The following is a 288,358-nucleotide window of genomic DNA, read 5'->3' as shown; positions in this document are numbered from 1 at the left end:
TATGAAAATTTTTACTGCCTCCGTGAATGTTTTATTTATGAGAATTTTCTACACACAGACGCTTTACATTTCCCATAGTCAATTATATTTGTATTTACCATTATAATTCTCTCTACTGAGGCTACGATGGCTTCTCTCAGTCACAGTTTGGGTAATGAATCATTTCCTTTTTTTTTTTTTTTTTGTAGTGTGTATGTGTTTTGCATTTAACTCTTCAAATCGCCTGGCATTGATTTTGATGGTTAATATAAGGAGGCTTTTTGTTTCCCAGATAGATAAAAATCACTCTCCAGCCCCACGTAGTGACGAGTACTTCCACTCCCCATTGATTTGTGAGGGCTCTGCTCTTACAAGCCACAGTGGTGGATATTATGGGGGCTGTACCTATTCTATTCCGCTGAGATGCCTTTTTTTTTTTTTTTTTTGGCTAAAAAAAATTGTAATTTTGTTTTATATGATAGTGCAGTATCTGGGAAGGTTAAAGCCCTTGAAATCTCTATTTCATGTCGTATCAATTACCCAAGTGTCCAACTCCCACATCCGGCTTACTTCCGGGATCTTCCCTTGGGTTTCCCACGGCACCACTTTTCCATACACATATCCATTCTTCTAGCTATCTCCTCTCCCTGGAAGTCAGATCGTATGAGGTCATATCATTGTGCTCCATAGGGAGGGGCAGGCAAGTGGTGGGTAGAGCCTTGAAATCTGGAGGAAGGGTCAGGAGATCTAGATCTGAGCACTGCCCCTGCCAGCCGTGCACTGTGTCTCCGGACACCTCAGTTTTCTTTTCTGTAAAAGAAGGTGGCGATGACAAAATGAGGTCGGGAACATCAACGCAGCTTTACTCTCCACTCGGCAGATGTATGTGAGGTGCAGGGATACCAGATTGGGCAGCGGAGGCATGGTCTCGGGAGAAATGGCCCGTGGAGAGCTTCCAGAAGAGGAAGAGTAAGGGCTCATGTAGGGGAGATCCCTTCAAAACAGAGAAAAAAGGCAACCTCAAGGAAATTATTGTGAGGGCCGTGAGGGAAGCAAACAGAATGTTGAGGAAGGAATAGGTCAGGGCCCCTGCTCCGGGCAGGTGTCTGGGGAGGGCCTCTCTGAGAGGTTTTAAGCCCCAAAGGCTGAGAGGAGGGGGAGGGGAGAGCCTTCCTGGGATGAGGAACCACCTGAGTAAAGGCTCTAAGAGAGGACTGAACCAAAGGCATTGGCTTGTGGCCAGGGAACCGTGGGTTGGAGGGTCTACAAAGGGTTGAAATAGAGATGGGAAGATCAGGTGAACCTTGAGAAAGAGACCAGATTTTGTTATTAGAGCAATAGGATGTCACCGAAGGCTGGTGACGTGGATGGAAATGACATACTCCTATTTACGTTTTAAGAATTCTGCTTTTACTGCTGTGTGATAAGCAGATGGGTGAGGAGGAAGAAAATTGTGAGGCCATTGCTATAAGGAGATGGGAGCTGGCTGGAACCAAGTAGTGGCAGTGAGGTGAGGGAAGAGCCAAGCTGGGGACGATTCTGGAGATGGCACTGCCAGGATTCGTTGAGATGGGCGTGAGGGATGAGGGCAGGGAAGAGTCAAGAATGACTCAAGGCCTGAGTCTGAGAAACTAGGTTGGAGGTTGGGCCTTTTGCAGAGAAGGGGAAGACAAGAGTGGAGTGAGTTTTGGGGAGATAAAGTTAGCATTCCGATTGGCTGTGGCAAGTGTGGGCGTTTGTGAAAGACATGCCAGTCTAGAGAGGGTAGGGCAGGATGTAAAATTACAGTCATTATGGCCACCCAGGGTGAGGGTATAGTGGAGGATGGAAAGGGCTCAGACATGAGTCTCGTCTTGAGGGACCCCGACACCTAGATGGTGAATGGAGGGGGTTGAGAAGTGGCCAGTGAGGGTGGAGGTTAACTGAGCGATCTTGGCATCATGGTGGTATGATCATGGCATCACAGAGACCAAGGAGAGGTGCTTTCAGAAGGGAGTGGTCATCTGTCTCAAATGCTGCCATGAGGTCGAGTGAGTTAAGGAGAAAAGCATCCTCTGGACTGGGCAATGGGGGTTATTGAAAAGAATGGCAGTGGTGAACAGGTGGAGGTGATGCCAGGCCAGTGGGCAGCGCTGTCACCTGTGAAAAGATGGGCCCAGGTTGGGAGGAGATGTGCTAGCCCTTCCTCTTGTGCATGTCCTTCAAGAACATCTATGTGCTTACCTGGTGACACTTTCGAATCTACAACCTTCCATTCCTACCTACCCTAACAGCTTCTTTTGTTTGTAATCTCACTCCCTCAGTGTTCCTGATTTGTCTTTTCGGTAAAAAAAAAATTTTTTTGAACCTCCATTTTAGATATTCGATTTCAAGCAGAAAGTAATTATTCTGCCTCTACCTAGCCCGCTTCCTGTTGCTAGGTGCCAAAAGGTACAAAAATGAATAAGACATGGCCCCAGACACAGGCATGATGAAACCACTGCTAATTAGAGCTGTAGTCAGAACCCAGAGGGCAGAGAAAAAGCTTCCAGAAGAACATGGAGATTAGTTTCCTGGTAAAATGTACATGATTCGATTTTGTCCCTAGCCACCGACACAACTAATCGCTTCACCTCCACACTTAATCTCACACTCTAGGGCCCCTCTCATTACCTGTTCCTGCTCTTCACATCCGGGCTCACACAGCCCTCCTCCCTCCAAATGTCAGCATGTATGAAACAGCACCTTCTTGGACCCCACCATCCCCCGCAACCCTCCGTTTGCCTTCCTTCTTCCTCAGACAGACTCCAGATCATCCCCACCCAGGTGGGCTTCTGCCATCTTCCCCAAAGTTGCTGCGGCAAAGGTCCCCAAAAACCAGATTCAGGGAATGCTCTCACCTCCTTGACCTCTGTGTATCTGGCCCACCAGTGGCCACCCTGACCTCTGAAAATGTTTTTTTTTTTTCATGGGTTTCTGAGATCTTCCTTTCCTGTCTCCCCCTCTTTCTCAGACTCCCCTTCCCATGTCCATTGGTCTCTGGACTTCTCTTTTGCTATGCGCCTTTTCCCTAAAGCTTCGCCTACCTCCTGGGGGCTGATTCCCTAAACTGAGAGTCCAGTCCAACTCATCTTTGAGCTCTAGACCAACACACCCATTTTCCTATAATGACCACTCTTCTTCCCTTTGTAGTCTAGAGCGCTACTCTGAGCTCCAGAACCTGATGGCCATCCCTCTTTCTACGTCGCAGACATCTTAACAACATGACCCCAATGAAACTCCTGGTCTATTTTTCTCTTTTCACTTGATTATCTCTCTTTATTCAAATTCCTTGTCTTTCTTCTCAAAAATCTGTCTTCGTCTGGTGCTTCTTATTTTCGGGGAATGACAATGCCACTAAGGTCAGAGGCACTTGACAGTCACCCTAGAATCTCTTCCAACTTCATGCGCCACATCCTGTCAAGAGGCCAGTTGATATACCTTCTGTCTGCATCCTCATTACCAATAGCTTAGTCCAAGCCATCATCTCTCAATTGGCCTACTGCAGTTACCAGATAATCGGTCTCCTTAAATCCGTTCTTCCTTCCAATAGTCCAACCCCACAGAGAAGCCAGACTGGTCTTTTCAGAATATACATTTTTTAAGTTCCCACCTCCTACTTAAATCCATTCAGTGCCTCTTAGAGAAAGATCTACTTTGATTTCTTCAGTCTCATCGTACACCACGTACCCCCCACCCCTTCCCCTGGACATGGTTCTTGCCCAACAGTCTTCTCTCCTTGGTTCTTGCTAACAGAAGCCACTCTCTATGAGACAAAGATTGACTTATGTCAGTCATGGTGGTCAGGCCCACTTCTCTTGCCAGTGACTTGTTTTACGAATGGGCATTTGGTGCAAATTTGCCCAACGAGAGGTGGTGGTGGTGGTCTTTTGTGAAAGTTTTCTTAGTCCCTAAAAAGAAGGGTAAGGAAGAACCACTTCTTTTCATCCATCTCTGGATACATCTTTGTATGGTGTATACGATGCCTGGAGTGGCTGCAGCCATCTTGTAACCATGGGGACAGGAGTTCATACGCTAAACATGAGAGAACTGAAAGATGGACAGAAACCAGACCCTTGATGGCATGAGGGCTGTCTCCTTTGGGACTTCTCATTATGTGTGATAATAAGTTTGAGTCGAGTTTTCTGTCACTTGTGTCAAAATCATTCTTACCGATAAGTGCCACCGCCATGATAACCTTCCTGGTTCCTGGAACGCACAACCCTCCCACCACAGGGCTTCACACACAGTTTCCTCAGACACAGTGCTCTTCTCCTTTCTAGTTAACTTCTACTTCTCTGATCTAGGAAGGTTTCTCCACAGCACCTATCAGAGTTTAAAATTACAGATTTCTTTATTTGCTTGATTGATACCTGGCTCCCTCACTGAACTGGTCGCTTATGCAGGCAGAGACCAGGTCTGTCTCTGCTCGGCATTGTGTACCCTCCTCTGTGTCTGTCCCAGGGCTTAGATGATCCCAGTTCACCAAATCAGTCGGGATTCTGGTAGGAAAGAGGGTGGTGCACTCAAAAGAATGAACTAATTTAACTATTCACAGAGTGTGGCAGGGCTCGGGCGTTCAGAAATGATAAGGGACCCAGAAATGAGCAACAGTTGGAAGCCATCGCCGCTTCTACAGCTGTAGAGATGGGACAACTGTGTGGGTTTTCAGAGCCTGAAGAGAAACCTGTGGCTTAAGGGACGCCACCTGTGGCCATCGTGAAGAATTGCAGTCAGTGCCAACCCACAGTGCATAGGAAGGCAGCCAGGCGAAACTTAACTCTCTTCCCTTCACTCTCCTGATGGTTCCTCTACTACTGGTCAAACTCCACTAGAAGCAGGACGTCCAGGTCACAGAACGGGATGGAGAAAGATAGACAGTGGCTCTCAAAGAGCCAGTGAAGAATATCTGAGCAGGCTTCAAATGGCCTTCTAGCTGCTCAATTCAATGCTCCTTTTCCCTTTCTTACCAGTCTCAACTGCCTGCAGAGTTTGACAGTGTAGACAACCTTGCCCCGAGATTTTCAGGATTGGAAAGCGCACCACGAGAGAGTCTTTGCATGTCTTTCTCTCTTCCCTCGAGACTTTGCCAGTAATACCCACGTGTTTCCCTTTAGTGGTGCTCAGAGGATGGATCCCAACCCACAAATCATTTCTCTTTTAATCCTCTTCCTCTCTGGTGGTGTCCTCTTTCAAGAAAATTCTAGGGTGTCTCGTTTTAAAAAATCCGCCCTTGATCATCCACATTTCCCCCCTGCCACCAACTCCTCTCCTAGTCACCCAACCTTCTCTAAGAAGGGGTCTGCATCTTCTCCACCCATTCCTCTATTGCCCCCTTTAAGCCAGCTTTTACCCCCTCCCATACCCCCCCTAAAAAAAACCACTTCCTGCCAAGGTTCGTAATAGCCTCTTGATTGCTAAATTCAAAGGACTTTTCTTATTTTTCTGAGATTCGGGCCATATAGCAACGTTGATTACTTTCTCCTCGAAACTCTTCACTATCTTGGTTGCCATGGCAACCCCCTCTCCAAGTTGTTTGTCTCATCTCTCAGGTCCTTCCTTCTCTCTTTTCTTTGTTGCTCGCCCACACCTCGATCGGCCCCTCAAATGTTGGTATAACTTACCATTCTGCTCTATGTGCTCTCCCTTTCTCTCTTTACACTATCTCCCTGGGGTTCCCACTACCTTCTATCCCTGGGTCGGCCCCTCTAGTCGAATCTCTTTCTGAGCTGTGGGATCCAGCTTTCTGCTGGGCCCCACCTGGCTGTACCCCCAGGCCCTCAGCTATGTTTGACGTTAAGCCCCATTGTTCCCCCCCCTCAAAGTGGCCCCCATGTTGTGTTCCTCACCCCAAGCGCCTCACCACCATTCACTGAGGGCCCCGCCCAAGACACATGGGACTCACCCTCACTGACTCCAACAGTCAACAATCATCATCATTCATTTCTGACTTTATTTTCTAAAGATATCTGGGTTCTGTCCATCCCCCTGCCCTGTCATTGCTCCAGGTCAGATCTTATTCTATCTTACCAGGACCATGATCATAGTCTCTTAATTTGTCTCCTCATCTAGAGCGAGAAACTGTCACCTTCCAAATCTAGCCTTCATACCGGCTACCATAGTGATGTTCCCAAACCACAAATCTGAAATGTCACTGGTGTAGAAACTCTCAGTAGTGCCCACTGACTGCAGGATGCTGTCTAAATTCCTCGACAGGGGGCCTCATCTCTGTCCACTTCTTCAGTTTCACTCACTCTTCCTATTCCTCCTTCTCTCATATTCCAGGAATACCAAATGCCCTCAGGCTCACTCTCGCTACTTCTCACTTCTAGGGCTTTCCTTGTACTGTTTCTTTTGCTTGAAATATCCTTCCAGTCCCTTCCACCTTGCTCATTACTACTCATTTTTAAGGAGTGGACCAGTGGTCATCTCCTCTGAAAAGCTCTGTCTATGTTCCATTATTGCTCTTACCGTACTGTATTATTATGGTCCACTTGAATGTTGTGTAGTTGGATAATATTTTATATATTCCTCAATGTGCTTTCCCTCCATACTTACTTGTCCATCAGTGTTTTGTGTAAAAAATGACTTCAAGCTTTAGTGGATTAAAAACACAATTTATTCTTTTTCATGGTTCTAGAGACTGACACGGCTCAGCTGGGTGGTTCTTATTTCAAGTCACTCATACAGTTGCAGTCAGAGGGCCCCTGGGCTCGACCCATTGAAGGCTCAATTGGTTCCAGCTGGGAACTCAACCAAGGCTGTTGACCAGAGAGCCCACAGGTGGATTTATCACACGTGCTGAACTTCTCACAGTATGGCAGCTGGGTTGCAAGAGAGAAAGTCCCAAGATCAAGTGTTTTGAGAGACCTGTGCAGAAGCTACAAGGCTTCTGATGACCTAGTCTTCCAAGTGTAAGAATGTCTCTTCTGCTACATTCTGTTGGCCAAGATTAACAAGGAAGTTAATCTGTCCAGCAAAGATTAACAAGGAAGGCTGTGAGTAGTATGTGTGTACTGAGAGAGCAGGACTTGATGGAGGCCATCTTTGGAGACTAGTTTCCATTGTCGCTCCCTCTTGATTCACTCAAAGGTTTAGGGGAGGGTTTGTATTGAGTGCAATGAGAAAGACAGTCAATAGTTTCAAACAGACTCTTGAAACCTACAGCAGAGACAGGGTGTTTGGTTGTGGTTGCTGGCCTTTTTTTTTTTTTTTTTTAAAGAGAAAAGAGCCTGGGGGACTTGGAACTTGAAATTGGTGCCATGAATAGTAACTAGGGAAGACTAGAGAAGCTGTCTTTCTACCTGAAAGGAAATAAAAGTTTAACCAGCTAGCGACAGGAGGGAAATCATATGGAGACAGAGTGAAGAGTAGATACTGAATCTCCAAAAAGAAATTTGGGGTGGTGTCCTAGAGTAGAAGGGGCTATTGCTTGGATCCTCATGGTGTTGCCCAGGGGACCAAAACCTCCCTGCTTGAGTTGGAAAGGTTGAGAGTCCTGCTGGGAGGTGTCTGACAGATGGGCCTGGGGATGTCCTCCAGAGCCCTGTGTGTCACCATAGCAAGGTGCTGATGATGAAGGTATAGGGAAGTGGGTGAACATAGCTGGTTGACTTGGAAATGCTTTGTGGTCGGAACAAGGATTCAGCTGGATGTCTCGGCTTAGTTGATAGATCCTGGTGATCGGGAACAGATTTATACCTTGGTGTCAGGGCAAAACAGATCTCAGAAAACAGACCACGCTCGGGGAGAAGGGAAGGAGCAATGGGAAGCAGAGCAGCTGGAAGTGAACCAAGAATCTACTTAAGACAGACTAAGGAAAAATTCCGATGTGACTGCATTTACCTTGAACTGTCAGATTAAGTTTGTGCTACCGAACAGAAAGGGGTAGGGTGGCAAGAGTGAGCTTGAGTCATGGAGAAATAAAGAAGCTGTATTTTGGCAAGGCTCTGTTTGTGGTAGTTTCTGGGCCAGGAACCTGGAGCCACCTTCAACTTTTTATTCTCTCTCCTCTCTCATGACCCCTATTTCTACCTCCAAAACTCTGAATCCATCTTCCCTCAATCTTCCTTGTCGTTTAGCTCAGCCCTGCATCACTTCTTACGTGGACAACCATGGTACCCTCTTAGGTATTCTCCCTACCTCCAGGCTTGTGGGGCCCTCTTCAAACCCTTTTCTGCAGGCAACCGAAAGGATAACGGGACACATCCATTATTTGCTTTACCTGGACCAGTGCCAACTCTGCTGAGAAATTATTCTGCACTTCAACCTGTTTTAAATGGAATTTACTTCATTATGTAACCCACCTTATTAGCCATCCCTAATTGGCCAGGGGTAATCGGGCCCCTGGCTTAGGCTGAGCGAATCAGAACCCTTCCTCAGATTTATTGACTTGGGAACACAGAGCTCATAACTAACATTTATGGAGCACTCACTACATATCAGGCCCTGGGCTAAGCATTTTACAGGTATTATCTCCTTTGACCTCACAACAGTCTAAGGCTGGCGCTGTTATTATCCCCACTTCACAGATGAGGACACTGAGGACAGAGAAATTAGACAAAACAGTGAGTAGCAAGTAGCATTGACTTCAGTGAGGCCTCTTAACCCAACTCCTGTACTCCCACCTTGGTCTCTGGTCACAAACCTGAGAGAATGGGGTTGGTATGCGGCAGGATGTGGAGGCATGGAGATGATAGAGAGAGGGTCTGACCATCAAGTCCCCATCTCCAGGTGACCTGGAGGCCCAACTAGCTTGACTTGTTGTTTGGGTAAGTAAGCAATTGAGTTGTGTCTGTCTGTCTGTCTGTCTCTCTGCCTCTCACCTCTCTCCCTTCCTCCTTCCCTTTCCTTCCTGTCTTCCTTCTCTTTCTTTCCTTTCCTTCCTTCCTTCCTTCCTTCCTTCCTTCCTTCCTTCCTTCCTTCCTTCCTTCCTTCCTTCCTTCCTTTTTTTTTTTTTTTTAGGCAAGGCAACCCTTGGTTGACCTAACAGAGTACAAGGACCTTGTCAGCTTACAATCCTTTTTTTATTTTTCATGCCTACAGCACCTGGTCTTCCCAGGTGGTCTCCTATCCAAGTACTAATCAGGCCCGATCCTGCTTAGCTTCTGAGATCAGACGGGATCGGGCTTGTTCAGGGTGGCATGGCCATAGACTCGAGTTGTCTTTCTGCCTGAGCTGGTTGAGTTGAGCCTCTTTCACTGACAAAGAAATGTGACTAAATGAAAATGCGATCACACCTGTCTCCCTGCTTAAGCACATTCACTGGTTCCTCATCACCTTTACGAATCTTGACATGACACACAGGCCCTGCATGCACTGGCCTGCTGATTTGTCACTGGTCTCCCTCCTGCTGCATCCATGCCCCCAATTCTGTGTGTCCCACACACGCTGGGCTCACTGCTGTCCCCTGAATACTCCATGGAGGTTGCTGGCCACATGTGGGCCAGGTGAGAGATAAGATCCCTGCCTGTTCCTTGGCCCCCACCCCCAACCCTGACCCCAGCTCTCAAGTCCTTTGAATCCAAGTCTTTACCTAGGATTTCACTGGGGCAGTCTCTTCTAAGCTCTGGGCCCGAAACTTACCTCTTTTATACGTCATCGCCTAAAAATATTTTTTAATTACAAAAATAATTTGCTAAGTACCTAAAGTACCCAGGGGCAACCACTGTTTATATCCCGATACTTATCAGAATTTTTTTTAAAAATCAATTTTCTATTTCTTTCCACATAATGTATACATATAGTTGTAAAAAATCCAAGAGGATAGAAGGGCTTGATGAAGAGCTGCCTTCTCCCCACCCCCAAACTCTCTCCCCGGAGTGTGTGATCTGCTCCTTGTGGTAACATCTCTAGCTCTAAAAAGCCCTTAGATCCTTTGTATTAGGAAGGATGATTTCACCAGCATCTAACAGAACACCTGAGAGTGGCTTAAACAGTAAGAACATTTATTTCAAAGAATGAAAAATCCAGGTCAGTGGTTTCAGGTGTCCAGGCTCTGAGTCAGCAGAGTTGTTCTCTCATGGCCTTCCCCTCCTGGTCACAAGATGGCTGTCAGAGCTCCAAGCATCACATTTTCACCCAGGCAGAAAGAAAGGGGAAAGACCAAGAAAGCTCTCCAGGTGCATCTCTTTAATCAGGGAGGAAAGTACTTCCTTGAAGCTGTCTGGAGATGTCTCCTTATAAGATCCTAGTCAAAAATGGGTCATGAGAGTTCTTTGAACAGCATCTCCTAAACCTATTTCTAGTTCATAAGATCTACTGATGTCCATGTGGCAGATTAGGCTTTAGGTCACTTGGAAAACACTCCCCTCCATCTCTGCTTCCCATACACAATTTTAAAGTTCTTCTAAAGGTTATTTTTTTTAATTTTAGGAATCTATTTGCCCCTTCACTCCTTTTCCATTGTGCGTTCACAGAAGCTCCAGTCTTTCCACTATCATCCCTGTCAGCCCTCCTACCCCCTTCCCTCCATCGCTATCTCCCAGCTTCTGTACCTTTACTTTCACTTTGTAATGGATGATAATACTGACATTCTATTCTGTAACCATAATGAAATCCAGGTCAATACAAAAATTGAATATCAATGACAGCTGGAAAGGAAAAGACAAGATTCTCATTATTTGAGACAACTGTACCATATATTTCCTGTGGGTACCTATTTATGTATTTACAAGTTTTTAGATAGTCTAGAAAAGGACATTTGAGCCCATTATAGTGTTTACCTCTGGGGAGGAAGAAGGAAATGGGATGGCAGTGGGTGGCCAAAAGGGACTTCAGCTTCATCTACGATGTTCTATTTTTTAAAAAGGCGAATGAATTCATGTTTCGCTTGTGTCATTAAACTTTAATTTCAAAAAATTCTCATTCATTTTCAGCCAATTATGCCAGCTCTGTGTGTTTGGCAGTGTTCACATGTCTGTGCCCAGGGAGAAAGAACGTTTACTTTGTGAGTGTCTATGAATGAAGCACAGTGATTAGTAAGTAGATTTAGAAAAATGTAGCAAGCAAAAGCAAAACAAGAAAGGGAGTGAACTCATTCATAACAATAAAAACCATTAGGACATGGGCAGCTTCTTTATGGAGAGAACTATAATACGCAGCTGATGGACACACAAGATGATCAGAATCAATGTAGGGCTCTACTGTAGATTGAAAGGTTCAGTATTGTATCGATGTCAATTTTCCCCAAATTAATCTCAAATTCACAGAATTAGACAGGCAGGTTTTAAAATCCACATGAAGGACTTAATGTGCAGTAATAGTTAGATAACTGAAAAGGGAGCACAATGAAATGGGACATTTTACTTAACAATATCAAAAGGTATAAAGCTACGGCAGATAAAATAGTCTGATACAGATAAGAATATTTAGATTGGTGAAACAGAAAAGGGGCCTCGAACCTCCTGGCACCATGGGTCAGTACATGAGGGAGTTTCACTTTGGATCTGTGGAGGAAGGAGGAACTAGTCAATCTATTGCGCTGCAATAATCAGCTGTACATCTGGAGAAAGGTTAGATCATATTCTCATTTCAATCATAAAAATATATTCTAGGTGCATTAGTGACTCGAATAAAAACAAAATTATTAGAAAAGAATTCAGTATATATTTAAACCTTAGGAGTAAGGAAAAGCCTTAAACATGATGTATATAAATAAAAGGAATAAAGGGAAATATTGATAAATTTGATTATGTCAAAATTGATAACTTCCATCTAACAAAAGGTCCTACAAAGAGTTAAAAGTAACAGACAAGCTGGAAGAAATTACTTGCTCTCTATATATATACAAAAGATTAAAATCCAGAATATATTTGGAAATTCCACAAATCAATAAGATAAACAATCTAATTTTTAAATGAGAAAAAATAAACAGATATTTCAGAAAAAATACAAATGCCACTCACATATAAAAATCTCACTAGCAAAGAGGTATATGTGAATTTAAAAAGGATTTAATTTTTCACTCATCAGATTGGCAAATATTTAAAATATATACTTATGGTATGAGGATTAGAGTTCTCTCATACACTCTGGCTGGAAGTTTAAACGGTACAGAAATTATGGTAGATATTTTGGTAATATTTGTTAAAACTAAAAATGTGGAAACTTTCAGACTCTAAATTCTACTTCTCATCAATACCCTAGAGAAAAATTACAGCAGAGACATGTACTCCGGAAGACAGAAAAAAAAGCAACTAAACATTCATAGTTCTTGGGGAACAGAAAATGTGCTACATCCATGGGAATAAATACAACACAGCTACTAAAAGGAACGGGCAAGAGCCATTTGTATCAATATGAGTACATCTTAAAAATGTAAAATTGAGTGGAAAAAAAGCAGTTTGCAGTAAAATTCCTATAAAGTGGGATGATTCGTTCGAAATACCTACATCAATGGTATATATTTCTATGGAAGGAGATACATAAAACTGTGGAGGGGGTGAGAAACTAGGAATTCAGAGGGTAGCCAAGGAAACTTTAGCTATATTCATATTGTTCTACTTTTAATAAGGATAATGTATTCATACTTTCCTTGTTTGATTAAAGTATAATTTGGAAAGATTCTGTTTTCAGCCAACTACGCTGGCTCTGTGTTTGGCTGTGCCCACATGTTTGTGCTCAGGGAGGAAGAACGTTTACTTTGCGTGTGTGTCTGCAAATCAAGCATGGTGATTAGTAAATAAGTTGAAATGGAATACTAAAGAAAAAGAGCCAAATGAATAAGGGAAGAGGGGATCCTATTCTCAGTTGACAGGAAAGCCAATAATAAGCCTAGGAATACACTTATCAGGAAATATGCAAGACTTTGACCAGAGAACCATAAAACGTCCCTGAAAGACATAAAAGATGACCGGGACTGAAAATGTACATTGGCAGGAAGACTCAGCATGGTGAAAACACCAATTTTCTTCGAACTTATCCATACACTCAATGTAATCCCAATTAAAATCCTAGCAGAACCTTTTCTGAAACTTGACAGACTGATTTTAAAATTCATGTGGTGGGACAAATATGCAAGGATGACCAAGGCAATTTTGCAAAAGCAACAAAGAGGGTGGGATTTGTCCTTCCAGTTAGCAAAGCATATTATCAGGCTTCGGAGTAGACAAATAGATCAGTGGACCAGAAAGGCTCTGACATAGACACGCACTGGAATTTATCGTCAGGCAAAGGCAGCAATTTTAAATTACTGAAGAAATGACAGATTACCCAATAAATGGTATTGAAAAATATTGGTGATCAATTTTGAAATTTATTAAAATTAAACACCAATATCACAGTAAAAATAAGCTTCATATGCAGTAAAGACAAATGTGAACATCATAAAATAGTATAAAATATAAATGCAAGAAAGAGAACTATAAAAGCTTTAGAAAAAAAATGTAAGAAATATGATTGTGATCTTATTTGATGGAGGGCCTTTTGAAGGCCAGTTCTAAATTTGACATACAAATTAAAAGCAATAAAAGATACAATTATGTAATAAAATATACAATTCAGTTAAAAGATGAGGGTCAGAATGGTAGAAAATTATGTTCAATGCATAAAGTAGACAGGGAATTAATATCAAGACTATATAAAGAATTCCCATAAATCAATTTAAAAAAAGACATCCCATAAAAATGATGGACAAAGGATATACACAGATGATCCGAACAGGAGGAAATATAAATGACCACGAAAGTTGTGAGGAGACCACAGTGTGACCAGTCACTTAGGAAAAAAAAAAAGATTTCTTCTTGATTTAATTTGTGTATTCCTAAGTGACTGGTCTCCTCACAGCCACTTCAGAAGCCAGCTTGGGCCGTGTTTGTTAAAACTAGAACAGTGGACATAATAGAGGCCAGATGCCACTTTCAGTACCTCCCCTATAGAAACTTTTCAGGAGAATGTTCCTGGACGTGTTCTTCATAATAGGGAGGAAACCCCTCAGAATCTATGGATGCTAGAAAAGGAGAAACATGGTACAGTCACATGAAGGAGTACTACACAGCTGTTGAAAGGAGCAAATAAGAACTACTATATCAACCAAAATGGGTAGTTCTCAAAAATGTGAGATGGAGTGAAAAATGTAGGCTAAAGTACGATACCTATGAGATGGTATAATTTATCCAAAATGCCTCCATTAATACTATATGGAGGGTGATACATAAAACTCTAAATAGTGGCCACCTCTGTGGAAGAGGAAGGGACCCAGATCTCAGGTAGCCAAAGAAAACTTTAGCTATATTCATATTGTTCTACTTTTAATAAGGATAATGTATTCATGCTTTACTTGTTTGATTAAAGTATAATTTGGAAAGATTCTGTTTTCAGCCAACTACGCTGGCTCTGTGTTTGGCTGTGCCCACATGTTTGTGCTCAGGGAGGAAGAACGTTTACTTTGCGTGTGTGTCTGCAAATCAAGCATGGTGATTAGTAAATGAGTTGAAATGGAATACTAAAGAAAAAGAGCCAAATGAATAAGGGAAGAGGGGATCCTATTCTCAGTTGACAGGAAAGCCAATAATAAGCCTAGGAATACACTTATCAGGAAATATGCAAGACTTTGACCAGAGAACCATAAAACGTCCCTGAAAGACATAAAAGATGACTGGGACTGAAAATGTACATTGGCAGAAGATTCAGCATGATGAAAACACCAATTTTCTTCGAACTTATCCATACACTCAATGTAATCCCAATTAAAATCCTAGCAGAAACTTTTCTGAAATTTGACAGGCTGATTTTAAAATTCATGTGGTGGGACAAATATGCAAGGATGACCAAGGCAATTTTGCAAAAGCAACAAAGAGGGTGGGATTTGTCCTGCCAGTTAGCAAAGCATATTATCAGGCTTCGGAGTAGACAAATAGATCAGTGGACCAGAAAAGGCTCTGACATAGACCCGCATTGGAATTTATCTTTGGGCAAAGGCAGCAGTTTTAAATCAGTGGAGAAATGATACATTATTCCATAAATGGTGTTGGGACAATTACCAATCCATAGGGGGTGAGGCAGAATTAAAGTTAGAGCTTAACATTCATGGGTATGGAATTTATTTTTGTATGTAGTATAAAGGCTTAAATATATACATATATGTAAACTATAAATTTTAGAGATGAAAATACAGAAAATGCTTTTGACCTGATATTGGGAAGGCTTTCTTAAATAAGACTGTAAAAAAGGCATAAATGTACGATTGATAAATTTGTTTCAAAATATAAAATTTCTCTAAGACAAAAGACACCATACAATTAAATGACAAGAATCACAACGTAGAAAACGTGTGATATACATAACAAAATATTAGTATTCAAAATGCATAAAGAACTAAAAAATCAATAGCAAAAAGACAAAAAAAAAAACTTAAAAAAAATAGGTAAAGGGTATGGACATGCAATCCAGAGGAGGAAATATAAATGGACAGTAAACAAATGAAGAATTCAGTCTTGCAGATAATTCAGCAAAATACACACTAAAACAAGATACTATTTTCACTCATCGGACTGGTTAAAAATGTAAAACTTGGAGATGGTCTGGGTAAATGACCACTCACACACTACTGGCAGGAGATTCCATTAGTACAGCACTTTGAAGAATATTTTAGCAGTCTCTGCTAGAATTAAAGAAGTGTATACCCCATGACCCATCAATTCCCTTTCTAAGTATCTCCCAGAGAAACACTTATATGTGTGCAAATAGCCAATGTCCAAGTAACCGCTTACAGCTTTGTCTTAATAGAGGAACCCTGGGAACATTTTAATAGTCAATCAGGAGGAAACAAGGAAATCAAACGTAGTGTAATCGGGTATGGCTGCTCGCCGCCAGCTGCCAGGCGCACCGCACCGTTGCAGCAGGCACACTGAGATGTGAGCAACATCTCCAGTGTGTACACACCATGTCTGTGCAAACAAACACACAAAAAGAGGATAAAAGATATGTTTTAACGGGATGGGAAAACATTTTGGGTAACCGGCAAAAGCCAAGGAGCAACTACCTCTGAATGAGGGAGGGGCCGGAGGCGGAGTGAAGAAGGTTGGTAGAGATTTATCTGTAAAGCTCTAATTTTATTTAAAGGAAAATGCATTCCTGTATTACTTGTATAATTAAAATTTAATTCAAAAATTCTAATTCATTTCCAGCCAATTAGCTCTGCTTTACATGTGTGCTGTGTTCTCATTTGTGTGCCCAGGGACTAAGCACATTTACTCTGAGTGTGTCTGTGAATAAAGCATCATGATTAGTAAACTGATTTAAATTTGGAAAGCAAAAAAAAAAAGGAAAACTTTTCCACTCACAAAAGCAACAAGACTGATAAGGTACTCAGGAATAAATCTATTAAGAAATGTGAAAAACCTTTATGACAAAAGCAACCAGCCTTCATTAAAAGGCAGTAAAAACCAAACTAAACAAATAAAACTCTAATTAAACGGAGGCAGATACCATGTTCACAGATGGGAAGAATTGATATCCTAAAGATGTTATTGCTCCCTTCAATGCAATCCCACTCAAATTCCAACAGATTTTTTTTTCATGAGACTTTGACAAGTTGATTCTAAAATGTATGTGAAAAAGAAAATGTGTAATATGATCAAGGTAATTTGAAAAAAAGCATAAAGGCCCAGGAAGGGAGGGGTACTTACCTTATCAGGTAGTGAGATAAAGCTTTGCTCTTTAAAATCTAGTATTGGCCTAGAAGTAGACAAACGGATCGATGTAACTGAACAGAGTCTAGACATAGGGAACTGGGAGAAAAGATGGCGTGAGGACAATAAATGGTGCTTGCCGTTTGGAAAAAGATCGAGTTAGATCTCTGTGTCACACCACACATAAAAATACATTTCACATAGGTTTAAGAAAAACTTTTTTTTTTAAATCTAGAAATTTTAGATGCAAATAGAGAATGTCTATATCACTCACACGGTGGGGAGGCTTCTTAACAAGCATGCCGCCCGCTTTAGTGCCAGCACCACAGATTTCATCTTCGCAGTGTGTTAGGATGCCTTAATATTTAGTAGGTCTCCGCTTGGACCACATTTCTAACCCTGTGCCTGTGGATCATGCCCACCAGGACCTCACAGACCCCTCTTCGCAGCTCAACCTGGTCCCAGGGGAAGGACTGATACTGGATGGACTAAGATCTGAAGCCAGTTCCTGCCACTTGTACTCAATGTCAGTGAGGCTCTTGCTTCTCCGGTTTCCGTTTTCTCTTCTATGACATGGGGTAATCCTCTGTCTTGTGTTGGAAGGTGAAGTTCATATGAGATGGTGAATATAAACATGTATAAATGGTACAGAACTTACAAGGATGAGGGGAGCTGACTCCTCTACTTTCTCTCCACCCACCTGGCCAAATCCCTGCCTCCCGTGATTTAACCCCCCAATTCTTCCCTGCATTTAACTTTTGGAGAATTGTCATACATTCTTTCTGGTCAAAAGATTGAATGTCGAATTCAGATATTTGATTCCAGGGCAGAAAATACTGATTCGGCACTCAAAGAGCTTACTGACTGTTGCTAGGTGCTGAGAAACACAAAAAATAATAAGATAGGATCCCAGCTAGGAGACAGGAGAAAACATGCTAATCAGCGCTATAGTGAGTACAGGCCACGTAAAAGCTCCCGAAAGAACATGGAGATCAAGTTATTCTATAAAAGGTAAATAATTTAATTTTGCCCCGTTTAGTCAAATATACATTATTGCCCCAAACTAATTTATTCACTTCGACACTTGATCCCAGCCCCTTTGGGAGCACCTTTCACTAATTGTCTACATCCTTAATCACTTCATCACTCAGGCTCACTTCTCTGAGAATATTTATCTGCCAGCACTGTTCTTTTAAGATTAAAATGAAAATTAAAAAGCCCTAGACTTTGCTCCTTCCTCCTTTCTCTCCTTAGTCGACTCCCCTCCCCAAGCAGTCTCTGGTAAAGGACCCCAGAGGTCTCTCATAGGCTCTGGGGGCGGGGGGAGGGGGGTTGCCAATCAACGTGGTCATGATGCTGCCCAATTCTGAGAGAACCCTGGTGATTGTGCAGTGGCATACTATTGGGGCTCACAGATCGGCCCTTGTCCCTTGACCTCTCAGCACATATTGACTGCTGACCACTCCATCTTTCTGCTGAAAAGCCACTCTGGCTTCTTCTTCCTCAGCAGTCCTCATAGCCTCAGAATGGTCCAGAAACCTGACATTACTTCAGTGCACATTTCTACTCTGGATCCCTCAGGAGCTCTGAACAGGTTTCTGTAACTTCTCACTCTGTGCTCTTGATCTATGCATTGGGCCACTTCTTCTCCATCTCCATTTGGATGTCCCAGGTGACTGCCGCCAGATTTGGGGTCTGCCTCACAGACCCAGTGCCTTTTTAGTGCTCCCCAGTTCTGAGAATGGCAAAGCCACCTCACCAATAAGACAAGACAGAAACTCAGGTATCATCCTGAATACCTCTTCTTCTCTCTGCCCCTCTTCATTCCACCCAGCACCAAGACTAACCAGAATAGGCTGATTGTGTCCAGATCCTGGCCACCATGACAACAAAAGCCTCTTAACTGGTCTCCAAGTCTACCCATGCTGGCTCTAATGATTTCTCCACAGAGGAGCCTGTATCAGATTATAGCAACATACTAGAGCAGGTCTTAACCCTGCTTCCCTTATGTACATCTCAGTATATACATAGGAGCTTAGTTAGCCCTGGTCTCCAAAACTCTGCACGGCCAGCACTGACTGCCCCTCTGATCTCATCTCACCTCCCTTTGCACAGGCTGTTCCCTCTGCCCAGAATGCTTTTCCCCAACTGCTCTGTCCTGTTAACTCCTTTCCCTTAACAACTTAGTACAAATGTTACTCTTCAGGGAAGCCTCCTGGAGTCCGCCCAGGGCAGGTCCCCTTGTTGTACACCCTCCAGCACTTGGTACCTTTCTTTCAGAGTGCCTACCCATGTTGGAAATTGTACATTTGTGTGATTTATCTGATTCATGTTTTTCTCCCCTACCACCACATGAGCTCCATGAGAACAGATTCTATTTTTAATTCATTCACCAAAGTATCCACAGTGCTACACACACTGCCAAGTACATAATAGGTGCTAAATTAGAAAATGTGGAATGAATAAACTTGTGTCACTAGGCAGTGCATATCACATTTGGGAGCTGATGTCTGCCTGTAAACTTGCTCATGTCTTTCCTATGCTCAATCTCCCCACCCCTATCCTTTACATCTTGAAACCTTCCTTCCAGACTCCTCAGAGGACTCTTAGTGATGGATTCACCTCCCCCTCACATCTCGACATTCTAGCTTATGTCCCATCACTCCCCCAAAATGCTCTTATTAAGGTCACCAAAAGCTTACTAATCATCAAATCCAAAGAAAAAATTCTGTTTTTATCTTATTGGAATTCTCTGCTGCATTTGACAGTGTTGATTACTTTCTCCTTGAAACTCTTCACTACCTTGGTTTCCATGGCAACCCACTCTCCTAGTTGTTTGTTGCACCTCTCAGGCCCTTGCTTCTTTTTCTCCTTTGTTGCCTGCCCACACCTTGATTGGTTCCTAAAATGTCACTGTAACTCATGATTCTGGCCTGGGGACTGTCCCAGTCTCTCTCTGGTGATCTCACTCATTCTTAGGGTTCCCATTACCCTCTGAAAGGCTATGGTACTGGGCCAGTACTTCCAGTCAAATTTCTTCCTGAGCTCTAGACCCAAGTGCCTGCTGGGCTCCACCTGGCTGTGACCCTGACCCCTTGGCTGTGAGTCCATTATCCTGCTTCTCAGACTAGCTCCCCATGCTGTGTTCCCCATCCCAGGGGTCTCCCCACCATCTACCCCACCATCTTTTCAAGTCACCCTTGTCTTGACCCTCTCTCTCACCCTAATGGCTATCTAATTCACCAATTACTTCTGGTTTTTATCCATACAAGTTTCTGACCTAGTTCCCCCCATCTCCACTGGTCTAGTTTAGGCCTCTCCCTCTCTTGCCTGGACATGGTTCTCCCTGCCTCTGGACTAGTTACTTCTCATAATGGATGTCTGGGGGTTTGGGCTTTCTAGCATCCCTTATTACTCCCTAATGTCTCTTGTTACATTTAGGAAAATTTCCTATTCCTTATTTTATGTGCCCATGGTGAGACCTGAACTGCAATCAACAGAAGTCACAGAGGCCCTTCCTTCAGGTCCTGCCTCTCATCACCCAGGCCCTGTCAGGGGCCTGAGCTCTCTTGACTTTGACTTCTGTCAAAATAGGGAAGAAGTATTTAGAAGCAGTCAATGTCTATGAGATACCAGGTAGTCATGGTTAAGACCGTAAATGTAGCATTTAAGACTGTACTTTGGTCCCCACCCACTCCATTGCTTCATTGCCCATCATCATTCTCTCCCTCTAACCTGCCTCTCTGGTCTCAGCTTCCTAACCTGAAAAATGGGACTAATGGTGGCCGTCTGCCTTGCTAGAGGTAGAAGGATGGAGTCGTGATGACCAGATGAGACAATGGTCATGACCCCACCATATAAGCTGTAAAGAGCTGTGCCCACACTGGAGTGCAGAGTGAACTTCTTGACACCCAGATAGTCTGACATGTAGAAGCCTCAATCTTGACTTTGTCCCTTTGTTCGTTCATTCCCTGGGAATCGTCACAAAATTTCTGTGGTAAAAAAAATTCTGAATCTCCATTTTAGACATTTGATTTCAAGCAGAAAGTAATTATTCTGCCTCTACCTAGCCCGCTTCCTGTTGCTAGGTGCCAAAAGGTACAAAAATGAATAAGACATGGCCCCAGACACAGGCATGATGAAACCACTGCTAATCAGAGCTGTAGTCAGAACCCAGGGGGCAGAAAAAAAGCTTCCAGAAGAACATGGAGATTAGTTTCCTGGTAAAATGTACATGATTCAATTTTGTCCTAGCCACTGACACAACTACTCCCTTCACCTCCACACTTAATCCCATACTCTAGGGCCCCTCTCATTACCTGTTCTTGCTCTTCACATCCGGGCTCACACAGCCCTCCTCCCTCCAAATGTCAGTGTGTACGAAACAGCACCTTCCCTGACCCCAGTGTCCCCACCTCCTTTTTCCCTCTTGCTTTGTCAATCAGATTTCAGATCACCCCCAACTCAGGTGGGCTTCTGCCCCTTCTCCGCAGTTGCTGTGGCAAAGGTCCCCACAGGTCAGATTCAGGGGATGCCCTCACCTCCTCGACTTCTGTGCATCTGGCCCACCAGTGACCACCCTGACCTGTGGAAACTCTCTTCCCTGGGCTTCCAGGAGCCCCACATTTTTGCTCTCCTCCTCCAGCCCCTCTGCTCAGTCTCCTCAGAAGAATCCTCTTCCTGCATCCATCCCTAAAATGTCAATTACAGCTCAGTGTCTGGCCCCCCTCCGCAAACTCTGCACCTTCTCCTTTAAGCTTATCCCTCATTCTCCATCTACCCCTCACCTTGGGAGTTTTCCACCCTTCCTTTGTGAGCTCCAAACTTTCCAACTTGACAACAGCTCTAGTCAAGGTCATCAATGGACATTTTTCCTCCTAACCATCCTTGTCCTTGACCTTGCCTCCGATTCATACAGACAGGAAGACTTTAGGTGAAAGCCCTTTCACCCTTTCTTCTATAATGTCTATTCTTACTTCCTCTCAACTCAGCTCAGAAATTCTCTCTGACCCCAATCCTAACTCTAACAGCTTCTCCCCATTATCCCAAACTCCCTAGGGCAGATGGCTCCATGTTTTGCCCGTGTCCCAAGCATATCGCTGGCCATCTTCTTAGTAAATATCATTTTAGTATCTGTATGTATTTACCTTTTTGAATGTTCAAGATCAGGCACCACATCTTATTCAGTTTCATTAACAAGTGAAGACCAATAATGAAGAACAATAAGGAAAGAGAAGTTTTTACCAACAAATTAGGAAAAAATTTTAAGAATACCCAATGCTGATGAAGATACAGTGGAATAGGCAGTATTATTTAGTGTGAAGGTGAATGTGATTTGGAGTAGACTTTCTGGAAGGTAATGTAAGTCAAAGAGAAGGAGAGAGAAGAAAAGTTTTAAGAAAGGGCAAATGGCCTATATATTTATACAACATTTATTGAATGTTTACTTTGTGCTAGGTATTAAAATTCAAAGATAAATATTTTTTCAAAAAAATGAGTCAATCTACTTCCTAGTCTATAAATTCTGTTTAGGTGAATTACATACTAATCTGTTGCATTTTTACTAATAAGTTTTTACATGTGTCCTTTTACATACGGATCTGCAAAGAGTTTACCCTCTCTGCTTTTTAGTTCTGTTGGTGATTTTGTTAGACTTTGCAAATATTTAATGTAGTCAAATTGGTTGGTTTTTGCTTTCTTGATGCCATTTTGTTACTTTTCAGCTTAGTGGGGATCCCTCATTCAGGCACTTGTTAAATATCCAATTCCTTTCCTGCCTGGTTTTGGACTCATAGCTCTTTATGATCTTTTAAAATAGTTTCTGAATTTGGGCACATGTTCTGATGGGAAGTTGGAAATAAATTATTTTTATTTCAATAGTCAAAGCCTCAATCTTAACCGGCCTTCTCCCCATGGTGCTGACTCTGAGCTAAGCTTTTACTGGCTGATTATGATGGCATCAGGGCCACAGCCTTCTCAGAGAACATGCCACCTGGACAGGGAATGGGAAGGCTTTGGGAAGGCATGATTCCAGGCACAGTGACAATGAAATACAGGCAGGAGTTTAAGAGGTGGGAGCAGAAAGCCTCTCTGGAAGTCCTGCCAGGACAGTGTGTGTAAAGATGGGTGGCTGAATCTAGTTGGTACCTACCAGTCCTGGAGGCTTCTGATTGTACAAGGAAACATTACTCAAGAGAGGGAGAACCCAACAAACATTACACAAGAGAGGGAGAACCCAACCTCATCCCTTACCTGCATCAACCTACCTGTGTAGACTCTGCCAGGACATTTCGCCATCAGTAAATTCTTAAGCAGTTACTGCCAAGTTCATCTTCAAGGGGGCTGCATTCATCATGATTTTTCCATGCTCTAAGATGTGAACTGGACCCAGATCCTGGGGTCACCATGCTCCCTATCCAATTACTGCCCTAGGCACCAATGCATCTGAGGACAATGCTAGAGCTAGAAAGGAACTCAAGGATTATTTAGTTCAACTACTTCATTTTACAAGTGGGGAAACTGAGGATCAGTAAAAGGAAGTGACTCACAGCCACCTTTTGCCACAGAGGACACCAGCTATGGAGCCTTTTACGAGGTTCTTCTCACATATCTTTCTGAGATATTAGTGTCTATGATATGTGTGTGTAAATGTCTGGAGGTTGGAAAATATTGTCACTTCAGAGTTGCCAAAAGGAGACTTGGGAGGCAAGCTCAGTTCCACTACTTCTAGGAAAGACTGGGCCACCTAATTCCTTAGTCTAGAGATTGATTGGTTGATTGGGCCATCTATCCATTTACCCCCCTGGTCCACCAACCAGCAGGTTGTGTGCCAGCCCTGGTCAGGTGGGTACTGCGCCTGGTCAAGGGACAAAGATCAAGCCCCACCCTCAAAGATTGTGCAGGGTATTGATGGACAAGCTAAGAAATTGGAACCAAAGGCAACAGGGAGCCACTAAAGAGCTGTGTTTGCCTTCCTCCCTCAGAGACCCTTCCAAGTCTGCTTTGACTCTAAGCTAAGATTCTTGACAGTTCTGCACCCAAAAGATTTAAAGTTTATTCTTTAATACCAAAAAAAAAAAATCTTTTGATTAAACACTTCCTTGTTTTAACACACTTTCTTTTAACCAATATCGCTGAGACTGGAATAACAAGGGTAAATGATACTTCACAGAAGATGGCTTTGGAGACATCAGACTTCCTGGTCTAGCCCCTCCTTGGAGTGTAGATGGGCAAACAGAGGCCTAGAGGAGAAGAGTGAGCAGAGCCGAGCAAGGTCACATGGGAAGTGGACGGGGATCAGGGACTCAGCGCCTCAGCTCCCTGCCTCCCCCTTCTCCCTGGGGGCTGCCACTATGGGTGCAGGTCAGGGAATTGGTAGAGGATTTAGCTTTGGAAGAAGTAGTGAGATATCCAAGTGCAGACGTTCCACAAATTGCCCAGGAAAAGAAGTGAGAGGTCAAACCACCCAAAGAATTAGTCTTCGGAGAGGGTTATGTGCAGCCCATATCTGAGAGAGCACTCAAACCTATCCCTACACTGTATCGTCATGAAGAAAAGGCTAGACAGGCAGCGATTTCTAAGAGGGGGAAAATAATCCACAGAAGGTTTTGGGCAAGCTGGTGGCCAAGCAGGGACATAAAGGATTCTGGCCTCTCAGGAAAGAACTATGCCTTGGTGGTCCTCTCCCTTTTAGGATATTGTAATTTGGGGGCTTATAAAAAATAAGGAAAACCATGCTGAGGTGCTGACGTATGGCCTTCCAAATAATCTCTCTCCCTAACTCCACCACATCCTGGACAACATGGCACTGTAATCATTTGCCTACAGGACCAACTCAGTGCCCTCCCTCCTGCTGAACTGAGCCCCTCAAGGAGGGCCAAGTTTTATCCTGCATCATATTCTCAGAGCTCCTTGCATGAATGAATGAGTGAAAGAGTTGGATGATCAGATCGCATCACTGTGAAGTCCGAGCCTAATAAAGATCGGTGGGGGTGGGGGGGGGGACACAGAAGAGAGAACATAACATTAGTGAGAACTACACTTTGAGCCAGGCTACAGCAGATGATCTCCATGTTACAGGTGAGGCAACTGAGGCTCAGGAAGGCACAGTCACAAAGGTGATGGCATAGGGTCTGGGGCTCCCAGAATCCTCTCTTAAGGTTCATCAGTCCTAAATGGTTCCCCAAGTTCACCTCTTGTTTGAGTCCCAACAGCCCAAAGGGAGACCAAGGACTTCTGTCTGAAGCTTCTAGCTACTGCTCTACCAGCTTCCCTCCTTTACCTTGAACCTGCTCTATAATCAAAATTTTTCTCAAAATATGGAATTCTCCCCCGGAAGCCTAGCAGACCAAACTCTGCCCCTCCTCTAGCATCCAGGAATACGCTGGGGTAGGAAGGTGCTGGGCTGAGCCAAGCCTCTCACAGTCAGGATTAGCTTCCATCACTTGCTGAGATGAGCACTTCTTAGTTCTACCCTCTTGTCAGTGAAGTGACCCTTTCACCCATCATGAGGGGGTGGTGGGTGAGGGATGAATACTGCACTGGATGCCAGGAGACTGGATTCTGTCTCTGTCAGCCAACTGGACACAGGTGACGACCCTCTGATGGCCTCCTTTCCTGCAGCTATTCAGTGGGAGTCAGCTTTCCTTCTATCGCTTCCTCTGGTCTCCTTCCTCCCCAGCTTAGCTTCTCTTTGTGTCACCTATCACGTCACCGACCGTCGCTCCTTAGAGCTACTTCTCCTCATTCCCAATGATCTAGACAGGGCAATGGCCTTCTCGACAGCCCTGCTGCTTTCACTGCTCAAATGTTAACCTGTTCCCTAGTGAAAAAATCCCACTTGGAATGCTGTTCTAGTCCCATTAGATCCGTGTTTGGGCTGGTTCCAGTCAGCTGGAAACTGAAGAGTTCTCGGGATTGAGCTTTGGGTCTGCCACCACCATGTCAGCCTTAGATCCCCCTCAGTATCTCTCAACACACAGTCCTCTAGCTTTAAATAGACTGATCTCTATCCCAAGAAGTCTTTTTAAAAGGTTTTGATTCTAGAGTAACCAGATACTGGTGGTCCCTCATTTTATTTTCAGCCCAATCTCTTTATTTATAAGCACAGAGATCCTTGATTAGATGGTGGGAAATAACATCTCATTTATTATTTCCTTCTCGATTATTTATACTTGTCCTCAGGTTTTAGCCCAAACAGCAATCTTCCCCAGCCTACATCAGATCCCTTCTTAGACTACTCTTATAGCGCCTGCCACAATCCACATTTTTATATAAGTATCGATATATATATTTGTGGGATTATCTACCCAATATCATTCCTTTCTTATTAGCTTAGATGGCTCCCTGATGGCATGAACTGCTCACCTTGTCCACCGTGTGGCTCCAAAGCCTAGTCCTGCATGGGATTCTGACAAGGACCTGCTGACTGATACTTCAAGCCCCCTTGGGAGATAGGAGGAGCCCAGTCAGTATGGAAGAGGAAGTCTGCCTAGCACTACTAACACTAGCACTCGACAGAAAGCCAAGTAAAGTACTCTAGGCAAATGGACCTCCAGGGATATGGATGAAGTTCAAGAAAGCTTCCTGACAGAGGAATATCTGGGCTCACAAGGTACACAGACTAAAGCATGAAGCATACACGGGCTGTCCTGCAAGGGCACTGCCACTTTCCCAGAGCTCAGTCACCCTTCTCAAGTATATCCAGGAGGAACCTAAGATCCTAAGGGAAAGGGTTGCCAGTATATTATCGCTAGGAAGACTGTGTTTGTGCATAACACCACATTTTACCTATAAGGAAACTGAGGCGCAGAGGAGGGCACAGAGCAGTTCCTAAAGAAGCCCAGAGACCAGTGGAATCGCAGACCATGACTTTCCAAGGCCTGGTGGCCCTGCTCTTTTCCACAAGAGGTATCAACTTGTCATTTTCCTGAAATTCATTTCAGGAAGTGGGACGGGGTGCTTCCAGCACTGTCTTGACAAGGTGGAAAGCACTGTTGGGCAAACAGAATGCTGACTTGGCAGTCACCTTAGGAGGGGGTGGGCTACAGGCTCCTCGCTGCAAATAGTCAGAAATCTTTCAGAGGGAGGCCTGTTTGTGACTCTTAAGCAGGCTTGACCTACAACAGAAAGCTGCTTTCTGAGGGAGAGCAAAATAAGCAATAATCTTGGCTTCATTTATCATCCAGGTGCCTCCACGGGAGTGGAGCCACGAAAGCCATTTTTATTTGTTTTGTTTTTGGAATTTGCAATTGTCTATTTTCTTAAGTCTTCCCACTAGGCTAAAATTATGCGGTCCTGGAGAGTCAGGCCTAGGTCGTGCCCCTGAAATCCCCAGCAAGCACGGTACAGGGACTCAGTGTTTGCTGAAAAATCCATCTTTTCTACATGTATGATTCCTCAACTTGTCAAGATGTTGCTGAACTATGAAATACATCCAGGAATCCAGAAAAGAATTCACAGATAAAAGCACTAGAGAATCAGATAGGAAAAATACTCAGCAGATATAATCAATAAAAATGCCCTTCTTTGAAAATTATCTTTAAAATGATTAAGTTTTGGCAAGTTTTAATTAAGAAAAGAGAAAGCGCTTACAGCAACACTAAGAATGAAAAAAATAAAAAACTGACAATCAATGGGGAGATTTAAATGGAGAGAAAACAACATAAAACATTATAGCAAGAAATTAAAAATCTAGATAAAACGGGTGAACTTTTATGAAATTACCAGAGCCCTTTCCCAACTGTTATCTCAATAAACCCTCACAATAGCTCTGTGCCTTGGACAGGTAGTACTCCTGTTACATTTTCTAGAAAGAGGAGAGATTGAGAGGTAGACACCCAGCACAGGGCCCTGATAAACTACCTGCTTTGTCTCAAAGGTCACAACCATGGGAGCACGTGCACATCGATGACACTGAACTGCGTCGCTGTCACGCTTCCAGCCACTGCCTTAGGCCCCCAGGTTGGATGGCCAGCCTTATTTATTTTTCCACTTGAAATGCCATAAGGGGTTTCACTTTATTTTTACTTCAAAAGCAGCACCATAAAAATCCTTGATGATTAGAGCTCCAGCTGTCTTAAGTTGTTTGTCAAAGGATCGGTTACTCAAATCTCCTATGGAGGGAAACAGTTTCAGGCGAGAAGCCATGGGAGCTGAGAAACGCAAATGTCTCATCTCTAAAAACTTTCAGACTCCCTCCTGTTCAGCGCTTGGCCTGTCCTGCTCCCCCTTCCCAAACTCTACCATCTGCTCTTCGAGAGCAGATCAAATTTTTGGGCTAAGGTACTCCGGCACCAAGGACTCAGCCCCTCCATGCTACCTCTTGCCCCACATCAACTTAGAAATCCAACACCACGACCCAAATGGACTGCAGCCACATAAAACCACAGAGTAAAGTTTATAAAGCTTTATTAAACATTTCAAACAGCTGTGCAATGAACACACCAGAAACAAAAGCTCCAGAATAGCAGTCCAAATGTTCCACAAGTGTGGCCTCGCGGTCCCATTCCCTAGGTGGACTGCCTCCAGTTCTGTCCTTTGCCTGGCCCACCTCCCTCTCTGTTCAGACAAGAGAAAGATGGATGGTTTAGACTGGAAGGATAACCATGCTGATCCCCAGTGGGCAGGGGCCAGGAGAAAGTCTCATGTGCCAACACTTGTTATTGAAGCGCAGATAAAGAAAAAAGCAAGTGACAGTCACAAAGTCTTCCTGTGTATTCTTCATAATGTACAGTCTATATGTGCAGGACTGAAGGAGCTCCCGGCATGAGGACGATGGCCACTGCTCCCCTTCGTCTTGTCTGAACCACCTCGAAGTCCAGTGTGCTGGTCACTCTGCAATCCCCATGCTAAATAAAAACTGTAGCGGCACCTACGATAGCTAGCTATTGCTAAACCTCAAAATCGGAACACGTTCGATAAAGCTTCTTTAAAAGGAATATACACATGTATTTGTATACATTACACACACACATACAGCACACCAAAAAATATCTAAACACCTATCAAGGGGATCGTGGCTGTTATGGACCACGCAAGTACTCTCCCATTCACTCGGCTGGGGACTGCTAGATCTATGTGAACACGCCACATCTCAATCCTGCAGAGCATGCACAGGAGATACAATGAGTCCCCCCTCCTCGGGACAACTGAGGGAGGCAGGAGGAAGGGCAAAGGAGGTGAGGCTGAGCATGAGCCCAACCACCGAGGTGAAAGAGCAAGATGTATCCATTATTTCTTTCTTTCTTAAAAATCAAGTGGAAAAAATACTGGAGATCTGTGAACAACAAACACTCAAGACATGTTTCTGTCTGCTGACCAGAGAAAGGAGGATGAAAAAGCGAGGCTCTTGGGCGTCAGCAATCTCTTTAAATTAGAGATAAGTGCAAAAATGAGCCCTGTCTTGGACAGGTACTCCTCCAAAAAGGAAAGGGGTAGAAGAGAACTAAAGGGAAACCTGGAGAGAGACTGAGGAGTTGGGAACATTCTGGAAAGGGAGGAGACCCTGACAAGGAGGGGTAACGAAGGTGACAATGAGATTGGCATTTTATCTGCCCAGGTCATGCTGGGGTGGTTGACCAGGATGGGTGCAGATCCCTCATAGGAATGAGGCAAGGGGGGTGGCCATCCTACCAGCTGAAACCAAGATGGGGACAGAACACACACAACCACAAGACCACCCACGACTATAGGACTCTACGATAAAAGCACTGGTCAGTGCTATTATTCACATTATAAGGATAAAACATCACAGGCCAAAAAGGCGCCGTCAGGAATGTGGCACCCGCCAACTGCGGGATTTGAAACTCCAATGCTTTATGACCTATGTCAATGCCTCCCCTCCCGTCTTCTGCTTCCTTGGAAAGCTAACTGGGCAGGCTGTTAGGTGCCCACAACGCTGGGGTCGTGTGCTGATTCTGGAAGCGGGGAATCAGAGCAGTGGTACAGGAAACAGTTTCCCCAGCAGCTATAGCAGATGAGGAACAGGGCTGCCAGGAAAACCAAGGCACAAATTGTGCAAGGCTTCCGCTCTAGGAGGAAGCTGAGCAAGTAGAAGCCCATGAACATGGAGTGGCTGAACCACAGGGCGGGGTTGAGGGGCTTGGGGATGAGGAGGACGGGCAGCAGCCACTGGAGGCAATACATGATCTCTGCCGGGCAGGGCCTTCGCCAAGGCCGCCGGGCACCGCTGCAGGAACCGACCTAATGGGAGCCAGTGGGTGTGGGCGGCTGCCCTCTGCTTTCTTCAACCCTCACTCTGCAGGAGCTGAGCCGCTGTGCTCTCTGGCTGTCAGCCCGGGATCACCAAGGCAGCAGGGATCCTGAAGAGAAAAGTCAACACAACAAACAGACAAAAAAGACAGATAAACAAACAAACAAAACAAATAAAAAAAAAAAAACAGGAACAGAATGTATACTTATTTGGGAAAATGGATCATGGTTAACAACAGCAAATGTGAATGCCCTTTCCTCCCTGCCCACCCATGGAATTCTACTCCTCTCCAAGTCACCATTTCAGGAAGCCTCCTGGGATGTCTCCCCTGGGCTTCTCCTGGGCTCCGCCAGAGGGCTCTTCCAGCAGGTCCCGCACAGTGGACTGGCTTTGCCTGGGCCCTGCCCAGTAGAGATCATGTATCGCCTCCTGGGGTTGCAGCCTGTCCTCAATGGGTCCAGACCTCACAATACCGCCCTGTGGTTGCCACCGGATGGCTATGGGTTTCATGCTGTGCCCTGACAGGGTTCAGCAGGTGCTCAGTGGAGAGCACAGCAATTAGCAGTTTAGCGGCTGCACACTGCCAGCCAAAGATCGCAAGCCTTGGATCTTTGCAAGCCCTAGGAAGCTGCAGCAGCGGCAAAACCACCAAATATTTTGTTTTAAGATGGCAGTCTGGGATGAGCTTGCCTTTTTCAAATAGCCTGGCATCATTTTGCCAAAACCAGCCAACTTCTTTGAAAGTCGATGTAGAAAAAAATCACCATGCTACTTTGTCCAAACTACCTCACTTGATGCTGGCACTGTATAGAACCTGACTTCTGTGAGCTTATAATCAAAATTAATTTTCTACCCACATAGGGGCAAATGCCATTTGGCCCCTGTGCCAGGGCAGCTTGCTGGAGAGAGGTGCTCTCCAGCCGCCCACTAGCGGTGTGCCGGGGCCGTGCTCACAGACCGCGTTTGGGTCTTCCCGCTATGCCTGGAAACCGAGCTATGGCAGCCACAACCCTCTGGTGGCGGTAGTACAACCCGGCTCCAGCCACCCACCGCAACGGGTACAAAAAATCTTGCGGGATGAAGATGACCTACCATGGCCTGGGGGTAGAAAACAGAGGTTGAAATGACCGTCCAGCAGCAAACTACCCCAGGGCTCGTTCCGACCACTTCTTGGGAGAGCTCAATCTATCCCGTCCGCGTATACAAAGGCGCCAAACCCTCCCGCATCCCTCCCACCGTGTAGATAGATACCTGGTGACTATCACTTTCCCTAAAGTTTAGTGCCTTCGCTAGGCTCCCCATAATCACAATTGCCGTAGACCTAGCAACGTTAAGAAGCGGGACTCGAGTGATCACGGAAGGGTTAGGTAGGCGCCGAGACTCTCATGAAGGGTTAGGTAGGCGCCGAGACTCTCATGAAGCAGAGGACGTGGGCTTACAATGCATGTTATATCAGAAAAGGAGTGCTGAGGAGGGGGACTGTGAATCCAGGGCTCCTGAAAGGGGCATCTTTTTTTGCTGTGCGGGGCAGATGATCCCGCTCTAACTTAGGTTTCCATCTGTGGCCATGGTGGGTTGTGGTACGGCACTGGACACTGGGCTTGAAGAGAAAGGTCCCATATCAAGAGGCGCGCACCCCCAACCCTTGCCAGATGTGCTACTCACAGTTGCAACTCCCCTTCATTTTGCACTAAAATTCAAAAGTGGGCACGGCAGAATATTCTGGAAAGGGATAAGATGAAACTCGGGAGGCGGGGGTCGGTGGAAAGAGCAGATGGATTATTTTTTTCCCTCTTCTGACGAATGAGGAGTGCCCCCGGCTACCCCTCCTTATGGACCCCCCCATGCGCGCATGCGCAGTTGGGTGGCGGGTGGGTACTTAAGGCGCGGCCGCGGCGGCTGCAGCAGTGCGCCCAACAGCGGACTCCGAGAGACCAGCGGCCCTCGGCAAACCCGCGGCCTTCGGCGGCACACGCTCTCAACCACCCACCTAGCGCACTCGGAACCATGGCGGCAGTGGCGGCAGCCTCGGCTGAACTGCTTATCATCGGCTGGTACATTTTCCGCGTGCTGCTGCAGGTAAGTGTGCCCAGGGTCTGGGTGGGAGAGGGGTCCCCATGCGCGCCCCCTGGACTGGCAAGCCCACGTCGCTATTGCCGTCTCCGCGATCCATCCTATCCTGATTGCCGCAATCCCTGTGCCCAAGTGCCGCGGCCGGCACCACGTGCCCCCACCCTGCGCCCTCCTCCTAGCGCAGACCCTTCTTGGTGCGCCCGCGCCTGACCGGGAACAAAGAGTTGGGGCGCGGCGGGCGCCAGCCGCCGACGAACGCCGAAGCTCTTAGCGACCAACGTGGTAAGAGAAAACCGCTACACCCAGACTCGACCCCAGGAGGGAGGCGGGGCACTTCTGTTTTTGCGAAAAGAGACTTTACAGCTCACATAGCGAAAATTTTCCGCCTTGAAAAATTGCGCATTGCGGGGAAATTTTCTTAAAGAAAAAAAAATAGCGCTTGCGGGGTTGGGACAAAAAATAAGTTAGAAAAAAGCCCTTCTCGAACAAACAAACAAACAAAAACCCCAATCCACAACCTATTAGAAGAAAAGTAATTCGCGGGGGAAAAAATTTAATTCAAGAAAATGCGCATTGCAGGAAAAATAAATCAGACAAAAGCACTTGGCAGAAAAAAATGCACTAGATAAAAAGCGCACTGCAGAAAAAAATTAAACAAAGGAACAAAAAAAATGAATCAAATTAAAGCGCTTTGAGTAAGACAATTAAGAAAAGGCTCTCTGCTGGAAAATGGAAGAGGAAAAAAAGTACTTCCAAAAAAAAAAAAAAACACCCAATTCACTTTATTAAAAAAAAAAAAAAAAGGCAAGGTGCTTTGTGTAAAAAGAAACCAAAGAAAACGCTTTGCCCATAAAATCATTTACTCTAAAAGCACCCTTTTGCAGAAGAATTCCCTGCTAAAGTAATCCTTTGCCAAAGGGATCACATATTTCCTTCGAGGTGTTCCTGGAATGTTGCATTTACTGGGTAGTATTCGCTTTTCGAAATCCTCCAGGGACCCACCCAGCGCATTGCAATTAGTGAGGTATACCTAAGTTATGGGTCTAGTCAGATTGCCACCATGCAGCTTTCAGCACATCTGGAAAAGCTCCAGCTGTCCTGACTCCTGGACAAGCTGCCCTCTTGTTGGCCTCTCCTAGTGAGACAGGTGGGCAGGGCAGAGGGTGGGGCACAGGTGGGCACAGCAGTGCTGCAGACAGGCTGTGGGTGCCCCCCCCTAAGGGTAGGTCCTGGGTCTCATTACAGGTGTTCAGGTACTCCCTGCAGAAGCTGGCGTACACCGTGTCGAGGACCGGGCGGCAGGTGTTGGGAGAGCGCCGGCGAGCCCCCAACTGAGGCCCCAGCCCCCAGCCCTGGGCGGCCGTGTCATCAGATGCTCCTGTGCATCTCACCCAGCACGGGAGCCAGTGCCGCGCAGGAACGGGGGGTCCCCTGTGCTCTCTCGCCAGAGGAGCACTTGCCAAGGTCAGTGAGGGGCTGGCAGGCCCCCGGAGAAGCAGCACCGACAATGACGACAATATCAAATCCTTTCCCAACCCCTTTGCACCTGTCCCACTGTGGGGCAGGGTGGAGGGAGGAGGGGGGATGGGGGGAGCAGATCTCTGAGATTTGGGCATAGGCATTCTGATCTGGACCAAGTCGGGACAGCGACATCCAGCCCCACAGCCACGGCCATGCCAGCAGGCCCCACCACAAAGATCCAGACAACCACACCAGCCAGCAGAATGGACATTCCAACATCACCAGCCAGCAGCCCTGAATCTCTGAGCAGCAGACAAGGCACCAACTGCGTGCCTGTGTGGCGGGACTAGAGGGAGTGGGCGAAGGAGGAGGGTTAAGAAATGGAATGGGGCCCTCTTACTGTCCCTTGCCTACGGCATGTGCATTCCAGCCTTGCACCTTTGCTCCCTCGATTCCCCTTCCCCTTCTCTGCCTCCCAAGTCCACCCCACCTGAAAGAAATGTGTCACAAAATTCGGACCTATTCAACCAATAAACGAATCCCATCTTTACTAAAACACCTTCTCCAAGCCCCCAGCCCCTCACTGATCTTGCTTTTCCTTGGTCTCACGCAATTGTGGTAAATATTGTGGTAATCGCTAATTGTATTAATTGTGTAAGTGTGCATTAGTTGTGTTTCCCCAGCTAGATTGTAAGCTCCTGGAGGACAGGGACCACCTCTACAAAAAATAAAAACAGTACCTCCCCCATCTCGCAGTGTCCCAGGATCCTGCAGGGTGGTGGAGGCACACCAAAAAGTTGGTTCTTGTAACTAATTTTGCGGCTTCGACACATACTTCTAAGTCTGGGCTGATGTGCCCATTAAGGAGTAGGCACACTACTTGGGAGGAAAAGGGAGGGAAGGAGGAGGAGGCAACAAAATGGAAATAACCTGTGACTTTCACACACCTGGTTCCATCTCAAAACTGTCCTGAGATAAAGAACCACATCCTCTTCCCCAAAGAAAAGGTCTTCACTTGCGGTCTCAGAATAAGGGACCACATTCCTTTTCTGAGAGGGGTGGGTACCTTCACTTGTTCTGGGATAAGGGGCCTTGGCAGGTCATCAATGAGAAATATGGGAGGAGGGGAAACATGAGAGTAGCCCTCAAAATGGGGGTACTAGGCACCAATGGGGGGCTGGTTGTCAGGACTTCAAAACACACAGCCTTTTTTCTCCATCCAGGAGCCACAAGGAATTGAGCTCTGGGCAGGGCAGGCACTGGCTTGAACAATGACTATGGAATAAGCATGAGCTGTGGTGCCTCCCCCACCCAGCTCATCCCTCCAGGCCCCTATAACCTCTACCAGAACCACTACAAGGGCATTGTGCCTGGTCTTGCTATTCTCTAGGGGCTCCTCCACTACCCCTAGGAACCAGTGCCAACTCACTCTCCCCATTACTCGGTTCTCTGCTTCTCCCAGCATTAGACTCCATACTATGAGTGCTTACCAGGTCCCTGGCCTTGGGTTCTCCCCTGCCTTCACGTCAGGGTGGGTGGGTGAACTGGCTGCTCAAGTCCAGACTTCTCTCTCCCCTCTCCCACTCCTCAATGACTTAGGGTTCCTTTTACATGGGGTCAGCTGACTGCCTCACCAAATGGCCTTGCCACCTGTTTGGCCTTGTCTGTGGCTTTTTGTGTCCCTGTCACTATACACCTGTTTCTGAGTCAACACTGAGGGAGTTGGAGGGCCATAAATTTCTTTCTGCCACTTCCTCAAATCCCTTAGTCACAGACAATTCTGGAGCACAAAGCATGTCGCCCCCTTGAGCCTAATGTTTCCCTTCCCTAAGCAAGTCTCTTGTATTTCACAACCAAACCACCAGCACCTCTACCTTCAGTTCAGCATCAGAGAATTATGGGGGTAGAGCATGGTGACCTCAATCTTGATATTGGCTTTGCCATCAATTAGCCCACAGAACCTGGACAGGTCACCTCCTACCCCTCACCTTAGTTCCTCTCTGTAAAAGGGTTGCTAAGATCCCAGTGAACCCTAACATACTAGAAACATTCTATCAAAGTGGCAATCAGGACTCAGGACCAGTGGGGATGTGTAAATCATCTTTTTTTGGGCTGGACGGCTACAGCTTCCATCATAGCCTGAAGGTGAGGCAGGTCTCCTCTTGTCCTAGGGTGACTTATCAGCAGGCAATGCCCATACCTCCCTTCTGAAGCCTATTTCTTGGCAGGCCTCAAATCTGGGAGTTTCTGTGGTTTAGTACCCCCACTCTAAATCTCCAGATCCATGAGCATATTTCAACATAGGTTCTCAGTGAAGGCTGCCCCTCCCCTCTGGGGCTGTGCCCACAGCCCTACTGCCCAGTATGCTCTAACCTCAGCCCAGTTATAAGGGAGCTGGTCAGGGAGATGGGCTGCATCAGAATAGAAGGGTCTGGTTGCTCTGGACACAGCAGGCCCTTTAGCCTCCTGTGCCCTCTTTAAAAGGCAGAAGGCTGCTGGAAGCCCCAAGGCTTTCCAGATGATCTTGGCAAAGCCCACCTGTGGGGCTTCCTTCATCCATCCATCCATTCACCACCAGGATTCAGAGCACGGCATGGTGAGATGATTTCTAGGCAAGGGCTACCCTGGTGGCCTGTACTCATAGATGGGCTTGAGTGAGCAACATCCACTTCCTCGATCCCTGAACCCTCATGTTTTGGCAGCAAACACAACCCAACAGAGAAGGCAGAAGGAATGGATTCTCTTTCTATTCTCGTGTAACGCCTAGATGTCTGGTCCAAACACATCTTGTTTACAATTTTTCCAGAAACAATACTATTAAAACATTTAATTCTAATGGGGGCAATGGGAGTTGAAAATGACTAGTTTTATTGCAAAGTCCTTAGTCCACAGGGCTAAATGTCCACAGGTCTCCCACAAGATTTTGTGCCCACAGGGCCAAGGATGGGACTGTAGCAACAGGCAAGACTGCCCCAAGAAGGATATTAGTTTCTTAGCTTAACAGTTGAAGTTAAGCCCCATGGGAGTTCAAATACCATGACTTTTAGAGGTGTCGGGTGTTGCGTGACACCGTTAACTCAATCTGTGGAGTATTTCGATTATGATTGAAGGAAGGGCAGGGAGGACAAGTTTCTTGAGTTTCAGCTATAGGACAGCAAGTTTATTACATGTGGGTTGGGTAAGGGTGAAGGTTTGCTGTGAGCCTTTTGCTAAACATCTATTTTCAAACTTGTATCTACTCAGAAGCCAGCACCCTACAGTGAGAGTCTGAATTTGCAGTTGTTCTACCACTAGAGGTTTAAATGTGCACAAGTGTGCACACGTACGCACACAAAACATTGGTCTAAGAACAGTCTCTTTTCCCCTAGTGACTTCTTAACTTCCTCTATATGCCCAAGAGACCTGTCACCATCTTCTTGGGGAAGAATCCTGTTCACCATCCCCTTGTCCCCTTCTCCCTTCCATAGGCCCCATACCACAGCAGGATCCAGATTCCTGAGTATTCCCAGAACAGGAAGTTAGGGAGGCAGGCAACACATGGTCCTAGGTATATCACACAGTGACAGGTTTAAATGGAATACATATGTTTCAAATATGAGAGAACAACAACAAAGAGATGGTCAAACCCAGATTTCGAATTCCTCTTTGAAACAACACATTACAGATAAAAGGTTAAACTGTTTTTGGCAGCAATTCTAATAAGAACAATTTCAGATATGGAATTGATCTGGTCACTGGAAACCAACCAGAGCTCTGAATCTTTTAACAGATTTGCTGAACATTAATTAGTCTCGAATTTAAAACAAACAAGATCTAACACTTGGCATCAGCACTTGAGCTGGAACTTTTTTTTTTTTTTTTTTTTTTGGTCCTGGCTTTGGTGTTGCCATCCTGAAGGCTGAGGGGATGGTTGGACCATGTCATGCAGGGCAAAGAGAAGCTGTCCCCAACACATCAGTTCCCTGAAAGGGATAAAACACGATCCAAATCTATAAACAATAGAGACCATTTCTTTCCTAGGATAGACCCGTCTGTCCCAACATTTAAGCCTTGAAAAGAAACACGGAGGCCTGGAAGGAAATTAAAGATGGTTTGGAAGAAGGAAGGAAAAAGCAACTGTCCCCAATCCCCCATTTTTTTTCCAGGCCATTAGTGTGCTAGCCATTCTGCTCCTTCAGTTGCCCTTGAAGGCCACTCCCCATATATGTTGAAGAAAAGAGAACGGGTGTCCTGATTTAATGTAAAGTTAGAGGGAGTAAGAAGCACCCGCGACTCAAAGCAGAGAGCCGACCTATCATCCCAGACACCAAAGCGGGGGCCCAGGGCAGGAGACCCTTTACTCCTCTCTCCCCCACGCTCCTTCTGATGTAAAAATGAGGCTGAAGTGGCGGAGACAAGAGTGACAGGCATTTCAGAAACCGGGTCCCCTGCCATGGGCCCTACTGCTGAAGTGGGAGAGTCGCGCCCTCGCGGCCCCGCGTTCGCGTGCTCTGCCTGCCCCATGCCAGGAGCAGACAGGCGAGTGCTGACCTTGCAGGCCAGAGCGAGAACTCAAGAGTCCCGTGACCTGCCCTAGGGCCGTGAAGGGACCCCCAAGGCCCAGGCAGGGGGCAAACAGGGCAGTCACGTGACACTGAACATAGGTGGACCCGAGGGTGTGAGGAAGGAAATCCCCAGAGAGAGATCGAGAGACGCCTAAGGTGACCCCAAAGGGACAACATGGCGGCGAGGACTCATTGAGGACCTCTCATCCCGCCCCCAAGAGGCCGACACAACGGTACCTGCTAGCCCTGCCATGGCGCCGAAGCCACTGTCGCTTTCGCTGTCGCAGCCTGCTTCCACCACAGCTCGCCACGGACGCCGCAGGAAACAGGGGAGACGCCCCCTTCGCCTTCTAGTCCTACCGGCCGAGGACCCCTTCTGGGATTGAGCTGTCTACTTCAGACGCCTGATTATATGACCCAAATTGGGGTCTCCCTCGACCAATGTCCCTTAAATATCCGCCCCAGATGACACTTTGAAAACTTTCTATGTACGTATACGGCACTCTGGGGGCTCTGAAGTCTTCAAGACTGAAGAACTTTTAATCAGGCGAATTCTGGACAGTCCCTAAATCTCGGGCCCATGGTCCCCTCATGCATATGCAGCAGATTGTGATTTTTACTCATTGAGCGCTGAGGGGGCGCGTCTTAGTCTTTGTAGGTGAGCTACTGTTGCCTGTTGTCCACGTGGATGACCTGTGTACACCGAGAAAACCTTTTCGTAGCTCAAAGTCCGCCCCCTTCCTGGCCATTTCACCAAGGGGCCAAAGCTCAGGAGCGGGAAAATCTAGGCTCAGGATTTAGGACCAGACTTGGGCTCAGGACCTTACTTCAACCTTTGCCCTATACCTTGGAGAAGCCACTTGCCTACCCCAACGTTCAGCTTCCCCAGGTCTGAAGAAATGCCTGTCTTACAGGGTTGTTATGGCGATTGAGTCAGTGTATTCTTTTAGCTAATTAAGAACATTCCTTGAGTGCTTACTATGTTAAGTGCAGTGCTAAAGGTGAGAAGGTAGAATGGAGGGCGACATAGGCACTGTTCTAACTTCAAGGCTCTGCCAGTCTAGTGAGAGTGTTGGGGGAAGGGAGAGGAAAGATAGTTATTAAATAAGCACTATAAATCATTTTAATTGAATCAATATATAATTATGCATCATGGGAAGTCCTGTGGGAGAAAGTAAAGAATGTTATAAAAAGTTAATAGAGTCCTAATGTAGAGTGAGGGGTGAGGGTGTACCCTCCTTGGGAAGCTGGGATTAAGGCTGAGAGACCATGGACAAGTAGGAGTTGAACAAGGCAAGAGTGATAGGGAAAATGTCCTAGGCAGAAAGAATCACTTGTCCCAGATGTGGAGGTGGGAAGGAACAGGATGAAGGCAAGAGGTGAGTAAGTAGTGCAGGTAGAGGTCCCTAATGAGTTTGGGATTTATCTTGAGAGTAATGAGTTGCTGTTTTCATCAGGGGAATAATACCAAATGCAGGTTTCTGAAAGGCCATCCTGGCTGCATGGCTTGGAAAGGACTTGCGAGTGAGTGTGTGGAAAGCAGTTAAAAGGCTGTTGCAGCTATCCAAGTGCAAAGTAATGGTGACTCAGAGGGTGGTGGCTTGGGGAGGTAGAGAAGTAAAGGATGTAAGATTGGGTGTGGGTGAGTGCTGAGGCATCAGCAATAACACCTGGCTTTTTGCCTTCAGTTCGAAGGAGCAAAAGAGCCCTTGACTAAGGTGGTGGTAAAGCCTGAAGAAGGATCAGATTGGGGGGAAAGATCAATAGTTTGGGTTTGAGAGGTAAATTTGAAATTTGAAACGCCTGGGCAGCACCTAGGTGGAGAAGGTAAATAGGCAGTTTTATACAAGATGAGCTCAGAAGAGACATCAGGTCCAGGGATACATAGGTGGGTAACATCTGCTCACAGGTGATACATCATGGCACTGCATGAGATCCCAAGGGAGGGAAGGTCGATAAAATAGTAAGCAGATGAGGAGGAGCCAAGAATGGAGGCTGAGAAGCAGTGACCAGTGGGGTAGGAGGAGGGCCAGGTGAACATGGGATCCCAGGGAGAAGGCTTCAAGAAGGAGAGGGAGCTCAGTAGGGCTGTCTACTGTGAGGACAGAAATGGCACCATTGAGTTCAGTTACAAGGAGGGCTTATGGACTATATCCTTTATGTTGCAAGTTCAACGCCCCCTCCCCCCCCCCAAAAAAAACTAAATGAATTGGCTTAAAAAATAAGTAGACTGTCTCTCAATGGCAGGTTAATTGAGTAGCTTGGCAAAGTCATTAAGGACATTTCATCTCTCAGGTTTATTCTGTCTCTGTTCTGCTCTCCTCATGTTGGTTTCACGCTCATGGTCATAAGATGGCTATACCAGTTCTTGGGGTCACGTCCACATCAAGAAGATGTCCATTTCCTATCTAACTGAGGCTCACATAAACTGGATGTAACCTCTTACTATCTTGCTGCTTATAGATCAATGCACCCATGCCAGGAACATCCAATATTCAGTAGTGGAGGAAAAGAGAAGTCTTATAGTGGAAACTTTTATTTAGAAAAAGAGAAGGGGCTAAGTGTTGGCAAGGATGTGGAACAACTGAAATTCTTGCACACTGCCGGTGAGAGAGGAAACTCGTACAACCATTTCAGAAAATCAGCAGTTTCTACCAAATCTAAACATACAACTATGCTATGACCTAGAATTTTCACTCCTAGATTCATTCTAAGATAAATGAGTGCCTGTGTCTACAAAAGGACTTGCACAATAATCGTCATAGATTTATTCATAGCTCAAAAGTAATAGCCCAATGTCTATCAATACAAAAATTAATAAACAATTTATGGCATGTTCATCCGATGGAATACTATGTTTTACAAATAAAAGTACAAAATACTGACACACATGTCACCATGGATTAATATCACATACAGTATGTGGACTAAAAGAATCTAGACACAAACAGTACATATTGTATGTTCTCATTCATAAAAAGTTCAAGGCCAGGCAAAAGTGACCTATTGTGATAGAAATCAGAATAGCAGTTACCCTGGTTGGAGGGGGAGTAGAGTTGGGAAAGGAGCAAGAGGGACTTTTCTGGGTTCTGGAATAGGTCTGTATCTAAATCCAGTTGGTGATTACGTGGGTAAAAATTCATCAAGATCTACCTTAACCTTCAGGGACTTTATGTACTTTATATATGTTATATCCTAAGAAAAATAAAATAGAAGAAAGAGTCCATGGCCTGTGTTGTGTGCTGCTGAGCAAGAATCAGAAGGTTGGTTTTGAAGGGACTTTGCCTTCCTGTAACCTTAATACCAGGTCTGGGCATTGACGGTGCCTCTGTGGCCAACCCTCACTCCTTTGAGGTTCCAAAAAAGTGGAAAAGTGAAGCAGGGCTTTTTACTTATACTTGGCTGGCTTTTGCGCTGGTGGTTCTCTTTCCCTGTACCCTCAAGACTGCTTCACTTCCAAGCTCAGTTCCAGGTGGCAGAAACGACACCAAAGATGGGCTCTGACGTGAGGGACCTGGGAGGTCTTTCTGTGCCAAAATTTTGCTCAATAGACTTCAACTTCCTGCCAAGGCTCTCCAAAACTTAACCCATGACCCCTCCTCGCTCCTGTTCCACACTCCCCAAGTCTAGTCCATTCCTTCTGAATCTCCCTTCAGGCCTTTTCTGTCCCTGGTGCTAAAGCCTTGGTCCAGGCTACCAGCCTTTCTTCCCTGGACTCTGCACCAGCCTCCTTATTGATCGCCCATCTCACCCAGAACCATCATCCTCCACACAGTTGCCAGGATGATCTTTCTAAAGTGACCTTGTCACTTTTGAGGGGGTATCCCCCTTCCCTCTCTTCATCTGTCAAAATTCCAGATCAAACGGCACCTCCTCCATGAAGCCTTTGCATTCATTCAGAAAACATTTATTGAGCAACTAACATGTGCTAGATACTGTGCTAGGCATGGAGGATAGAGAAGTGAATAAGACAAATGCCATCAGTCTGGGAAGATGGGCAATTACGCAGTGCCAATACGTGTGCGTTTCCAGCGTCTGTTAACTCTCACTAGATTGTAAGCTTTTTGAGGGCAGAACTCATTTGTGGGTCATTTCTTGGCCTCAGAGTCCAGTACAGGGTCTGGAAGGTAGGAGGAGGCAGTAGTTGTTGAATAAGTGAAAGAAAGAAAGAAAGAAAAAAGAAGAGAGAGAGAGAGAGAGAGAGAGAGAGGAGAGAGAGCAAGAAAGAATAAAGCAAAACAAGACAAAGAAATCCGCATCCCGAACTCGCCTCCCCGAGCCCAAGCCCGCCCTCCAACCCACCCTCCATCACCCCCCCCTCCATCCCCAGACATACAATCACGCCGAACTACGAAAGCACCTCCCGACCACGAAAGAAAAAGAAAAAGAAAAACCAGGCCAAGCTCCTCCCTTTCTCGTTTGTCCTCCAAGCCTCCAATATAGCTGATGACCAGGTCTGTGGAACTCATTTGGAACTGGGTGTCAAACTTAGAACTAAGTGAGAAAGAATCAATAAAAGGTTATGTTATTTAGAGAACAATGTTTTGTGGAATCATAATACCTACTTTCCTCTATCATCACTGCATTTGACAATTACTTTTTTTGAAAATTGACCTTATTTCCTTACCAAGACTTAGATTCAGGAAATTTAACCTTTAATGGAACAACAGTTATTTGTTAAATCACCGAAGAAGCCATGCGATATAAATAGATTACCAAGATGACCAAAGAGGCAAGATCTGCAGCCACAATGCCAGATCTCTGCATTTTACTAGCTGTGTGTTGTTGAGCAAGTCACTTGCCTTCTCTGTGCTTCACTTTCCCCAATCTTTAAAATGAGGCAAACATTAGAATCTTCCCCATATGGTTGTTTCTGGGAATCCAATGAGTTCATATTTTAAAGTGCTTAGAATAGTGCCTTTCACATAGTTAGCTCTCATAGTTACCTATTACTACAAATGGATAAAACAGGCTAGCCCAGGGCCTCCCAGCCATGCCCCTTATTTTGCCATCCTTCAGGAGGCAGAACAAGTGGGTTCAAATCTTTCATGACTTTGCAAGGTCCTTGCCATCCCTGTCTTCAATTTCTCCAACTCTATGTATGGCCCTTTTGTTTCAGACTTCTTAGGGCTTCTATGCTTGGGAAGCTAATGCTGCTCTTTTAGCCAAGTCTGTGTCGACACCTAGTGATAATATGGGGAAATGCCTAATGTTCTTATTAGACTATCCCGAACCAGATACAGACAATACTGGTGTATTAAGGTTTTCTCTATGCGCCAGACACTGAGTGTTGAATGAACTCTCTTAGTTAACTTTCATTGTAATTCTATAAAGCATAGATTGTTATTATCCTTATTTTACAAAACAGGAGAGGAAGATTCAGGAAATTGAAGTCAGTTGCCTAAGGCTATATATACAGCTATAGGTGACAGAGTGGGATTCAAATCCAGGCCACATGCCCTGAAGTCTGCATTTTTAACCCCTCTATGTTGGGCCTCTGGAGTAATACCAGGAAACATGAAAAATCACATTCCTGCCTCACACAGAACATAACTAATCAATAGCTATTTCAGGGAGGATAGATGAGGCTTAGACCTCATGCTTGGATAAGCTATAAAGTGATCCGCCCCCCCTTATCCCTTGGGGAATTTAGTACCTAGGGAGGTTTTCCTTCCCAAGAGGCCAAGTCCATCGAGAAATGTATGGGATCTTGCCGAGGACTAGCTATGAAGCAAGATTCTGGAATCCCGGCTGTCACTCGTTCAGTCATCCTTACAGCAAACACTTATTGAGTGCCTAGTGTAAGCCAGGCATCGCGCTAGGCTCTGGGAATACAATGGTGAGCAAGAACAAGAGTCCCTGACTTTACTGAGCTCACAGTCCAATAGCAGAGGAGCCAGACATAAAACATGAGTTTACAAGCACATCACTGCATGACTGAGAAGAACTACAAAGAGGGGACTTAAGTTAGTCCGGGAGTGGCCAAGGAAGGCTTCCTGAAGGTGGTAGCATTTAACCTGATCTCTGAAGGTGAACAAGTAGTTTTCTGGATTATGAATATCGGTGACAGTGTAACTTGAATCTAACTGTGAAAAAGCGAGCAGATAAACTGAAATTTGGGACATTCTACAAAACAACTGGCCTGACTCTCCAAAAATGTCAATTTCAAGAAAAAAAAAAGAAGGAACTTAAAGGAGACTACAGAGATCGACAACTAATGCAACACATAATTCTGAATTGAATTCTGCACTGGAAAAAAGTTTGCTGTAAAAGACAATCTTGGGAAAGTTAGTGAAATTTGAATGTGGAGTATGAACTAGATAATCGTATATCATTCAATGTTAAAGTTTCTGATTTTAATAGTTATACTATGATTATGTAAGAAATATTCTTGTTCTAGGGAAATATTTAGAGGAAAAGAGGCAAGATGTTTGTAACTTACTTTCAAAAGATTTATACACACACACACACACACATATGAATAGATGAGGGAGAGAGAGAATTTTAAAGTAAATATGGCAAAATGTTAACAATGTGTGATTCTGGGTCAAGGGCATGTGGGAGTTTTTGAACTCTTCTTGTGACTTTTTCTGTAAGTTTGAAATTAATACAGAATAAAAATTAACATGTAAAAAACTCAGCACATTAAAAATCATGGCATCTTCATCTGGTCTATATTTCATTAAAATCCTAATTTTAGCAACATGAAAAAAATGCGTCTTATGAATAAGGAATAAACATAGGTGTTGTATGATCAGAAAGTGAGGCTGGTTCTTGCCTCTTAGTGTGGCAGACAATGCATGAAAAATATCTAGTACCAAGCTGTCGCCTAGTGAATGTTTGATAAACGCTAGCTGAAAGAACTAGTAGAGGAAGGACAGCAGCGGGACAATAGAACAGAAGGTCCTCCTCTTTCAGCAACGCTAATTTGGCAGCTGTGGATGGGCAGAAGCGCCTTTCTGGGAGCTTTGGGATCCAGATAGGAGATTGTGAAACCTCAATAATAGCAAATTGTTAAAATACTGCTCCCTGATTAGATATGAGCAGGACAACAGAGAGAGAGAGAGAGAGAGAGAGAGAGAGAGACAGAGAGACGGAGAGAGAGAGACAGAGAGAGAGACAGAGAGACGGAGAGAGAGACAGAGAGAGAGACAGAGAGATGGAGAGAGAGACAGAGACATACACACACAAAGAGAGAGAGAGAGAGAGAGAGAGAGATCTTCAAAAAGGATTCTGCCTGCAGGTAACTTTACAAGCCTTCGGTCCCCATTCTGGAAATTATAGATGTAGGTAATGAACTGGAATTCCAATCGGTGGCCTCCTCAAAGAAAAGGCCTTGGGCCTACATTAAAAGATTGGAGAGTAAATACACATTTATGTTTTAAGTTAAAATAAAACACTTAAGCTTTGCATGTAACACGTTAAGACTTTTTTGCTTAATTCACAGCCCACATAACTAACATCTTTGTGTGAATCAGAAAAAGTCACCCCTTTCTCTGGGCGGTCAGAACCCTACAGTGAGGGAAGCCGGAGCTGGATTTCAGTCTGTCCTTGGCCGAGTGCTCTTGTGCAGTATACAACTTGCTCAACACTTAATGGCATCACAGGAACTAATCTCTAGTCCTAAGGGAAAATAGATAAGAGGACCATGGGGAGTTACATCACCCTCCAAGCCTGAGCGAGGGACTCCTCACACCTAACAGAAAGGTCCCTATCAGAGTGCCACCTCCTCCACCTTCCCTGGGCCCTACTCTAATCCCATGATCCCCTTGACCTGCTCCTTCCTTCTATCTACCTCCTATTAATGAGACTAGAGATTGTGGGAGCAGGCTGGGGGAGACCTCGAGGATAATCAGGGTTGCAATCAGGGTAGGAGGGCACTCTGGGTGGTGCAAGGAGCGGGGCCTGGGAATAAGGGGAAACAAGAGCAGGGCTGTGTTGGCCTCTTATTTTGATCATTAGTTTCCTCCCACACACTGGGGGCTGCCCTGCCCCCATGGCCCTTCCATGGGTTCTATAGACTAGCAGGGTCATGGATCCTGAGGCCAAGCCCAGGAGGCCAGGGTGGCCCAGCCCTCAGCCAAGGTGGCCCAGCGCTCATCTAAGGCTCAAAGCAGGGAGCTAGAGCCTCCAACCCCCTTGACCTAGAATCATCCTCCACTGCCTTGACCCAACAGAGCTCAGCAGCCTCAGGGACATCTCTAGGGTCCCTCAGAGCATTCCAGCTTTACCTCCTACGCTCATGAACTATGTGAACTTGGGCCAGTCGCTCTTATCTCTTGAAACCTCAAGTTTCTCAACTATACAGATATAATCATAGTACTTCCCCCCTGGCATGGTTGTGAGGCTGTTTATGCAGCTACAGCAATTGGCACGGTGCCTGGCACTGGTCATAGCAAACACGCAGGAAGCAGAAGCTGCCCTTATGACCTCTGGGATCCTACATGACCCCTGTGCCCTAGGAGGGAGATCACCACTCCCACGTAGTCTGTCAACTATAAAACAAATGCCGAAAACCTTTTTGTGGTCTCGACGATCTGGTTATCAACTTAGCTGAAAAACTTGCTGAAAGTATTTTTCACAAGATGAAGAGACACTTAAAAATTGAATTAAAAGATCATTGTATTTTCTCAAGATGGAAAGCAGCTGTAAGTGGATAAGAACCCTTCTCCCATCACTTTGTGAACCTCGATAAATAACTTGACACACTCCATGGAAGGACAGATTCTGGAGATTGCTTCAGACGGCTTGCAAAAACAAAAGTTTGTTGTACAAAAGTCATGACATCATTTTGATAAGGAATGAATTCTTAGTGTCCAAACCTATCAGAGAAGGGTGTGAATATCATTCATCTGAACTCCAGGCTCACATGTTCAGTTGTCTACTGGATACCATCACTCGGATGTCTAACGGGCATCTCAAACTCAACGTGTCCAAAACAGAAGTCCTGATGCTTCTGCCACCCCAAATCCACTCTACTTCAGTCTTTTCTACCTCAACTGATGGCGAACCCATTCTTCCATTTTCTCAGGCCAAAAACATTAAGAGTCACTTTGATTCTTTCTCTACATCTGGTCATATCTCTATCTTTGAAGTATCTTCAGAATCCAACCACTTCTCACCATTTCTACCACTAATATCTTGATCCAACTTACCATCATTCTTCACCTGGATTATTGCAGATGCCTCTTTACTGGTCTTCTGTTCCAGCCTTGCTCCTCCATGGTCAAGACCCAGCAGCTAGAGTGACTTAGTTAAAAATAAGTCAGATCATGTCAATACTCCTCCCCAAACCCTAAATCCATAAGACTTTCCATGAGTTGCCTCCCTGCTACCCCTCTGGCATCACCTCCATAGCATGCCAGCCCCATTTTTATCCCTTGACGATTTCAGACATACTCTGGCTGGTCCCTCTGCTGGCATGCTCTTCCCTCAGATATTTCATGGCTTATTCCCTCATGAAAATCTTTATTCCACTATAACCTATTGAACAGGGCTAACCCTCACCATTCTATCTGAAACTTCAACCTACCCCCTATTCAGACCTCTTTCACTCTGTCCTATTTTTTCCCATAGCACTTACCCCCCTTATAACATATTACACAATTGATTTAGTATGTTTATTATCTGTCTTCCTCCTCTATAATGTAAGTGTCACGTGGACATGGATGGTTGCCTGTTTCATACACCGACATAACCCTCTTTTCCAGCAGAATGCATAGCAAAATAGTAAATATTTGTTAAATGAATGACCATGAGGACTTTCTGAGTGTATATACATGTGAAGAGGGATTCTCACTGCTAGATCTTTTAAAAATTTTGAAAATGAGGATCATCTAATTACTTTATTGTTCAGAACCTCATCTTCATGTCATACTAGGCAGCATCGAAGTGAAGGGCTTATTCTGATTGATCATAAATATGCCTTTCTCTTTAGTGAGGACCATATGCACTAACATGCTATACTCTTAAATTTTAAAAATTTAGTTGCTCGACAGAAGTAAAATGGGAAATTTTTGTGGAAATTAAATAATACATTCTTAAACAAACAAAGAAGAAATCACGAAGGAAGTTAGAAAATACTTGGAGACAAATGAAAACACGACATGCCAATCCTCAAGGAATTCCTGCCACTTCGTTGTTCTGATTCATGCTTGCTTTACTATTCTAGAGTTCGTGCCTTTCTACACATATTTTATATTTTGTTAATGTGGCGTATATTACATTGTGTGACTTTTGTATGTTGAACCATTCTTGCATTCCGGAAATAAATCACACTTGGTCTTGGTGTGTCATTTCCAAATGCTGCTGAATTTGGTTTGCTAGTATTTCGTTGAGATATTTTGTGTCAATGTTCATAAGGGATACATATTGGTCTCTAGTGTTCTTTTCTTGTTGTGTCTTTGTCTGGTATCAGGATAATGCTAGCCTCATAAAATGAGTTAGGAAATGTTCTCTCATTTTCAGTTTTCTGGAAAAGTTAGAGAAGGATTGAGATTAATTCTTCTTTAAATGTTAAGTAGAATTTGCCAGTGAAACGATCAGGTCCAGGCTTTTATTTCTTGGAAGATTTTTGATTACTGATTCAATCTCCTTTCTAGTTATAGATCTGTTTCGATTTTCTTTTTCTTCATGATTAAGCCTTGGAAAGCTTTGTTTATAGGGAGTTTTCCATTCCATTTAGATAATCCAATTTGTTGTTGTACAGTTGTTGACAGTCCTCTTTTATAATCCTTTTTATTTCTCTAGAATTGTTAGTAATTCCTCCACTTTCATTTCTGATTTTAGTAATTTGAGTTTCCTTTCTTTTTTTCTCAGTCCATCTAACTAAAGGTTTGTCCATTTTATTAATCTTTTCGGAGGACTAACTTTTGTTTTCGTTGATTTTCTCTTGTTTTTCTATTTCCTATTTCATTGAGCTCCGCTCTCATCTTTATTATATTCTTCCTTTTGTTAGCTTTGGGTCAGTTTGTTCTTCCTTTTGCTACCTTTGGGTTAGTTTGTTCTTTTTCTAGTTTCTTACATTGTAAAGTTAGAGTGTTGTTTTGAGATCTTTCTTGTTTTTCATTAGCATTTATATTAGCCTATAGCTAATATAAATGCCATGTCTCTCTGCCTGAGGTGACTCCCTCAGGCAGAGAGACATGGGAAGACACCGGGGTATGTGGGTGCTGACTGCTCAGGTACCATACGTGTCTGCTACATCCTGTGTCATCTGGCCACCAAAAGGTTCAGTTAGATAGCTCTCTCCTTGCCCCAGGCACTCACTGGTCTGCTTTCTGTCACTGTAACAGCTTTGTCTTTTCTAGAATCTCACATACATGGGATAGTTTGGCATGTACTTTTTGCCGTTTGATGGTTTTTGCTCACTATCTTGTGTCTGGGAATCACACACGTTGTTGTGGTTATTGTTCATTCATCCTATGTTTATTGCTGAGCCGTATGCCATTGTATAGGTGTGTCTTGAGTTGTTTATTCACTCCCCTGTTGAGGGACACCTGGGCTGGTTCCAGTTTTCAACTATGAGGACAAAAGCTGCTATGAACATTCATGTTGAAGTCTTTGTGTGGGCACATGGACATAAGTTTTCATTTCTCTTTGATATACCTAGCAGCAGAATTGCTAGATTATCAACTGGCATCATTTCTTATTTGCTTGCTTTTAATGGTCTGTCTTCCCCACTAAGCTTCATAAGGGTGGAGACTTGCTCCCCACTGGACGTGCACAGGTCCCAGCAAGTACATAGCATGTGGCAGGTGCTTGGTAAGTTCACACTAAGCCAAAAAATAAATAAATAGATAGATAAATAGATAGATAGATAAATAAATAAATAAATAAATAAATAAATAAATAAATAAATAAAATAAAATAAAATAAAATAAAATAAAAGGTCAGCAAGCCTGATTTCCAAAAGTAAGGGCTCCAAGCCAGGGAGCTGCAGACTTCGGGGTCTTCCTCCCCAGCCGCTGGTTCCTGCTGTGATTCCTGGGGGACCCGGATCTGAATCCTGAAGGAGAATAACACCATAGGAGAGAGAAAATAATGACACAGTCACGTTGGGGTCTTCTACCCCACACTCAAATTTCCCTGAGGATTTCCTGCCACGCTGACATGTGTCGTGGAGTGAGCTTCCCCTCCTCTCCCTTAGGACTCTGCCTTCCCTTGCACGTGGCACTTTTCCTATTACAGGGCGACTGCGGGCCTTTCCCTCATGGGGTGTTAATGCAGGCCTGTCCCCTCCCCTCTCCTCCCCTCCACGGCTTCCTGGACGCACACACACACACACACTGGGGGTCACGTGTACAAGCTCTGCCCATACCTTCAGCCACCAGCCACCAGCCACCAGCCACCCCTTCCTTGCTCTTCTGGGCTCCCGGGAACATGGGTAGGGACCAGATGGTATTGTGCCCGTGTTCTCTAGTGGCTCCAGATCGGTGGCCTTGCAGACCCGGCTCAGAAGGCTGCACCGCCCTCCTGTACACCGCAGAGGTGGTGGCGAGAGGCCAGAACTGTCCTTCTGCCTCTCTCCAGCAGGGGGCGCCGGCGCTCCGTGGAGAAGCGGCGCTGCGTCTGCGCCGGGCGGCAGCGGGCTGAAGGCGGACTGGGACCCGGAGAGACCGCGCTCAGCGGGTTCTGAGACTCCCATAGCCTCAAGATCCCTCCGTTATTCAGAAAGGGAAACCAGAAAGGAGGAGGGACGCTACTCAGATCTAAATCCCAGTCCCAAATCCCACCGCACCATACCCTCTCCAGGCTTAGTGCGGAGGTGGGGTGGGGAAGGGAGGAGGTCTCTAGGAAACAGCTTAGGAGTACTGTTCTCTTACTGGGCTACTCAGACCTCCCTCCTCGGGAGAATGGACTCAGGAACCTCTCAATCCCCTCAGAGACCTTCATTAGCTTCTGGGAAGTCTGGGAACCCTGGGGTGAGGTCTGGAGGGCAAAGCTGGGGGACCTTGCCCCTCTGGAGGATGCCCAGTGTGAGAGAGGGACAGAGGAGTGTGTGTCCTCATCTGTTAAATGACTATGTAGGGAACTGGCACGTCCAGTTCTTTCCCTTCCTTTCTATTCATTTTAGCCCAAGCTGGAGGCTTAAGAGGTGACTGAGCCTGTATCCTAGGGACTCCATCCCTGCATGGTCCAGACACGACCATTTCCAGAAGAGACCACAGCTTGTTTTGTAACATGCTGGCTTGGGTAATGAAATGGTCATCTGACCCAAGAGTGTGAATTTTCATTATCTAAGCAGACCTTAGTCGAAATGACGAGTTGGACCAATCAAATATCTCCCTCTCTTCTTTCAGAAATTTATATTGAGCACCTACTGTGGGCCAGGCTTTGTGCTGAGTCCAGAGGAAAGAGCAGTAAGCAGGAAAATAAGGCCCCAGGGACCTCACCACCAGAGAGGGGAGACAGACTTTCAAACAGGTAAACAATAAACAAACAAATAATTACAAATCATGATCAATGCTGCGAAGGAAACCAAGAAAAGGTAGAATAATCGAGGAGGGGAGGCTACTCTTAGCTGGTACTGTCAGGGGAGGGCCCGCTAATGAGGCAGCATTTAAACCAGGAGCTGAAAGATGAGATGGAGCCAGCCAAGCAGAGGCAAGGCAAGTGGAAAGGGTAACATAGGGGAAGGAAAATGATCAGATTCATATTTTTAAAAGATCCTTCTGGTTGTCGGGTGAAGAATGGGCTGAATAGAAGCCTGAGACCAGAGAGGAAGCTGTTGTAATAATTCAGGGGACAGGCGCTTGTGGCTCACACCAGGGTGGTAGCCATGAAGGTGGAGGATTCTGGATGTATTTTAAAGTAGGGGTGATGGGTCTTGCTGTTAAGAGGGAGACAGGAAAGAGTCTAGAATGATGCATTAAAAAATTAGGTGGTTGAAAGTGTCCTTTAGCAAGACGGGGAAGAGTGTGAGGAAAGGGGTTTGAGAGGGTCATAGAATTTAAGAACTACTGAAGGAAACAGGAATTCCAGAACAGAATCCAGCCCTCCCTCCATTCCCTTCCACCATATTCCCCTACCTTTGGAGGTGGGTTGTGGTCCTGAACTGAAGGATTAAAGCTTCTAAACTTGGCCTGGCCTCAGCATCACCCTGGAGCATTGGGAAATATGATTCCTGGTCCCAAATCTACTGACTCAGAAGCTCCTGGGTTTTGCTGATTCAGCTCATCTGGGCCTATATGTGAGAGCTCAGTGCCCCGAGCTCAGGGTTTCTGTTCCCACTAGATCCCTGGTGATCTCTGTTTTCCTCTTCCAGGTGGCCAAACCCAAATGAGGGGAGAGCCAGTAGCAGGAGAGTCAGGAGGGAGCCCTAAGAGAGATAAATGAGCAGAGGCTGCTGGAGAGTCAGAAATGCTGAGAAATGACAGGGAAAGACAGGCCACCTTTTAATTTTGACCTCATTTCAAAATAAGCCCAGCTACCAAGGAGGACATTATTTTGCTTCCTGGGAAGTTGTTGGGGGGAAGCACCAGGAGCAACTGGCAAAACAGAACTCAGAGGATGTAGTCCTTGTACTGTGCACTTGCAGAGGTGAATGCTGGGAAAGCTGAGGCCCTGGGGGCCACTAGAGCCCTGGGCTCCCTTCAGGTTAAGTCTGCTCATTCTAGATCCAACCCACTAGTGGGTCTCAAATGCCCCAAATGTCCCTTGCCTTGGCAGGCCTGAGAGGTACATGGAACATTCTCTTTCCTTGACTCTCTTCATCTGGGGTCATCATTTAGGTCTCAGCAGAACTGTCATGCCTCCAGGGAAGCCCTCCTTCACCCCTCGTAATTGAGTCACATCCCCTATCGTGAGCACCCACTTGACACTCTCTTTCCATATTCGTACACCTGATCTTCTTTCACTCTGCAGGGCAGGCCTGCTATCCTTTACAGATGAAGGCATGGAGGTTCAGAGAGTTTAAGCAGCTTGCCCAAGGTTGCACAGCTAGCATACAGCCTTGAACTGACTTGGCTGCCACAGATCCAAGAAATATTGCCTCCAAATTCTTTGTCACAGCTGAGTACCACTTAACAAAGGAACACTATGGATACCCAAAAGGATCAGATGAACCACCTTAAAGAACCAAATAAATATCAGCGCTGGGTGCAGACACTGGGGTAGGGATTACGCCTTTGACCCCCATGCTCTCCTGGAGATAGAACCCCAGAGACCAACCTCAGTTGAAAGGAACCCTCCTTTTTCCCAAAGTCAGCTGTTTCTCTGTCCCTGGAAATGCTTCTAAAATGTCAATTGTGGGCCACCCTCCCTCCTTCCCCTGCTGCGAGTCATGTAGCAGCTCAAATATATTATACATATTAAAAGAATATATTCTCTGGCAGCCCTGAAGGGGATAATGAAACCTATATATATATATCTATATATTTATACACAATGGATTGGCTCGAAATGCTCTGAATATCCCTCCAGCTGTGGCAACCCTTTGAAATATGACACTCAAACAATGCTTCCCCCACCGGCTGGCGGGAGACATTAAAGATTTAAAAAAAGGGAACGAAGGAAAGAGAGGAAGGAGAAGAAAAAGGAGGCAGCTGCTTTTGCCTTTGGCTGTGCAACGGAAAACTGTGTTTAAATATTAAAACCACCCATCACCCGGCCCAGCTGTCCGCCCCTTCAGTGGCCTGGGTAAGCACCAAGGTCTCCTGTGGCTCAGAGAGGTTGGGGGTTGCCATGCAGATCCAACAATCTCCAACCCCAGTGGTGGCGGGGGGGGGGGGGGGGGGGGGGGGGAGTGGGAGCCTGGGGTGGGGGGAAGGGGGCTCTGCTTCGGATCTCAGACAGTGGGCTAGTATAGGCTTGCCTGGGAACAAGGGCCTGATGTAGAGGGAGTCTGCTGCATTTGAGGCAGAAAATGGAGGTTTAGATCCTGATTCTGTCTCTTAGGTGCTGTGTGACCTTGACCTTGGGAACACTCTTCCATCTCTGGGCTGCAATTTTCTCATCTACACTATAAGAGATTTGGACTGGATCCTGGGACTTCAGGGGTCCACGAATATGCAGAAATTACATGCAAAATTGGGCCAGGGCATGGGGTCGTCAGCTCATTGGCGTGACTATGCCTTCTCTGAGTGTCCAGAGCATTATTTCTGTCTCAACACCAGCACGTTATGGTTCCCCAGCCAGGCAGGGCCTGATTTCCTCCGTGTCCCAGCTCCTGCAGGGGAGGAGCCTTGAGATGTTTATTAATAATCAGAGATACAAGAAGGTACATCTTGTTCCAACAATATAATTAAAGGTGATCAGAAGTGACATGGGCTGTCTTGCAAGGCGGTGAGTTCCCTGCTGCTGAGGGAATTCAAACAGAGACTGAATGAACTTTTTGGGCAGATGCTGGAGGGGAGATTTTAGCCTTTGACAGGGCCTGGCTGTGAGGTTCCTTCTGACCTCAAATTTCTGTGGTTTTAATTTACTATGATTGAAGGCTATATACAACTTTAGCTATGACTAGGGGGAGGAGTGAGAGAGACAGAGAGAGAGAGACATAGAGAGAGAGACAGAGAGAGACAGAGACAACGAACAGTTTTTGGTTTCTGTATATACCAAGAGCAAGTATGTGGCTTTGTCTTCCACCCATAGTGGATATGGGTGTCTTGCCACCTTGAGTAAAATTCCATTCTACTAATTACATAGCTATTAATTTCCAAATTTAAATAATATGTAATATTTTACATACTATTACATAATTCCCCATATAAATAATTGATCTTCTGCTCAATTGAAAAGGCAGAGTTGCTCTACCCCTGGACTCACTGAGAAATGATGGATGGTGTCCAGCATGGGGTCTCGCGGAAAGATTTACAATGTGAAGTTTGCACTGGGGTGGAATATTTGCTCACTGCAAACTCTAGAATCAAATGCCCGAATAAAGACGTGGCTGCCCTAATTGAGATGCTCCAAGTCTAAGACCTAGGAGTCAAAGGTTTTAAGATTCCAGAATCTATAGTATCTGTCTGTAACTTGTAAGATTCCAGAATCTATAGTATCTGTATATCTGTAACTTGAAGTTTCTGGGAGTCAACAGTTCTAAGACGCTATGAGTCTAGAAATCTTTAAAAGGAAGGTCGAGATGGGCCTTTCTATGGGGAATGTTGGGGTTGGAGGCGCTAAGAAGTAGATGTGAAATATTTTTTTCATTTCTAAGATGAATATTTACCCACAGAAAAGACATCTGTGAAAAGACCACACGCAAAAAGCAAAGTAATTTAGCTTTTTTAACTTAATCATACATATTAGAAGAATATGTTCTCTGCAGCCCAGAAGAGGATAATGAAACCTATATATCTTTATATAGCTATATATTTATACACAGTGGATTGGCTCGAAATGCCAAATAAAACATTTTCTAAGTCCAGACAAAGCTAGGCTTGGTAGAAGTCTGGTAAAGGGGTGCAGTCAATTACATGTTGGTAAACCAGCTCCCCGCCTCAAAAACAAAACAAAACAAACACGCAAAAAAACCCTGATTTGTAGCATTTGCCAATTTCGATGGTATAAATTATTCGCACTGTGGCAAATTTCAAATTGCCAACTGTTTAACAACCACTTTTCCAAATTCCTGAGAATTTAACGCTCGCCTCCATGACCTGGCGAGAGCTGGCTTCAGCACATCCTGGGGTGAAGTGGCTGCCCAGGCCTCTGTAATTGAACTTGGACAGGCTGGAAGGTTTGCAGCTATGAGGGCTATCATTTAAGTGGGAAGAGTTCCGTGGGGATGTCAACATCACATCTGGAGTCTGAGGGCTGCTTTTCTTCCTCTGGGTCAGGGAGTCATGGACGGGGCAGAGGCGGGGACTCCTAGGTGCTGGGACTAGCCAGGCAGCTGGGAGGCGGGAGTGAGGAGGAAGGGCAGAAACTGACTGTACTTTCACCCCTCAGCTCAGGTGGGGTGTTTGTTTATTTCTTCACTCAGGTATTCAGTGTAGATACATGTGGAGCAAGTCTCATTGTGCCCATTTTACAGATAAGGGAATTAAGACCTAGAGAGGGACAGGTATTTGTTCCCAGTTGCCAAGAAATAAAATGATAGTAGCTAAAATGGACTAAGCCTTTACTCTGAGCCAGGCGCATGCTAAACAGATTGAATCGTTGGTTAGGTTGGGGTCACCAGAAGTGGACCCCGAGATAAAGATTCCTATGTAGATGATTTACTGAGAAGGCATGCCCAGGGTAAGGCACTGGCGGAGGAGCCGTCTAACCCTGCGGGGAGCCCTGCAGTGTAACGTGAGCCTCAGAGTTTGTCCTACATGGACAGAAAGCTGGGCTCCCACAGTCCTGCACCTGTTAGTAGTCACTGGCTGTCGGTGACTCCAGGGTTACAGAACCTCCAGGGGCTGCAGGTGCCTTTTAGTCTGAGGTCGGGCTTCTGAATAAGGTTTGCTCATTAGTGACAACCCAAAGGAGGTGGGGGTAGGGGGACCCACAGAACAAGTTCAAGGGGTCTGGGTTGGGCCTTGACAGTGTCCACTCCGCAGTATCTGCTCCACTTGGATTAGCTCATTGATGCCTTACAACAAGTCTACGTGGTATTATTATCACCCCCACTTTGCAGATGAGGAAAATGAGACACGGCTCGCCCAGCATCACACAGCTGGTGAATGACGGAGCTGGGCAGAGCCCAGGACAAGCTGAGGCCCACACTCAGCTCCCTTTGTCCTCTTCTGGAAAGGAGGAAAGGTGGAGACTGGAAGGGGACGAGAAGTAGCTAGAGGTGGTGGAAGCCGTCTGCAAGGGTAGCAGCTGTAGGAAGAAAGTGGGAGAGACAAGGATTTAAGAGATCTGTTTGGACAAAGAGGGCAGATAAAGCACTCACACAGGGCCCTCTTCTCCTTTCTCCAAACATCCGAGGCCGGTTCTCTGCACCTCAGTCTTTTTCTCTGTAAAATAGGGTGAATAGAAGACCTGTTCCATCATGATGCTGTTGAGAGAATTAAATAAGAAAGGGGACATCAAGCATCTGGTCCAGAGTGGCCCACTGTGAGGACTGACAAGCACAGCTGTTCTCCCTGCCTGTCCAAGAGGCACCAGCTGGGGTGCCAGATGTGAGCTCGGCCTCTGTTCGTATCAATGGAGAAACTCAAGGGCAGTGGTCAGGTTACTTTTCTGTGTTGCCTAGTCAAAGTGGAGCAAGAAAGACTGGATTTCGGGTCTGCTGATTCCAAGCCCTGTGTGTGTGTTTGCATATTTCTCTCTTTCTCTCTCTAAGTGTGTTTGTATGAATTCTTGACACCATTCATTCATTCCTCTATCTACTCCCTCATTTATTCATTGCATTAATACATACGAAGTGCTCCCTCCTCCCCGTGTGTCATGCCCTGTGCCAGGCACTGGGGATGTGAAGGAGACCCAAGATTGATATGGTCTCAGGGAGCACCTACCCTAAGAGAGATGAAAGAGAAAAACATCACACACATGCACATAACTAGTCATGGCAACTCTGCCCGGTGCTTCTAAGGAGAGCGTAAAACAGGGAGATCTCAGCTGGACTGGGCACAGGGAGCGTGCCCAGAAAACTGGAGTTTAGCTGAGTAGGAGTCAGTCAACAGGCAAAGAGGAGGGTAAAGAGGGGCATGCAATCAAGCAAGGGAGCAGCATGTGCCAAGGCCTCAGAGGCTGGAGAAGTATGGGCTTCAAAGAGGCATTGTGAGGAGATTGGCATGGCTGGAGCATGGGAGATAGGGTAAGCTGAGGTGGGGCTGTGGGCAGGGCCTTTTGGGGTTTGGTCTTTGCCTCCAAGCGCCCTGGAGTGTGTTTGCAAATATGTGTGAATGCGTATCTGGTCCAAATCCGGCAGTTTGCGTGGCAGAGGGGCTGGAGGCCCTGGCAGTGGTCTGATGGGGCAGCCTGGGCATCCTTCCAGCCTCCATTCCATCCATTCTGTCATCATCATTGTCTTGGGGGTGGCAGAGGCTCTCAGGGTCAGGGGACGGGCCTGGCTGGAGGAGGCTAGATAGACTAGACACCTAGGACAGAGCAACTGATCCTCTGTTTCTGTATCTGTGAAATGAGCCTTGATGAGCAGCCCCAAAAGATGATGCTGAATGGACCCTCCACCATCTGCCTCACCCATGTTCCACCTTGCTATACCCAAGGCCCAGAGAGGGCAATGACTTGTTGAGTGTTGCCCAGCAAGGCGGTGACTGCTTGGAGGTCAGACCTCAGGTCCCCTCCGGCCGCCTGGGTCAGGGTCCTCTCAGGAATCCTGGAACATCAGCACCGGGGCTTCCATTCTCCAGTGTCAGCCAACAGAACACTTCAGCTCGAAGGGACAGGACCGACGGATGCTGCCCCTGGTACCCTGGCAGATCCACAGGGATGCCTTCAAAGTCTGAAATGACATAGGACTCCCACCACCATAGCTCATGCATGGCCCGTCTATTCTTCAGGATTTCAGTACCAAGAAACAGGTTTTCCACTCGCCTGTCATTCCACCATTACCAAAGTAGTCATTTGGCTGTGGGTATATTTCAAATGTTTCTTTTTAAAAATGTAGGTTTTTTTCAGAAGGTGCTCTACTTTCCATCTCGGTTGTCAAATAAGGTTAGGACCAAGAAGTTGGCTGGGACTATCTGTGGAGCTGGTTCAAGGTGGGGCAGGGATGTATTCCAAGGTCAAGGTATAAGCCTGGGAGGAAGAAAGCACTCCAGGGAATAAGGCAGTGAGAAGGAGCAGGGAGGAACATGTAAACTGAGGCAGCGAAGCTGGGGCCAGAGCAAACTCTGTTAACAAACACGTTAGTTGATGTTGAACACCCTGCTCAATAGCCAGCATCTTCATTAAGCGTTAACACCCCAGTAAACTGCAAACCTACTACTTAACGAAACACCTTGTTTGACAACTAGTGCTCTAGTCAACAGTGAACCATTCAGGTTAACGGTCAACACCCTCATTTAGAGTTAACACTCCACCCAATAACCAGTAGCTTAGCTGACAGCCTGATTCTTTGGCAGGAACTCATTTCCAGCTGAAAATCAGGATGAGGCCCGCACTGAAGGTGGGGCATGGGAGGGAGGAGTCCCAGGCCCTTGTTCTGTCCTGGAGGCCTGGCTGGCCCTGCCTCCCCACAGCTCACCCCACATCCCCACCGGCTCCCCAGCTCGCCCCACACCCCCACTGGCTACAGCCCTGCTCTGCTCTGGAATCCCAGTTTACAAAGGGAAAGATGAAACGGTCCTGGAACGTGAAATGCATTATTCAGCTCCAGCCTAGATGCCCCACGCTTCCCTCAAGGGGAGCTCAAGTTCCTCTCTTATCAGAGATGAAAGTCCAGGCAGCAGGCGGTGGGTGTGGAGCTGGGAGCCATTTGTGGTCTCTCTCTTTCTCCTCGCCCTTCCTGCCTCCCGGCTCTTTTTCTTTCTGTTAGACCCCCTCTTTCCCCAGCCCTCTCTCTCGGTCAAATTGTCCAGCTTGCCGGGTCTGTCTCTCTTCTCCCTACTTTGCTCTCCAACTGTCTCTCTCATTTCTGGCTCCTTCTCTTTACCTGGCATCTCTCAAACTCTCTTCCTCTGCCTCTCTTCCCCACTCTCTGCCTCTCCTCTCTCCTCCTTTTGTCCCTTTGTCTCTCTTTCCCTCTCTCCTCATCCTCCAGATCTCAGCCCAAGTACAACCTCCTCCAGGAAGCCCTCCCTGACCCCCCAGGCCTGCTTATATCTCTGTGTCACATTCCTAGAACCTTTTCCTTCCCTTCAGAGTCCTATTTGTAATAAATAATTACAAACCAGGGTGGGTATTTAATATCTGTCTCCCCACCAGAGTGTAAGTTTCGCGTCTGCTTTTGTCTTGCTTACTGCTATTTTCCTCAGTGCCTGGTATACATAGGTACTTAATAGATGTTTCTGGTGTAATTGCCTTTCTTTCTGCCCTTTCTCCTCTCTCTGCTGTGTCCTGGCTGCCTTGCGGCCCCAGACAGAGATTCCTCTCGTCTCTCATTCTGTTCCCACCCCTGCCCTGTCCCCAAAGCTCCTGGAGGCCCGGGGTGGGCCTTGGCTCTGAGCCTGCTGAGCTGGGACCCTTGCAGCTCCCAGAGTGGAGACCAGCGCCTGTATGAGGCTCAATAGTCCTCAGTCTGATTCAGCCCTTGGGTGCTCATTGTCCTTATGATGAAGGAATAAGTAACACAAAGAGAAAGGGATTTGATGTTCTAATCCCTGCTGTCCTTGCTCGATACCGACTGACCCTGGGCAAGTCACGTCTGTCCTCTGGGTCTCTTTCTCTGTCTTTGAAGTTGATGGGGGTTGGGGAGTGCGTGGGGGGTGTGGGTGGGGTGGAGGCAAACAAAGGTATTTGCTGAGAACATGCACCTTAAACCTTGCTGTTCTCTGTCAGATATTAGTGCAACACTTCTCCTGCTATCTGGGCCCTGAGGGAATGACAAGTCAGTTTGCAGCCCTCAGGGAGCCCAGCTAGGGACTTGGGGTGCTGGGGCTTTTCAGCGAAGGGAATTAGGAGGAGGAGGAAGTTGAAGTTTAATACGAAATTAATTCGTGTGTGCATTACTGAGCACCTACCATGTGCCAAGCGCTGTTCAAGACTCTTGGACTATTTGAGCAAACAAGGCATCTGCTCTTAGCTTCCCCTACAGTCATTCCGCCATCCTCAGGCAGGCTTTGAGCTCCTGCTGTGTGCTCGGCAAGGGGCGGGCACCCAGATAGAGCAGTGAAAAAGATTGGTATGACTTCTACCCTCACGGAGCTCACATTCATCCACCTCTGTCCAGTGCTGGGCGCCCTTCCACACTCAGTATCACCCTCAGTCCGCCCACCCAAACTGCGAGGAGGGCCTTCTCTCCATTTTTCTGATAAAACTGAGAATCAGGTCACCTGCCCAAGGTTATGTGTGCTAGAAAGTGGAGGAGCTGGATCAAACCCCAGATCTGTCTGACTCTAGGGCTCTAATTCTTTGTCCTCTCTTCCCAAGCCTCCGTTTCCCTGCCTGCACGCCGAGGAGCTGAACTGGGTGACCTTGGAGACCATCAGTCATGTGAGTTAGTGGAGGAGGGGAGGGGGTGGTGCAGCGAAGGTGGGGGGTGGGGTTGCCCGGTCTAACGCCCCTTCTCTGCCAGGCCAGCTCAGCCTTTGTGGGACTTTCCAGGTTTCAGAGTCGGGGGATGGTTCTTATTATTGGCTCCAAATGACTTTTGCCTCCATTTATTTGCTGCATTTTGATTTTGCATTCAATTTCCGGTCCATTCACAGTGCCTGTGCTACCTGGGGGATGTGAAATTGAGGCACCAGGAGCGCAGTTTGGACGCGCCTGACGGCCCCGCTCCTCAGAGGGAGAACTGCTCGGCAGAGTCCGTGGCGGAAGGGCCTGGAACCGGGGGCTGTCCTGCCCCCACCGCTCCCTAACTCCTCCACTCCCTCACCTCCCCTGCCCCCCCACCCCCGCCAGAATCTGCCCCGTGGAGAAGCTGGACTCCTCCACCTCCCCTACTCCAACACGTATATCTGAGATGTGAACCACGCCAGCACCTTCAGGAAAATCGAGCTCTGGCTTTCACAAAGGATTTGAAATTCTACTGGCGATGTGCAGGGACATTTGAGAAGGGAGACCAGGGTTCGATTCCCAGCCTGACCTCTTCATCCTCTTTACCAGTCACCATCAGTAGAGTCTAACACACAATCTGACCTTGCCACACTCCTGCTCAAGACCCTTCCATGGCTCCCTATTGCCCTTGGGCTTGGGCTTGGGTACAAGTTCCTGGGTTTCCAAGCCCTGACCACATCAGCCTCCTCTCTCAGTACTTCCTGGCACACACACTAAGCTCCAGCATTTTCTAGAAGCTCATATTCCCTAGTGTCCATACCTGTGCATAAGCTGTTCCTTCTGCCTGGACCATTTGCCCCCATCTTGTCTTCCTAGCACTCTTCACAAATTGTCAGACTATCAGCTCACCTTCTGTGCCAAGTCTTACACTTAGCACTTTATATTCCTTACTCACTTGGCACTCACAAAAGTTGGAGTCCCATCGCCAGCTCTCCAGAAGTCAGCGGAGGCTCAGAGAAGCCAAGCAAGCTGCCTAGACTCATACAGCCGGATGCCACTGGAGGCAGTCCAACCCCAGAGCCCATGCTGCTGACCTCAGAGCCTCAGAACCCAGCTCAGCGACCACCTCCTCAGAGCTGCACACACACCACCTCCATGCCCGCCCCCTGTGCCCCTCCAAGAGACCCCCTTCCGCATTTCAGGCACCTGTGCACCTAGGAAGTTTTTGATTGTTTATTTTCCCACTGGGGTGGCATTTCTGTGTTTTGCATGTCTGGTTCTGTCACGAGATGCTGAGGCTCGTCAAGGGCGGTGGCTATGGATTCCCAGCGCCCTGCGTGGAGCTTGGCATGAAAGGGAAATGGAAACTAGGATTATTCTCATCAGGTACCCTGTAGAGATGATGGAAAGAGCAAATGAAGAGCTGGAAACAGACCTCGTGTGGCTTCTGGGGGGGGGGGGGCGGGGAGTTATACAGAGAGGTGATGTGAATTGCCTGAGGTCACACAGCAATGATCAGTACTGTGTACACTGCCTTCCCTTCACAAAGACAAGGTGGAGACTTCGTCTCCTGAATGGTCGCCGAAAGTACTGGCTGGCTCGGTATTGCTTCATCCTCGCCAACCCCAGCCTTGGGGAGTTTGGGGGAGAAGGAGGGTACCAGCTGGGGAAGGGGGCTCTGATGGACGCCATATATCACAGCGGCAGCCGATGCAAAGAGACGGGAGAGATTTTTCTTCATGGTTTTCAGACAAATGAGGTGGACAGAAAATGGATGGCAACCTTTGGCAGTGAGAGGCTGGGTCTGGGAAGCCGACCGTGACCGCCTGGACCAGCAGACCTTGGACTCCCGCCCCAGGCTACTGTCCGCAGCAGAGGGGAGGAGGCGGCCTAGACTGGGGAAGGAGTCATGACAGGGGAGGGGAACAAGGGTGTGTGTGAGGTGGCTCGGGTCTGTGCTGCTGACTGTGTGACCAGGGCACATCAGGCCCTCTCTGGGCCTTAGTTTCTGCTCTGGCACGGTGAGTGGACCAGGGTCCCTGCAAGGGCCTGGCACTACAGCTTCCACTGGCTGGAGTCTCTGAGCCCTGCCTCGTCGAGGCCTGGCAGAATCTCGGGGTAAGAAGAACGAGGGCTCCCCACCCACCGTCTTTGTTCTTTAGCTGTCCCAAAGTGGCCTGGGGAGTTGGGAAGATGAACACAACCCTGACAGGAGTCTCAGGACCCCCAATGCTAGATTTTCCCTACTTCCAAAATGCCCTTGAACCTTGAGGTTTGGGAACCTGGAGAGCTTATTACCCTCAAAACCCAGATTCCTTGACTGAGTGCGGTGGGCATAATTCTCCACTCACACCCAGGTGTACAAGGCATGCAGCTTTCTTTGCTTTTCTATCATGCGGTGTCACTTCCGTTTGGTGGCCATGTTCTGCCACAGTGGGAGAAACCCAGGCAGATGGGCTTCCCTCTTTCGTGGGGTTGGAGGACATTTTAGGAACTGACACAGGTCACAAGGGAGGACAATGGACTCTTAGTTGTTGTCTGTCCACCAGGACATGCTGCTTCCTCAGTTGCCAGTCACCATGGTGTGCTGCTGGCTGCAAAGCTGCTCTGGGTCTGACGAGTTTCTCTAACGCTCCCGCTGTAGTTTATATACCCAGACTTTTTTTTTTTCTGGGACTCAGCCTGGAATGGGGCACAGATCACTGCTGAACTCAGGTCCTCCGGACCTGGCTGCAGGTTCTGTCATCACTCTCGGCCCTGGAGCCCAAGTGGGACTGCTTGCTCAAGGGCCTGTGGCTTTAAGGGCTCGTGGTTTCCCTCTGACTCTTCTCCTGAAGCCCACCTGAGGGTACTGTGTGGGAGACTCAGGGGTGACTGAAAGCCTGGCCACTCCCTAGATCATCTACCTTTTTCTTACCTCTGCTGTCTCTTCCCCTCAGGGCTGTGCCTTTGCAAACTCAAGACCAGGAGGACACCCACTGGACCATGCAGGTGGAATCAAGGGCAAGGAAATAAGAAAATGCATTCATATTTCAAAAGGATCACGTGATTACATTGAGATATTAGAATGATAGAATTTTGGGAACTTGGAATCTTAAAAATCACAAAAATTCAGTGTTACTTAATTGCTGTCTATAGGAAGGTGGATAAAAAAAGTGTGGCAAATTGGTAAATCGACTATACCAATGATAGGTAATGAATTTCAGCCGTGCGTATTGACATGGATAAATCTCGAAGCTGTAACGGTGAGTGAGGGGAAGAAAGCAAATTGCAGAAGGCTATGTATAATTTGGTACCATTTATGTAAATATCGAAAGCTCACCAACAGTGTGGATATATTCATAAGCAGTTAAAATATAAAAACGGATAGATGGGAAGCCAACACACCCTATTCCCTAAGAATATCTCCTTTGGGCTGGAGAGAAAGAGAAAGGAATTGAAATAACGAGTGACATATGCAGGGATTTTCAGTTGTAGCTGTAACACTTTCTTTGAGAAAGTGTTAACTAATAAAATATGTATATGTAAATAAATATATATGTGCGTGTTTGCGTACGTAAGTTGTTTATGGAGTTTTTAAAAGAGTACTCTGCTCTTTGTAGCCTTCTTTCACTGACTATGAATTGCTAAGATTCGTATCTATTGTTGTCTGTTGCTATTGTTCATTCATTTTGGCTGCTGGTTAGCGTTCTATTGTGTGAGGGCAGCTGAGGACACAGATCTCCAAGACCTTTCGGGCACTGTTGGTAGAGTGCAAATTGGTGCAGCTACTTTGGAAAAGAGTTTGGCAGAATCTCATGAAGCTGAATATTCAGCAATTCCACTCCCAGGTATATACCCAAGAGAAACTCTTGCACATACAGAGCAGGAGACATGACAAGAATGCTCGTATCTGTTCTGTCCACAACGGCAAAAACCTGGAAATAATCCAAATGCTCGACAAGCAGAGAGCGGATGAATATATTTGCTGACAAAATAAATCTGGAAAAAAATAAATAAATAAAAGGTCAAAACTGAAGCAATCAGGCATAATTTTGATATAAGTTAAAACCGGGCAGTGAGTACAATGGTCTTTATTCTATTATTCTTTAGATGTTTGAAATAATTTGTAATAAAAAGAAATTGTGTCAAAAAAAATCCTGAATCATAGTATCTTGGATTTAGGAGACCTGTAATCTTTGGTGTTGAGAAGCTTTTGAGATCATCTAGTGTGTCCGTGACACCTGGGACCTTGACCAGCTAGCCTTTGTCTGTGTGCTCCTTGTGTGGAGTGGTCCAGAGCTGATGATGAGATAAACTCCAGGGGTGGATCAGGTCAAGAAACAAACATAACCCTCATCTGTAGAAATTGCTCACAGGGAAGGGAAGTGACCCAGGGTGACACAGAAAGAACTGATAGAAAGTCAGGGGGACTAGAGACCCCCCCCCCCCCACTGGCTGTTAAAGCCGTGTCCTAGAGGTGGATTGCCAGAGGAACCAGGATGGGGTCTGCATAGCTGGAAAAGGCTATTCCAAAGCAGAATGGATCCAGCCTGACAGAAGGGAGGCTGGTGGGTCCAGGGTATCAGGTCCAGAGAACCACACCTCCCTCATAGCCTCCCCTTATGGTTCACAGTCCAGTCTCCCAGCCCCTCTGGGGCGTTTGTACTATATCTCTCTTTAACTCCAACAGCATGTTCCGGGATGCAGGCATGCCTGAGCACACGGACCAAGTAGCTACATATGGGGTCCCCAGGGGTAATTAGCTGCGGACATGTGTAGCTACCCCTGGACCTAGTCCACGTCACACCTCACTATTGCTGGATGACCCTCAGCCTCTTCCTGACTTCCCTGCCTAACTCATCCTCTTTATGCCCCTCTGTGCAATCAGGAATGGGGCAGAACTTTCTGAAGTACAGAGCTGACCCTATCACTCCCCCCCTAACAAACGAACAATTAATTATGTGTCACAGACAGATTAATATGCTTTTGCATGTAGGTTCCTGCATCCACGTGTGTGCACATGTACACGTGTGTACATGCCCTTTTTTGCTTTTATGTATATATTTTACTTTTTGCTTGGGTAATACCTGGATATGTAAAACACTTCATGTGATGCACAACAATGCATAGGGAGAGGCAGTGTCCTATTAGCTGACTTCTGGAATGGTGGAGGAAGGACCTCCGAAGATCTGCTCCTCTGTGAAAGTAATGAGAACACTGGGAAAACTCTCAAATCCACTTTTTTAGAATGTTGGAAATTAACCAAACGCTTTGAACAATCAGAGGTGCATGTATTCAAGAAAAATGGCTGAATCTTGGTAAGAACAGTGTTTTATGATGTTTTAACTTGTCTTAATCTCATCTTTTCTTCCAGCTCCACGGTAGCCCTGAAAACCAACAGCCTTGCAACCATGGTACCTTGTGGAAACGAGCAGCCTAGCAGCAACTAGAGAGGACAAAGAAGGGAGGTCCCCCAAAGCTCCATTACCAGAGAACTGTCATTATTTGACCTGTCTGGAAGCTTGCTCAAAAGCTCCATTTTCAGGACTTGTCTTATTTGAGCTGAATTAGAGCTCTCTCCATGCAAAAGTTCTATTTCCAAGGGCACTTGTTGACAACAATAAATGGGTCAAAGAAGAAATCAAAAGGGAAATAAGGAAATATTTTGAGATGAATGGAAATGAAACCACAACATAACAAAACTTATGGAATGCTGCTAAGGCAGTGCTTAGAGGAAAATTTATAACTGAAAACATCTATGTTGAAAAACCTAAACTTCTACCATAAGAAACTAGAAAAAGAACAAACTAAACCCGAGTCAAGCAGTAGGAAGTTAATTATAAAAGCTAGAGAGGAAATAAATAAAATACTGCTTTATACCCATTAAGATGCATATAATAATAATAATAATAATAATTTTAAAATAACAGGTGTTGGCAAGGATTTGGAGAAGTTGGATTCTTCAAACACTGTTGATGGGAATGTATAAGGAGCAGTATTTTAAAATACAATTTGGTAGTTTCTCAAAAATGTAAACATATAGTTACCATATGGCCCAGCAATTTCACTCTAAGGTAGATACTCAAGAGAAATGAAAACATATGTCCATACAAAAACTTGCTCATGTACGTTCATAGCAACATTATTCATAATAGCAAAAGGTGGCAACAACACAAATATCCATCAACTGACGAATGGATAAAAAGTGTAGTATATTCGTACAATGGAGTATCATTAACCCATGAAAAGGAATGAAGTACTGAGACATGTTATAACATGGATGAACTTTGAAAACGTGCCAAGTGGAAGAAGCCATACAAAAGGCCACACAGATCGTATTTTTCAGTTTATATGAAATATCCGGAGTAGGCAAATCCAGGGAGACAGAGAGTAGATGATGAGTGGTCGCCTGGGGCTGACAGCAGCGGGGAATGGGGAGTGACTGTTAATTTTTACGAGGTTTCTTTTCGGGGTTACGAAAACGTTCTGAAATTAAATAATAGTGATAGTTGCACAGCTTTGTGAATACACTAGAAACACCGAAGGCATACTTTCAAAGGATGAATTTTATGGCAAGGGAATTATATCTCAGTAGAGCTGTTATAAACTATGAGTTAGTGACCCTCCCACACTGCTTCCCTTGTTTCTTGTGCGGCCTTTGAGAGATACTTTAGGTGCATGGCATCACATATATTTATATTATATTTCACTAAATCTAAGACTCTATCAATTATAATCATGCGCCATCATTTTATTTACTAGGAAGAAACTTTAAAAAATCACTGCTTCTTTTAATTGTAAACCATATCCAAATTTTGGGGATGTTAATATGTTTAAAGGTGCCCCTTGGAATCAACACATATATCTTTTTCATGTGTATTTTTTTTTTCATTATCTCTTGTTTTTATTTTATTTTTTTCCAGTTTTATTGAGATATAGTTGATATACATGACTATATAAGTTTAATACATCACAATATCATGGATTGACTTACATATATTATGAAATGATTACCATTTCAAAAGCTCCATTTTCAGGACTTGTCTTATTTGACCTGAATTAGAGTTCTCTCTGTGCAAAAGTTCTATCTCTGAGGGCACTGTAGACAACAATCTATGGGTCAAAGAAGAAATCATAAGGGAAATGAAGAAGTATTTTGAAATGAATGACAATGAAACCACAACATAACAAAACTTGTAAGTTTAGTTAGCATTCATTATCTCATATGGAAGCAATGAAAAGTGAAAGCAAAAAAAATTTTTTTTTCCCTTGTGTTAAGAACTCTTAGGATTTACTTTCTTAACAGCATTCATATATATCATACAGCAGTGCTAATATAATCATCATCCTATATGTATCTCTAGAAATTATTTATACTGGATGTTGTGTACCTTTTGATCACCTTTCTCCAATCCCCCCTCACCTACCACCTTTCCACTCCTGCCTTTGGTAACCACAAATCTGATCTGTGAGTTTTTTAAGTTTTTTTTTTTTTTTCAAATTCCACGTATGAGTGAGATCATACATTATTTGTCTTACTCTGACTTATTTCACTTAGCACAATGCCCTAAAGTTACATCTCTGTTGTCACAAGTGGCAGGATTTCCTCATTTTTTTAAATGACTGAATAATATTCCATTGCACATGGAGCTCGCAACTTCTTTATCCATTCATCCATCGATGGACACTCAGATTATTTCCCTGTCTTGGTTATTATAAATAATGCCTCAGTGAACAGGTGGTCCAGATATCTTTTCAAGTTGTGTTTTTATTTTCTTCACATACATTCCCGGAAGTTGAATTGCTGGATCATATGGTGACTCTATTTTTAAGTTTTTGAGGATCCGCTGTACTGTTTTCCACAATGGCTGTGCCAATTTACATTTCCATCAACAGTGCACAAGTGTTCTCTTTCCTCTGCGTCCTCACCAGCATTTGTCATCTCGTGTCTTTTTGATGATGGCCATTCTAACAGGTGTGAGGTGATATCTAATTGTTTCACATTTTTTTAATCTTTCTTTTGTACATGTTTTTGAGAGTATGTGTATTGGGGTATGCCCCGTGTATGGCAGACACGGTGTCTGCTCTCGGTGCTGCACTCATGTTCCTGGCCTACCTTGTATGTTCCCTGTGGACAGCTCCTACCTATGCTTATGGCTTTCTGTGTCTTCAGCTAAGGCATTTTCTGGCCGTGTTTAGCCTAGAAGTGCCAGAAAGTTAATGTCTGGTAGCAGCATTCAGCCAACGAGGGTCAGGAGTTTTAGAGAAACACCCTGACTTCCTTGCCCGTCAGTGGCACAATTCGAGTGTGTTCCACATCATCTCTCAGAGTGCATCTGGCAGGATTGATCCCCACGGACGCCCAGGGGCAACTCACTCATTAGCACACCTTCCTTCTCTCCTTCTTCCTCACTGTGCTTACTGTGATCCCAAAGCAACTACTCGTATCTAAATTCCTGTCTTTGAGGCTTCTTTTGAGACAACCAGCTTATACACTGTGAGTACATGTGTCAATATGGGTGCACACAGGTTAGCATTCATGAACGAACAGAAATCAAAGTGTGAAGGCCTATATGTGTGCGCCTATAGAAGCTTTTCTGTTCGAGAATTGGTGCAAATGTGTGTGCATGTACATAAGTTTGTGCACACGTGTATTCCAATGCAGATGTGTCTAGCATGCTCATGCATGTCAGTGTTCATGCACATGTATATAGTTGTCATATGGTGTCTAGATAGATTCTCGGATCTGTTTAAGGGCATGTTTGTGTGAGTGCATGTGCCAGTGAGGTCAAGGGACCCGGAGAAAGGCCCTCAGAGGCTCTCTGGTGATTAAGAGCCTCTCGCTGGGTGCCCCTGGGGAGGTGGGCAGTGTGTACACTGTAATAGCACCCTTCTCCCGTCTCCCTGTCCCCCTGCAGCTGCCTGTCTGGAGACAACCTCATCAGTCTGTTCTCACGTGTGTGTTCTCTCCGATGGGAGACAGCTGGAGTGGCTGTCAGGGGCTTCAACAGAGATAGCGGGGAAACTGCCTGGCACCTGTCGGCAGCACCTAATCACTGTCCTGGTGATGGCTGCTAGGAGGGGGCGGGAAAGTGACATGAGGCAGCTCTTCACTCCACTGCTCCTTGACCCCTCTACATTGGAAGGATGAGCCCCAGTTCCGGTACGCCTGAAATGAAAAACCCCCCTCCCCACTCCACTCCCAGCGGATTGACCTCACAGGCTTCGACTCTGACCTCCGCGACTCACTGTCTCCAATCCGGCTCTTTTTGGAGGAACGTTTCACGCCTCTCTGTGTTTCCTGCTCTCTCTGTTTCCAGGGCTTTGACTTCCTTCTTCCGCCTGGGGAACTCGCCTATTCCAGGGCCAGCTCACAGTCTTTTTTTTGTTTTTCAAACGGCCTGTCCTGTTTCTCCCAGGCAGCTCCTTCCTCCCCAGACCCCCACAGCTCTTTGCACATTTGTCTGCTATTACGTGTATCGGTCGTTGGAAAGAGAATTCAGGTGGATGCCTGTGTCTGACTCCCAATCCCAATGTTTGAGGTTCAAGGAGGGAGGCCAGGTGCACTCAGGTGCCTTCAGCCCAGGGGGACAAGGCAGAACAGTTCTGGACTCCAGGAAGGCAATTCTGTTCCTATTGAAATGAGAGCACCAGCTGGTGGTGAGGAGCGAGGCATAGAGAGCTCAAGGAAGGGCCCAGAACTCTCATGCCCCCCATGCACAGGAGCTGCTGGTCACAGGGCAGAGTGTTAAGGTCCTAGAAAGGAGGAACAGAAGTCAGGACAGGACTGCAGTCCAGCAAAAACTGGGCAAACATCTTATACTTTTGATTGAGCCCTCCAATACTGAAGGAGACTGGAGCTGCTGGACCTGAGTTCAAATCCCAGCTCCTCTACTTATCCTGTGTGACCTTAGGTAAGTCACTTGACCTTTCTGAGCCTTGGTTCCCACCATTATAACATGAGGTTAATAGTTCTCCATTTAAGGAGATAATGTTAGGGAGGGCCTAGCAGAGATGGGCATGCAGCAAGTGCTGGTCTCCATCTCGGAGAAAGAAAGCTGCAGCTCTGCCCACTGGGGCTGACTGAGACAAGCTTAGGGAAACGCTGCCAACTCCAACTCCCTATTGTTGGTGGGCAAGGGCTCCTGGCAGCTCCCCGGCTGCACTTGATCGCTGGCTCCTTTACTTCCTGTGTGACTCTGAGCAAATCATTTCACCTCTCCACACCTCAGCTTCCTGCCCTATAAACTGGAGATGCTAATAGAACTCACCTTATGGGGCTGTTCATAAGAATGAATTGCTATTAACTGGTAGAGGAGTGAATTACTCGTTAATTGTTATGAATGTTAAAATTTAACTGTGGAAAGAGTTAATTGCTTTAAAGCACTCACCATAGTGCCTCATACATAGTGACTGCTTAGTACTTACCAGCTACAATTATTGTCATTGACATTTGAGTGACTGTGCTGTGTCAAACTTCATGCCAGGCAGTGAGGGTCTTGGGAGACATTGCAGAGCTGGGTATGATTTGGTCTCTAAGCACTTAGAGCCCAGTTGGGAGCTGGTGGTGGGGAAGATATGGAAGCACCCAAATGACCTGTGGAAAGCACAAAAAATTATAAGACAGAGTCAGAAAAAGGTGAGGCGTGGAAGAGCTCCCTGGAACAGAAGGCCATTGGTGCTTTGATGACTGGAAATGCAACAACAGTGTAAGTAATATTTATAGAGTACTTACTATGTGCCAGGCACTGTAAATGTGTTGCAGGCATTTTCTTATTTAAAGCTCTTAACAGCAGCAGGTAGTAGGGATAGTTATACCCATTTTATGAATGAAGAAGGTGAGGCTTAGAAAGATTAGGACACCTGCCAAGATCACTTGGGCCCAAATTTGAATTCTCAATTACCTGAGCTCTGAAGCTCCACACCCCTCTGCACTCCAGGTAGAGGGATATAAAGCTGCAGAATTAGGAAGAGGGTGGGTACAAACATTAACTTTATACCTGTTCTGCAGGTATGCCAGACTCCTGGGCTAGGCACTTTGCCTACTTTGATCATATGCAATCTTTAGAACAAGCCATATGAGGTAGACAATGTTTTATCTCCAGTTTGTGTCTGAGGCAACTGAGGCTCAAAGCAGTTGAACTTTTTGCATAAGGTCGAACAATTCGAAAGTGGCAGCATTGGCATCTGACTCTACGTAGTCCAATTCCCAAACCTTTATATTTCTCTGACACCAGGAGTGCGTCCTGGTAACAGAGAAGTAATTGTCCAATGTGGCTAAAGATTTGAGTCCTTAAAGGAAACAAAGTATGAAGCAGATGGCACTGGATTGTGGAGGGCTAGATGGCTGTTCGTGCCATTCGAAGGGTAGGCAATGGGGAGCCACTAAAGATTGTAGAGTAGGGGCATGGCAGGGCTAGAGGTGCATTGTCTAAAGATAAGTCTCATTGCAGCACCTAAGATGGATCGATCGGGTGGGGGTGAGAGAGGCAGCAGGGACCCCATCAGGAGACAGCACCAGGCGATGCCGACTTTAGATGACAAGTGATAGGGACAAAGCAGACGTCTTCTGGGGAAGGAAAACAGAGAGTTCAGAGATGAGAAACAGCCAGGGGCAGGGCCATTAGCCTTATCAAAAAGCTGATTGCTCTTAGCAAAGTATTTAATACGATTTCCTGCTATTAAGACCCAAACCTGGGCTAGCATGATTATTAATTCTAAAGATAATCATTAAGCTGGGCGGACCGTATTTTAATATATGGCAATAGGCGAGCTATTGTCATTTTTTTTCCTGTCTATCTTGATTGCAGGTCATCCAATTAGAGCTGGCTTCAAATGCCCCTTTCTGGAGGTAGCGAGATAAGGCTTAATGTCCTCAAATAAGAGCTATGGGCTGTGACGAGAGCCCCATAAATATTAATAAATCTATAATTAGTCCTGTGAAAAGGAGGATCAATCCAGGAGAAGGTTCCACCCATTAATACTAGAAATCACTGTTACAAAGTTGCAGGGAAAGCAAGCCTTTTCTGTTCCAAATGCCAGGCTGTTCTTTGTTCTAAGAGGATGCAGTTCTGTTGAATCCACCAGACTCTGATTCACATCTTACTCTGAGATAGTATTGTGGGGGCGGTGAGAAGGCTCAGTAGGGAAGAAAGACTTTGCAGAAATGGTGATAGAAGTTTGGGGCCCCCATGGTCCTGTCTTTAATTATTTTAATGTGTAACTTAAATGGTTTTTTTAAGTGATCGTATTTCAGAATGCCAATGAAGAAAAGACTTCTCATTTTCCGTGTAAAATTAGAGTGGGATAGTGGGCTAAGTGAATGGGGCTTGTGGAGCTAGAAGGTGCCCAGAACTATGAATACCTGTTATTTTTTTACTTAAAAATTTGTACTGAGGTCTAACATGCATCCAGTAAAATATGCAAACCTTTAAGTGTACAGCTCAATGACTTTTTATGAACGTATACTACTGTATAACCAATACCCAGATCAAGATAACGTTTCCAGACTCCTTTCCGGAAGGTTCTTTTGTGCCCCTCCCAGACCGCACCAACCAGAGGTAACCACTCTTCAGACCTACCATAGCACAGTTTGCCTGTTCTTGAACTTCATATGAATAAAATCAGAAAGTATAAACTTCTGGATTTGGCTTATTTCACTCACTAATATGTTTCAATATCAGAGATGAATTATCTGTCCTTAAATAATTTCTTGTTTGTTCTTATCGCAAAAGTAACACGTGTCATTGTAGAAATAATGCAAAGCATAAACGAGCAGAAAACAACGGTCATCGCCTTTGTCCCTGAGTACTTCTACGAACACCTCTATATTTTTTATGATAATTAGACATGCCCATTTTGGAAAATGAAAGACCCTTGGTTGCGATGGACAGAAACCTAGCTTCTACTGGCTTAAGAAAGATCCAATTTGTTGGCTCATGTAACTGACAGAACCAGGGACTCTGTGTCTCTCTGTGTGTCTTTCTCCCCATCTTTCCCAGGTGTGGCTTTGTTTATGCAAAAAGGCTCTCTCTATGGCCCATAAAATGGCCACTAGCAACCTCAGACTCAAGAACATATTTTAGCAACCCTACTGATAGCCTCTCTTCCAGCGTCCTTGGACCAATCACTGTGGCTAGGTTGATGGAGCACTCTGATTGGCCAACCTGAGTCCCCATTGGGGCGGCATCATGACTATGGCGCATCCACAAGCAGGGAGATGTGGAGGGAAGGGGTTCCCCAAAGATACTAGAAGAAGGAAGGCTGAAAAAAAGTGCTGGAGACTAAAAACCAGGGGACCCTGTGTATTGTCTGTTTGTCTGTGGGGTGGGAAATTCTTCAAGGGTAGGAGGCTGAGACGGCTTCATTGTCTTCGTGCCCTTTTACCCAGCTGTCTCCTTCTTCTGTCCCCGCTTCGTGCCTCCACCTCATATTTTTCAAGGTCATAAAAGCTTTGGGGCTTGAAAAATGATGCATTATGTGGAGAATACAAACCTTAACAATCTAGTCAAAACTAGCAGACCGTGAACTCCTGCGTAAACCCGCTCAGCCTCCTGGCTCGGTCCCCAGCATCCAGCCCAGAGCCCGGCACAGACGGTGGTGTACTCCTATGTCTTTGACTAAATGAATGGAGGCAATAACAGCATTACTCCAGCCCTTACTGTGTGCCAAGTCATTATAATTTGCTAGACATCCTCACAACGGTCTTCTGCAGTATTACTTTGATTCCCAGATAACAGATTTGCTCTTTTATGTCACTATTCACTATTGAATGTCTAGGGTGTGCAAGATACTGGCCCCTTTCCACAGAGCTTCAAATCTAGTGGGTTTGGAAACTGAGGTTTGAACAGAGGTAGAGCGGAGTGGGGGTTGGGGAGGGAAGGTGGGTGGGATTGGGTAGAGGAGACCCTCCAATCCTCCATCTGGGAGGAATCCAAATTAGTGATGAGAGAGGTCGCATGAGCTTTGAGGGTGGGCTACGAAGGGAAGGGCTCTGAGCAGCGGCTTCCTCGGGAGCCCGGACCGGTTTCAGCCAGTCCAGGGCCAGCAGGGCTGCTCCAGCCTGGCCCTCCCAGTCCCCTGCCCCCTCTGTTTCTCCCGGTCGCTGCCTCAGGCACAGTGATTGACGCGGTAATCGGCGTGTGTAGGCACCAGGCTAATTGAGGTCGGGCTGCTGATTGCAGCAGCCTAGAGGAGACGGCGGCGGGCGTGGGCACTGCGCGCTTTCGCTCCGCAGGCGGGGCCTGGTGTGGGGGCGGGGCCATTCGCCCACCTCGCCCCGCCCCCCCCTTTTCCCCTGGGGAGGTCTCCCTCCAGAGGCAGATGTCATTGGGAAGATTACTGGATCTTCCCATTGCAAGGGGATGGGAGACTCGAGGCAGAGGCAGCGGCAGCGGGGGCCATGGAGGCTGGGAGCCCTCCAACCCAGGTCGAATCCACTCCCTGGTGCCTGAGCTCCTGGGGAGGGAGAGGCAGGAGAAATAGCCCAGAATCTGCCTTTGTCCTTTACAGTAGTTGGGGGCTTTGCCAAGTAATTTCTCTTCTTTGAGCTCCATTCATTCACTCACTCATTTATTCATTCATTCGCTCATTCAACATTCATTTACTGAGTGCCTTAGACATTTTGGGCACTGAAGATGAAGTTGAAATTGCACTTGATCTTAGTCAAAAGGGCAAGAAGCGATTGAAGTTGAAATCAGATAGACATGGTTCCATCCTGAGGAAGCAACAGCTAATGGAGAGATAAATTATAAACTATTGCAAACAGGGGTTTTAGGAGAGACATTATCTGCAGGGAAGTAATTCATATGGGATGGTCAAGGAAGGCCTCTCCCCATGGAAGGGACATTACTGCTGAGGCCTGAGGGTTGAGAACACCCTGGACGTGGGCCGTGTGTGTATGAAGGGCAGGGGTAGACTTACTCCTTTCCAGAGCTGGGCAGAAAAGGGCTGATGAACAATCAGCCCATATTGTGCATGTCATTCTGCACTTTCTCATTTCGACGCACAGATTGCTGAAACGGAGCTACGTTGACATCGAACCCACCACTGGAGAGGTGATGTTCTCATCTAATGCCCAGTGGACCTGGCTAGTTTGGGGTGGGCTAAGAAAGCCGACAGGGCTGGACGCTCAGTACAGACAGCTGGCATGGGGAGGACTGGGCAAAAAATGAACAGGGAAAGATTTATCTAGCCTTGCAGATACTACCCAACACTTACCAGCCTAAAGGAGTCTGGAAAAGGGGCTTGGGCTGAGAGACGAGAAGTTGCCAGAGTTCTTATCTCAACAACTTCAGTGTAAAACTTTGGGGTGGTCCTTTCCCATCTGCAAAATGGGTGTAGGTGTAAGAACAAGACAAGGTCAGTGGTTTTCCATGCTAATTCTGTTTTCTTAGATTCCGCATTTGTCTGTTTGGCATCCATTAGTCACAGAGACAAAATAATGATGAAAGTCATTTGCACCTCCCCTGTGTTCCAGAGCCCATACTCTGAACTAATTCCTTTCTCTAACTCTCATATACTGAGCCAGTATTTCCCCTGCCCTAAATCAACCCAGGACCAAGAATCAGGCAATCCGGGACAGCCCTTTTGCCCCAAAGCCCACTGGAATTACTCAAACTAACCAATCCTAAACTGTCTACTCTGCCCTGCCTTGCTTTTCCTGTGGAAACCCCAGGAAGGGCTGCGGCCTGTGCCTTTCCCTTTTCCCTGCCTCCTGACCACACCTGGTGCTGCTTTACATGGCCCCATGTGGTGTGGCATGCTTCCTTTTCTCAGGAACTGTAAGCGATAAATTCTTCTTTCAGTGGCATTAACCTCTCCCTGTCATCACTCGGTCATCTTTATAAATTAAGACCTAGGCACAAGACAGTTCCTCAGAGTCAGATGATTGTGTGAAGCCCTTTTTAGGGGCTGTCAGGAGGACTATGGCAAGGAGGAGCCAGCTGCAGAGGCAGGGCTGGATGTGTGTGCTACAGGTCTTCTCTCTGGCCCTAACTAGATGCTCTCTGAGACATGCAGATGCCACATCTGGGAAAAGAGTTTTGCTGCTCTTTAAATTCAAAAACACCCCGGTCCTAAGGGCTTAACCACCTCCAAAATTTGTCTGGTTTCCACCTTGGTGTTATAACTGACATAAATCCATCCGCTTCCGTTTGACGTTGTCAGAAGGGTTCTTATTTGCTCTGATGACTGGTGGGCCAATTACTTGCTGATGGCTTTCAGTCTCACCTCACGCTTCTATAGTCTCTTGTTATTGCTGGGCTAGAAGCCTGCAGACTACATTTCCCGGATGATCTCATCAGCTGGGGCCACTAGGTTCCTTCAGTTGCAGGTCCCAGCAGGAGATTACGCAGCAGCGACAGCAACAGACAGCTTCAGTTGATCACTGACAAATGTGGACTCTGGCAGTGTCAATGGTTCCAGTAGAGACCACAGGCACTATACTCCTAGTAATGCAGATGGCAGTGGCAGCGCCTGTGGCCACTCAGCAGGGACTGCTGACTTGTGGGCCCAGACCCTAGCGGTAGCCACCTCTGAATAACTACCACTCTCTTTTACATTTGCTCTTCTGCTCCTCCACCCCAACACCTCGGTTATTCAGTTCATGCATTCAATTCCTCTCTGTTTGAAATATCTAGAGTAGTTTCTGTTTCTCTGCCTGGACAATGACCGATATTTGCTTCGATTAATTAGGGAGGTATGAAAAAGACCGCGTGCTCCCCTGGACATGAGCGCCATCTTTGGCTGCATTACTGGGAGTATAGTGCCTGGACCTAGGAGGGTGACATCTGGATCTCCTCTGTGCTGGCTGGAATCAACCTGGAGGATGGAACTGAGTTGGACAAGGTTCTGGGGGTTCTCCATAATCCTGAGTGGGTGGGGGACAGTGCAATAGCTTTTAGAAGGTGACGTTCTAAGTCATCTTTTCTCTTCTGAATGGCAGCATCAGTCTTACTGGTCTGCCTGCTTCCAGCCTTGTCCCCTCCGGTTCATTTTCCACATGATGCACCAGAGGGTCTTTCAGAAACCAATCTAGCCAAGCGACCTCCCCACTCCCCAGATTAAAACCCCTCAATGGCTCTCTGATGCTCACAAATTTTAACTTGACATTCAAGACCTTTCCTAATCTGGCCCCTACAGACCTCTCCAGCCTCTGCCTGACTTCTTCCTGCCCAGCAGGTTATAATGTAGCTGCCCTGAATCACCTATAGTTCTCTGAACGTGTCATGATCTGTTTACTCATTTGACGTTTAATTAAGCACCTACTATGTGCCTAATGCTATTCTAGGCATGGTACAGGGGCTTGGTGGTGGCAGACAATTCAAAAATCTCTTCCTGCATCTCTTCTCCAGGACTTTGTACATGCTGTGCCCTTCGCTTGAAACGCTTTTCTCCCCAGTTTTCCCCCATGTCCCTCATTTCACCTCATTATCTGCTGCCGTTAGAGTTCAGCTGAGGCAGTCCCTTTTTAGGAAATCTTCCTTGACCCTGGCTCCCCCTCCTCAGACTGTTTAGGTATTTCCTAGGCAATCCTACAACACCATGAGCTTCCTCCGGCTCCAAACATGGATCTCTGAGTTGTTGCTGCTAGTTGACACAGAGTTCCTGGAGGGTGGGACCACATCTGATGTGGGTCTCTGTCCCAAGACTTAACAGTTTCTGGCACATGAATTTGAATGAATAAATGAATGAATATCTATGGGCTAGGAAACTAGGAAACTCTTTTTTGGGGGAAGTGACCATGAAGTTCTTAAGGGGACCTCTAAGGTCATTTTAAACAAGGGCTAGAGGATGCAGGATAGAGCATTTGTTGGTTCACATTATTCTCAGTCTTGGCATTCAAGGTACGTCATGGTCTGACTTCTCCAGCTCTGTTTGTAGTTTCTCAACCCACATCCAGCCCTTTAAACCAAATAGGATTTTGGATTTGAGTTCAGCCAGATCCTGGCTGTATGAACCTGGAAAATGATTTCGCATCTCTGTGACTCAGTTTCCTTACCTTTAAAAGGGTTTCGATGATCTCTGTCTCCAAGTTTTTGTGAAAACTCAAAGAGAGAATCCACGTAAAACATGAAGCTCAGGGCTTGGGCCATAGTCAGCTTTCAATCAGTGGATGCTTTTATTACTATTATTTATGCCAAGGGCAGTGGAGAGTCCTGGGGAGCTTTCAGAAGCCGTGGGAGAGATGAGGTTGGATTTGCTGCTTAGAGTTCTGGAGGTGACCGTGGGGAAGACGACCTGGATAGGGGAAGACAGGAACAGGCTGGTGCAGGCTGCTAATTTACACAGCTGTCAAAATCAGATCTTTAATGCTTTTGGCCAACGGCTATTATAAAAATTTTAGAGTGAGATATAAAATACAATCTAATCTTCAGAGTAAATTATAAAACACAAAACAAAAACAAATTAGACAGATGATACAATCTCATTGAACCAAATCAAAAATTTTTCCAATGACAACTCTGGGCTGGGTGAGAAATCACTTCTGCTGAGTCCTCAGAGCATCAGGGTCAGGTGACTGGAAGTGTCACAAACATATATGTGGTTTCCAGGGACTTGAATTTCCAGATTCAGTCTCCTGTTTGAAAACTAGTTTAAAAATTACTACAAAAGTAGTATATGCAAATAGTTAAATATTCAATTATTACCAAAGACATAGAATTAAAAATTTTCCTCCTACCCAGCATGTCAGTCTCTTTCTCACCAATAATAATTTATTGTTTATCTTACCTGGAAATTACCATCCCTTTGAAAGTAAAGATACATACATACATACATATACATATATATATATATGTAATTCTTTTCTCTTTAATCTAGTCAATATTTTACACCTGCTTTTTTTCACTTAATGATGTGTCTGGGAGATCTTTTCATATTAATTATTTTAACAGAGTGTGTGAATGGACCATAATTTACTCAACCGGACCCCACTAATGAATATTTAAGCCGTTTCTTCATTGTGTCTGTAGAAATTTCTAGAAATGGGATTGGCGGTTAAAGGGTACAGACATTCCTTCTGTTGGTGTTTCCAGGTGTCCCCCTTGTAGGGGACACGATTAGCACTCCACAGTGATCTCCCTGGGCCTCTTCTACTGATTTGGTGTGTGTCTCCTAACTTTTTTGTGCTTTATTTCTATTTTTTTCTCTTTCATTTTTAAAAATAATTTTCAAATTACAATTTTCATACAATATTATATTAGTTTCAGGTGTACAGCGTAATAATTAGACATTTACATAACTTACGATGTGATCACCCTGATAAATCGAGTACCCTCTGACACCATAGTTATTACAGTATTATGCTATACTTTACGTCTCCATGACTATTTTGTAACTACCAATTTGTACTTCTTAAACTCTTCTCCTTTTTCACCCATTCCCTCAACCCCACTCCCATCTGGCCAATGTCAAAATATTCTCTGTATCTGAGTGTGTTTCTGTTTTATTTTGTCATTTATTGTGTTATTCAGATCCCGACTATAAGTGAGATCATGTGGCACTTGTCTTCCTCTGTCTGACTTACTCCACTTAGCACAATACCCTCTAGGTCCATTCATGTTGTTGCAGATGGCAAGATTTCATTCCTTTTTATGGCTGAGTAATATTCCATTGCCTATATGTACCACCTCTTCTTTATCCATTCATCCATTGACGAACACCCAGGTTGCCTCCATATCTTAACTATTGTTAAGAATGCTGCAATAAATGTATGGATGAATGTGTCCCTTTAAAGTAGTGTTTTGTGTTTCTTTGGGTAAATATCCAGAAGCGTGATTACTGGGCCCTTCTTAGTTTGTTAAGCCTTTGTTTTAAAATCTATTTTGTCTGGTATAAGTATTGTTACCCTAGCTTTTTTGTTTGCTTCAATTTTCATGAAATATCTTTTCATCCCTTTGCTTTCAGGCTGTGTGTGTCTTTTGATCTGAAGTGAGTCTCTTGCAGGCAGTATCTCATGATCTAGGGGAAGAAAGCTGCCATGTTATGAGCAGCCTTGCAGAGTGGTCCATGTGGCAGGGAACTAATATCTGGGTGCCTGCCAGTGAGGACCCAGGGCTTATCAACACTCACAAGAGTGAGTTTAGAAGCAGCTCCTCCCTCAGTCAAGCCTTGAGTTGACTGCAGTTCTGGCCAACACCTTGACTGCATCCTCTTGAGACACCCTGAGCCAGGCCATCCAGCTAAGCCACTGCTGGATTCCTGACCCACAGAAATGGTGAGCTAATGAATGTTGATAGTTTCAGATTCTAAGTTTGGGGAAATTTGATACGCAGCAATAAGTAACCAATACATGCATCTTCCTTGGCTTCCTCTTCTTCTCTGCCCTGCTTCCCCCACTCCTATCTCAGTCTTCCTGGGTTGCACTCCCTTAATAAATCACAAGCACAGGAATCTTTGTCTGCTTTGGGGAACCTACCCACCCACCTTGATAGGGTTTGTGCAATGTATACTGATGACATTTGGAGGGGTGAGGGGCATCACTAGTACCCTGTGCTATCAAACTTTTAAGCTCAAATATAATCTTGAATCAGACATGCGAGGATAGCTCTGATTCCAAAGAGAATTACACAGTGAGGTTGGCATTTCAGACACAATCACATTGACCCCCTTGCCCTTCCTTTAGCATTCCCTATAAATTTCTGTCTTTCTGCCTTTACTTACGCTTAGCCTTCCCATCATGTTGCCTGTCCATATCTCTGTCCTTCCCATAAGACCTAGGTTCTAAATATCTCCCCACTGCCATGAAGCATCTCCTGACTGCTTTTCCCAGAAGTGATGCTGAAGGGAGGCCCCTCAGTTCCCTCAGCTCTGTGCGTCTCTTTCTCATGGCTGTTACTCAACTTATTATTATTTCTGCTCAAGTATTATCTTCCTGCATGCACTAAGAGCCCTTTACAGGCCAGCATCCACTCCCCAGGAGAGTGCTTAGTACAGAGAAATGGAGGCATTCTTTGTGAATGAATGCCTGGCCCAGGTGCTGTTCAGAGAGCCTCTGAACTCCCTCCCCTCCGTCTTCCCCCAAGTCCTGTTGATTTCCCTCCTTGGCTCTAGTTCAGACTCACCACTAGTGGCAGTTAAGGTCCTTCACCCCTGCTTCCCCCTCTCCACTCATGTCTTGCTGTTCTTGCTGCCGCTACCCTCCATTTTAGCCACGTGGAGCTATTCATAGTTCTCTATAAATGATAATAGTTATCATTTTCTGAACCATTTCCCAAGGCCCTGTGCTAAGCATTTTCTATTTTTGTTGATTCCTGTGCAGGAAGAATCATTACTGGCCCCATTTCACAGGCAAGAAAACCCAGGCGAGGAGACATTAAGTTCATGCAGCTGGTGAATGGCAGAGGCAGATGCTCTTGATGTCCTGTGCCACCTTCGACTTGCCCCATGGGTCACCTGTAGACAGATCCTGGACACACCAAGGGCACTCTATGGCCTGCTGGAGTGTGCTGAGCCCACAGGGGCAGGCAGGATGTGCAGGGAGTTAAAATCCCAGGGGCAGCCCTCAATCAACAAGGGCAGGATACCAGCCTCCTTGCCCCTCAGGGGACAATTCTGCCACCGATTCTGCACAGTATCTCGAAGGTCCCCAGTGGAAACGAGCTCCAGTTGACAACAGCAGCTTCCCACTCATGAACATATTTGTATTGTCTTCCTACCCTTACTGCTCTCACATCTCTGCTCCCTCACCGTGCTGGGATTACCTCCCAGATACACTGTGGGCACCCAAATCCTCATCTCAGGATCTGCTTGGAGGAAAACTCAGCAGCAGAATGGGATCTGCACTCAGTCTGCCTGCCTGGGGCTACACTGCTGCCCACACATGGCTGGTTGTTCCACATCTCCACGCCCTTGCTGATCCCTGACCCTAAGTTCCCCTGGAGTATGCCCTCCATACCCGCTCACCTCGCCTTCATTAAAAGGTCCCAGATTAGATAAAGTTTTATAAGAACAGTTGTCTGACACCCCCTTTCCCAGTTAGAATTAGCTATTGCCTTCAGTATTTCAGCAGACAGACTTCACCCCCCACCTCTATAATACCCCAGCGCACTTGTTTGTGGGTTTCTGGCTCCCTGTCCACCCTGGGAGGGATCATATCTTGTTTGTCGTGGAAACCCCTGAGGTCTACCTAGGACTAAGTAACAGAGCAGATGCTGATCCGGGTTTAAACTGACTGCAGTTCCACACACAGACGCCTCTTCTCCCTCTGCCCCTCTCACCCCTTTCCACCTCCAACCACTTCACATCATTTCAAAGGGGACAGACCATTGTTTCCCTCTCTTTGCCTTCCTGTTTGGGTACCCCCAACATCTGTCTCATGGTGCCTCAACCTCTCCTTCTCTGACACATGCTCGCTCTCTCTGCAGACTTCTATCGCACTTCATTATACTAATTTATTTTCCTATCGGCCTCCCCAACTGGACTGTGAGTCCTTTGAGACCCCCATGTATCTCGTTTATCACTATATCCACACCGTGTCCCTTGCACAGTACCTATTGTGCTAATAAATGTTTGTTAAATGGATAAATGAATTAATTACTTAATATACATATCCCCAGATCCCCAAATGGAAGGTTCTAGGAACTGAAATAAACTACTTGGGACTCTTCAGGTTGTGAAAGACATATATCTCAAGCTGCCATAAGTAAAAGAAGGAATTTACCAGCCTAATCACTAGGATGCCTGAGTGGACTTCAGGCATGGCTGGATCCAGAAACCCAGTAAGGTCAGCTGCTGATTCTCACTTATTTTTTTCTCTCTCCCTCACCACTCTCTGTCTTTCTCTCAGCTTCCCTGTAGCTCTCTCTTCATGTTGACTCTGCTCCTCTTGGAGTTTTGACCACATTCTCCACTCCCACAGGCAAGTGCAATCACAAGACTTAGTCACATCTTTATTTCAGCCTCAATTTCATCTGTAAAACAAAGAGGCAATTCCACCTGATGATATCTAAGCCTCCTTTATAGCTTTATAGTCTTAAAAGGGATTCAAGATAACTTTTCCATTTTCTAGCTGGAAACAACTTCCCAGAGAAGCAAATGATTTGCTCATGCTTATCCACCAATTTAGGCATAGGGCTGGCACCATAGCCTAAGTCTCTGACCTTCATGAACCAAGAGAACAATGTCATTTTGGACACAGAAAACATAGGCCAGAGAGCAGTGCCTTAACATTGACTCAGTCACCCACTTCCTCTCTGACTTCTCCCTGGCCTGTCCAATGTCAAGACTCTTGGGCCATGAAAGGACTTATATCAAGTGCTTACACCTCTGCTAACCCAGAGCTGGATTTGAAAATCAATTCCACCACTGGCAGCTCTGATCCTGTCAAGTCATTTCTTGTGCCCTAGAAAAAGTCTTGAGGGCCTGCTGCCCCTTTCCTCTGGAAAATGAGGACTCCGGCAGGGAAGGAGAACAAAGCTTTAATCATAAGGCCTGGCATGAGGCAGCAAGGAGACTCATTCTGGTTTGCCTTGGACCATCCTTGTTTTGAAACTCAGAGTCTCACATCTCAGGAACCTGTTGGTCCCAGGCAAACTGAACAGGTGGTAGCACTTACATCTGGCAGCAGGGAAGAAGGGGTGTCATCAGAAGACCCCATAGATCAGGCCCAAACAAGCTAGCTCTCCCAAGGAGATGGACATCTTGGTCAAAGCAATGTGGGGAGCATCTTTCTGGGTCTCTGGGCCCTTTTTGGTTCAGAGCAATTTGCATAGAAATGAGAAAGGAGGCTGTAGCCACCTCCCCCATTTCCTTTCCTAGCTTCACAGTCATTCAGGAGCTCTCTGAAACTCAGACCCTAAAAACATGTAGATGGAAACAACCTTGACCCTCACCCAACTTCACTGGGCACTCTCCTACTGTACAGATGGCAAAACCAAGGTCTAGAGAGGGGACATAACTGGTCCAAAATCTCAAGGTGAGCTGTCTTCAGAATGGCTGGCTTTGCAGATGCTTTCAGTGAAAATTCACAGTTTACACCTGTGCTGAGGGTAGGAGCTGGGAGAGACTGGTGAGTGATATCAGTGTGGCACGGGGAATGAGCACAGGCTCAAAGCCCAGCTCTCCAGGCAACAGACTTGCTGAATAACCCACATGAGCCTATGTGATCCATCTGTGAAATAAAGGTGATCAACTTGGTTGGTTTGCCCCAGGGACTGCGGCTCAGGCGTAACAGAGAGCACTGGGTAGCCTTAGTCCCTATGTAGCTCGCAGAGCAGAAAGAACCGTCAAAGCCTGCTTTAGGGTTTCTGAAATCTTGGCACTCCTGGACCACCCTTTAGGCATAACCTACACTATTAGTTACTTAATATTTTTCTTTAAAATAACTTGCTTGTAAAAAACTTAAATACAAGCATTTTAAAGGAATATGTCACATCACTAGCTGTAGACTAGTTCTATATATTTCTAATGCCATTAAAAGTAAATTCAAAACTATTTAAGTAAAAGGTTTGATCTCAAAACATACAAGCAGCATGCACATAGTATGCATGTAATACTTTGTTAAACTCTGAGCTCACCTAATCTCTGCCCCGACCACGTTCCCTTGTAAGCCGAGAAGGGCAAGGACAGAGCTGAAGTCATGCAGAGCGTTGGCAGCAGAGCGAGGGCTGTAGCCCAGAGTCCAGACCATCCCACGGTTCCCACTACTCTGGGCATGAGCTCACGCCTGAAGGAGCCAGGCTTTTCCTGCTTCTAGACATTTACGTAGCCTGTGCCTTCACCTGGAACCCTCCAGGCCAACTCTGGTTCATCCCTCGAGACTCAAAGAGTCATGTTCTCTGGAGCATCCCTGGCCTATTTGGGTATCTCTCTCTCTCACTGACACAGGGAGAACCTCAAAGGCTAGGCCAGGTTTGATTCATCTCTGCCCAGATTGTGCACCCTGAAATTGGACACCCAAGAGGCCCTGAGCAGTGTTGGTTAATTAGGGGAGGCGGAGGATAGTGGGGCCCAGATGGACAGGGCTCAGTCCTGTCTGGACCCCAAAAGAGACGTGGCTAGCAGACCGGCAGCTTGTCCCAGGTGATGAAATAGTTCAGCCAGGGCCCCATCACTCCACCAGATACATTTCAGTGGCTAAGAAAGAAGTTCTAGGGCTCATCTGGATCCGTTGCTTAGCAACAGGAGGCTGTAAATGACATCGCTCCTGACACTTTAACTAACCCCTCCATGACAAGCAGAGGATAATGAAGGCAAAGGCAGACAGCAGGACAGAATTAAAAACCAGACCCAGGAATGAGCAGAGACCAGTGCTAGGGAAAGTAGGAGCCTGCAGCAGGTAGATGTGGGTCTGGAGATGTCTCTGAGACACCCAGGGCCTACTCTGGAGCCTTGTTCTGGAGCTCTGGGCATGTTTGCCAGTCTTTAAAGGAGATTTACTAAGCTTGGTCCCTAACAGCAGGTGTTTCCAGAGCACTATACCTGTAATTCCATCAGTTGCCACTAGGAGGATAGCAGCAACTCCAAGGGTAACCAAGAGCAACCAATTCATAGCAGAGGTAACTCTTTTTCTTTTTCCTTTTTTTAAAAAATTTTTAATTATTATTATTATTTTTTTACATCAGGCAGCCCTTGGTTGACCTCACAGATTGCAATGACCTTGTCAGCTCACAATCCCTTACTTTTTTTATTTTTTATGCCCACAGCACCTGGTCTTCCTAGGTGGTCTCTCATCTAAGTACTAGCCAGACCCGACCCTGCTTAGCTTCTGAGATCAGATGGGATCGGGCTTGTTCAGGGTGGCATGGATGTAGACACAGGTAACTCTTCTAGACCTTTTATAGAATCTGAGTTGGTAGGGAACCTGGATTGGCAGGAGTTGGAGGAGGTTCGGGGGGTGGCATTTATTAAGCACAACTTTACTTTTGTCAATTCATGACATCTTCATAATGTCATGATTTAGGGAAGTATTTTCATTTTACAGTTGAAGAAACTGAAAGCCATTTAGTCAATAAATATGTATTGAGCAACTCCTATGGGCCAGCCACTGTTCTAGGCTCTGTGTTTGCAGCAGTGAGCAAGACAGAAAAAATTCCTGCCTTCATGGAGCTGGCATTCTAATCAAGGGGGTAGCTAATAAACGAGAAAATCATTAAAATAAATGCCATATTAGATGGTAAAAGAGTTATGAAGAAAAACAAATCAGGAAATGGGATAAGAGCTCTAGAGGTAGTAAGTAGATTGAGTAGTCAGAAACGGCCTTTCTGAGGGGTATTGGAGCAAAACCTCAAAAGAAGCGAGGAGCAAGGCACACAAATATTCAGAGGAAGTGCATCCCAGGCAAAGATCCTGGGGTGGGAGTGAGGTCACCATGTATCAGTTTTGGTAAGGGGGCCAGTGTGGCTGCAGCAGGGAGGAAATGAGCAAGACATGAAGCTAGGTGGGGGGCCAGATCATACAGGGTCCTGGAGGCATCACAAGGACTGGGAGCAGTCCCGTAAGCTGTTGGGTAGACAGGTTGGAGTTCATCTGCCTCAACTGACCAGGAACAAACATCCAAATAAGCCTCAACTCACAGATGGAAATGAGCTGCCCAGGAGAGATGGCCTCAGGCTGGGACAATCAGGGGAGGTTTTATGGAGGAGATGAGAGTGAGGCTGGGCCTTGAATGATAGGTAGGATTTGAGGAAGGGAGGGAGGGCATACCAGGTGGCATAAATAAGTTACAGAAGTGGGAATAAGCATGTTGCATGCCTGGGATGATAGAATGTGTCTGTGTGCATGTGTGTGTGTTTACGTGCGTGCGTGTGTGTGTGTGTGTGTGTGTGCGTGCGTGTAAAGATAAGGCTGGAACAACCTAAATGTCCATCAACGTGAAGAATAGATAAATAAAGCATGGAGTATTCATCCAGGGGACCAATATACGGTGGTGGAAATGAATGAAATAGAGCTGTGGGGAAGAAGCTCACAACATAATATTGAGTGAAAAACAAGCAGGTTGCAGAAAGATACACAGAGGATGATGCTGTTTATATAAAGTCTAAAAGCATATAAACAATACTGTTTGAGCAGACACGCCAGAGTAAAAAGTATAAAAGTGCACATGAAAATGGAAAACAGCCAATTTGGGATGGTGCTTACCTCTGGGGAAGCAGAAGAGGAGGGTTGGGGTCCAGGAGGAAAATGGGGGCCCTCAAAGGTCCATAACGTTCTGTTGTTTAAGTACATACAGGGCCCATGGGGATTAGCTACATAATTTACAATATATTTTGTATGGTCAAGATCATCTCTGACAATGAGTGGTCGAGAAGGTAAAGTAGACTTGGTGGTCTTTTAGGCTTGAATTTACATCAAGCTTCCTAGCAGTGTGGCTATGGGCAGAAATGTCACTTTTGAGTCTCTTTAGATCTGTAAAAAGGGCATAAAGAACTCTTATTTCATGTTCTTGCTCTTTCCCTTTCCTTCCTTCCTTCCTTCCTTCCTTCCTTCCTTCCTTCCTTCCTTCCTTCCTTCCTCCCTCTCTCCCTCCCTCCCTCCCTCACATCCTCCCTTCCTCTTTCCTATGCTTTCTTTCCTTCAACAAATATTTATTGAATGTCTACTGTGTAATGTCTACTTGTACTGTGTACAAGGTACTAGAGATAAGGTCCCTCATGGGCCTACTTACAGTCTTCAGAGAGACAGACATGAATCAAATCAATAAATTCATACACAGTTGCAAACAATGATGAGAGATATGAGGAAATAAATAAGCTTCAGTGCTAGAGAGTATCCAGAGACTCAGATAGGGTGGTCAGGGGTGGTATCTCAGAGGAGATCTGAGGGTGTTGGTCTTGGAAGGGAGAGGGAGAGAAAGGAAATAGCATGGGCGAAGGCCACTCACTCTTTGCTCCAGTCATGCCTTATTGCTTCCAGTCTCCTTATCACACTGTGCCTGTTCGTGCCTCTGGGCCTTTGCACCAGCTAAGCCACCTGTTAACAAAGCCTGCCACTGCTCTGTGATTTCCTATGTATGTGTGTGTTCTGTTTTTAACTAACATTCATTGAGCTCTTACTGTATGCCAGACACCATGCTAAGCTCTTTAGTCTTCCTGGTCATACTATGAAGTAAGTATTATCATCACATTAGTTTTAATGATAAATAAGCAGAGGCTCAGAGAAGTAATTGACTGGTCTTAGGTTACAGTTTGCATCCAAATCTATCTGCTTCCAGAATATATGTACTCAATCACCTCTCCATGCCTCCTCTTCTTGCAGAATTTCCGCACAAATGCATGAACTATATTCATTCAACCTACAAACATTTATTGAACACTGGCTGGGTAAAAGGCACTATGCCAAGGTCTTCACGAACAGGTACTTCCTCATAGCCCTAGGAAGGCATTGTTTTTACTGATACCATCTTGCAGATGAGGGAAACTAAGACCCAGAGAGGTGAAGCGTAGGTCAGGAAGACAGTAAGTGATGAAGCTGGAACATACACCCAGGTGGTCAGATTCCTAGACCCAGACTTGACCTCAGCCACAATGACTCAGTTTGCCATAAACTTCACGATCCAGTTCAGACATCACCTCTTGGAAGCGGAATGGCTGAATCACAGGGGATTCGTGGCTCTGGCCTGTCCACTGGCACCCTCACACAGGGGTTTCAGAGTTGACAGCGCAGGATACAGTATGGTCTGAATGGAAGTCAGGTGTCTGACAATACTGTTGGGCACCCATCCCTCCAGTTTTCAGCCTGGTACACTGACTCCCTACTCCCATCCTACCTCATCCCATCCCTTGGGCCTCAGGCTCTGAATCCAGACAAACACAAAGCCAAATGACTTTCACTCTGTCCCTTCCAACTCCGTGATTTTGGAGGAGAATAAATATTGAACCCATTGGCATGAATAGAAATTAATATGGAGCGTGGTGAATGCACAGGGATGTTTTTTAAAAAGAAAAAAATTCTCAATTTAAAATCTCAACACAAATAGACTCTTATAAGGTCAAATGAAAGATACATGCCTCTGGAAAGCAAAGGAGTCATCCTCTGGGCTGAGTTATCTCACTCTCTCTCATTTTCCCTGCTTCTCGCTTGTTCTGGCCCCATTTACATTTCTTTCTGCCCCGTTTTCATGTCTCTTCTTACCCGTCGCTTGCACTTCCGACCTGTGTGTTTGCATGTATCAATCTCTCACTTTCAGTTCAGTGGCAGAATTTCAACCTCAGGAGAGTCGTGTGACTTTGGCCAAGGAATTTCTCAGCTTTGTGCTTCAGTTTTCCAATCTTCATGATAGGAAGTAGAATTACTCCTTGCAGAGGGATACTAACTATATAGCGAGACAGCCGTTCATAAAGGAAAATTATGCTCTCAAAATTATGCGGTCTTGCCCACCTCGGGTTCAGGCCTGGAGGGTGGGCAAAGATTAGGAGTAGACACCATCTGGTCACCAAGTGATGCCAATGAAACAAGGTGGGTGAATGGTCTTCCGACCTTGGCCTCTTTACTCAGTCTGATTCCGCCTAGAGTTATCCTAAGAACATGATTCTGGTTCTAAAAAAGGAAAAGTTGAGAGCTATGTAACGCGTGGTGGGTAGGAGGCTCTTTGAAGGTGAGATAAGAGCCACATGGAATGGGAAAACAAGTTTGAAGTCAGAGGGATTTTGATTAGCAGAAGGAAGAGGTCCCTGATAACTAACGGGGAATAAAACCCTGGGGAAAACCCATTGGAATGGGAAACACTAGGCTGTGACCTTTTCAGTGCAGGGATCACAGTTTTTTTTTTTTTTTTTTGTGCACCCTTATCTTGCCAGGGCACAACAGAAGGCTTGGCTCCATAAGTATTGATCGAATGACCAACTGAATGAATGAGTATATCTATTCCTGAAGCACACTAAGATAAGACTAGACACCATTTTCCCCAGAACACTAAGCCTTACACATAGCATGTGCTCATCAACCATTGGCTGAATATTGAATATGTGAGTTTTCTAGCTGAACACATTGCTGCTACTGCCCAGGCATCTCTTGAGGACCAAGCGCATATGAGAGGGGGCTGAGGGGAGTATCTCCAGGGTGGAGCAGGAAGGGGAATGCCTGAGTGACACTTTGTCGAGTAGCTTAGGCATCTCTGTCTGGTTAATTTGAGGCCTTCTGATACCTGGAAGTAGAGGTTTGGACTGAAAGAATCACAGTAGCCCAAGTATCTTCGTCCAAGAGGCCCTGAGTCAGTGGACTGAGAGAGAAGAGGACTGGGACAATGCAAAGACCGGAACTAATGGCTTTTTGGCCAAGTAGAGCACTTGATTAGGAGTCGAAAGTCCTGTTAAATGACAAGAACATCAGGAAACCACCCAAGAGCCTTTTAACCAACAGGATAGTCCTCTATCACAAATTGGGTTCTCTGGGAGGCAGACTCAAAGACGGAGATCAGCATGCAAGGTGCTTTTAGGGAGCGCTCTTAGGGTCAACACCTGTGAATGACAAGGGACGAAAGTGGGCCTGAGCAGAGGGAACACGGAGCTGTGATACAGACTCAGCAGTGGCCTCAGCCAACCCTGTGGATGGTTCTGAAGGTGGGATGACATTTCAGAGCTGCCCAGAGTTGGGGTGGGCATTTACACTGCCATATCAATCATCTCAAGCCTGTTATTGGACACAGGCTGCCCCAGGAAGAGGCAATGGGCATCCCCATTGCTGGAATAACTCCTTCAGTTCTAAAGGGCGATCTGGGTATGTATCTCAGCATCCACCATGGCACATTATCCCCACTAAGACTAATCCTTATCAAAATCCTACAACCTAGATGTTATTATCCAGCTTCACAGATTAGGAAACTGAATTTGGAGAGTCTATCAACTTGCCCCAAGCCACACAACTAGTAACTACTAGCCGGTTCAAACCCAGGTCTTTTGGCTCTTAAACCCTTCTTTTTCCAATGATATCTCACTCCCTTAGATTCTTTTCACCCCGCCTCCAATTGTACCTATTCACTTTGAAGACTTTGACAAATAGCCTCCTCTCCATGAGGCTCTGCCACTTCCTCTATAAAATGCATAAGTTAAACTGCATATAAGATATTTAACCAGGGGTCCATGAAGCCCATAACATAATGGGCTTATTTTGGTATGCGTGAGCAAAGTTTTGGGCTTGTATATTTTTCTGAGTAGAGGGTCGGTCCTAAAAGGTTTTTGACTCTCAGTAGAGGTTGAAACATACCGGACCAGATGGTCTGTGATTCTCTTCAGCACATGCAGGATGATTCTGCACCCTTGAGAGCTAAAAGACCATGGACAGAGCCATGGCCTGAGGTTCCAGGGCAAAGTCGCACCAACTTTCACGCTGACCCAAAGAATGGATAACGGAAGACCCCTGACTGTCTAGACTCAGTGGGATAGGAAGTCAGATACTGCAATAGACACAGATGGCTTTCCTCCCACCCCCGCTTCTTTTGTGAAAGAGTCCTAAATGTTGCAATTGTCCTCACAGTGACATTTCCCCCATCCTGGGGGCCTCCCGTTCCTCTCGCCCCAACAGTGACGACGAGGGTATCGGGCTGGGCAGTGGAGTACCCTGGTGACGGATTAGCGCTGCCAGCCACCGACACAAACCCATTTGGTGTGGGGAAATGATAGATGCTAACACTCATTTTAAACACAGGCAACTGAATTCCTGCAGACAGGCGCCACGGCTGGAATTTAGGGCACAGCTGCTAGGTTCAGATAAGGTGCAGAATCAGCCCAGCATACAGCGATGTTACTTAATAATGAAAATGTGGTGATTGATGCTGCTGTCTCGAGGATATAACCTCCCCATTTGGAGGTTTTCAGCTCCCAAATCATCCATTCCACCGTTTTTTGTTGTTGTTGTTGTTGTCAATGTTTTTTTACCTTTCTTTTTTTAGAAAGATGATGTGGCGGAGCGGTGGGTAAAGGACTGCGGCTGGGGTGGGGACGGATGGGAGAGGGGGAGCCCACGGGGAGAGGAGGCACCTAGCAGCAGGAAACTTATGAGCCTAAAATTTTTGAAAAAGTCCAAAGAGCTTAGTTTGAAAGAATTCAATTCTGGCAAACTCACCTGGGACAGTAATTTCAACACGACAGACTGAGTTAGACCAGTTTCCCTCAATGTTTTTAATGGTCAAGTGCTTCCTTCACTTAACCCTCCCCCCCCCCCCCCCCGCCACTTCTATGATGTCACGAAGAGCCAATCAGAGTTTTTGATGCAGAACTTAAACACCCACCTCTCTCCTGAGCTACAGGAGAGATGGGCCATTTATCTATTACCCTCTGAAAAAACCTCAGATGCGGCATGTCTAAAACTGAGCTTATCATCCTCCAACCCAAATCTGCCCTTTTTTTCTGACATCAGCAAGTGGCATTACCCAACACAGACACCTGAACATTATTCCAGACTGCTCCTCCTCCCTCATCTCCGGCCCCTCAAATCTATTTTTTATCTCCAAAGCACTCTCTCTCAAATTTACCTACTTTTCTTTATCCTCATAGTCTAAAATACAACTTCACCATCTTTCCCCCAAATAGCCTCTTAAACTCTACCTTCCATCCTGAACCTAAGCTAATTTCCTAAACAGACACATTCCCTATTACTCCTCTGCTTAAAACCCAACAGTGGCGTCTAAATTCTGAAAGGAAAAAGTCCCATTTCCTGATCGTAGCTCCCAAAGCCTTTTAGGGTCTGGTCCCAGCCTTTGTCTACAGCATCTCTCTCAATGTACCTCATAGTCTTTGCTGGAACCGCTCGAAATACATGCTTGTTCCTACTCCTTGCCTTTGCACATCCTGTTTCCTCTTTCTTGCACGCCTTTCCACCCCTTCATCTACTTCAAAGAGTCAAGATTGGAAAGATTTGAGGAGTCTTCTCCATCCTCCCCAACTCCTGAGTGTTGAGTTCCCTTTTTTTCCATTATTACAACTCTAACCATCCTGTTTTATAATGACAGGTAGCCATCATCACCTCACTTGCTACAACTAGGTTCAAATCCCTCTTCCACCACATATCGACTATATGATTTTGAGCAAGTCATGTATTCTCTGACCCTCGGTTTCTTCCTCTACAACATGGGGATAATAATAGGACCTATTTCCTCATGTGGTTGTGAGGATTAAATGACAGATGTGAAGCTCCAGCACGGACTCTGCCACCCAGTAGGTGTTTAATTAATATTAATTCCCCAATAGGGAAAGGTTGTCAACCTAGGTCCCATGGCAGACTTGGGAAGTGCTGGTCTCTGCTTGGGGTTCTAGAATCAGAGTCTGAGAGGGATTCCATGCACAGGAAGTGCCCTTAAGAAAAAACACTAAGGAGGGAGGGGAACAGGAGAGGAAAAGAAAGGGGACAAGCAAGGATGTCATCTTGGGCAAAGCCTATCCTTTGCCTGACCTACAGGGAGCATAAATGGCACCGCAGGGTTGTCCCTAACCTGAGACAAGGGGGCCAGCCTTTCCTATCGTCAGCCATCATTGGTTGTGGGCTGTCTCAGGGTGAGAGAGGGAAAGTGTAAACTCTCAGAGGAGGTGGCTCCAGTCAGCTGAGGGCAGTTTTGCAGAGAATGGAGCAGCTGTTGAGGGGACATTCGACCCTACAGTGAGCCTGCTTGGACAAGAGTGTCTGGATGGGGGCACCAATGGGATCCACTGTAGCGTCACAGGAAAATGGCACTGCTCTCAGGGGGGCTGGGCTTCATAGGACGAAGGCAGAGTCCAGACTTTATAGCTGCCTCAAGTTTCATTTACCCAAAACTTCAGAGGATATTTATTGAGCATCTCTTATGTTCCAGGGACTTTATTAGGCCTTGGAGATACACTGGAGAGCAAAAAAGGTGGCCTTAGGGACCTCATAGTCTAGTGCAGGTGATAGAAAGATGGGTAGCAAATAGTCATACCGAAAGACAAAGGTCTCTGAAGAGACATTAACTCAGTTCTGGGAGGGTGTGTTCCAGAAAGACTCAGGACAGTATGGGGGTTGCTAAGGAAGGCTTCCTGAAGGAGAGACTCATGAGCGTAGGTCTGATGGATAAAGGTTTACCGGTGAAAGATGAAGTTGTAATTAGGGGAGGAAGGGGAGATGTGTGACTCTGTTCCTACTTCTTAAAGTCCTGCTAAAATGTGCAGAAGTGCCACTGCCTTAGAGCTGTTGTCAGTCCTTCACATTTGAGTATAAAGAAGATTTAAATTCTTTTCTGGAAAAAGAGTTTGTTGAAGGGTAATAAAGAAAAAATCTGGGGGCACTGTAGACTTTGGAGAAAAAGGCAGAAAAGGGGAGTTGTGCAGAAAAGGAAAGTAAGGGCTATGAGACACATGTGCTGATTTTGCATCTTGCTGCGGCATTTTATGCTTTCCCCTGCCTCTTTCTCCCAGGCTTGGATGCTGGTGGGAAGAAGCTTGGCTTGGAGCCATGCATGTCCAGGGTCTGCCTTTCTTGAAGCCAGAGGTGGCAGCTGCCTATGCAGTATGATACAAAACCCTCCTCTCTGCCCAACCTTACTGTCAACATGCCACTGGTCACTACCTGAAATTTCTGCTATTAGCATCTCAAAGCCTAGGCTGGGAGTCCCAGGAGTTCAGTTCTCATTCCGCCTCTTTTCTTCTGACCTTGAGCACGTCCCTTTCTTTCTTGGATACAGGAGGGGGTTGGACTCACCTCTCCTGAGGTCCTTGCAGCCCTTGCTGTTATTTGTGTCTTTCTCACTTATTATTGCTCTACTAAGGTTGCAAATTCAAGGTAGTAATCTGGAGATCCCCCAAGAGGTCTGGGGGATGCCTGAGCATCTGGAACTGGGGTTGGGCCTCTTCCTCTGCCCAATGACGGGCAGAGGTTGTAGCCCAGAAGCAGGGTGGGAGAAAGGCACTGGAAGAGGCCTTTGGCCACTTGTGGCCTTTTTTAAATGCTGCCAAAATGACTCCTGCTCCCCAAATTTCTGCCTGAGGCTGTCCGACACGCATCAAGGTCAGGGGTGTGCATCTGCCTGAGAAGTAGGAATAATGGCTTCTAATGGACTGTAAACAGGTGAAGTTTACTGCAAAGATGCTGCTGCCACTGCTGGAACAATAAAAGCTCCTTCTCTTTAACCCTCTCCTGGATTTTGATTGCACTGTAACTGCAATGTTTCCGAACAGAGGCTTTTCCAAAGATTTTCTTGCCTGGCATCTCATCCGCCCATAAAAACAGGTCAAGAGGAAGGATATCATTATGTCTGCTTTACCGATGGGGAAACTGAGGCCCAGAGAGGGATAGAGACTTGCCTGAGGTCTCAGAGTTATGATGTGGCACAGTCAGGACTAGAACTTAAGACCTGTCTGATTTCATAGCCTGAGCTGCTTTAAGACCCTACTTTATATACTCTGTCTTCAGCCCGCTAATGATTTGCATTGGACTTTGCTAGGAGTTGCAGTAGACAGAAGGAGTGACCTTGGAGCCCAGAGTTCTAGAGGAGAAAGTGAAGGTCTTGTAATCAAACCAGCCTGAGTTCAAATCCTGATCTGTCTTTTTTTTTTTTTTTTTTTTTTTGCTGTGCAATCTTGGGCTCATTAATTAACTTCTCTGAGCCTTAGTTTTCTCTTTTCTAAAATAGAGCAATAGGATGATTGTGAGGAAATGATGTGCAAGGGATGCCTGGCACAGAAGTCTCACTAAAGGTCAGTCACCTCTCCCACCCCACTTTGAATAAAACTGAGCTATCTGAGGCTTCCTAGAGGAAGTGACATTTGCACTGGGACTGCCAGGTGAAAAGTAGTGACTTGGGTCCCAAAACCCACCCCTCCTCTGGGGACCCTCAAGGACACTGTCCTCAAGGTCACTATATGCTAGGCAGGCAGAGAACAGCCTCCCTCCCCTTCCAGCCCTGGGCTAGAGGCAGGAGTAAAGGCAGTGAGGACCATACATAAGGCCCATGAGGAGGCGGTAATTCAGCAGCCATTTCTGTCACAGTGCTCCCTTTAGCGCTGCCACCTCACAGCTGAGGTGGGGTTGAGGGGCGGATGGCTCCTCCCGTGGGCTTTTTTTTTCTGAGCCTGTTGGATGTCAGGCAGGGAGGTGAGGGTCGTGAGGGCAAAGTGAGTGGGGGAGGAGGGAGCAGGACCTCATCCTGGGCCCACCTATTCTCCACCCCAGTGGCCTTCCCACCTACCCCTCCATGCTGCCCTTCACCCCACAAATGGAGATCTCTCTCCTCTTGGATCAATTTCACTCAGTGGAACCCAGAATTGGGGCCTTTGTCCTCTACTGTGGACACCCGCCTGTCCATGCCGCCGTCCCCTTCCCACTTTATTTCTCTCAATAGCCCTTTTCATCATCTGACATACTTGATCCTTTATTATTTTCTGTTGCCCGTTTCCCCCCGGCAGACTGGCTCCTCTCACCAGACTCCCCAAGGGCGGAGATTTTTGCATTTTGCTCACTGCCCTATTTCTAATACCTAGAATAGTGCCCAGCACATAGTACGTGCTCAGTAAAGTGCAGGGTGTGTTTATGACTCAGCTATATTTTGTTTTCTCATGTTTCATTCAAGCCATGTGGATGCTAATAAATGAACCCTACTAGTTTCAAGCACTGCGTTAAGTGCTGGTGGAATCCAAAGAGCCACACAGACCCCAGGCCCCCGTGAACTGGGGGGACTCATAGCAAAGTGGCACAACAGAGAAGTTACAATCACTGCTCCAGAGTTTGAATGCCTGGGCTTGCTTGGTGTGATTCCTATGCCTCTGGGCCTCAGTTTCTTCATCTGCAAAATGGGGATGGTCAAAGTGATTTAAGGAGTCAATGAGGGATGCATTCGAATGTGCTTCAGCATAGCCCTGGGTACTAGGAATGAATGAGGGCCATTGGAGGAAGAAACCATGTGCTGAGGGTCTGCTGGAAAGGAGCAAGTGATCTAGATGTGGAAGGTCAAGGGTGTAGTCTCAGAAGAGGCAGCATGTGAGCAGGGTCTCCAGAAGCACAGTGTTCCTCGTGGAGGAAACAATTGGAGCAAAGGCAGAGGTGTGGGAGGAGCCACGTGTTCCTGGTGTGTGTGTGTGTGTGTGTGTGTGCGCGTGCGCGCGTGTGCGCACATGCATGCATGTGTGCAGGGTGGGAGGTGAGGGAGAGGAGGTGAGATCAGGGGATCTTTAAATGCTGAGCAGAGGAGTTCAGACCCTGTTCCAGGGGGTTGAGCAAAGGGGGGGTGTGCCAACTCTGTTAAAATGTCTAAGGTAACCTAGATGGGTTTGGGGAGCCAAGAGGCAGAGAGGGATGCCAAAAGAGGGCTGATATTCTAGATGGGAGATGCTTAAGATGAGACAGACTGTTAGGGGGCAGCTGGGGGCTGGCAGGACCACCCAGGCGCAGACTCTGTGCTGATGGGCACAGGCCACCTGGATCCCCACGAGGATACTAAAGAAGGGAAGGAGAGGCAAAATCTGGGGCTCTTTTACCCTATCCCCTCCTGAAATATCTCTGACCCTCAGACACCCCAATCATCCACCCAGCCTGGTGGTAGAAATCCAGCTCCTTTACCTACCCGGGGCAAGTCACGTTTTGCTTCTGAGTAGGATTCTTTATCTGAGAAATGGAGATGACTAAGAAGAGAAGAACTCATGAGTCCCTACTTAGTGTTAGGCCCTGACACTCACTGGGGGAAAGTGCCTCCTCTCTTGGGTAGTTGTGAGAATTTCACATGAAGCCTCCAGAAGGAGTCCGGTAGACCTCGGGGGCTCAGTCAGCATCCTCCCTGCCTTTCCCCGCCCCCCCTTCTTTCCTTGGCATTCCAAGGAGATTTGCTGTTTTCAGCATTCTGCTCTGGAACATCTGGCCAAGGAGAGCACTGTGATCTGGACGGCACTTTACAGTTTACACAGCACCTTCGATCCCATTCTCTCCCTGGATGCTCCCTATGAGAGGAATTATGAGCTCCATTGTATGGGCAAGAAAACAAATCCAGAGAAGTTAAACAACTCTCCTGAGGTCACACGGGATTCGAACCCAGGATTGTCTGGTCCAAGTCCAAAGTGTTTTCTCTTCAGCCTTGCCACCTCCCCAAGCATTTCCCAGAGGCAAAGCCCATCTTCTGTGACTCTATTCCTCAAAGTGCCTCCTCCCAAGGGTATGTGTGAGAATGGAGAAGATGCCACCAGGATGCACCTGGGATTCCTTGATACCTACTACCTTCCACATTCCCTACACCACTTCTCTCCAATCTTTATGGTGGACTCCATGAGCTGGGACTATTCTCTCACTTTACAGATGCAGAAACCAAGGCTCAGAGACATGCCAGCCTATGGGGGCAGAGTTGAGATTCAAGCCCACAGTTAGTTACCTGAATCCATGGGCCAAGTTCTCCCTCCCTGGTGGCAGGCTGGTGGTCCAGCTGGCAGGGATGCCATAGTCATTGGGGAGGAAGGGCAGGGCAGGGACGGCTGTGTGCGCAGACCTTGTCTGGTCAGGTCTCTGGCTGGGGAAAGGGCCTGGCTCAGCCCAGAGTCCTCGAGTCATGATCCAGCTGGCTTTACCTTCTGTCCCTAGTGCCCCCGCCCCAGCAAGCTTCCTCGCCAGCCTTCCTTTCACTTCTCCAAGCACAGGAGGGCCCTCTGAAGGGCCAGCGGGACTTTTGCACTTTGAGGACCTTCTCAGGGACCAGGAGTGGGACTTAGGGGAAAAGTGCCATCAGGAAGGAGCCAGGCCCTGTCCAGCAGCCACAGATCCAGCTGGTGCCTCTCTCAGCCCTGACCCACACCTCTCTGCATTGCTGACTTGTTCCCAGTGACTCCTCACAGGCCCAAGGGGACAGGGAGGTAGGGTAGGAAGTACTCAGCACCCAATTTGGGCAGACTGGGATTTGAGTTCTGCCTTCATCACCCCCTTTCTGGAGCCTTTGGAAAAGCCACTTCACCTGAGTTTTCATTTCCTACTTAGCTGTAATATGGGTTAATTCTTGCTAAGGTCATCTTATCCTCATTTTACAGATTGGGACACTGAGGCTCAGAGAAGAGAATTGAAATGATAGAACCATGCAGTCTGGTTCCAGAGTCTGAGATGCTATGGACTCCTATCTTGAAACTACATGTAGTGGGAATCTCACGACCTATAGAATTGGACCAACCTATGGTTTCCTCTCAGCGTTACAGTTTATTAGTTCTGTGGTCCAGGGAAAGTCATTCTCTCTCTCTGAGCCTCAGTTCTTTACCCATAAATTGTGTATTATCACGAAATAATACAGATAAATGGTAATGAGTGTGAAAGTGCCAGGCACATAGCAGGTGCACAGACAAGTAGCTCCAGCTACCGTTTCTCCATCTGTAAAGTTAGGAGGTGGCACTGAAAGTTCTCTTACCGGAGATGAAATACAACCTTCAGTTCCTTTGAGAACCATTGAAGTGGATGGGGCCGTTTACATGTCCACAAGCCATGTTAGGCAGGCTTCCAGCTTCCTCTCTACAAAGCGGGGTCAGCTTAAGGGTGGTCTGCAGGAGGGTGCTGATGAGAAGCGAGCCAGGAGAGGGTTTTGAAGATATTGACTGTCAGTTACTGGGGCCCCAAGCATAGGTTGGGCTCCAAAAACAGTCAATTGTAAAAGGCTTAAGGCCCTGAAGGGAAGCTCAGCTGAGACTCAGGCCCAGGGGAAAAGGAAAGGACACAGATAAAAGGATATGGCTTGTTCCCAGGAACAGAATGTGAAAGCCCTAGCTTGGCAGTAATGATGCTCAGGATCCCGAGATACTAGGAGGTATCATCTTACAGGCCAAAGAGTGTTGATACATATGATAAAACTATATAGAATCATACACGCTCACATGAATAGAAGAATACAAGTAAATGGGAAATCTGAATAGGATCAGTGGATTGTGTGTCAATATCTTAGCCATGATATCGTTCTATAGTTTTGCAAAATGTTGTCATTGGGAAAACCTGGATAAAGGGCTCACATTATCTATATTATTTCTGCAATTGAACATACAATTATGTCAAAATAAAGAATTTAATTAAAGACGAGAGAGAGGGAGAGAGGGGGAGAGAGAGAGAGAGAGAGAGAGAGAGAGAGAGAGAGAGAGAGAGAGAGAGAGAGAGAGAGAAGAAGGAGGAGGAGGAGGAGGAGGAGGAGGAGGAGGAGGAGGAGGAAGAGGAGGAGGAGGAGGAGGAGGAGGAGGAGGAAGAAGAAGAAAAAGAGAGGAGAGAGAGAGCAAGATTGAAAGAAATCCCTGATCTGCCCTGTTCTCACTTTGTGACCTTGGGCAAGACCCTTCACCCCTTTGATTCTCAGTTTCCTTATTTGTGAAATGGAGAAGAAATAGAAGCCATTCATAACCGAAAGGCTATGAAACCACGTCATATCCCAACTGGTGACATGGAGACAAGATAATATTCAGAGGGAAATTTTTAGCTGTTAATGCATTTGTTAGAAAGCAAGATTTAACAAATCAATTAACATTTCAATTCAAGATACTGGAAATATAACAAAATAAATCCGAAAGGACTGGAAAGAAGGGATTTTAAGAAGATAACGGCAGAAATGGATGAATCAGAAAATGAGATGGAGATGACAATTCCTACAACACAGAGTCGTGGCAAGAACAAAATGAGATCATGCATTCATTCACTCAAGAAAGATGACGTGCACACACTACATGTACAGTACATACTGTATTCAGGCACTGTGCTAAGTACCAGGGGGATGAAGGTGAGCAAACACACAGACGTTTCAGTCTAGTGAGACAGACAAACATAATACAATGTTCAGTGGAATCAGGCAGGAAGCAAAAGGGACTGTTGGAGTCCAGTGGAGGGGCATCGACCCATCCTGGGAAAGTGGGAGTGTCCCCCAGGTGATGATATCCAAATTCAACAGAAAGCCTGAATGAGGTTGTCATATGACTGTTCCTGGCGATGAAAACAGCACATGCCAGCGCCTGAAATAAGAAAAATGGTGCCTCAGTGGAGGAAATGCATCTGTTCCTGATGTTGACTGAGGATTTACAAGAGCCCTGTGAGGTAAGGACTATTATTACCTCCATTTGTAGTTCAGGGAATTGGGGCTGAGAGAGATGCCTTAACTTGCTCCAGATACTTCAGCAGGAAATGATGAAGTTGGGGTTGAAGCCAAAGGCTGAAACAAAGACCACGTGCTTCATGGGGGTGCAAGTCTGGGGCAGCAGGAAGGAGTGGGGGAAGGGAAGTGAGGTAAGGAGGAGAAAAAGCAAATACGTGGGATATGTTTTTGAACTGACCCCAGATTTTTGAGCCAATGCAATGGGTCGCTGGGTCACTTGGGGTGACATACCCACAAGACACATGGAGCCTCCATTCTTTGGAACAGTCACTCAGTCTGTGGCTCCCTCCTCTCTCCAGAGCTCAGTAGTCCCAATATGTTCCATGGGATGCTGTTATTTGGTGCCCCTGGGAAGCCAGATCCCATGCCCTGAAGGTGGGGTTTTATCTGAATGCAAAAGAGGCAGAAGGAGCCAGAGCTTCCTTCAGATTGGTGTCAGCTGCTACAGCTTGGCTTGAGGGAGGCCATGCTGAAAGCTGGACCTCACCTGGGGGAGACTGAGGCAGCTAGGTTTGAAATGAGGCGAAGGCAGAGGCCGGGTTTGCCCCTGAGTAAGAGGGAACGGGTGGGACCGAGACAGTCGGGGAGAGGTATAAATTGGGTCTGGTGTACCAGATCTGTCTGATTCTGAAACTTACATGCAAGTGGCCAGCGCTGAGGTTTGTTAGGTAGGCAGGGGCCGAAGCCCAGAGGCCTTATGGACTGACAGGAGACAGGGGGCTTTATCTACAGGGCAATGGGGGGCCATGGGAGGACTCTTAATGCCTGGCCGGATGGCTGGCACCAAGTGCAGCTCAGGACAAGCTAGGTCCCCTTGTCAGGAGTGGGCTAATCAAAATGACCTCTGATTGGTAGGAAGTGGGGGCTGCCTCACTGTCCCTGCCCAGCTCCCCTGCCCCCAGGTCCAGCCTTGACATGACAACTGCAGTGCACATCCTTCAGCATGACATTGGAATATCGCTGGGGGAGTGGAGGGTGACGGAGCACCATCCTGGGCGGTAATGGCTCCAGTGCCGGGAGGAAAATGACATAAATAATATCCCATTAGAGGCGCCGAGCTGCTCTGCTGAGTGCCTTGTTTTGCTGGCAACATTATGGGCTTCATAAACAGACTCATCTATTTTCCAGTCCTTGCTCTGGCTGAGATGGGGGTGGTGGAGGTGGATGCCAGAGAAGGTGACTGGGGGCTGCAGAGGTGATGGGGGGACAGAAATGGCGGGGCCCAGTTTTTGCCCTGGCTCCTGAGGCCCAGCACAGTGCACCCCTCCAGGACTCAGCCCGTACACCTCCCTCAGGATCATGACCTGCCTGCCCCATCCCACCTCTAGACTTACCCACATGCCCCTTCCAAACCTGGAATACCCTTCACAGCTTTAGAAATCAAGTTACTTCTTTCAAGGCTCAACTCAGGTGCTCCATTCTCCATGCAGTCCTCCTTGATTTCTCCTTCTTATGTGACTGCAAGACTCCCCTAGCCTGGCATGCTGGAAGAAGCCCTGGTGACTCAACTGACAGATCTGGTTTCAAATCCTGACCCTGCCAGCTAGAAGCCTGGTGACTTTGGGTAAGTCCTCTAACCTCTGAGCTTCATATTCCTCTTGTGGAATGCGGTCATAATAACATAGGTTTGTTGAGAGAGATACCTTTTAGGCTTGTCTAACACACAATAAATTTCCATATATATATAATTGCTCTTCTTGCCTCCTTTATTTTGTACATAGAAATTTGGGTTCTCCTCTCCCCAAAGGAACGATGTATTTTCCTGTCTGTCTCTCCTGAAGTCTAGCTTTGGCCTTTGTGCAGCAAGTCTCCAGGGCAGCTTCAAGGATATAGCTAGAGTTGCTCTAGGCCAGAAATGTGTGCTCTGGATTTTGTCCCAGAGTAAACACTGATGATCTCTGTGACCTTGGGAAAATCCCTTCCCCTCTCTGGCCTGTCTTCCTCCAAGTGTGAAACAAAAGGACACCTGTGGTCCCTTTCAGCTGTCACTTCCACGATCTTGCCACCTCATTCCTCTACCTGGGCTCTGGCTTTGGGTCCAGAGAGAATCAGGCTAGGATCCTGCTCTGCCGTATGGCCTTGGGCAAAGGCTAAACCTCTCTGAGTCTCAGTTTCTTTTCCTTCAAAATGGGAAACATAAAGCTCACTTTGAAAGATTGGTGTGATATTTTAGGGACATCATTTATTCAGTGGTATTTACTGAGCGCCTGTTATATGTCAGGCATTGTTTAAGGTGCTGGTGAGCAAGGCAATGATCCCTTCCCCGCTCACAGAGCTCACATGTCAGTGGAAGAGAGAGAGACAAAAATCAACCATCACATAAATAACTGTGTGATCACCAACTGTGATATGTGTTATGAAGGAAAATGAGAAAGAACTAGGAGGACCTAAACTAGTGCTCCTAGTGAAGGAGGACTTCCCGGAGGAGGTGATACATGAGCTAAGATCTTGTCCTGGTTATCCGTACTGCTTAATAAATGAACCTGGTGGCAAAAGCAACAGCAGTGATTTCATTGTTGTTCATGGTTTCTGTGGATCAGGAATTTGAGAAGGGCCCTGAGGAGCAGTTCTAGTTCAGGCTCAGATGGGTTTCAGCCAGACGGTGGCTCGGGCTGCTGGGCATCTTTTTCTCTGCATGTAATCTCAGGTCTTCTCTGAGTGGCGCCTCTGCACAAGCTACCTTGCGCTTCCTCATAGCATGGTGGCCTCCAGATAGTCATGCTGCTTACATGGTTGCTCATGGCTCCAGAACCAGTGTCCTTGACCATAACCCAGAAGTGTTCCAATGCCACTTCCATGCATCCTATTCATTATAAGCAAGTCATAGGCCCACCTCGAATCAAGGAGAGGTATGTCGAGGTCACATTTTATAAAGAACACATAGGATGAAAGATATTGTTGTGATTGTCTTTGGAAAATACAATCTGCCATAGATCTAAAGGATAAGAACCATTTAAACAGGGGAAGAGGATTCTAAGCAGAGGGATTCTAAGAGCTGGGGTAAAGACCCCAGAGTGGAGGAGAATATCTGGCTTAGTCCTGAGGAAGCATTTAGGAACACAGTAATAAGACAAAAATTCATGATCTTTCGGAGATTACATTCTGGTGGGAAAGACAGACAATAAAGAAATGCACAAATAAATTAACATAATTTGGGGTTGCAGTAAGTGCTGGGAAGGACATATATTGGGTGCTGTAATAGAGTAAGATTGGGGGCCGGGGTATTATTTCAGGCTGGGAAGACTTCTCAGAGGAGGGGACGACTGAGCTGAGATCTGTGGATGACAAAAAGCTGGCCAGTTATCCAAAAGAACTGGAGAAAGAGCTTACTCGTCAGAGGGGACAGCATGTGCGAAGACAAGGAGGTGGCAAAGGACTCGCCAGTGTGATTGGAACTTAATAAGTCAGTGAGCAGGTATGACATAATGATGGACAGGGAGGGGGAGGCCGGCATTTGTGGGACCCTGGAGAGAAGTTTTGATTTATTTCTAAGTGTGACAGGGATCCACTGGTGGGTTTTAAGCAGAGGAGTGATGCGATTTGATTTTGTAATAAAGATTCCTCTGGCTTCCGTGTGTAGAGTGGAACATACGCGTCAGGAAAGGAAGCAGAGAACCCAGGCAAGAGATGATGGTGGCCCAAACCAGGATGGTTACGTGGAGATGACGATGAGAAATGGGAAAGATCATGACAGACTGGTAGACAGAACCAACAGAACCAAGTGACATGAGGTGAAGGAGAGACAAAAAAAATGACCCTTGGGTTTCTGGCAAAGCTCAATCTCATTTTATAGCCCAGAGAGGTTCAGTGACTAGCCCACAGTCACACGGCACATCCATGGTACCATCAGAAACCAAAGCAACCCATCATGTCCAGAATTCAGTGCCACCCTCTGGGCCAATCCTGGGCCTGGGATGCTGCTGTCTTTACGTTCTTGATCCTCCTCTCTGTGTCTCTCCTGCCCCACCCCACCCATTACCTCTCTTCTATCCTCCTGGGAAGCTGGTAGCTATGGCTGACGCAGGCCCCGCAGGTGTGCCTTGCCAAGCTGTCGGCATGATGAACAGCCTCTCTTGGCCAAGCAGATAACGTACACACACAGGTCAAGGGGGGCCCATGTAGCCCATCCATCAGGCTCAGGAGCGGGCGGAGGACTGGCACACCCTCGTGCCTTTTATCTGCCACAAATGTGTTTTTCCCTCAAGGTTAACAGGAAGACTGACGGCCAGGCACCTGACATCAGCAGGGCTGGTGCTCGCAAGAGGCAGCCAGACTCCCCTCCCTTCCTCTCTGAGCCTCTAAAGACTCCTTCCAGCCTTTCCCAGGAGGAAGACCCTGCCTCCTGGGTGCGGAGAAGCTCAGAGCCAAGAATTACAGACCCTTCAATTCTTGAGCATTACTTAGATGTACAGGATCCTCGATTCCTTTAGGCAGGATTGTGCAGTGGTTAAACACATGGACCTTGGACCCTTCCTAGCCTTGGATTCAAATCTTAGTCCTTCCACTTATTAGCCGTGTGATCTAAGGCAAGACTTAACATCCTTGTTCCTCATTAAATGGATAATAAAAGTGTCTACATCATAGATGATTGTGGGGATTAAAGAAGCTATTCTTTGTAAAGTACTTAGAATGTTGCCTGGCACGTAGTACATGCTCAAGTTAGTAGAAATAAAGAGTTCTTAAAGACAGAATCTTAAATGCTAGGTATTAGACACAAGAACTTTAAAACCTTGAATCTTCTAGGGGCATGATTTTTCAGAATCTTGCTATTTTAGACTATTACTTTAGTCACACTTACAGTGGGTGTGTTGAGGGGTGGCTTAGTGGGGCGTCAAGTCCATAATTCCATCACCTCTTCCTCTTTTCATGTAGACAATTGATAGTTTCAGAATCTTATGTAAAGTGTCCTACAGATATAGCATCGAGCCCCACTTGCAACCAGGTTGTTGCACCCACGTAGAAATTCTTGATCGACTGCACAGTATCTCACAGTCTCTATATATCCATTTATCTACCCATCTATCAATCAATCCATCCAGCCCCACATCTGTTTACCCATCCATTCTCCCATCCATCTATCCACCTATCCATCCATCCATCCTTCTATCTCTTCATCTTCTCATCCACTCATTTATCCATATTTCTGTTATCCATCTATCCATCCATCCATTTGCCCATTCTTGCTCTCTTTTGTCCATCTATTCATCCTCTCTTGTTCTTCCTTCTTTCCTTCCCCTCTCCCTCCTACCTTCCCCTCCTTCACTTTATTTTCTCATTTATCTGTCTATCCATCCATTCACCCAACACTTATTAAACATCTATTACATACAAGGCACTGGGTTGGGTTATAAAAGGGTATATAAATTGGTTTCATTTTCCACCTTCTCTGAGCTTCCAGTTTAGCAGGCCAGATAAGACACAAACACAAGCCAACCAACACAAGATTGGCTATATTCAGTAGGGATAAAAAGCCATGCAGAATGACTGAAAGAGAACTCTCCTTTCCACTGCGGCTTCTGAGGTGACTTGGTAAGAGAGGTGGTATTTGATTAGGATTTTCCCTGTCTCGATGGCACCACAGGTAGCTTCATGTTTCAAGGAACCGGGAGAAGGGTAAAGCCATTCATAGGGCTGGGGAGAGGAGGCCTAAAACACCATTTAGTCCATCTGGATTACCAGAGCTAGGGGGTTCCCTTCAAATACTGTGTGAACTGATGGTGTGCTCCCTGCTTGCACACTTCCAGGGCTGAGAGCCTCACTACGAGTCAAGGAGGAAGGTCCCCAGAATTCCAGTTGCTGCAGGAGCTTAACTGCATTTCCAAACTTGGTTTGACTCTGAACTTTTTTTTTCAAGAAGTGTCTTGCAGGACAGTATGTTGAGGCACATACTCCGTGAAATGATGATCTTCGCTTTGCAAGCTTTAAGGGCAGACCCGTCTTTGATTTTCTTCCCAGATCATAGCACATAGAGATTGGAGGGAAGCAGGGAGGGAGAAGCCAAGCTATTTTTTTCTATTCTTTCTACTTTTTCCGGCATCTCCAGTAGCTGTATCTTCTCCATGGTTCCTGGTCCTGCAAATGCAGCTCCCCACCTGTGGTTTCAGCTCCCTCCAGGCAGCCCCAGCTCCTGCGCTCCCAAAACATTGGTTCTCTCCAGTATGAGGGTCCTTTATTCCATAGCATTCCTGTACTGGTCCATGCTTTGGAAATGCTCTATTGGTAGACATAGTGTGTACATACTCACACACGCAAAGGCACACAAAGAGACAACTATCAACTACTTCTGTTGGATGGTGATATATTAACAAGGCTTATAGGAAATGAGGACAATTCATCTCTTGTTTCACTTTAAAATGACCATATTTTGTATAAATCTCATCCTGGGAGGGTGGGCAATGCCATGGAGAACTGTGGTGAGTTCTCTCCACAAACCATGGGAGTCGTTCATTTATTCATTCAGCAAGCACTTATGGTAGCTTCTACCATTTTGTGCCGCATGCCTGGCATTGGGGCCACAGAGATTCTCCAGCTTATAAAGAGATCCTTTTGATGCGATGTATAGGTCCAAGAAATGCTTTATGTATTGGGAGCCCAAAGAGAGGGTGCTTATGACCATCTGAGAAAGCTTCCAAGAAGAAGTGATGCTGGAGTCGAATGTGAAAAGATAAATAGAAGTTAGCAGGAAAGGCAGCGGTAGTCTGAGAACTAGCTTATCCTTGGCCTTGACTCCATGGAGTGAGAACCAACCTTAGGTCCAAGAGGAAGACAAATGTGAACTGAGATGTTCCAACTCCCATCCCAGTGGTTACTCCTCGATTTGTGTTGATGGATTGAGGTCCATAGGAAGAGCACTGAGCTGGGAGTCAGACAATCCTGGAAGCAAGCCCAGTCCCTGCATTCACTAGCATGTGACCTTAGTCACTCACTCACCCTTTCTGACCTTTGGCTCCCTCCTTTGCAAATTGGCGATAGAGACTCCTGGGTTGATGTGAAGAGCACGGGAGATGACGAATGAGGAAGTACTTTGTAAACTGTCAAGTATGGAGTATCCTGTAAAGTCCTAATGTATATGCAACATGGAGGAGTATCTCGTAAAGTCCTAATGTATATGCAACATGTTAGCTGCATGTCTTAGCTCAGGGCCCAGCTCACAACAGGGGCAGAAAGAGTTGCATCACCAAATTATTCTGCTATTTTTTGAACTCTGTTCCTCAGGCTCTCAAAACCATTTGGGTCTTCCTGAGGTCCCTTCTTAACATGCCAACACCCCCGAGAGGTGTTAATCCTTGTCAGCTAATACCTTAGTTAGTGCTGCCACTTTCATTAGCAGTTAACACCTTTAGTTAGCAGCTAACTCTTTCACAGGAATCACTTGACATTCACCTGAGAAAAGAACCCTCAGGAATGGGGCCAGGAGGAGCTCCTGGTGGCCTTGGGGTGGCCGGAGGGGAAGAAGATAGAGGCTTGGCAAGGAGAGAAGATGGTTCAGAAGGGACATCCCTGAGAGGACAATGGCCTCTCCCTCAAACTGAGCCCCCAGGTAGCAGTGCCCTGAATCATCTCTACCACCTTCCCTAGCTGAGAGGCTTTGGGCCAACTATTTAACCATTGGGAGCCTCTTCTCTATTAAATGGGCTATTCATCATACCTTTTGGTATCACCATGCTAATACCAGATTTTCCAAACTTGTAGTGTATTTGCATTTGGTATGTAAACATTTTTCATTTTAATAGTGATGGATTTATATCAGTCAACATAAAAAAATGCATGCCGTGGTAACGAAGGATCCTTTCCAGAATCTCGGTGGCTTTCAAAAAGGTTTTATTTTTTGCTCATCCTGTGCATCAGTCATGTGTCTGCTTTGATTCTGCTCCATATCATCATTCTGAGTATCAAGCTAAAGGGGCAGCCCTGCCCAGAGTGCTGCTGGCTGCATGGCAGCGGGAAAAGAACAATGGCAGAACCACATGATGGCTCTAAAAGGTTCCACTCAGAGGTAGCACAAGGCAGTTCTGCTCACATTTCACTGGCTAAAGAGAGTCATATGGCCAAACTGGATGGCCATGAGGTAGGAAGTGTAATCCTTTGCAGGGAGTCGCCTGGTAAGGAGAGCAATGAGTATTTTGGAATAGTAATACAATTTACTACAGTATGTATTTTAAGGTGTATTCAAAAATATATAGCTATGCACACAGGGTCTATATATATATATATATATATATATATATATATATATATATATACACACACACAGAGAGAGAATGATAAAGCAAATAGGACAAAATGTATACAACTAGTGAATCTGGGTAAAGGGGTATGTAGATGTTCTTTGCAACTTTTCTGAAAAGTTTGAAATAACAAAAAAAACAATGAGTTCCAAATGTATGATCTATATCATATATACGTACATGTGTATGATATATATCTGTATGTCTATATCACATTAAACCATGATGCTATGGTTGCTTAAGGTGAGACAAACAGAATAAAAACTGATTGAGCTAATTTAAAGAATATTAAATAATTGTACTTGGGCACAGCAGTTGCACAAGCAAGACTTGAAAGACAGACATTTGGGAAACCCTTGGATGAGGTGTATGATACTCCTCACACTTCCTCAGGGGGTCCCCTGACTGGCAGTGCCCCTCTCACTTATTTATTCCGCTTCTAGTTATTGAGTATTTGCTGTGCGCCAGGCCTCTGCAGGGCCCAGAGGACATAGCGGGGGATGCTATGCAGCAGTCACAGTCCCTCCCTGGAGCAGTTCACAGACTCGTGGAGGTGTCAGATAGAAAGACACATGGTGAGTGGCCCAGGGAGCCCAGCCGCCAGCTGGAGTTGTTGTCTGCCTAGGGAGAGACTGGCTGTCTAGTGGTTCACCGTGGGCAGTCAGCTTCAGGGAAACCGGCTCGCAACTTGTGGTACTGGGTTTTCTAACCGGGAGCACATATGTCCTTGGGTCTACATGACAGTCAGCGTGTGAGTGCTGGGCGGGGCACGGACAGGCAGTCACAGTGTAAGCACCGCACACTTTCCCGTAATACTTATTTGATGCCAAGATTTGTTGTCATGGGGCTGTAGAGCTCATTATTTTTATATTAAAAACAACAGAAAGACTGGGAAGGCACACCAGAGAACTTTTTAGGATAATAAAAATGTTCATTTTCTTGCTCATGGTGATGGTTATATGGGTATATAAATTTGTCAAAACTCATTGAAATGTGCATTTAAAATGGGTACATTTTATCATTTGCAGGTTGCGCCTCAATAAAGTCGATTTGTAAAAACAAACAAACAAAAAAAGCAGAGTAGTATGAAAATTATGCATTTATTTTGGAGAGGCTCAGAGAACATTGAGTAACTTGCCCAAGATCACACAGCTACTGAGGGGAAGAGCAGGAAACGAGGTGCAGGTAAGACTGACTCCAGAACCCGTGCTGTTAACTACGATGAATACCTGCTCTATATTTACCTACATAAGCAAAAGCAGCTTCCTTTTTGAAGAGAAACATTAACAAACAGCACAACATCTATCCCAGGAATACAGATTTCAGGATTAGAAAAGCGTTAAGTAGCTCCAGAGTCCTGCCTCCTTCTCCTCCTGCTGCTTGACACACAGGGACACCCTTGACACCCTAGTTGACCCCTGGCTCTGGGAGGGCCTCCCTGGAACCTTCAATCTATTCTTGTGCTGGTCAAGCCTCCCTCGCCCTCAGCCTCTCTCCTGCTTTCTGCCCTGGCGCTGGGGTTTCTGAGGCTCTGCCCCCTTGTCATACCCCAACTAAACATGCTCATGTTGTCCTTGCTGCTTATTCTTCCACTGGAAGGCTGGGAGGGGGCCGTTTGCTTTGGGTGGGAAGCAGGGACCAAATGAAAGGGTTTACTTTATAAAGGGTGACCCACTTTATGGATGAAATGAGACGGCTCAGAGAGGTATGGAACCTGCCTAAGACCATACAGTTTGCATGGGGTAGAGCCTGCACCCACCCAGTTCTGTCTGATTCCAGATCCTGGTCCCTTACCCAGGAAGGCAGGAAGAGGCCAAGTCATGGGGATGGATGTTGTGGGGAGACAGAGGGGGTGAGATGGTCCCTCTAAACTCCCCCCACTGCAGAACCAGTGCTGCTCTGTCCACGGCTGAGAAACCCCTAGTCCCCAGGGGGACAAGGCTGCCGGGCCCTCTTGCCAAGTGACTGTAGACCACATTTTTCTTAATCTAAATTGAAAACTGCTCAAGTAGAAAAATCATTTCACTGCTTCATCTCAGAAAGGAAAAGAAGAAGGAAGAAGGGAGGGGTAGAATCAGGGTGGAGGGACACGGACGTAGCCAGAGAGGAAAGACTGGTAGCTATGGAGTCCCTATCTGCTCCAAGCCTGGCACTAGCTGGCCCCTGGCCCTGTTCCACCTGGAAGTTCCCAGCTCCAGGGCCTAAGAGGTGGGTCTGCCATGCTGCTGATATAGTCATTTAACAAATATTGAGAGCCATACTATGTGCCAGGAGACCCTGGGCTGGGCTCTTAAGACAATAAAACACTGTCAGGGGCAGCTCCTGCCCTTAGGGAGCTTCTAGCTCCTTCCTTTCCTCACTTCCTCCATTTATTTATTTCTTCCTTCAACAAATATTTATTGAACACCTACTAAGTTTCTGGTACTGTTCCAGATGCTTGAAATATAAAAAATGGGCCTTGCACTCCTAGAATGCACTATCTATTGGGGAGGACAAATGATCAAATAGAGAATAACAAATTGTATTCATCTCTAAAGGAATGTAAAGAGTGGAATGAGTAGTTATTCCATGGGCAGGGTGAAAATGTGATTTAGGCTGAGCAGTCAGGGAGGGTCTCCTGGAGGTGGTGATATTTCAACAAAGGCATGAAGGGTAGGTAGGAGTTAGCCAGACAAGGCAGAGGAGGGGGTCAATGGTGGGAGTGGGTAAGGTAACACCTTCAGGACAGAGGGAAATAATGTAGACCCTTAAGCCAGGCTGATGGGGTTCAAATCTCAGCTCTGCTACTAAACATCTGTGTGATCTTGGACAACTTGACTAACTTCTCTGTGCCCCAGTTTCCTCATTTATAAACATAGGGTTGTGAGGATTAAACAAGTTAATGTGTAATATGCTTAGAATGGTGCCCGGCACACCATTTTTCACGAAACAAGCAAATAAAAAGCACCCGCATGTGCAAGGGCCCTAAGGCAGGGAACTGCAAAGTGAGTCGTGGGAGGAAGGTCTGTAAACCAGCTTTATTCTGGGCAAACACAAGCCAAGTATACATGGTGGAAAGCCAAGGGGTGCAGAAAGAAGGGCATAGGCTAAAGTCCTGTACCTGCCATGTAATCATAGCAAACATACACTAGCATTTTATACCCCTCTCTCAGGTCATCCCCATAATCTGGCGATGTTGCCATGATAATCCCCACTTAAACAGATGAGGCCCAGAGAGGTCAGGTGACTAATCCAAGCTGTACAACTGGGTGGGAGCCTAGGTTCGGTGAACTCCAGAGCTAGTTTCTGCCCACTGTGCTCTACTGCCTCATTTCTGAGACGTGACAGAGCAGAGTCAGTGTCTAGGCTTGACTATTTGTGTGTTGCATCTTGGGCTCGGCATATCACACAGGAAGCAATTTATAAGATGAGGGTAGTCATAATATTTTGCCTAAACTGAATCACTTTGGATAGTGAAAGAGGCACGATTAATATTTATACAAGGACAGCATGTATACACTGGGACCCAGCATTGTCCCAAGCATAGGGGAAGGTGATTAAGAACCCTGAGTCCAGTAGACCTGGCTGGTTAAGTGGGGACATCACCTAACTTCTCTGTACCTCAGTTTTCCTACATGAGTGTAATAATACCTTCCTTCTGGACTTGTGAATTTTAAATTGAATAACAGGATGACAGGTGCTTAGCATAGTGTCTGGCATGGAGTATGCCTTTGTTGAATGTTAGATGTTGTTATTGAATATGCAATCAATGGAATTCTCTGTGTGTTCTTTCAGCCTATTTGTTCATCTCTCTGTTTCTGTTTTTTTCCTCCATTCCCTCTACTCCTTTCAAGATATAAGTCTAGTCTGATTTGCTGTGTGTCCTTGGGCACATCCCTTTCAGTCTCTGGGCCTGCTCTCTCCATCTGACGAGAATGTATCAGCAAGGCTACTGGGGCCCCACCTCTCCCCCCTCCCTTGCTCAGCTGGCCTTCCTGCCCCACTCTCTATCCCCAGCCTCATTTTACAGGTCAGTTCCCTTTAATTAGGGATGCTCTGAGCCTTTTCCCTCAAAAAATGGAAAACTGCAGGTTCATCAAAATCTCATTAACCTCCATTCCCCCCGTGGCCCTGCGGGGGTCAGGCCTGTCTCAAAAAAAGCCACCTCCCAGCAAGCCAGGGTCCAGGTCTGCGGGGGCTGGGGGTGGGGTAGAGTTCTGGTTTGCTGGCTCTAGACAATATTCTGGCCCCAACCCCCAGCCCTGGCAGCCCTCACCACTTGGGGGTCAGGGGAGGAGGGAGGGATCTTTAGCACTTTAATTTGAAAACTTGCCAGGGGACCGAGGGACATCAGGAGCAGAGGAAAATGGCTGGCTTCAAATAAATTAATACTTGGCTTGTAGCTGGCAATTTTCTCTGCTTTCACGTCACTTGGATCTTCTTTCTTCCTCTTTCATTATTTTCTTCTTGGAAGGGTAACTCGGTCCCTGGCTGTCTTCTTTGCCGTGGTGCTAATATTTAGTCTGAGACTTGTCCGAGCCTGGCTCTGGGCAAACCTGCACTCCCCCACTGGCCCTACTCACGGGTGAGGCTACTCTGAAGGAGCTTAAGAGCAAGGTTTGCCTCTGGGGGCTTTGGGGACCAGCACTGTCACCTACTTTCTGTGGAATCTCGGGCAAGTTGCTCAGTCTTTCTGAGCCTCACTTTCCTCATCTACTCTGAGAACAAAACGAGATAATGTATGTAGTGCCTGGCAACCACTTTGAAAAACACTAGCAGTTTCTTATAACATAAACATGAAACTTTCCTATATCCCAATAATCCCAATACTAACATATGTATTTAAGAGAAATGAAAACGTGTGCCCACCACAAGACCTGCGTGCGAATGTTTATAACAGCTCTATTCATAATTACCCCAACCTGGAAACAACCCAAAGATTCATCAGCTGATGAATGAGAAAATAAATTGTGGTACACCCACACGCTGGAATACTACTTGGTAATAAAAATAAATAAATAAATTCTGGGCATTCGCGATAACATGGAGAATCTCAAGAGCATCTGCTTTGTGAAAGAAGCAAACTCGAAAAGCTAAATACTAAATAATTCCATTTAATGACAGTTTGGGGAAGGCAAAGCTATAGGTACAGAAACCGTTGGTTTGTCAGGGACTAAGGTGGGTTGGGGGGAAATCAATCACAAAGGGGCATAAGGCAACTTTTTGGGGCAATAGAAATGTCCTATATCTTGATTATAGTGGTGGTCATACTGGTGTATACATCTGTCAAAACTCATTCAACTCAACACTTAAAAAGGGGGATTTTATTATATGGAAATTATACCTCAATAAACTTTTAAAAATGTAATCAAGGGATCGTTTCATAAACTATATAAATGTCTAACCAATGTACTATATACTTGAAACTAATAATTAAAAAACTACTTTGGGAAAAATAAATAAATAAACTAAAATACTTGGTGAATTACAAGCCTCTCAAAACTGTTAGCCAATTAAAATGTTAGCTAATTTTAAATTTTATTTATTTATTAAAGTATGGCACACAAACAGTACAATATACTGCAAGTGCACCAATCTTATGTGTACACCTTGGGAACTTTTTACGTTTTTGTGTATCCCACCCAGAGCAAGATATAGGCCATTGCCAGCCCTTCAGCTCCAAGGCCACAACACTCAAAGTTAACCCCTATTTTGACTTCCATCACCACTGGTTGGTTTTGTGAGATATTTGAATCTCACATAACTAGAATTATCAACTATGTAATCTTTTGTGTTTGGCTCCTAGCTAGTTATGAAGTCATCTTTTTAAAACACAAATCAGATCGCATCATTTTCTGATAAAAACCCTCCAACATCTTTCCAATAAGCTTCAACCAAAACCCCACACCCTCACCCTGTCCACCAGGCGGTGCACGGTCTCCCCATCATGAATAGCACTGCCCCGCCTTGCCGTCTCCAGCAAGTTCTGTTCTGTAGGCACACATGGCTCTTTCCAGCGGTGGTCTCTCTGCCCTCCCTGATTCCTCTGCCTGGAACGTCCTTCGACAGGCCTGGCTCTTTCCTGTCCTTCAAGTCCCTCCTTCTGAGTTATCTCTTTTGACAGCCCATCCCTATACCCCCATTCCCATGATTCCCATCCCAACCCCTCAATTATTTTCCATTTCTGTACCTGTTGGCCTCTCTATAACCCTCATTGTGGTTTGTAATTGTTTGTTTGGGGGTGGGTTGTCTTTATCCCTGCTTAGTCTGAGGCAGGGACTGAGTCTAATCCATCTGCATGTCCTAGGTACCCAGTCCTGTACTCGGCATATGCGTGTGCTTAATACATGGCTGAGTCAATACATAAATATCAGTTTCCAATTTAGAAACTGGTTTTTCACACACTTCCTCACATATGCCTTACAGTAACTTGGTAAGGGCAGCAGGCGTCATCAGCCCCTCTCCAGCCGAAGAACTTGGAGAAGCTGGTCTGGTTGCCCAGGTCGCATAGCAAGTTCTGACAGAGCTGGGACCTGTCGCCACTTCCTTGACCCATTTCCCACAAACCCGGCTCTCACCCATTTTGTCATTGTTGCTTTAATGCATAACTTACATAGCATAAAAACTTAAGTTTAGGTTCAATCAATTTTTAGTTATGTTTTCACTCACAAAATTCCACCCCGACGGAGATGTAGAATAGCCCAGCCCCCTTGTTATGGGCTCCTTGCCAGTAAGTACCACCCTCTTCCCAAGGGTAACGAATCTTCTCATTTTTATCACCATACTTGGCCTGTTTTTGAACTTTATATAAATGGACTCATTCCGTGTGACCTCTTGTGTCTGATTTCTTTCATTTAACACAATATTTGGAGATCATCCCATGTTCTTGCATGTAGCAGGAGCATGGTTTTTGCATTGCCGTATAGTATCCCATCGTGTAAATGTATCAGTTTGTTTATCCATTCCGTTATTGGGCATTTGAGCTGTTTCCAGGTTTTGGAGATTGTGAATAACACTTCTATGAACATTCTGTTGGTCGATGTAAGCATTTCTTTTTGTAGGGTATATACAACATATACTGGAATGGTTGTGTAACTGAGTAGGCGTGTGGTTAGCTTTCCTAGATACTGCAAATGGCTAACTTTCTAAAACTGGAAAAATAGTTTTTTAAAAATGGTTGTACCATGTGCATTTCAGGAACCCAGCAGCCGAAGGTTCAGCGCTGACTCTCCTGCAGCCCCCAGCTTTCCTGAGACTGAATAAGTCATAAAGCTACGCCTCTGCTGGGCACTGGAACCCTGAACCCCCTGCTCCATTAGCAATCACAGCAAGGAGAGGGGGTTGAGCTGAATGGCAGAGCAGACCTTTCTGCTAGGAGGCTGGCTGGCTCGCTGAGCCCAGCAAAGGTTAGGCCGCCTTGCATTTTCCCCTCCAATGATCTCAGCTCTTAGGGGCAATTAGCCGTCAGCGAAGCAGGCAGCTCAGAATACTAACCAGACCTAGCCTATTCTGGGGAGCATTTTTTTTGCCCTCCACTATGGCTGAGGCCCCACCTTGCAGTTGGTGTGCCTGAGTGAAGATCCAAAGGAGGGAAACATTCTTTATTATTGCCCCTGCACATTTTGTTAGCGTTCCAAGTCATCGGATGCTCTTTGGTGGGGAAATGGGAGTGGCACCTGGTGCCACTTCGCTGTTTCATACCTCCAAGGACGGGATACTCATCACCACCCCTGGGTGCCGCTTGCCTCTCCAGGCAGCTCTGCCCACCACGCAGTACTTCTTTGTTCATTGTAATGTGATTTGTAGCAGCCCTAAACCGAAAATAAGCCAAAGGTCTATTGGAAAAGGATTCATTAAATAAATTAAATCTATAGTGGATACTCTGCAGCCACTAAGTACAGGAAAGAGACATGTGAGCATCATGTGTCCCTGATATGATGCCCCGAGAAGGGCACAATATCATTCCTGTGTTATTCTTACCAAAAATTCATACCGTCGATCCAGGAAGATATTAGACAAACCGAAACAGATGAGCAGCCTACACATTGACTGACTAGTCCTTTTTAAGAGTGTCGAAGTCATAAAAGACAAGGAAAGACTGAGAAATTATCATGGATTGGAGGAGACCAAGGAGACGTGGCAACTAGACACAATGGAGGATCCCGGATCAGACCATGGAACAGAGAAAGGGCATTAATGGAAAAACAGGCCAAATTCAAACTCGATCTGAAGGTTACTTAATGAAATTGTACCAGTGTTAATTTCCTGCTTTCAATAATTATTATTTAATTATGTCACATGTTGACATTAGAGAAAGTTGAGTGGGGAGTACATGCACTATTTTTGCAAATTTTCTGTATATTTAAAATTATTTCAAAAAGATTTTTTTTAAAGATGATAGTTTATATCAGAGCTGCTTAACCTGTGTTTAGTCATGGACTTTTTGGTGAGGCTCATGGACTTTTTCTCAGAATAATAGTTTTAACACATAAAAGATGTTTACACTTTCCAAGAAGACCAATTATATTGAAATACAGTTCTCAAAATACTTTGGAATTTCTGATATAGTAATATACATGCTTCTCTTTTAACATTCACGAATGAGATCTAGTGACAGGTGTAAAAACCATTGTAATTTCTAAGTAGTGATGAGTATCAACAGTATTTCAAGATATCTGCAACATCAGTATTTTGATATGAAAATATCTATGCTCACTATTGGTGGTTAAGTCACAGATACTGCTAATACTACTATGGCTTGTTGCCTACATTCAAGTTGAAGGAAATGAGAAATTTCAGTTAGAGGTTAGGGAAAATAAGGAGGTAATTTTTTCCCATTTAAATTCACAGACCCCCCTGAATTCTATTTGCAGTCTGGCAGTATCTATTACATCCCTAATGTAAATGTATATTTATTGAACTGGAAAGAAGCTCATAATATATTGGTAATGGAGGGAAAGAAGGTAATAAAGCAATATGTACAATAGGATCTCATTTTTGCAAATTAAAAATGGGCACGTGCACTATGTATTCATTCAACAAGCATTCCATGATCATCTACCTTGAGCCACACTCTGGGAATATCACAATAAAAGACAGACACAGTGTTACCTTCCCAGAGCTGGAAGCATTAATACCTTGCAACATGTTAAGTGATTATTTGTTTTTTTTCTTCTTCTTGCATATCTGTATTTTCTAATTTTTCTAAGTAGTAAACATACATTTTGGGTGAGATAAATTGTCTTTTAAAACAAAAAGAAGAAAATTCATCTTCCTCCCAAGTTGAACCCTGTCCATTGGTAACACACTCCTTTGTCCCTAGATCTGTCTTCTCATGCCCCACAAAATGCACACCACCCCAGTGTCCTACAATGGTCTTCAGAAACAGGCAGACAGTGATCTCAGGGCCTTTCTTCAGATCCTTTGAGGATTCCTCACCCAATGTCACCTCTGAGTATTTTCACCTCACAGTGACCCTTCTTTTTCACTCACCTAGGTCTTCCCACATTCCTCTTATAATGTGGCATTGAGAGCTGAACTTCAGATGGAGCCTGCTTCATTTAGGTTGAGAGGAGACTACACCTCCTTCCTTCTATCTGTGTAGCCTCCTAAGACAATAATCATTTTTTAAACAGCTTTGTTGAGATACAACCCACATACCGTATGTATTAGTTTTCCATTGCTGCCGCAACAAATGAGCACAAATTTAGTAGCTTAAAATTACACAAACGCATCTCACACTTTCGCAGCTCAAATAGCTGACAAAGATCTCACTGGGCGAGGATCAAGGTGTCAGCAGGGCCATGTGCCTTTCCAATGGCTACCGGGAGAACTCTGTTTCCTCACCTTTTCTAGCTTCTGGAGCCTGTATTTCTTGGTCCATTGCTCCTTCTTCCGCCTTCAAGGCCAGCAATGTGGGGATGAGTTGTCACAGCGACTCCTCTCTGGTTCTCTCTTCAGAGTCCCTCTTCCAGTTTGTAAGGTCTCTGGAGTTTACACCGGGCCCACCGTATAATTCAGAATAATCTCCCTAAAGTCAAGTGATCAATAAACTCAGTTCCACCTGCAGTCTTAATTCATCTTTGCTGTGTAGCCTAACATTTTCACAACTTCTGGGGATTAGACATCTCTGAGGGGCCATTATTCTGGCTACCACATCATGCCATCCACCACTTGGTATATTCACAGAGTTGTTGGAAGCCATCACCACATTCAATTTTAGAACACTTACTCCTCCTAAAAAGAATTACTGTACCTATTAGTAGTCACTCCCACTTCTTTCCAACTCTGCACAAACTCTCCCTGAGCCCTGCCCTAGGCAACCATCAGTCTACTTTCTATCTCTATGGATTTGCCCATTCCGAACATTTCATATAAATGGAATCACACAACATGCAGTCTTTTGTGGCTAGCTTCTTTTACTTAGCGTAACATCGTAGCATATATCAGTATTTTATTCCTTTTTATTGCCAAATAGTATTCCATTGTATGCTTATACCACATTTTATTTATCCACTTGTCAGTTGATGGAGAAATGGGTTGTTTCCACTTTTTGACTATTATGAATAATGCTGCTATAAACATTCACGAACAAGTTTTTGTGTGTACACATGTTTTCATTTCTCTTAGGTATACACATAGAATTGAAATTAATGGTGATATGGTAACTCTATATTTAACACTTTGAGGAAACTTTAGATTGTTTTCCACAGCAACTGCACCATTTGACATTCCCACTAGCAGTGCCCGAGGGCTCCAATTCCTCCACATCTTTGTCAGCACTTGCTATCTGTATTTTTATTATAAAACCTAATAAGTATAAAGTGATACCTCTGGTTTTTATTTGCATTCTCCAAACGGCTAATGATATTGAGCCTTTTTTCATGTGCTTTTAGTCATTTGTATGTCTTCTTTGGAGAAATGCCTATTCAGATCCTTTGCTCATTTTAAAAATCGAATTAGTTATCATTTTATTATTGAGTTGTGAGAGTTGTTTATATATTCTGGATCCAAGTACCTTGTCAGATATATGGTTTGCAAATATTTTCTCCATTCTATGGTTTGTCTTTTCACTTTCTTGATGGTATCATTTACAGCAAAAATGTTTTTAATTTTAATGAAGTTAAATTAATTTTGTTTCTTTTATCACTAATGATTTTTGTGTTGTATCTAAGAGACTAACCCAAGGTGATGAAGATTTGCTCTTATTATGTATTCTAAAAGAATTATTGTTTTATCTCGTACACATAGGGCTGTAATCCATTTCGAGTTAATTTTTGCATATAGTATGAGCTAGGGGTTCAATTTCACTTTTTGGATGTGGATATGCAATTATTCCAACCATTTGTCAAAAAGATAATTCTTTCCTATTGGCATCTTTGATGAAAATTAATATACGGTAAATGTAAAGGTTTATTTCTCGACTCTCAGTTCTGTTTTATGATTTATATGTCTATTTAGTACCACACTATCTTACTTGTGGTAACTTTGTAGTAAGTTTTGAAATCAGGAAGTGTGACTCTAATTTTGTTATTCTTTTTCAAGATTGTTTTGGCCATTTGAAGTCCCATGTAAATCCATGTGATTTTTAGAATCAGCTTGTCATTTTCTGCAAAACAAAACAAATAAACAGCAACAACAAAAAACCCTAAACAGAGCAAAAATCCAGCTGGAATTCCGATAGGAACTGCATTGAATCTATATTTCAATTTGGGGCGTATAGCCATCTTAAAACTATTAAGTCTTCTGATCCGTGAACATGATATGTCTCCTTTAATTTTGTTCAACATTTTCTGGTTTCAGACTACCAGTTTTGCAGTTTCTTTTGTTAAAGTTATTCTTCAGAATTTTATTCTTTTGGTTGCTATAGTAAATAAAATTGTTTTCTTAATTTTATTTTTGGATTGTTCATTGTTAACATATAGAAACATAATTAATTTTTGAAAATTGATCTTATATCTTGTGATCTTACTGAATACTTTATTGGTTCTAACAGTTTTTTTAAAAAAATATGGATTTCTTAGTATTTTCTATGTGCTAGATCCTGTCATCTGCAGAGATGGTTTTATTTTTCCCTTTGTAGTCTGGATGACTTTTATTTCTTTTTCTTGCCTGTCGTTGCTAGAACCTCCAGTATAATCTTGAATAGAAATGGTGAGAGTAGACATCCTTGTTTGTTCTTGATCTTAGGGGGAAAATGCATTTGGTCACATTAAATATGTTAGGTGTGTTTTTTTTCTGTAGGTGGCCTTTATCTGTTGAGGAGATTTCTTTCTCGTCCTACTTTGTTGAGTGTTTTTATCACAAAAGCGTGTTAGATTTTTCAAGTGCTTTTCCTGCATTTATTGAGATAATCATGTGGTTTTTATCTCTTATTCCATTGATATGGCATATTATATTAATTTATTTCATGTATTAACCAAACTTTGCACTCATGGGATAAATCTCGCTTAGTCATAGGGTTTAATAATTTTGGTATGTTGCTCAATTTGCTTTGCTAGTATTTTATTTAGAATTTTTACATATTCATTCATTAGATATTGGTCTGTAGTTCTCTTTCCTTGTGATGTCTTTAAAAATCATTTTTTAAAACCCATGTCACACTGTTGATAACAGTTTTATTAATAGCAATTTCCTCCTGCACCAGCCAAGATGTTTGGAGACCTGGATTGCTCCCAAAGGTGACACAATCACATATTGCAATCTTGATCTTGCCCTCTTTGGACCTCAGTCACCTCTTCTGGCATTATGAGATTATAGATTCTTCGGTCATAGAATCTCATGGCTAGAACGGACTCCCAGTCCAGTGCTCTTTCCCTGGGACTAAGTCTGAAAAGATCTTCATTGTCCCCATTGACAAATAAGATATGTCAGTGCTTTTAAAATGAAGTACATATGAACATGTACGTGAATCACCAGGGAATCTTGTGAAAATGCAGTTGCTGCTTCAGTAGCTGGCCTAGGGAGGGTCTTGAGAGTCTGCATTTTTCACAAGCTGTTAGATGCTGCTGCTGATTCATGGACCCTACTTTAAGTAATAAAGAGCTGGAATATCATTTCCCCAAATTTGGTCACATACTGCCAACTTCATATTTTTGCTATATTCTTCTTCTATGTAAACTATTTAAAATATTTTTCTTTTAATGGATTAGAAATTAAATGGCTTCTTTGGGTGAAATTTAGATTCATTCTAGGCAATAACATACATCAAATCACAGGTTTCATGTGCAAGTTTTATTTTTTCTAATACATATTAAACATACCTATTCAAAAAAAAATGTTCATCTGTGTACTGCCAGTACATTACCTTATATACTTCTGTCCACACATCCCTAAGGTAAGTGTCGCATTAGAATTTCTAAGGGACTGAGAAGGTGGTTCTTGCCCTTCAAACATCATCACACTTTAATTGGACACTTTTGACTTGTGTCTCCTGATTTTGCTCCATTTTTCTCTGCTGCAATTTGGCCAGTGATTCCTGTCTTTCCCTCTATTATCCACTCTGATTAACTCAGCTGCACCTGTCAGCCTTTATTCCTGCGAGTGCGTGGAGTGAGGCGTGCTGAAGAAGTTGTTAAAATGCATGAGTTTGATCATATTCACTCTTTCCTGTCCAGAGTGTAGGTGGCTGAGTTCTTGAGCTCCCCCTCTGGATTTCATTCCACAGGACTGGGGTTTGTGGCCCTCGGTGAGGCTGTCTCTGGGAACCAGCAGGATCAACCTGCAGGCTTCATCCTGTGGACATTGCTGGGGGCACAGCTCAGCTGGGTCTCTGAGAGGCTGTGAGTTTCTTCTGGGGTACCTGACATCATCAACTGCAGGATTCTAGGACCAGGCTTATATCTAGGACCAGTGCATTTATCCTATTCTCCAGGAATGGCTGCTTATGAAGATGGAAAAAGGCTGGCTTAGAGAATTTTGATTCTCCTTGTTTTTGCTTGTTTGTTTCTTTTGGGTGCTTGTAGGACAAATCATGTAACCTCACTGAACCGCCTTGTCTTCATCTGTAAAATGGGGACAATAACGACTGCCAAGTGAGGTGGGAGGTACAATAGGCAAGAATTCAGGTTTCAATGTCTAATCGGCTGGTTCTGCATTTACGGTATGTGTGATGTCTGTTTCTTCCTCTTTGAAGTGAGATAATAATGCCCACCTCACAGGGACAACAGGAGGATTAAATGCAGTAAAGTCAGTGGTTGGCATAGGCTGAGCTCTCAGTAGACTACAATAGTTACTATGATCATTGTCATCCTCATTACTGTTACATAAAATACTTAGCAAATCTGGAATATTCTGATACCCAACATTAGTTTCCTCTTCCTTCATCCCTTCTTTTGTCTTCCCACCTTCCTTTCTTCTTCTCTTTTCACACCTCCTCACTTTCCTCTGTGCATCTGATTGCAGCTGCAGGGAGCTGTGGGTGCTTAAACCGGAGAAATAGGTTATGGTAAGATCCTAAAGGGTCTTAGATGTCAGGAGAAGGAGTTTGATCTTCAGCCTAAGGGCAATAATGAGCCAGTGAAGGCTATGGAGCAGAAGTAGGATGTAGCGGAAGTGGGGATATGAACCTGGCAGCACAGACTGAGAAGGAATGGTGAGGGCAGGAGCCAGAGTTGCAGATGTGAGACAGCTGGGGGTCCTGGAGGTCAAGTGATAACGGTGGGGAAGGAGACGCTGCATTTCTGCCCAGAGCTTGTCTGGGAGAGATGCAGCCTCATTCCCAACTTTCACTTTGCCACAGTACCCAGCTGGAGTGCCCGGCCTCACTGTGCGACCTCACACAAGTGCCTAACCTCTCTGAACCAGCAGGAAAGGAGAACCTAGGCCTCGGTGACACTCCCTGGCTTCCCAACAAAGACACTGCTGGATCCTCCAGGCTTCCATCATCTTCCGGGCTGCTCCCCGCTCAGAGATTAATTTGTTTACTCCCTTTCCTGGAGATGAACTGAGAGAACTAATCGCCCATCAGCCACGGCTCCCCTAACCCCGCACCGCCCAGTCCCGAATGTCCATTTTCTAGTAAAATATGTCCTTGCTGCCACCAAGGCTGCTTGGAAAATGCTAATTTTATCCTCGAATTAAAATGTGTTCCCTTACCCTCGTTTTAATAAAAATGAAGCATCCGGAAACATTGCCATGGCACAGAAGAGAAAGATCCGACAAATTTTTAAAACACCTTCAATCACTGCCTTCTGAACAGTCTGTCCTCTCACCCTGACCCCCACCCCCATCTTCCCACCCCCTGAAGCAGCATTACATTTCTTAATAACCCCTCATTAATATTCATGAGAAGGGGCGGGTAATAATGGCTGAGCACACCGCACTAATTCAATTTCCACCGCCTCGGCCTGTTTACTTAATCACCAAGGGGCCTGAGTTACTCAGTACAATTATTTATTCGGAATTAGATCTGGAGGCATCTGGACTGGAAACAGGGAACCAAGAGCAAAATGGAAATTGAAATCTCTTTGTCTTCCCCTCCTAGCCACCTCTTCCTGACTGTCTGCCAAGGCTCTGGGCAGCCAGCAGGGTCTAGAGGACAAGCCTCAGTGCCAGTAGGGCTGTTCCTGAAGACACTGGCCTGTGCTGAGGTTGAACGCATTCCAGCTGCTCTGGGCCCAGCAGGAATCTCTCATTGGCGGTGGCCTAGGAGGTTATTGCCAGTCCCATCGGTGGGCCAGGCCACTATCCCAGCCAAGAGTATGTCCACACATGGCTGGCCACAAGTGGGGCTTCTAGGGAATGCTGGGGGATCGGCCCAAGCTAGACATGCAGTATGGCCAAATATTGATCACAGTCCCTCGTAGAGTTTGTGGCATGGGATCTAAACAAAACCTGCTCATTATTCACCCTCGGCTTAACTGTCACCTCCTCTAGGAAGCCCTCCCCGGCTCTCTAGACTAGGTTAGGTTCTCCAGCACACATCCCCTATTACAACTAGGATGTGGGTGTTCATTCACACAATCATTTCTAATTAGTTTTTCAGTGTCTGTTTCTCCCAATAGAGTGGCAGCTACATGGGGACAGTTCCCACAACTGTCCTGGTTATCCCTGTATCCCCAACATGTAACGACGCCCAGGACATAGGAATGTTTGACAAATCTTTGTTCATACATTGACTGAATGACTCTTTCTTGGGCCTCTGTAGCCTTGTCTGCCAAGTAAAGATAAGAATATCCACCTTGTAGGATTCAGTGACTTCGGTGTAAAGAGATTTCGAGGATTTCGGTGTAAAAAGCATAGTATTGAGCCCAGTATCCAATGCATGATAAACGCTCAGTTAATATGAGATGCTATTATTATTGTTATTAGTATTTCTGATTGTGGTGGAGCACAGAAGAGGTAACAGTGGCTGGCCTGGGAAGACCCAAATTGTCTTGCCTTGGAGGGAGCTCTGTTCAGTGTCTTGAAATGACTTCCCCAAGTTCACACAGCTAGTAAGGTCAAATCTCAACCTTGGCTTTGCCTCTTAAGAGTTGAATGACTTTGGCAAGTTGCTTAACTTTTATGAGCCCCAGTTTCCTCCTCTGTCAAATGGAGATGATAATGGTGATCACTTATTGGATTGCTAGGGACAGTTCACTGAAGTCCCTAATGCAATCTAGCATGGAAGCAGATACATAACTCAATAAAAAGGGCTATCGTTGTGATGGATGTGGCGAGTGGTAGTCCAAGCAGAGGGGATGGCATTAATATATTTATCTGTTATCTCATTTATTCAGTTATTTATTCATTCATTCAACATGTATTTATGAGTCCCTGCCAGGTGCCTGTCCCCATGTCGTGCTGAGGGAACAGAGGGGAAGGCAATTCAAATCCTTCCCATTAGGAGCTCCTGGCTGACAGAAAGGATGAAGTAGGAAGGCAAGGTACCTGCACATCAGCAAGTGCCAAGGCCAAAGTGGGTGTTGGAAAGGTAGATTCCAGCTCTGGGTTTTAGGGAAAGGTAACTGAAAGGATGGCATTTGGGGCAAGAAGAATTTGGACCAGAGTGAGAAGGAAGAGCATCCTAAGCAGAGGGACCAGCAAGAGTAAAAGCCTGGGGGTGGAACTTTTCTGTTACTTGCAGCCAAAATATCCTTGACTGATACGCCTTCGTCTATGTACCACTACTTAGACTGCACTTCTTTACCTTAATACCCAGCAAACTCCCGCTCACCCTTCAAAGCCTAGCTCCCGCTGACTTCCCATTTTCTGATTACTCCCGGCGAGCCACAACTCTTTCTTGTGTTCTCCAGCACTGTGCTCCTACCCCATCCTAAGTCTTCTCATGTGGTATCTCCTACTTATCTATTTGTCTCCAGTCTTAGCTCTTCTGTCACTCTGCTATATATTGCAGGGAGGCTGAACCCCACGGGCTACATTTCTTGGCTTCCAGCTAGGTTCGGTCAATATAAGGTACTGCTGGGAGATTGAAAGATAGGAAGAAAGGAGAGGCCAGGGTATTCTCCCTCTCGACCTTGGGCAGCATCTCCAGCAGTGGCTGTGCCTCCATCATTTCTTTAGCTTGCCTACAGCTCCACTTGTTTCGTATTCCACCAAGTGACGCTGCTCCTGGGCTGGCAATACAACCTCTGCCTTCTGTCCTTCAGATCTAGGGTTGGCTCAGCCTTCTGCTATTACTTGTCTTTGGGCTGCTTCACTGTCTCCAATTGGCTTCTCGGCTCTTCCATCACCTACCTTTCCCTAGATTAAAGTTCCTCTTTTTAAATATTCAGGTGTTTCCTGGTGAGACACCAACCAATACAATTTCCTGCTGGGCTACAAGCTCCTGGTGAAAAGGGCGCCATCTTATATTCTCAGAGTCTGTGCACAGAGAAGCTATGGAAAAATGAATGAATGAATTTCGATTGTATAACTTTTCTAGCCAAGCTTTACTCTTGCTTTGCAAAGGAAGAGGTATAAGGGGAAAGAATCTCTCCCTGAGGGTAATAAACATTTGTATTAAAACAACATCAGTAATAATAATAATAATAATAATAAAAATAAAAACCAATAATAATGAAGTACTTTGTAAATGGGAGAAAGCTTCACAAATAGCTCTCAGCCTGTAAAGTTCTTTGCAAACTATAAATTTCTGGACCCGCATAGGGCTGTCCTACTTTCTCAGCCCTGCTCAGTGTTTCTGCTAAAATGGCTGTGGGCTGGGAGGCTGAGAGAAGAAAGGTCAGATAACGAATTGGAGGTAACATCTCAGCCAAAGAATAAAAGGCAGGAGGAGCCCAGGGGACAGCAAATGATTCAATCATCACAGACTCACTTAGAGAAGTCCCTTCCCTCCTTTTCTGCCTCCGAAGCACCTGGACCCCCAGGTACCCAGCCAAATCCATTTATTAAAATTTCTCAGAACTATGGCTGGGTTGGACGATGGTCAAGATCTGCCAGCTTGTCTGCCTGACATGGGGAGAAGACTACGGGAGGGGGCATTTCTCTAGAAGTCACCTGGGAACAACAGAGCAGGTGGAACTTGGGATTTAGAGAGGAGAATGAGTGCAAGGGGACTTCAGAATTGCAAAGGAGTGACCCAGCATGTCTTAGACTATGCTTTCTGAAAGAAGAGACTGAGACAAGGACTTGGGTGTAAGTGATTTCTTTGGAAATAGGAGTGAGGGAGTAGGAAGACAGGGAAAGAGCTGGTTGCTGTTATGAGCAACAGGAAGAACCCTCTGAGTCTATGTAGAATTGTTTGCCCAAAGGACAAGAGGCTGAGGCTCTTATCCACCAGCTCCCATTCCCCCAGGGGTTGAGTGTTGCTCCAGGGGACATTAAGGACTTTGCACCTCTGGTCTGTGTCTATGGATGGGCTGAGCAAGGGACCAGAGCTTCCAAGAAAGCCTTGAGGTGGAAAAGCTAAAAGACTGAGTGAGCCCTTGGGGGAGGATGCTGCCAGTGTGCATGGGACGCCCACAGCTTCTTCTACTCTCGATTGCCCCTCCATGGTCTCTAGCCTCAGTGCCTAAGCTTCATCAACCTCCTTCTCTTCCTTCTTTCCTTCCTTCCTTCCTTCCTTCCTTCCTTCCTTCCTTCCTTCCTTCCTTCCTTCCACCAGCACTTCCCCAGCACCTTCTATGCACCAAGAACTGTGCTAGGTGCTGGAGAGAGTGTGTGTGAACGAGACAGACATGGCCCATGACCTCGTGGGACATACACTGGAATAGAGAAGCCAGACAATAAGTGTATATGCAAATTAACAAGATGCTTTCGGGAAGCGGTAAGTGTTTCAAAAAGAAGAAACGGGGAGATGGAATAGATGGAAAACACGGGGAGGGGTGGAGAGGAGAAGCTACTTTAGGCAGGGGTGCCAGGGAGAGTGGCTCTAGGGAGGTGATACGGAGCAGAGCCCTAAGATGGGGACATACACACCTCCTACCACCAATGGTTTCTGACTCAGTGGTTCTGAAAATCTGAGGTTTCAGGGACTGGTACAGTATAAATCCTTTTTTTTTTTTTTTTTTTTTTAAAGAAAGAACCAATGTAGAATTACTTTTTGTTTTGCCAAGTTAAAACATTTAAAAAATCTGATCAGCAATGATCATTTACCATCACCATGAGAGAGGACATTTTAAATGCTGCCTCCCCCCATGTAGGAAGAACCCAATTTCAGAGTAAAGACAATGCTGTAAATGAAGTTAATTTAGCTTTATCAAAAACTGCCTATTTTCCTCATTTTGGCTCCTGACTCTTGGAAACTTCTCTCTATCTCAAGGGCTAATGTGGGTTCAGGACACATTATTCCCTTTGCATTCCTGGCTCAGGGATTTTGGTGACAGGAAATAAATGGGAAGAGTGCATGGACAAGCCCATGTTCATCAGGTTTTCCTTTTGTAGAGTCGGGGTGGGTAGCTGCTTGAATTCATCCCTAATATGTGGACTAGGCGGTCAGAGGAATCCTTAGCAATTCATTTAATAGACACAGGAAGAGTGTGAAATTCCCCTCCTCCCACCACCACCTTCTCCCCTGGTAAACTACTCTCAAAACCCAGTTCAATTATCCCCATCCTGGGCTTCTCTCTGAAATCAGTCGTCCTCCCTCCAGCTCTCATTGCAGAGTCCTGGCCTGAATTGAGCACACATCCTCGTATATGGTAAAGGGTGATTCTCTCGGGCGGCGGGGGAGTCAGTCCAGCGTCTCCCTTCCAGATAATCTTGAATCTTATTTTCCTCAAACTCCTCAATGTGAACTTGGATACTATGGAAGTGTAGGGAACAGAGACTTGTAAGCAGAAGAGAAAGGGAAAAGCAGTAACGTTTATTACCTGCAACCTGCCTGTCAGTTGCTCTACATGTGTTGTTTCATTTGAAGCCTTCGTTTTTGTGAAGACAGTGCCTCCCATACAACGAGTGCTCTTCGTCCCATCCCTGCACATTGCCTTTTCCAGCTGTGACACCTGTGCTCGTGCGCTTCTCCCTCCCCTGCATCCTTGACTCTTCACCCAGCACCTGGCAGCCTGAGGGTTAGCCCACCTTGCCTAGAGGAAGGTGGTCAGCGCCTCCAAGCCACACAGGGTCTGCACTCAGAGATCAGGGAGAGAGAAATGCTCAGATGAATAGCCTGGCTCGCCCCTTTAAACCTGAAAATACCGAGATCCTTTCGAGAATCTAGAGTTGTTGGCAGTTTTGTGGTGATGGCCCTGGAGTGCTGGTTCTCCCCTTCTAAGATTCTAGAATTCTAAGATTCTACAATAGGGAAGAAGGTTTTGTTTTAGGACTTGAGCGTTCTTTGCCACCTGGGGCCAGGACCAGCCCGGAGGAAAGCCTGACTGGCCTGTCTTCTTGCCTGCTGTGATGAGTGAGGCCTCATTCATAATTGATCCAGTTGCTTGGCAAGCAGAGGGCTGTAAATGCATGGGGCAGGGAGGGTGCCCCTGGAGAGACTCTCCTCTTGCCTCTGAGGAAGGAGCTGCCTCTGCCAGCCTATAGGCGCCTTCTATGACAACAGAAGCTTCATGCCTGGCAGTCCCCACACCAGCCTCCCTTGCCCACCCCTCCTGTTTCCCTTTTCTCAATTCTCCCAAGCAAGGAGCCAATTTTCACTTAACATAATTACATCTACAAAGAACCTATTTCCCCCCCCAAAAAAGTCACATTTGCAGATACCTGGGGCTAGGACTTAAATGTATCCTTTTTGAGGAGGGGGGCACTATTCAACCTAGTGCAGACCCAGGGCCAGAGTATGGCATATTCAGGGGACAGAGAGTGGCTAAATGTGGCTAGAACATTTGTGACTGGGCCAAGTTCAGATCCCATCTCTGCCACTAATGAACCAGTTGACCTAGTGCATGTCTCTTAACTGTTCTGAGCCTCATTTCGTTCACCTGCAATGTGAATTCCCTCTGGACCTCTGATGACTCTGGTGAGAGTGAAATGCAGTCATTTCATTAAAGGGCCAGATTCTCAATGGGAGTATCTCAAACACGAACTTTTGGTTGTAAGAGACAGAAACCAATCCACACTAGTCTAAGCAAAAAGAGGGCTTAGTAGCTTACATAGTTAAAGAGCCCAGGAATAGATGTCCTTATAAGAGAAAGGAGAAAGAGACTTGATGTCCTTATAAGAGAAAGGAGAAAGAGACTTGAGACAGACACAGAAGGGAAGGCCAGGTAAAGGCAGAGAGCAGTGGCAGAGATCGTAATGGTGCATCTATAAGCCAAGGAACGCAAAGGCTCGCCCACAACCACCGGAAGCTAGGAGAGAACCATGAAACAGGTTCTCTCTCTCGGAGCCTCCAGAAAACACCAGCTCTGCCAGTCCCTTCGTACTAGATTTCTGGCCTCCAGAACTGTGAGAGAATAAATTTCTGTTGTTTTGGGTCCCCTATTTGTGGTAATTTGTTATGACAGCCCTAGGAAACTAATAGAGGACCATCGCACATGCCATTCCATTTGCTTGGCACACGATCCTCCTCCCTTTCCTCAAATCTTCATTCCACTCTGTCATTTGAGACTTAGAAGTACACAAACCTGCAGAGAACAAATTCCTTAGATTCCTGCCCCCTGTCCTGTCTTTTCTCCTCATCCTGCAAATCTCAGCTCAAATGCCGCCACCTCCAAGAAACCTTCCCTGCGTTCCTAGCCATTTCTGTGCTCCCATAGGCCCTCGACTGCCTCTGCCACAGTTGTGCTGTGACGTGGCTTGTTTTCCACTCTCCCACTGGGTACTGCTCAAGGGCAGGACTGTGCATGATTCCTCTTTGCGGCTGCAGCTATGCCTAATACAGGTTCAAGCACAGGAGGGATATTCACTAATGTTTGCTGAACGGATAAATGAATGAACGTTCAGTTAGCCTCCAGTTCAGCTCCACATCTGGACTCCTGCCCGTGCGGGGGGAACCCTTTCCGAGAGCACATGTGAAATAGCTGGAGGTCGCCAATGGCAGGTGGGGGTTGGACACCCACCCTTGCGTCTGACCATACCTGAGCACAGCCCTCCTGCCAGAAATGCACAGACCCTGTCAGAGGCATGACAAACAGCTTGGCTGATGGCTTATAATGTCAGAGATGATGGAAACAGGGAGGCGATGGCTGAAAGAATGGGTTGGGGACGCTTGTCATAACTTTATTTGTGGGAGGTGAGTTCCTGTCGGCCGGGTGATGGATGGCAGCAGGGCAGGCACAATACAGACCCTGCCACTGCGTCTCCCCCTTCTCTCTAAGCCAAATGACTTTGGGGATGAAAAATGACTTTCTTGGGAGAACGAGGGGGAGGGGAGCTTCAGGGGATGGGGGCCGTGTGATCGGCACCTTGGGATGACTTTTGCTTTTCTTGCTGAGAGTTTAGTTTTGCCTAGGTCAGGCTGATAGTCTATTTTCTTCCTCCCTCCCTTCCTTCTAAGATTATTGATAATCCCAGCCACATTGCCTGCCTTAATCCTCAAAACAGCCTATAAAGGAATGCATACTTTTATGGATGAGGAGGACGAGGCTTGAAAAGAAGTAATGTGCCCAAAGTGCCTTGCGAAGGAATTGCAGACCTGGGATTTGAACCTGAGTCCAATCACTTTTAAGCCCGACCTCTCTCCATAATAATATAATAAAGATCATGTAAGTAGCATGTCCCAAGTTTCTTGGAAGCACAGTAAAGAGAGCTATTAATGTGGTGGGAAAAATTCAGGGAAGGCTGCCTGGAAGAGATGATATTTGAATTGATTCATGAAGGGTGAATAAAATATTAACTGGTAGAGAAAAAACGATATTAGAAATTGGAAAGAAAAAGCAGAGGAGTAGCACACCTTTTTGTTTTCTTGCATAAAACTCAGTCACTGCCCCTTTCTTCTTTCTAACAGAACCTCAATTTTCGAGGGGTTCATCCATTCCAAACTAATGACCATATCAAGCTATTCATGAAGTTTCCATTTCTCTTGTGAGGGATTGGTTTGGAGACAGGACTAGGAACAATTCTGGCCAATGAGATAAAAGAAACATTTGTCCAAGGTCTTCTGGGAACAGTTTTCTGGTTCTGAGAAAGAGAAAGTTCCTCTTTTGCAGGATGTATTCATGTCTGTACTTGACTTTCCCCTTGGCCAAGGCTGCTTGGACCTTTCACATCTGAAGCAACTAAGTTATTCTGCATCTCAGGGTCCTTGATAGTAGTGAGAAGCAGGTGTCACTAAAAAAGAAGGATATAACAGGCAGAAGGAGCAGCAGATTCACCACAACCTGAGCCTTGCCTACCAGGTAGCCAGCAGACAATGAAGCTGAGCCCTGGGCCACCCCACACAGTTTGGGGCTCTTCGGCTTGGCTTGAGCCTTTGCTCTCCCTCCTCGCTTTGTTTGACTCTCTGTTTGGCTCTCTACCATTGTGGTTTTATTTCTGAGAGGCACCCCTTGGACTTAATGCTGAAGTCACTATTTCCTGGTGTCAGGGAGGTCTACTGCTGTATTGGGCCTACTTTCATCTTGCCAAGCCTTCCCCTTTTCTCCCTGCCTACCCTCTGAGCTTACCTTCTGGGAACCTTGCCTCCTTCCTCTATCCTATGATTCCCAAAGGAGTGGACATGTCTTTACTTGGCTCCACCCCTCTGGCCACAGTTAATTGGACCAGAGGTGGTCATCCGATCAAAGGTAAACCAATCAGAAAACTTCTATCAGATGTTTAAACCCAGGGGCGGAGCCAATCTCTTTCCAAGGCACAAATTGTGGGACTTAAATCTGGATGCTACAGGTAGTCATACTTTGCACTATGTGAAAAATGTGATGTGGGAGAATGAGGAAAGCAGGAGCAAATGATGGTGGAATGGTCCTAGCAGCCTCCGAGCCCATGGTGACTGATTTCCTGAGGCCCGGAGGTACCACTGCCCAGCCTCAGCCTGGAGTAGTCAATCTTTTTAAATACCAGGAGCCAAAGTTATCTCTTTTTTGACTTGACTAGTTGAAGTTGGATTTCTGTCCCAATGACAAGAACCCTGACTGACACCCTTCCAAACTCTTGTGCCACCCAGGACCTGGCTCGTCCTCCCCATTTCAAGGGTTCTGCTCTGAAGATGGATTTGTGCAACCACCTCCCTCTTTCCATTTCTGACTTCAGCCAGGAGTCTGAACCTGTCCCCAAGGTCCTGACACGGCTCTGCCCTTCTCACCCCACTCACTCTCCCTGGGTGACCTTATTCACTTCCATGGCTCAGCCTCAACAACCCTGGTACTTAAAACTTTCAAACCCCTAGCTTTGTTCTGGATCCCATTTGAGCTTCAGGCTTTTGAAACATGGTAGAGACATGTTGATCACCTTAATACTGGGCATCAGAATTCTTCCTGAAAATAACTGCTTGGGTTGGGGGAGGGGGCACCTTGATAAGCCGGAGGCAAGTGAGGTGCCTTAGGGCATGGACGTGAGCAAGGACTAAAATGTCAAGTGTGGTGGCGGAAAGGTGATGATATGGTGGCGGGAAGCTGCAGGCCAAGGGCGGTGGGCGGGGGGAGAGGAACCTGTAATTTGGGCTGGTAAAGGCTTGGAGGAAGGTAACAAGGGGGTAAACAAGTGGAGGAGGAGTGAGAACGCAGTAAAGGGTGAGACCGGATGCTACATTAAGGAAAAGTCAAGAGAGCATGTGCTCCCCCTCCCTCCAGTGGCATGGGGATCCCCCAACACTTTGAAAACGGGGATTTCTTATCTTAAGGAGAATGACATGTAATGGTTATTAACAGGACATGTGCAAGGTTTACACCACTTTATCGGAAATCTGGCTACATCTGGCTGTGTGACCCTAGGCAAGTTACCCAACTCCTCTGAGCCTTCGGCTCCATCATCTGTAAGATAGGAACAGAGTAGTTGTTATGATTAACTAAGCACTAAGCACAGTGCCGATATGTGCTGGGACCTGGAACAGCAACCCCAAAATTGAAGATAGAAGTATCTAAGCACTTCCTCAAGGTCACAGAGTCAACCAACGTGGTGGAGGCAGGCTGCAAACCCAAGAACGCCTGATCTCAGAGGATTTCAGAGTTCCTCGCTGAAGGCAGCTGCATGGAGACAGGACCAAGACCCGGAGCGGGAGCTCAGGGCCAGCTTTCTGGCAACTGAATGCTTGCTCTCTGGTGCTGGCTCAGTCAACTGTAGCAACGACGAGTTTGCTTCCCTGCCTCCTCCCCCCTCCCTCTTGCCTGCTCTCCCGGGGCTCCCGTTACCAGTTCTCAGAGAAAAGGCACGCACAGGCAGTTCAGGGGTGGCGCGAGCTCAGCGGTTCTGGGATTGTTTTTAATTCAATATTTTGTCCCTGTGCGCCAGCCGCCTTTATTGGATGGGAACACTGTTATTGGATCCTGCCCTGCAGGAAAAAATGCAGGCTTCCCCGGACAATGGCAGCGAGGTTGTTCTAGAGTCTGATGAGTCAAGGCAGGGCGGAAAAACGGCAGAGAGTTCCAGAAAATCTGGTAGTTACAAGCTCTTCTGTGACACGCACGACAATATTAACATATGTATTCCTGACCTTTCCCCTTGCCCTTCCTTCTAGGGAGGACGAAGCCCAGGAGACAGGCTTTACATCGCCTCCCCCATTACTCTGCGCATCCACTGTACAGCTTGGTCCTGCTGATTTTACCTCCACTTTCTCCAAGTCCACTATCACTCAGTCCACGCCCTAGCCATCTCCCACCTCAACAAGTGCTCTACCCCATCCTCCCCTGCTGCCCTCAAATCAATTGTCCTTACAATAGGCTCTCTTATTTGGGATCTCCTAAAACCTAAGATAAGCGTTCAGATGTATAGAGTTTAATCAGGGAGTGATCCCAGGAAACGTGGGCAGAGGAGTGGGAAAGTAAGCCAGGGAAGGAAAGGTAGCCAGTCAAGGGTTATCCAGCAGGTTGCACTGTGGGCTCCCGGGGCTTGATCCCTCTGGGGACCTCTGGGAGCCAGTGGACAACACGTAGGTCAGGGTTATCCCACCTGAGGACTGAGGGAGCTGGGTGTTTATCTACTGAATCCTATCAGGCTAGGTTTTCTTTCTGGAGTGGGAAGGTGGGAAGGGGTGTTAACTCTGGTACCTCTAACTTGCTCCATAGGCAGGCAAAGCATGTTCTATTGGTCAGAGATAGTCCTTGGATAAAGAAACACATTTGTGGCATTTGGAACTTCCCGGTGTACACTGAAACGGAAGGGCATGTGGGTGGGAGGTACAGACAGCACGTCCTCTGTACAGACACATTTCTTGACTTAGAGCCCCCTGATCACTTCCCTTTGCTCTTTGGGGTATAGACTCAAATCCTTTTCTCCATTCTACGAGGTCTCGGTGGGCTGGCCCCTGCCTACCTCTGCTATTCTACTTGCCCCTTCACCGCCTGGGCCCCAGCCATCCTGGCCTTCTCTCTGTTCCTCGATGTGCGTTCTCCACAGGACCTTTGTCCATGCTGATCCTGCTCCCTGGTCCTTTCATATAACCTAGATAACTTCTACACATTCTTCAGGTCTCTGAGCAGTCCAGTACCATCTGCCAGACTGGGTCATGTTCCCTCTGTTCTCCATTCCTTCTCTTCTGAGTCGTTATTTGTGTGATTATGTGATTAATGTCTGTGTTTCCCATCAGACTCTGAATCCCAGAGCCCGCACACTGCCTGATATATAGCAAGAACTTGGCATATATTTTGTTGACTGAATGAAGGGATGAATGAGGGTTCTCTTGGAGTCTTTTCTTGTGCCAATTGGGATACTAGAGACAGAGATAAATTCAAAAGAAACAAAGGGCCTAAACTGATTCATATAGGAAGGACACAAGTTAGGGGGAGGAGGCAAGAGAGAAGCAGATTGAAATTTGAGAGGGAAGGATAAGAGAAGAGAGATTTGGGCTGAAGTGTGTAGACCAGCCAAGGGGCCTAAAAATAGGTAAGGAAGATTGTTAGGAAATATTCATGTTTGCTATTCACTGATACTCCTTTGCCAGAAACTTTTCAAGGGGTGTGTGTGTGTGTGTGTGTGTGTGTGTGTGTGTGTGTGTAAGCATGTGCATGCATGCGCATTCCTTTTGCATGTAAGAAGACTGGTCAAAGGAACTCACTTCCTGTGGTTCATATCCATGTATTCTGTGAGTTCCATCAACATCATGACTTAGTGAAAAAACCGGCTTCTGAGTTACACTAACATGGGTCTGAATTCTGGCTCAGCTCTTTCTAGATGTGTGGACTTGGGCAGCTGCTTACCCTGTCTGAATCTTGGTTTTCTTATCTGTAAAGAGAGGGTAATCTCCTGGATTTATGCGATTATTTAGCGGTTCAGGGACCAAACGGAAGTCCAGTGCCTGATACACAGTTTGGATGCTTAATAAATATGTTATTATTGCACAGACATAACATATGGCTTTATACATCAGCATTAATTGAGTATCTACCCTATGCCAGGCATGTTTATTCTTACCGAATCCTCAGCAACACTGTGAGGTAAGTGTTTGAGGCAGACAGTTAAGAGTTCACTGAATCTCACTCTCTCTTCTTCTTGAGCCCATTGCTTAACTTTTCTTGTTGTTAGGAGAGTCCATGTGACCAGTTTCTGAACAATGGGATGAGGGCGGAAGTGAAATACACTGCTCCCATGCTAGGCCTCTCTCTATATATATATCTCATGATCCTCTATGCTTTCTTTTCCCATCCGTTGACTGAAAGCAAAGGTCTTCAAGGCTCTAGCAGGTGGTGAAGCCACAAAGTGAAAAGAACCCGGACACTTAAGTCAATGTGTGGAAGGAAGGCCATGTGCCAAACATCCATATTGGACAATTATGTAAGCAAGAAATAAACATCTATTTTGTTGTTTATTACAGCATTTAGACTACACTGATTAATATACTATTTTTACCCACATTTTACAGGTAATGGAAAAGAGGCTCAGAGAGGTGAAGTGACTTGCCCAGGGTTGCACAGCCAGATGTGGCAGAGCTGGGATTCTGACTCCAGAACTTATGTAAAATATTATTGATGCTGCCTACTACTTTGTAGCTCTTCAATAAATGTTTGTTGAATGAGTGCAGTTAAGAGTCTTGATGCCCTAGGGAAATAGTAGTTCAAAAATAAATCACAGAGTGACCAAAACATGTATCGAGATGCATGGATCTCCTGTGCTATATTGTGAGTTTCTGGAAGGTATATGCTTTACTCATTTATAAATCATTCACAGAGCCAAGCGCAGTGCTTGGAACATTCTGGGTGCTCAGACATGGCTGCTCAACTGAATTTTTACAGACAGCACAAACTGGGTGTCTCCCAACTTTTTCAGGTGGTGGAGAAATATCGTCCTTCTTGCAGAATACCATGAAATAGTGACAAATTAATTTTAAAATGAGTAAACGTAGAATTTTGTGTTAAAATCAAATATCATCTTGTACTAGGCTCTGCCATAAAAAGTAGAAGCAGGTGCTAAAGTTTGAGGGAAATGCACTGGGGGGGGGGGTAATTACAAACGAAGGCAAGTCTACCTATGTACCCTTCCCTCCGTAATTGGCCTACAGCCATCAGGCCTCCACAACTGGATTTTAGAACAGCTGGGCCCGATTCATGGAAGTGTTGTACAAGAGCATAATTTGAAAACCACTGGATGAGCTGGTTGGAGTCGAGGGACCAATTAATTAAAGGACAGTTTCTGTTTTCATCCTTGCTGGTGAGCCGCTTGACACTAAGTAGTGGCCTCCTCAGAGCAAGCCACCAGGACTCTGTGTAAGCATTTTTGTATTAGCTTCATTTCCGCCTGTTTTATGCTCCCCTTCATGTTTTTCTTTTTCTTACATCTTTTAATTTATGCTGCTTCGCTGAGTTTTATGTATCTTTGTAAGCCACCTTAAATCCTTTTGGGAATAAGGTAGTGGTATAAATAAAAACATATGACATAAATATAAATATAAACTACAATAAGCTCTGTAAAACCTATTCCTAAAATAGCAACAGTGATTGTTTATCATGGAGAGAAATAGGATGATTAGCGGTGTTCTGGGGCGTGGGGTGGATGGTGTGCATCCAAAAGGGACAGATCTATATAATTTAGCAAAGTCCAAGATGTGGCATTACAAATAACTTTAATAAATAGCGTGAAGATAAAAAGTTAGTTTTGTTTTATTACCTCTGTGGATATATATATATGTTTTATAGATTCATTTTATTATTTATTCCTGGAATACTTATGCAGGATAGAAATTGAGGCAATACAAACAAATAGAAAGAAGAACGTTTAAACCATTCAAAGTCCACTGCTCAGAGATCATCATCACTAACATGTAGTTTCAGAACCTTTGCATCTTCTTCCTGTAAGATTCTGAGAGGGGGTCCCAGTAGATCTAATAGAGCTTAGAGTCTGATGGACTAATGCCCCCACCGCCAGGCGATGGGGGTGATGAGGAGGAGGAAGGAAAAGAAGGGGAGGGGGGAGAAGAAGGAGGAGGGAGGCAGTGATGGGAGGCGGGGGAAGAATCTTCGAGGTTTTGTGTGTGGCCACCTGAGGAAAGATGGAGAATTGCGAGGACAAGAAGTGTCTACTGTCTAATATACACAGGGCACAAATACCAGGAAGGGAGATTAATTGGTACTGGAGCCTCCGACTCTACTCAGTTCAGTGGCCGTATGACTCAGGGATGAAGTCTGACCTTCATAGGGAGAGATGCTGTGGAGGGAAGGGGCGAGATGAGGGGTACAAGCAGAACTGCTTTGAGGTCCCGACGACAAGTGCTGCTTAGCATTGAGGAGAGATGCCTATACTCCATATGTCTGCAGGGCACAGTCTAGCTCTGTGGACCAAAGCAGGAGGCCATGGCACCTCCAGGGTCCTTGCAACTTCTAGAGTGCCAGAGAGTGATGCCCTGGGCAGGGTGGCAGTGGTAGGGGTGAGGCTCCCCTTCCAATGACTTGGAAGCAGCAGGTGCCAATGAAGAGGCCAGAGAAGAGGATCCCTTGAGAGGACCAGCCAGGTGTATGCATGGTTGTAGGCACACTCGGAAAGAACTCAATTGTTTCTGAGAACTGGGACTTACATTAGTGCCAGTGGAAGTTCTGAGTCAGAGAATATTAACTAATGTTAATTTGACATTATTCATATGCTCAGGATGTCAGGCTCGTAAACATTTAGGTCTTTTAAATATATATGTAGGTATTGATAGTTTTTTTCTAAATAAAAATTTGAGATTTCATTCTGATAGAGAGTTTTCTGAAACTTTTGAAGAGGTTGACATAGATCAGTCTTTCTTAAGGTGTATTTCTCATAACACTACTTCTACAGGGTACTACTAGGCATTACATGAAAAATGGCTTCTGTGGTCAAATGGGCTTGGAAAGCATTGTATGAAGCAAAGTTACACAGGTTTTCCCCTACAAGACTGCTCGGAGCTTTTAATATACAAACGTGCATTGTGATGCTCTATGAGAAGGTGTAATTTTAGCAGCTGGCCCACAAGAAGATCTGGGATGCGAGGCCATTCTTTCCCTTTATCGATATCTGCTGGGAATGGTTCAGGGAGTCTAACAGGTATTAATCAAATGCTCAGTTTATCAATAGGTCACAGTGGCTGACAATGAGGGGAATGTCACTCTTTGATACCTAACCTGCTTCAACTTTGTATATTTATTGCTGCATAACAAATTACCTAAAAGCATAGGAGGTTAAAATACCAAAGCATTTATTATCTCACTGTTTCTGTGGGTTAGGAAGTTAGAACCAGTTTAGATGAATGACTCTGTCTCCCCATGTCTCATGAGGCTGCAGTTGAGATGTCAGCTGGGGGTGCAGCCATCTACAACCCTGATGGGGATTGGAGGCTCCAGTTCCGAGATGGACCCAATGAATCTCTTCTGGCACTTATGCCCTGTGTAGTCCTCTTCCCCAATGACTATGTCTGGTCTGTGCGACCTATAAGATATTGCAGAAATGATGGACAACACCTTCTGAGACTAGATCACAAAAAACATTGTGGCTTCTTCCTTGATCTCTCTTGGAGCATGTGCTCTGGAAGAAGCTAGCCACCATGTTATGAGAACAATCAGGCAGCTGGATAGAGAGATCCATGTGGCAAGGAATGGTGTGGTTTCTGGCCAACAGGTAGCATCAACCTATGGGCATGTGAGTGAGGCATCTTGGAAATGACTAACATATTGACTACAATCTAAGAGAGACCTTGAGCTAGAACTACTCTGCTAAGCAGCTTCCAAATTCCAGATCCATAGAAACTGTGAGATAATAAGTGTTCATCGTTATTTTAAGCCACTATGTCTTAAGCAATAGATAATTAATATACATCCTTAGTCCTAAGCCACTTCAGCTCACTGGCTATGGAGCCTTCTTACTTCCCAAGCCAGAAGTGATCTTGACCAATGTCCTTTCATTGACTCCCAATTAGTGATTGCATAACTAGTTCTCTCCAGACCTTATTATGAAAGCATCTCTGGATGGTCTGACTTATGAAGATCATTGGTGTAAGACACTGACAAGGGGAGCTCCTCAGAATTAGGGGTTCATGAAACTCATTACATTCTTATGAGCCGTCGTGAGCCAGTTTTCATGGCTATTCCAGCCCTACACAGTTGATCACAACATCCTTTCTTCGTGCACTAGACGCAGTTGGTCCCTACCCCCATCATTTTTTCTTCTCCCTTCCTTTTACGAGAAAGCCTCAGGAAAAGATGATCCCTCTTATTCTTCTTGGTGTTGTTGTGTCTGGAACTGCTGCTGCCATCCAGTTGCCAGGAGAATAATAACGTGAGCCCCAACGTATTCACCACCCAGCTTCAACAATTATCGCCCACATCCGCGCCTCCCCCTACCTTGGATTATTTTGAAGCAAATCCAGTCATTACATTATTTCATACATAAATTTCAGTATGTACCTTTAAAAGATTAGGACTCTTTTAAAAACATAATGCAATTCTATTATCACACCTCAAAAAACCATGAAATAATTCCTTTTTATTGCATATCCATGACTCTTGGGTTCTTAGTTGGCTCACAGTGTATTTAAGAACATAAATTCTCCTCGTGTCTAATCGGGAGCAGTGCCTGCTGGGAGAGATAATTACTCTTTAGCATTCAATAATCATCTGTGCCTGGATCATAAGTGTTAGTGCTATTTGAAAGGTTAACTGAGCCCAAATCCCTACTGTGAAATGCACAGTCAGACAGACTTGGATTGGAGTATTGCCAGTTACTAACTTTATGACCGTGGGCAAGTAACTAAGCTCTTCATGAATCAGTTTACACAAATATTTAAAAATATTAGATTAGAGAAGATCCAGGGACCTGGATTTTGGGAATGAGAGGCAGAGGGAACAGATACTCCTCCTGAACCCCATAAATTGTATTATGCTCCCCAGAAAACATATCCCCTCTTTCTACTGCCCACCGTGTAACCCTTCCCCACTCACTAAATTGGGGAGTTAGGATTTCTTTGGCACTGTCATAAGTTTCCAGTCAGCCCACAATCGCAGGGCAGGAGCTCACTATTGGTGGTAAGTATACTTTATGAGTGATTTTTGAAGATATTTTCTTAAAGGCTGTTCCAATAAATAATTTACTGGAGCAATGAAAAATGGAGGAAGAGACTGATTACATCTTGGAGTACTGAATGCTTGAAGTTTAAGTAACCTAGGCAGCCCACAGTTATTTAAAAACCCTGGAAGAGATAATTTTTCCACATTACATTTTTTAAAAAGGTTACAGCCCAGCAGTTGGTTTCTTGAATGGTGCCCTTCTCTCGTCTCTCTAATGGATGCCACTCTGAAATTAGCATCATTATCATGTTTTTGGACTGCTTGGTGAATGGCACATAGCTCTTTTTTTTTATTTCCTTGTTAGTGTTTTTTTTTTTTTTTTTGAGGTATAACTGGCATAACATTATATTAGTTTAAGGTATACAAGGCAATGATTCTATATTTGTGTATATTGCAAAATGATCACCACAATAAGTCAAGTTCACATTCATCACCATACATAGTTACAAAAATATTTTTTTCTTGTGATGAAAACTTTCAAGATCCACTCTCCTAGCTACTTTCAAATATGCAATATGGTGTTATTAACTACAGTCAGCATGTACATTATGTCCCCATGTTTATTCATTTTATAATTGGAAATTTGGACTGTTTTGATATCCTTCATTCATTTTGCCTGCCCCTCACCCCCACTTCAGGCAACTACCAATCCGTTCTCTATATCCGTGAGTCTGTTTCTTTAGTTTGTTTGTTTGTTTTTATTTTTGTTTTCAGATTCCACATATAAGATCATCTGGTATTTATCTTTTTCTGTCTGGCTTACTTCATTTAGCATACATGTAGCTCTTCTGAACGTTCATCTCTTCATCTTTAAAATTGGAATAGAAAAAAAATTGGAATAGTATATGGCTAGGATTCGGAATAGGAATTTGAAGGTATTTGATAGTATTATTGCCAAGAATGAATGAATCACTCACCAGACTGATTAGCTCATTTATTAAATCGACAATTAATTAGTGAGTGCCAGTTAAGTCCTGGGTATTGTGTTAGGTTCTGAGGTTATTGTGGTAAACAAAAGAGCAGTCTCTGGCCTTCTAGAGCTTAGAAGATGAAAAGAAAAACAGACCCCAAGTGAGTAAAAAGCCAATGAATGTAGAAACACAAATCTCAAGTGTTCTGAAGATAGTGATCAGGAATTTTGATAGAGAATCTTAAGGAGAGGGGAAGATATCTTAGATATTGTAGTCAAGGAAGGTTCCTCTGATGTGGTGGCATTATGCTGAGACCTGAAGGATGAGGGCCCCAAATCTCATACCAGGGAGGTTCCCAAGGAATTTTTAATGAGCCCTCTCATCAAGATAAAATTGAAATGTCTTAATATAATATTTAAGATCCTCCATGATTAAGGCCGACAGATAAAATACAGGATGCCCAGTTAGTTACATTTCAATTTCGGAGAAGCAACAAAAAGTTTTTAGTATGTTATTAAATATTTCATGGAACATATTTACATTAATTTTTTTTGTTGTTGTTTAAGTGAAATTCAGATTTAACTGGGTGTCCTATATTTTAAGTGCAAAATATGGCAACCCTATCCATCATCTTCCCAGGCACCCTCTCCTGCCTTGCTTTCCACCACTCCCTCTACATACCTTATGCAGTATCTACAAGGAACATTCAAACGTTCACATCTTTTCTTATGCTATTTCCTCTGCCTGGGGCACCAGTCTCCCAACATGTCCTATTGGCAAATTTTTCTCATTCTTTAAACCCAGTCCAAATGGCACCTCCTCTGGGAAACCTTCTTTGCCAGATTACATTATCCCCATTCCGGGGTGCTCACCAAATCTGGTTCTCATAGGGGTTTGCCTTAAAATTCTGTGTTAAGGCCTGGTCTCTAAACACGCACAGACAAGATTGAATGCCTGCAAATGAAAGGGTGTAAGGAATGATCTCCTTCCCCTCCCCCCACTTCCCATTCCCACTCAACTCATTATTTTAACATCAAACATTGAGCACTTTTCTGTTCCAGGCACTATGCTAAGTGCTTTGCATGCAGCATCTCCTGTAAACCCCCCATAATCTTGAGAGGTGAATTCAGTTGCATCTCAGGTACATGGAGGTGAAGGTGCTTATCTCTGTTTTCAGATCCGTAAAATGAGGATCATAAGGATATCTTCCTCATTTTGCTTTTCTACCCAATTAGAATGTGGGTTCCCAGAGGGTGGAACCTTTTCTTATAAACCTCTAATTCCTCAGAGCCTAGAATAGAATTGTGTCTGGCATTGAGTAGGCACTCAGTAAATACTTGTTGAATGACTGCAACTATGAGAAAAGTAACTTGCCCAAAGACGCGCTGCACTGGTAGATGTGGTGGAATTTTGATTAGAACCAGAATCAGTGGTAAATGCTTAACAAAGAGGGGTCTGAAAAACCAATAACCCTGATTTGTTGATTTCCATGATGTAAATACTCCCAGCATGGTTGATTTCAAGCAACCAAGTTTATGTTAATCTGCTTGCAAATTTCCTGAAAATTTAACCGTAGGCTCTTGTGAGCCTGTCTGTACAAGCTAGCTCCAGCACATCAAGAACTAGAACATAGTTCTAAAAGGTACACAGTTCCAAAGGGCACGCTCCCACCATTACTCTCTCCTGCTTCCCTGAACAAGGCACAGACCATACTTATATCTAAGTAGGAGAGGGAAAGACACTGAAATAACTCAGTTTTAAGCAGATTGTACAAGTGATTCTTAAAAAACATAAACGCATCACAAAACTCTGCTTAAAACCATTCGATATCTTCCTAATGCTTTCAGCATAGAATCCAGTCTTCTTATCATGACCCACAAGGCTCATTGTGAAATCTCCCTGTATGTCAGGCACCGTAAAAGGCTCTTTGTACTAGGATTTAATGGTGAACATGACATATACGATATCTGCTCTCATGGAGCCTGAATCTAGTAATTGAGGCTGCCAAAATACAAGTAATCAATCATCAAGTATAAAATTACAACAGCAGATATATGTGCAGTAGCGGAAGCCCTAAGAGAGAGAATGATGAGGAGGGACCGCTTACTTGGACTGAAGGTGAATTGAGTCGCACTAAGGTGACATTTCAGACCTGAAGAATGGGAAAGAATTGGATGAAGTATGATGCTAGGGGCCTGACAGAAGAGGATAGGATTTGGCACTTTGAGGAATAAAAATAATTTTTGTATAATTGGAGATAGTAGAGATGGATTGGGGAGGATGGTTATAAATATTGACTGCTATGGTCTGAATATTTGTGTCCTCTTCAAATTTATAAATTGAAATCCTAACTCCTAAGGTGATGGTATTAGGAAATGGGACTTTTGGGAGGTGTTTAAATCATAAAGGTGGACCTCTCATGAATGGGATTAGTGCTTTTCTAAAAGAAGCAGGAAAAAGCTCCGTCACCCTCTTTTGCTATGGGAGGATACTCAGAGAAGGCATTGTCTGTGAATCATAAAGCAAGCCCTCACCGGACAGGGAATCTGCCAACGCCTTGGTCTTGGATCTACCAGCCTCCAGAACTGTGAGAAATAAATTTCTGTTGTTTATAAGCCACGCAGTGTATGAATAGTTTGTTTTTACAGTAGCCTGAATGGACTAAGACAAATATGAACAGGAAGGGCTAGGGGTTAATGGCTAATGGGATTAAGGGAGGGGCTAAATCCCTTTAACCTTTTGAGGAAAGGGCCTTATTTAAATCTCAAGAGCTCAGATGCTTTGAATAATTCTCCTTCAATGATGGATAACTTTCTCCTACAAAAAACCTTTTAATAGATCATCCAGTTCCCACCAGACCTTGCATAGATTAATAAACAGAATCCCAAAGAGGAAGTGTGATCATCTACAGTTTTTCGGCCAGCATAGTTGTACGACCTCGGACAACACACCTTCTGAGCCAGTTCCTTCCAATAGAAATACAATGGGAGCCACAAAAGAGCCACGTATGTAGTTTACATTTCCTACTAACCACATTTAAAAAGAAACGTGTGGCATTAACTTTATATTTTATTTGACTCAACATACTCAAACTATTTCAACATGTAATCAATATCGGTCTTAGAAATCCGGTGTATGTTTTTTTACCCTATGGCACATTACAATTCAGAAACTAGCCATGTTTCAAGCCCTAAGTAGCCACTCGCAGTTAGTGGATATAATACTGGACACTGCAATTCTGTGCCTCACTTTCCTTTTCTGTGCAATGATAATCAAAAGAGGATAAAAGTGCCTACGTCACTGGTAAGAACGTGAGAGCACTTGGGAAACAACCCCCTCTCCACCTAGCACGTGGGAAGCGCGCAGTACATCGGTTCCTTGGGTCTTTCCTCTCGGGGCACCGCCCTCCTTTAAGTCTCCGCCTCTTTCCCCACCCCTTCAGCCTCCGGGCGGAAGCGGTACTGTCATAAATGCAGCGCGCTTTACGATAACCCTGCCTTTAACTGCAGTGTGGCCGGCTCGCGCGTCGCGCGCACTTTTACCTCATTGGCTCTGCCGCCGGGCTCACAGCGCTTTTCGGCAGTGTGGCTGGAGCTGCCTGCTGCTAAGAAGGCCCGCGGTTTGGACGTGAGTGGAGGGAACCAGAGTGATCGGTGTTGGCTGGGCTTGGAACCATGGACGTGGGCGAACTTCTGAGCTACCAGGTAGGAAGGACGAGAGGGTTGGGGGACCATATACACACCTGGGCAGGGGTGGCAGGTCGCAGCAGCATGGTCCCTTTATCTCATCTCCTCTCACCTTAGTCTCGAGTCTCCTAGTTTTTCATGCCACCGAGATCCTAGTCTCTCATTTCACGTTACTCCCTCTGGAGACCCTTCTGGACTCTTTCAGTTCATTCCTTCTCAAGGCTCGAGTCCCTTCTTCTCAACTCCAGTCTGGGCCTCTTCTCACCCTACCCTGGGGCCTTGTTCCCTTCAACTCATCTGAAGCCCCTAGACTGTCTTCACAACCATCCCACTTAGGTTCTCTTCATCCCCAGCTGTTGAGTTTGTGATGGTGGTGGGAAAGCACTGGTCTTTCTTGCATTTGAGCCCCATCTTCTCCATGACTGGCTACGTGGCTATTGAACAACTTATCGCACCCTCTTTGAGCTTCAGATTTTGTGTATGTAAAATAGAGACAGTAAGATTGTTTGAGGCCTCTATTAACTTGTGTATGTAAAGTGTAGAGAGCTGTACCCATGTTAACTGCAGGTGTTGAGAGATGTTTGCAGTTCTAGCATGGGATAGGTACCTAGGAATCTTGTCCCTCTTGCTTATGATATTTGTGGGGAAACAGTGGCCCAGAGGACAGAAAGAAAGACTTGATCAAAATCACTCAACAAGTAGGAGCTGGGGTTTTAACTGAGGTCTCCTGGCTCCCAGGGCAAAAATTTTCCTCCCTCTTTTGATTTCCTAAAGGGGCTCCTTGTGAGAGGCAGTAGAGCAGTTCTGTCCAATATTGTAGCCACTAGCCACATTTGAAATGAGACTGGTATAAATTGAGAAGTGCTAGAAGTGTCAAATCACTCTGGATTTTGAAGACTCAGTATGAAAAAAGTAAAATGTTTATATTAACTATGCGATCATATGAATATATTGATTAAATCATTATGAATAATGAGTGACATAACATTTAAAATAAATTTTACCTGTTTTTGCTTACTTTTTAATGTAGCTACTAACCTTTTATTGTGGCTACTAAAATTACATATACAGCCAGCCTCATATTTGCGTTGGACAGCCTTGCAATACAGGAAATAGGTAAGGAAGGGTCGTGAATCTGGAGCACCCTGTTGCTTGGTATCTCTGTTTTGCTACTAACTGCTTTCAGTAACTTTGAACAAAATATTTGACCTGCTTACGCCTAGATTTTTCTCATCTGTATATGAGGGCAATGTTGGTACTTACCACATAGGTCTGTTGTGAAGCTTAGACCAATGCTTATCAAAGAGTAAGCATTCAGTAAATGCTAGCAATTACATTCATGCCACTATCTCAACCCCAATGTGAAGAACTGACTTTGGAGACTAGACAGCACTTGTAAGCAATGGAGGAGATATAGTCAAGAGATTTCTCTTTTTAAGACAGCAATTTAACGTAACAAGAAGAAAGGAAATGGACTTATTGAATAAGTGGTTGTATGTCTGTTTGGGAATTGAGCCATTGACTCAAAGAATGTTAAAACTAGAGAGGTTCATTCATTTGCTCAACAAATATTTATCGAATCCTCACTACAAGGCACTGTGTCCACCGAGTATACGACATTGAACAAAACAGACCAGTTTCTTGCTTTTGTGGAGCTTATAGTCTGGTGGGATAACAAGATAATAAGTGAATGAACAAAAATTCACATTGCAATAAGTGCTTTTGAGAGTATTCAGGTAATACGGTAGAACTGCACTGGTTAGTATGGTAGCCACTGGGTACATATGACTATTAGCAGTTGAAATCTGGCTAGTTTGAATTGAAATCTGCTCTATGTGTAAAATACAGTTCTAAGATTTGGTATAAAAAAAAGAATGTAAAATATATTATTTTTATATTGATTACATGTTGAAATAACACTTAGCTTAAAGAAAAAATATTACTAAAATTAATTTCACCTTCTTGAAAACTTTTATTGTGGCTATTAGAAAATTTGAAGTTGTATATTTGGCTTTTTTTGTGGCTTTCGATATGTTTTTATTGGACAGGGCTGCTAGAGAAAATAACCCCTGGGAATGGGTGGCAGGACCTCGTACTTCAGATAATATGGTCTGGGGAGGACACTCTGAGGAATGGACATTAAAGAACTGAAGGTTAAGAAGTTGCCAATCATGTGCAAAGGGTAGAATGTTCAAGGCAGAGGGAACAGCAAGTACACAGGCTATGAGGTAGAAGCTGGTGCCGCCTGTTAGGGAATCAGAAAGCTTCGATGTAGCTGGAACGTGGTGAGTGAGCAGGAGAATGGCAGGTGATGAAGCCGGAGATGTAGGCAGATAATAGCCTATGTAGGCCTTCCTGCGGGCCATGATAAGGAGTTTGCATTTTATTTTGAGAGAGATTATAGATAACCTCATTCAACCCACTTGTTTGCAATTAAAAAGTGAACTCCACTTTGGTAAAGGGACTTCCCTAAAGTTGTGGGCCAAGGTTGTGGCAGAGTTGAAATCAGAATTCTAATCTCCTTATTTCTAGCTCTGTTCATTCCCCACATGTGCTATTGATGCATTTTCTTTTCTGAAAGATCAATGCCTACTCCTCCTGTTCCTAAAAGATAGTACAGTCTGGAATCTAGTCCATAATCAGTCAGATGTAGTATCCTTTTGTGGAAGTTGTAAGGATCACCCGAGTTAATAGACACAACAGCTTTTTTAAAACAGTAACATTTTATAGATATGAAAGATGCATTACTTACCTACATCATCATTCTAAATCTTTATAAGCCCCTCTATGAGGGAGGTGCTGTTTTTAATCCCTGTTGCATAGATGAGGTACAAAAAGTACCTTTCTCATTGCTGGAGCTCCTAACCACTGTGTTGTACTGCCTGCCTACTATGTGCCAAAAGCTGAGCTGAAGCACTTTCAAATGAGTTCTTATAATTCATTCTTAACACACCCTTTGAGGTAGGTGGCCTGCTTTTCTTATAGAAAAGGAAACTCAAGCTAGAGAGGTCAGGTTACCTGACCAAGGTCAAAGAGCCGGTAAGGAGCAGAGGTAGAACTGGAACCAACTGAATACCCAAATCTAGTTTTCCATTTTGTTTTCAGATTTTTAAAAGCTTTAATTGAAGTACAGTGCACATATAGAAGAATGCATAAATTTTAAGTGCCATTGATTATAGTTATCAGTATGACTATATTGATTTCTCAGGGACATTTGGGAACAGTCATCTGATTTGAACATCCCCACCTCCAGAGTTTGAGTCAGTAAGTCTCCCACAGGACCTTGGAATTTGTACTTCTTGTAAGGTCCCAGATGATGTGATGCTGTTGGTCCAGGAACCACATGTTGAGATCTTCTGGTCTAGAATGATCTACATTTCTTTCAAAATTTTTTCCAGCTGAGACATTCTCCTCCCCTCTCATGCTTAAGTTATACTTTTTCCAAGATATTGAGAGCAAATCACTTAATCTTTCTGGGTCTCAGTTTCCTCATATGCCTAATGAGGGGGATTAAGTAAGACTCTGAGGTCCCTTTTAGCTTTAAAATTCTATGATACTAATTATTTAGGCCAAGAGCTCCAAAGGTTTCAAGGGATAAAAAAAGCTTGATGTAGTAGAATGAACCGGGGCTGAAAATCCAGAAGATTTGAGTTTTAATCCTACCTTTATCATTATTTATCTAAGTGATTCAGGACAAGTCACTTCCCTCTACGTCATTTTTTAAAATCACCTATGAGATGAGGGGATAGGGCTATATAACTTTCGATTCTTTTCTTTCCTGCAATTCAGAGACTAAGGTAAGCAAAGAAAATACGTAATGTCAAGAAATGTTTATTAAAAGTATTTAACATTCTTGGGTGCTCACTAAATTTCATTTTTGCAGCAATTCGGTGAGAATTTTTTGCAGAGATTTGTTCTTCTAGTAATAGAGTTAGGCAGCAGGGGCCTCTGCATATGCCTTGTATCCTTGACATATGTTAACTATTCATTTGAGAAGACAGGAGAATTACAATGTGGACAGGAGATGTTGGAAAAAGTCTTAAAGAGGAAACCGATTATGTTCCCAATATAGAAATGTACTTTTCTGATACCTTCAGGCTTAGACATCTCATCAAGAAGTGCGCCCAGCAGTTTCTTGGCTGAGAAGATTCTGCTGCATAGACGCGTGTATGAACTCCAGGGCATTCTCATTAATACTCATTCCACCGAGGTCTGGAAAAAGTTCTTACATCTGAAGTTTTGCAATAAGAAATTCACTTTTAGTGCAGCTTGGCTCAGTTGGAATGACTTGCTTTTTGACATGAGAAGTATTCTCTTTGAGGCAGATTGGCGTCAGGGAGCCTTGTTTTTGGCGATGTTGCAGTCACCCACTCCTCTTGTCACTTATTGGTAATACAGCATTTCATTGGATTGCAGGTGCTTATAGGAATCTATTTCTTGCTCCTTTCCTCTTATTATTTTTTTTTTGTAATAGAAAATTTTAATGACAATAAATGGACAGGAACAGTATTAAAAGCAAGTATTTGAGAAAGGGAAAACTACTACCTTAATCCAATAAATATTTTTATATTCCCATAGTCCTTATGTATTTTGCATGGCTAAACTACTATGTTTTGTGGTCTATATTTTCAATTTAACATTGTCAGAACTATGTTCTGTGTTTCTACATAATCTTCATGTTATTTTATTTAGTGTTTGCATATTTTTGCTTAAGCGATAAGACACCACTTTCCCCTAAATTGTTCCTCTATAATTGAGTATTTATGTGATTTTCAAGGTTTTGTTCTTGGAGATAATATTGCAATGAATTTCTTTATTTGTGTGGCATTCCCCCCCCCCATCTGTCCTTAATAATTACCATTTCCTGTGCTAAGTATTGCATGTACTAAATTTATATCGACATGGTCTGCACCTTAAAGGAGCAAGACAGACGTTTCAACAGCTAACTGTGTGAATAAAGTATTATGGGAACACAATAGAAGAACTGATTGGCTATGCCTGGAGAGGGGATGCAGTGATGGGGATGGATTTGGTTTGGTCATTGAAAAAGGGAGACGACATTGGAAGCTTTGAATGAATAGGAATTCTGTGGTTAATAAGGGAGGCTGAGGAGAGTCGTTCTTGACTAGGGTTAGTGAGAGCAAAAGCAGGGGATGAACTGTTCAGAGCACTAAGGAAGTGGAGGGGAGTGGCAGGAGATGATGGGGTCACCTCAGCTGTGGTTATGTTAAGCAGCACATAACACTCATATGGGATTAATCTTTTACAGTTTGCAGTATTAAGAGCAGTGTGGTTTCTGGTTTTTCCGCAGTCTTGATACTATTCTGGTTGCCATAATTTAACTTTTTTCGTTAATAGTAGGTATATAAAGTGTTCAGGTTTGCTTTAATAATCATTTTCCCCTTGTGTGTATTTATTGTTTGTATTTCTTGTTATCTGCCTCTTTGTGTTAAGGTAGCGTTGTGGTTGAGCTTTTCTTTTGTGCTTTTGTTGATGGTATTTGTATGAGAAACAACTATATTGGAAGCCCAGACACTTAATGCTCAAATATATTTTTCATTCTGTGGTGGCTCCATTTTTCCTACAACCTTGAAAATATTATCCCAATCGTGATACCGTTTTATAGCATCATTTTATATCACTCTTTTTGCATAACAGTTAGGCTGGTGCCTTTTGAAGTTACTTTTTGTTAGCAGTGAGTATAAATGACAAAGAGCTTTTCTCATATACTATGTCCATTTCAGGGTGTTTTCTGTTTTATCTTCTGAGTAATTTTTTTCTTAAGTGCATTTCCTCCCTTTGCAACCTTCTCATCCTTCCTCTTTCCCCCTGCTGCATTATTTTTATACTCACACACACACCTATTTATGTGCCTTCTTGCACACTAAACTGAGCTTAGAGGCAGGGACGGACCATCACCTAGCAGTGTCTCCCCAGCAGTGACATCTAATAAATGACTGTTTAATGATTAAGTGAATGAACTAGTACATACCTTCAAAAATGTTTTGTTTATTTCCCCCTTTTTCGGAAAGCTTTTGTTCTAATACCTTGTTTGCTTGCTGGCTTGTATCTCTGCCTTCATGTTAGACTTTTAAGAAAGTTTGATTAAAATCTTTTACTTCAGTTTCGGAATTGTCCTCTTCCTTATCATGTCTTGCTATTCTTGCTACAAAACCTGCATTCTTATTTTAACTTTTTTATTTTGTACTGATTATAAACTTACAAAAAATCTGCAACAATAGTCAAGAGAGTTTCCATACACTTGCCACCCAGGATTGCCTAAAATGAACATCTTTTATAACTGTAGTACAATAATCAAAACCAAGAAGTTAATATTTATATCCTAGTTACTAAACTACAGACTTAATTCAAATGTTACCAGTTTTTCCACTAATGTCCTTTTTCTGTTCCAGGATCCCATATTACATTTAATTGTCTTTTTCTTTTTCTTTTATGATCTTGACATTTTTGAGGAGTATTGGTCAGTTTTGTAGACTGTCTAATACCCATGTTCTTGAAGGTTACCGATGCTATCTTGGCGAAAGGTTTTCTTGAGCCTCTTTATTCTTGACTCTTCACTAGAACTGGATTTTGTAACTCTGTTTCTAACCTTCTTAAAAGAACGTATCCATTTTTCTTTGGGCACCTTTATGTAGACAACTCTTAGTTCACTAGCCCTGATTTGAGTTTATTTGTCTATTGAACATTCTGGCCAGATGTTCTGGTATCACATAATTCTTTGCATCTTTCTACCTGTCCCACCACCTACCCCCTGATTTTGCATTTTAATAATAGAGTATCTCAGACTTTCAGTCGAAGATGAAAGACAAGGTTCTTTTCCTCATGGATCACACAAGCTCGCGAGCAGAGGTCTAGCTCCTCTTTCAGAGTCAGGAAGTATTAGGAGCTGACAATGATTGAGTCACAGTACTTGCTCATGGAGCTTACAGTCTAATGGGGGCATCCCACAGATTTGCACACTGATAATCCGCAACGCAGTGTTAGTGCTGTTTACGAGGCATGAACAAGATGTAGTGGCTCAGAGGCAGAAACAGCTCTGCTGTTGGGAAGGCTTCATAGAGGAGTTGTTGCTTCTTCAGGAGTCTCTCTGTATCTCTTCTTATTTCACCCACCATCATCTTAGTTTCAGCTTGTTGGACTTGGTCAGATAAGTAGCTTTCTAGTTGGTTTTACTTTATATTTCATATTGGCATGGTGAATGTGCATTTATTTTTTCCATAGGCCAATAGAACATTCTTCTCTGATTGTAGACTCCAGTCCTACCTATTTTGGCTTCCTTGGAGATAGGTCTTATTGACATGCCTCACTAGGTGGACACTGTTTAAATCCAGGGATTGAATTTATAAGGCTTACCTCAATAGAGAAATGACTATCCTGGAGAACGTGGATGGTTCAAAATAGCTTGTTAGCACTGTTGGAGAAAATAATTCAAAGCACATGACCTTCTGAGTATGCTCATTAATTAGGCAGGCGTCTTTTAATGTTAAGTGTATGAACACAAACTCCTGGTCAGACTCTGAAACCTACCTCTGCTCGTCACTAGCTATGTGACCTTGGTTCAGTTGATTAACCTCTGTAAGCCTCAGGTCTTCATCTTTAAAATGGAGATTCTATAATAGTGTTTATCTCTGCCTCGCCATCTTTTTAAAATAAATCTCTGGTTTACTGTCCTTTTTTAAAATATAGGATTAAGTGAGACAATGTGGGTAGTGCTCAGTAATATAGAGCCCGACGCATAGTAAATGCCCAGCGAATGTTAGTTGTTAATTTTTATTAATATAATTACTGATATAGTGACATATTTTATCGATACAATTGATATAATTTTGCTATAGCAACAGAAAAAAAAAATCTTTTTCTTGACTTCTACAGAGCTGCCTTAGTATTCCCAAAGTCATTGGTCCCTTGGAGATTAAGGTTTAGAATGCTATAAAAGGAAATGAGAACAGTTTGTCACCCACACATGCCACAACATAGAATTGTTCTCAGTAGATTAAAGCACATCCTATTCCACCACAGTTAGCAGTCATTGTTATCAAGAATTATGTCATCAGCACAGTAATTCTTTTCCCCAGGTCTCTTTCATATCACTAAGATATCTCAGTATTTTTCTTTTCTAGTGCCAGGAATCTCATTTACAAATTACTCCTTTCATTTTCTTTTTCTTTTTTTCCCTAAGATTCCTGAAAGAAGTGATTAGTTTTGGTCTGAGTCTTGTATAGCTGTAGAAAAGTTGGAGTTAGGAGAGGTATAGCAGGAATTCTCTTACCTTCTCCAAGATGAGCCATTTGATTTTAGTATTTCAGCTGGATAGTAAAAAAAAATTTTCATAAGATTCCAGAAGTGACTGATCTGAAATGTTGGCCTAAACTTTGGGACCCGAGCTTTAATGTGAGTTGGTAAGTAGAAACTACATTATCTTCATCTCGAGTTCAGCAAAAAATCTAGTGGGACTACTGCAGTGCCTGCCTGTTCCTCTCTTAACTCATTTGAGATCATCAGTTGCCTGTAAACAGATTACCTGCTTTGGCTCCTTAGACTTCCCTTCACCTACCCAGCAATGTCCAGAGCCATTGATTAAACTGATAAGGTCCTGAAATCTAGCACAGAGTAAGTATTACGATGCTTCGCTCTGAATGTGCTGACTGTGTTCCAAAGGCAGCTCTGATCGATTATTGAACAATTTAGCATAATGCATGTACTTGTTCTGTTAATACATATAATCGAGGATTGATTACATTTTTTACTTGACCCCTCTTCAGTTAAGAGCAGCTAAGTTTAATATCACTTTTAGGATCTTTCATAGCCTTAAACATTAACAGTACATCAGTCCTCTGCTGGTGTTTCATATTGGAATGCTATCTTTGCAGGTTCGGATACAAAGAGCAAGAAGGACCTAGCTAGGATCTCTTCCAGCCTCTTTACTTATGGGGAAGGCAGGCCCCAGAGAGGGCAAGTGACTTGCCTCAGGGTAAAATGGTCTTCAGAGCAGTGCTTTTTCTGTGAATGTGCCTCTTCCTCCTTTACATATTCAAAACTTGAATTCTTCCTCATTATATGTGGAGTTCTTTCTAAAACAACATTCTTGCCTTTCTTAGTAGGTTATACTGTTATCTCAGGATCATTATTGTGAGTAAATGTTAATTATGTTCAGGTAATCCCATGATCTCTTGAGGCGTGGAAAGCTTTTACTCCTACATTAAAACACTTGAGTGTTAGAGAGATTGTTTTTGTGCCTATAGTTTTTTTGTTTGTTTTTTGTTTTTGCTTCTCTTTGATGTCAGCTGTCGCTTCCTAGTGTTATTGTTTAATAGGATTTTATGTATCATTTGAGGCCTTCTTCCCTTTTTTTTTTAATGGTGTCATGAAAAGTTGAGTTTGAATGAACGACGCATTGGTATTCTTGGTCATCTTTGGACAAACTGTAAAACTTTAGGGCTCTTCTATTAGATACTGAAGCCTGTTAGAGACTAGTAATCATATTAGTATAACTTGTCTTTATTTTCTGTTTAGCATTTCCTCTAGCCTCTTTTTGCCTACCACTATGATCTTGGGGACTGAAGAATATCTGAGCAGTTACTAATGTCCTTTAATTAGTCTTTACGGAGAAACTAGCCCTCGCAAATAGGGGATTTCTATGGAGTGCCCCTTTTTTCATGGCTGCTTACCTTTCTGGAGTGGAGCCATTTATCCTGTCTGATTGCTTGACCCTGTATCTTTAACCTAGTCTTATATCCAAATTCACATGCCCACCAGCCTATGAAATCTAGATTGTAGATAACAATCACCTGAGACCTTGTGTGCTTGTTTCTGACTTGTTCATACCTCTGCCCAGTTCCTGGCTTGTGTTTGGTCCTTGGCTCTATACCTCATTTCCTCTCTCTCTTTTCCCCTCTACTCCCACAGTACATGAGCTCACGTTTGTGTGCACACGCGTGCACACACACACACACCAGCTTCTTTTGGACGTAGTATATATCTGCTCTCTGGTTCTCAACTACTGGCTGGTTGGGACTGGACCTACCTAATATAGTGTGCCTCATATGGTGTACCCTGCCTTAACTGGACCTGTAGGACTCAGCCTTTGGCCTCAGGCTATTGGTAATCACCACTGCCAACTCTTCTGATCCTGGGAAAGGACAGTTTGGAAAAGACCTTACCCAAGAGGCTTGCCGTTTTTCTAGGTCTGCACCTTTGAGAGTCTACAAGTTCTTTATCTTGGCCTTGTCTCCCTTTGCCGTTGTTTCCTGGCCCCTCAGTAGGGGTTGTTGAAGAACCAACCAGGGCCTGTGACACATGCTCACAGACTGAGCCAATCTAGATTTTTGAGGGTTAGTAAATTTCATTTGGATTAGTGATCCATATTGAATCTTTCATTCTTTAATTATTCAGCAAATATTTATTAAATGCCTACTGAATGCAAGACATTATACTGGACACTGGTGCGCAAGATGGTTGCAGTTCTTGTCTTTATGGAATTTACATCCAGGGAAGCATGACAGACAGTAAACAAGCAAAACAAATATAAATAAGAACAACTAAACAAGCAAACAAATACTAGGTAAACGAAAACCAAGATATTCAAATGGGGATATGAAGGAAAAAAATGGGATGATGTCACAGAGAGATGGCAGAACATCAGAAGGTTTTAGAAGGCCTCTCCGAGGAGGTGACATTTGAGCTGAGGACTGAATGACAAAGATCCAGCTATATGAAGTGCTGTGGAAATAGCAATGGAGGCCAAGGGAGAAACCCGTACAAAAGCCCTAAGGTGGGAATAAGCCTGTCATGTTTGAGGCGGTGTCGCTAGAAGAACATGGTGAGTGAGGAAGGGACAGTTGAGATAGGACAGAAAGGTCAGCTGTAGGGAGATGGGGAAACCCGAACATTTTTAGATTTTATCGTCCGTACAGTGGGAAGCCATTGGGAGTTTTAAGCTGTGGAGTTCACACAGTTTGGTTTATGTTTTGAAAGATCAGTGCGTCTGTGGAATGGAGAAGAAATTTTAGGGGAACAATCTGGCCAAGTTAGTTATTCAAGGCGGAGTGGAATTCACCTTTGTGCTGCAGAAGGGCTGCAGCGGAAGCTCATGTTCTCCCTAGGATAATTGCTTTCCTGCCTGGGTCGTTTTCAGAATCTCCCAGTTCTAAACATTTAATCTGTGCTCTGGCTTAATCAAGAAGCAACACTTCTGGTGCCAGGCTTGGCACAGAAGATGTGGGCATGGTGCCTATTGTCAAGCACCCTGGCCTGGAGAGAATGAAGAAAGCAGCCCCTGGTGGACCTGAGGACAATGCAGCTGACCCTCAGCACCTGGTAACTTGTAGGAAGCTTTGGAATCCATAAACTTTATGTGCTTCTACAAAACAGTTGCAGATGGTCTGGACTGATGATTAAATATCACTGCTGCTCTGTCCAGATCTGCTGTGGCCATCCTCTCCAGGTCTCGTTTTATATTACAGTGGATAATTAAAGGGGCACAGCCATTTCTGGTTACATCCAGGACATCTTTTTCAGCTGGCTTAGGGAGAAATTTTATTTTCTGCCAATCGTATAAGTGACTGCAGTGAGCAGTGGGTGTGAATGGCAATTTTTTGTTTTCAAAATTAAAACAAACAAACTTAAAAAGAACTTTCTCTAATGAAAGGGAATAATCGCCTGCGTCTGCTGTCTCTGCCGATTCTCCGGTGGGAGTTCTGCCATCAGACTTGTCAGAGCTGGTTCAGGGGCTTTTCTCCTGAGTTAGCACATGGAGATCTGAACGCGCGGAGATAACACAACTTAGCAATGGTATGAGCATATCTGCAGAGGAACAGACTTCCTTTTGACCAGAGGGGCCATTGGCGGGCATTGCTTACTGCCAATGACGGGACTTTTCAGCAAATAAAAAGAATTGCTTAAGCACCACCTGAGCTGGGCAGTTTTTATGACTTAAGAGTTTCAGAGGCCTTCAGGCTGCCCAGCCTGCCAGTGTGAAGTCACTGAAGGTTATCCTTCTGGCTTCTTGCTGGGGATCCTAACACCTCACTTTGCATATGAACTTGAAGAGACAGAAATCTTGATTATTTTACCTTCCCCCCTCCCCCGCAAAGATTTCTTCTTCCACCCCCACAGAACTTATAAGGACACAGGAGGCTCAGTGGGGAAAATGAAAAAAGAGAAGGTGTCTGCCTTCTGGCTGATATGACTTATGCAAGTGATCACATGGGATTCCATAATGAAGATTGCAAATCACTTTCCATTCTCTTGGAGCCTGTCCCATAATTAGAAGATTAGACATTTTGTTTAAATTAGTAATTTTCTGCCTACCTCCTGTGTGCCGAAAACCACCATTAGAGCAAGATGGAGACTGGTTAACTGGTCTGATACTGGACTCCACATCCTATTTGTGATTGTCAGCAAGAGGTGAGGAAGTCTTAATTTAAAAAAGCAAATTTTAGCCATGGTTCATGTGGTGTGAGAGAGAAGCACTTCTGACCATGCGAACTTTCTGTTGCTAAGTACAGTGAATATAGCTTTTTTTGGGGACCGTGACATTAGCCTAACCGGATAATATTGGGAAGTAGGTGTGCAGCTGGGCTTGAAATATTATTGCCTGTGTGTTAGTGGCAGATTCGCCTTCAACCAGCAGATTGTCTTTGTGTCTGTGAGAGAAGGGGGTATCCTGATCTGAAGTGAATGAAAAGCAGCTCATAGAGGAGCTTATAGAAATTGTCATATTTTTTAATGAAATGAAATAATGTGTTTCCTCCTCCCTGTGCCACACAGCCAAAAGAACAAAGGGCTGGGAAGTACCAGGTATTGAAGCCTACCGAGAGCCAGGCATTGTGCTATTTGATTTGTATATGTTATTTCATGTCGTCCTGAAGGCAACCCTGAGAAGTCAGTATTCTTATTCCCATTTTATAGATGAGGAAAGGAAATGCACAGAGGTTTAATGACTTGCCCAAAGATACCCTGAAAGTAGAGGATAGAATCTTTTTACTAATAGAGGGTTCTGGTGGATAGAAGTAGCTTAAAGAAATACCCTAGAGTAGAAGGCAGCAAAATGCTACCATCGCCCTCTGTTGTTCGTGCCTTGGGTCTGCCACATAAATCATTCTCATCCAGCAGAACACTGGGTATTAGTTACCAGTCCCAGGGGGTTACTCTTTAACACTTTTGTCCATTGCATTTTGCTATTGGAGTTGCCAAGGAAAACACAACACAGTCAAGTGCTCGGTGGAACAATACTCAATGAGTAAAGAGACAAAGCAAGATCAGCTTCAGTATGCGATGGTTCCTTGTGGCTAGTGCACCCCCCTCCTCTGCAGCCATGCAGGGCATTTGGCCGGCATGCACCCCTCTCTCTTGTAGCAGGAGGACTCCTACCTGAAAGCAAGTAGTGTGCCTGAGGGCCGTTGACATACATGCTTAAGCAGAACAAAGGAACAGTGCTACATGAGCCTGAAAGAGGGAAAGATATTCCCACACTATGTGATAGGCCCAGCACAGGCTGTATGGGCGCCTTATATTTTGTTAAGGGAGTATTCCATGCCCAAGGCCCATTCTTATGCAGCTGAGTGGAGTTTTGAAATACTGCATGCACGAGACTGCCTTTCTCAACAATTTTTTGTGGAATTAGTTGATTGTATGTCTTTCTTTCCAGTGGATTTTGCATTCCTTGAGGATAGTGAACAGATCAGTGCCTGCTGTATGGAAGATGCTCGACAAATGTCTCTTGACTGAAGAAAGGAAAGAATGAGAGCTAAATGAGTGAAGCAGTGAATCACTGATCAGGTGCTGAATTTAGGTCTCCTCTAGGTAGCTTATGTTGGGACTTGGCACCTCTGCAGTTGCCTTGTCTTTCTTGCCATCTTTCTTGGTGGGGAGTAGATTAAGCTGTGTTTGTGAGTGATACTGGCCCTCGTCATGGGAAACACTGGATTGGGTGAAACTCGCCTTAAGTAACAGTAGCCGATCTCCATAAAAACCTGATTCCATTACAGTAGTACCTGAGAGTTAACTGGGGTGTGTGTGTGTGTGTGTGTGTGTGTGTGTGTGTGTTTTAAAGACCGTGAGTTGTCTCTAACTCCAAAGCAAAAGATTGATTGATCCATTTATTTGCCGAAGATTTACTACAAGTCTACTGTGGGCCATAATTGCTGTTTTCTCTTTACCCAGCTTTATTGGCCAAAAAAAAAAAAGATATACAAACATGAAGATTAGTTTTTATTTTGTGTTGGTTGTATCTGGAATATCCATTTCTGTTTGCTATTTTTTTTCTTATTTAACATTTTTAAGTACTTTTTCTGGATTAGGCACTTCTTTGCTAGAAGGGCTTTTCCTGAGGAGGAAACAGTAGTGATTTGCCCCAGGTTACACACCGCAGTGGTAACAAACTTAGGTATCTGACTGCCAAACCCCATTTTCTTCTCACTGTACCACATTCCCCTATTAATGGGTCTGGTGTAGCATCAGTTTCTTATGTGCCTTATGTTTTGTAAAGGCCTAAACACACATGGGTTTCTAAAACAGAAAGTGGTAGAGCTGCTAAACGTTTACTTATGTTTAAGTAGCTTTGGGAAACAGATCTGTAGTAAACACAGAAACCTGTTAAGGCGGGATGATTCCCCAGTCACGTAGTGGTGGTATGAGGTAGTGGAAGGCTTTAGGCTTAGGTCGACTGGCAGTGTTTGAATGGTGTCTCCACTGTTTTCTAGCTCTATAACCTTAGACAGGTCGCCAAGCAGGCCACTTGAGCCTTGGTTTCCTCACTTGAAGACACAGGGAATGGAATTAACCGGATTGAAAAAAAAAATAATGAAATGTTAAGTTCCTGGTACAGAAGCACACAATTAATGATAATTGTTATATAGCTTGGATAATCACTTAGTGAGGAAGTTGTAGGAAGAATTCTTTATGATTTCTTTAAATCATGGCCTGTGATTCTCTGGCCTCAGTGCCTCCTAACAAGCGCTTTGTGAGATTTATATCCAACTTCGCCTATTGAGGCCCATCCTGGCTTACTTATGCAGCTTTGCTGAAAAGAGGTAGTTGGCTGAATTCCCTTGTGTGTAGGGTTTTCAGCCAGTGTATCTCTGTGTTTTGGGGTATGTTTACTGGGATTCTCAAGTTTCTAAGTAATTTCAGTCAGAGACAGGTGAGTGAGATTGATGTCAGGCTGCTTTAACACAGGTGTTATAAACAAGATTAAGAGGTTGTTGAAAAGATATCAGTGGAGCTCTGGGGCTAGCTTTCTGGAGTCATTCTAAATTGACAGCTAATGGGTAGTTTGCCTTGATGGCTCTCTCTGAGTTGGTAACTGACTAGAGATTAACCCACACAGGAAACCTGCTTATGAAAATTCACTTTACATTCCTTTATCAGAAAGTAAAGCTATCATAACATGTAACAGTGTCTGTGCATTATGCAAAACAAAACAAAACAAAACAAAATCCCAAAAAAAAACAGTTGCCATTGCACTGTTTTATGATACCATTCTTTAAGGCAGCCAATTCATAAGTTTTTTTTGATACCGTAACCCTGCCAAGCTTTAAAGAAAACTTTAAAGAGGGGATGGTTCAAGAAAATTATTTTATTCATTCATTCATGTACTTATTTAAGACACTTATTTAATTATCTTAACCCTTGGTAGAGTTTCGTCCTCCCCAGCAACGTATGTGTTTTGGCTTATGTGGTCAACTAGATGCTATTACTAGGAAATCAAATATCCTAAGATGTTCTCAAGTGAGCAGTTATTAGTTTAAAATCACTTTGAAGTCAATTTTATAAGACTCCCTGAGAGAGAGTTGTGGTAGTGGGATAGAGCTTGTAGCGGGAATTTGTGGGTGGGCGAGAGGCATTTACCCAGGCTACTGTTCGATCATACTCCATGTGGCCAGGTGCTCCAGGTTTTCTGTGTGTAGGAAATATTTCTGACTCTAAGAATAACTCATTCACCATCATTGTCTTTATTGGGAATGGAGGTATTTTGCTAACTCTAGTGGTTTGTAAAGCTTCTAGAAATAGTAAAACCTTTGGGTTAAGGAAAATAAAGTGCATCTTAGCCAAAAGCAGACATAAAGCCATCTCTTTTCATTGTTTTTGATGGACTCATCAACAGGCTTGTATTGCGGCCATAATACTAGATACTTCAGTCAAGGTGAAAGGTAGGTAAATCAGCACTTAAGTGCTGGACAGTATCTTATATAATCATGCTATATTTTCAGACTCTAAAGAATTATACATAATTATACATAATTTTAACAAGCTACTCAAGGTAAAGTTTCATGTGAGTTCTGTCTTCCTTAAAAGAAATGTGACAGATATTATGTTAACAGACCTATGCGGATAAGTTTTAAGCTTAAAAAGAGATAATAGTAATAGTCAATGTCCTAGGCTCCTGAAATCAAAACCATGTTAGAACTCTTAAGGAATTAATGAGCAACTAAGAAAGACCTACATTTTTTAAATGAATAAAGTGATTCGTGTTTCACTTATGATCCGGTTCTCACTTATTCAGTCCCAGATCATTCATTTCCTCTTCCCATTTTCTCAAAGCATCTTCACTTTTTTTGTTTCCTATCTGTCTTCCTGCTAGTATACACCCTTTCCCCCCCAATCCCTCCTGTTAGAAAGAGGAATGCAGTTTTGAATCTTGGCAACGACCTCAGGGGCAACTTATAGAAAAGGTAATTAAAGATTTCCTTGCCCCACCTTAGTCTTAATGAAGTTGGCCCTTGCTAGAGGCAGGATTCTGCTGTCTGCAGACTTCTGTCAGCATAATCGCATGTGACAGGTGTGCCATGTAACTGGCAACACCACCGTGTGGGCCTGCTGGTTGCTGAACGCATACTCTACCTCCCCCCAACCTCTGTGACATAGACTTACAAAGTATCCAACCTTTATGTCACCCTAAATAAAAAGTGCGTTTATTGTATCTGAGGCTTGGTTTAAAACTACAAATAATTTAAAATAGCTTTGCCATATTAATTTGTTATTAAGTGTCCAAAGATTCAGAATGGACTGTTGTTAATGGTAGGTTCCCCTGAGCTCAGCGTGGGTTCCCCAAAATGATTTGGTGAGGGAGTTCTTACTGAAATCTCCGTACAGACAGATGACATTAAGCTTTCTGGGTAGTGAGTGAATTTACAAACGGGCAAGGAGCAACCACAGAAAGGAGCTTTCCTGGCTAAAGCTAAGGGCAGCAAAGTAGCGGAAGGAGTTTTAATGTTGGTTGAAAGGCGATGGGAGAGATGATGCAGATTATGCCTTTGAGATGATAGTTTCTGAGGTTTTAGCTAAGGAAAGGGGTCTGCTCCTACAAAAGAGAGATTTCAGACCCAGTTCTGTGCTTCAGGCTCAAGTCTGATCATGTCCTTGAGTCTTAAATCGATTCATCTGTAGATTATGAGGTTGCTTGAATCTGAGTTTTACTGTTCTTACTCTCCAAATGTTATGATGCTGCCATTAGAAAATTTACTAAGCTATATATAAAATATAGCCCAGGGTGATGTACAATGATTACATAGGTACGGAACAGATGAATCCTGCTTGACTACAGTCACCCTAATGACCCAAGGAACTCTGAGAATATGTATACATTTGCTGATAGTGAATTATGATCCCTGGGTAGTTCACTGGTTTAGCTGTCCTCTCTCTTATCTCTCTTTGGTTTAGCAACAATGAATGGTTAAGTGCATGCTATGAGCTGGGCACTGTTAGGTGTTAAGGTGTTAAGAGCAAGGGTCAGATCCCAGGTTCCTACCTTGAGAACCTAGTTTGTGATTTAGTAGGGGAGATGGAGATTTATTAATGCATGTATTGTATGTTGATGGAGGTATGATATGAGATACTGCTGAGAAAGCTCAGAGGTCTTACTGGAATATTTGGAAGACAGAGAAGGTGACCTGTGAGCCGGGGCTGCTTAAGGCTTGAGTAGGATTTCTCTAACTGGAATGAAGAGGGAAAGGAAGGTGATCTGCTATTCATGGTAGTGCTATATATATTTACCCAATTCCAAGGCATCATTTAAATAACTGAAGGTGACTCCCTTTCCGAATCTTCTCTAATTCCCTTATTGGTTTTAACTATAGGGTCCCTTTCCGAATCTTCTCTAATTCCCTTATTGGTTTTAACTATAGCAAGGTTTCCAGACCCTGTACTATCCTGCTCATGCATTATTTAGATTGTAATGCCTCTTTTAAAGTATGCTGACTAACTCAGTTTCTTGGGACTGTAGCCAAATTGGATGCTATGCTTCTAAATAATGTACCTGTAATATGAAATTAGCTTTCAAGAAATTAAAGTTGGTCATCCTGTTGATTCATTGAATTTGACATTTACTGAAACCATCAGCTCTTTACTGAATGAATTATTTTTAAGTCACATTTTCCCTGGCAGGGACTTTATATATTTGCTATTCGAGTTTAAACACAAAATCTCTTAACTGCTCATATTCCGAGTTTAACTACTTACGGATCTTACCTATCTGTACTACCATTCACACACACTTGCCCATCTGCCCGCTTGAGTAACTTTGTGAAATGTCTTGTTGAGATAAAGGTGCGCTGTATGTATTGTAAGCCCCTAACCTTAATCAGCAGTGACAATATCAAGGGATTACAACCGGTTGGGCATGACTTATTCTGCATGATCCCTGTTAGCTTCTAATGGTTTCCCCCCTTTTCCCTCCCCAAGTGTGTACATAAAACCATATCATTTTGCCAAATTTAATTCAGATCTTTTTTTTTAGGAAATAAAATATTACAAATACAGTTGAAATCTCCAGCGTATCCTTTCTTAATCCCATTTTATTATGTACCCTTCCCTAATTCAATTTCTTTATTACCCTTCTTAGACGTAGTCACTGTCCCCAATTTGGTAACTATTATTTTCATGTAGTTTTTACTATTACTACTTAGTATGCATCCATCATCCATTGATCTTTGAAATTTTCTTTTTTCTTATTACAAATATGCTCCAGTGAACATTCATTAAATATCTCCTTGTACATATTCCTGAGACTTTCTCTAATAATTCTACTCCTACTCTCTTCCTAGGAGTAGAATTGCTGGGCTTAGACGTAGCTTGGACGTTTCTTAAGCATTTTTAGGCACCGCCAATTAGCCCAGTACTTATTTCCACTCCTTCCACTCAGCAAGTTTTAACAGCTCCTGGATCTCACCTTCTCACCAACTGGAGTAGTGTCAGATTTTAATTTTCTTATTTTTGCCAATCTGATGGTATCTCATGATTTTTATGTGTATTTCCCTGATTTCTTTTTTTAAAAAAATTTAAGTTAGTTAAACTAAGAACAGTCACCCATTTCCTCCCCACCCCCATCGCCTCCCGGCCCAGCAACCATGAATCTGCTCTCTGTAACTATGAGCTTGGTCATGTGTGTGTGTGTGTGTGTGTGTGTGTGTGTGTGTGTGTGTGTGTATTTTTTAAATTCACATAGAGATCATATGATATTTGTTATTCTCTATCAGAGTTATTTCACTTAGCATAATGCTCTTGAGGTCCATTGATGTTGCAGATGATGAAAGTTCATTCTTTTTTATGGTTGAATAATATTCTGTGTGTGCGTATATCAAAGTTTATCCATTGATGTGCACTTAGATTGTTTCCATATCTTGGCTATTGTAAATAATGCCATAATAAATGTGGAAATAAATACATACATATTTTCAAGTTAATGCTTTGGTTGTCTTCAGATAAATACCCAGAAGTAGAATTGCTGAATTGTATGGTAATTTTAGTTTTAATTTTTCGAAGAGCCTTCATACTGTTTTCCATAATAGTTGCACTGATTTACATTCCCACCAACAGTGCACAAGCATCCCTTTTCTCCCCATTTTCACCCACACTTGTTATTTCTAGTTTTTTTGATAATAGCGGTTCTAACCGATGTGAGGTGATAATCTCATTATGGTTTTGACTTGCATTTCCCTGATGGTTAATGACGTAGAGTATCTTTTCTTGTACTCGTTAGCCATCTGTATGTTGTCTTTGGAAAAACAGGTTATTCGTTTGCTATTGAGTTGTATGAGTTCTTTACATATTTTTGATATTATCCCTTATCAGATATATGATTTACAAATATTTTCTCCCACTCAGGTTGATTTTTCATTTTCTCGATGGTTTCCTTTGTTGTGTAGAAGGTTTTTAGTTTAATATAGTTTCACCTCTGTAATTTTGCTTTTGTTTTGATTTCGGTGTCAGATTCAAAAAGTCATCACCAAGATCTTTGTTAAGGAGCTTACTGCCTATGTTTTCTTCTAGGAGTTTTATGATTTTAAGTCTTACAACCAAGTCTTTAATCCATTTTGAGTTATTTCTGTGTATGGTTTAAGATAGTGATCCAGTTTCATTCCTTTGTATGTGAGTGTCCAATTTTCTTAACACCATTTATGAAAACACTGTCCTTTCCTCATTATATATTCTTGGCTTCTTTGTTGTAAATTAGTTGACCACATATGTGTGGGTTTATTTCTGGGCTCTATTCTGTTCCATTAGTCTACGTGTTTGTTTTTATACCAGTACCATACTGTTTTAATTATTGCAGCTTTATAGTATAGCTCGAAATTAGGGAGCATAATGCTTCTAGCTTTGCTCTTCATTGTCAAGGTTGCTTTGGCATTTTCCTGATTTCTAATTGGATTGGTTCCCTTTTTACATGCTTATTTGTGACTGTTTTTTCTTTTGTGATCATAATTTTGTCAAAAGTTGATTTTAAGTAATTCTAAAAGTTTTCTGTATATATAGGACTTTGCAGTTAGTAATCATTAAGATAAATTGCATCCTAGGCTCTGTTGTCTTTTCAAAGTGCTGTATTTTGTATAATCTTACTTCACTATCTTATCCTGTGAGGTAGCAGAGAAAGGGTAGAGCATTTTTATAAATGTAGCACTGATAATTCAAATGACTTACCTAAGGTCATGTGACTCTTAAGTGATTCACTAGAACACCTGCTAAAATGGAGTTAGTTTACCTTCCAAAATTTTACTGGTGTGTGCCTTAGTTAGCCTTAATGAATAAAGAAACTGAATCAACACTTAGCTTTCTAATACACTGCAGAATTAATCAGAGAAGATGTCAGAGTAAATCATGGATGCTAAAAGTATAGTTTGTACTTCTTAAGAAGAAATCTATACACACTTTGGAGGTGATATGAATATATATTCAGGCTTTAACAAGGAGTAAGAGTTTTTTGGTAGGAAAAATTGATTAAGTAGAGTCTTTGTGACTAGCGATTTAAATCATAAATCACATTCATGTTACTTGTCAGCCAATCAGATTATAGATCATGTGAGACTGTTGGTGATTTCATTTTTGATACATTGATCCCTTCCCCCATTGTGGACATTGATAAAACACATTTTCAAGTAATTACTGTGGTCTCAGTACCTGTAATATTTTTTTTATTGTGAATTAGGTAAATGAGTATTCTGTTTTATAATTGCAATAACTTTGTGATTTTGAGGAATTTTTGAGGAAAGAGTCCTCTAGAAAAAGAGATAGTAAATTGCCATGATTCATTACATTTATTTTTTTTTTAAAGCTTTGAGTTTTACAAAGACATAGTAGATAATTACATATGTTATTTGGAATTTTCACTAGGGTATTTAGTCACTATGTGATGATATTCCTTACATTGGTATAGTGCTTTAGAGTTTACATAGGGCCCCTTTGTAGGGTGTTTTAATCATCACAACAACCTTTTGAGGCAGCTAGAATTTTTATGTCTGATGTTTTTGATCTCTAATTATGAACTTTGGCTGGTGGTAGTTACAGCTTTAGAGATTGTGAGCTTTTTCAGTTCTGGTGCCTTAAGCAAATTTGCAAGAGATCCCTGATGTTAACTTTGGCAGGTTTCATGCCTGCAAATATTGATTGAGCCAGAAGTCCTAGTTGTAAAATGTCACCAGTGAATGCGCAGCCAGCAAAGGCAAGATAGAACTCATTACTGCAGCTCATCTGTAACTTCTGGGTCAGGCCACTCACTACCATCTGGTAAAAATTAATGTTTGAAAACCCCCTTTTATTCTGACAAAATGTAATCAGGTGAGGTTAAACAGCAGATGACTTCTGAGCATTTCAAATTGGTTAGACCAGTCCATCCACAAGCTCAGGTTTGTGACATTCCATATGTTCGATTATATTAAGAGGTATCAGCTTTAAAGTTATGAAATCCCAAAATAATGGTAGGAAAGAATTTAATTATGTTTATACTTCTCTTTCTCCCCTGTGTTGCATTCATACCCCCATACTGAAAGTATTTATTCTGAAAAAGAAAAGGCAATGAGAGAGGAAGAAATAGGATTACTGTCTGGAAATAATCTGAAGATTTTTTAAAATGTGAGAGTGAGACTAAGCCTGTTCTGTATCACTTTAAGGAGAAAGATTAAGGACCAGGGAAGAAAATTGTGAGTTGAAAGGTTTCTTTTTAATTTAATAAGCCGAGTGATCCAAAGATAGAGGGGGCACAATTTAGGGAGAAGGTTAAGTTTCTGGTCACGGGAAGCGTGCCAGCCTGTGCCTAGCAGAGGTGTTGTAAAGGGGATTCACACATCAGATAAGTGATTGGGTCAGATCAAGGGTTTTTAAAATCTGGACTGTCTTTAATGCCTCAGAATTATTGCAGGGGGGTGCGAATCCAGATGTACACAAGCATTTTCTGTAGAATGAATCTCAGTCTCTCAAAATGTCTCTCAAAATCAATACCTACCTCTCTCTCTCTCATCTTTCTTCTCTCTCTCTCTCTCTCTCTCTCTCTCCCCCCCCCCCGTCTCTCCCCCGCTCTCTCAAATGTGTGAATTAAAATTGCAGATTCAATGAAAAGGGCTACCAAATAGATAGCAATGTATTTGTTGTCATTGCATTCTTTCTCAATCATTGGATACTAAAAAATGCAGCTGGGGTTGGGGTCTGTCAGATATCTTGATATAAAAAAAAGGATCCTCATTTTAAAACTTATTAATGGTTAATACTCTTTCCAACATTGAGGTTCTTTGATTTTGAATCAGGTGTTTCAAAGAGAGGTAGGAAGCTACATATGTTGTTTTGGGCCAAACTGTGCTTATACTTTAGAAACACTGCCCTTTACATGCATGCGTGCGTATATACACACGTACATGAATGTCTGTGTGAAAATGATTATTGTTCTTCGGTTATATAGATTGAAAAAACTCAAGACTGGAGAGGGTAAGTTACTTTCCAGGGCTGCTAGTAGAGGGGCCAGATTTGAATTTAGGAAAATCTGACTCCAAAACTCATTCCTCATGCAGGATATCAGCACTCACTGCAAACAGATTAGGAAGGACTTAGTTAGTATGGTGAAGAAGGGAAAAGCACTGTATTGGGAATTGAAATTTGTATTATTGCCCATCACAGGCAAGTTGCTTACACCCACTGGGCTCAGATTTCCCTATGTCTATAAAAAGAGAGATAAACTAGAGTGTCTTTTTCTAGCTCAAATTTCTGAGTCCCACTGATTGATATTTAGAGAATAGCACCTCATGCCCCCACTTCAAAGACCCTTTTCTAAAGTTATCTGAGTTTCTTGGTGCTAGGTGAAGAATTTCTGGTTTATTATAAGGTTATAGAAAATTTTCTTTGACTTTTTTTATTTCCTTAATAGAATTGAACATATTTTTTCTTACACTAACATGAACGTTCATTTTAGAAAATTATCCCCTTTCTTAGCCAAGTAACTTAGAATATTGAGCTAAATTTAGATGTTCCCTACACAATACACATCTGTACTGTTATATCCTGGTACAAATGTGCTCTTCACATTAATAATTGCACTGTGTGTTTTCATAATTTATCATAATGATACGATTATTGCTTATTATAGAAGTCTCCCCCACCCCTCACCCCCAAGTCTAATTGAGGTCGGGACAAACCATAAATGTGATAATATAGATTGCATACTCAGAGGAAATGGAGTTGGTTTCATAGTGGAGTTTTAATTTAGTATTCGTTCTGGTGATGTAGCCTCTTCCTATGGTACATTACTTTGAGCCCAATATAACTGCATGTTCCCACAGCCCCTCATTATAGCTACAGCTTCTCACTGCTTTTTAATTAAAAAAAATAGAGAGTGGGAAAACTGAAACTTAAAGCTTTAGGTTGGGTATTGTTTATTGTACGCAGAGAGTATTGTAGGCAGATTGCAATTATTTAATTTTTTCGCTCAAAGCTTTCATGGAGATGTCTTGATTTCTGTTTCCAGGAGGATGGGTTGATACATGTCACCCATCATACTCTCACACACACACACACGGTAGGCTTCAAGGTTTTTGGAAAGTAAAGGCATCATGTATTTGTAATCTTGACGGTTGCTATCAGCTTCGAGCAAGTGGGAATCCTTTATGTATCCTAGAAAGGCTACCAGCTGTGTAACTGGATGGTGGCAAATGCTTAGTGAGCGTTTATACTGCTCACCACCTATTGGGAATAAGGCAGGGAATGTAGAAGATTGTTAAAATTCTTAAAGGCTCATGTTCTGGTACATCAGAAGTTAACAGTTGATTAATCATTTTTTCCCCCCTCTGCTCCTGTGGGCAGCAGAGGAGAGAAATGACTTTATTAAGGACAGTTTCTTTTGTCATTCCTTCATCTTGAGGGATTCCAAACACCTTTCAGATACAAAACAAATTGATCTCCAAAGGTGACTGGTAAGAATGGCTTAATCCTTTTGGGATTGGTTGCATGAGACACAATGAGAGCTTGGGCCTGAGCTGTTGACCTCTCCGACAGGCTGTAGGTGCTACATTCCCTTTCTAGATTCAGAGCCCTTTGGCTCTTCTGTAGTCAAATCAGCTTGACAGCTCTGGGGCTCTTCCCACTTACATATTCTTGCTTTCTTTGTGTAATCAATTACTCTCTCAGTTGTGAATATTGGTAAATATAATCTAGAAGTTTATTTCCAGGTCAGGGTATTATTAGCCTCACAATTTTTAGTGGGGACCTTTCACAAACAGGACTTCAGCTTTATATGAGCCCATATTTCACTCAGTGTTGCTGGAAAGAATTCCATTTCGGCTTTATCAGGGAACAGGAGCCCCCAGATGAAAACCTCCTAGTTCTATGCTGTCCGGTCTGGTAGTCACTGGCTGCACATGGCTCTTGGGCCCATGAAATGGGCTAGGTCTGTGTGGAGATCCACTGTAAGTGTAAAACAGTTCTACCAAATTCCAAAGACAGCATGAAAAAAAATGTAAAATCATGTATCAGTAATTTTTTTATACATGTTGAAATGATAATATTTTCGATATTGTGAATTAAATAAGATATACTATTAAAATTGATCTCACCAGTTTCTTTTTACTTTTTAAAATGTATCTAAAAGTTTTTAATTACACCTATGGTTTATATTCTGTTTTGATTGGACAGACATAGACTGTTAAGGCCCTTGATAGTGAAGCAATGGTCGTTTTATTTTCACTTACGTCTGCAGTCCCCAGCACAGTGCCTTATGCATAGGCATTCAATAAATATTTGCCAAAGAAATGAACCCTAACCTTTATTATTCAATGCTCAGATTTCAGAAATGAGTAGGAACTTTTCTATTTGGAGTATTATTAGTATCTGAAAAGGAGACAATTGAGGGTTGCAAAGAGACATGTAGAACAGTTCTTAAAATTTTGCTTTGAGAGGGGAAAATGCTGAAATAAAGTGTATCGGGCCTTTGAAGGGCTCACTCATCTGGTGGAGGGAGCAGGGAGCTGATAGTCGGTGAAGGGCCCATGGCAGAGTTAACGGGTTCTGCTGTCCTCTGACGCAGAGTTGTCATGGGAGGAGCTAAAGCTGAGTACCCTGTGTGAGGGGAAAGGGATTCGGAGGAACAATTGGAATAAAACCTCAAGGCTGCCCTCTTAGGGATGCTGCGCTTGGACTATTCATAAAGATTAACACAGCTCTTCTTGTCTTGAGAATCCATACTAGCCCTGTCTGCCCCTGTGTCCCCGTTTAGACATTACTCTAATGGAAACCTGGGAGGGCCAGCTCATTACTTGAAGACCCTTAAAGCCTTGGAATTCTTTAATTATTTGTTGAATGAATGATTTAACAAATATTACTTTAACTTGGCCAACATCTTGTATGATTTATATTTTTGGCTACATGTTCTTTCCTGAAAGTCTCTCAGATCTATCTCAGTTAGGGTCCTGGAATCATGGTAGGTTAGTAAACTTTTCAGAGGTCAGGTTCAACTTTCAGAAGGCACCAGGTTGTCTTTGCAAGAGTTTATTGAAGGATCTCAGGCATCCTGTCTCCCTGATTATAAAGTAGAACTGTTCATTACTTCTCTTCCCCAGAGATATGCTGAAGATTAAAGTAGGTGCTTTAAGTTCTGCGGAAGGAAAGTGCTATTTCAGTGGAAATTATTAGAGGTAAAAATGGAACTCCTCCCCGACCTCTGAAATGTTTGTTTTAAAGAAGTAGATTGGAAGATGTGTTTAAAAGAGGCATTGCCGGTGTTCTACTTTGCATTTCTTAACTGTGGCAGTATTTAGCTTTCTCCTTTTAATTGTGGCCACTGCCTTTCCTCTCTGCCCTCAGAGATAAACAATACAAAAATCTCCTTTCCATGGAGAACTATGGCTGCTACAGCAGGCTCACGCTAATCAGAATCACAGCAGGGCTTGTTTTATGAGCCTGAAAGAATTAGTGCTCCCAGGGGCCGAAGTTCCTTACCTGCTGGGGAGCTACAGCTCTCTAGTTTGCAGCCTGCTCTCCTTCAGGATCAAGCCACCTTTCCTTCCCCTTCTCACATGAAAACCACCGCCTCCTTTTTTTGTAGTCAAGGTTTACTGGCATGTTGACTTCTTTTTTCTTTTTCTTTTTCTTTCTTTTCTTTTTTAAAAAAGTGTAGACCAGTAATGATAGCAATAGGTTTTTGTAAGTTTTGTATTTATGGAAATAGAGTGTGATCGTGTGAAATTATAATCTATCCTAGGGAGACTGGGAACAGAGTGAAAAATAGCAGGTGGTACCCCACAAACCAAATTGTCTAATGTGAGTTTTCTAAGTAATGTCATATGCTTAGACTTATTGAAGCACCTGGCATGTGGAAGCAGCAGGGTCTATGAATATAGAGGGGGATGACTTTGCACCACTGGGATAGTAGAGTTTATAGTAACAGTGTGGGTTGTAAGTCATGGTGAGATGTGTAATGTATATAATAGAAATTTGTCTGTTATCGCCAGACAACCCAGCAAGTTGGCAACGAATGTGGCTTTTTTTTTTTCTGTTTGGTAGTAACATAGTATATCATACCTAGCACACTGTGTGTGCAATTATTATAACAGATAAAGAAAAGCTTATCGAAGAGCTTGACAGAAATGTTTTATGTTGGAGAAGATGGAATCACGTGGATTACCTCATAGTAGAAATTTTTAGATTTGTTTAGTATTGTTATAGCTTAGAATTCTTTTACCTTTCGGTACAAACTTTTGGTTATAAGATGAGTAATTTCTGGGGAGCTAATGTATAGCAGCAGGACTGTAGTTAACAATAGTGTATTGTATCCTTGAAAGTGGCTAAGAGTAGATTGCAAATGTTCTCACAGTCATCAAAAAGAAAAAAATTATGTGAGTTGATGGAGGTGTTAACTGACCTTATTGTGGTAATCATTTTGCAATACACACCGAGTCATCATATTGTATACCTTAAACTTACACAATGTTACATGTCAATTGTATCTCAATAAAGCTAAAAAAAAAAAAAAAAAGGTCAACACACACACACAAGCATCCTTTTGAAGTTAACAAGGAAAAGGGTCGTAATACTCATTTGAAGACGAGGAAACTGAGGCTTGGCGAGGTTAAATGAGACGTCCAGAGTTGCACCAGCAGTAACCTGAGCTGCATGGAGACATCGGGCTGTTCAATGTCTGGGGCAGTGCTGCTTTCCGCAGCTCTGAAGCCCATTTCAATAGTGCTTTATTTTATTCCAGTTTGATGGAAGACAACCAAGAACTTCTCCATGGTTTGCAGTGTTAAAATGAAGTCCTAACAGTATGGCGGAAACGACCCAAGACTGGTAGTCAGGAAGTGCCAATTCTGTTTTTGATGCTCCTGCTGGTTTTTTGACCCCAAGGTCGTGAAGTACTTGACCTCTGGGCCTTACTCTAGCCTTCTGTGAAGTAGAAATTTGGAGTGTAGTAGACTTTTGGAAGTTATGTATATAATATTCTCTTTTTGAACTACTTGTGAGTGATTTATCTTTCTTAGACATGAATTAAAACTATATACTAAGGGATAGGTGTGGCGGATTGTGTGTATTAAAGTTACCTACAAGATACTTGGCTTTTTTTTTTGACTAACAAGTCAATTGAGCCTAATTTAGTCCCCATCTCAAAGTGGCTTAGTCCCTATGATTTCTGTATACAGGGGAGCTTTTGTGAAGTAGTAAACCTTTGCACATCGAAAAACTGTTAAAAAATAAAAAAGTCAACTACCTTATAGGTAACTTTAATCACGTATTTAAGTGTTGAAAAATGCTACTTACAGCTTTACTCCATTTTATGTGAGAAATTGCACGCTGTGATGCTTTTCAGTTGGGGAGTTCTTGAAAGCTTTTAGAATATTTGCTGTATATGCCCTTCTGTGTCTTCTCTAACTCTCAAATCCTGTTTCTTTTTTCCTCTTTCTTAGCCCAACAGGGGCACCAAACGTCCTCGGGACGATGAGGAGGAAGAGCTGAAAATGCGGCGGAGACAAGCCGGTGGTACCCGAGAACGCGGCCGCCATCGGGAAGAGGAAATGACTGTAGTAGAAGAAGCAGATGACGACAAAAAGAGGCTGCTTCAGATCATTGACAGAGAGGGTGAGGAGGAAGAGGAAGAGGTGAGTGGCAGAGACAGGTCGGGAGCTGAGACGGCCAGCCACTGACACGGTCTCTGTAGAGTATAATTATGGGTGACATGCTGAATTTCTCTGAGCTTCCCAGCTTGATCTGTAAAATGGGGTTAAGGAGATACTTACTTCACAGTGCTGATATGAAGCGTAAGTGGAATAGTAGAATTGAGAAAGCATTTTGTAATGGGAAGAACGTTACTGACAGAGTTTTTAAATTTTTCTGGATTATGTTACAAGGCCCAAGCACTGAACTGTGGAGCTATTGGTATTGGCTGTGGGTCAGGGAGGCTTTCTAGACCATGGTGAGGACACACAGAAAAAGTGCTTGCATTTTTGAATATAGTCAGTAGTCTTCGAAAGAGGAGTGGAATTTTGTCAAACACGTGGAGGATGGGCCTTCCAGGCAGTTGAATGACATCAGCAAAGCAGCAAACAGGGAGATGTTCAGGGTGGAGCCAAGGGTTAGGCATCTAGGTGTTACTGAAAAAACAGTTTAGGGAAAGAGAAGCCCAAGGACCTCTCTATTTGCTGTTTCTCAAGATGCCTTAGGGCCTTTGCTCTCGTTTCCTGCCTCCGACCTCTTTACTTCTGTGCCCTCGGCTGGAATGCTCTTCTTCCCCTAATGCTTTTGCGCGGCTGGCTTCTTCTCAGTTCAGATGTTTCCTCCTCAGAGACGTGTTTCCCATCTCTGAGGGGGTCGGCGGGAGGGGGGGGGGCGGTGCCCTGCAAGTTGTTCTCTCATTCTCCTATCACTTCATTCTGTATAGTCTCATCACAGCACTTATCATCATGATCTGAAATTCCCGCTTGTTTATTTGGCTCCTGTGTTGTCCCCTCCCCCCCAACCTCCTGTGAAAACGGGGACTGGCTCTGTTTTGTTCACAAAGCTCAGAGCAGTCCCTAACTCTTGGTAGACCCTTAATAAATACTTATTGAATGAATAAATGAATGAAGCTAAAAAGAGTAGAGGTAAAATGTCAGTGATTAAAAATAAAATGACCTTACCTTTGTGTCTTTTTAAATCCTTAAGTGTTGCCGTGTATGTTATTTCGCTCTGGCATTTTGTTCAATATGAATTATGGAAATAGATTCTTAAGAGCCAGCTGTTTTCAGTTCCCTCAAAGACAAGATGCTAAGTTTGGATTTAAAAATGAAGCCGGAGTGTGAATCTGAGGAAAAAATATCGATTCATTTTTCAAAAAGGTCTTTTACTGTGTTATGACAATTACTCTCCTCATTAGGATTTATACCAGTGCTAATTTGGGGGGCTGCCCCTAAATGATGGTGACACTTTGGGAATCTGTGGTGAGAGACAGTCGCAAATTTCCTCTCCGAGGCCAGCAGCCCTGCCAGGCTTAGACAAACAGTATGTGTGGCACATCCTTCCTCTTTCCCTCTCCACTAGCTTCTGCTCAGTCTGTTAGCCCTGCAGCAGCAGTTAGTTGGCAGGTATAATTCCTGTGCAGGGCAAAGCTGGTACTGGAGGGTTAGGGTAGTAGCTGTCATGGGTAAGTGGTTTCTAGCCTGGGAGACAGGAGTGTAATGTGGGACCAGCCCTTCTGTTAAGGGACAGGGAAAAAGAGATCGCTCTGTAAAAATGACACATGGAAGGCTACAAGTCCAGGAGTTATTTTCTCATTGCCACCGAAGTCCCATTTGATGAAAAACAAGTGACGTTTGCCCCTGCAAAGTCACGTGAACGTGTAAAATATTATTGTCCTTTTTGTGCTACATCACCAGCATTCATCTTTCTGAAATCTCCCTCTGGTTTCTGACGCTGAGCTATAGGAGATACTGCTGTGGCCAATGACTAAGACTGATAATTCAGTTTCCCCCCAGTATCAGAGAGAAATTAAAGGATAGAAGGCCAAACCCTGGAGAGGCCAAGACTTTGGAAATCCCTTGAGAGCTGTAATAACACTAATATGATTTTTTCTACTGTGCAGGCAAAATGTTAGCCAAGGAAAAGAAAAGCAGTGGATACTGAGGTTGTTTGAAAGTGATTTAACCCTTTTCTAGAAATTTAGATTATTTTAGTTAAATCCTACTGATACGTTGGGTATATCGTGCCTAATGCTAATAATAAGAATAGCAGCCTACATTAATACAGTGTCATATAGTTTGTAAAATAATTTTATGTACCTCATCTTTTTAGGCCATCGCTATGACCTTAGAAAATACAGGTACTATTTCTTCCCTCCTTCTCTCCCTTTCTCCTTCCCTCCCTCCCTTTAACAGATCTTCACTGGATGCCTGCTGTGTGCCAGGCATTATGGTGAGCACTGGAGAGTCAGCATTGAACAAAGTAGACATGGGCTGCCGATGGGTATTTTCACTGGCTTGGAGTTACAGAGATTATCTGGGCCAGCTCCTGTCACATTTTCCTTAGTCATGTGAAGGATTTGGGATTTTATTCTAAATGCTAGGTGGATGAATTCAGGAAAGACTTATGAGGTAGAATCAATTGGACTGGTGAGGGTTTGAGGATTATATTCAGCCAAGTAATTTTGTCACATGGCTAGTAAGTAGTGAAGCTGGACTCTGAGTCCTGACTGCTCCAGGGCACTGACTTCAGTTTTTACCATGTCAGGGAACCTTTCTTAAAGCTGTAGATACTGGCAAGGGGCTGGGGGTCCAACAGAGTACCTCAGGGTCCAGGAGTCATCATTAAAATCTAAGAAATGTGTCATGTCCAAAATGATTTTATAGATACCTTCCACTTAAAAAATCCAATATATGAAAACCAAAATTTAGTAAAATAATAGCTAACATTTTCGAGCGTACTTGCAAAATTATGGAACAATTCAGTGCTTTTCAAAAGGATCTATTTCAGGGTCTCCTAATAGCAGTTTCTTTATTGCTTTTAGGTGTGAGTTATGGTCAGTGACTGCAAAGCTGTGAAGCCAGGAGTTGAAGAATGTTTAGCAGAGTGCATTGTAGCACATCACATTAAACTAGAAAATAAGCTGAGGAGAAAACATTTCTGAAATTTCAGTGTAAATTCTTTTGGGGGGAAATGATATAGTTTTTAAAAATTTATTTTTATTTGCCTTTGTAGGTATTATTTCAGTATATGAATTAAGGAAAGTGAATCGTCTTCTAGTGTTTAAATGTTTCCTCTGAGCTTCCTCTAATTCTTGATGCTACATCTGTGTTCCAAGAACCTTTCTGATTCTCATCTCAGCAGCTAGTAAGGACCAGATACAGTGATGTGTAAGAAACACAAAGCAGTGGCCGTTTCTAATTAACACCATTCTTATGGTCTGTATAAAATAGGCAGTAAGCTGGATTTAGTTTGTGGATCATCATTTGCTGACCCCTTGTGTGGTGAAAGGATTGAGGGCCACTGTCATTTACCAAGAACATTCTTTTATATCTTTAAGTGTTATCTTCTACGACAAAGAAGGACAACATAAATATTAAGTAATATTTAGCTAATATTGTTGCTTACTCCATGCCATACAGTATGTGCAAGAGATATTTGTTGAATGAGTGATTCTGTAACACCTTAAAACTGAACTTCCTCTACTAGTGGTGAGACTTACAGAGTGACATGAAGTAGCATGTGATGTGGATAGACCTTTAACCCTTACTCTCTAGTGGGGAAGATAAAATTTATACCGTATGTTTAACCCAGAAAGGCGAGTGGCAGAATGGCATGTAAGAGCCGTGGAGAGATGTAGTGATTAGTGAATGAGAAATCCCTTTGGACCGACACTTGCATTTGTCTCTTTATACCAGGAGGAACCACTGGATGAAAGCTCAGTGAAGAAAATGATCCTTACATTTGAAAAAAGATCATACAAAAACCAAGAGTTGCGGATCAAGTTTCCAGATAATCCAGAGAAGTAAGGCTCTGTTTTACTGATGCTGTTTCTCTTCTGAGGTGTTTTGTTTGCTGTTTTTGGTTTGTTTTGTCTGCTGGAGTTTTGTGGTTTGCGTTAGGAGTCCCAGGACGACCCACATGTTTAGGAACTCACTGGAAGGACTCACAGGCCTCAGAGTCAGTGGTGCTGAGGGTATATAGCAGGATCAGCAAGGGGAAAAGACGCATCAGGCAGAGCACAGGGAAACTTACACGCAGACTTCCTTTGTCTCCTCCTTCCACTGAAAGGGGTCAGGCTGACACGATGCTTTTTCCAGCAGTGAAATACATCAACATGTGTGCAGTTTCCTCTGTCCAGGAAAGCTCACACGAGGCTTGGAATCCAGAGTATTTATCGAGGACAAATCACGTAGGCATTCTTTGCCAGCAACAATCACCATAATTCCAGACTCCCTCAAGGAAAGCAGATAGAAAAAAGTTAAGTGCCCCAGGTGGTCAAAACAAGCTTATTAGCACTTCGGAAATGTTTTAGAAGCCGAGTTCCCAGATGCCAGGCTAGGACCAGGCCCTTCTAAAGATCAGTCCTGTTATGTTAACTCTTTTCTACATTATTTTTCTCAAGACCCAAAGAAAACTGACCTTGGCTGCCTTTAGCGATACATTTACTATTGAGAAAATGTCGAAGTTCTTGGGGTTAGACAAATAACAGATGTGACTCCCAAATGACCTTGAATAAGTCACACCTTTTTTAGCCTGGGGTGTCTCATCTGAATCAGGAAATAGCACCTCCTTCACGGAATTGTGAAGATTGAATGAGCAAGCGTTTAGCTCATAGTACCTAGTACTATGCTTACATATGTGCTTACGAAATGATGGTTTTTTGATGGTTACTGCACTGGCTCCTCCATGCACTGAAGAGCTGTAATGAGGGATCTGGGATCTTTCGGTCAGTTTTGAATCCTAAGTAAAGGGATTGTCATATATTACAGATTTTAATGCTTAAATCTCTTTCCTTCCCTGTCTTTCTCTCTCCCAGGACATACTCTTTTAATGAATCTTAATACGTCCAAGGCCTCTAGGCAATTAAGAGTGGGGTAGTAAGTCTTTGCACTCAGGTTTATAGCTTATTAGGCAGACTGACTCTAAATGCGTGGTAGAAGGAAATATTCTTTGAAAGAGATACAAACAAAGTGCTGTGGCGCATAGAGGAAGAAATAATGAATACCAAGTTGGAGGCTTTTAAGGGCTTCACAGAAGAGGTGGTATTTGGGCCAGGCCTTGTAGAATGACTTTGATTTTAACAGGCAGAGAAGAACATGGAAAGGCCTGCCAGGCAATGCAACTAGCATGAACAAAGGCACAGAGGTATGTGAGGTCACCGAGTCCTCGTGGCAACCTGGTAAGGCTGACGTGGTCTGCTCCGTTCTCTGTGTGCTCCAGATGAGGAGGCAGAGAGAGGAGAATCTGGTTGCTGGGCCTAGGGCCACAGCCCTCTTTGACAGGAGACGTGGCTGGATCGGGGCTCAGCTTTCCCAGCATCAGAGTCCTATCAGGTTTTGTGCTGACCTCCACCACGAAGTAGCACTTGTCATACTGTACTGTGTGTGTGTGTATGGTTACTTAGGTAACACATACTAGATTGTCACTGTAAAAAATGCCAACTGCATAAAAATAGAGTAAAAAATGAAAGTTCTCTTTCACTGCACTGACCTCCTTTTCATTCTCCTACCTGGAGATTGTCCCTGTGAATGTTTCTGTGAGTGTCCTTTTAGATTGTTTTCTGTATACTTATTTACACATATATGTAGATATACAAGTATTTTTTCCTACCTAAATCATACTGTATATATTCTGCACCTTGATTTTTTTTTTGGGGGGGGGGTCAATAATAGGAGATCTTTCCATGTTAGTATATGCATATTTACCTTATTTTTTGTGAGTGCTTATAGTATTTCATGGTTTGCAGATACCATGATTTATTTTATTAACTTTCTATTATGGACATTTGCTTATTTTAAATATTGGCTTTTGTGAACAATGCTTCAGTGAACCTTTGTGTACATATGTCTTAGTGTAAAATGTATTTCTATAGCATAAACGTTGAGTTCCTAGTTTTAAGAGTCTGCACGTTTTAAACGTGATAGGAACTGCCAAATTCCCCACCGTGTCCCTTTATTCTCCCGCAAGCAGCTCTCTTTCCTTATGTTCTTGCCCCCAATGAAGGTAATCAGTCTTTGACATCTTTGCCATTTTGCGTCATTATTTTTTTACTAAGCAGTCGTCCTGCATTAGACTCTGTATTTTGAGGAGGTGGACTATGTCTCATTTGTCTCTGTTTATAGTGCCTAACACAGCTCCACCTGTCATGCTCTAGGTGCTCAGTGAACATGAGATCTCAGATAGTTGATGTCACCTTTATTACATCCTTATCTCTCGGAACCTAAGGATCCATTATGAAGAAGTTATGCCATAGGTTAACACTGGAAATTTAAGAAATTCAATTTACTTCTCGGAATGCCAGCATTGCCTTTGCCCATTGGGCAGGAATACTGCTGTCAGTTTAGAGCAGCGCATTTCTGTAGGTTATGTACCACATCTTAGGTACCACAGATGCTAGTGTTACAGTTCATAAAGTGGTTTTAAGGAAATGCTATTTTATTTTTAAAAGTCAGCACTGTTTTCTCTCTAGACAAAATTTATGTACTATTTTAGTTTTCGATTTTGAACATTTTAAAATTGAAATTATGCAGAAAGAACATTTTTCTTTCATGTCCAAAAGTGGTTAGGAAACTACATTGTGTTTTAACCTTGAGTTCTTGAATTCTTACTGGTGCAGTGTCTTTTATAATTCTCTAGCCCAGCGAGGTGCAATTAAGATGAAAATTGCGAGAGCATATTTGAATGAAACTTTCCGGTTGAGATCAGAAACATTCAAATTTATTTTCCCATATATGCAATTGTCATTTTGATTGCATACCCAAAAATGCCTCTCTTCATTTGGCTGCCTTTCAGATTCAATCGACAATTCTCCTTATGCAACCTCTGCTTTGTACTGTGTAATCTTTCTCCCAAACATCACATCGAATAGAATGTGCTATTTCCCTATTAACTCCTTTAGTAGTTCTCCTCGTTTTTGCAGGGGCAGAATTATTTAGTTTAGTGGTTCTCAGAACTTTTTAATCTCAGGACCCCTTTGTACTCTTTAAAATATGAGTACGCCCCAAAGTGCTTATCTTAGAAAATTCTGGAATATACAAGCACACATTTCATTAGCCATCAGGGCAGTGATGTCATCACATGTCGTGTAGCCATCGGGAAAACTCCACTCTATCCTCCTGAGAGAGTGAGAATGAAAAAGACAAAAATATACAGGTGTACCTTGGAGATATTGTGAATTTGGTTCCAGACCATGCAGTAAAGTGAATATCGTAATAAAGCGAGTCACATGGTTATTTTGGTTTTCTAGCACATGTAAAAGTTATATTCATACTATACTATAGTCCGTTAAGTGTACAATAGTATTATGTATCAAAAAAATGTACGTACCTTAATTACAAAATATTACTAATAAATGCTAAACATCATCTGAGCCTTTAGTGAGTTGTAACCTTTTTGCTGATGGAGGGTCTTGCCCTAGTAACATCAAAGAGCACTGATCACATGTCACCATATAGAAGTAATTAGAAAGTATGAAATATTGTAAGAATTGCCAACATGTGACGGAGACATGAAGTGAGCAAATGCTGTTGAAAAAACGGTGCTGGTAGACTTGCTTGACACAGAGTTGCCACAAATCTTTAATTAGTTAAAGCGCTATAAAGCAAAGCACATAAAACAAGGCATGCTTGTAATGTTTTGGAATTATTATGAACATAGTTTTTTATATTTTAGACCACCGAAAGGATCTCCAGCTACCTCCTTCCCCCACCCTAGGGTTCCGGGACCCCACTTTGAGAACCACCGATATAGTTGGGTGGAAGAAGCATCGTATTCTCTATGCGTTGGTAGCTGGTTTTGTGTTTGCAAGAGGATTCATCTAGTTTCTGTTATTTTCCTGGTGTTTTTTAACTTTCCTGGTCATTTGCTAATATTTTTACTCTTGTAGTTGAAGGAGACTATCCTGCTGGTCTGAAGCAAATGTACATGGGCTGGCTAGCAGAATATTCTCCATGACACCAGACCGGATCGACGACCCCATCTCAGCCTGGGTTACTGTTTTAATATTGCTCTATTGCTTTCTCACTGGCCTCGAACTTGATCCTTTCCTCCAGCTGTGAGTCATCTGTTGCTGAGTATGCCTAATCCCTAGACAGCCCTCTGCAATCATAGTGTGTGCTTTAAATGAGTACGCTTGTACTTTGTCAGCACAAAGAAAATTTTTTTTTTGTTACAGCATAGAAAGCTTGAGGTATCTAGATTTGTTGAGCACCTATTTATTATATGCCAGCTATCATTAGGGACTTCACATTTATTATCTCTTTGAATCCTCCTTATAATTCAGCTAGGAAGATTAAGGAAGTTGAGGTTTAGAGATAGGTTAGTTCTGTCTCCCTTGACTGGGTTGGGGTCCAGTGCTCTGTGTTCCAATGACAATTCTCTTGGACAACACCAGATATCCTTGTGATGAATTGTATGTAATATATTGTTTTTATTTGATACAGGCTAGGGGATCCATGAAGACAGGGATTATTTTGTTATCTTTTCTATCCTCTGTTTCTGGCACAGTGACTGGCACCTAGCATGTACTCAGTAAATACTTGTTGACACACTGTTCATGGTAACACGGCTAGTAAAGAGTGTGGCGAGGGATGTGATGTGACTCACGTCGCATCAATCTCATTCTCAAATCCAGGTATTTCCCACTATTATCTTGTTACTCATGTGACCCCTGACCCCACTGGTATTTTTATGATGTTTCATTGCTCACAGTTTAGTGTCCACTTGATCCGTTTTGATAATTTTCTGACTTTCTAAACTTAAAAACATTGGGTTAAGACCGCATATGTAGAAGAATTTCAAAGTTGGGAAGGTTGGAAGGTACAGTTATTCTCCCTTCTAATTCTTGATTTTTTAAAAATATTGCTATTAGCTGACCCCAGTGACAAAGACCTAACTTTCCAAAGAAACATATTTCATCACTTGGCAGCTCTGACTTATAAGATTTCAATTCAGAATGAAAAAAAATTTCAACAAATACTCACATGTGAAGATATCTAGATTCCTTATAATTTCAGTTAGTTCTGCGAATTATTTTCTCCATCTCTCCCAAAGTGTTGTCCTTATAACAGACGTCATAAACGTTTAGGGTCATCTAATCAGCATAACTCTGTATTGTCTTCTTTTTAAATCCCAACCATAGTAGCATTTGTGGCAGCCACTTTGCCTTTGCTCCTTCATTTGACAGTCGGTCATCTGCTGAATTGCGGACCAGGGAGTGTGTCCAGTGCTGGGTGTCCACAGATGAATGAGGAGTAGTCTCTGTTCTGGCAGAACTGTCTCACGGTCTGATTTATATTGTGATAACAGTTAACTAAAACCATCAAGTTCTTTCTACACTTGTGCTCTTATTAAACTGTATCTTTCCTGTCCCATGCTTTTGTACTTGACTTTTTGGTTCAATGCAGCTCTCTGTATGGATCTTAGGTAACTTTCCTCCTGTTAGATTTGGTCCACCATTGTTGCCTTTCAGGAACTTTTTGAATTAATTTTGTCAGCTGCTGTGTTCACTTTTCTCTGTAAGCTTTGTGTTACATGACATCTGTTACATTTGCCTTTTGTATCTCTTCACCCAAGTTGTTGATCAAAAAATAACAATAAAATAATATAGTTGATCTAAATAAGCCTACGGATGAGCCCTGTAAGATATCACCAGAGGCTTCTCTCCAGGCTGACATGCATTCATTCACTCATTTATTCATTCACTACCACCCAAGTCTTTAAATCTTTCCTTTGTACTCAACATGATTTTGTTTACTATTATTTAGTGTGCAGTCTCACTTGCCAGTTCTTCCTGGTGAGCTGTGAAATTTTTTTGTCAAGTTACTCTCTAGAAATCATTTTTTTTTTTTTAAAAGTACCCTTTTAAGGCAAATAAGCCTCAGAGGTTTACTGAGCCCATTAGGTTCAAAGATTATGTAGCTCCACTGCCCCATGGACTATCTGAATTCTGCACCAGCCCTTCCAAGTCATGATTCTTCTGATTTGGCTTCCACACTTTAAGTGATGGGGAACTAGGAATCTAAAAAAGTGATCTATTTGTAAGTACAGTGGAAAGACCCTTTTAAAAAGTCATATGGGCAGAGGGGAATCTTGACAAAAATAATTTTGAAATTTTCCTCAATAATAAGCAGGTGAGAATAGACAAAGAAGCTTTGAAATAGAAGACTAACAAGGGAGTGTTTTGCACTAAAAGCCGTAAAATGTGCTATAACAATGTGGAAGTGTGGTCGTGGCTCAGGAATTTGCAGACATAATCAGTGAAACAGAGTGAAAAGCCCATAAACAGATTAGAATACACATTAAAATTTAGTGTATGAGAGAGGTGGCATTTCTTCAAATCTGGAAAAAAGATTATGGTGTTGGGGCAATTGGCCAAACATTTGCAGAGACTAAAGTTAAATCTTTACCCTATATCATAATGCTAAAATAAAGTTCAGATTTATTTAGTCCTAAACATTTAAATATGTGTAAACATGAAAGTACACCATAAAATATATCTGATCTTCACATAGAAAATATCTTGATCAGGATACATGTAAAATAGAATTCATAAAGGCAAAGATTTGACTACTTAAATTTTTGAAAAACTTTATGTTAGAAAGCACAATGTAATAATTAAAGAGCAAATATTTTCCTCTTGTTTATTTTTTATAACATGACAGAAATTAATTTCCTTAATATATATAGTATATATAAATCAATAAATGAGTACCCTGCTATAAAATGGGCAGAGAATACAAATAGCTAGTAAACATTAATAAAATTTCAATCATCTTAGTTCTCAGAAATGTAAAATAAAATATAAGTTAAATTTCTCATCTCATACTAGAGGAGATTTTAAACATAATACTATTTTTGAAGAGAGTGAGGGAAGCAGGCACTTTCCCCACTATTGGAACTTTTCTCACAGAATGTATCAAAATCTGCTAAGTTATGCGTGCTGTTTGATTTGGCACTTTCTTCCTGGGCATTTATCCTAACACCATAATTATGAATACATGCATCTTAGTGTCATTTGAATGTCTGACAAGCGGGGAGTGGTACAATAAAGTACGGTACACATACATGGGGAATACCATGCAGCTTTTAAAAATGTATTATTTAGCACAGGAGTTTCAGATAGGCCTAATTTCTGAACCTGCTTTGTGGTTGAGTGGTGATCTCTTCTTGGGGCAGCATGTTGAGGATTCCGAAGCTGCATCTGGGCTCAGCAGGGAAGGGTGCTGTGTTTGGTGAGGGATTTTGCCATGGGAGAAGGAGAGAGGCTGACAGCAGTGTCCGATACTGGCCTTTCCTGTTGTCGAAGAATGTTTAATGATAAAGGGAATTTTTCAACCTGCATGAACAACAGCAAAAAATTGAATATAGAACAATTTATTATGTAGGCTACTATTAGGGAGAAACAGGGTATAAGTTGAGAAAAATGGCTTAATATACCAGAATATTATCAATGGTTATTTCTGGTTAATAAGATTATAGATGATTTCTGTTTACTTTTCAAGGGCTTGTCTCTCTCTCCTCCCCAGTTTTCTACTAAAAGTAATATTTTATAATCAGAAAAAAAAATGTGTAACTGTTATGATTAAAAATAGTAAATGAGGAAAAACAATGGGCATGTTTTAAAGAATTATAGTTTCCAGATATAGTTCCTTACAGAGTCCAGATTTCTGGAGAGGTGATCTCTGATCAGGCCCTCAGCATCTGGAGGTCAATGAGGACTTTGCGACCTCATGAGTCCCTGCTTTATGCCCCTTTTCTTTGTGATCTCAGTTCAATTGAGCAGGCATCTGTGAATATATAGAGACAAATATGTAACTTCTGTCTTTAAGAAGCTTACATTTTTGCAGGGGAGATAGACATGTTAGAATAACAATAGTAGTAGTCATAGAATGAAGGAGAAATGAGAGCAAACATGCAGTGCTCATATATGCCAGGCATTTGAAAAGGCTTCATATGTTTTTATTCATTTACTCTTTACATAGTCCTAAAGATAGGTACATTTATTATCCCCTTTACAGATGAAGAAACTGAGGCATGGAGAGGCTAAGTAAGTGCCTAAGTCAGGATGTAATCCAGGCAGTCTGGCTCCTGAGTCTTTAACCACTGATTCCTCTCAGTCACTCAGTCAGGTATTGTTCAGGTGCTTTACATAGATTAGCTCATTTCCTTCTCAGATTAAATCTTGTTCATCAGAATCTTAGTGGGCATTCACCGCGGCTGGGCATGAGCGGTGAGTGCAGAGCAGTTCTGTTCTTAGTGCCAGGGCATGGATGGATCTGTTGAAAGGTTCAGGTGTGGAAGTATCGTGTGAGTGAAGTCTCATGCTATGTAAGGTGTGGTGGTGATTACAGGATGCCAGAGACTAGATCTGCTTTATTTGGAGATCTACCTCTTAATCACCTTACTGGAAGGGGTGTCGGGGAGGAAAGGGTATTTTGGGATGGCAGCAGAATCTCAGTTTCTTCCTTTGGGTAAGGGATGTAATTGGCCCTTGATCTTAAGTGGCAGAAACCCTTTTTCAAATTAGTAGGATAACTATGTTCAGGGCAACAGAGCAAATTCCCACACCAAGGGGTAATGTTAGCTAATCCATAGGACTTGTGGGTGGATCACTTAATGCTGCAAAATGCTTTGGGAGCCTCTAAAAGGCAACTTGTGTCTGCAAGAGTAAGGGAACCCTGTAATGAGATCTGAATCCAAGATTGATTTTTGTAATGAGGAAATCGATTTCCCAGGGAAATTGCGTGACAGCATGATGTTTGGATGAGTGTACTTCTTGGTTGGTCTATTGTAGACATTTTGACAGATTGTCTCTCTTTCTGGGTTCTGTTGCTGTTTGCTCCTCAGTGCTGATAGTACCCCTCTCCTTTCAGTGATGCTATCTTGTTTTCTCCTCCTAGGTTCATGGAATCTGAGCTGGACCTAAATGACATCATTCAGGAGATGCACGTGGTAGCCACCATGCCAGACCTGTACCACCTTCTGGTGGAGCTGAATGCTGTTCAGTCTCTTCTCGGCTTGCTTGGACATGATAATACAGATATCCTTTCAGATATGTCCTCGGTAGGAAGGCCGACGTGGGCGAATGCTATTCCCTGTCTTCCCCTGCCTGTCTCTGCTGTAACGTCTGGTGTTCTATTTCCATTCTAATTATAGCCCATCTTGAAACACACACTGCTCTTTACATATTCAAAAATCTGGTTTGTATCTATTAATAATTATTGGGCACTACTTAATTGTCCTGTTAGCTCTTATTAATACTAGAATTCATTGTAATGCATCTGTTTATACATTAATAACGTTAATTTTTCAGGATCTTGATTCGAAGTCCCATCGTGGAGACCAGGCCAGACAGGGTTTGAAGATGTCGAGCTAGACATTATTCTGCGAGCAGATGGCACAGTGTAGATGAGCCTAGAGGATGCAGTGAACCATGATGGAAAGCACATTGGAATGTCCAGGAAGAAAGGGATTTTTATCTGTTTTGTCCACTGCTATATTCCCAGTACTTAAAAAAAAAAAAAAAAAAAATCTGGGTGCACAATAACATTTAGTATTTGTCAAATCAGCATTAGACAGACAATCTAGGTTTGACTCCTTGCTTCATATTTGTATGAAATTTGGTGCTCCTCTAGCCCTTAGTATCCTCATTGGCAAAAAAATAATAACTTGCCTGTCAGTGTTTTTGAGAGGATTAAAGGAGCTCATGTAAGTGCTAAGCAGTTTCTGATAAATAGTAGGCACTTAGTAAATGTTACTTTTAACTGAATCTGAATCATGACTTTGAAAACAATTTTATGCTTTGTCTTTGGTATCAGACGTGCAATATTTTTAGTGCAAAAGGTTTTTGGTATGCCTGTAGCCAGGGCTATGTTCATTAAAGTAAATTCTCTTCCAATAGCTGTTCTGGTGGAATCCAGATTTTCAAAGGTAAGAGACAAATGTAGTTAGTCTGCTTGAGTGATATTCACGGGGAATCTGCTGCTGCTTCATGTTATTTTCATCTTTCTGGTAATCTCTCTCCTGAGAGCATGTCTGACTAGGTTCTTTCCTGCCCGATAATTCTCATAGAAATAAATCAGTGAATAATTTTAACACAGGCTTCTTGAAGAGTGATCTTAAGCTATTTCTGATACTTCATGTAATGTCAGTATTAAAAATCGCTATGTCGGTCTCCAGATTGATGAGCATTCCCCAGGGTTCACTGCAGAGTTCTGGGTTGTCTAAGAACCCGAGTCAATTAGCTTGTTTCTGGATGAACTCAGTAGGGTCTTATGAATTCATTCAGTAGACATGCTTTGAGTGTTTCTTACGTACCAGGCACTGTGCCAGGCCCTGAGGAAGCATAGGCTATACTGGATGTTTAAGCAGCATCAGTCATATATTGGGTATCTACATATGATTAGCACTGTTCTAGGTACTAACTGCTCCTCCCAGAATTAGTAACTAAGAGTTCTAGTTGTGACTTCACACTTCATTTCACCCACACAGAATAGTAACATTTTTAGAATCTGAACAGACCTTAGAGATAACTTAGCCCGGTGCCTTATTTATTCATTTAGTGATAAGTCTGCGCTCCACATGTTGGACCGCTAACTCTCGAGGTTGAGACCGGCACTCCCGGCCCCTGGTTTCCATTCCATAGTTCTTTCTAGTGCACCTTGAGTCTTTTCCCCTTAGGAGTTCCTATGTCCCTGACAGTTGCAATCAGCCCATATATTAACACAGAAATCACCTGTTTTGTTTCTGGAAACACTGCTCTCATCTTTTCCCTATTCCCACTAACTCAAAATAATAGTAGCCGCTTTCCGAAGCTACTGACATTTTGCTGATTCACCAGCCTGGTTCCTGCTGAGGAGAAGACTGACATAAGAAGCGCCGCTTGGCATCAGCATGCTCGGGAAAGGCAAGGGCACAGATGTTCCAAGTTGTTAAGTTCTGGTCTTTAAAAAGGAAAAAAACAAGTCCCCGTGTAATAACTTTGACAGACTGCCATTTCCCTCCTGTTTCTGAGCGCTAAACTGCCCCCCCCACCATCGTGTATGCCAGCCTTCACCCTGCTGCCCCAATGATATGTTTTTTAAAAATCTGATTTTTTAATTATGCCCTACATAAGATTTAAAGTGCATTTGAAAAAAAATTTTTTAATTGCCTAATCTTAATTAGATGCAGCAATTAGGGTAAATGTCATCTTCCGCAAGGTACAATTTTTCTTGAAAGTGGTTTCAGGAAAGGGTAGGTCCTCTTGACTTGCATCTAACAAATCCTCGATCGGTTGGAATGTTGATCTCTCAGCAGCACTGCACTCTGCTTCTTGTCTTATCTGTGATCTATAATGGAAATTTTTCTCCAGGAAACGGTTGTTAACAATTTACTGTTGTACAGCTGTAACTGCCCGAAACACCTTACCATGAATAAACAATTTCATGGCAGTCATGACTTAAATTTTTAATCTTTTTTAACTCTTCATTTATCAACCAAGACCATACATGGATGGTTATGTTCCCAGCAAGCACAGGTCATCTTTGCTTTGTCCTTCTCTGAGAAAACATAAACTATAGGGATTTTAATTGGATCAGAGCCTGGCTTGTCGTAACCTTAAGAGGCAGAGGATGTGAGAAAACAGCTTGTGCCTCGTCCTTTCAACCGTGAGAAGCAGCTTCCGAGTTTCTTCTGGCGCTCTGCATCACTGCTGCCGGTGTGGGCTTGTCAGCGCTTCTGCGCCCCAGCTCCCCCTGGAGAGGCTGGAGCCAGCCATCGGTTGGCTGCAGAGTGGAATTCTGGTCTGTGAAGAGCATCTCTGGGGGTGAGGGGCAGAGAGGGAGGGGCACATCTGAATGCATGAGGAGAGGGCACAAGAGGAGAGCGAGTTAGCTGCTGGCTTTTAGAAATACTGTTTTTAAAACATTTTTTCCTTTACCATTAATCATTTAAACATGTTTAGAGCACTTTTTTAATGGATCTTTTGGAGTGCTTCTGCAGAAAAATAAAACCAAAGGTACATCTGAAGATATTTTCCTAAAATATTACTAAACAAACAGTTTTTGTGGCCTAGTTTAAGCCAAATTTACTCAATTTGCCTAAAAGAACAAGGAGGACTAGAACAGGGGGAAGATGAAACCCCGAATGGTGGCTGACCACCCCTTCTGCTACCCTCCTGCCCCCTGCCAAAATCACCAAGCCACCAAATCCATAAGTATCCTATTTCTCTGTATCATTTTCTTTGTTCTCAATTTGATGATAAGTCAGTGGAATCCTTTCTAGAGTCCTTGTGGTAGATCACGGCATTTGCTAGCTTCTTTAGTATAATAAGCCTTTTTGGGTTTTCTTAGGGAAACAAGAAACAGTAACTCCAAGTTGATAGCAAAAATACTCAAATTACTATGTGTGATGGTAAGTGCCCTTGGAGTGTTATGCTCAGGGAATGCCTTTGGAGTTCTGAGAAGGTGTGGGTCGTCTCTGGCTTGGGGGCGATTAGGGGAATTTGGCACTGGAGGTAGGTAAGCGTTTGATAGATGTGGAGATTAGAGTGTGTTTCAAGTTTATTTTCATGGTCTCTATCTTGGCAGTGGAAATTGCCGTTCCTCACATACTGGAAGCTGACATGCTCTTGCCGGCTGCTCATGTAGTCACCACACACTTAGCAGATATCAGGTTCATTAAAAAAAAATCACGACTGTTGCTTCCCAGCTAAGTGCTCTATTCCTTAATAAAAAATATTGCGTAATCTAAACCCAATTTATTCAAAGTCTGCTTTCTCTCCATCCGTTTGTGATTCAGAAAAATGAGGTCTCGTAATGTTAAGGCATCAGTGCAGCGGGTTGCATACTAATAGACAGGAAAGGTAACGCAATTTGTTAGTTACTAAGCGGATCGCTGGTGCCGATGGGACAGCCCTTTTTTGCCTGGAATAATTTTAGGGAGTGGTCCTTAGCACTATTCTAAATTACTGCTTAGTTTTCTCAGACTCTAGAAAGCCAAGGGGACTTGCAAAGTTGTCCTGTTGGATTTCGTGAAGAATTACTGTGGGAATTGGAAAATAAGGAGCAGGCAGAGTTTTTATAAACCAGATGGGATCAATTGAACTTGAGCCTTTCGGGTTTGAGAATGCCGAAGTGGAACACACAGACTGCGACACACCATATTATCCCAGAGGGTGTGTACGATAGTCAGGGGCGCCTCGCTTTAGAGGCCCAGTGTTAATGAGCAGGAATAGGGCTGGGAAAGCGTTGAGTCTCCTAAGGGCTTTCTTCTAATTGGACTGGGAGGGAGTTGGCTATTGCTCCAGTGCTTTTCTGTAAGTACTGTCTAACGACACTTGAATATCTCTGAGCTGTCGTTTTGCTGGAATCTAGTCTCATCTTGATATTTTCAGAATCAAAGTTACAGTGAAAAGAATATACTTCTGTTTTCTCATCTGTAGTCTAACTTCCCTGATAATCTGTACTGATAAACCTCCCGTTTTGTTTGTTTGTTTGTTTGTTTGAGCTATCTAAATACACTCTGAAACAAGTCAGATTAGGTAAAAAGTACCAAAAATGGCAATCTAAGGAAAGGACCTCTTAATGTAATTTTTGATTTTGTTTGCGAGTTGTAGGTGAAGTCCATGTCCCTGGACGGTTAGGGTGGCTGTAGCCTGCTTTGGACATTTTAGTGCCCACTAGCACTTAGTAGGTACTTAATAAATGCTGAATGAGTGCATTTTCTCCCTCATATTAGTTCGATCTAGGATTGGGATAAAATTAAGTTTCAAAATAAGAAAAAGACCATTTTGTCTGTGTTTTGAAATTCATCTGCATTGGTTGAGCTATACCTACCTAATCACTATTGTAGTCTAGGAATAAAAGAAAAAAGATTCTTTAAAAAGCTCCCTATTTGTTTCATTAATTCAGTTATATATTCTGAATCTATGCTGGTTTATTTTTCTTAAGCCTTTTTGAAATGACTTTTTTTTTAAAAAAGCCGTCTGCTTAATAATACATCTTGTTCCCCTTTATCTTTTTATTTTTGTAAATAACATTCTTCATGGACACGTGTCATTGGAGGTTAATAAGAATGATGTTCAGTTTTGGTATCACCAAGACTCTGCATGAGATCAGGGCCCAAAACAGATATCTAAAGCCAAAAAATAGAAGTAGACAACCCCCGTTTTTTTCTAAGAGGTGTTGTGTTATGGACCGTTTTGCGCCCACCTGCTTTCTTCTACTTCACTTCTCATTATGCCAGCTTATTGTCCCAGTAGTGGACAGGTACAGAGGGAGTGAGTGGGGTGGCCTTTCTGCTCGACATGACAAAATAGGCTATCAAAAACTGTGTTTTAGTAATTCGCAGAGAGACAGGCTCTCTGTTTTCCTATTACACTTGGACGGGAGAGCCTTTTACCTTGTGAAATGAAATTGTAACTACAGTGGAAAAACCTATCACCCATGCCCAGAGTCTGCTTGTGAAGAAATGCTGGATAGGTGGCAGACCATGCTGAATTTTCTCATCAAGATTGAGAGTTCATCTGTCTATCTTTAGTTTCTATTCTTACTCCTGTTTCTGGTCTTCAAATGACCTCTGTCTTCTGGGTCCTATTATATTACCCAGGAGTTGATGATTACAATTACGGATTCATTACTGCCTTGCTGAAATGCTATTTCGTGAAAGTTGGGAATTTATGTAAAATTAGTGAGTGGTAGGATTGATGAGATGTTTACCAGACCTGGTAGCTGGTAACTGATTTGTTCTGATTTCTCAGCTGAGGCAGAAGAGCAGGTGAGGAGATATCCACTGGAACATTATAAGAAATGACTTTGCTTGGTGAAAGACGTTTATCCGATTCCTATATAAAACCACTGCCATCGTCAATTTTTTTCATTAAAAAAAACGTTCCTAGGTTTAATGTGTCACATTTGTGAGCATGGTATAAGACTAATCAAGGAAAAATATGATGCCTGGCCTAAGACTGTAGAGGCTGAAAAAAAGATTTGGTCAATCCGAATGTCTGTGATATAGCTAAAATGTAAAATTAGATCTCCCAACCCATTGCGACCCAGAAAGAGAGGATCATGCTGCTGTTAGCTAAAATCTAAAATTGAGATTTTAGAGGCTTTCAGGATAATGAAGGCAACAGTGGGGACTTTGGCCATTGCGTGGGAAAACTTGATTAACAGTGTTTATTATGGTGCTTTCGCATTTTCTCAGTACTTTGACTTGACTTGGCCTTTGACATGCGTGACCTCATTTATTCCTCGGTGAGATAGGCTGGGCAGAGATCATACCACCACTTTACAGATGAAAAAACTAAGCTGGAAGGAAATAAAGGGGCTTCAGCAAGATTTCTTGGATAGTGATAATTTTGGGATAGATCAGTTCACTGAAAATATTAAGTAAAGATGACTATGATATGACCCCTGTCCTCATGTCTGCTCTGACTTTTTATCTGTTGTTCTTTGATATATAACTCAACTGTCTCTTGAGGCTGTTGTTTAATTAATAGTCATCACATACTAGTTAATAAGTACTTAGTCATGCATGGTGTTATTCAGGGGCTGTAATGATCATACTTATTATTGCATGCCTGATTCACATCCTTGTCTTATAGACATCTAACTCTATAGTGAATAGATAGTTGACTAGAAGGATGGATGGATAGGTGTATAGATGAAATGTTATGCCTATTAAACTTATAAGAGAATAAATGTGAGAGTTTCTTAGAAGAGAATGAGGAAGTTGTCAGCTTTTTGTTCTTTTTCCTATAACTTTAATAATTTATATTAGAAATAATGACGATTCTTTTCTCTGTGATTACAGTGGGATCAATAGCTAGAATTTACCTACATCTAGCCCTATTTAAACCTGGTGTATATTCTCCTATGCATTAATATGAATTGTAGAGGCAAAAAAATTATTTTCAGAGGCAAGTGAACCTACCATTCTTTCTTATTATTGCAGTGACCTTGAGGTGGGTTACTTAACCACTTTGGGCTTTAGCTTTCTTATCTGTAAAATGGGGATCACAGTTATAATGCTCTTGTGAGAATTCAGTAGCACAATGCTTGGCATATGATGACTTTTAAAGATAGTGGATATTATGATAGCAGCTACTATAATCTTTAGAGCAGGGGAACTACTAATTCCTACTAGTCAAGGTCTCTAGGGGTTAGTTTGGTAGCCCACCTTTAAAAAAAAATTAATTCAGACAACTGTGTTTTGGTTTACTGTATGTCAAGTGTCGAGTATGATACGTGGTCTTTTGTTTCAACGAGCTTTCTGGTTACTTTGATAATAAAGGTTATAAGCATGAAAGAGTTTTGTCCAAAGACCATAAGCTCTTTATACACATTAAGCATTACAGCACTCCCATGTTTGGGGGGGAAGTATCACTTTAGATAGTGAAAGAATAAGATACAGAAAGCTTAATTACTCATGATGGTCAGCTGCTCAGTTCTAGATGAGTAAAATGAACCTTCTAATAATTGTTCTTTCAGCAGAAGATGTTCATAAAATACCTGGAATATCAGTTGGCAGTTAGCAAGTCCTGTCATTCTTGTTAATATGTCAGATCTCTTTCATTTTTTTCTTTCTAGTGAAACTGCTCTGATTCTGACCCTGTTGTCTCGCTTCTGGACTCACGACTGTGTCGTATCTTCGGGACAGATCTTCCTTCTTCAGGCCTGGCTCCCCAGGCCTGGCTCCCTTCCACCCCTTGCCGCCCCCGATGACCCACTCATCCTGCCTCCCATCTGCCTGTCCCCAACACTCACATCCTGCACATAGCCGTTGCTCTTTCAAAATAATTTTTAAATATAGTTCCAGTAATACTTTTCTCGATTCCTTCCCTTCCCTTTTCTTGTCCCCTCTCCTCCCTTCCCTAATTCTCTGTCTTCTCCTCTTATACCTTCTTACATTCTGGTCTTTCTGCTTTTATTCTTGTTGTGCTTTCTGTCGTACCTGGCCTGATCTTTTCAGTTGCCTGTTTTCTGACCAGTGTTTTAGCAGATCATTCCTGATTTCCCGGGTCAACGCGATTGCTTTTTCAGAATGTCTGCAGTTCATGTTGTCTGTATTCTTCATTTCCATGTTGGTAATTGCCTGTGGCATGTGATATTTTAATGTCTTTGATTATCTAACATCCTCATTTTATGATGAGGAAACTGAGGACCAGAATGAAGACTATGTTTGCCTTTGTCACCATCACAGGGCTTTATTCATCATAAGCATTCAGTAAATGCAGGTCAGTGGAACAGAGTAGGGGTGTGTGTGATGTGTTTCCAAGGTGAGGGAAGGGAAACTTAGTTTAGTTCTGGCTTCCGGTTTCCAAACATAACTCTCTTTTTCTCTCCTTCATGTTTTATTTCACGATATGTCCTTTCTGTTTTTGCCTAGTGTTTAATTTCCATCGTTTGCTTGTCTTTTATGTCCAAAGCAGTGTGGTATTTGAGGGGAAAGAGGTTGGTGGGGTCCAGCACAGTCTAGTGTAAATCCTTCCCTGTACATTTTAAGTCTGTTTCATCATGCCCTGGTCCCCGAAGACTCTTTGGTGAACATCAGCCCTCTCATCTCAGAAATCATTACTGCCTTTAAAGGTGAACTGTGTGAAACAGTTAAAGTAATACTGAGTTTCAAGAATTTAAATCATGAGATAAGACTAAGGGTGTTGGCCTATTTCTCACTAGAAAAGTGACCTCCCAAGTGATCAAACTCAAAGTTTGAAATTTATAAAAATGCAGTGAACCTATGGGTTAAGTTGCCAGGAAAGCAGCAAAGGGAAAGAGACTACGTTAGTTAACGATATTTATTGAACACCCACTGTGAGGAGAACCTTTTTGAAGAGATATTAATAAAACCAGAGTGTATTAAAGGTAAACAGTGATGAAGTGATTGACAAGGAAACGGAAGGGAACCGGATATGTTAATAAAGTTGTCAGTAGGGTTTCAGTATATACTTGATACCCTTAACATTTTCACATGTGTCCATAGCTGTGGTCGATTTGCTTCAGGAATTAACAGATATAGACACCCTCCATGAGAGCGAAGAGGGAGCAGAAGTACTCATCGATGCTCTGGTAAGTTGCACATCCCTCTGGGGTTTTGCACGATTGTGTAAGGTGCTGCTATCTCTGAGTGGAGTTGGCTGGGTATCAGGTCGAGCTCTGTGGCAAGGCTGGTCTGAGTGAAGAAAGTAAGAAAGTAGAAATGCAACTTGTGGGGTACTTTATTCTTTGGAACTAGGTTAGGGAAGGGATTATAGAAACCTAGCATTTTTGAGTATCTGCTGTAGGCAGGCCCTTTCTCATTTTTTTTACTTTCTGTATTCCTCACCTTATCCTGTTAGATGGGTGTTATTGCTGTTATTCCCATTTACAGCTAGGAAGCCGAGGCTTAGAGAGGCCAAACAAGTTGCCCATGGTCGCATAGCTGGGGTCTGAACCTGTGTTCTCTTTGACTGTGTATTCCTGTCCCTCCGCCTCCAGTTGTGCTGCTACTGACCTTTTTACAAAGAGTTTTCACAGATATTTCTTTTCTCCTCTGGCCTTTATAATTCTAAGCACTTATGAAGACAGGTGTCATTATTACTTATTTTATAGACAGGGAACCAGAGAATGTTAAAAACAGGAACAAACCTTCCAGCTCATCCAGGCCTGAGTTGTAGCCCTGCTAGTGGAAGACAGGCCCGATTGATTTCTGAGTCTCTCTTCATGGAGCCCAGGCAAGGCCTCTGGGTCTTCCTCAGCTATTGTTCTAGGCAGCAGCCAATCAAAAGGAGTTTCTGTATGAGGTGAACCCATCTAGTCTCATCACCTCGCTTTATATGTGCAGAAACCCAGATGCAAAAATGAAGGCTTCCCCTGGGCCACTCAGCCAGTCCATGTAACAGCCGAGAGTAGAGCCTACATGTTCTGATCTTCACCACACTCCTGTTCCCCCTGCCCCCCACCAGTTTCCTTCTCTCACCCGTGATCAGAGAGGGCTCCAAGGCTTAGCAGGCTCCACAGCTAGCCGGTGGCGGAAGTGAGTCTGCCTCTTACCCTGATGCTCCCTGTGGAGCTCTTTCTGCCCACTAAGCTGCCACCCTCCTCAAGGCTCTGTCGCTTTTCCTTCTTTTCTGTTGTCTTCTGTTGTCTGGTCTTTTCTCTCTGGTGAGAATGTTAATAAGTATGGGTTTTGATGCAGTTTGCAGACTTAATCATAGATCGCTGGAGCCACCTGCGCTTAAGCACCTGGGGTCTTCATGAGGCTACTTTCAGCCCCCATTCAAATCCTACTGAATCAGAATGGCTAGGACTAGGGCCCCAAAGGATTCTGAGACCCGTTGGTACACTTCTCACTCCCTCTTCAGACAGTCTCTCTCAAGTTTCTTGACACCTGGAAAGTTCTCATGTGACATGCTCACAACTGGCATTTGGTGTGAATGAAGGGGTTGTGAACCCATTGTATACGAAGCACTGCCTCTCAGAGAACAAGGCTGGAGTCCAGCGGGGGCCATTTGTGACCGCGTCTGATGAAAATTCGTGTTGCCATCTTTCTTTCTTCCTAGAGCGAACATCCATTTTTGTAGAATTCAGGATCTTTATTTTTCCTAGGAACCACTGTGCAGAAAAAAAAAAAGGATGGTATCGGGGCGTCCTTTTGTTTTAAAGACCATCTGAAGGAAGGCTGTGGCACTTGCTCCTTCACCATGTCCCCACAGCGTCATTCGTGCAGTCTCACCTTCCAGAGGTTAATTACAGTGGCCCTGAGTGAGCTTTCCTGCCTGGTCCCTGGGCTGATTTTAATTACCATCCTGCGCCCGTGTGAATAGGGAAGACGAGAGAGGAGCAGCTAGCCTGGCTGCCGCCCGTAAGACATACTCAGAACCAGCAGTGCACACAAAAGGCCTCTTTGTGTTTCTGTGTTGCCAAGCCCACGAACAAAAGAAGCTCAGTCTTTCGGATTTTATGTTTGCTTGGAAAGAAACAGTTCATCCTCAATCTGGGGAGCCATTAGGTAGTTATTCTATAGCATTTTTTTCTGTTTGTTTTGTTTTGTTTTTAAATTATATTATTTTGAGATTTTTTTTTTTGACTCTTACAGCTTTATGTTGGTGGGGCTGGTGTGAATCCCAGTTGAACATTCCTAGGCTCCCCTATATTATTTGCTTGTCTGCAGCTAGTCAGAAGCCATCAGTAAATATCAGAGAGCGGGACCAGTAGGTGGTCTCCCATTTATTTTTCGCTTCCCTTGTGCCGTGTTCAGGAAGAAGTTTGATAAGTATTCTCATATAACAAGGGTTGAGTTGTCTTCATAGTTTTAATTTGGGGCCAATATCAGAGGCCTGGAATTGCACAAGCAGAGGCTAGAGGGCATGTAGCAGAATTTATTGTGGTGTGCAGTTTGCAGTTATTGCCTTCATCTTTTTCCCAGTTGGAAGTCCTAAGAAATAGAATAGCACATTTGTGGGGAGAGAATGCTGTCCTGGAATTCTCAGGCATCTTCGGAATTTAAAATTTGGTTCACATCCACTATTACCTATGCAAAAGGTGAATTTTCGTGCTTTATAACAAGTCGATCTGGTGGCCTGGAAAATAGACTCTTCTAAAAGAGTAGTAAATGCAAGGGTATATTGTTTTGATAGCAATTCTCTGGCATACCTCTCTAAAAATAGTCTTTGGACTCCTCGAAAGTTATGATTAGATTATGGGTCGTCTTGTGTCCCCCCCCCCCCCCCACTAGTCATAAACCTTGCTCTGTGCTTGGCAATACCAGGTCTTCACTCACGCCTGCCTCAGCTTCTCCTGGGCTACTGGGAATACGCTTACTCGTCCTTGAAAGCCTCACTTAAACTTTCTTCTTTTATGAGTTTTTTTCAGACTCATCACCTCCGCAGAATTTGTGTGTCCCCTAGCGTTTCCTACATCCTGGCATTCGTCATGTTGGCTTATATAGACTTGTTTATAAGTTTATCTTTCCTGAGCTGTGATCCCTATCAGGGGAGTGGCCAGAGTGGTGGCTCTGTCACTCAGCAGTTGTGTGTCCTTAGGAAAGTTACCTAACCTTTCTATACTCTGTTTCTTCTTTAAAATGGGAATAACAGTAGTGGTGCCTATTGCTGAAGTGAGGAGTAAATGAGATATTTAATAAATCTTAGGAGCAGTGCCTGCCACAGAATAAACACCTAATAAATGTTGACCATGATCTCCATAAAGATACTATGTGTGGTATTATCTTCATAAAGGCACATATTTAATACTTAGTAAATGTCAACATCTACCACACAGTGAAATGTTTATGAACGTTTTTTGAGTTCAACAAACATTCTTTCTCATTTCAACAAATATTCAAAAAATTTTTTGAACAAATACTCAAAGAAACATTTGAATACACATAAGTAAGACATGATAGGGTAGAGGTTTAGGTTTTTTTGTTTTGTTTTGTTTTGTTTTAGGATGAAATAAGTAATGGTGATAATACAAGGCAGAATATTAAGAATGGTTGTGAGATGCAGGCTTCTGTGGCAGTGAGGAGGAGGGAGTGATCACATGTGATGGACGAAGGACTGCAGAGCTGCAGGTGTCGGCCTCTGCAGGGAAGCTTTAACGTGAGGGTGGGTAGGGAGCTCACAAGCAGAAGAGGTGGAAATGTGGATTGGCCCAAAAGCTGGTTAGGGTGGCTGGGAGCTACCATTTGCTATAAAGAGTTTAATAAAAGTGGCTTTGATGTGGAGAACCAAGGTGGCCCTCAATACCCATTCTTACCCTCAGTTAACTCTACTTAAATGTTAAACTCTGAAGTCTTGTGTTGGTTTGACTTGGGCTGGTTGGCAGCTTTTCAATTGATCTCAGGGTACTTAATATATAATTTCTGGATCCTGTCATGTTTGTCTCTTTCCATTTCTTTGAACATCCTCACCTTATCTGTATTTGCTCTTAAGCAAAATTTGTTTGTTCATTCACTACATGTTTATTGAGTGCTTGATATATTCTGGATTCTAGGAATTGAGTATATAGCAGTGAGCAAGACTGAAGGCCTCTTTTTGTGGAGCTCATATTCTAGTGTAGGGAGAACCAGTAAATAGGAAACAGATAGTGATTTTCTGTTGCATAGAGAATTAAAATAGAGTGGCGTGATGCCAAGTGACTGGGAAGTCGCATTAGATTAGATAGGCAGGAAAGGCCCGAGTTGTGGACAATAAAAAGAAACCAGCCATTCAGAATGATCAAGGGCATAATGGGACAAGTTCAGGGGACCTAAGGTAGGCATAAGCTTGACATATTTGAGGAACAGAAGAAAGGCCAGTACTGTCAAGAGTGCAGATGGGGTGAGGGGAGAGAGCACAGTCAGAGCCCGACACTGGGCATCGTAAGGCCTTGATGGTCAGTTTGCGTGGAATGGCCATTGTGAAAGGGAGTAATTGAAGGATCATAAGCCAGGGAGTAGTAACACAGGCCTAATGTTTTAAGGAGACCATTCTCGGCCTGCCGCGTGGATAATGGATTGGAGGGGCAAGGGTAGCAGCTAAAATATTACTAGATAGGTTGCAACAGGCATAAATTTTGCATTATAACCATATTACCATATGTATCCTCAGAACTTATCATTTGATCAAAATTCAGTGTGTGTGTGGGAGGTTTGTTACGTGGTTTTTTTTTTTTTTTTTAAGTAAGAAATTTCCAGAACTCCTAGGAGGTAGAAAGACTTTACTTGAACTCTTGAGAAACATTGGCAGATTGTACAAGACAGAAAAAGAACCCTTTAAACCCTCTCATCTGTCCCTTTTTTATTTCCTCCACCTCTCTTGTATCTATTCTTTCTGGTGACGTGGATGTCTCATTATGCCCTTGAACTTTGTCTTGGTAGGACCTGCTGGAATAACCAACCAATGACTTATTAGAAAAGATCAGGCTTAAATAGTCATGATTTCAAGGCTAGGATTACTCTGGGAGGAACTTTAATCCCTAAGCAGGATTTGTTTTTAGGTTCAGACTTAGTCACAGTTCCAAAAAATAGGCATGAAGGTGGTAGACCCAAGGGGTTAGAGAGAGTAAGACAATGCTAATTTACGCTTCTTATTAGGTGATATCCAGAGCTATGCATAATATAAATATTTTTCCAAGGGTTTTTCTGAGCTAAGTGTATTTCGATTCTTTAACCCTCCTGCAATCAAATATAATTGCATTTAACCCAGCTAAACATAAAGTTTCACACTTTGCAAGTTTAAAAAGGCTGTCTGTCAGAAGTTAAATTTGTGTAGCAAGAAAAAAGATCTTCCTCTGGCTAGACACCTGTTTCCATAAACATTCAGTCCTGGGATTTGAATGTATTGCTTTCTGTCCCTGTCCCCACCACTTTCCAGACAGCGAGATGGGAAACATAACTAAGAATCAAGGAAAGGGAGAGAAAATAATGCAGAAAAAGCAGCAATAAGCAGTTGAAACTGGTGAAGCAGTGTGGTACCCAGTGGAGTTGCAATGTCTGCTGCTTTAGGATTCAGGGAGATTATAAGTCAGTTGGGGTGATTTAGGGAAAAACAAACTGTAACATGGTTCATATTTTTCCCCCAGATGTTTTCCTGTTTTCTCTCACATACCCAAATTGTCCAATTAATTAAGGAAAACATTGCAGCGGATTTCTTTGGTGAAGCTTTTGCTAGTTCTGAGATTCGAGAGCAAGATTGTACATCTCCTTTGTATATGCGAAGGGGAAAACAGTTCCTTGCATTCATGAGTTCTCTCAGTTTTGACATCAGTATCTCCCCGAATATGCAGTTAGTGTATTTCATTGTTCCTCATACCAAGGCATAAAGGAGAGCCTAGAAAAATCTTCATTTGTGATTCAGGTTTTGCAAAATAGCGAATACTTTTAGCTTTCCCCCATCCAGATGCTTCTCTTAGGTCTCACCAAGAATGAGTAAAGAGGCCTCATTTCAAGACCATCCCTCTTGCCATTGTTCCATCCTCAGATTCAGTTTGAATTGTTCCTGTGGAGTGCCTTATACACAAGTGCTCAGGAAGTGTCAAACCGAATGAGATCATTTCCTTCTCTCTCCTTTCTTCCTTCCCCCCCACTCCCTCACCAGCGTGATAGGGTATGATGGGGAAAAAATAGAGTCTCAAAGTTGGTCACTTCTGCCACAAGCTTCGTGACTTTGGCCAGGCTAATTAACCTCTGTGTACCTCTTTTGACACCAGTAAAAGCCATGAGGATTACATGAAAGTAAATGGAGCAATATATATAAAGATCCATTTATAGTACACAGAGCGTTTCATCAGTTTATTTAAATTTAGCAAAATTTCCTGAGCATCTGCTACGTATAGCAGTGCTCTAGACTTTGCAGAGTGTATCAAGATGAATGAGGGTGTGGGGCCTGTCTTAAAAAAAAACTTGGGTTTTTCTTAGCCTCTGGGCAACATGAGCAGTGAATAATCGGGTATCAAAAGTTGTCTCCTTAATTTTTAAACCAGTCTCAGGGTAAAGCATGCATGCCACATATTTTCATTTAATCTCTAGGACTTATTTCCATTTCCTAAGTTGAGCACCAACGCAGTGAGAGAGAGGATGTACCATAGATACAAGGCACACATTGCCATACAGATTTACTTATTGGCTACTGCTTAGACTTCTATTACCAGATAACTCCTTCTTAATTATTAGCTATTTCCTTAGTTGCCTTCCTTGGTGTGTCTCAAGGCTACCCAAGGGCAGTCTCCCCCCGTACACTTTGTGCCAGAAGGTAGTGTGAAGTAGCATAAGCATCATTTCACCTAAGAAGGAAGCTTGGCTTTTGCTGCCGCTGCCGCTGCTCACTAGCTGTGTGGTCTTGGCTAAGTCATTAATCTACTGAATATAAGCCGTATGATGTGGCTATTGAAAGTTTACTGTGAAGTATCGTGTGAATCAAATTAAATGAAAGAATGGAAAGTTAGGGATATTTCGAATTAAACCCTAAATTTTGAGGCCAGTGTAAAGTATGGCTAGTAAACTTAACAACTAAACAGTTCTTGGTGCTGTGGTCTGGAAGCATACTTTTGTTTTGAATGAATTGTTGACCTGACTTAAGATGGCATTTACATAAGGCGTTTACATACCAAAGAAAAGTAGTAGAACACTGGACTTGACTTCAGGAGGCCTAGATTCAAGTGTACTAGTACTGTCACTCACCCACTTTGAAACCTGGAATTTTATTTTGCCTCTTTAAGCTTCGGCCTTAAGATGGGGATAATGATGCCTGTCCTGTCCTTGCCTCAGAGTCACTTCAAAGCTCAAAAGAGATAATGGGATGGGAGAGCACCCTGTAAATCATAGGCCGACTATTTACTTTGTTCATTCGGTAGAGAATTTATGGGAATGGAACATTGGGGAGACTTTCATGACATGTATCCTTCTTTTTTTTTTTTTTTTTTTTTTTTCTCGTTTGCTTTCCTGTGGCCGAAGGTGGACGGGCAAGTGGTAGCGCTGCTTGTGCAGAATCTGGAACGCCTGGACGAGTCTGTGAAGGAAGAGGCGGATGGCGTCCACAACACTCTGGGTGAGGGGAAGGGTGACTGACGTCCCTTGAGTTCGTGTTTGTTTTGGGCCTTGGCGTTCATTTCCCTTCCTCCTTTGTAATTGACCCAATGGCAGTAGCGTTTTCTTTCCTTCTGTTCCCAAACCGCCTTTTCGGAAATGAAGACCCTGAGTAAATTTCATATAACTGCAGCTTTGGTTTGGCTGACAGGTAATAAAAGCAGGAATTTACCTTCCTGGACAAAGACTGTTGGGTCCTTTTCACAGGCCCTTGCCTCCAATAAAAGTTAGGATGAAGTCTGAATAAAGTTTTTTTTTTGTTTTGTTTTGTTTTTTTTTTTGCTTTGGGAACTTTGTATATTTTACAATTTTTTAATATCTTTATATTGGTTTTTCTTCCCAATTCCCTTCAGTGGGGCTACAAACTTTTGAACAACCGTGTATGTTTATAGGACATTTTATGTGTAAAGGAGTTAGTGTTTCTTTCTCTTTTTATGTGTAGTTTGCCGTGTAAACTGCGAGGTGAAATATTGCCATTAACTTTGCTGCCCCTTCATCATTTGTTCATTTAAGTGAATTCCTCTGCAGCGTGTCTGCTTCTACACCTCCTCTTAGAATCTCCCCAGTCTCTCCCGCCGCAAAGTTGCTGAACCAAGAACCTATTTAAAATCGTGCTTTTGGGGAGTCCTCTTTATCACCGGTTGCCATTGTATAAAACCGCAGGTGACACATCTGTAAACAGCTTGAGAAATGAACGGGGCCCAGCAGAAGCAGAAATTTTGATGAGATTAGATTTTCTCTCAGCCCTTTTGTGTCTGCCACAGATTTCTCTTACAGCTTTGAACCCTCTTCCATGAAGATTTTCATAAAGGAGGTGGAAGACATAGCACCTAGGGAGTAAGAGGAGAGAAAACAATGATCTGTAATTTGGGGGTTGGCTTTAGTCTAGAGCCAGAATTCAGCATTACCATCTGTTAGCCTAACGCTGGATTTTGCTGAATGGAAAGCTTATCAAAAGTCTGAACTGACTGTTAATTAAAAGGGCCCAAGGTAATGGGAAAAGCACCAGCCTGGCAATCTGTAGAGATCTGTCTGGTTTCAGCTTGGCCACCTATAGTCATCCCTTTCTTCCTTGTTAAGAGCCTGGCGTTTGTCAGGCACTGTGCTAGGCACTGGGGTAGATGAAGGATGAATCAGGCGTGGTTCTCCTTTTGAGGCCGACTGATGGGGAAGTCTAGAATGGAAAGGAAAGATAACACAGGAGGACAAACGATATAATAGGAGTCAGCAGGCAGCACTGCGGAAGTGCAGAGGAAGGGCCTCGAAATGGCCAGGTAGGAGCCAGTAGGCAGGGGGCTGAGTAGGAAGACAGGTGCATTTTGACAGGAATGTGAAGAAATGTGAGAAGGACCATAGGGCAGGGGAGTAGCATTTGCAAAGCCACAAGTGGGCCCGGGCTTTGGGGAAAGAATCGAAATGTACTGTAGCGGTGGGAGGTAGGGGTGGTGGGAGGTGGGACCAGAGAAGTAGTTTGTCCAGATTATGGAAGACATCGTAAAGCATGGTAAGATGTTTGCTTTTTGTTCTAGCGGGCGATAGGAAGCCATCTAAAGTGTAAGTAGAAGAATAAGAATGACTTGATTAAAATGAGTTGATTTTCTTAGAAAATGTGAGAAAGTAATTTAAGGTGTTATAATGATCTTCATTTCTCAGGGGTCTCATTGCTACTCTAGTCCCAAGGCTTTTATTCTACTCCCTGAGGGGGCTGCCCTGTCATTCTTTAACTTGCCCTTGGTGAGACTGGCCCAGGCAAAGGAGCGAGGAAGCCGATAGAAGGCGTAGTGATCTTCAGCCCTTTCTCCTTCAAAACTCAAACTTGTTGTGTCCTGGGCATTGTGCCTGGAGACACAGAACTCTTGTCTGTTTTATAATAACATATCCTAGGATGTGGAGCAGAAGGGGCCCTGAAGGAAAAGGAAAGCATTGGATGTACTAGAATGTGACTATAGGTGATTTCTTTAAAAATGTCCCCCTTTTTGGTATTATGTCATGCAATAACTTTTTTTTTTTTTTTTTGCCTCCTCAATTTTCATTTCTCTATTAAGTAGCAATTTGGATGTTGTAGGAGATAGCAGGACCAATTATGTTTAATTCTGAGTACCTGATAGTTACCTCTGCCAGCCTGGCCTTTCCCCTCTATGCATACTATTTTGTTCAATTAAGAAGATCATGCTTACTTCCCTTGAAATCCAGACAAAAAAGAATTGAAAATGGATGAATCAGGAAAGGAAGAGACTCTGAATTAATTCACCGTTGCCCGTTTTCCCCCTACGGCTTCTGTCTGGCCCCCTGTCTCTTTGGTCATAGGTCTCTGGGACTCTAGTATAATGAGGACTAAGAGGGTCTTCTTAGGTAGGTATCCACCCTTCTGTGTGTTCTGCTCTAGTGTTGTTCCCTACCAGCACAGAAAGAGTATCACTTATTGCGTTCGTGAATTCCATCATTTTCAGTTATGAGTTTTACTTGTAACAACTTGAAGGGAAAAAAAAACCCCATAGCATCTCCCTGGTTAATCTAAAAATGACAACACAGCAGCTGGCTGGGAGCAGTGCAGGAAAGTGGGAAGAGGAATGAAATGCCTGTCTTGGGAAACAGGCTCGTTGCAGATGGAACAGAGTTGCCTTCCCAAATGACTGTTGTCTGTCTCCCTTCAGCTATTGTGGAAAACATGGCTGAGTTCCGGCCCGAGATGTGTACAGAGGCTGCCCAGCAGGGTCTTCTGCAGTGGTTGTTGAAGAGGCTGAAGGTGAGTTTGCCGTTGGGGATGCAATTCAAACCCCTTTTTCTCTGGGCACGGCTCATGCTGGGCCTTGGCATAGATTTTTATACCCACACTGTATGATCTAGTTTGTGAATCTTTTGGAAACTCTTGCCTCTTTCGTTGTTTCTCCTCTTTCGTTTGTTTTAAAAGATGTTTTAATAGCTTTTAATAGCTCTGAAAATAATACAAATATGTAAATAGAAACAAATTAACGTGATGCAGAAGCTATAAAACTGATAGTAAAAGTTCCCCTCTGCTGATTCTTCTAGTTCCACCTCCCAGGCGCAGCCCCTGGGAACAATATTTTGTCTGTTCTTCCAGAAATTTTCTGTGCTTATGTAGGAGAGTGTGTGTGTGTGTGTGTATGTGTGTTTCACAAATAGAAATACATAGTACTTTTTAAAGCCCCTTATCCTGCCCTGATCTGACGCTTCCATGTCTCGGTTTGAAACGTTGGCCTTATTACTTTTCAGCCCTCTCTTTTACCTACCCCCTGCTCTGCAAAGGTCAAAATTATTGTGACCCCTGTGTCTGTCTTTGTTCATGCTCCTTCCTCCGCCAGAGGTGACTCCTATCTTTCTCCTGTATTTCTAGATGATACACACTCCTTATTAACCAGCTTATATCCCTAGTCTTCCATGTGGCCTCCATCATTTTTAGGATTGAAAGGAAATTTGTAAGTTCTGTTGTACATAAAAAATTTTAAACCAAGACCTGTAGAGATTAAGTGCCTTGCCCAAATTCATACAACTAGTTAGAGGTAGAGCTAGATTAAGACCTTGGCCTCCCAACTTTCCTCATGCACCCTTTCTAGAGCACTGCTCTGCCCAGGGCCTATACTGCATTGTTTCTTTTCTGAATGTCAACCATTTTACTTTTTTTCTTACTAGTTCTCTTGTGGGAATTAGCAGATCTGGGTTCTAACATATACCCATAATAGTGTGACACGTACCCTCATGGAACATCTTTTCTTCATCACCTAGCTGACTTTTCATTTTATTATGTGTGCTCATTGTCTCTCTAAATATCCTTAAACTCTTTAAGAGCAAGGACAGAGTATCCTTCATATTTGCATCTCTTCCCAATTGTTCTCAAGGTGTGGTTCCTAACCTGGTGCATCAGAATCACCAGGCAGCTAGTTAGAACCCACACAGTGGAGCCAGCGAATCTGTCCAGCTTGGGGTGGAGCCAGCACTCTGTGTTTGAACAAAGCCTCCAGGTGATTCTGATGCCTGCTAACGTCTGAGAACCAGAGCCCTAGGTTATTTATGTTTACATTGCTCGCCGTTTAACTGATCATCCCATGTTTATTCAGTAGTCCTTGAGTAATTCTTAAGTGAGGAACACATTGGTGCTGGTAGCCTATATAGTGTATAGCGATACTCGTGGATTTCTTCAGCCACTAAATGAAACTTCACTAATTTGTGCTAATGAGGATGAAAACTATTGCAGATGATTGCATTAAATGGTTTAGCAGGTAAGCAAATAACATTAGTGGGAAAGGCACTGCAGCAGAGTTTATTTTTTTAATGGGAAATATAAACTTGTTAGGATATTTTACACTATCGAAAATAACACCGAAACCCAAACTTTTTTTTTTTTCTTTTCGAAGGAAACAAAATAAAAAATTCCATTTTGTTTCCCAATTAAATCAATGCTTCAAAAACAGTTGCAACAGTTGGCACATGAGCTAATGAATTGAGAATTGGCCACATTATACTACAATGTACAGCCGGTTGATGCTAAGTCCCATGCCTTTCCTGACCAGGAGTTGGGATTTTGCAGGGCACAATCTGCTTTGACAGTTGTTCAGGGCTGTAGATGTGTCTGAACCTGCCCCATGTGTTCCGGAAACCAGAGGTGAGCTGCAGCAGTAACCCGCAGCTTCTGGCTGTGGGTGGTAGCGTGATTATCTTATACTTTCCCCAAAAAAGCAGCCGCTCCCAAAAAAGGTGAAGTTTAATTTTATTCAAGGCTAGTACATGCTGAGAACAAACCTATGCTTAACTCTGTAATTACACTGACAGCTGAAAGATTTAGCATCACCAGGCTCCTGGATGGAAGAGAGCCCCAGAAGTTCCAGATCCCGTTGGTTAACTTTGCCAAATCTAAGAGACCATACCTGCTAAATGAATTCTCCTTCCTCTTAATTTTGACTAAATGTCCTTGTAATTTGGCAAGCTTGGAGGCTGTCATCTCTGGCTGAGATTTAAACAGAAATAAAACAACTTCCTTGGTGATTTTTGTTTTTGGCTAGACATGGAAGATTAGTCTCCTTCCTTCCTACTTCACCCATCGTTTCCTGCAGTTTCTTTTATTTCTTTCCCACTAGATTAAAATATTTGGTTGTCATCATCACCACCACCACCACTAAGTTTTCTCCATCTAATGTGAGTGTCAGGTATCGCCTGTTTATTACATGCGAAGCGTAATTTTGGGTACCTTATCTATGTTATTTTTGATCTTCACAAACAGCCCTCCAAGTGGGCGCTGCTCTTCCCAATCTATAGATGAGGAAAGAATTCCAGAGAAGGGGACATGCCTTCCCCCAAACCCCATGGGAAGCATGTAGGAGAGCCGGTGACAGCCGGACCCGGATTATCTCCAGAGCCTCCTCCTCTTGCCAGGCTACTTCCCAGCTGTCTCTCCTTTGAGGCTCAAGTTTGCAGTGCTCAGTGTTGAGAAATTATGGGGCCTAATCATTTTGACTTTCTGATTAGAGTCTTTCATGCCAATGTATCGATCAAAGGACCTATATTTTAAGAAAAAGTAATGAACTTATCATTTTGATTTTTAAAAATTTACTTTGGGCAAATTGGAAACTCCTTGAGGTGTCACACAGCAAAAGCTGGAGATTTTCTGGGAGAATCAGGAATTCTCAACAGAGGGGTGTGCAGCTGTTGGGTGCCTGTTATCTATATACTGGTTTATTTGATCTAACCACCTCGTGAGGAAATTATTTTCACTTAAGAGAAATTGAGTTAGACAGGCAGAGTGATTTGGCCTACTATGTATTAGATATTTCCATGTTATTTAATTCTCATATAACTACAAAGAAGTTGTTATTTTATTTTTTCCATTCCACAGCTAAGGCAACTTGGGAATAAGAAATGTTGCTTGGGTCATAGATGCCCAATCGCAGTTCACGGTGCCATTGGTGTCTCAGTAATTTTGTTTTTAAAGCCTCCCCAAGCCAAAAAGGACGTAACAGTCCCATGTTTAAGTAGTTAGGTCCAAACAGTTTAAAACCTATTTCTATCCTAATAATTTAGTAGTCATTTGTAAAATAATGCACATGAGTTAAAAGAAAATAAATTTTTATTTCATTCTGAAAGACCACAGTTATTTACTAATGGCTGCGTGTGCTTTTTTGAGTTCTGCACAATCCAGGAATCAGGTTGAACACCACCACCCTCATTCCTATGCCGCATTGGTTTTCACACAAGTTCTTTTATCACAGCAACCACCAAAAACCCAGCTTCATAAAGGTAGGATGCCACAAAAAGAAATGTACCTGGAGCTAGTAGTTAATGCGGTGTTCAGCAGATGTCATAGGTCACTGTGCTTTCTTTGGAAATTGAAAATATCCTGTGGTACCCCCTGTGAACTCAGCATGATACCTCAGATACCGTGGCACACACAGTTTGGGAACTGCAGACTGTGCCGCAAGGTGATGCATGCTTATGAGTCAAACCTGGGTGTGTCTGATCCCAGATCCATGTCTTTTTTTTTTTTTTAATGTGTCTGTATTAGTTGTTAACATTAATTTTCATTCAGTGTAATATTTTTTAATGTTATAACAATGGGCAGTGTTCATGTCAAATTCACCTTTGTTTGCTGTCATGTTCAATTCTTTTCTTGCGTATAGCATCTGCCCAATAAATATTTGTTGGACAAAAGAGGAAATCTATCCCCTACCTTGGAGATGAGTTTACAATCTCAAATAAAAGACAAGGGGCATTGGAACCACAGAAAAAGGCTATTGCTCTAGTGGCCTGATGTCTTTTGGCTTCTTTCAGTTAAATATATATGTTGATGTGGCTTAAAACATTTAAAACAGCGACTTAAATAATTTGTAACTTGTAACTTAAATAATTTAAGTAAGTAATTTTATTAGCAAATGTTTGATTGTGGTGGAGATGCTCACTCCTTGGGTTTTCGCTTTTGTGTTTTGGTTTTTATAAAATTTTCTCTTAAAGTAAAACATGCCACAGATTGCATTTAAAACTTGGCTATCATACTGAATTTCTTGAAACAAGGCCTTTTGCTTGCCCAGAGAATATACCTCGCAGTCAGCACACGTAAGACCTTGCATTTATAGATCTTTTAATCTAAGATGGGTCATACCTGGTCAGCCTTCTGAAACCCTGTGGGGTGCATTTAGGCTTGATGAGGAGGACGTGCACAGAAAACTGAAAAGATGGTGAGTGTTGCTTCATTAGTGGCCACTCTTCCTTCTTAAGTACAAAATCAATGTCCAAACAGAACTGTGAATGGTGCTAAGATGATGGAGGTGTAGCTCCAAGATAAACACTTCTCCTGGCCTTTCTAGGTACAGAAATTATTTGTCTTTTCAAAAACCTGGGTAAGTAGTAAGTCTGCTGCTGATTAACAGTTGTCGTCTGTGTGCCTGCATTTTAAGGATCCAAGGATGCGGTAGGTTAAAACACATTGATGAGGCTTGCTCCCCTCTGCACATTTATTCAAGTGACATTGTTAATAGTGAGAGGTTTGAGTCTTGCTACTGAAACAATAATGTGGGCAGCCATGAAAGATAGTCTCTGCAGTAGGTACATCCCCTCTGAAACTCCCAAGTTGCAGAGTGTGCAGCAGGGAAAGAATTGTGGGTAGTAATTTGGTTGTTAAAATATTAACACATTTCTGCATATTTAATGCGGTTTCCTTTTTAAATAGTAGGCAGATTATGGCACACAAGCAGATAGGTTTATGATTTCAAATTAAATTTTAAGCATTAAAAAAATCTGAAAGGAACTACTTTGTTATAAATACATTCAACTAATCTAAGTAAGAACTTACTTTCTTTTCAACTTCTCTGATGTATCAGCTAATTTTTATGATTATAACTTGTGAACAAAGCTTCATGATGATTTTTAGTCTTAAAAGTTCAAAACCTTCAGTCATTCATCTAGTTCACATCTGAGTATTTACTGTGTGCTAGACAGTAGTTTTTGGACTCAAAATGGGGAGTCTGGGAGGGCTTCACAGGGAAGGTGACATTCATACCTGGGACTGTGAGAGCTATTGTGTGCATCCGCTATTTATGGTTTTACTATGTAGTACCTGAGTTTTGTCTCTTGAGAGCAGAGACAGGCGTTTTTTGTTTGTTTGTTTGTTTTTTGTTGTTTGTTTGTTTTTTTACCCTTAATCTGCCTTTTTCCTTTCTAACTTCTACTACTCTCTGACTTTGAAAAATTCATCCTGGGGAGAGAAGCAAGGCCCCTTCACATTTTTTCTCATTTCTCCTATTTCCCCACAGGCAAAGATGCCTTTCGATGCCAACAAACTGTATTGTAGTGAAGTGCTGGCCATATTGCTCCAGGACAATGATGGTGAGGCTCCCTCTCAGTATTGATATTCTGTTAGGATAGGAGCCAGGCTTGTTTCAGATCATGACAGCAAGCTCTCTTGCCTTTGGCATCCCCTTGCTCTCCCCCTCGCTCTCTGTGCAGCTTTTGTACTCTGTCAAGCTGTATTGATTTTGTTTGCTGATGTATCAGTGTTAGACGGCTGTAAAATCTGACAGTTAGCTTCATTTTTTTTTCCTCCTCTATTTTTTCCCCTTTTAGAAAACAGGGAATTGCTTGGGGAGCTGGATGGAATCGATGTGCTTCTTCAGCAGTTATCCGTGAGTAATTCTTATGCTTCCTGTCTGCCATGAAGAAACATGGCCTGCTTTAAATGGGAGGTGGAGCTGGAATTGTGGGAGGGAATAAGCCTTGTGATGCAAGGCGTTTGGAGTGTGTTGGCAGGTCTGAGGTTACATTGGATGTAGTTCGCCTCTTTTTCTTATTTGCTCTTTAAGACCAAATACTACTGTGTATCTGGTACGGACTGGACTTTCTTTGTCTTCTGGTATTTGTTAACCCAAAAGAGGTGTGCTTCCTGCTGAAGTGTATGTTTTGGGGCCAAGAATATCAATTATTTATAAGTGTCCCACTTCCAAGATTATTCACTTCATTTTCCTTTAATCTGCCACTAAAATGGCATCTTATTCACTTAGAATCCAGGAAGTTCCAGCTCAGTGGGATAGTGCTCATAGTAGGATGGAGGTCACAGGGGTGGATAGGGAAGGATGTGGTCCTGGAGGCTGGAATGAGAAATTGGAAATTGCCATTTGTTAATCGTCAGAAATATAAATCCAGTTGAAATGTTCTGCTGGCATTCTGAAAATACTGTTCAGATTTTTTCTAACAAATCTCATCTGTGCTATTCCAAAAACAAGACTGAAAATAGATCATTTGGATAAAATCTTGAGAGTGTTGGGAGTGTCTGAGATGTCAGTTTGCATACAGCTTCTGTCTTGGCGCCAGCTGCCTAAGTGGCTTGGCCTCCACCCCCAAAAATAGAGTTTTGGAATGCGAATCTGTTTTCAGTTCTGGGAAGGTGCTTAGTCCTGTTCCTGCAAGATTATTGATCATTTTGTAGTCGACTGTATGGGTATGCATATACTGCTGAAAGGCTTTCCTCTTAATATGCCACATATATCTCTGGCAAAGACGAGACTTCTGCTTTCAGCTGTTCTCATGACTTAGAGCCACAACTGCTGTGTAAGGCAACTAATTCAGTAACCCTGTTAGATAGGAGGCTCTTCCTTATGTTGAGCCAAGATTTGCCCTTCTGGTTCTTGGGTTTGTTTGTTTTTTTTTAGAAGAGGAAGAGATGGATGGTGATTAGGTTGGGCAAATGGACGGCTTTGGGATAACTGGCAAATTGTTTCTTGACTTGGATGGTGGTTTCAGGCGTGTTCACCTTATTCATTTAGCTATAAATGTCTTTCATTGAGTTTTCTATATCTGTGTTGTACAATACAATAAAAGAATATTTGGTGTGTTTGTTGTTGTTTTTTTTTAATCCACCTCCTTGGAACTATGTCTCACTCACGGATCCAGTGGTCAGTTGAGTGTTTTGTTTTTTTGCAGAACTGACAACCATTTATTTAATATCTGTGAATCAGAAAGCCCAGTTTCTCTAAAATGAAAACTAATGAGAATTTTGTTTGGTAAGCTTCTGTTTCCTCAATTGTAGGGCTATCATGATGACAGGCAGGCTTTGGAAATTGTTGAGTGCTGGCTGATGAAAAGACATTCTCTCATGGCTCTGTGCTTTCTGATGTCCTTGCTTGACAGGTGTTTAAAAGACACAATCCTAGCACTGCTGAGGAGCAAGAGATGATGGAGAACCTTTTTGACTCACTCTGTTCCTGCCTAATGCTCAGTTCCAATCGTGAGCGCTTCCTGAAGGGCGAGGGTCTTCAGCTGATGAATCTCATGCTCAGGTACGTTTCTTGCCTCCTAGCGCTCCATCTTTTTTGCCTGACTCCTCTCTGTTATCCCAGATTCAAGAACATGTAGCTACTGTCTCTTATTATTCCTTTGAGTTTCCTATATATGTAAAACTCTATAGAGTCTTCCAGGGTATATGTGGTGTTTTCTAAAGTGAGAGTAGATGAATAAAAAGTATTTTTTGGTCTGTTTGTGCTCTGCTGTGTCAGCTGGTAATAGGACCACTGCAGAAATGTCTTTTTGCTCCTTCTAGTGTGTGCATTTTGGGAAATCCAGTTATTAACTTCTAAACGTGTCCTATGTTAATTTCTAAACTTAGACCAATTTATTTATTTCCCACATTAACCTATCTATGCCATATGTTTATTTCTTCTGTTGACAGCAGAATATCTTTCATATTTTTCATTTACACATTTTTCATTATACATTATTTTCAATAATGAATTGTGTATATACTATGTGGCCAGCATAGGAGATACGAAAATGTACAAGACAGTTCTGTAACTTTTCCTCATAGTACTTATGTATCTTATTATTTGTGTTCTAATTTCTTAAAGTAATTAAAATGGATATTATGTTAGTATATTTTACAGAATCCTAAATTTGGAAGTGAATAGGAGGTAGCTTGTATCAATATCTCTTTTGAGAAATCTTGCTAGGAAGGGAAGTAGAGAAATGGGAGGTGGGAGGTGTAACGGGAATGTGATGTTAGGTCGAGGGACAGTTTTTTAAGGTGAGAGATACTGAGCACATTTGCATGGTTGGAAGGCCCTAATCAATATTGAATTATTCCTTATGTAATTGAGCCAGATTCTGTTGTCTTGAAACTTCTATTCGCATACGCTGAAAACTCTTAAACGATTTGACAATTTTTTAAAATAAATTTGATATGTATCTATTAAATTAAATTTAGAATATAGGTATGCAAAACTGCTATTAAAACACTGGTAAGACACTATGGTGAGTGCTGCTGGGCTTATACACAGATGAGTAAGACAGGATTCTTGTCTCCAAGGAAACAAACATCGCTGTCACCTAAACATAACCCAACTTTGAGTGTCTATTCCTAGTCTTTTCTTCTGTAATTGTTTTCTTATTTTTAATAGTTTTTTAGGCCTGCCATATATGTAATCTTCTCCACTGTTTCTTTTTAAACTTAACATGCTGTTTCCCATGCTGCAACATATTCTTCTTGAGAGTTTTCAGTAACTGCATAATGGACTCTAAGGCGATATAGCTTACTTAGTATTCTTCTGTTGATATGGAGGTTATTGCCAATGTTTTGCTATTACCACAAATTCTATAATGATCGTTTTTGTGCTTTAAACTTGTTTTTTTTTTTTTTTTTTGTATTTAAGATTATCAAAATATGTGTTTCTAAAATACATTCTCTTTAAAGGCTTGCGTAGTGCTGGGGTGGGGGGTGGAGGGAAGGGTGGCATGATAGACCTCTTTTTCTAGTACATCTAAGACCTTGGGATTGATTGAAAATCTTCAAATTGCTTTAAAATTTTTAAAATGCAGAGAGGGGCATTGAAATTATTCAGAGGCCTTAGTGTTCAGCTGACTTTTGCTAGCTCTCCTCTCTTGAGTCTTTTGTTTGTTTATCTCCTTTACCCTTCTAATTGCCTGTCCTTTTGTTGTAATGACCTACCTTTTCTCAAGCAAATAGCAAGTAAAGAAGATGCATTTGGCTTCCTGAGCCTTCTAACCTTAAAACTATACTCTGCAGGGACTTTTCCCTTAGCTTCTTAAAGGTCTGAACTGCCAGCATCTTTGGATGGTTGAGTACAAATATGAAGTGATATATTCCTGTAGCATATGGCTTGGTAACGTGCAGCAATGGGGGGCTGAATAAATAACCAGAAATATGGATTATTCAAACATGAATGCTGAGATTCTGGGAGCCTAATTAAAAGGAGCTCCAAAAGACTTAGAAACTACCTCTCTAGGATCTCCTAACTTTTCATTTTTGAGTGCTAAAGTTACTGTTAGATTAATTCTTCCGCAGTAATTAGCTACATTAGCAGATTCAGCATTTCCTTTTTTCTCTTACCCATACTCTTTGTTCTGTGTTATTTTTCTTCTTCAGACTCCCAAATAGAAAGTTTAATTCGAAGGGAATTTTTTATATCTTGCTAGATTTGCCCTTTCTAATCTTCTAGTAAGAGCCGCCAAGTCGCTCTCTGTCTAGAGAGGCCCATTCAGGATTAGGAGACTGTAATGCTAGAAGTTCAGGAAAATTTCTGTGGTTCCATTGCCCCTAAATACTAATCTTTGATTCAGGCATACATCAAACAGTTATGAAATGCCCACCTAGAGAGGTGGCAGTATGGTGTAGCGGGGAAGAAGGGCTTTGGAGTTGAGGTAAATGTGCTTTTGGAACATGGCTCTTTCACTTACTAGCTCTGGATACTACTGGGTGATTTAGTCTAACCTTTATGACCTCTGACCCTCAGTTTTTTGGTCTGAAAAGTGGGAGTAACAGTGCTCAATTTGTAGGGATTTTGTGAGACTTTGCTATACATACAGTATCTGGGACAATTCTGCAACTATTAAAACACCGATAAGGTACTTACTATGTTAAGTACTGGGCTGATGAACAAGGCAGGATTCCTACCCTCAAGAAACTCAAAAGCTAGTGAAGGGAGGTCGACATTAAATAAATAATATAATTTAATTTCTTAACTATTAAGAGGAACTATTAAGTGTTAATTTTGCATGTCTCTGCTCTTTGAATTTTTTTAACATTTCTGATGATTGATGAGGAAAGGTCATCAACGAGACCATTTATGTGCACACATTATCACACACACACATACACACACATGCATATACCCGATTTAATGCTTCATCTTTACTGAGACATAATTTACATACAATAAAATGCACCCATTTGGAATGTACAGTTTTAATTTTGACAGATGTATACACCTTTGCTTTCACTACAATGAAGATATAGACTGGTATTATCCAATAGAAATGTGAGTGAGATGTGTAGTTTTCTATTTTTTAGCAGCCATAGTAAAAAGGTTAAGAGAAATTAATTTTAATAACGTATTTTATTTAACCTACTACATTAAAAATCATCATTTTAACATGTAATCAGTAAAAAATACTATTATTGAGCTGTTTTACTGTTTTATACCATTTGAAATCCAGTGTGTATTTTACATTTATATCTCAATTCAAAAGCTAAATTTTTAGTAAAGAACTTGATTTATATTGAGATTCCATAAAATTTACAGTTAAAAAAGTAGATTTCCATATCTAGGTTTCTCTATACTTGCTTAAATGTTTTTGAATAACTGAATCGAGCATCAAATTTTAAATTTAAACTAATTTATTTAAATTAAATTTAAATTTTAGCTGTTCAGTTGCTTTGGCCACATTTCAGGTGCTCAGTAGCCACATGTGGCTAGTGGCCACCATATTGGACAATGCGTATATAAATTGCTTTTATCATTCCCCCCCACCCCTGCCAAATTCCCTGGATCCCTTTTGCAGTTAGTTCCCACCAGTCAGTCCACACCTGACCCCTGGCAAGCACTGGGCTTCGAAGCAGAAGCCAACACAGTGTCTACACTTCAGTTTATCTCTCAACCGTATTCTTCCATCATCCTCCTAGGTGTTCATTTCTTATAACCTTTAAACTCAGTTTTCAAAAGAGTCCTTCATGCATATTTGAAATCTCCAGCTTTCATTTCCAGGGCCTTTTTGGAGGTGTGGTATCTCTCCGCCATTACCTCACAGGCCTTTCTTGGAAGCTTTACCCTCCCGCCCAGGTGTTACTTTAGTTGTCAGTGACTTTTTTCATTCCTGTGTTAAGAGTGTCTGGATTTCACAGTGCTTGACAGAATCAATAAGGGGGAAAAAAAGCTATTGTTTTCTTCTCCCTCCGCCAAAGGACAGATGAAGACATTTTGGAAAAGAGGAAAAGATTGTTGAGGTGATATTTAAAAATAGAGCTCATGCTGTGAAAAAAGCAGTAGGTATCCAATCCTAGAGTATAGAACACCCCCCCCCCCCAAAAGGAATTTCTCATTTGGCCATAGCGTTTTGATAAAGAGAAAATATAAAATGAAAGTGGAAAGTGAAGACCCTCTGGGGCAGTGCAGGCCTGTATACTGAAAGGAGGAGAGAACCAGAGTTTCTGGTTCGGAGGGGCTTTGCCTAGCAGCAGACTTAAGATATGAACGTGAACCAAGTGGTATTTTTGTAGTAAGGGATAGGTGAAAGAAAAATAAAATTTAAGAAAGTCACAGTTTGTTGTGCAGCTTAACAGAGGGTCCAATTCACAGAAATTAACTTCTACTTCTTCTAGGGAAATGGCCATTTTAGAATTTTGCAGGAAATGAGGGCCGAGTCCCCTGGATTGAAACTGGTTTGCCATTTTCATGTTCCAGATGTCTCTCTTTGGTAAGATGGTTGCTACAAATAGAAGATTCCAATATATCAGGTTTAATTATAGCCTGTGCTCCAAATCATTTGCTTCTTGCTACCACAAAGCACTTTTTAACTGTATGTCCTTGTATCAAAAACGGTTCAGTGTTTTTTAAGAAACAACAAAGCCAGTGGGAGACAGAAGAATTACATTGTCAGTTTCCTTGAAAATGTTGACATGAAGCTTATTACTTCTGTTGTAAAACCCTGTTCCAGTTAGAAAGAGAAGAGACCACTGTGATCCCAAGGGATGTGTGCAAATGCAGCTTGGGGTTGTATAGCAGAAATACAGTGAACTCATCTTGGTTATTAACTATATAGGCAAAAAAAAAAAAAAAAAAAAGGGAGAATGGAAAGAGGAGGGTACATAGACATATCCATTTTAGGAACCACCAATTCCTCCCCCCCCCCACCTCAGGTTTTTTCAGTAAAATTTTCTTTAAAGAAGAGCGTCTCTGACAAAAGAAACAAATGAAATAGTGATGGTATTCCATCTGCAAAGTCTTACTTTGCAGGCCCATTCTGGGCTGTGAGCTTGTACCAAACCATATAGGTAGGCAGGCCAGCCTGGGGAATTTTTTTTTTTTTTTTTTTAACTTTGAAATTTTATTTCCTTGTGTTTTACCTTTTTCTGTATTGGTTTTGTTCATAATGAACATGTGAAGGTCAAAGTCTATTGCATTTTTATTCTCATGGTCCTTTACAGCAAGGGTCCCCAACCTCAGGCCACAGTACGGCCCTTGCTTGGCCTCTTAGGAACCAGGCCGCACAGCAGCGGGCGAATGGCAGACAAATGAGGGAAGCTTCATCAGTACTTGTAGCCGCTCCCCAGCACTAGCATCACCGCCTCAGCTCCACCTCAGATCATCAGGCATTATATTCTCATTGGGGCACCAGTCCCTGGTGCCAAAAAGGTTGGGGACCGCTGCTTTCCAGATTAGTAGTAGTTGTTGTTGTCATTATTGTTTTAAGAGCTAGGGCCATTCTTCTGACCTTCAGTCTCAGGATTCTACTGCAAAAGCAAAATAATAATGCAAATCTTTTAGAAGTCAGCTGTGCTTTCTAATGGGGTTATATGCAGTTCATGCTTCAGGCTGCACACACAGAACTTGCTAGTTTGTCCAACAGGCCTTCCCTTTCCCTGCTCACTGAATATTACCATTCTGCCTTAGATGGCTAACAGTAGTTTGCACCTGTTCTCTAGGAACCAGATAAATGCTTTCAAAAACACAAAATAATCCTTCCAACAGCCCTCCAGGCTGGCGTCACCTCTTCATACATTTATGAAAGTGCCGTGGCTGGGAAGGCAGATTAAACTGAAGCAAGATCACCTGGCAGGATATGGTGTGGGACCTGTGTGAGCCCTTCCATCAGATGTCATGGCCGTTCATCGTTCCATTGTCATTAAATTGCACATATTTAGAGTGTACAATCTGATGAGTTTGCAGTATTTTTTTTTATTATGCCATGCTTATTTTTAGGGGGCTTATTAGCTCTTCCTCTTTACTTTCTCAGTGGTTGCTTTAAGGTTTATAGTATGCATCTTTAACTCAACCCAGTCTATTTTCAGGTGTTATTATATACTTCTAGTGTAAAAACCTTACAACAGTAAACTTTCCTTTCTTCCTCTTGATCGTTGTTGTGTGGTTGTCATACATTTTATGTCTACATGTGCTATAAATCCCATTATATATTGTTCTTTTTAAGAGGTCGATTATCTTTTAAAGAGATTTTTTAAAGCGGGAAAGAAGTCTTTCATATTGGCCCAGATTTGCCAATGCCAATGCTCTTCATGCCTTTGTGTAAATCCAGATTTCCCTACGGTATCAGTTTCCTTCTTCCCAGGTGATTTCCTTGAACGTCTCTCGTTGTGATGGCCTATTGGTGATGACTTCTGTCAGTTTGTGTATGTCCGAAAATGCATTTGCTTTCATCTTTGAATGATATTTCACCAGGTACAGCGTCTAGGTTAATAAGGTTGGTTGGTTTGTTTGTTTCCTCCCTTTCAGTACTTTAAATAAGAGTGTTGTTCCACTGTCTTCAGGATGGCTTTGTTTGCAATGAGAAGTCTGCTGTTATTCTTATATATGTTCTGTTTGTAATATGTCCCTTTTTTCTGGATGTTTTTGGAATTTTCTCTTTATCATTGATTTTGAATAGTTTTATAATATGCCTTACTGTAGTTTTCTTAATGCCTCTTGTGATTGGGGCTCGTTGAGCTTTTTGGATCTTTGGGTTTATAGTTTTCATCGAATGTGGGAATTTTTCAATTAATTTATTTCCAGTAAATTTTTTGTGCCCATCTGGCTTTTAGAAACTCCAATTACATGTACAATAGGCTATTTGAATATATTTAACCACAGCTCACTGGGGATCTTTATTTTTTTTTCAGTCTTTTTTTCTTTCTGTGTTTTAGATGCTTTCTATTGTTATATATTCAAACTTACTATTCTTTTGCAGTCTGTAATCTGAAATTACTCTCATCCAGTGTATTTTCTGTCAGAAATTGTATTTTCTCTAGATGCTCAGTTTGGTTCTTTTATGTCTTCCTTATTTCTAGTTAACATGCTGAAGCTTTTCTCTACTTTCTTAAACATATCAAATACAGTTATAATAACTATTTTAATGTTCTTGTCTTATAATTCTGTCATCTGTGTTATTTTTACTGATTATTTTTCTCCTTTTTATGGTTAACGTTTTCCTTTCTCTTTGCCTATTATTTCTTACTAAAATTCAGATACTGTGAATTTTACCTCGTTGGATGCTGGATTTGTTTTTTTATCCTTATAAATATTCATGAACTTTGTTCTAGGATGTAGTTAAATTACTTTGAAATAATTTTGTTCCTTTCGAGGCTTACTTTTAAGCTCTGTTTGGTGGGATCAGATTAGCCTTGAGTCTGTGGTTAATTTTGCATCATTACTGAAGCAATGCCCTTCTGTGTACTCTGTCTGATAAACTGAATTCACAAGGTTTTTCCATTGCAACTGGTGGGAACAGAAACTGTTCCTGGCCCTCAGTGAGTTCCGTGGATTGTTTCCCAATTCTTTCAGGTGGTTCTTTTCTGTAGCCTTGGTTAGTTTAGTTTCCTCACATGTTCTAACCAGTGCTTACCTGAAGGGGACCCTCTGCAGATCTCTGTGCAGCTCGGGCCTGGTACTCTGCCCAGTGAACTCCAGCCACAATGGTCTCCCCAGACTCTCCAGTGTGTCTCCTCCCTGCTCTGAGGCCTAGAAACTCTCCAAGCAGTCAGTTGGGCTCACTGCCTGTGTCTCCCTCTCTAGGATCACTGTCTTATGCTACCTGATGTCAGGTGTCTGAAAACCATTGTTTTGTATATTTTGTCCTTTCATTTGTTTGGGCCATGGGGAGGGGGTATAAATTCAGTTCCTGTTACTCCCTGTGGGCCCAAAGTAGAAGTCCAACAGCATATTATATACTTTTAAAAATACTTTTTAAACTATGTTTTTTTACTATTTGCTGCCGATTAATATAATGCAGTTAACTTTTGTGTATTGATCTTTTATTAAGCCACTTTCCTGCGTAATGTATCAGTCGGGTTTTGTTGTTAAAACAACCCCAGATCTCAAGGACTTTCAATGATAGATGTCTGTTTTTCACTCCTGGTACATCTATCTATCACTGGCCATCTGAAGCTCTGTTCCACGTCTTTATTTTGAAATTCAACAAAGGAGCAGTATTTAATGGAATATAACTCTCATGGCAGAGAGAAATGATTGAATGATGCAATAAATCTTAAAACTTCTCCTCTGAAGACACATATACTACTTATGCTCACATTTTATTGGCCATAAAAAGTCACATGGTCAAGCCTGATATCTGTGGTGGGAGGAGAGCCGGGTGCGTAGGTTCACAAGGGCCGATTGTACACATCTCTTTCCAGCACTGCGGTTAGTGACATTACATTGGTAAATCAGCTGTGGTGGGAATATTTACACCATGTGAATTGCCAAACATGGTAAATCAGCACTTTTTTTTCCAGGAGAGAGCTAGTTATTAAACTTTTGGTAGCAAGCCACTGGGTATATGCCTTTTTAGGGAGTAGCAGTTCATAGTTGGGAACAAGATTATTTTCTATCACATTTTATTTTAATAATTTGTTAATTTTGTGTGTGTGCTTAAATCTTATCAGCTGTGACCTACCTAGTACAGTATTAAATAGATGTAGTGGTAAAGGATAAACTTGTCTTCCTCTGGTATTAAAAGAAATATGTTTTGCCCTTGAGTATAATGTTTGCTTTGAGTTTTTTGGAGATAGCATTTATCAGATGAAGGACATTTTTTCTTTTTCTGTTGTTATAGATTCATGTTATTGATCAATCAGTGGTATCAAATGCTTTTTCTGCATTTATCAAGATGATTTTTTAATGTTAATATAGTGAAATGGTATTAAATGAATTTTATGATGTTAAACTAACCTTGCATTTCTTGGATAAAGCTATCTTTTATGTTTTCTAGGTGTCTGCATTTTACTTAGGAATTTTATATTTATACTTTTGAATGAGATTGGCCTGTTATTGTACTCTCTTGTAAAGGTTTTCATATCAGCGGTTGTTTTTTGTTTGTTCGTTTTGTTTGTTTTAGCTTTATTAAATGAGTTAAATAATGTCCCCTTTTTTTCTGTAGGAGTTTAACTGAAATTAGAATTATTTCTTTCTTGAATATTTGTTAGTATTTGATAGTTATGCCTTCTGGACCTTGAATTTTATTTGAGAGAAGATTTTAAGAACTGATTCAGTTTTTGAATGGCTATAGATCCAAGTGGATTTTTTAATATTGTATTTTTTTTGAGCCAGTTGGGGAAATTTATATTTTCCTAGGAATTTGTCCTTCTCACCTGTTTTTGCAAGTTTTTAATGCCTTCTGTATCTGTAGTTTTGTCCCCTTCTGTTCATTCCCGTTATTATTTGTTCATGCCTTTTTTTTATTGAACACTCTTGCTAGAGATTTTTCATTTTTATTGGTCTCTTAAAGTACCAGATTTAGACATTGTTGATCCTCTTTATTAGGAGTTGGCAACTAAGGTCTATGGGCCAAATCTTGTTAAAGCCTGTTTTTCCATGGCTAGCAAGCTGATAACGTATATTTTTGTATATTGAAAGTGTTATATATGTGCAAAAAAAGAATGATGCCACAGAGACCATATGTGCCCCACGAAATCTAAAATATTTTGTCTAGCCCTTTACATAACGTTTGCCAACCCATACTCTCTAGAGTTCTCATTTATTGGTCACTGATTGTTGTTTATCTTACTTTACTGTTAGCTTAGCCATGCTGTATGTAGTTTCTCTGCATATCTAGCACATCTTAGTGCTAGAAACAAAAGTTTTAACCTCTGTTTTATGTATTTGTTTCCTGGCATAGACAGTCAAGCAGTGGTTGGTACCAGTAGTTAATGAAAAATGAATGAGAATAGAAATTGAAAATTGAAAAATTATGTCTAGCAACATAGAAGACCACCAATATTCTATTTTAGTGGTGAAATGTTTCTTAGCATCTCTCAGAGCCCAAGTGTTCTTTGGCACTATAATTTGAGAGCAGCTATGAACTTAGTCATATTGATCTCACTGTCTAATTCATAGAAATCCTGAATCCTAGAAAGTGATCTTATATTTTAGGAGCTAAAAAGAAGTAAACTTTATCCATGTACATTGTAAAGCAAACAAAAATGACCTTATCCAAGTTTCTTACCAGGATTAGCTTATGGTTTACAGTGTCTTTTAAAGGAATGCCTTTATTTATTATTATTATTTTTTAATCCCTTAGTCTTTAGGCCAGAGAGGGAGTGGACTTTACCCTTTTATTTGTCCTTCAAATAAGATTTTTCTGGGGTTCCATCCTTCTTTTCTACATGTTCTGTACCCTCTCAAGGTAGTCTTATTCATACCACTGATTAATTTACTACCCATAGATTTAATGATTCTTTCGAATTTTCCTATATTTTTTAATCTCATTCCTGGACTGCAGATCCATAAGTCTAAGTCGGACATCACCGCAATGTCTTACAGGCACCTTGAGTTCAGTCTGAACCCAGCCCTTCTTATTTCTGGTCTACTATTACTTTGCTTTCTTTTCTTTCTTTATTATTTTTTTAACTAATCTCTCTGTCTCTAATACTGTCTAAGCTTTGTGCTTTTTTGCTGCCCCCCTCTCTCTCTCTTTCTGTTTTGGGAGCACCATGCACTGCTTCCCTGAATGTCCCATGCTTACTCATGTCTTTGCGTGTGCTGTTGTTTCCTTTACATGAAATCCCCTCTCCCTTTTTGCCTTTCTGGGAAAGACATCCAGTGACACTTAGTTCAGGCATCATCTCCTTGTGAGGCACCCCTGACTCAGACACAGTCAGCCTTCCTTCCTGTATTCACATTCTACTGTGTATACACCTTCACTGGAGCACTTGGCTGTTCTCAGTACATCCATTGTCTGCATATCGGTCTCCCCTATGAACTGAGCTGCCCCCGAAGCATGAGCCGTGCCTGTCTTTACATCCTCAGCTTAATACCTGGCACCTGTTAGGTGCCTCATAAATATTTGATGAAAGAACAAATGAAAAAAATTACACTCAGAATGCATATTCACTGCAAAAGTGTTTTTATATAATAAAAAAGGAATAAGCAGGTGACAACAAGAACAGAACTTCTCTGTCCCCATTCTTCCTCCTCATCAGATGGTTCACTTTGGCAGAATAAAGAGCAGTAGATGATGACTCTCAGTCATATCCACAGCTACCCACTTTTATGGAGGCTTGCATTCACATTGGTCTTGGCATGATCAACAACTTGATGGACCCGGACAAGAGTAAGATAAACTGCTTGTCCTCCAGTAGAATAAATATTTCAAATAAAGTCAACCCAGGAAAGTCAGGCCAAACAGCTATTGATTGCTAAAAGCCTGAACTTAAGCCCAATGAATATTCCAAAGTTCACCTCCATGCAGCTTGCCTAAGTGGTGATCAATATGCAATTACTACCCAGCTTTAAATATGTCTTCCACTGCCTACTTGAAGAAGGGTTTTACTTTTAAAATCTTTTATTAAATTTGCTTAGGCGGGAAAAAAAGAGACTTGGCTAAACCAGAGTTCTTCGCCTTCAGTATTTTAAACCAGCAGTTCCCAACTTTTTTGGCACCAGGGACTGGTGCTCCTATGAGAATATAATACCAGATGATCTGAGGCAGAGCTGAGGCGGTGATGCTAGTGCTGGGGAGCGGCTGCAAATACAGATGAAGCCTCACTTGCTAGTCTGCCACTCACCTCTGGCTGTGCGGCGTGGCTCCTAATGGGCCACGGGTCAGTACTGGTTAGGGACCCCTGTTTTAAACAATTCCATGTTATCTGTGAAAGGGTTTAAATGTATGCTGAATGGTCAGCGAGGGTGTCCTGTTAACATGGCTGTCATTCATTTCAAGAGGCCTTTTTCTGAATGACTAAACAATGAGGATATTGTATCTCAAGTTTCCTAAATTTCTGCTCACATGATTATCTGCTCTAGTCATAACCTTTGTAAATTCAAGTTTATAAAGTAGGTTACTTAAGTCCAGTTGCCGTGAAAACAAGTATATTTTTTTTGTCTAGTTTCCTCTTAGAATTTCATCTTGATGCATAAAAACCCTTTCCTGCTGAATTTGGAGCCTTGTTTACCCTGCTCCTGATATTTAAGATTTCGTGTCTCACAAATGCACCTTTTTCATACCATAATCAGAACCCTCGGTCATTTTTCACTTGCACTATTGTCACTGCCCTCTGTGTCCCTTTATCACACTTCTGCCAGGTTAAGCTTTCCCAAATGTACCTGTCTGGTACCCTCCTCTCCTTTTCTTAACATTTCGTGGCTTCTCCACATCTGTGACATGGAGCCCAGATTCCCCGAGAGCACACGGAGGGCTTGCCATGACCTGAGCCATGACCACTGGCCATTCAAAATGATCTCTAGTTTCCCAAGTGGCATGCCCTCACAAGCCTCCTGTACCTTTGCACATGCTGTTTACCCACCGCCCCCGCCAGTGTCGTTGCTCTGCCTTCTCTGCCTGGCAGAGACTCATTCTTCAGACTCAGTTCAGATGTCACCATCACTGACTTCTCCCTAATAAAGTTAATTATCTCCACCTCTCACCTCCTTGGACTTAATTTCCACCGCCCCAGACTTTTGAAATTATTTGTATTTACCTGTCCTTCAATTGCTTAAAGATAGGGAGCTTATAATTCTGAGCAGCTAGTATAGTGCGTGCTGCACGAAGGCACATTTCCTTTCAAACTCGGTAGTTGGGTTGAATGTCATGTGTGAATATCTGTGGACTGTTTTGATTTATCCTACAGCAGAGGGAATAAGGGTAGGAATATTCCAATACATTCTTTATATTTGAGCATGGCACTGAGTGAGATAACCAGCTATCTCAGTTTACCCAGGATGTGGTACTTTCAGTGCTAAAAACAGAACACCCTCCGGTAAACCAGAATGGTCTAGCACCAAAAGGCACTGTTGGCAAGCTTTGCACCATTCTCCTTTCTTCTGCTCATCTTGGCTGGCTAGTCTGACCCAGGATAGCACGCTTTGTCATCATTAACATTTTAATAATACAGTGTTTTGGTAGTGTTTTCTCTACAAAAGACTATTTAAAAGGCTTTTATTTCTGATTCTTTCTCTTTGGCTTTCAGGTAAGAAATAGGATGAAGAAGGGCTTTGTGATCAGACTTGCCTCTCCTTGAAGGCCTGACCAATCACCTTGCTCCGTGTATTAATGCTCCCCTTTTTTTATCTTTAGTCCCTTTGTCACCATTGGGTTCTTGACACCCGTAAAATGTTAAAATTGTTCATATTCTTAAAAATAATAACTTAAAAAATTTTTGCCCTGGCTTCCTTTTCAAGTTGATGGACTCTTCTCTAGTCTTTATTAATGAGTAGCCCACACTCACCCCTCTAATTTTCTCACCTTCTTTCAAATATTTACATATATATCGTCTTTTCCCATACTCCCCCAAATGTATATGTAATCTCTTTCTCAAAGTAACTGACACATACCGTTTCAGAACAAACATGTCGAATTGTAGCTTCCTAACTCATAGAGCCAGGTGTTTCTCTGGAGGCCTTGTTGTATCCTACAAGGCTAGGTGGCTTGGCCTTTGATACAGCCCCTGTTTCTCTCTCATCTAAGCTAGACACAGATCCTTGATGTGTTTCAAACATGCCAGCCTTGGGGCTGTGTTTTGACTGTGATGGCTCATTTTCACCTTAGGGCCTTTGTCCTTGCTGTTCCTTTTCTGCCCCTAAAATGTATATGACCAGTCCATCTCAGATCACGAAACGAATGTGGCCCCTGAAGAGACCTTCCTCAGTTGCCTAACCTAAAGGATCCTCTTCAGTCATTCTTTCACATTGCTTTATTTCCATGACACTTAACACTATTAAGGATCTTTAGTTTTCATTTGTCTCCCGCAGTTACAGTTAAGCTCCAGGAGAACTGGGACTTCATCTGTCCTATTCACAAAAGAAGTATCAGGTAGATATTTGTAGATTGAATTGTACATGAGGGAAAAAATTGTATGCTGACTTATACTTTTCCCTGATTATTTCATATTAATGTCGTCTCCCTAAATAGATTTAAATTTAAATGGTTTTGAAAGCAGAAGCCACATCTTAGCTTTTGTTTTTCTCATGTGCCTGCCACAATACTGAATAAGTGCTCAGTAAACGTCAAATAACGGCTTGATTGGTTGGCTTATCAGTTGTTCTGATATGAAATGATTGACTTGCTTCTCTCTATCCCATAGAAGTGTTAAAAATATAAATATATTTATAAAGTCATAGAAAATGATACTTCTTTGAAAAATAGCTGTAAGAGCAGTAACCAATGACAAGACTATTCTGACCTTTGGATTCGAGGGTGAAAAAAAATGACCTTTCTTTTTTCTTGAAAATAGTTTATCTTTTCTATTTCTTCAACCTTTGATAATGAGGTAATGCTTCATATAGAACTGACTGTATTACCTTTTGTGCTTATCTTTTTGACCATAAGGTGTTCATTTTATTATTGCTTCTCCTAATTGTTAGCAGGTGTTTAATATTCCATACCATTTGTAATAATTTTCTCATTGGTGGACATTTAAAGTTTTTTCTTTATCTTTATTCCATTTTAAAGAGTACTATAATAAATACAGTCGTAAAATTATTATTATTAAAGACTCGAACATCCCCATGAAATGCCTCACGTGGAAACCTCTTCCGTTCGCAGAGAGAAGAAGATCTCCCGGAGCAGTGCCCTGAAGGTGCTGGACCACGCCATGATTGGACCCGAGGGCACAGACAACTGTCATAAGTTTGTCGACATTCTTGGTTTACGAACCATCTTTCCCCTCTTTATGAAGTCTCCCAGGAAGATCAAGAAAGTGGGAACCACTGAGAAGGAACATGAAGGTAGGAGTCCCTGGGAAAACCAGCCTAATTTAGGTACCTTAGGAGAAATGGGGGACATGAGAGCTACTTTGAAAAACTCTGATGTACATTTGAGGGGTAGACTCTTATGCTACCTTTTTCTTTCCTGTCTTTTTATTTTTCTGTGCACAGAAAAGCAACCCAGAGATCTCGGATCACTGATGGCCTTCGTTGCTCTGGTTCCCTGCTTGCTTGAATCCTAGTGGTTCTATTTCCTTCTGGCCTGTTAATCAGTCTGTGTGCGAGGGTTTTGTTTTCTTCACTATAATTTGCAGCAAGGTGTCTCTCTGATGGAAGACCCTTTTGAAAAGAGTAATGAGGTGGCAACACATGTCACTTCCAGAGTGGTGCTTTCATGTATTTCTGTATTAAAGTATGATTCAGCTAACATCAGGAATTGCCAAAATAAACTATTTACAGCCCAGATTCCCCTTTTTATGTTTCTCCTCCCTGATGGTGCATACTCCCAGCAAAATGCTGCCATGAATTGCGATGCTGTAACCAGAGTAGTTACTGCCAAGCCCATCTCTTCCTGCTATTGTCTAGTGGCCTGCTGTATCCCTCCCCCCAGTGAATAGCCGCAGTGCAATCTGGAAGGCCCGGGATTTACGAGCATTGACAGCTCCGCTGGAGGCTAACAGACACTTGTACCAGGGAATTTACATGGTTGGATGGTTATTTCAAAGTGTGAGGAGGGGCAAAGAGGTGGGTGAGGAGCTGGTGTCTATGAGAGAGGATGAGAATCTGAGCTGATTAGCTGGCTAATTGGGTCGTCTTGTCAAAAGTGAACATTTTTGTCCCATGGTTTGGGTGATGTTTTTTGTCAGTGGTTGATAGAATTGGCATAGGTATCTGCAAGATCGTCTGCATTCCTCACCTTCCTAGATAAAAGTTTCACTTCTCAAATTGACTTGGCTTAGCGTCTTCCAACTGGAGTGGCTAAAGGGAAGGCTTTATGACTTGTCTTCTGTGGTCATCTGCAGTAATATCTTCCTTGATCAGATTAACTCTTCAGAGACAACAGAAAGTCTGGGAAGGGGGGAACTGGCAGGAGAAAGGACTGTGAGCTAGAGATCCGAGAACAAATAGAGGATTCAAGTTGCCTCAAATTAGATATTGACCAATCACCATCTGTAAACATGTTCACCCAACTGCTCATCTCTTTTCTTTCCTCAATGGAAATTCAGCAAAATGAGGCTGTAGGAGAGGGAATAGGTGGTCTCGGAGATCTAAGAGATAAAAATTTGGAGACAGTCACCATTCCTTAAAAACCTGCCATAGTCCTATTACTGCTGTGTTATGGGCTGTCTTATTTAGGCCTCGCAACCTGTGAAGTAGATAGTGATACCTTTGGACTGCATTTTCCTTTCTGATCTATAAAATGAGGAAGCTAGTGAACTTAGAAGCCTTGATAGCTATACCTTAAGATCCTGAGGCACAGGCCCTGTTGTCAAGGCTTTGTCCTGTAATCCAGGAATTTCCTCATGGACTGTGCTGTGGCTGACCTGCCGGGTTCTAGAGAAAGACTGGATCCCACGTCCTGAGCATGCTTGAAGAAAGTGGAGGAAAACGGCCCTTAGCTGGCTCTTGCTCTATGTGCATAGTACTGAGAGGAGGAGAAGTGACAGATTCAGCGAACAGCTGTTTTCCTTCTGAAAAATGTGCCCGGTGGCATGCCGGTAACAGTACATTTGCTCTAGAGTACCCACATTAGGGTTTTGATAACATTATATTAGTGAGGGCAATGGCTTGGTAAGACAGCTCCTGGAAGGCATGTTTGGACTCTAATGGCTGGTGAGGATGAGCTCTGCATCCTGAGTGCACCAGCACCCAGAGAAAAGAAGTGAACCCCAGGGAGAAAATTATGCTTTGGGCCTCTTCTCACCCCTGCTAGCTGCTGCTGCTCCTGGCAAACTGGCCCTCATGCTAAGAAGGTAGGGCGAGAAAGAAGGCAGAGCAGGGCAGGGCACACTGTGCAAGATTTCTGTGACCTGTCTTCTGGGTTACTGTTTGTGTGCTGGCCTGCCTGTCGCGGGTGGACCAGCATTGTGTGCCAAGCTAGACCACAGGAGCCTCAGACCATGAGGAATATTTACAGACGTGCCCAGGTCATTCCTGCCCCCGGGCTTCTATCTGTAACAGTTTTCTTCGTCTGCCTGGCTACATTTTAGTTATCCTTCAGGTCCTTAGTTTCGATGTCACTTTCTCAGGGAGGCATATCATGAGCCCCTGGACTAGAATAGAGCCTTCTATTAAATGGACTTTTGGTCCGGGGACTTTGCTTTTATACCCTTTACTATTATGCAACCAATGGCCTTGTCACCTCTGGGTCCCAGGGCCCAGCCTGGTGCTTGGCATGTGGTGGATGCACAGTAAATGTTTATTGACTGCATGAATGAAGTTCCCCAAAAAACTGCTAATTGAGAAAAAACATGGTTCCGGGGCTCTCCTCAGAACCCTGCAAGGTTAACATCAATACAGTTGACTTCAGTTCAGATTGACGGTTGCCAGTCACACACCTGGGGTGCCTTTCATCCACATGATTTGGAAGCAGAATCCTCGCCTTTATAGATGCATCCTTAACAGCCATGTTGTAGATGAACTTCCTTTTGGTGAGGCCACCCTATGACAGGCTTCTTTCAGTAGTCCATTAACTCCTAACTAGGTATTATAGGCTGAGAATCAGCTTGCCAGTCCGAAAGCTCCAGAGGGCTTCCCGAAAGCTCCAGAGGGCTGCCCGTACTCTTCCCTTTCTTTCTTGTCAAACCTCTGGGGCTGGTCACATGTCAGAGTTAGCCTCCTTTAAGTTTCTCCTGGTCCAGTCTCAGCCCTTATCACATCTCAGGACCTTCCCCAGACTCCTGTGGTAGCAGTATAGCCTAGTGTGTTACAGATGGATCCACTGCTTATCAACCATGTGATCTTGGGCAAATTCCTAAATCCTCTGCTCCTCCCTCAGTTGTCCCATTTGTAAAATAGTGAGGCTAGATCTACCACATAGGGTGGTTGTGAGGGTCAGGTGAGATGACATATATGCTTAGCATATATCCCAGCACAGAGTAGGCACATTAAAGAAGTATAAGTTATTTCCACCAGACCTGTCTGCAGTTCTGCTCACCCTGGCCTTAGTCACGTTCATCCATTTTTCTAAGAGGTACTGGGAAGGCCAGACAAAGACACTGCTCAGGGGCAGAACTGGCAGAGTATGGGTTTTATTTATGCTAAATAGTGGGGTGGCATAAAAGCAGCTGTGTTCCCAAAGCCAACAAAAGGGGTTGAGAGAGGAGAACTTTTCAATTAAGGTGCATCTAGAGAGGAGAGACGCAAAAACTGCCCTTATAACCTAGAATTGCTGGTAATTTAGTTCCTCTTTTGTGAGTTGGGGTGGAGAAGGAAAAGAATTATTGTAATTGAAATCCGTTCAGGTTTGCATAATAAAACCTTCAGAAATAGATCAGGGGAGGCACTCAGCTTGGGGGATGGGTTGGAAAGAAGTAATTTGCCCTAGTGTGCAATGATTGGCTGCCTCCTCGGTTTTATAAAGAATAGCACAGTATATATTGTCTCCTTGGTATTAACGGCTTCTGAATAGGAGGGGAGAAGAAAAGGGCTGGGATCCAGAAATGGCATTTGACCTTTACTTCGTGTCTCTTTTTTTACATTCTTATTAAAATAGGTCCAATTTTTCTTGTATCGCTTCATTAGGTAGGTGAGTTATTGAGTTTGTAGCAGTTCTAGTTAATTGCACTGTTTTAACATGGTTCCCCTGGAGGCTATTATGAGCTTTAAGGGGGTGAGCTACCAAGCAGTGTGTAGGTGTGCGGTGTGCATGCTGGGCATAGGCACACATTTTACCTTACCAACAATGACAGCAGTTGATATCAGGTCAGTGCTTTAAAGAATACCTCTCTGCCATCTGCAAAGAAGTGTGACACTGGTGGGCTCCCATGTCAGGAAGCGTGTGGCAGATTGCCTCCTGTTTCTCGGACCCCTAACGGTGCAGAAGTGCCCACCTGAGCTCCTACCACCTACAGCGCTGGAAGAGGGAAATGGTACAATCTTTTCTGCATGCAGGAAAGAGGGGAGTTTAGCCAACACGGGCAAGAAGGAAACATTTTTAGTCTCCATGGTGGACTGTGGTAATGATATGGCATTGTGTGGGGTCCACTTTTATTGGGGGCTCCTGCTATGTGCAGAATTCAACAAAAGTCCTATTAGGTGACAGGTCCCAAGGAAAAAGGGAACAAAATAGAATGCCCGTCCTGGGGGAAGCTGCTCCTTCCCAGTGTCCCAATTCCAGATCCTCTTCCTCTGCCTGCCCCTCAAGTGTTCGTTTTTGCATGGACGGGCAGGGTCTGTCCCAGGTTTTTTTTTTTTTTTTTTTTTTTGCTCTTCTTAGGTGATCTCATCTACCTGCAGCTTTACTCTCTGTCTCTTTGTCATCGATTCCCAGATCTTCAACCTTGTCTCTCTCTCAAGCTCTACTCAGCACAGCTAATTAACCAGCAGACAAGCCCATCAGATACTCAGACTCAACTCTTTCAAAACCATACTCATTCCTTCATTGCCCAAGTTTCTCTATTTCCTTACCCTGGTAAATGTCACCACTCTCCACTCCACACCAAAGGCAAAAATCAGCACACCGTGCTTAATTCCAATATTCCTCACGTGTAATCAATCTTAAGTCCTGTGAATTTTACCTTATAAAAAGCTCTTGGATCAGGCCTGTCCATTGCCACTGACCGCCCTTATTGCCTCTCCTGAGCTATCACGGTAGCCTTAATAAGTCTCTCTGCTCTAGTCTTCCAATTTTCTTGTCTCCTCAAAGTCTGTCCCGCATGCCACCACCCAGATTAGAGAGGCACCCCCCAGCCCTCAATGAATTTACAGTTTAGGAAAAGGAGAAAAGAACATTTTACAGATAGTTACCAAGAAAAAAATATATTAGCAAGCACAATGATATACCAGACAAGAGTACTTAATTATTAAAGGGAAAAAGAGAGCAGGAATGCTTAAGGAAGACACTTCTGATAAAAGGGAGATGATGATACAGCGTAAAACAAAGGGCACTAGAATTTCAGCCTAGCAGTTCATTTGTTATTACCTATATTCAGCATGTAGAAGAGTGTCTTCTCACGACTGATCGTACTTGAGCCTTACAGCAACCACACAAGGCTGATATTATTTCTCATTCTGAAGATAGGGAGATTGTAACACTCAAGGAGATCATGGCTTCAAGTCATAAAATGGGTAAGCAGGTAAATTGAGACTTAGACCCTCAGCTTCTGATCACAGATCTCACACTTGTTTCACAAAGTCATGCCATTGGCATTTGCTCCTCTGGGCCCAAGCAAACTGGCTTGCACTTCTTTGGATCAAAAATTCTTGATCAGAAGGCCTTAGCTCGAATCTTGGTGCTTTGATCCAGGTCAGGTCATCAAGGCAGTGGGGACTCTTATTTATCCTTTCAAATTATACAAGTTATTAGGAGCAAAATGACTTGGTGAAATTGTTGTTAGGCATTTCTAATGCTTGTCACAGTGTTGGTGCATAGTAGATGCCCAGTAAGTATTAGTTGAATGAATAAATGCATTTATTTAATACCTACATACCATCTACAGTCAAGATGGAGACATGAGCCAATAGCTAAGAGCATCGTAGAATTCAAAGGACTCTTACCATGGTAATCACTTTACGATTCTCCCAGAAGGCACAGTGTCTGTCCCATAGCCATGTTCAATACATATTTGTTGATTCATCTATTAGAATAGGATTAATACCTACCTTTTTGGGTTATTGTGAGAATTATTACTGTGAGATGATTTATGCAAGTCTAACATAATATGGGGATTAGATAAATTTTAGTTTATTATTTTAATACTGAGCCCAGACATCATACTATACTAAATGTTATACTAGAGGTTGTGAAAATGCAGATGTCTAGGTATTCTAGGAAGGCTTAAGAGATGACATCTGAGTATTCCTTAAATAGTATTTCATTCTTATACTAGTAAGGAGAGTGGCAGAGTGGACAGACAGTGGGTGCTAAGGCATGTATAACAATTACTGTGGTATGGGTGATTAAGAACATGGGTTTTGGATGAAGACAAGACTTGGGTTGATGTCTCGGTCCTGTCATTTATTAGCTGTGTGACTTTGGGAAAGTTGCTTAACCTTTTCCTCAGTTGTAAAATTGGGATGATTTTGGAATCTCTCCCATAAGGGTATGCTATATGGGGATTAAATGAAATGATACAAATAAAGTGTTTATCAGCATGGTGCCTGCTTCATTAATATTAGTGACCGTGATGAGGATGGCTTTCCTATTCGTGTTCCTCTTCTTTCTATTCTGTTGGTGATTTTAGAAGTACTCAGCTGAAGAAACGTTTTCCTTCCCTGAAACTGCTGGTCATAGAGGTGGACTGTAAACATGCCAGTCCTTCGTGGAATGTAAGACAAAAAGCTTCCCCAGAGAGGACAGACCACAGAGGCCCCAGGTCCCCACTTCTCCATATCACCTGTAAACAGATAATTTAAAGATTTCCTCCACCCCTCTTTGTATTCCCCAAGCTTAAAAATCACAAAGGGTTGGTTAGAGTGGTTTGAACAATGAGCAAGTACAGAGAGAACAGTATTTAACTTTAAGAGCAGCATTCAGCCGTGTACTAACGCACTTTATGTTAAACAGGGATGGAAATGTCTTGCTGTTGCTTTTTGTTGCTATTTGAAAACTTATAATTGAGGAGTTTCTGGATCAGTTCCTTTTCTCTCCCTCCAGCTGCTTGTCTTATTCCTGACCTCGGATGACAAAATGTAGGGATGCTGACATAACAGTGTGCTTAGATTTGGGAGTTCCTCTCATCAGGCTTGAAGGATTGATTTTGAGCATTGCACATCTAGTTTCCTAACTGGTTCCAGTTGTCTTAAGAATTTACCCTCAGGCCTTTCTTTTTCAAGTAGAACAATACAGTTGTTTGTCAACGAGGAAGATGCTGAAACCTGTTACTCTCTTTTGCGAGGAGGAGGGCAAAACAGGCTAATGGCCACCTCATATTTACTGGGCATCTACTGATATACTCAGGGCTTTACAAGTGCACCTACTTTATGAATTAGGCATTTTAATCTTTTTTTTTTTTTAACAGATAAATCTCGGAGTTTGTTAATTACCAAATGCCTTCTAGCAAATGAATGATGGAAGCAGAATTTAAGCCTAGGTCTGCTTCTAAAGCTTCTTCCAACACCAGGGTGGCTGCATTCATCTTCTGGTTGGTATCCAGAGGCAGCACAGAGTCATGGAAGGAGGATTGCCTTCGTAGACAGACAGAGCTGGCTGCAGATCCCAGCTTTACCCCAAACTAGCCGATGACCTTGAGCTTGTTATCCTCTCTGGACCTTGAATTTCTCTTCAGTCAACAAGCCCGATAAAATCTTTCTTAAAGAGTCGTGTGAAGAAAAATGATCATGAGCATCCTACGTAGTCTCTGGCATGTGGACATTTAGTAAATAGTAATAAAATTACTGCATATCTGTGTCTTTTCAAAAATAGTCATCCCGACCTCTCCCAGTTTTTATGTTTACATATAAGATCAAATACCTTGTCTTTTGTGTGTGTGAAGCCCGCTCGTGGACTAGGACTCCATGTGCAATATGCTGGATTATAACAAGAGCTACCAGAGAGATAGGGCAGCCACTAGTTATCATGATGGCCTATTAACCTGGACCTGTAGTTAGAATCCTGGTTATGCTAGCCCTGTTAAAATTCATTACTTCTCAAATGAGGTACCAGACCCTTCTATTTCAGTTTGATGCTCTTGCAGAGAGTTTATGTCTATGGATAAGAGCCCTAAAGGTAGATAGGTCAATGAGTCTTCATTTCTTTTTTTATTAAGCAAATCACTAACCCCTCCTTTCTGCCAGGCTTGAAGGTGTAGATGGAAGGTGAGCAAGCTCACAGCCCAGCAAGGGAAAAATAGAAACTTGTGTTTATATGACAAGGTAAAAATGAAAAGCGAATGAGCTCACAGCCTAACTAGGGAGATGGACATAGAAACCTGCATTTATATTACAAGGTAAAAAGGTAAAAGAAAGTATGAAATACTGTGGGAGCACAGAGGAGGGGTTCCTAACCTAGCCTGGGCGGTGAGAGAGCAGGTGGCGATTACAAACAGCTCCGCCTTAGACACGTGGCTCTAAGCCAAACCTTAGACATAAGTTAGCCAGGGGTAGGAATGTCAAGTGAAGAAAATAGCATGCGGAAAACAAAAGTTGGGAGGGACAGACTGCAGTGAGCCTTAAGCCTAGCTCCCATCAGAATCATCTGGGATCTTGTCTAAAATGTAGTTGTGTCAGAGTTTCTCGTTCCACCAGTCTGCATAATGCTGGTGGATCCGTATTTTATTAAGCTTCCTTTGAGACCCTGCAGAGCCGTCGTGAGAACTGACCGCGTTAACATACGTACGACGCGTAGGACAGTACCTGGAACATAGCAAGCATTCATTAATGCTCGCAGCTATTGCTGGTCTTACAGTTATTATTTTACTCAAAAAAGGACCCCCTCCCCCCCAATTTTTACAGGTCATAGGTATAGTACTGATTTTAGTTATTTTGACTGTTTTGGCTAATCTAGAACAAATTGAATTTTGATATTGAGGAACTGGGGTGGAGAGGATGAAGGTGAAATATTCATCGCTTCTTTTTTTCTTCTTTGTTTTTCATTTTGCCAGGTAGAAACTTGGTTCTTTAGTGACAGCATTAGCTGAATTCTTATTTTGGATATAGAATTTTCTGCTGGTACATTTATTATTTTGTCAATATGACCGTTAGTTTTCATTTATAATCTTGATTAAACTGTATAGAACTAGTTTAGTATGCAATGTGTCTTCTTTATAGAATCAAAACAAATACCAGGAACGTAGGAGCAACGGTAGAGAAATAGCCAAATCTTTTTAGGTCATTTCTCCAGCATTTTTAGGTGGTGCCAAAATGAGAAAATAAAACGTAGAGGTTAGGCAGTAATTAACTGTCATGGTATGTTAAAATTCAACATATAATCTTTACTGGGACATGCTTCCTAATGTTCCCACTTGGGGGCTTTTTTTTTTTTTTTAACACTCTGGTAGGCTTTTACATTCATTACCTCATTTCATCTAATCCCTGCAATAACCCCATAAGCCATGTGTCACTGCCCACATTTTACATGTGAGAACACGGGCATCGAGAAGTTGTCATTTTCTGAAGATCACACAGCTAGTACACGGTCTTACTAGGATGTAAGCCCAGGAGTTTTCTACAGATTCTCTCTTTCCTCTCCCTCTTTCTTCTCTCCTCTTCATAAATCAGTGTTGTTCCCTATAGTGGGCCTGCTTTCAGCTGCTTGGTATCTTTTCCTGTTCAATTTCTTTAAGTTGCCGTAAGCGGCCCTTGCCCCAGTACTGCATAACTAACCTCCAGCTCCCCATGTGAACATTTCGCCCTGCCACACTTTGTTCGCTTCTGCTTGGCTTCCACCTCTAGGGTGTATTCGCCCACCGAGAGCCCATTCTCTCCTCTCGGCCTCTCATACCTGAAGCTCAGCACTGCCTCAGCCTTCAGTGTCTGTCCCATCTGGTCACCTCGTGGTCGCCTGCCTTCAGTTAAACTCTTCACTCAGTACTCCAACCTGTTCTCTCCCCGGCTTTGGTCTCCTCTTGAGAATGAGACATAAATCTATAGTTTTCGACCTTAACTGATCAGTATCACTTGAAGAGCTTTGACAAAATACACATGACTGGACCCCACCTCCAGAAATTCTGAGGACATGGACCCGGAGCATCTGTATTTTTAGAAGGCTCCCCTTGCTCAGCTGGTGTTGAGAACCACTGGCCAAAATGCTCAGAACAAAAGCCTTGGTAAGCATCCTTATTACGTTCTCTCTGTGCCAAGGGAAGATCTTGACATGGATGGTGGGTCTTTCGGGGAGGCTTTTTTTAAAAAAAAGCTTTATTGCTTTTTTAAAATATGAATAAAATAATGCAGAAAATTAAATACGTTTAAAATGATGGAGGGAAAGGGAAAAAATCACACCCAATCTCACCTCCCAGGGTTAATTACTGAAAACATAGATACCATCCATTCAAACATCTACATTAGGGGTGGGAGTTGCATATGTGTGCATATACTTTTGTGGAATATGTTCTTTTGTATCCTATTGTTTTTACTCTGTTTTGGATATATTTGTTGGGAGTGAGTCTTTTTAATACATTTAGGAAGCTATGCTGCTTCTATAAGGCAGGATAGAGTTCAAATTAAATGATTAGGTCGTGGAGGTGATAGCATTTGGAAAGGTGCACTGTGCTTGGATAGTGCTATTGGCTCCTCCAAGTTTTGCGAATATGCTGGGACCTCAGGATGGTAAGGAAGTGAGGTACAGACTGAAGGCTGACATGCCTAAGTTCATTTGGTTATAGTATAAGAGGAAGTGAAGATGCCTTTCAATGCTATTTTAAAAAATGTCTGAGTATTCGAATGTTGGCATCTCACAGTAGATGTAATGTGGAAGGGGATAAACTGAAAATAAACTCGTATATATTTCACTGCTCATAAAGAATACAATTACATGTGTGAGATGTTTGTTAGTGTCCACTTTCCTGGACTCTTGTGATAGTGGATGTGATTTTTATACGCAGCAGCCTGCAGGTTGCTGAGGAAACATTCTGCGTATTTAATCATGTTGCAGTCATAGCTGTCGTACTTGTTTGGTTTTTTTATGGTAAGAACATGTTTTGGCTTGCTTTTGTAGTCAGATTGATTTCGCTTGTGAGTGTCCAGGCGCTGATGAGCTGTAATTGGCATAAGAAGGAGGTTAGAAAGACGTTGAATGTTCTTTTCTGGTAGCCAAAGAACGGATTCCCAAACAGAAATTATTTTCAGGTATCAGATTCAAGAGAAGCAGCTCTTTTCTCTTTTAAATGCGGGACTATTTAAGGGTATGTGCTTTGGGCAGGGGCGGTCACCGCTGTGAATGGGGTTGCAGGACCTTGCTGTGAGCTGTTGTGGGGGTGGTTTTCTGTATTCAAGCACCTTTGTGAGAGTAATAACTTTAAATTCCTTAAGTAGCCTAGTAGAAAGGAGACCTGGCTGGTGTTAGAAGGTTTGGATTTGTGTTACTGTCATAACTTAAGCTCAGGCTCTGTGACTGAACAAGTCATTTGCTCTTTCTGAACCTCTTTCCCCACCTTTGAGATAGAGACAATATTTCACAGAGTGTGAGAATTGAATAAGATAATGTATGGGGAAAGTGCTTTGTGTACTGTAAAATTATGCACATGTATAATATGGTGGTGGTATGTATTACATTTAGTGTTTTTCCCCTGTCTCTTACACATTCCTTTTTCTTTCTTTCTTTCTTTCTTTTTTTTTTTTTTTATAACACTTTTCCTTGTCTTTGGCTCCAAAGTCAAAAGAAAATGTTAATATATTCCCTATTTGCTTCAGGGTTACCATAAAATAAATTAAACCTATCATTTTGATAATCACTAAAAAATATGCCTACAGCTTTCTTAAATGTATTGATTACTAATAGATCATGTCTCCATTAAATATGCCTGCTAGCTGGCAAACTTGTGCAACAGCAGTGTTTGTTAGCCTCATTAACAGGCTAATTTTCCTGATGATGTGTTAGCCAGTCAAGGTTACTGTTGATGATGACGGTGGCGATAGTGTCTCACATTTATTAAGTATTTGCTGTGTTCCAGTATATACATGATGTCATTATCCCTAACATCAGCTCTATGTGGAGTATCATTGCCTGTTTTATTACTGAGGAAACAGCCCCAAAGCAGTTAAGTACTTTCTCAAATTGTGCACACAGTTTAAATTAACGTCTGCCAGAACTGAAAGTCCATTTTCTTGATACAGTGCTTCAGTCTTTTAAGGAGACATCTGAAAACCAAAAAGTTACATGACTTTTGAATCACCAGAGCGACAATCCAGTAATGTTAGTTGTTTCTAGAAATAAAATAGGAAATTTCATAATACTGGCATGACAGGGCAGGAAAGCTCCATTACCAAGTTTTTTGTTGTTGGTAATGTGAGATGTGAATTTTTCTTTTTTTTTTTATAACTCCAATCTAAATTTTTAAATCCTGAACCTTGTCAGAACAGTTGTTTTTCTATACAGTTGACCCTTGAATAACATGGGTTTGGACTGCACGGGTCCACTTATACATGGAGTTATTTCAGTAAATACTTTAAATGTATTTTTTTCTCCTTTATGATTTTCTGAATTACATTTTTTAGCTTGTTTTATTGTAAGAATATAATATATAATGTATTAATCAGCAAAATGTGTGTTAATTGACTGTTTGTATTGTCAGGAAGGCTTCTGGTCAGTAAGGCTATTAGTAGTTAACTTTGGAGGAATCAATAAGTATACATGGATTTTTGACTGTGCAGGGGGGTTGGTGTCCCTAACTCCTGCATTGTTCAAGGGTCAATTGTATATTTTATGTCGTTAGAGATGTTTTTCTAAGCTATAAGCTTGTCATGATTCTTAATAGCAGTAGTGGGAAAAGGCACAGCCTTTCAGAACATGCAGAAGTGAGTTCAAATCCCAGTTTATACCAACAGGATAACCCTAGGCTGGTTAGTTAGCTTCACTGATCCCAGATTTCCTATCTATAACAGTGCTCGATATTTATATTGCAGACAAATCACCTGAGGATCTTTTAAATCTCAGATTCTGCTTCACTGAGTCTGGGGTGAGGCTTAAATTTTGTATTTCCAACCAGCTCCAAGGTGACACTGGTGTTGCTGGTCCTCTGGCCACACTTGGAGTAACAGGGATCTACCTAACAGGGTATCAGTGTGGCATACAGTAGGTACTTAACAACTGCGAGCCTTTTTCTTTTTCCTTTCTAGCACACCTGGGGCATGGCCTTTATTTAAGAAGTGGATCTGGAAATATGTATTCCCAGCATGTCTTATCTCTCTTAAAAGTTCCAGGCTGCAGAAGGCATTTCACAAATAATGAGTTCAGGATTAAGCTTTAAAATGAGAGATGCCCACATCGGAACACAGCCCGATGATATAGGAAAAATCATCTCAAGTTCACCCAGAACTAGTCATCGTTTAGGTGGTCTCTGTGAAAACCTTTGTCTATAAGGTGGCCTAAAGAAAACCTCATCTGACCTCTTCCTTGAGTTCATTTACTCTTCAGTTCTTTAGCCAATATTTGTGGAACACCTAATGATGCCAGGCAAGGTGTTACACCTTGGGAGACACATGAACCACCTCAGCCCCTGCCCTAAAAGTACAGAGACAACATACAAATGGTTACAATGCAATACATCAAAGATTGTAAAGGAGGTCAGTATAAGTTGCAATGGGAAGCAATGAAGGAGGAAATAGGCTTCCAATGCACTTGGGAGAGCCTTGGGAGTCTTCCTTGAGGAGATTAGAAAGAGTGAAAGTGAGTCAGAATGTTCTGACTGGACAAGAAAAGGAATCTTTCTACACCCCTCCCTGACTCATCTAGAACCACAGACAGAGAAAGAGAAAAATTTTATAGCTGTTAAGAGCTGAGAGGACTGTTTGGTAGACAGTTGGGGCAACTGAGTCCCAGAGAGTACCTTTCTGATTGTTCCTGTGCTTATTAGTATCATTTGGGAGAGTAAAATCTGCGTTTTCTGATCCCCGTGCCTTTGTGTGTCCCACTCTATGACACAGTTTCTAGGAGCTCCCAGGGTGCTGTCCAAGGCTTCCTGGGCGCAGGGGGAATTCCCGAGGCTCTGGTGAAGGTGTCTCACTGAGGAGGGAAGGTCGTTTGGCCGGGCTGAGGGCAGTTCTGGAACACAACTGCCAACAAGGATACACTTCCGCCCATCCGCAGCCATGCCCGGCGTCTGCCAAGGCTGCTACCAGTCCCCTTTACCTAGTACTTATGACGAAGCAGCCTGGGGAATTCTGTCTTTGGAAATGCATTTCAGATTCCATAGTCATAGACAGGTAAGATTTGTATTATAGAAATTACTTTGAAGTCATTTTTTTTTTTTTCAGAAACCATCTTTTTTATAAAGCAACGGGACTTCGGCATTTCCGTTTATAGCTTTGTTCGTAATGGGACTCTCTGCTTATTTCTCACAACCCAGTTTGCTAAGCAGTATTCTCTGGAAATTTGAGTTCGTGTAACTCGAGTTCACCACTAGAAAGGCAGATTTGGGGCCATGGAAAGAAAGCTGGCTTTGGGTGTCAGATCAGTCTCTGGCTCTTACTAGCTCTCAGAACTCGGATAAAACACTTACTCGCTCTAGGCCTTAATTTTTTTTCTCATCTGTAAAATGGGGAGAATAATTTACTCCAGCGGTGATCGTGAATGTTGAGAAAGAGTATGTGACGCACCTAGCACAGTAGTTTGGCATGTAACACTAATAAATATTTTTTCTCTCTCTTAATAAAGACTCATTGAGTAAAGCACGTAGATCTTTTAGGCCCTTAGTTCTTTATTTGTACAATTGTACAATGATTGCACTGGATGTATTGGAAAGATTAGCTTGGGAGAAAAGGACGATGGCAGAGTACTTCGTGTATTTGCCAATCGGTGATTATATCCTGCTAGTAAAACAGAGCATGGAATCATTCTTCACAAATGCAGTGTTTTTTAGGATTAACCATGTTCTTTTATCTCCTCCTGATTACGAGGCTGATCCTGTTAGAACATGATCCCGGAGCATTTTTGCAGAGATGACTGCATGTTTCTCCAGTAGTTATTGTGTGTGCAAGTCTATAGAGTGGCTTAGTTCATTAATCTCAAAGCAGAAATGAAAGAACTATGTTAGTGTGGCACTGAAATTCCTTCTGTCTTTTCACTCTGCCGTGTTACTACTGGCTGATGGAAGAAGGGTTAAGAAGTCAGACTTCAAGAAAATGAACATAAGGCCTCCTTGGGTCTGCAAGCAGGTTTTTCTGGTTTCTTTGGAAATCAGCTGAAGCCCTGGAGTCTGGAGGAAGAGTGCGTGGAGCTCAACAGTTGGTGATTCTGCAGCAGTTTAAAGGAGGACTTTGTGGGCAGAAAAGCAGGAGGAGACCGAGGCCGTTTGAAGAGTGCAAAGGCAGAGCTGGTGAATGAGATGAAAGGGGCGAAGAGGCAGGTTTAGATCACTCCCGGAACGTCCTGGAAACAGGCTTTTTCTTCTTTGTCTAGACTGAGTTTTTAATCTAAAACGGGCATCCAGGGATGCCTTTCAGAGGAGTGCGAAGACACCTCCCTTGCTTTGGGTCTGTGATGATCGGCTCTCTTGCACCAAGGCAGGTTGATACTTGGAAAGTGGGAAATCGGAATAGCAATAAAAGCACCAAAAAGGGGGAGAATGTGGGACAATCTGTGGGTGTCTCTAAATCCAGGTAGCTCCGTGTCATGCCGTGACAGGGTTCTGTTTTGCTTCCCTAACCTTTTAGGACTATTTGAGACTACAATCAGCTAATCATCGAAAAATAAAATCATGGTACAAATATTCAGGGTGATTGTCTCATTTTAGGATCTAAAGACTTTTTATGTTTTGTTGTTATTGTTGTTGTTGTTGAATGAGGGTAGTGTAAGGAATGGTATATAATGTGCATTTTAAACCCTGAGAAAGAGCTTATAGCCTACATAGTCAGTTTAATTTAGGTGAAACACTCCCAACAGTGATACTATAGGAAAGTAAGCTAACCAGCCTCACCCAATGGACAGCTGTCTTCATCAAAGGGACTCAGTGAAGGACTCAGTCCGGTGGTCAGAAACCCTGTGTCTGGGTTGTCTCTTACAGTTCTTCAAAATTTTGCCAGGTGTGGGAGCTGGTGATGTGTGCATTGGTGGAAATGCAGAGATTAAACAGGTGCTGATGCTCCAGGCATTCGTTTCTCCCATTATGATAGGATAAGGGTTAATACCCCCAAAAAAGAAGCAGTACCAGTTCTTCCAGCCAGGTTCTCCGGAATATAATGGAGAAATGAATGATCGAAGGAGACCTTTGAGACAGTGAATAAAAAGTAGGTAATGTGTCTTTTCGCTAACATTTCCTCCTATTTCTGGGATTTTCTGTACTGTGATGTGTGAGACTGTACACTCAGGACACACAGTTGCTCTTTGGACTTCTAGAAGAGAATTTACTGAATGAGTGTATCAGTTAAGAATTCCAGTTGATTGCTAGTTACAGAGACTGGAAACAGCAGTGGTTTAAACAGAATAGAGCACATAGAAATTTATTTCTCTCACACATAAAACAAATCCAGAGGTCAACAGGACTGGACTGGTGGCTTCAGAGTGTCGTCAGCAGCTCAGGTTGCTTCTGTCATTCTATTCTGCCACCATTATCATGGGACCGGGGATGTTTGTTCGCTTGTTAATGTACCCCAAGGACCTATAAAAGTGCCTTGCTTCAATTTTCAAGATTGCCTCATAGTCTCAGATGGCTACTAGAGTTCCCGTTATTATGTCTATATTCCAAACAGCAGGAAAACAAAATGGGGAGGGGTCAGAGCAGAAGGGGACGTATGCCCTCCTAGAAGTTCCAAATATCAGTTCCTCTTAAATCTCTGGCCTGAAGTTAGTCACATGGTCATACCTAGGTATAGGTCATGCCTATAAGGGCAGCTGCATTTTTTTTTTTTAAAGCTAGGCACATTACCAAATAAATATGAATTCTATTAGTAAGAAATAAGAGGAGAAATTGGATAGGCAACTGGTAGTCTCACCTAGTCAAGATGCTGCCACTGGGTATAGAATAACTCTCTCTCTTGGGCAGAGTTTGGTCAGGCCTTCTTGAAGTCCCCAAAGTCACTGATGCCCAGTTCATTCTTCATCGTGCTCCCCAGAACCAGCATCATTCCCCAGGCCACACTGGAGTGATGGGGTTGGTTACACTGACAAAGCATATTGTAGGAACCATAAAAAAATATAAATCAGAGTCGTTTTCCACTGGAGAAGATGTATACACACATGGCAGCTACTTAAAGCTTCATGGGTCTCTCCTTCAATGCATCTGAGTAATGGGCCAGATATATGAACACTTGACCTAAGGAACTTCACGCTTTCAGCTCGAGCCCTGAGGAGGGGATATTAGATGCCATATCAATCATTCTGTTCTTTTTTCCTCTGAGCCCTCAGAGAATAGTCATGTAGCACAAAGAAGCGTTTCTTGAACATACATATCTCTTTCATTCTGCAAGGTACATTTTCCCACAAATACAGCACTTAAACACTTTTTAAAATCCACAATACTCCTGGAACTCTGAAAGGAGGGAAAGAAATCCCATGGGAACTGTGAAAATAAGTCAACCAGAAGCAACACCTGTCCTATTGCTTGGCATCCAGTAGGTGCTTAGACGGTGTTTGTGAAATCTCATTGCAACTGAAAGTTGAGAGTACTGAATTAATTTTGGCTATATTTCAGGTTAAATGGGTTTCAATGGGCCTATTTTAGTGGAAAATACATTGAAAATTTCAAACAACAGACATATTAAAAACTACTTTTGGAAAAAAATAGCCTGTAGAATCTCATCATTTATAGTCCAAGTTCACATCTCTCACTTTTTTTCTAGCCTTCTTCCTCCCAACATTATCTTAAGAAAATTTTCAAACATAGAGAAAAGTCAAAAGAACTGTACAGCAAATGCTTATATACCTACCACCTAGATCGTACAGTTAACATTTTACTATATCTACTTTGTTGCTCTCTTGCCCATCCATTTTATTTTTTAATGCAGGAAGTAAGTTGCAGACATCGGTGTACTTCACCGTTAAACATTTCAGCATGAATGTCATTAATCAAGAATTCAGTTTTTAAAAAATAAAATTTCATAGAGTGAAATGCACAGATCTTGAGTGTACTGTTTGATGAATTTGGACAAATAACATGCTCTATCAAGGTGAGAACACTACCTCTAACCCAGAAAGTTGTCCTCACGCCCTTTGCTAGTCAGGCCATTCCCCCGCCTCATAAAGGTATCTACTGTTCTGAGCTTTTCACCATAGGTAGGTTAGCCCTATCTAGAACCTCGTATCAGTGGATTCCTGTAGTATATTCTCTTTGGGGATAAAGCTTTCACTCAGCATTCTGTTTTTTGAAATTCATCTATGTTGTGTATGTATCAGGAGTTTGTTCCTTTTTATTGCTGAGTAGTAGTCCATTGTGTGGATGTATTTTTCCTGTTGACAAACTGTTTGAACTTTTTGGCCATTATGATGAGAGTTGCTCTGAACATTTTTGTACAAGTCTTGTTGTAGTCATATGTTTTCATTATCTAAGTAAATACCTAGGCGTGGAACTGCGGGGTCATTTAGTAGTTGTTCACATATTTTTTTCGATAAGTAGAATCTTATCATTGACTTGAGAGAGGACCTTATAAATCATCCAGGCCGCTTCTCTCTTTTTTTTTTTTTTTTATGGACAGGGATATTGAGGCCCAGAGAGAGATAAGAGATCCATTTATTCACATAAAATATTTTTCTTAAAGTTTAACTCTACTCTGGTGTTCTTTGTGTTATACTTCCCTTTTTCCTCTGGGAAATGGGCAGGAAAACTGGGCTTCTTTCTGAAAGATCGTTAACTATTTCCATTTTTCTTAGGGAGAATTCACTGTTAGATATATCAAAATGCAATATATCGTATTTGTTACATTCTGGATCTGGTTCTCCTTTTCCAGTATACATTCCTGTCAGTCTCCCAGGATAATTTTTCTGGAGCACAAATCTGATCTTGCTGCTTTTTCTTTGTCATCTCTTCCATAGGTCCTGTAGGGTAAAGTCCAGACTCTTTCGTTGAGTGTGAAAGGTTCTTATTTCCTTCCATTTCCGTCCTACCTCTTCTTCCATCCGATCTCTCACCCGCTGTAGCCTTTCCTATGTAGTGCTCCGTCATCTCTACAAGCCTTTAAACCTCTTGTGTTTGGTCTGGAATGCTATTCCCACTTTGTCTCTCTTATAAATTCCTCCTCGTTATTCAGAATTTAGCTCATCCAGACTTGGGAGTCAGTGATTCATACACACACACACACACACACACACACACTCTCTCTCTCTCTCTCTCTCTCTCCTCCTATAGCTAACTCTTGCCATGGTGTTTGGTTAGGAGGTCAAATTTAGTATTGGTTGAACTGGCACAGGACTGAATACTGAGGGTGGTACAGAGATGAATAAGATGTGGGCCCTGCCTTTGAGGAGCTTACCATCTTACCCTATGTAAATTAGGGAGGTTCACTGAGCAGAGCGGTTTCAGGCCTGTGTTGTTAGTACTCCCGTGACCAGCAGTGCAAGAATGCTTCCCTGCCCATAGCCTTCCACACGTCAAGCATTTGAAAACTTCATCAAATGAAACTTTCTCGTGATTTTATTTGCAGTACTAGTGAGGTTGAATGCTTTTTTCATATGCTTCATGGGTGTTAAGTTTTAACTCTTAAGGAAAATAATCAAGTTTTATTTTAGTGGAACTAACTAGGTCACTTTTCAGCTGTGAAACCCTGCGGGGCAGAGTTCTTTTCCTGGCCAAATCTCTATAGTTTCTTATCTGTGAAATAGATGAGAATAATAAAACACGTTCATAGAATTGTTGTGAGAATTAAATGAAGTAAATATATGTAAAGCACATATAGACACACAGTAGGTTTATAGCAAATATTGCTCCTTCAAGTCCCCAGTCTCTAACTCAGTGCCTGCCACATATTCAGGATTCAGTAAATGTTTGCGAAGAGCAGGAATATATTTATTTTGTGTATGTGTTAAAAGGGCCCTATATATAGATGCTCACACAGATCCATCTGTCTCGAGAAGAGTGTTTGATTTGATTTGCATCAATATTCCACCGGAGTGGCTGAGCACACACGCGTGACTCTTCTTGGGTTACCACATTCCCTGCTAGGCAGATGTCCATTATAATGAAATGTAAAAAGGGAAAAAATAATAATAAAGGCAGAAGAGTGCAATGTTATGGCTTGATTTGACAGGGCCTCCTGCTCCTTCAGCTGCCGGTGCCAGGCGTGGAACAGATTAATCTGTATTCCAACACACCACTGCTGAAGTCAAGATCGATCTAATTAGGGTATTTTAAACCTCCTGTTTGCATCTAGAGTCTTACCAGAAAGCAGGATGTCTGTCCATCTGGGAGGTGGGGTGGGGGTAGAGGGGGGTGGGCAGTGAGATTGAGCAATAAAAAAGAGATGGCTTTAATTTTAGAAATGAGAGAAGAGCACTTCCGTATGATTTCTTTAAAACAAAAGAGCTGATGGCCTTAGATGCTCCATGGAAACAAAAGTAGCTCTGCAGCATGGCCTTGAATTTTAAAGTGGCCCTGCAAGATCTTGCCAAGCCATGGGCCTGATGGTTGAAGTACAGGGACCATTTCCATCCCCAGAATAGAACTCCAGCTGACCCATATTTTTCTTAACCAGTTAGGCTGCTGGCCAGGCCAGAGCAGGCTCTGAAGCTGGGTGGGCAGAACGGCCCTGAATTCATTCCCTAACCAGCCAGGCTGGGCCAGGATTTCAATGCCCAGCCATCGTGACGTTGGTTAGGGTCCACTTTCCGCAGTCCAGCACTTCCGTTTGTCCACGCTCTGCACTCCTCCCCGATCTTTGCAACCTCATTACCTTTCATCGTCCCTTCCTCCCAGCACCACGTTTATCTCTCCCCAGTTCTTTATTCATATGCTGTGCATTCCAGCTCAATGCCTTTGCTTCATGTGTGTCCATCCCTTGGAAGATGTTCTTTTCCATTGTCCCTTCTCCCTTCGAGGCTCTTCTCTTGCCTCTCCTTTAAGGCTCAACTCAGGTACCATATCGCCTACCAGTCTTCCCAGATCCCCTAGTGTCTGCCCCTCTCCCATTCACTGTCCAGTAAATTTAGACATAATAGAACTCAAGCACCCGAAGGGCAGGATCAGTACCTGATTGTCTCTGTCCCCAAACACTGTGATCTCATACACTGTAGGATTCTACTTTATTAATAAGTGCATGAATCAGTGGCAGTTCCTGGGCCAAAAATCCCTACAGGCCTTCTGTGGCTCAGCTCAGCTTGCTAGCGGCTGCTCTTTCTTTTTGGGATATGTAATCTTCCCGTACCTCATGGGACAAAAACTTTAACAGAGGTGTGAGCAGGATACCTCTAAAATCTGGAGGAACTTCACCTGGGACAGAGGGTTGAGGAAGTCACATTTAGTGATTGTCACTGTGTGCCTTGTCACCTTCTGTTCCTCTCACACCCCACCCCACTCCCCACCTTGGGAGAGTTGTTAATATCATAATATTATTATATTTATCCCTGATTCAGGAATATGGTACAGGTCTGTGCTTCAAGAATTAAATGTGCTCGTACAACCCCAAATCCTGGCTTCTATCTACCTGCCGGCTTTATCCCTGAAAACTTGGAGCTGAGAGCTCACAGCCCCTCACTTGCCAGTATAACATATCCAGTTCTGCATCCCTCTCAGAAGGCTCTGAGAAACATTTTCCTTTTGTCTCAATTCTGACTTTCTAATTTCCGGTCTGTATAGCCGCCCCTACCCATTCCCTCTTTCTTCCTACCCTACCCCTAGCTGAAGTAGGGGCCCTTCACATATGTGCTATGTGTGTTCATGTGTGCCAGTTAATTGTTTACTCTGTTGTAACTGTGTATTTCTTAGCCTTGCTCGTAAGACAGCAAGCTTCTCTAAAGCGGACTATCTTCTTTCATCTCTGTAGTCCCCATATTTGTCACATTGCTTATACATAGCAGGTACTCAGAAGTTTAAGTAAAGGAATGGTTGGTGTATGTACCACTCCATGCCCTGTAATTAATTACCTTGTCATTATGAAACTTATGAAGGAGGAGGTATTTTTCAATTTCTCTACAGATCATGTGTGTGTTTTCAGTTCTTGCAGCAAGATAAAAAAGCAAATGATTACCGTGGCCAAGTGCATTGGTTTTTGTTTAAAGGTAAGACCATCTTTGGTTAGATGTGCTTTGTCCTTCAGCCTACTAGCAAATGGCCACTATCCATCTCAGGGCTGTCTGCAGGTCTCCAGAATCTTGTATTATTTGGCTTTATAGGCAGCCACACATATGCACATTATTTTAACTTATTGTAGGATTAAAGAACCTGAATGAAGTCGGCCTTCCTCCATTTTAGGGTTAGAACAAATCTAAGTTATAGAAAATAGCCCTTCCAGCTGAGAAAGTCAAGTGACCTAACTGCTTGTATTTCTCCATAGGGGCTAATTAGGATGACCCAGGCAAACTGAAACATGTTCTGTGATGGGCATGTGGTCAGGATGCAGTGTGGAAGGAGTTAGATGGTGGTCCATGGCAGGTGCATAGGTGAGAGAATCTTTTTACAATGCTCTTTTTCAATATAGCAGATCTCAAACTAATGTCTGTCGAGTGCCTATTGTGCACATATCTCTTTGATATAATCGGTTGAATACGTGGGAAAGATAGCCCCGTTTTACAAATAAGAAAACTGAGACTCAGATTAAACTGGGTTTAGTTTAACCAGCTATTGTGTTTCAGAGGCAAGATTTGAATTCGAGTCTGTCTGATCCTAATGCCCGACACAAGGTTAACTAATTCTCTTGTTGGTGCTTCCAGAGCACCTGCAGGAAGTTCATCCTCTCGGGGAACCCTTCGTCTTTCCCAGCAGTGGGACACTGCTAGGCCTAGTTGTAAACAAACCTGTCAGTGCATAGATAGCTCTCCTCACAGAGAGAGGTAATGTTAACCTATTGGAACCACACTGCTTTTTAAAGAATGGGAACGGGAAATGCTAGTTTCTCCATTCTTTACAAAAATAGTACAGAGGCTGGTTGGAGGGACTGGCACAGGCTGGTTGTGCCTTCTGGAATGACCTCCAGTCTAGATGTACTAGATAATGGGTTCTTAACCAAGGAGCCATCCCGAAATCGGCAACACTCTGAAACTTCATGGAAATGTTACATTTGTGTGTATGTTTTGGAAGGGATAGCATGTGTAAGAAGAGTTCATCAGGTTTGCAGAAGTGTCTGTCATTATTTAAATATATATCAGATCTGGATTCCAGGGGCCCACAAAGGTACTTTTGCCCCAAAGCAAATAACATCCCTTATCAGGGCTATTGTTTCTATACTCATAACCCCAGAGGAGTTCAGACCAAGATTTCTGATTCTCCTTGGAGCTCTGAAATTACAGAACTTGGAACTGACCTGAGAGAATCAAACTTTTCGCATAAGGGTTTAACCCATTGGTAATGGCCCTTGAGAGGCCCTGAAGAAATTTGAGCTGGGGAAGGAGTGGGCCAGAACCATCTCTCTAGACAGTTTCACTAATTAGTACCTGAGGCAGCTGGTTGTCTGACTGTTGAGCGGGGCACCCAGCAGGTCGGGACTCGATCCTGGCAGGATTTCAGTATTGGCTCTCTAATATTCTACCAAGTCTCCTACCTCCCCACTTAGTAACTTGAAAATGTAGATTTTCGTCGCCTGCCCGTCTCTGGGGCCTTGTGGATTCGTGTGTGTTCTGCTCTTCCTGGGCCCTGCCTTCGTGGTTGTTCCCTGCCGTGGGAGCCACCACATCTACCTCGTCTGCGTTGACAGCTTCATAGCCATCCTTCACCTCCATTTTCTCCTGTCGAAATGACTGAGCAGCTGAGCAGCACTGGCCAGCAGATAAACCTGTTATCTCCCCTGCTCTCTGTGCCAGCAGCTCTCCCCATCTTTTTGGTGCGTGAAAAATTGACACCACCTTGGGCTGAAATCTGTTCCTAGGGAAGCTACATTTATTAGTAGCCAATGAAACTGTGTGTGTGTGTGTGTGTGTGTGTGTGTGTGTAAAACTAGAGTGTTACTGTCCATACTCACAACCCCAGAGGAGTTGGGTTTTACTGTTTTCCTGTCTGGCAGGCACCAGTAACCTACTGCCAGCCCTAATACCGAGAGAGACAGAGGGAGGGAACAGAGGCAGCTTCAGGTCTCCCGAAACTGACAACCTGTCCTTTACGTAAAATCTCAAATAGGTAAATGTCATTTGTTCTTAGTGTACCATTGCAATTGATTAAGATATTTCCTCCTCTAGGCTGGGATGAGCTGTGGAAATGCATGCTAATATGATCTAGTACCAAAAAAAAAAAAAAAAAAAAAAAAAAAAGATGATTCTTCTGTATATTACATTTTCCTTTTTGAAAATCATAGCTCTTGATCCCTTTTCTGCGCCACCAGCACCCACTCCATCTTCTCGAGGTATATAAAGAACATTCTCTTGAGCTCTTTTTCATCCATCTTAATCAGCAAGATTTCTAATGATTGAGAAAATGATTGAGAAGTTCTCTTTTAGTATTTGCAGAACTGTCTAAAACCCCAAATCTTCTCTTTATTTGGTCTCTAGTAGAAATCACTTCTGGAAGTAATAATTCAATAAAAGAGAGAGTCTGTAATTCACATCTTACTCCATATGGCCCTTTGCTTCATTTTCCTCTCATTAAAACTGTTGAATTATTTTCTTAATTTACAAAGCACCTATCTTTTGGTCACAGTGAGCCCCCCACAAAGTCATTTTCAGACTTCCCATGGTTTAGTCTCTGGTCTCTTTCATCTTCCTTCAAAAGTTTTGATGATTACTTTTGATATGTAGGAAGTATCTAACATAGTAGGAAAAGCTTACAGTTTGGAGTCAGACAACTTGAATTCATATCTAAGCTCACACCACTTTCTCCAGTAGCTGACCTTTTGTAAGTTAATTAACCACTATGAGACTTTGACTCTACATTTATAAAACAGATGAGAATAGCCCCTTTTTCCTAGCTTAGTAGTGCGGATTCAGTGAGAAAATCGTGTATGATTTAAATAAGCCTACTCTCATAGATACACAATAAAAATGGTGACAGTTATTATAGTACCCTACTTTTAGACAGGAATTTGAAGCATTTTACAGCAAAACAATATAGTGGTACTAAGTCCGAGCTTTCAATAAGAATTTGTCGAAAGACAAATGTGTCAGACTAGGGAAAATATTTGCAACATACGTGGCAAAAGGGTAGTATTCTTAATTTACAGAGAACTCATAGAAATCAAAGTCGGCAATGGATCAGGCCAGGCAGTTTACACAAAAAGCAACACAAATGGTCACCAAACATCAGAAAAGGGACAAGTACATAACAAGAACAAAAACAACGCTAATCAAAAGAAGATCCCGCTTTTCACCTGACAGGTTTGTCATAATTTCTAAGTTTACAAGATCTAATCTAAGTGAAAATATGGGGAAACATAATTAATTACATTTTATATATGTAATGTGTATATATGTGTGTATATATATACATATATAACACATACATGGAGAATGGAAGTATAAGTACAGCCTTTTTGGAAGACAATTTATTAGTGCCTTTCAACAGTCAATTTCAGTACCTTTTGACTCACCAGTTCCAGTGCTAAGAATTTGCCATAAGAATACACATACAGAAGTTGCCAGAAAATATGTACGCCAATGTTCGTTACAGCATTATTTCTAAAAGCTAAAACAAAACAACCAAAAACTAGAAAGCACCTAAAATACCCATGATTGGGGCACAAGTTAAATTATGATAAATAGGTTCAGTGGAATTCTAGATAGCCTTTAAAAAAAAATGAAGTGTGTGCTAATAAGGAAAGGTATAGTAGAGAATATCTGAAAAAATATGTTTATTTTCCTTCTCTGAAAATGTACATAATATACTTCATAGTTCCCCCCCCACCCTTAGGAAAGAGGACCAGGGTAATGAGAGAAGTATGAGAAAAGAAAAATCTCAGTAGATACTCAACAAATATTTGTCGAGTACATCTTACACCTTTTTGCATAGTTTGGTTTTTACCGTGTGCGTTCATTGCTTTTATTTTAAAATCCATTGGTGGAGGATAGAGGGAATTGACAAGAAAACAATAAAAGAAATTGCTTCCTGTGATTGAGCATAAACTTATGAGTTTCCTAATAGCCAAGGCAAAGAGGGAACTCTAGTGAGAAGCACAGAAAAATTCATCAGGAAAGAGAAACATTTTCCTGATCTTGTTCTTTAAAGGGAATATATCTGCCAAGAATTGGTCTAAACTCAGCTTAAAATTCATTGTTGGATCCTCGTCACTTTTCTCCATGATTCGGGCTTGGCCCACCCGACTGGCTTTACACATATTGTTCCTTCTGCCTGGAATGTTTGCTGCTTTTCTCTACGTAGTTGTTGACCATGACTGTTTTGTTTGTTTGTTTGTTTGTTTTGCTTTTAAATTTTTCAGTTATTTGTCACCTCCAGTGGGACTCCTTCTAGGCCAGCTCTCCCGCCTCTTTGCTCCCCTAGTCTTCTGTGCCGACCTAAGTGAAGAAGTTTGTCATGCTGAGCTATAAGAATTGTTTTGTTTTCCCCAATAAATGAAGAGCGCCTTAAGGTTAGGGATACTGCGTTGTTTGTCTGGGGGCCCTGGTACAGAGATAAGTGGTCCCTGAACGATTGAGTGAGTGAGTGACCTGAAGTTTGAGTGCTACTTCTTTCACTAATTAGCTGTGTGGACAAGTCTCTGGGCCTCAATATTTCTATCTACAGAGACTTGTCCCAGATAATCTATAAGAACCTCACTTTTTTTTTCTTACTCTATGGTTGTCAAATTATCTTGTATACATGGAGGTCATTACCAGTTGCCATGCCAAGTAATTTAAAGTTTCAGAACTGAGCTCGTTAGAATTCTCTACATTTATTATGGCCTATCCCACATCTGTTCACCAACTGAAGATACCAGAGCCCTACCTAATCTGCTTGGCCCAAGATTGCAGAACCGATAATGTCCCTCTCTCTTTCTTCCTCTCATCTTCTCTCCCTGACATACACAGAGGTCAGAGGACGTTCCCCGACATGCACCTCCAGAGATGTCCCTTTCTTATCCTACTTTCTCACCCTAACTGAGCTGTCTACTTCACTCTCCTTACCCTGATGGAGTTGATGATGTTTTTTTTTTACTTTCCTGTGAAAACAGGGCCTGTTTCGTCCACTCTCCTCTTTCTACTCCCCCCATGCCCCCCGCTCCCCTTCCTTGTTCCCTTCCTTTTGTTCAAGGTGTAGATTATACCACCTTAATCCCAGGTTTACACAAAAGTTGAAAGATATTGGGGTTAAACTTGAGGTCTTGAGAGGGTATTTAATATGTCTGTTCATAGCATATTTTGAGAAAAACTTTATTATTAAAAAATTGAATCCACTGATCAGACATATTTTATTGAAACTGTTAGCTACCTAGGGAAAGGCCGTCCACTTACTTCCAATTGCAAAATATCTTTAAGGACCATTTATAATTGACAGTTTGAGAGCATATTACCAATGCAAAGGTTAGGTATTACTCTGAAGGGGGAGGGGGCTAGGCATTTATATACAAAAGGGTGAAAACTATTTGCAAGTAGTTGAAAGATATGCAGAATTCTAGAGTGGTTTGTCTTGATCCCCTACCACTGCTACCAAAAACTTGTATCAAGAGCCTGCTTTCTTATCAAGTTGTATCTTCAAAGCACCTACTATGTGCCAGGCATTGTTCTGGGACCACAGATATAGCAATGAACAAAGCAGACTAAAATCCCTTCCTTCATGGAGCTTATATTCTAATTGAAGAGAGGCAGTGCACAAAATACATACATACATACATACATACATACATACATACATACATACATACAGTATTTTAGAAGATAATGCATCCTAAAGAGAAAAAGAAAGCAGATAAGACTTGGGAATAGGCAGTGTTGGGGCACTGCATTTTTAAATAGAGTAGTCGAAGGAAAGCCTCATTGAAAAGATGACAGTTGAGTAACACTAGATTGGAAAATTGAGCCATGCAAATAATCTAGGGAGGAGCATTTCTGGCAGAGGAACTAGTAAGTGCAGAGGCCCCAGGGCAGGGGCCTGCCTGCCATTGGAAATAGCATTTAGGCTCAGCGAGTTAGGGGCACCATTGGAGGGTTTTAAACAGAGGAATGATGGGATCCGACTTTTGGGTTTAATCTAAAGGATCATTCTGACTGCTCTATGAAGATTAGGCCAAAGAGGGCAAAAGTAGAAACAGAGACTCACATGTAGGCTATTGAGCATCCCAAGCAAGAGACGAGGGTGGTGTGGACCTGAGCGGTGACAGTGGGGGCAGTACTAAGACGAGATGGGATTCTGGATACAATTAGAAGGTAAAGCTGACAAAGTTTCCTGTGGGTCATGTGGCAAAGAAGAGAATCCAGGGCATCTTCACCTTTTTTGGTTTGAGGAACTGGAGAACCTGGTTGCCATTAACTAGATGGAAAAAAGTTATGGGGAATGGGTTCAAGGAGAAAGGTCAGGGGCTGGGTTTTGGACTTGTTAAGTTTAAAGGACCTGTTGGGCAGCCAAGTAGAGGGAGCAGGTAGAGAGCTGAATACTTGAGGGTGTGTGCAGAGAACAGGACTGACCTATAGACATAAGTTTGGGAGTCGGCACCATATAAATGGTATTTAAAGCCGTGGGACTAGTTGAGATCCCTGGGGAAGTGAATGTACATAGAAAATAGTCTAAGGACTAAAAACGCCAGCATTAAGACATGGGTGAAATGAAGAGGCGGGGAATGCTGCTGATACAAGTGAGGAAACAAAACAATTACCAAATCATATTTGTGCTTCAGTAAGAGGGCTTACTTGTGTCTTTAATTAATAGTCAAGTGATTTTTGAAAACTCAAGGTAACTTTGGTATATGAAGATGCCCTTCAGTTTTCAAATAGGATATTCGTCGTCTACGCTGTGCATTTTATTTCAAAATAAACTACTTGGCCATTTCTTCATGAGCGGACTTCTGCCACCTCCTTTTCAAGGTCATTATTCTTTTTAAAAAATTCTTTTTAAAGAAAAGAGTCTCTTTACAGCTGAAGCTTATGCTATACCCTTCAATTACCCTCTTATTCCCAGGGCAGAAGACTAGTATCTTATAATAAAAGCCCCTGGGTTATGTGAACTTAAAAGGCATTGTTATCATTTTGAAGTACTTACATCCAGCTGTTTTAAACCTGAAGTGGGGGTTTTAGCTACACAAGAATGCAAGTGATAGCACTGGGGCCCTGTTATATTTCTTATTTAATTCTGGAATATTTACTTGAGAAAGTGATCATTTGAGAATATAATAAACATGTCTTATTTGTTCATTATATGTTCATCTCATGGCTAGCATTCATATTCTGTCCACAGGTTGTTTCTGTAAATGAGGTATTTGAGGTTCTGTTGTGGACAATAAAAATGAATTCCAGGCAGAACAGAGATTCTAATTTAGTTTTAATTCACTTGCACAAGTTGTCCTTGAGGATACCATCCCTTTTGAATACGTTTCTTGTGCAGTACGTGAAGATCGGTTCAGTTTTCCAATGACACAATTTAGGTTCTTGTCTTATTAATCAATAGCAGCAGTCAGAGAAGGCCTACTTATTCCTCCTTCAATAGAACCAGACCAGGCTTGAAGAGAAGTAGTAATTACTGCTCTGATCACAGCATGTTCTCCTTTCTCCTTCCCAACCCAGAGCATGTCTGTTCGATCCTGGCTTCCCTCCTGCGGAACCTGAGAGGGCAGCAGCGAACCCGGCTTCTGAATAAATTCACTGAGAATGACAGTGAGAAGGTGGGTGCTTGTCGGACTGTAAGCCTGGAACCAGGCCGGCGGGAACAGAGGGGCACTTTACCTGATGCAGTCTGAGGGGTGCTGGGCTGTGTGTTCTGCCTTAAAATATCTTCTCTGGCATCCAGGCCCTGTTGCTTTGGGTCTCAAAGATTTGTCTAGTTATTTTTCCCCTCATTTCCAAACACATTCCCCTGGGTATAGTAACACCTCAGGGTGGTATCAGCTAGCACTTTAGGGGGATCTTTAGACCCAAGGAGAGTAGATTATAATAGGATTAGGAGCGGCGGGGTGGGGAGGGACAGCATAGCAGAGGGACTGAGAGCATAGACTCTGCGTTCCGATGTCTGGATCGAAGCTGGTTTTGCTGCTTCGGAGATGTGTGCCACTCTGAGCCTCTTTTTCCCTGGCTTTAAAATGGGAACGTTGATACCCATATTGAAGAGTCAATGAGACAAAGATCAAATGAAGTCTTACTAGGTGGTGGTGGTGAAAATGAAGATGATGATAAGAAACTGGTAGAGCTTACCCTAGATGGGCTTTGGAACATGGGACCGAGCATGTAAATGAGATTAGATAAATATTTTGTAGTGATATCTACCATGCCAGTAATAAGAGCTACCATTTATCGAGTGACTACTGCGGATTGGGTAATACAATATTTTATCCACATTTACAGATAAAGGAAATTGAAGTTTAGAGACATTATATGGCTTGCTCAAGATCATGCCAGTAATAGGAAGCAGAGCTGGGATTTGAATCCAAGCCACCTAAGTCCAGAAAGCCTGTGTATTTTATCGCACTAGACATAAGTAGATAATTCCAGAGGAGTAAAAATTAAAGACCAAAGACCCCATTATAACTTGGAATAATTTCTTTCCTTCCTGCGTCCAAGGTATTTGGGAGAGATGTTTAAGACTGTCTCTTTGAGCCTACCTCTATTTTTTCTGCTCTCATTAGCAGTGCAGCTTGGTGAAAAGGCCATTAGGTTAAGGCGCAGAACATCTTAGCAATCATGGCACCCTGTCATCCTTCATTTTCCTCATCTTTAAATTTATGGTTACTGTCTACTCTGTCTACTGTATCCGCTTTTTAAAGTTTAAGGAAATAAGGGACATGAATTCCTGCATAAGATCTTAGAGTCATCATTGTTTTCCAGGGAGAGTTTGAACACAGTCTTCCTGGACTGTGTAACACCGTGTTGAAGCAACATCTGCTATTAACTACTGTCAGCTCCTGGGTAAACACCAGGGTTGCCAAGAGCCGAGGTGGTGCCAGCCTAGTAAAGAGACAGGGTAGAAGCCTAGGCTGGCTTCATGGTGTTCCCTCAATCTTTTGGAAGTCAAGGAAAAATGAAACTTTTTCAAACCCACCAAGTGTTCCCGAGGCCATGTTTGAAGCATGGCTTTTACTCAGTTCGAAATTGATTTTTAAGTCATTGCTAAGCAAAAGTCAGGCCCCTTTTTTAAGTTGCTGAAGGAGTTTTTCTTGCACTCTCTTCTGACTCAAAAGCAACTAAAGAGATTTTACTGAGACCTTTTTAAAAAAAGATCAGCTCTGGGGCAGAATCTGAACATGAAAGGTTTCAGTTCAAAAAAAGGAATTTCTATAAAGTTCCAAGTGAATATCAAGTATATAACTTCAAGCTCCTTCTCTGTGCAAGAAGGGACTTGAATTTTTATTTATTTATTTGTTTTCATCAGCTGGAATTCATGGGAGTCCTAGAAGGGCTGGGAACGCATAGAATCCTTTGGGCAATGGGCCTGTGTTCAGACTGCATTCATCCCAAGTGTTTGCTTTGTTCTTTCCCAGCTCTTTGATCCATTCCTGATGTGTTCCTAAGCAAAGCTCATCTCCCGTGTAAGAAGTGGTGGAGTAGGTTTCCCTTTGTAAGGAGTGGCAGTGAGATGAATAGGAGCAACACTGTTCCTTTGCCTTGATATGCTCTTTCCTTCTCATTCATGCCGTGAAATCTCTCTCTCACAGGTTGATAGACTGATGGAGTTGCATTTTAAATATCTGGATGCGATGCAGGTGGCCGACAAGAAGATTGAAGGTGAAAAACATGTGCGTATCCCTGCATATCTTTTGCTAGCTATTGACTTGCACTCCATTTGAGTCCCTTGTGCACCTTGTATTCCCCTACGGGACAGGCAAGGGCAAAGGTTCCATCTACCATTATGTGCCACCTCACATGTTGTAAGAGCAGAGCAGATGACAGGCTGCCAGTGGTTTTAACCACTCTTGTAACAGGAGTGAAACTCCTCCTTCAAGAGGAAGGATGTGTGGAATTGATCCAGGTTTGACCTTGGGAGTCTGGGCGATAGTACTGATACTACCTTGACAAGAGCTTCTCTTAGAAAATTTGACCAAAGTACAGTGTTGCAACTTGGTACCACATTGGCAGAGTGTGTCTTGACGCACATACTTGCAGACTTCGGCACTCAGAAGGGAAGCATTTGAAGGAGGGGATTACAGGGTGTAATAGCTAAAAGGAAACTGCGAAATCGTTGAATCCAGTTCCCCCATTTACAGATGAAAAACTGGAGGTCTGGAAGAGAAGCTCAGATATACTGTAGCAGAATTCACACACCAGGTTCAAAATGACTGACCCTAATTTTCTGGTGCTGATGGTTGCTGAGGGAAATGAAGCCTGCTATATATTTTTTTCCCCCCTGAAGGGCTTTGTTTACTGTGGTTTTATCCTACCGCCTGCATTTTTCACCTGCTTCCATTTTGTTCTCTGCCATCTCAGGCCCCTGTAGCTTTCTCATCCGTCTCCTTAATCAGGGCAGATTTTCATGTCTGTGTTTTAATGTCCAATTTGTTTTCTCTTTCCTACAAGACATTTCTCAGTCTTTGGTCACATTGCAAAATGATCCCTTTCTTACTTGTTTCAGTGTCTGTAGCAGACCTCATTTTCCTTGTGATCTTGATTTGCTGTATCACTCCATTCTCTTTTCACTCTGCTTGCTTTAAAGATACACTAAACGTCACCGTTGGGAGAACCAGTACTTAGCATTTTCCCGCAAGCTATGCCTCAGGCCAGGGTGAGAGACTAGAGTTTGGGAAGATGGCAGCCCTGGTGTCTGTCCTGTCCTCTTCCTCCCCTTTCACAACGTATACCTTCATTTATGAATACCGGTAGACAGGTAACTGTTTATTATTCTCATGATTTTCCTATGTTCCCTAAACCTGGTAAGTCTTCAGGTGTTTGTTGATTGATTGAATTGATTGGCCGGGACTTTCTTCTTTTATACTGTGATGCTACTACAAGAGAAAAGCTACTCTAACATCAAAGGCTGGACTGACATGGTCTACGCACAATCCTGTCTTTTCACATACCTCACCCCCTTAATTTTGTTCTTTGATTAAACTTTCCTTTTCCATCTTTTTACCCTCTACAGTAACTTGGACGTGATGGACACTTAGTGACTGTTACAGTGCCTGAGTAATATAGTCTTTTCTCTTTGTCTGAATTATAATTAAAAACAAATTGAAATTTCCCTAGACTTTTGTAGGGAAATAGCCAGGAGACTATTAGACTCCAGTCTGATGGAATCTCTCGAGTTACCTGCTGGAGATATTCAGAGGTGGTAGAAGGAGCACCTGGGAGTCAGAGCACCTAGACTTTTAGTGCAGGCACCACCTCTAAACCACTGCCTAGCCATGCCTTGTCACTGTGCCTCATGTAGCCCCAGTATCTCAGCTATAACATGGCATCAGCAAAAGTGATCTCCGAGGTCCCCTCCAGCTTAACATTTTCACTCAGGTTTAAGTGGACATCCTTTTTAACTGCCATTTTTTGCACATGGAATGGATTGAAAGCACCATGAGATGTCGATGGGCCTCAGAGGTCTTTGGCCTAGAGGAATAGCAGCGTAGTAGGAAAGGTGTACATGAGGTGGGAAGTCAGAGACCCCGGATCAGGGTTCCGGCTCTACCTCTTCCTGGCTCTGAGACCTTGGACAGATGGGTTGACGTCTCTGAGCTTTGGTTTTCTCATCCATGAAATGGAAATAACATCTCCCTCTAAGTGTTGTTATGAAGACTAAGCATGCAAAGCGCCTCGCTCCGTAAGTAAAAGCTGCCGCTGTTGCTAGATTTTTCTAGCTTCCTTTAGAATTTTTGTGTAATTTTTAAGTAAGCCGGGCAGTCCTTTCCTGAGACCATCCTCCTTGCAGATGTCCTAAAAGGAGTCGCTCTAGCAGACCAGAGTGTTGGCACCATCAGATGCCTCATTTGAGGTAAAGCTGAAATAGGCCTTTTTTTTTTTTTTTTTGACGGAGATGGGGCAAGCTGTTGGGCGGCAGGGAGCAGCTTGCATGTAGCCGTTAGGAAACTTGGCCTGCTTCCCACAAGATTATCTATTATCAGCATTGAAGAGGGTGTGAAACTGATTAGCACTGACGGAGAGTAATCACTGCAGCCACTCTCTCCAGCGTTCACAGAGCTGCTGTGTGCCACAGGCCCCGGGGCCCCTGCCATTTTCTGACAAACATCTGTCTCCTTGATGCCAAGGCCGTTTTGCTGGGCACTGGCAAACATTCCAAGGCCATTAGTGCTCAGCAGCCTCAGTGTTGCTCAGAGAAACGGGGCGGGGTGAGGGACGCATTTGCAGGCACTGCTGTCTGCCCGCACTCAGGCTCCGTCCTGGCGGATGAAGCCGCCTCACTGCTGGTGTAAAGTGGCTTGGAACAGAACGACCTCTTTTTCACCTCTCCTCCGTGCAGTCTTCTCAAGTCATAAACCATTTGTCGCCTCACCCCATCCCACCTCCATTAAACTTGGATGTCCTACACCCATTGGGAACTCAGCAAATATTTGTTGACTTGAATCGAATGCTTATTTCTCAGGCATTTAATGACAGTGACTGTCAGATCAGCAGTGAATAAGATACCTCATATACTTTGCCAAGTCGGCAACGACAACAAAATCTTAGATAACAGGGTCAGGTTTTGACCCAGATAACGGGGATCAGGTATTGACATTTTTAGTGTCTCAGAGCCGCCATCATCCCCGTAAACTTCAGCTTTTGTGGCTACAGTGCAGGTGTGCAGGGTTTGCAGTTGACCAAGGTTCACTGGAAAGAATCCAGTCATTTGGCAGATGTTTCTCAGGTGCCTGCTCTGTGCAAGGCCCTGGGCTAGGGGTACTGGCAGGGGTGAGAGGTGGAAGCACCAATAAAGAATGGGCCCCAGGTGCCCTGTATGGCTAAAAGAATCCGGGGAGCAGGGAGAGGTCATCCGAGTCTAGAGTCACCGTTAGCAGTTTTGTGGAAGAGGGTAAGATTCAAGGTGAACTGAAAAAGGTAGAGACGTAAGGGACTTTCCAATCTAGAGAGGAACCAGGAGCAAAAGAGCTGAGTTAAGTTTGAGGGCAAGTGATAAGTTAAATTCTAGGAGCGGAGGGTGTGAACGGGAGAGCCTGGCTAGGCCTGAGAGCCAGGCTTTTTCCTTGTTCTCCAACTATGGACAAATAGCCTAACCACCCCGGCCTTATTTTCTTTTCTTCCTGCTATTTTGTTCTTAAGGCATATGTCCCCGCCTGTATGCTTCGAAGAATTGCATGCGTAGGGATTGGTGACATAGGTATAACGCACGTGAAAGCTGCTTTCACGGGGCCTGGCATGTAGGAGGCGGCCAGAGACCCTTCCATTTCCTTTTCTCTGAAGGACTGTGTGCTCCACCAACCCTCCACATGCGCACGCATTTTCTTCCTTCCCTAGCGCTGCGAGGTTTTGCACGGCCTGAGTTCTCCCTACTTCCTTCACTTCCTCTCCTGCCCTGTAGCCTTTGCCTTTGTTTCTCCCTTCTTCCGGGCCCTTCTCATGCTGGTATCTCCCTCCACCTCAGGTCTCAGCCTAAATGTTACCTCCGCGGAGAGGGTTTTAATGGTCGCCATGTGTAAAGTGGCACCCCGCCCCCAGTGCTTCCTCATAACCTGTAATTATTTTATTTATTTGTTTATTCTTTATCTCTGGGCCCGCAATCTCTCTTGTTCATCATGTTCTCGGGACTTAGGTAGTGATTGACGTGTAATAAATGAAGAATCCCCGCTCGTGAGGTGAAATTAATATCTGTCCCTGGGTATTAAGAAAGATAGAGGGGCCTGGGTTTTCTGCTTTTTTTCCTTAACTGTTATTTTTAACCCTGATTTTTGTTTTCTCTCTGATTAGTCCCATCATCAAAAACATTTAACCATGTAGAGTCTGTGGCATAACTAGCCATATTCAACATGGAAAAATACTCCTATTTAGGAAGTCTGCAGGACAAACTGATGATTTTATACACATTCCTTTCAAATCACATTATTGTAGTAATCCGTAACTAGCAAAGACTTCCCTGTCTTGGGCAGTTGCCTGCTGCTTCCATGTTGTAGTCGGGTCCATGTGATTCCAGGGCCACAGCGTGTCTGGACATACCCTCGAGGCTCCTGGTTAACAAGATTTGACATGAGCTTTTAAAGGGCATGTAATTCTGAAGACTCTTCTAGTGAGCAGCAGTTCTCCATGATCTGTAAATATCCAGGATGCTTGTCTCAGCAGATTTCACCTGGCTCCCCAAACAACACAAAGCCCAGAAAACGCCAGGGTCCCTATTGTTGGGAAGATGACATACACAGACATCCTGACTTCTCCTTGGTTCCTTGTGGCTTCTGGGTTAAATGTACAGAGAAGCCCGGCTTCTGACTGTCAGAAGTAAGACATAATTATATAGGCAGGGATTTTAAAAAAGGGAGGAGAGGTTTTCCCTTTTTTAGTTCCTGGGAAAATTATTCTCAGCAGGTTTATTCAATAAAAGTATTCTCACCACATACTTTGCACTGTAATGACTTACAAATTGCATGCTAATTTTGCTACAGTTAAATCATTCCAGGCTTTATCTTGGAAAAAGAAAAGAGGACTCCTTGTAATGAAACAGTATCCACAGGACTTGATGTCTGAAACAGTATTTCCCTGACATTTGAAACTCACTTAAAGATTTGTACAAAAGGAGGTAAAGCGCAGGAACGAACCTGTGGGGTACTTGATCCTAAAACACTGGGTAAGCACGTAGACAGTGGAAGTGTGAGATTGCCATTGATTCTTCAGCTAACTGTGCTGAAAGCTTCTGGGGCAAGCTTATAAAAAGAGACTCCTGCTGAGAATTCCTCTCAGCTGCTCTTTAAACCAGTGGTTCCCAAACTTAGCCCATGATTTTGCCAGAACACAGCTTACAGCCCGCAGAAACCAGAGGTGGTGAGAGGGGGCGTCGTGAGATGCTTTGCTCTCCCCTGCTTCGCTCTGTCTTAGACACCCACAGATTCTGCCATACGCCCATTTACCCTGTATCTCTCTCTGCCTCCCTGCCTGCCCCGCCCCCTTCCCAGTCCCAGTCATCCTTTCTGCTGTTGGAGAAGTTGGAGGACCTGGGCTCAAGTCCCATGCTTCTGCCACCTAACTTGCAGTGTGGCCCTGAGCACTGTGTTTTGCTTTACTTGTCCTCTCTGTCCTCTTTCAGTGGGGTTTCTAGGCTCTCCCCTACTGACTCATGGAAGTCCTGATTTAAGACACACCTGCGATGGAGGCATTGTGGTAACGTAGAAGGCACGTGAACCTCAAGGTTAAATCCCGGCTCTGCCGCACACGAACCCTGTTCTTTAGGGAAATGCCGTGCCCTGTGTATGTGCTAGCTTTCACGGTAGCTTTATTAGATGGTCATTTTGAAGATTAATGAGATTGTTCGTAAAAACCTAGTACATGCTCGTTTGTTAAGGCTGACCTGACACACAGTTTCTCCTTTGTGGGCAAAGCTCTGACCTGAGATCCTTGGATTCATATCAGACCTATCAGTTAGCTGTGCATTCTTAAAAAAAAAAAAAAAAATCCCTTTAACTATTTCTCCAGCCTTAGTTTCCCCAGCTAAAATGACCTGCAGTTTTTAGGATCCTTCTCCAACAGTCTGATCTGTTTTATAAGCTCTTAGGGGAAAATTCTGTTTTGCTGGCGTTTGCGCCTCCCTCATTTCTACTTACCTGTCTCTTCCATGGTTTAAATTTTCCCCTGGCTTTAGAAGAAAACAGAAATTGACCTTTTCTTAATGATCAGGCAGTTTCCGCCCTTGACCACAGACAGTAACTGTGACCCCTGTTGGGGCTCTGAGTCATGGCCCCTCTTACTAAAGTGAGAGGGATTCCTATTGGCTTCATAGCAGCCTCTTTTATGACTGTCGCCTTCCATCAGCGAGGGGCAGCTCGCTGCCTGTCAGGGACAGATTAGGAATGGCATCCACATGCTCATTTGGAGGCCTGCTGAGAGAGATAGAGGCACAGGGAAAGGTGTTGATTCGGTAGTGCTCCGAAGACAGATTAACATTTAAAGTGAGGATGTGGCTGGCGGAGGGGGGAAAGGCACACACAACCCTGCAGAAATGGCACCTTGACGCCAGACGTACCACCTCCTTGTGTATCTTCGGAGGTGAATCTGTTTATTTTAGCAGCCCCCAAACAGGCCTGCGCTACTGTGAATTGCAATCTGTTCTGCTTAATGCGCCATTCACTGAATTACTATCTAAGTTTTTATTCTAGTCCTCTCTCATGGAACGAACAAAATGAAACCTTTCAGAGTATCTTTTTTTTTTTTTTTTAACTCTTTCAAACTGCATTTAGAATTCACTGGACTAGCTATAGAGTCCCCCGCCCCCCACCTTTATTTTAATGTTTCTTCAACTTAAAAGGAAAGGACATACCAAAAAGCTAGATAGATGACCTTATATTTAGTGCTGCTCGTTTGCAGTATTCCCAAATACGGCATTTTAAAAAAAATCCCAACTATTTGCTCATAAGGCAATATTAGACAAGGTCTATAAACAAAGACTTTTTCCTTCTTTGAACTATGGAAAGGATCACAGGCTTAGAGCCAAACTTGCATGGGTTTTGATCCTTTCTCCAACATGTACTCAGCCATGAGCTTTGTGAGATTTCGCCTCTTTAATAAAGCCTCAGTTTTCCATTTGAAAAGTGGAAATAGAAATCGTTCTATGCCTCTTGGGATTTAAGGGAAAATGAGAGATCCGTGAAAGTGCTTAGCGTAGTGCCTGGCACACAGTGAGGACTCGGAATTTTGCTGCTGTTATTTCGTTTCTGCCGCCTATCTCTTGCCAGAGTGCAAGGCCTAGTATTCATGTTCCACTGAAGTCTCCAACAGAAACCCAGTGACAGTCATTTGTCATCCGTCTCGATTTTTCCATCTACAAAATCCGAAACTGATATTTGCTGCGCACACCCAACACAGGGCATATGCAGCAAGTGAGGTTAATGCAGATGCTTTGCTTTGAGAAGTAAAAAGTGTTGCATGCAGATATTGAACTGTCATTGCTTCACCAAAACAGTCACCTTCACTGTTCTCGAGGGTGAAAGTGGAAAGATGTGTAGACTTCCTTGAAATCTGAACTCTCCTGTCTTATTTCAGATACAATTCAATGTACATATAGCTTTTCACTCTGAAATTTTGTAAAGTAAGGTATATTTGCATATCTTACTTAAGGAGCTTACCGGGTTTTCGGAATTTCTCTTTAATCTTCATCAGTCATATTCTCATTTTCAGAGCTCCCGATTTACATGCCCAAATTGTGTTAAAATAGCCTGTCTGGTGTAACAGCAGATCCAGGAGTTGGCTCTTTCTTACAGGGAAGTTTAATTTCTTGATGAAAAGGTGAACTCATCGCCGGTGCCGATCTTCGTGTCCTGCTGAGATGTCAGTTCTTATCTCCTGCTTGAGGCATTTCTCGCAGTGGCTCTCCTGCCTGTCAGTTAACGGCGTCAGTCCATCCATATACCTGTGCACAGGCAGAAGTCTGTTACATCTAGTTACGAAGGTGCATCAGGCTGAGATCTGCAGATTATCCAAGCTAAAAGGAACTTTCGAGAACACCAGATCAGAAAAGACAAAGGTGAAGTCCGCTCCCACTCCCCGTCCTACCGGTCAGTGCCCACGTTGCTGATTTCAGTGTTCTTCCCCACCAAGTCGAACGTGTCTTCAGACCCCTTTTCTAATACAGTACTTTACAGCCGTTACAGTGGGTCAGAGTCAACCTTCAGAACAAACCCTCTTAACCTTCCCTGGTTCCGTTCAAACTTCCTATTTCCAAGCAATGAAGCTAAAGCTCCCCCCCCACCCAAAAAAAGTTAAATAACTTGCCTGAGGACACTAGAAAGTTAGTATTAGAGCTGGGATCCGATCTCATGATTTGTGCTCTGTCCTACCTTGGCAGAGGAACTTGTTTGTAGAATTTCTAAATCATAGGTCAAAAAAGTCCCAGTATCTGTCTTAAATGCTTCTCGTACTGTCACAGGGTCTCTTTAGTGGGCAAGGGAGGTCGGGTACCTTCTTTAGAATGGGATATTTATGGCCTGTTAGTTCAGTTCCCCTGTACTGAGGAGGTTGGGCTGCAGGTTTGATCTTTGCATGGGCCAGATGGCTTCACTCTGTTCTTTCCCTAGTCACTTTTGAAATGTGTCTCATTGGTCAAATGGCATAATTGAGTCCTTCTCTACAACTAGTGAAGCAAGTCCACTTGTATATTCCTAGCGCATTAAGAGTATTCTAGATCAGACTCCTTCAGTTCTTTTGGAACCTTTTATAAGGGAAGTAATAGAGTGGAGAGAAGTTTGTGATGATTTATATCTTAATTCCTAAAAACTTATTACTTTAATATTACTTCTCCAGAGACTGAGTCATTTTGGACTTTCAGATACCTTTAAAAGTTCCTTCCGGTGTCTAGTTCTACTTCCTCACACAGATGTCCTAGGAACCGTGTCAAGTTCTTATCTCAAGATCTACCACTAGCTTTTTTTTTTTTTAATCTAGTGTCTCAGAACCCCAGAACAGGAGCCAAAAAAAATCATTAATCCATTTATAATAAGTTGACCCTGTCCCTTATAGGAAAATGAGGGCAGATAATAAAGGCAATATACCATTCCACTTCTTTTTTTTTTTTTGAAACAGACTGAAACTTGAGAAGATGTTTCTAAAAAAAAAAAAAACCTGAATCCAAACTTTCTTATTTTCCATCAGAATGATACATGATCATCCTGCTCCTTTTATTCCCCTTTAAACACTGAGTGCACATTTGTGTTCAGCTTCTCTGAGTGTACTCAACAGTAAATATTCCATGCCACAGAACTGTAACAGGCTAGATAAGGTGGTATCCTGACAGCAGTCACCTTCTCTGTCTGCTAGTTTCCATGCTGCTTCTAAAACTGTCAGGGCAGAGACTTCATCTTGGAAACCAATCTGTTTCATCTTTGTGCATGTTCAACGCAGTGATGGTGATGCCTTTCTTGGAGATGAGCTATAGTCGTACCTCAGATCTGCATTTGAAAATTTCACTTTCAAATTATGAGGCCGTATGTCTAAAAGTAGAACGTTGAATCGAACATTGTTAGAGTCTTGAAGTTCTGAAGAAAGAGGAAAAAATAGGGTTCAACTTCGCTCTCTTGGGTCCATCCTTTAGAGACGACAGTATATAGAGAGACTGGAAGATACGGTATGTACCTTCCTGGTTCAAAGATAAGATCGTGGGGAAGAGTGTGAAACAGGAAAACTCACCAGAGGCCTTTCTGACCTAATCAGAGAAACTTAATTTCACTGAGCTCCATTCTTAAGCCTTTCTGCACTCCAATTTAGCATCTTCCTTTATTCTCTAGACAGCTCTGAAATCTATACCTACACAAACATGATAGTATGAAAAGAGCGGACTTAGGTTTGAATCCCAGATCTATCGCTCACTAGACTGAGTCAGTTTCCTCGTCTAAAATGGTGATGATAATCCCTACCTCCCAATATTTATGAGGAGTGAAGGAGTCAGTATACATAAAGCACTTAGCACTAAGCCTGACACAGAATAAGCCCTCAGTAAACACTATCTGCTCCTTCTAGGTGGATAGATGATGGTAGCAATGGTTATTATTCGACCACCTCGCATGATGCCTGGCGTGTAGTCATCAATCAAAAATAATATGATCTGCTGATAGCTAGAATCTAATAAGCAAATATATATACACACACACACACACACACACACACACTTCATTCTGTTCTTTCTCTCTTTTAGTGATAGTAATATCCCACAGTCGTTCTCTCCCACCGTAGCCAAGTTGACTTTTCTATGCTTTTATCCATGTCATTATTCGCTTTGCTTGGAATGTTCTTTCCAGCTTTCAAACACCTTTAGAATCCAGCTCAAATGTTACATTTCCCTGACTTCCCCAGACAGACTTAGTCTGACATTCTTGTGGCTTCCCATGGCACACAGTATGGTCTGAGAGGTCCTTTATAATAGCCATTGCTACACTTAAATAAACCAAAAAAAATGTTCGTATTTATTAACCTCATTAGACTGTAATCTCCTTGATTATGTGAACTGTTTCGTTTATCTTTGCCGCCCCCAGCACATCATATACTGCCTGGCCCATAGTTAGATATTCTGGAAATCTTTATCAGGTAGACGAACAAATGTATTCCACTCCCAAGTTCTCATGTTTGGAAACTTCGAAGGGTTTTGTCTCATCTCTCTCTTCTCCTTTCCTCTCCTCTCTTCTCTTCTCTGATCTGATCTGCTTCTAATATACTTTCCCATCTGCTCTACTTCTCACATAGACCGATTGATTCTGTGGCCTCCCAGCTGCGCTCTCTGCCTGACTCTCAGAGCTTTAACCCAATGTGTCCATCATGCCGCTGTTTGTGTGTTCTTGCTCATGACATTTTCCTGCACAGTGTAGTCTGTAGCTCATCACATCTCACGTCCTGGCCAGCATTCGAGCCCCCCGAGACACTGTCCTCACCACCATTTCCTGATGCTTTCCCTTCTACACCATTCACACGCATCAGCACACACAGCTCATGAAATAGTGCTGAACTTCAGCCTGCGTTTTTTAAATCCTGTTTGACAAATGCTTTTCAAGAGCCTACTATGTAAAAAAAAAAAAAAAAAAAGACCCTAGAAGGTTACAGAGATGAGTAAAGCACAACTCTTCGTTTTCAAGGAACCAACACAGGAACGAGGCACACATCTGAATAACTGTTGGAAGACAGGCCCTAGGAGGTGTCGTAAAAGACATACGAACCCCAGGCTTGGGAGTCTTAAGGGCTGAAAAATCACATTTAGTTGGGAAAGTTTTCCAGTTGGAAAGTTTTGAGAAAAGGGATCACAATTTAGCCTTTATGTTATGATAGAGATTGGGGGTGAGTGGGGAGAATTCCAACACTACATGCAAAGACGAGGAAGCCCGAGAAGGGAGGACAGCACTGTGTGCACTGTGTGCGTGGGTGGCGGACTAGTGAACGGGAAGTGTGAGCACTACGGGGCGTTTCACACCAGGCCTCAGACCACCGGAAGGCCTGCTTTCCAAGGGCGCTCGTTCTGCTGCGTCCGCCCATCGGGAGCCTGGAAACCTTACCCAAAAGTCACTTCTTCCCAGATGCCCTATCATCTTAGCCAACCCTTATCAGTATCCACCACTTATAATTATTTTTAACTCATGAATGTACTGTACCCCTTTACTTTTCGGTCATCACTTGTGTCCTTGTGACCTTCCTAGGCGTTCAGCTCCTTGGTGACGAAGACCAGGGCATCCCCTGATCTTCATTGTCATTCTTTTTCTGCCTTGACTCCGTGCTCAGAATGATGTCCTTGCCACGAGGCACTAAGCAGGGCTGGGGTCTGAACACGCTGTGTCGTGTTATTCAGCTCCGCCTCTGAGCTGAATCAGACAGGATTCCTGCCCCCAGGGAGTCCTGCACTCTGGCATCTGGTAATTATGTAATTACCAGATTATGTACTTACTTAACCTCTGTGTGCCTTAGATTCTAATTTCTACAATGGGATTAATAATCCCTTCCCTGCTCACTCTCAATTTGGTGGGAAGGCCCATATATATAATAACACTTTAAACTCTCCAGCATTACAGAAATGTAAAGTATTAGCAGCAAACGCTTTTTGCATGAGTGGAAGTCGGGAGTCATTTTCCTTCCTGTGCCCCCAGCTGCTAAACACGTAGAAGTCCTGGAGCAGGAAGTTATGACTGTGAGAAAATGAGAAACTAAAGAGGCTCTTCTGTTTTTAAACAACTTGGACATCAGTCCAGTGCTACCTCGTGATCATTAACACCGTTACCAGATTACCAAGGAATTTTCTACTAAACGAAGCTTGGAATTAGTGGTGGTGATTTGCCAGGCGGTACGGGGACTGGCAAGTCTGGCAGCCGTCTTTTCCTCATAGACAGGCCTTTAGAAGCGTGATGAAAAGTAGCCTTGTGTTGCTACAGGCTGGCCCCCTGGGCAAATAAGAAAGTGCATTATCTGCGTCTAAATAGTCTCTGAAGGATTCTTGTTGGAGATTGATGACCATAGTGGTAAGTCCTTCGAGTTTGGAAGAATGGAAAGCGGGGTCCCAAGGGCTTCTCTCAGTGACAGAAGCAGGAGTTGTCAGAGGGAACTATGGCCATAAAACTACTGACAGAATTACGAAATGGATTGTTGTCATCAGAAGCATGTATTAAACACCTGTCTTCTTCGGGCAGTCTGCGAGTCATGCAGAACAAGCCCCTCACCCGGTTCTTGCTCCTGAGAGCTGACAGCCCCAAACAGAGATGTCCCTTTCCCTTCATTCACTGCATGGATGTTTACTGAGCTGGGGATATGAAGACAAAATTCAGTCCCTGCTTTCCCAGAGCTCACTGTCTACCCTTATGAAATAGAGGGAGCTCTAGAAACCGGAAATTGGTGATGGACATCGGTATGACTGTGATGTGCAAGAAGAGGTCGAGTCATTAGGTGGCTTGTTGAGGGTGCTCTCAGGAGTTTTGGAAAGAAGGAGTTGTTAGCCTTAAATAATCAGGAAAGGCTTGGTGGTAGAGGTAGCTTAAAAATAGTGTTGGCTTGACAGGTACCCCAAATCCCTAGGAAGGAAAAGTGTAAAGGCCTGAGATGAAGAGAAGAGCTCTCTTGGTAGAGGTGGTTATAATCCACTAGGTGAGGGACTTAAATGGTGGAGGCGATGAAAATGTGTACAGTGATGGTGATGAGTTACACAACTCTGGATATACTAAAAGCCATTAAATCATACACGTTAAATGCATGAATTGTATGGTATGTGAATTGTATGTCAATAAAGCTGTTTTTTTTAAAAAAAAAAAATCTACTAGAGAGGAATAGATATGGGGACAGCAAATACGATAGGTTTGAGGTTACAAAGGTTTAGGAAAGAGACTCCTATCACTTATTAGGGCTTTGTCCTAGAGGAGTGGTGGGTGTGAAATGGAATGAATTAGTTGGCAGCAGTTTGCATCTGACCAAGGGTAAGCCAAAGGGACACGTGTAGGTAAGTTGGGTGCCGGTGCCATCAGTCTTACCAGAGTCCCGAGACAGAGTTGTGGAGAAAGGGGACCTCTCTTCCGTATACTTAGCTCGATTTGGAAGAGAAAGAGAGTTAAGTGTAACCTCTAGAGAGGTTATACAGGCCGGAGCCAAAGAGTGAAGAATGAGTGAGAACAGGTAAGTAGTTTAGATTTGTGTCCGTCGGCTTATTTTTTTAGGTTAAATATGTAGATGAGATCATTTCGGCCTTGACTCGTCCTGTAGAAATAAATGGACTTTCATCATTTTTCCCTGGGCCTCCAGTCCGTTAACATGAGAATATAAGGAAGATATTAGAATAATGGGAGACACAGGAGACAGATCAAGGCGGAGTGCTCTTCTTCTGTCGTTGGAGTTGCCGTTCTTTCGTGCATTATGGGCAGACTAGAAGCCTAGTTCTTCCTCCTCCACTCACTGTCCAGCTTTTATTCCCAAATGTTTGTTCATTTCTAGGACATGGTCCGGCGTGGAGAAATCATAGACAACGATATTGAGGATGAGTTCTACCTCCGACGCCTGGACGCGGGGCTTTTTGTCCTCCAGCACATCTGCTACATCATGGCGGAGATCTGCAATGCCAGTGTCCCCCAGGTAGGAGGGTGTTGCCCCTAAAAGGGCCTGTCCGTCCCTGCCTCCTTCCTTGCCACCTGCTTAAGTGGAGAGACTCAAAGAAAGAGTGGGTCACACTCTCCTTGAATTCCATCACTCTGTGTGGGCCCTCTTTTTCAGAGATGGGCGTGAGGCGAATACTTCCAATACAGTGTATTCTGGTGTCTACCAGGACAAACGATGCTTTTTCTTTATCTCCCCACTCTTCCCCTTCTTTACTAGATCCGCCAGAGGGTTCACCAGATCCTAAACATGCGAGGGAGCTCCATCAAAATTGTCAGGCACATCATCAAGGGTGAGTTGGATGTCAGTTGTGTCTGGGGCTCCGAGGAATTAGGTGATGCTTGCTTTCTGAGTCTCTGTCAGTCTCCCTGGGATCTGGTGCACAGCATTCTCTGCCCTGCAAGCTTAAGGGTCTTGTCCAGTTCGTTGTGTGTCCAGGTCGTCTTTGTCAGAATACCACAGACTAACCTAGTTCCTCTCTGCCTCTGACCCTCCAGTTCCAGAATTTGAAAAACACATACTGATCAAGGAGCAATAGAGCTTGGAAATGTTCGTTTAAAAAAAAAAAAATTTAAAGCACAAAACAAGAAAGAACTAAAAGATTCAATTCTAAACTGCATGTAGTGGAAGGGTGGAAGGAAATTGCTTTCCTAAGTGGTGGGTGGGGAGCAGGGACAGGAAAATAACAAGAAATACTTCAAATTATGCAAGATGGAAGTGAATTTGAGGCAGTGAGGTATCTTAGCAAGAGCGTGCCTACCTTCCAGGCCTAGCTCCATCTTCTTCAGCTATGCGAGCGTGATCTAGAAGGACATGCGCAAAGGTTCATGAGATAATGCATGATAGCATTCAGTGTAGTGCATTGCACACAGAAAGGGTTCAGTCAGCTGAATCTCTCTCCTTCCCCCACCTACACCAGGGAGTCCCTCAAATACTGTTGCATCTTTGGCTGGACCTGACTCAGCCGGAGTGGCTCCTGAGAGGCCTGCAGTCAGTGAGCAAGCTCTTGGTCACAAGACAGGGTGCCTGCACTGAGCCCCGGCCTCAGGCCATTTAGCATAGACTAACATACATGGTGGGGAGAAGCTCGTATTGGACTCAACAGTACTGAATGCCAGAGTTCAGAAAGTCTGGATGGACTGGGTAACTGCAGGCAAATCACGTTCTCTCTCTCTTGCCCTTGTTCTGCCCGTTTCTAAGATGAGAGATTAGGCTAGATGTACTCAAGGGTTTGCCTATAAGTGGCCTATAACTCGCATTACAAGTGGGAGATGAAATGTGAAGGTAAATGATACATGTAGTAAAGTGACAAGAAGTGAAGAGCCTTGAGCTCCGGAATCCGGCTCCTGGAACTGAATCCTGGCTCAGCTTTTCACTCTGGCATCTCAGGCAAGACACCCCGTTGCTCCCTGACCTCGTAAAACGGGTGCGAGGATTAAATGGGATGATATGTGGAAAAGATCTGACCCTTAATAAGTTCTCAGTAAACGTGAGCTATAATGAGTATTATGAAATATTATGGTGATGATGACCATCATCATTATAGGTGAGGTACGGCTAACCTCCCCAGGGGAAGCCTTGTGAGAGCAGTAGCATTGAGCCAGCTCTTTGAGCCTAGGACAATGACCTTCCAGAATGAAGGAACAGTGTGGGTGGAGGCATAGGGACTGGAGAGCACAGCTCCGCGTAGCCCTCCGGGCAGGTGGGCACGGTGAACCCGCTGTGCCTACTTTGCAGATGGAGCGCATGAGTCCATTGTTTCCTCCCTCAGAGAAAGAGGCATGAGGGAGCCCGTTCGTGAACCTAGCCCAGAACCTTGCCTTCCGTAGAGGCGTCCTGGGGGCTCCCCGCTCCTTCGCAGTGTCGCGCTCGTATGAATTACTGCTCAGCTTGTCATGCACCTCCTCCCTAAGGTGTAGCTGTAGTGATTTGCAACTCCAGCCTTTAAATGCCATTTACTTTTTACACCCACTTGTTCAATTAGAACTTTTTATTGCTCTCAGCTCCACTGTCTTGCATTTAGGCTTCTCCCCGCACTTCCATCTCTGTAATCAAAACAGTGGTCTTCTGAGAAAGAAAAGACGTTTTTAGTGGATGCTGACTCTAGTAGGTGGGTGTGTTTCTTTCTGAAACCCTAACACGTATATATACCTTCGGTTATTCAGAATTTTCAGTTGTCGTAAGCCAGCCTCTGTCTCCTTTGGATCGTGGTTTATTCCCCTAATGCCTATTAAGGCGACGGGCACGTACTAGATGCTAAAGATATTTGTCGACTGAGTGCCTGGGCAAGCGAGCACGTGAGCAGGGGGGGCGAGCGGCTTGCACAGATGCCCCGTTCGTGGCCACCACTCTTGTCCCTCCCCCCCGTTGCGGTCCCTGCCCTCCTCTGGCCAGACCCCCGGACCCAGCCCTGCAGAGCAGGGGCCAGCCCTTCGGCTCTCTCTCCATCACCCGTCACAGCCAATCCATTAGGAAACCTGCCAGTTCTGCCTCCAGACTCAGTCTTGAATCCATTCACTTCCGTCCATCTGTTATTCCCCATCATAGTGCCCAGCTTATTTCCTTTCAAGCCCTTATCACAATTTGTAATTGTTTTTATTTATATCTTTGTTTACTTGTTTTTTGTGTCTCATACATTAAAATGTGAGCTCCACGACGTAGGGACGTAGTCTGACTTGCTCACCATGTCTCCTCAGTACCTAGAGCAATGCCAGGCACGCAGTGGGAACCCAGTGAGTTTTCAACGTTGTCGAATTAAATCCTACCCTCGTGTGAATTTAAATTGGCAAATGTTTACGGAGACTCTCCTTAGGACTAGCAGTGCTATACAGTGTGCTACTAAAGTGTCAGCAGCACCTGCCCTCATGGCGTTTACAGTCTTCTGGGGGTCATAGATGTATCAATGATCAACTGTAACTCAAGCCGAATGAAATACACGCTCCCGCAACCATACAGCCAGCACTGCTGGGTGCCAGGCTCTATCTCCAGTACGGTACTAGAGATACAAAGAAGAATAAGCAATCACCCTGTCACCGAGGCATTCACAGTCTAGTGGGGAAAGATACTCTAAGCTAATTACAATGTGATAAGTGCTGCGTTAAAGTTGTGAACAGCGTGCTCAGGGAGTAGTAGAGGCACAGGCCACAGCATGGGATCCCAGAGGCAGAGGCCTGAGGGTGGGGCTCAGTGCAGGTACCCTGTCTTGTGACCAGACTGAGAAGGGCCTTCGCAAGGACTCTGGCCACATCAGCAGAGGCCAGGCAAGGACGTGGAAGCTGGAGCGTTGGTGGGGTTGGGAGCGTCACTAGACGAGGCTTCTGAGTTCCGTTGGGCACACGGTGAGTTCAGAGGTACGGGTCGTGGCTGTGGCAGACAGTAAGCAGACACTCTCATTAGGGCTCAGGAGAGATGCTAGTTGGGACAATTTGAAGTCATTAGTGTGGTGGTGATAATGTTCAAGCCAGGGAATCGATGCTATTGCCCAGGTCAAAGAGGCCCTCATAGGACACTGACCACTGAATGAAAAATAAAAAGTGCTCTCCGGATGGAAAGTTAAGGTTATAATAAAGGGTTCTCGACCTCCCTTCGCTTGGGTGCTCCTCAGCCTGGCTCACACCCGCCTTGGGGAAGCCCATGCACCTACAGTACTATGTGGAGAGCCTGTGCGGTGGGACCTGCCTCTCAGCAGCCCCTGGACACAGAGCAGCGAGCGCCCTCAGGGCAGTGAGTGGGTTGTAAGAGGGGAGAGGCTGCCTTCGGGCGGCTGCTGGGCTGTGCTCAGGCCCATCTCTTAAAAGCCTTCACTCCCTCCCCCTCCTTCCTCCACCCTTCATTCCATCAAAAAGCACAAAAAAACAAAGCCTCATAAAGAAAACCAGCTCATCAGTCTGTCCTCTTTGATTTTAATTTTGTTTTTCAGTTTGAGTTGCTCCCCCCCCCTTTTTTAACATACTAATTAGATGCAGGCTTTTTTCTTTGATTTTATGGCCTACATATTTCCTAAGTTTTGCTGGCAGGATGACAGCTGATGTATCCCTTGAGGTCTCAGGAAAACGCTGATGAGGCAAGCCCAGCAGGGGCCTTTTCCCGTTATATTTCGGTCCCCTTTGTCACGATTATCCTCCCTCCTTTTCTTTTGGGGGTGCCAGGAGAACTGGGAATAATTGATGGCTCATTAAAGTCCCTCTTTATGCAGACTGCTTACTCGGTGCTCCCAAAGTATATATAGCCTTTTGTGGAACTGGCAGCAACTCTGAGCTTGACGACCGGTGCCCACGTAGGAGACGATGGTCTCTCTGCTAGATAAGGACAGATCAGGCCGTGTGCTCCGCAAGGGCAGTAACGGTCTTCCTGCCTTTTGTCTTCTTGTGCCTGGCTCATGACTGGCACAGAGGAGGGGCTCCGTGAATGCTTATTGGGGGTGCCTGCTCTAGTGCTGCTTCAGGCTTCTTCGTGCTGTTCTAGAAATCCGGACCACAGTGGGTGAGAGTGGCCGCTCCCGAGCACATCCTCTGTGCCAGGCTTTTAATGTATATTGTCTGGTTCTCACAACAGCCCGAGAAAGCAGGATTACAGTCTCCACTTTGCAGATAAGGAAGCCAGTGCTCACAGGAGCTAAGGGACAATACCCAAGTCACTCTTAATGTTGGAAACTGGATCCAGACTCAGAACTATGCACCGTCTTCCATCTGGCAGAAAGGAAAGCTCTAACTATATCGATTGGCTGATAACACTACTTTCTTACAGCCCTTTAAGAAAAAAAATTCAGGGTATTGGCCTTGGCAGAACACCCACTTGGCATCACAGGATGGTAGGTGGGCACCTAAGACAAATGGGACACTTAGGAGGCTCTGTCCCCAGGGATATGCAGTCCAATCACAGGCGAAATAACTAACCACAACACAAAGCAGAATGAAGTCAGTGCTAAGACATGGAGGCGATCAAGAAGGCACAGTTCTTTCTGCTAAGTAGTAAAAGGAGCTTGAAGATCCAGGGAGGCTACCCAGAGGACGTGCTCGCTTTTTTTTTTAATTGTAGTAAAATATATATATATGAGAGTTGATATTTTAGCCATTGCAGCCATCACTATCCACAGAACTCATTTTCATCTCGCAAAACTGAAACTTTGTACCCTTTGCCCCCTCAGGTCCTCCTTCCCCAGCCCCTCACAACCAGCCCTTTTACATTCTGTCTCTCTGAAGTTCATGGCTAAGTGAGGAGGTGGCTTCTTGAAGCAGCTGAGGGATCCCCCATAGACAGATGCAGAAATGGAGTGATCATCTCCATGGACAAGGAGAAGGAGCCGTGACCCGGAAATACTTTTTCGTATAAATACTTGTGCCAGGAGTTACCATGGAAGCTGCTGGCGACTCTCTAAGTGTTTTAGTCACTGGTGAAAGTGTGGGAAGATTATGTGGGTGCTGGGCTGGTTGGCAGAGGAAAGTTTAGAGGATTACTGCCTGTATCAACTCTCTCCCTGGTGGCGAGAAGACTGAGCCAAAGACTTCACAATGCTTTCAGAAATTGGCTGCTGGCCCTTTGATTTGCTTGTGTTCTTTATGGCTTGAAATCTCTCAGAAGCTCAGAAACATGTATTTCCATATTGATTTGGGGCTTTCGGTGACCTGAGCTTTCGCTTCTGTGGGTTTAAAGCTGCAGAAGCTGATAGGATTGTATCTTTTGATGACATATGCTGATGTGTGTGTGTGTGTGTGTGACTAGCACCAGGTCATGACTAGTTATGGCCGCTAGGGCATTTGGAGGTAGGAAAGATTCCTGTCTGCACCACAGTGCCTTCATCTGTAAGATGGGGTTGCTTGCCTCAGAAGGGTTCTGTGAGGATTAGACACAGTACTGTGCGTAAAGTGCTTCCATGACGGCTGGCACATAGCACGTGCTTGATAACGTTTGCTCCCTTTAACGCTGCGATTATCCGAGCTAACCCCGTGATAAGTAGAACTGAGACGCACAGACTGTCATGAATTTTGGGTCTCTGTAACTGTGGGTAAGTTAGTAAATACCATGTTTGAGCCTTGGTTTCCTCACCTCTGAGAATCAGACTTAAAGCGGATACCACCGCTCAGGAAGGCCGAGGCGGTCTGCAGTCGGTGGCTTTGGACAGAGTACATGCTCAGTGAGTGGAGGTCCCTTCTTTCCCCTCCTTGACCTCATCCTTTCGCCTGGAGTTGGCAGCAGCCTGGACTCAGGTGCAGGCAGGACCAGCACCCAGACCAGACTCCTTGGCGCCTGGTGGCGGCAGGGGTTCAGGTGTGCAGGGTGCTTCTCCAACCAGCAAAAATGGACCAGTTAGCATTGCAAGCAAAGGGTAAGTTTCCTTCTCCTTTAAGAGATTTTCATTTTAATGTCATCTCTGATGAACTTCAGTTCTTTAGCCCCAGCGAAATGTTTTCCTTGAGCAACATGTAACGATAGACCTTCCACATTCGTCCCTGTCATTAAGGAGTCTCTGTTCGACCTAAAGGATTTTCCTTTCCCAGTTTCTGTTTTGTGATTATTTACATCTTCAAGGGTTTTCAGTGTGAGAATACTGGCATTCCTCTACCTCCGGCTCCCTCTTCCTTCTGCAGTTTTTAAAGCGTGAGCATTTCGGTTGAAGGTCCAGGGGTCTGAACCAGGCTTGTGGGCACTGGCCCAAGAGTCTGCCCTGGAAGACAGGCCTTCCCCATCCTCCAGCCCGGTGCTCCCCTCCCTCTTCGCTTTTAACATAAACAGAACAGCTTGTATTCCATGTCTGAATAGTAAACCTGCTGTCTAAAGTTTGCTTTAATATTTATGTGTTCAGCACTGCTGCCTGTCTTTGAGCTCCATCAAAGCCTTTGTTATTTGAAAATGCTGGGGAAGTAGAGAAGGGAGTTGATATGGATGCCGTCTTTCTCACTTCGCCCCGACTCATCTCTTCCTCTCTCCCTACTTCCCATCCCTCTCTCACTCTCCCCCAACCCTGTAGTTTTCCTTTCTAGCATCTCTTTTCTCTGCATTCCCTCTTCCTCTCTTACACACACACTGAGAGAGAGGCGGGAGTAGGGGGGGGGGTGACAGAAAGAGAAAGAGAGCGAGCGCAAAGAGAACTCTTTCCTAAGACCTCTGGGAGAAATCTGTTCAATATTTATAAACCGCTGTAGCAGCTGTAATAACCAGAGGTAGCTGGTACCACCAAGATTTGCTCCAAATAGGATTCTGCTCTGGAAAAAAAGACTGAGTAGGGGCAAGGTGCACACTTGGTTCCAGCCGCCTGGGGCAGTGGAGGTGCACTGGGGGCTCATCAGACCCGGCTCCAGGCCTGGCTCCATGGCTGGCTCGCTAGGGGACCCTGGCTAGGCGCCTGCCCTCCGGGGTTGTTGTAATACATTTCTGAGACCCCTGCTGGCTCCGGCGTTCAGTGGCCTGGCCTGAGAGCATGTGGCCCAGGGAGCCGCTCCACGTCTGTGGCCCCCGAGGCCCCTTTACCACAGGACAATTCGTCCAGCGGCTTACCGTTTATGAGGACCTTACAGCCAGGTGCTCTGCTGCGGCTGAGATGCTCTGGAGTGCTCACAGAGCTAGAGTTTTCCCCCCAAAGGATGGGAAACAGGCAGGGTAGGACATTGCTTAGGTAGGAAGATGCCACTTTGGGGACCGGCTCCACCCTGATGGCTTCAGTGCCTTTTCACGACTCTCAGTGTTCTGGGGTTTAAGTTTCAGCTCCTCCACCGTTCTAGACTTGGGCAGGTCACTTCTGCTCTCTCGTAAGTCTCAGTTTCCTCCTCTGTAAACAGAGGTGGCGTGCTCTGCTGTGCTCTGCAGGAAACCTGCAGAGATTGAATGGGACAACGTGTATAGATGCCTGGCACATAATCAGTGTTCGCTGCACGGTAGCCTCCATTTCCATTCCACTGCGTACAAGACAGCCCCTCTTCCAAACCGCACTAACTCCATTCACAGCCCATGTCCAGGGGACAGGTAATCTGAGTTTCCTTCCTTCTTCCCCACAAGCAGAGTGACAGGGGACACGTGCCCACGGGATGGGTGCTCTGAACCAGAGTGACATGTGTTTTTTCCAAAGCCTTGGCGGAGGGGATTCAGTAAAGGGGTTGATGCAGACTTCGGTTTCCTCTACTGTGTGCATCCCTAGAAAGAGATTGGGTCCCTCCAGGGAGGCTGACTTTACTTAGAAAATCACTGCCCCAAAGGATCAGAGCATCTCTCCACTTCCCTCCCTCCAGGGTCTGCTAGTACATTAGGAGAGCAAAGTGTTAGTTCAATCCATTAAGCCTCTTGCTTCCAGATCATGCCTCTGGGGGTATTAAATGATATAATGGTCATTTCTCTTCCTCCTGGGGCAGCAGCTAGATCATTCACATGTGAGCAGGAGATGCCACTCACACACAGCCCCGGAGCCTTCTCCCGCGGCCCAGCCCTGTTCTCCCATCTCCCATCACCCAGCCCTCCCCGGAAGGGGCCTTAATGGAAGGCATCACAACCATTTGCTGTTGGCGGTGATGGATGGGCCTTACAGAAGAGGCTGATTTCCGGGGAGGGGGGAGACACACAGCTGGCACACGTCTGAATCCCAAGCCCCGTTTTCCAGCACGTGTCCAAAGTAATAAAGAGGAAGGAGGAAAAATGAAGAAATGGCAGGAGCAAGATTATTTCCCCCGCTTAGCGGAGGTGGAGGTGAGGTAGGAGGGAGGGGTTGCGCACCTTCCCTCTCCCCAGTCTTGTCTGTTGGGATCTGCAGCTGTTTTATTATGCAAAAGCCTCTTACCAGAGAGTTCTCTATTGTTCTCTCTCAGGCTGCCCTGGTCAGGGAGCAGGGGGCAGATGTGCGGCAGTCATCCTAATCAGCTACTCTGTTTATTCGGGCGCCAGACTGATAGTTGGCTCTCAGCCAGGCTCTGCTGGGAATTTAGCTGAAAGTCAGGCAGGGCCCCTACCTTAGCGAAGCTCCCAGTCTGAGGGCAGAGAGGACAAGTGGAGGATGATCCGGAGGTCAGGCCTGTGGTGGGGAAGTCCTCGCCGTGGCCCACGGTCCCCACACAGTCTGCGCTCTGCCCCCCACACTCATTGTCCCTCTGCCACTCACTCCCAGATGCTCCACACTCATTGCCTCCAGATCTTTAATCGAATCTGTCTGTCTTCGTGAGGCCTTCTGACAGCCACCCCATGTATTTTATTTACTTTTGGGTTTGTTTCCCCCACTAAAAAGTGGGTTCCACAAGAGCAGAGTTTCATGTCCTTTGATCACGGACTCTATTCCCATTGCCTCAAATAGTGGTTCTCACACTTGAACGTGTTACACATCAGCATTATCTGGAGGCCTCGTTCTGATGCCTGCTGGGTCCAGTGCTCAGGGGGTCCTAGTAAGTAGGTTTGGGCATGCCCCCAAAACTGCATTTCTAAGGAGTTCCTGTGTGATGCTGGCGCTGGTGCTGGTGCTGATGCTGGTCCAGGCCCTGAGCACCACCAGTCAGGAACAATGCCCGCCCACAGCAGGCTTCCGCTGCCTGTGTGTGAAGTGAATAAATGAGTGAATAAAGCCTGTGGCTGGGAGAGGAATGTGAGCTTGGAAAGGTGAGTTCGCCCTTTTCACTGAGGGCCTCAAATGTGTAAAGTATGAAGTGACCAGCCACGAAGGGTCTCACGCCCCGGATTCACACCTAACCCCGTTTCTGTCTCCCCAGAGTACGCGGAGAACATCGGGGACGGCCGGAGCCCGGAGTTCCGGGAGAACGAGCAGAAGCGCATCCTGGGCTTGCTGGAGAACTTCTAGAGGCCCCCGCCCCGCGCAGCACGGACTCCTCTCTCTGGGCCGCCCGCCCGCCCGCAGGCGGATTTTACACAGAGGAATGTGACTTTCGCACAAATTAAAGCTGATTTTTTTTTTTTTTTTTAATTTCTAGACTGGCTTTCTTTGTGGCAAAGCAGACCCTCTAGCCCTCACCCACACGTTCACAGCAGCTGTCCTGGGACACAACCGAGGAAGGTTGGCGGTCGGCCTCACTCTGCCAGTGACGAAACAGGCTCGGCAGATGGAGGGATAACGCGAGCCACTGTGGTCTTGTCTGTGGCAAGGCTGTAACTGGGACGGGGGAAGGCAGGGACGAGTGACCTCTCTGGGGTTTTTGGCCCTGACAGAGAGTCCGGATGTGTAACACGGGGCACATGGGTCAAGCAGAAGCACCTTAGGGAGGCGTCCATGGCCCTGAGGCCGGCCACCGAGAGCGCGGCCCTCAGAGCAGCGCCCTGAACCCCGACTGCCCATCAGAACCACTCTGAGAGGGAGGGGGACCTAACAATGCATCAGTGTTGGGCCCCACCCCAGGACGGTGACTTCAAGATCTCAGGGGCGGCCCAGGCGCTGTTGCTTTTTTAAGCAACCAGGTGGGTCCCCTGCGTCAGGACGAGAGCCAGGCTGTAGAGCAGACCGGCCGTGGGTCCCAGTCCCAGCTGCGGCGATGTGGAGAAGTGACTCCATCTTCCTGAATCCCACTCCCTCCATCTGCCAAGCGGGGAGCGATGCCCACTTGGCGCTCACGAGGCTGAGGTCACTCGTTTCGGCGTGCGGCACCGTGAGGAGCACTCAGTAGGCGCGTTGTGAATGCTAAGCTCTGTGTCCTTCCCTCACACCTCTGTGGCTTCAGAAGAACTGCAGCTTCACCCATTTTACATAGGTCGGGAGGGAGTTGGTCTCCTTGACACAAGTCCGTGGTCCCTTAGTGTGTTTTTAATCTATCACAAAGAACAGAGTCCTCGTGAGTGAGGTGGCGGAAGAACAACTGATTTGGAAAAGCTGCATTTCATCAAAATGAAATATTTAGCGCAGGGTCAGCAGTTAGGCACAGACCCTTCGCTGTGCCCGTCGCTGGCATTGTCAGCAGCAGCTCTTGCTCTTTGAACCCCAAAGGGACAGGGCTTCACACAGCCACCTGGAGGACTCTGAATAAGATGGCAAATGCGTCGTGCCCAACATGGGGCTGGCGATAGAAGAGTGAATAAGACAGCCCCTGCCTTCCTGGTGCTGGGGTCCAGCTGGTGGGAAGGCGGGCAGTTACCCATCTTCACCGCGAGGTAAACACCAGCAGAGGTGGCGGGAGTGTGTTATGGGGCCCAGTACAGAATCAGGACTGCCGTACAGTCACATTTTGGATATAGTTATTTTATTTCATTTTCCTGGAACTGTAATAGCTACTGTGTATTGAATACCTGCTATGTGCTACTTGCTTTCCATCCATACTTTCTAACCTGCATAACAGCCCTTCTGGCATCATTATCCCCAATTTACAGAAGCCGAGAACAGGTCTCAAGAGGATAAGGGACTTGTGTGAGGTCCTATGGCCAATAAGCAGCAGAATCTACATTCAAAGCAAGGTCTGTCTGACTTCACGGTCTGAGCTCTCCCCTCCGCCGAGCTGCCTCTGTCTAAAAGGCAATCACAGATCACGGACTGACATTACGCTTCAATCTGTTCCACTTCGGAGATGTGGCTTAATGAATTCACAAAGAATAAAGTATGTCTAGATGTAACCTATAGAATCATA

At 43.5% G+C, this 288,358-nt stretch overlaps 3 protein-coding genes and 2 pseudogenes across 6 annotated transcripts; 2 read left to right on the top strand and 3 right to left on the bottom strand.

Moving 5' to 3' along the window:
* Positions 1-9,033: 9,033 nt before the first annotated feature.
* Positions 9,034-9,152, bottom strand: LOC118610553 (annotated as a pseudogene).
* An 18,868-nt stretch (positions 9,153-28,020) lies between these two features.
* LOC107512597 (BLCAP apoptosis inducing factor) lies at positions 28,021-38,288 on the bottom strand. The gene is made up of 2 exons (XM_016148293.2): positions 38,157-38,288; positions 28,021-29,950 (listed from the first exon to the last, which is right to left on the bottom strand). The coding sequence occupies exon 2, from the start codon at positions 29,772-29,774 to the stop codon at positions 29,511-29,513; it is 264 nt and encodes an 87-aa protein (XP_016003779.1). The 5' UTR covers positions 29,775-29,950; positions 38,157-38,288; the 3' UTR covers positions 28,021-29,510.
* NNAT (neuronatin) lies at positions 31,645-34,171 on the top strand. 2 transcript variants are annotated; one of them, XM_036229427.1, is made up of 3 exons: positions 31,742-31,920; positions 32,854-32,926; positions 33,160-34,171. In XM_036229427.1, exons 1-3 carry the CDS (start codon positions 31,849-31,851, stop codon positions 33,384-33,386), a joined length of 372 nt encoding a protein of 123 aa, XP_036085320.1. In that variant the 5' UTR covers positions 31,742-31,848; the 3' UTR covers positions 33,387-34,171. The 2 variants fall into 2 exon arrangements, with proteins under 2 accessions (XP_016003777.2, XP_036085320.1); XM_016148291.2 differs by lacking the exon at positions 32,854-32,926 and having other exon boundaries at positions 31,645-31,920.
* A 48,245-nt stretch (positions 38,289-86,533) lies between the features above and the next one.
* Positions 86,534-86,652, bottom strand: LOC118610276 (annotated as a pseudogene).
* Positions 86,653-147,448: 60,796 nt separating this feature from the next.
* CTNNBL1 (catenin beta like 1) lies at positions 147,449-286,698 on the top strand. 3 transcript variants are annotated; one of them, XM_016148289.2, is made up of 16 exons: positions 147,451-147,620; positions 176,273-176,464; positions 180,218-180,324; positions 189,422-189,561; positions 198,474-198,571; positions 205,917-206,010; positions 208,703-208,794; positions 214,307-214,379; positions 214,617-214,675; positions 216,177-216,325; positions 231,024-231,205; positions 260,718-260,815; positions 262,799-262,879; positions 276,663-276,800; positions 277,041-277,113; positions 286,502-286,698. In XM_016148289.2, the coding sequence occupies exons 1-16, from the start codon at positions 147,591-147,593 to the stop codon at positions 286,588-286,590; spliced, it is 1,695 nt and encodes a 564-aa protein (XP_016003775.2). In that variant the 5' UTR covers positions 147,451-147,590; the 3' UTR covers positions 286,591-286,698. The 3 variants fall into 3 exon arrangements, with proteins under 3 accessions (XP_016003776.2, XP_016003775.2, XP_036085319.1); XM_036229426.1 differs by lacking the exon at positions 286,502-286,698 and adding an exon at positions 281,968-283,608; XM_016148290.2 differs by lacking the exon at positions 198,474-198,571 and having other exon boundaries at positions 147,449-147,620; positions 189,422-189,584.
* Positions 286,699-288,358: the final 1,660 nt, after the last annotated feature.

Source organism: Rousettus aegyptiacus, unplaced genomic scaffold, assembly GCF_014176215.1.
Source record: "Rousettus aegyptiacus isolate mRouAeg1 unplaced genomic scaffold, mRouAeg1.p scaffold_m13_p_12, whole genome shotgun sequence".
NCBI lineage: Eukaryota > Metazoa > Chordata > Mammalia > Chiroptera > Pteropodidae > Rousettus > Rousettus aegyptiacus.
Note: the sequence above shows the minus strand (reverse complement) of the source record. Positions and strands in the feature narration are given on the sequence as shown.

What these genes read in the sequence shown, in the direction of transcription:
- LOC107512597 (XM_016148293.2), bottom strand. Translation starts at nt 29,774, where the DNA reads ATGTATTGCCTCCAGTGGCTGCTGCCCGTCCTCCTCATCCCCAAGCCC.
- NNAT (XM_036229427.1), top strand. Translation starts at nt 31,849, where the DNA reads ATGGCGGCAGTGGCGGCAGCCTCGGCTGAACTGCTTATCATCGGCTGG. An exon ending in TTTTCCGCGTGCTGCTGCAG is followed by an intron (nt 31,921 to 32,853) that starts GTAAGTGTGCCC and finishes ATTTCCTTCGAG; the next exon opens with GTGTTCCTGGAATGTTGCAT. An exon ending in AGGGACCCACCCAGCGCATT is followed by an intron (nt 32,927 to 33,159) that starts GCAATTAGTGAG and finishes GTCTCATTACAG; the next exon opens with GTGTTCAGGTACTCCCTGCA.
- CTNNBL1 (XM_016148289.2), top strand. Translation starts at nt 147,591, where the DNA reads ATGGACGTGGGCGAACTTCTGAGCTACCAG. An exon ending in ATTGCTCCAGGACAATGATG is followed by an intron (nt 214,380 to 214,616) that starts GTGAGGCTCCCT and finishes TTCCCCTTTTAG; the next exon opens with AAAACAGGGAATTGCTTGGG. An exon ending in CTGAGAATGACAGTGAGAAG is followed by an intron (nt 260,816 to 262,798) that starts GTGGGTGCTTGT and finishes TCTCTCTCACAG; the next exon opens with GTTGATAGACTGATGGAGTT.